We start from the raw sequence: 242429 nt of genomic DNA on the forward strand, positions 1-242429 counted from the left end.
GCAAATCTATATTCTTTCATATTCCAAGAACTTTGCTCCTTTATGTTGAATCCTATGAATTCTGACTCCTCAGTATTTTCTTTATTTCTGGCTACTACCCATAATTTTTTCTTTCACCTGGAAGCTCTGGATTTTGACCATAGTAGCTCTAGGAATTGTCAATATGAGTTTACTTTCAGGAGGTGACTGGCTGATTCTATCTACTTTGCCCTATAGTTAGAAAATTTTTAAGATTTTTTGAAATTTGATGCCGTTTATTTTTTTAGGGGTGGAATAGAAGGTTATGGCATTCAGGTAGTCAATGATTCTTAAAATTTTTTCTCTTCAATCTGTTTTCCAGTTCACCTTTTTTTTTTTTGGCTGTGAAATTATCTTTTTTTCAATCATTTCACTTGATTTTCTTACATTTATATTGTCTCATAGAATCCTTAGCTTCTATTTGGTCCATTTTCCAGGAGTTTGTGGCTTTGGGTAGGTTCTGTATGTCTTGTGCCATGCTATTAATTCCCCTTCCATTTCTTTCATAGCCTTCATTCCTTTCCTGATTTTTTTCCTTTAATGTTCTTAAACTTAAAAAAATACAAAGAACTCTTGTTTCATCTCTTCCGGGAATTCTAGGTGAATGTGCCCAAGCTGTTTTTGGGGCTTTGCTTGCCAATGTATTAGAATTATTCACTTCTGTTTGTATACTAAGCATCTTTCTCATCATGATAGTTTTATGGTTGTATTTTCCTTTTGTTGTTCTTTCTTCCAGCGTACTAACTTCAGACTTTTTTTATTAAGGCCAGGTTGTGAGCACTTCTACAGGGAAAGTCTGAGATGGACCTGCTGCTACTTCCTCAGAGAATATTATTCCAGGATTTCAGGAAAAGCTCAGGCTACAGACCTACAAGCTTTCAGGGCTACCAGTGTGGCCTGATCTAGGGCAAAGTTTGATTTTTGCTCATCTGTACTTGATCTATTATCTAGAACTGGGTAGGGAGTAAATAAGAGCTGCCAGTTGGGACCTGTTCTTGTACCCTTTAGGCCCCTCTCTGCTGGATCTAGGACCTGTTCTTGCTTTGGTGCCCATTCCTGTGTTGTAATGCTGTGCTCTCCTGGCCAGACTCCATTCCCAGTGTCCAAATACCTGTTTCCCTACACAGACCTTGGTTGGAAAAAATTATAATTTTTTAAATTTCCAAATCAGGGATGTATGCAAAACAGTACATTTTGTAGATGAGCCTGAAAGCTCTAGAATGGAGTGTAGCTTGCTGTACTTTTTGCTACTGTCATCTTGACTTTTCTACACTTTGATGATTTCACCAGTTTTTGTGGACTGAATTATTCTTTCTAGATGTTTCTCATCTGTTGGTCCCAGCTTAACCTCCCTCACCTGACCTCCAGCCTCATCTCCAGCTATCTATTGGACATCTTCTAGATATTTTAAAGTCAACATATCCAAAACTGAAATCATTATCTTTCCCCCTCTTCTTAACTTCCAATTATCATGAAAGATGCCTCTATCCTCTCAAATCACCCAAGACAGGAACTTAGGTATCATCCTCAATTTCTTACCTGCTCTCACCCTCCATAATCCAGTCAGTTGCTAAGACCTGCCATTTCTCTCTTCTTGGCATTTCTCAGATATGCCCACTTCTATGACATTACTAATATTGTGGTGCAGACCCTCATAACCTCACACCTAGGCTACTGAAATAATTTGTTGGTAGTCTTTCCTCAAGACTCTCCCTACTCCAGCCCATCCTCCACTCAGCAGTAAAACTGATCTTCCTTAAGAGTGGTCGGACCGTGACAGTATTCACTCAACAAAACCCAATGGCTCCCTCTATCTCCAGAATAAAAATAAAATCCTCTGTTTGGCATTCAAAGCCCTTCAGACTTTCTTACACTTTACTCCCCTCCATATACTCAGCAATCTAGTGATACTGGCCTCCCTGCATACACCTCCCCATCACCTAACTGAGCATTTTCAGCCTATACCTGAAATTCTCTCCTGCTTCATTTCCCCCTCCTGGGCTTCCTTTACTTCTCTGCTAATATCCCTACTTCTGCATGAAATCTTTCCCAGTCCTCCTTAAATCTCAGTGCCTTTCCTTTGAGATTATCTGCAATTTATCTTGCTTGTCTTTAATCATCTGTTTATCTTCTCCCCCATGACAGTATGAGATCCTTAAGAGAAAGAACTGTTTTTTGCCTTTCTTTGTATCCTCCATACTTAGCATAGTGCCTAAGACATAGAAGGTACTTACTAAATGTTTCTCGACCTGACTTGTAATGTCTGAGTATTATTATAAGCCTTAAAAGGTAGGTTTGGACTTGGCAATTTTTTTCCTTTTTAAAAAATATACATATATTTTATTTCATTAAGCATTTTCCAATTACATGTAAAAAAATTAACATTCATGTCTTAAAATTCTGAATTCCACATTCTCTGTCCCACCCACCACTCCTCCAAAGCAAGCAATATGTTAATTATACATGAAGTCATGCAAAACATATTTCCATATTAGCCATGTTGCAAAAGAAAACAAATAAAATGAAGTTTTAAAAAGTATGCTTCAATTTGCACACAGAGCTCATCATTTTTCTCTCTGGAAGTAGACAGCATTTTTCAACATGGATTCTAAGGAAATGTCTTGGATCACTGTCTTGATCAGAGTAGGCAAGTCCTTCACAGTTGATCAGCCTTACAATATTGTAGTTACAGTGTACAGTCTTTCACTTTTTTCTGCTCACTTCACATCAGTTCATATAAGTCTTAGGTTTTTCTGATACCATCCTGCTCGTTATTCAGTTACAGTCATATACCACAACTTTTTCAGCCATTCCCCAAGGTCACAAGGTTTCTGAAGTTCATTGAGTATGAAAATGATACAGTCAGACTTATGCTTCAGGAATATTATTTTGGCAGCTATATGGAACACAGATTTGAGAAAGAGAGGCAATGAACAAGGTTAATGACCCTGTAAATTAATCTAGCTCACTCATTACCTCTCTTTCTCTGTAGACTTGGCAACACAATGGATATGTAGTAGTGTGAGAAAGGCATCATAAGCCTGAAATATTGTGTATTTAGGTGATGAAAAGTATACTAGTATCCTTTAAAGCCTAAATTTGCTTCTTTGCAACTTCTACCTGTTATTTCTATTTCTGATTTCTAAAACCGAAAAAATTAAGTCTGGTACACCCTTCAGATACTTGAAAACACCTATTCCATCTCCTCATACCCTTCTCAATGGCCCCCTAAATTCTATTTTCTAGGCTTAATATCTGCAATGTCCATGATGTTAAGGCCCTTTTCACCATCCTTGTTGCCCTCTTCTCAAAGATAGGGTTTTTATCTTATCAGAATCCTTCCTAAAATAGGGCTACTAGAAATGAATAGTACTCTACATGTGAGACCAAGGCAACATATGGAAGGACTACCACCTTCCCAGTGCTGGACGTTATGTTAGACTAAAGTCACGTTAACTTTTTTGATTTGCAATAGCACCTGTGATTCTCTGTTTGCAAGGTGGAAGACTACATTTGTTAATAATAATAAAAATCTATTTCCCACAATATTCTCCTCATAAGACCTATTAACCAGTATTGTTGAAGACACCAGTAAGATTACAATGATTGTTCATTTATTTGATGGTCCTGGAAGATATGTTGTAAACATAAAGTCTGGCCCATTCACAGAGACTAATTCAGTGTAGTGAAGAAATAGCGTAAGTCTCTTACAAAGAGTTATATCCCACCAAGAACCATTTTTCAATTAAGACACCCCAACAAATGTCAGATTTCTTAGGATAATGATAATGGTAACAGCTGGCATTACTTTTTCCTTTTGGAGGGGAAGGGAGCTAAAGGGAAGGCAGTTGGGGTTAAGTGACCTGCCTACAGTCACACGGCTAGTAAATGTCTGAGGACAAATTTGAACTCAGGTCCTCCTGACTTCAGGGCTGGTGCTATAGCCACTGAGCCACTCAGTTGCCCCAGCTGACATTTCTGTAGTCCCTAGTATGTGCCAGGCACTATAATATACTGTGCTAAAGCACTTTGTAAATGTTACCTTATTTGATCTTCACAACAACCCTGGGAGCTAGGTGCTATTATTATCCCCATTTTACAGTTGAGGAAACTGAGTCAAATAAGGTAAATGACTTGCCTGGAGTCACAAAGCTGGTAGGTGTCTGAGGCTGAATTGAAATCATGACTTCCTGACTCCAATTTTACCAAACTAATTCGTGTCTGTGTGTATGTGTGTGTGTGTGTGTGTGTGTGTGTGTGTGCGTGTACATGTGTGTATGTTGGGGGGGGAGCAGAAGGGGGGTTCCAGAGAAGAACACAAATCATAGCCCAGGTGAACAACCATTAGGTTGCCTATGTGATCTCAATCTGATTCTCTCAGGAGTTTGTTCCATTTCTTCTTGCTCACTCACTGTATTCCTGAAGTTTTTGAGCCGCCTCATTGTGTAGGTATCCTGTCTTAACAGACACTTAGAAGGCCAGATACAGAAGGCATTTGGTATATGATATCAGCCATAAACTGATCCCATCTCCTTTCATCCCCTTAAACAATTTCAACGAAGCCATCAGAAAGCCCAAAGTTAAGATCACTTCTAAAATAGCATCTGAAGTTAGCCATTATGTAGTTTATTACAAGCTTAAAAAAAAAAATGACCAATTACAAGTTTGACAGAAAACCTTTTTATACAAAAAATACACTTTTAATCACTTTTTGATTAACAACCAGATAATAACCAAATCTATTTACTTACTGCTTTTTTTGGGGGGGGGGGACCTTATGTACCATAAAAATTTTATTATTTTAATATGATCTACATGTATTTTAAACATACCTTATAAAAGTATTCTATACAAGTATTGAATTGTTCAAGAAAAAATAAAATAAATAATAAGTGATTTGAAAAAGCCCCACATTTTAACTGAGAAAAATATGGTTCTGAATTGTTTATATACACACATATGCTGCCATATGTAATAGAAACAGCCGTCTGTTAGAAATCCCACCAAAATGCAGCAAATACAAAGCATAATAATGCAGTAGGGTATGCAATGGTATAATACTAGAGCAGCAGTTCCAATTTAACCTAAAAAGGATGAATATATAAGTTGGTAACATAACTAAGAATGCAGTATTGCTAAAGAAGATCATCCAGCAAAGTTAAGGAGGAACCTAAAACAGGCTGCACAGAAAACTTCAAAAAAAAAAAAATAAATAGAAAATCGTACTTATTTTTTACAGGAAGACAAAAATGAATTTCTTGATGTTTATTAAATGTTTGATAACATGAACCCTCTTATTTTCTGATACTTAAGCTTATCTCTATATTTTTACATTAAAAAAACTCATCTGTAATTCAACATGATTGGCAATCTCTACAGGAGAAAATCCTAATACTGAAACTAAAATAGTACCAAAGTGAGGGAAACCTATATAACCACTATTATTGCTGCCTTGTTTTAAAGAATGTTCAATTTCAAGGATAGGAAGTCATCTAAAGGAAATCTAACAGCCATTTACTAAAGATGGTTCACAAAGCAGACACTAATTTTAGTCATAAGTAGGTAGATTAAAGTAAAAATTGCTAAAGATTCTTTATGTAAGAAAACTAAAAGGAAAAGTCCCCATTTAAATTGTGGCACAATCCTCATTTTAGGAAAAAAATATAATTTGAGGGACTGGAAAGATTGCACAAAGGTCTGAGGTGATCGGAAAAGCTCTTATGTGAGAACGCCTAAGTTCCCAACATCATCATAAAAAATATATGCAAGACTTAATTATAAATACATTTATATATGTAATACAATTTCTGGCTAAAGATCAACACCTTTCAGTATTTTTAAAAGTTATGACAGCATCCACAGCATTTGTGGGAATATTTGAGTGCATAGAATATGTATTTTTTCAGTAGGCATACAGATTACTTTAGTTTATTACCTTCTGTACCTTTAAAAAAAGAATAATATTGCCTACATTCTTGAAAACTGTACAACAGAAATACTCGGAAAATTATTTCACAGGAAAAAATATTTTACGTACTACCGATTTCATGCATTTGTTCAACAACCTGTCCTAAAATTTCATCAACTACATCAATATCATAATTTACTTGCTGTAGATCTAGATCAGGCATAATCGAAGCCAGCAGCTGACCCACATTAATGCGAAGGGATCGAAGTTTAAGGCTGCAAACACAGATATAAATCATATAAGTATATAAATCTTATCAACATGGATTTTAAGAATAAAGTGAAATATTAAAACGTACATTGTATATTTAATTAAGCCACTACAAGAAATAAATTGTAAAACAAAAGGAAAAGCTTCGTGTAAGTTCGGAAGATCAAACATAATGATTGTTTATATGCATTTAGGAATTGTAAGAAACAAGGGTTCTTAAGTTTGATTTTGCAAGCACTAATAAAGAGAACACAATATTTTAAGTCTGGAGAAACTCTTAACTTATGCAGATTAAAGGAGTGGTTATCTGCATGAATATTTTGGCAAGAGTCAGTCTTTCATTTACTAAGTTACAGAGCAGCTCCCAAGGATAAGATTCTAGATATCTGCACTCTTGACCATCTTACCAAATTTCAGTTTTTCTTCCACCTGCTTTTTTTTTCCTCCCTTTTTTCATTACTATGCCCCTAGGATCAATTCTTTTCTATTATGCTTTCCAGAAATGGCAAACAAGCCAAATTCTTACCAAGAACATACTCATTACATTCCATACCTTTTGGCTAGGATGGTAAAAATTTTTAGGTACATAAAATAGTATTACACTTTTCCCCTGGAACCCTTGTGGATTCTCAAACTCAGGAATGCTCAACTTTTTTTTGCCCATGGACAGTCTCGTGAATCTATGTATCTCTTATAAGAAAAAAGTTTTTAAAACTATGAAATAATAAATCAATTATACTGTTAAGTGTTACCAAAATATTTCTAAAAAATAAGATCAGAGAACTCTTTCTTCAACTAATATTTCTTAAGTGCCAATGTATACCACCATTCTAGGAACCTAATCAGTGTTTAAATACATCCTTTACCAAGTGTACATACGTATATGCATGTGTGTGTATACATATAAACACACACACACATACGTGTCAACTCCATTCCTCTAGGCCTTGCTATAATACATTTATTAACCTCATGATTTGTGCAAAAGGATAACAGTTTGAGGTGTTACCTTCCCAAAATAAAGTCTGTTCATTTTAAGTGGAGCCTTATCCATGTGCCTTAAACCATAGGGCAGATTAATGTGGGAAAATTAGATATTATGGCAGGCTGGGGGGGGCAGGATCTAAGGAATAAGGTTCCTTTTAGGTCCTAAAATTATTACATAGATTGGCAACTGCTCTGGCAGAACCATGGTTGGGATCAAATCCCACAAAGAGTGACAGAGCCCACATGCAGTCCTTCTGAACCAGAGTAATGTTCATGTTTGTCTAATGAAAAGATAGCCTTCCAAATAACTTGCTTGCTCAAAGGGAATTAAAATCTCTCTCTGGTAAGCAGTTAAACATTTTTTACACGAATATCTGTTTATTTCCTGGAAGGCCAGAGGACTAGGAAGGGAATGATAAGAAGGAAACAAAGGAATAAGAACATAGGAGCAGAAAGTGGCCTAGGAAAAATTAGAGGGATCCCAAAACCCGCTTATCTCAAATATAAAGCTTTGCCCATACTGAAGAATTTTAGAAGAAATACTTTTCTCAATCTACAGTGGAAAAGTTTTACGTATATTCCATGTTCTTAGAAGAAAGAGTTATAATTAAAAAAACAGCCAACAGGAAATAATTTTAAAAAAATAAAACAAACATCAGGAATGCTCCTCTCGTCACCTTACAGCCTTCAAGGTACAATATATCCCATCTCCAGAAAGCTTTCCTTTACTGTTATGGATGATCAATATCCTCATCAAATTCTTAACTAAGTTATAAATTTTCTTTTATCACGCTCTAAATTTTCTTCTAAATTCTTCATTTTGCCTGCTAAAGGAGATTCAGAGTAACTTGGAAAAAGAGAGTTTAAACATTCTTATTCTGTAGCTTCTGCAATCTATAGTGCAGAATGCTGGGCACATGAAAATTCAAAAGCTCCTGAATGACAAAGAAAAAAATCACCAGAGTATAGATTTAGAGCTGGAAGGAATCTAAAATATTATCTAGCCCAGAGGTGGGGAACCTGTGGCCTCTACATCCGCAAGTGTGACCCTTTGAATCCAAAGGTCACAAAACAAATCCCCTTAACAAAAGGATTTGTTCTATAAAACTTGGACTCAGTCAAAAAGCTGTACCCAAGGACCTAGCAGGCCACATGTGGCCTCCGGGCCGCAGGTTCTCCACCCCAGATTTAGTCCAACCTCTTTAACGATAAGGAAACGAAAGCCCAAGGAAGTAGTGAAGTGATTGTCTAAGGTCACACTGACAGTAAGTGGGAGAACAAGAATTTGAATGCAAGTCTTAAGGATTCCAAATCCAATGACCTTTTTAGTTTAAGCTTAATGGGTTTTTGCTATTACAGCTGCAAAAATAAGACTTACACACAAATGTGTTATTTAGTAAAGAGGTGCTCATTATTACCTTTCCCCATCAGAATAATTCACAGAAGGTTCAATGTTACTAGTTGTTGAATCATCTGATCTTGTCACTTGCGAAATTCTGGCTTTTAATTGTTCAATTTCCGTTTTGAGTTCTTCACATTGAAAGCCCATTTGTGATTTTTCCATTTCTAATAATTCCACCTAACAGAAATATAAAAATAAATGAACAGTCTATTTCCATAACCAAAAATGCTACAAAGCACAGATATAACCAATTTTATAAAACTATTGCAATCACAAAAAAGTTAGAAAGTGGTTAAGAGAAAAGGAATAACCTTCTATAATGGGAAGTTCCATAAATATTTAATAAATTAAATTTGCTGAGTATCAAATCTAAGCAAACAATCAATTAAAGTGAAAACTCATTAAAAATAAACACAATTTTCCTTAAGTCACATGGAAGGTTAAGAAGAGGAGGAGGGGAAGAACTAGAAAGGAAAGATAAATGGATATTATTAGTTTTTGTGCATCGTTGGCATAATAATATAAGAATAATTTTCTATAGAACACTTTAAAGGTTTGCAAAATGTTTACAAAAATTATTTTATCCTTACAATAACTCTAGGAAGTAGGTGCTATTATTATCCCCAGATAAGGAAAGTGAGGCAGACAGAGAAATGAAGTGATTCCTCAGGTCACACAGTTAACATGTACCCAAGGAGAGATTTTAATTTGGTCTTCCTAAGTCTAGCACTTTATCCACTGCATTGAGATTGAGAGAGAGAGAGAGATATATATATAGAGAGAGAGAGAGAGAGAGAGAGAGAGTGTGTGTATGTGTGTGTGTGTGTGTGTGTGTGTGTGTGTGTGTGTGTGTGTGTGTGTGTGTGTGTGTGTGTGTTATTTTGAGAGCCACTTGATAAATATAATGACAAAGTAGTTTTGGTCTTTGTATTATTTTAAATTAAATGTAGAACTACAGTTAGTGAGTAAGCATTGTAAGACAAGCACTTCAGAAATATACTAATGAATTACATTACATTAATTATTTTACATTACATTAATAATACAAGATTAGGAAAATCCCTAGTACTTTAAATTGCTCATTATGCTCTAAATCCCAAATAACTGCATTTGGATTTCTGCTGAGCTTATCCTATTGTTTTGTCTTCTTTATGTTGACTGTATCTTACCTCACTTTTATACTGGTCCCTTTCAACAGCGCATTTGTCCAGCTGTCTGAAAACATCATCAAGCTGCACAGCCATTTCATCCACTTCAGTTTTGTTCTCACGACTGGAACATTTACTACATTCAGCTTTTAAATTTTGCAAAGTGTTACAGTGTTCTGTCAGCTTTTCTATCTCCTTCAAAGTCTGCTCAAATTGAAATGCCATCTGATCTGGACTTTCAGAATTTCCATTAACATTTTCAAGTAAAAATGTAACATCAGTTTCAGTTGTTTGATTACAAGTTTCCTTTTTCATATATTTATCATTCATTTCAACTATCTTCATTTCTAATTCTTTCACTTTTCCCATTAACATTTCACATTGTCTTTTATAATTTTCTTTTTCTTCACTGACAAGCAGCAATTCATTTTTAAGTTCACTTAATTGGTATCCATTGTCATCTGCAACTGTATCAGATATATTCGGGGCGTACTGCTTTGCTTTGGCTTCTAAAGTGACTTGCTGCATACTGTCTTGGCCATCCATGTCATCTTCAAGAGTTTCTTCCTTTTTAACTGCTAGCTTTGGAACTTCAGTCTGTGTTCCAGCAGACTTCTGTTCACTATCACATCCAGAATTGGATACTGAACTGATTAGTGAACTATTTACCTCACAAGGTTCTCTGTCAGCAACATTCTCAAACTGAATATCACTTTGCTCTGTATGAATCTGTTCAGTTTTTACTATTGTAACATCAGCATCTACAGAAGGTTTGGGGGTACTGTTCTCTTCTAAGATAATCACATCATCATCATCATATTTTGTTATCTTTGCATTTGGAGGAGTCAAACCACCAGATCTCCGTTTTAAGCTGGAAAAAGATAAATTGTTTGGTTGTGTATGTGTGTTTTAAGATAGAATATGGAAAGTTTGTGTCAATTAAGTAATTTTATTTAATGAATATTCTATCACTCTAACTGGACAATCTAAAAGTTTCTGCAAAAACTGCTTTAGGGATAATGCATTAATGTCATATTAAACAGCACTGAAAAGTGGAATGTTTTTTTAAAAATTAAGGCAGCATTTTTAAAGGGGCCAATTTCCTCAAATTCTATAAGCATTGGAGCTAGAAGTAACCCTTAAACATCAACTAGATCAATCCTTTCTTTTACCAGGTGAAAAAATTGAACCAAGACAGATTAAATAATTTCCCCCCAGTTTTCTACCGCGGAACGAGATGAGTTTCAATTGGTAGCCTTTAATTCAAATACTGTAAAATGAGCTGAAGAAGGAAATGGCTAACTATTCCAGCATCTTTGCCAAGAAAATTCCCCCAAAAGGAAGTCACATAGAATCAGATATAACTGAAAAGACAAAACAACGGCAAAAATGTGTATCTTTACACACACATATCCACACATCGTTTTGCCATTTCCTTCTACATCTACTCTACTTGTAATCTCACTGTATCAGGAAAAAGTGGCCCTCTTCTTACCTCCCTCCCTTCACCTCCCCCCTTCAGCATGTTGGGTAGATTCCTTATGGCAAATTTATAGAAATTCATGAATTCATAAAGGTAGGATGGACAAATGGATATTTTGTGATATGTGTCATTAGAGAGTTAATCCACAATGATGAGATCACAGATCTACTGAGTAAACTTCTATTTCAAAGTTCATGCAAAAACCAACAGTCCCTTGTTGCTTGTGGCATCAAGATCAAGATCCTTAACAGCTGTCTCAAACTGCATTAAGAGGACCCTTCCCCCTCAGTAGGTGCTACCCCTCACACACTACCTCTACTTATTTTCATATCTTTGGCTCACACTGTCATCAGCAGTGATACCATTAACTATCCATGGAGGCCTGGATGAAGTCCCACATATTCCATTAAATCCTTCTGTAGAACTCTGACTGACATTATCCTATCTCTTCTCAATGACCATCAATTCTACACCACAAAATTGTACTGTTATTCTTTACTTATTTCTTGTTCTTAAATCTGTGGTTCCTAATCAAGTTGCTACATGAGGCTGTCTTAAAGTACTTTTACTCCCTATAGTATACAGCACATAAAAAGATACTGAATGTGTACATAAATGCTAACAAATCAGTCAGCAATATATACACATAAAATTGATATTAATCTAAGTACCGTGGTCTAATTTTACTAAAGAGGAAAGAAAACTTTTAGAAATTAGACAAATACTATGTAATTTGTATTCATTATAAGATTTCACACAAATACAACTGGAAGTATATTATTGCCCAAAGTAGCAATGAAAGATTATTCTCATAATTAAGGAAAAAAATACAACTTACTAAAAACTAACCTGTTGTTGTCAAGATCCGATTGAGATGACAGAAGTGATCTTGGAACACTTTCCTTCACTGGAGTGGTGAAGTCTTTATTTGAAGAAACAGGGTGGCTTTTCATGAAAAATAATTCATTACAAGGCTGCAGAAAGATTAGAATTTTCTTAGGTAGTATACTGGGTTACTATGTTACCACAATATAAAATTTTTTTTAAAAAGGAATAAAATGGTTTTACATTTTTTGAAAAGTCGCAAAACTACAGATTAAAACCAAAGTTGAAAATATTTCTCTATATAAATCATCATTCCAAACTATATTTGGTTACCTGAGTTAGATTAAACTCCAGTCGTTTCATCTTGATTTTTTCTTTATCTCTTAATATTGGAAGGAAAATGAACAAAAATTAAAAATCTAAATGAAATGATCCAAGCAATAGTATGCCCTAACAATACATATTGCGATCTCATCTTGTAGCACACAAGACCAATTAGGCATATACAAAAAAAGCATAATCAAAGCTTATCTAACTTCAGTTTCTTCCTAGAAAAAGTCCCAATATTTAACAATACAACATAAGATAAATTATAGTAAAGACTCTAACTTGGATTTCACATATTTGAAATCTGAATTTCATCAAGGCTGGCTAAGTTCCAGGGACTATACCTAACTAAGGCTGATGAGAAGGTATTGTCAAGTGCCTTTAAAAATCTAAATCAAAAAGGCTTTAAACCAAAAAAGGATAGAGGAAGGAAAATATTACATTGCTTATTTGCCAAGCTAGAAAGAATGCAATAAAGGAAGAAGAAATGATAGCGTTCTGGGTTAAGACATTCATTTCAAAGGTGACAAAATCCAAGAAAGGAGACAGTAATCAAATCTCTGGCTTCAAATGAAGATACACAAATGCCCAAAGTATGGGCAACTGCTAAAAGGGAGCTAGAAGTCCTAATGAGAGGGAAAAGTTGACCTCATGGATAAATAAACAAGATTTTGGTGGAATGAAAATCATGATGAGAATATGGCTCTGGAATAAGTTATGTCTTATTCAAACATAGTTTATAAAAAGTAGGAAGAATAAAAATAATTCATGTTGTATGTTAAAAAGCTAATTCCTTTATTAATTCAAGAAAATCCAATAAAAAAAGAAAGAAAGCCATTTGGGTGAAGATCAATGGTAAGAGAAAAAGAAGTGATTGTCAGGTAAAAAAATTATTAGCTTGGTACAGAGGTATGATATTGCAGTGCTAGAATATATAAACATCTGCAGATATTCTTTCTGCCAAAAGCAGAGCAGCTAATAACAACATGCTTTTAAAAGTGAAAGAACTAACAAAGAAAATTCTATATTGAATATGATTGTCACCAACAGGGAAGAACTGAGTGCTGGGGTAGAAATGATGAAAACGTTAGGAGAAGTGACCACTCCCTTGTACAGTTTGATAGCCTGGCCTAGTCTGATATACAGATTTCATGAAAGAAGATTTCAGAAGGTTCCATATTAAAATTCTATAGAAGACAACCCTGCAGGGCTGGGAAATTCAAGTAATGAAATTCTAAAGACAAAAATGGAAAGAATTCCAATGCAAATGAAAAAAAGTTATCTAAGAGTCTAATATAGCTGCACAAGGAAATCACAAACCAATTCATATTTTAAAAATATATGTGAAGAAGATAAAGAAAGGCAGGTCACAGAGGATGAATATAAAGGCCTTTAAAAATAGTACCAGGGATGCTAAAGCTTAGAATGAATGAGCTAAAGGTTGTCAAAGGAAGCTAAGAAAAAAAAGAAAAGTTTGTTTATTAATCTATACTAAGGGGGAAAAGGAGGATGAAAAAGTGGATGTTATCATAACTGCCAAAAGTGGAAAGGCAGAATGATCATGTTAATGTCCTTCTTGCCCTTGACAAATTCATGTCACCTGAAACCCACAAGATACACTAGAATTAAGGAAGTGATAGATCTATATCTACTCTCCCAGGAATGGATTCTCTACTTCCATCTATATCCATTCTCCCAGGTCTGTAATCTCAGCATTATCACTACTCACTGCTTATCGACACATGTTTGATCAGTTGCCCTTCTAGCTTCACAATATCTCCTGCACGTAACCCCTTCTTTCCACTCACAAAAGCATCATGTCTCACATAGATTATCTCAACATCCTCCTAACTGGTCTCCCTGCCTCAAGTCACTCACTATTCCAAACAGTCCATCCTATGCAATGCTGCCCAAGTAATATTCCTTAAGTATAGGTCTAACTATATGGCTCTTCTATTTATTCAACTTCAGTGGCTTTCTATTGCCTCTAGCATAAAATATAAACTTCTCTCCAGCTCTTAAAGCCTTTCATAATACTAGACTATCTTTATAGCCTCAATAGCTTCTCTCTCTCTCTCTGTGATCCAGTCTTCTCTTTATCCCTCCTATACAACACAACTCCCATTTCTATCACCTTCCTCTGGACATCCCACATACCTAAATATGAACTCCCTCTTTACCTCTATCTGATTTTGTCCTTCTCTTTCCTCAAGATGCTGCTGAAGCACTTTCTGCAAAAAGCCTTTTCTAATCTCACCAAACTGCTAGTGTTTCTAAATCACCATGCATTTAAATAACTTTATATCTATTAGGACTTATTCTTTTTTTATCTTCATTCGTACTTGTTTTCGCCAATGTAAGATCCTTGTGAGAAAAGCTGGTTTCATCCACTGATCTGGAGTGAAAGGAGTAGAACAAAGGAAAACAATTTCCATGGTAACAACAACATTCTAAAGACAGCTTTGAAAGACAACATTCTAACAACTCTGATCAATGCAGTGACCCGCCATTATTCCAGAAGGCCAATATTCATGAAGCATGCTACCCACCTCTTAAGAGAAAGGCAACAGACTCAAAATGCAGAATGAAGCGTATACATTTGGATACTGCCAACGTGAGAATTTGTTATAAGGTTTTTGGTTTTTTTTCTTTCTTTCTTTTGCTTCAGTGGAGATAAAGGGAAGGTGAGAGAGTGAGAAAATATATGCTTTTTAAATGAAAAAACTTTAAGAAAAAAAATTTACAGAGAACACTGAAAAGGATAGCTAGCACACTGAATCCTAGCAAGGACGCAGAGAAATCTTGAGAAGCTTGAGTACCGGGCTAATTCTGTGATAAAATTCAACTGAGGCTAATGTAAAGTCATACAAGCTCAGTTGAAATAATCATCTTCTTAAGTCCATGATGCATGATTGGACAGCAGTTGAAAATATCTAATTGTTTGAACTGACAACAAATCTGACAAGTCAGCAGTGTTACATGGGTCAGCAGTATTACATGGTAGCCCAAAAAGCTAACATGATCTTGGGCTACACTGACATGCATAGTTTACAATAGAGGGGTGAAACTTCCACTGTACTCTGCCCTAGTCAGATGACTTACATGACACTGTGCTCAACTCTAGAACAGTTTAAGAATGCCATTAATAAACTAAAGAGCATTCACAGCAAGGCACGAAGGGTAGTGAAGTGCCCAGAGTCCATCATATAAAGATTAATTGAAAGAACTGGGTTATGTTTATCAAAGAAAAGAACAGACTCAAGAGGGCCACGAGGGCTGCCTTCAAATATCTGAAGGACTATGGGGAAGAGAGCATCATTAGACTTGTTATGAGGCCCTAGAAGCAATGAGTAAAATTTACAAAGGTCAAGTTTAGACATAATGCCAAGAAACATACATCCTAAAAATCAGAGCTATCCCAAAGTGGAATAGATTATTTTAGGAGGCTGAAAATTCTCCCTTATTGGAGATCTTCAAACACAGGCTAGATGACTATTTGTAGCATATATTGGATTGATGAGGATTGATGAGACTAGATGGCTACCTGAGGTCCCTTCCAACTCTAAAAATGTATAATTTTGTCAATTAACCCATCTAAGAAGGAAAATTAGTAGTGTAAAAAAAAGATTCAAAGCACAAATTTAAATTACCCTGATAGCAGTGTGTGCGCACGCACACACGCACACACACACACACACACACTTTTAAGTAAAAGAAGTCAAAACCATGTCATATTATATAGAAGCTTCTAAGAGTTATAGTAGTCAGGAAATCCTTTACCAACTGCAAAAAATAACAAGTGCAGGAAGCTGCTGCCACAATTCTCTGCCTTAAAGCTCAGCTGATACTGCCAATCATGGAAAAGACCAGAAAAAATACATTCTTCATCAATTAATTATTGTTTGACTTTGAATAGCATTTTCAGTAGACATGGGACAACTTAAGATTAATCTAAATGCCAAATTTTCAAGTCCAATGTTTTTCATGGAGCAGGTCATAAACAAATGCTGTGACCAGAACAGGCATTTAAATTTCTTTGTTGTCAAGGCACTGGTATACTGCTTACTTTTTTTTGTAGGTTTTTTCATACGTGGGATGCACCAAATCATCATCTTCAGGTTCTTCTGGTACAAGGCAACTCCTATTTAGAAAAACAAATGGTAAAAATCAATAGTACCTTTTCACACATGTTCACCTCCATTACAAACAAAGCCTACAAACTAACTCTACCTGAATTGAGGGTCTGGGTTCAAGGAGCAATACCATTTTTCAGGAAGGTGATCTATTCCATCTGGTAGTTTTCGCCATTTTAGGCAGGAATCACATTGAACCCATGTCTGGTCAGGCCGTTTCCTGTAAAATTAACACAAAATCTTGGTATGAGAATTCAGCTACCTGATAACAAGTTACCTTTTTACATTTTAATTTTCTTCATAAAATGGTGCTATTCTCCTTGAAATTTTCCCAAATTCTAACTCAACAATTTTAGGGCAAGTCAGTCAGGTGAAAGGTCTACCAAAGTGAAGAGGTTCAAAATACAGTTCAGCCAAAAGACTCCATCTGGTGTCATATTAACACCATAACTAAGTATGGAAAGGCTCATTACCACTAAAATGACTACTAGGTGATGAATTATTTAGCCATGGCAAGCAAATAAAAATAGAAAATCGTCCTTAAGCTGAATGTCCTCCTCTTTATTGCCAAAGTGGCAGTAGGAAACATGAAAGTACTTTTTGGTACTCTAAATTATGGGCTTTTGTCTAACAACCAATAAACTGATGTATTTCTGGAAGAAATGAACCATATCAGTACTACTACTAATAATAATAATATGGATGAGTTACAGGTTAATGGAAAATTAGCTCACTAATTTTTCTTGAAGAGGGGAATAAGAAAACTGGCAGTTAATTTCATACTGTTCCTCAAAGGCAATAAAATCGTTTCATGAGACAAAGTCACCAGTGACCTCTAAACTGCCCAATCCAGTTACCTTTTTCTCAAATCTCATTCTTCTCAACTTCTTGGCAATCTTTGGTACTTTTGATACTTTCCTCCTTCACAGTTTTCAAGACATCTACCACTCTCTCCTAGTTGTCCTCCTACCTTCAGACGATCTCCATTGCTGGGTCCTCATCTACATCAAGTCCTCTAACCACAGGCAGCTCACAGAGTTCTGTCCTGTGCTCTCTTCTCTTCTGCCTCTGTAAAGCAGACATTTCGAACAGGATGTCCCGGAGACATCTTAAACTCAACATGTTCGAAAGTGAACTTGTTTTCTCCAAATCTTTCTCCCCTATACTTCCCTCCTAATTTCCCTATTTGTACAGAGGGCAAATTCATCCTCCCCATCCCTCCGCCTCACAATCTAGGTGTCATCTTAAACTCTCCATGATCTCTAACCCCCCTTCCCCTTATTGAATCTGTTGCCAAGGCATGTTGATTTCACTTTTGTACCAGTTCTCCTCTATCCTGCCACCATTCCTTTGCAGGTATTCGTCATCTCAAACCTGGACAATTGCAATAACCTGCTTGAGGGTCAGCCTGCCTCCAGTCTTCTCTTCACTAGACAGAAGCCATCCTACTCTATTCAACTACTTAAATAACTTTCCTGAAGTAGAGGTTTGACAACCCTTCCTTCCTCCCTTTCAATAAACTCCACCAGTTTCCTATTGCCTCCAGTAACAAATACAAAAGGCTCTGTTTGGCATTCAGTGCTCTTCACAACCAAGCACCCTCCTACCCTTCCAGACTTCTTAAACTTTAGTCCTCATCACTTATTTTTTGATCCAGTAACACTGGCATCCTTACTGGGTTTTTCATGTTTATGCTTTTACTTTGAGTTTTTATTTCAGTGTACTCACAGTAGTTGAATACAAAAGCAAAGCCAGCATGTTTCTCAAATTCTATCAGATCTGAGGGAATTTTGATAAACAGAGCCACAATACAACCTAAGCTAGTTTTAAGTAATGCTAACTTATTTAAATAGTATGTTTTTTTCACAAATGGAATTAAGAAAGAAGAAACACATTATGTAAATATATGTATGTATACATACATATACACATAGGCAGATTTACTTTTATTTTTTAATTTATTTTTCAATTTTTGTTTAATTTTCAGTTGCAAATTCTCTCCATCCCTCTCACCCCTCCACCACTCATTGAAAAAGGTAAGCAATTTAATAGCAGTTATAGATGTAAAATGATACAAAACATATTTCCATATTAGCCATTAGAATAAAAGCAAGAACAATAAAGTTTAAAAAATTATACTTCATTTTGCATCCTGAGTTCATCAGTTCTCTCTCTCTGGAAATAGACTGTCTTGGATCATTGTATTGATAAAATAACTAAATCTTTCATGGTTAACGATCATTATGATATCGCTGTTACTATATATTACGTTCTCCTGGTTCTATTCACTTCACTTTGAATCAGTTCATGTTTCCCCACGTTTTTTTCTGAAACCATTCCTCCATCACTGTTTCTTATAGCACAACAGTACTCCATCACAATCAAATACCACAAATTGTTTAGCCATGACCCCACTTGACAGTCACTCCCTCAATTTCTAGTTCTTTGCTAATGCAAAGAGAGGATGGCTCTGGAGGATGAAGTGAGGCTGGTAACCTTGCACAGCCCTCCCTCGCTCAAATCAAAGTCAACTGCAAGTCATATCATCATCTCCCTGATCCTGATATCACGGTCCTCTTCAAAAACAAAGGACAAACACAACTGCAAAGAGAGCTGCTACAAATATTTTTGTACATATTGGTCCTTTTTCTGTATCTTTGATATCTTTGGGATCTCAGACCTAGTAGTGGTATTGCTGGGTCAAAGGGTATGTACAGTTTGATAACCCTTTCGTCATAGTTCCAAATTGTTCTCCAGAATGGTTGAAACCAGCTCACAACTCCACCTGCAGTGCATTGGTGCACCTATTTATCCACATGCGTGCCAATGTTTGTCCTTTTCCTTTTCATTCACGTTAGCCAATCTGATAGATATAAGGTGGCACCTCAGAGTTGTTTTAATTTTCATTTTTCTAATTGTGAGTTTGAACTTTCTTTCACATAACACATAGCTTTGAGTTCTTAAGAAAAATGCCTATTCATATCCTTTAACCATTTATCATTAAGGGAACAGCTCTTTAAAAATAAATTTGACTTAGTTATTTGAGAAATGAGGCCATTAGCAGAGAATTTTGCTGAAAAAATTCTGATATTATATCATTGTCTATGGTACCTATCAGCAAAATGTAGTTTCCCTTATCTTTTTTAATTAGATCTATTTTTTTTTGTACTGACTAGCTAGCCCAGCTAGTGATAGCTAGCTAAACTCAGCCTTTTTTACATTACCTGAAGCAGAATAAATAGGCCCCTATTTTAATTCTCTGATTATCTTTCTATTTCAAATCTGTTTCTTGGAAACAACATATTATTGGATTCTGGTTAGTTTCTAATCCATTCTGCTATTTGCCTTTGTTTGATGAGTGAGTTCATCCCATTCATAGCTAAAATTATTGTGTATTTCCCTCCACCCTCTTTTATTCAGATCTTTCAGTCTGTCTTTCAACCGAGTACCTCTGGAGAAGTCTTGTTTTGCTTCTGGTCACTGCCTCTCTTAATCTTCTCTCCTTTCTAAAAATACTTTATAGGTCAGAGTTGAGGAAAAATGGTTTGTAAAAAAAAAAAAACTGGCAATAATAAACCTTAGTTTTAAAAAATGCAGTAATAAAGCTTAAAATAAAAACATTGTTTTGCCTCAAAAGGCAAGACAGGACTTTACATTTTTTTATTGATGTCTTGTGTAGAGATATCTGTTGTGAATTTTTTCTTCTTAATCATCAGTTTCTCTTCATCTTCTAGGTACACTGGTCTTTTTTATAATTTTATATGAACAAAATTGTCAGTTTCATCTTCTGTTATCTCCATGAATCTCACTATCTCTCCATTCTTTGCTAGTTTTAAAATATGACCTTTTACATAAAGGTGTGGCTTATCCATTTAAAGCTGATACTGTAGCACGCTGTAAGATGCTAGTCTAAAACTTTCAGCCCAACTTCTTTTTGCTAGTAGTGCTTGTTGAATAGGGAGTTCTTTCTTTAGAAATTACCTGCCTAATTTTTCTAGCATTCGCTTTCTTATTTACCTTTTACTCCTGTGTTTCTCCCTCCTGATTATTTTTACCTCCTTAGAGATCTTTGCCCCTAAAATTATTCTGTCCACAGCTTCATTCATTCCTCTTTGCCACCTCTGTCATAGACTATGCCCTACTAGGTCTTGGGGTTTTCTTATTCTTCTGATTAGCCTCTCACCAATCACTATTTCAACAGAGGGCACAGGTTATGAGTCAGTTATGTTGAGATGATCTCAAATGGCAGAACATCCAAACACTTAAAAGAAAAGTTAAATGAATTAAAAGAGGAAAAAGACAGCAAAACTATTCTTAGTAGGGGACCTCAACTTTTCCCTCTCAAAATGAGACTTTATGTCATTATAAGAAAAAACTTGCACTGGAAAAGGCAAGTATGGACTAGAATCTCCAGTTTGGAAGGAGTAGTTTACACTACATTACGTAACGATCTGTGACACAGTACATACTAAATCTCTGATTTCCCTGGTAGAAAATAAATAAAATGATGAAAAAATTCCTTCTACCAAAACAGGTTGGCACCTTCTCTTCAATTTACTGTCTTAGAGCAAAGGTGGGAAACCTGTAGCCTTGAGGCCACATGTGGCCTAGGTCCACAAGTGCAGTCCTTTAATTGAATTCAAACTTCACAGAACAAATGCTCTTAAAAGGATTTGTTCTGTAAAACTTGGAATCATTCAAAAGGCTGCAGTTGAGGACCTAGGAGGCAGCCACATGGGGCCTAGAAGCCACAGGTTCCCCATCTCGGTTTCAGAGAGTTGCTCAGTGTACTAAAAAGGTTCACAGAGTCAGTACGTGTCAGAAGCAGGAGGTAAACATAGGTCATCTTCCTGGTGGCAAGGCTGGCTCTCCAAACACTTCATCATATTGCTTCCCTCCCATGAAACAATGTGGTAGTGATAAGAGATAATGCATATTTTAATAAAAAAAGATGAAACCACACAAAAAACCTATGACAAGAAAAAGTTTTGATTATTTTCAGGCAATAGTAAGATATAGGCATATTGGAATACTGTTATTCCAAAGTTTCAAAGTCTTCCCTAAAGGCAGTGGTATAGTAGAAAAAGCAATGGATTGGGAGCCAAGAGAGACAAGAATTCAGATCCAATCTGCCAGTTACTAACAATGTAACTGTAGATAAGTGACAACAGCTTAATCCTGTTACTAGCTCCATCACAGGGTATTTGTTACAACTAAATGAGAAAATTAATATATTCTGCAAACCATATCAATTTCAGTTAATAACTTCTATAGATCAAATTTCACCAAAATCTGAATAACAACTGAGAAGTTGTGATTCTCTGCAACATCTGCAACAGGAAATTACTTGAAGGTAGAAACTAATCAGAAACCAATATCAGAGAAGGAAATGGCCACCACTTCAGTATCTTTGCTAAGAAAACTCCAAATATGGTCATGAACAGTCAGACAGGATTAAAAGGACTAAACAACAAAAGAAACCGATTTATAATAATAAAAAAAAAGTTGTTAAGCACTAATATAAAGACTGGTTCAAATTCATTTTTGTAGAGTATTATAAGGTGTTTATCAATGTCTCCTCTTCTAGACCACTCCTTATCATGGTGGAGGGGCTTGCACAGCTCAATGAAACTGTGTGCAGGGTTACCGAAGATGGACAGGTTATAATGGAAAGTTCTGACAAAAGGTTAACCACTGGAGAAGGAAATGGCAAGTCATTTTAGTATCTCTGCCAAGAAAACCCCATGGATAGTATTAAAATGATAAAAGATATAACACCAGTAGACAAGCCCTTCAGGTTGGAAGATGTCTAACACATTACTGGGGCAGAACAGAGGATATCTGCAAGAAGCTGCAAAAGAGAATGAAATAGTTGGTCCAAAACCAAAAGGAAGCTCAGCTGCAGATGTGTCTGATAATAAAAGGCAAGTCCAATGAATTGGTACAATATTGGTAAAAACCAGTATTGTATAGGAATATGAAATGTAAGCTATATGAAACAAGGTAAGTTGGATGTGGTCAAACAGGAGATGAAAAGATTTACACATTGACGTCTTGGGTGCCAGTAGATTTAAATGGGAAGGAATGGTTGAACTTAATTCAAGTGATCATTATATGTAATCCTGTGGGAAAGAATGCCTTTGAAGAAATAAGAGAAAAACAGTACTAGGGTACAGTTTTTACAAAAATGACAGAATCTTTATGTTTGAATCCAAGGCAAACTGTTCAACATCATGAGAACATAACTCTGTACTCTAATCACTAATGCCAAATAGGACACAGTTGATCAGTTCTGTTCAGACCTACATCTTCTAGAAATTACATCAAAAAAGATGTCATATTCATCATAGGGGATCACAATGCTAAAAGAGGAAATCAAAAGGTAACTGGAATAACATAGAAATTTGGCCCTGGAGTACAAATGAAGCAGGGAAGAGACTAATACACTGTGTCAAGATAACTCACTGGTCACATCAAAAACTTTTTCAACAACCCAAAAGACAACTGTACACAAGGACATCACCAGATGACCAATATCAAAATCCGACTGATTTGTGGTCAAAGAAGGAGAAGCTCTATCCAGTCAGTTAAAACAAGATCTGAAGTTGATTGTGGCTCAGATGATGAACTTTTTATTGCAAAGTTCAGACTTAAATTAAAGAAAGTAGGAAAAACCATCAGCCCACATAGGTATGTCCTAAATAGCAATCCTTATAATATGAAGTGGAAGCGAGAAAGACAATATGAACTGACGGTGATGGAGAGATTTAAGGGATTAGATCTGGTAGACAGAATGCCTACAGAACTGTGGGCAGAGGTTCACAATACTGTAGAGGAGGCAACAACAAAAAACATTCTAAGGAAAAAGGAGAGCAAGAAAGCAAAATGGATGTCTGATGAGGCTTTACAAATAACTGAGGAAAGAAGGAAAATAAAAGGGAAAGCAAACAAGGAAAGAATCTCAGCTGAACCCAGCTGAACAGAGAATTCCAGAGAAGAGTAAGAAGAGATGATGGTTACAGGTTACTGATTTAGAGCTAGACATCCTCGAGAATGAAGTCAAGTGGGCCTTAGGAAGCATTGCTAACAAGGAGGTTGATGGAGAGTTTAAAATCCTCAAAGATAATGCTGTAAAGGTGTTGCACTCAATATGCCAGAAAATTTGGGAAACTCAACAGTGGCCAGTGGATTAGGAAAGATCAGTTTATGTCCAAATCCCAAGGGAAGGGTAATGCCAAAGAATGTTCAAATTATCAAACAACTACACTCATTTCACACACCAACAAGGTTATGCTTAAAATTCTGCAAATGAGGTTTCAGCAATATGTGAATTAAGAATTACCAGAACAGCAGGCGGGTATTCTAAGAGGCAGAGGAACTAAAGACCAAACTGCCAACATTCAACTGGAGTGTGGAGAAAAGCAAGGAATTCTAGAAAAACTTGTATTTCTGCTTCATTGATTACACTAAAATCTTTGATTGTGTGGATCACAACAAAATGTGGCAAGTCCTCAAAGATTTGGGATTTTACTTGTCTCCTGAGGTACCTGTATGCAGGTCAAGAAGCAACAATTAAACTAATCAGTTGTGGTTTAAGATTGGGAAAGGAGTATGAAAAGTTATATTTTCACTTATTAATTTAACATATATACAGAATACATCGTGTGAAATGCCATGCCAATAAAAAGCTGGAATAAAGGTTGGCATCAACAATCTCAGATATGTAGATGATACCATTCTAATGGCAGAAAATGAAGAATTAAGAAGCCTCTTGATGAGGGTGAAAGAGAAGAGTGTACAAACTGGCTTGAAATTTAACATTAAAAAAACTAAATTCTTGGCAACTGGTTCCATCCCTTCCTGGCAAACAGAGGGAGAAGAAATGGAAGCAATTCCAGCAACTGCAGCCATTAAAAGACATTTGCTCCTTTGGAAGGAAAGCTATGGTAAATCTGGACAGCTGAAAAAGAGAGACATTACCTTGCCCACAAAAGTAGATATAGACAAAGCTATGGTTTATCCAGAAGTAATGTGTGATGTGTGATGACTATAAGAATTGGACTACAAGGAAAGCTGAACACTTGTAGAATCAACACTTTGAAACTGTGGTTTTGGAGAAGACTATTTAAGAGTCCCTTGTCCAGGAGAGAGATCAAATTAGTCAAAACTTAAAAAAACTAATTCAGATTACTCACTGAAAGGAAAATAGTGAAGGTAAAGCTTGAGAAGATAGGTAGATAATGAGTTAGCTATGAGATAGTTAGAAGATAATGAGAAGATGCAACTCATTAGAAAAGACCTGATGCTAGAAAAAACTGAAAACCAAAGAAGGGGAAAGAGGAAGAGGAGATGGAGTTGTCATGGAAGCAATGAACACGAGCTTGGACAGACTTGGGGAGATAGAGAAGGATATGCTGGCGTCACAGAGTCTAACATGACTGAATGAATAAAAAGCAATATCAAGTTGTTTATTTCTAAATAATAGGTATCATGAACAATTCCAATTCATACATCATTGTATAGTATATTTTGGTGTTTTCACCTGCATATACTTACTGAATATCTTCAACAGGCAAATTCAGAGGATATTCTGCATTTTTCTTCACTTTCATTTCATTCCAATAATCATTAAGCTTTTCTCCCAGTGCTGCAATGGTAAGCCTAACAAAATAAAACATTAACATAAAACTCAGATTACACTAAGAAAAAGCATTAGTTCAAGAATGTATCATTAGCAGATACCACAAAATTTTGAAAATCCCACATATTAATATTGTTGCTACAATCTATCAGAACTTTTTTTTAAAAAGAAAACATTTCTGAATTGTTGTTCCTTTGAACTACTGATTGACCTAGTTATTTGGGAAGGACCGTGAAGAAGTTATAAAAATACTTATCAGTTGCCTAGAAGTACAAATCAATCAGGTATTGAAAGAAGTAGATACCAACAAACAGGTCCAATATTATTTCAGCAATGGAAGTAAAGTTCCCTTCACTCTAGTCTTTCCTCTATAGCTTTTAAAATTTCAAATTATAGTAGAAAAAGAACATTTGGTTTAGAGATATTACTTGCTAGCATCTGACTGAACATCAGCAAGAAAACACTGAAAACTTAGAAAAAATTCTGAGTAACATCTCATTTCTGCCTCCCCCCACCCCTGAAAAAATAATTGCACTTATTCTCTTCAACTTTATAACAAACTGAGCTTTTCCCATGATCTAGAATATCTGAGAATTATATTCTCTTAATAGCCAGTTTTCAGAGGAAGAAATTAAAGATATCGGTAGTCATATGAAAAAATGCTCTAAATCACTATTGATTAGAGAGATGCAGATCAAAACAACTCGGAGGTACCACATCACACCTATCAGATTGACTAACATGACAGAACAGGAAGATGATAAAAGCTGGTGAAGATGTGGGAGAGTTGGAACACTGTTGGTGGAGCTGTGAGCTGATCCAACCGTTCTGGAGAGCAATTTGGAACTGTGCCCAAAGGGCTACAAAAATGTGCATACCATTTGACCCAGCAATATCACTTCTAGGACTGTATCCCAAAGAGATCATAAAAATGGGAAAGGGTCCCACGTACAAAAATATTTATAGCAGCACTCTTTGTAGTGGCCAAAAACTGGAAGTCAAGGGGATGCCCATCAACTGGGGAATGGCTGAATAAGTTATGGTATATGAATGTAATGGAATACTGTTGTGCTATAAGAAATGATGAACAGGAAGACTTCAGAGAGGCCTGGAAAGACCTATATGAACTGATGCTGAGTGAAAGGAGCAGAACCAGGAGAACTTTGTACACAGCAACGACCACAGTGTGTGAGGACTTTTTCTGGTAGACTTAGAACTTCATTGCAGTGCAAGGACTTAAAAAATTCCCAATGGTCTTTTAAGGCAAAAAGCCTTCCACATCCAGAGAATAAACTATGGAATTCAAACACAGAATGTAGCAGATCATTTTCTTTTGTATGACGTTTTGGTTTGTTTTATGATTTCTCCCACTCATTTTAATTCTTCTATGCAAGATGACTATGGTGAAAATGTATTTAATAGGAATGTATGTGTAGAACCTATATAAAATGTATGCCATCTCAGGGAGGCATGAGGGAGGTAGGGAAAAAAAATCTTCAGTTATATGATAGTGATTGTAGAACACCGAAAATAAATAAAATTAAATTTAAAAAAGAGAGAATTATATTCTCAATCATATTATATTCCCTATTATATTATATTCCCTCAGGGGAATACTGCAAGAAATCAGAAATGGGTATAGGCCCACTAATGCAGTAAAGAGATGTACAATTTGGTATTCTAAATTTCAGATAATGAGTAAGAGATAAGGGGCAGTCTTATAATTTTACTGGTAGAAGAAATTCCCTTTACCAGAGGTAGGCACCATTTCCATAACTTAACAGTCTTAAAAAGCTATCTAAAGCCCTGAGAGTCAAAATAACTTGGCCAGGGTCGCACCACCATTATATGTCAGAGGCAAGCCTTGAAACAAGAGGATTTTCCTGACTCCTAGCCCTGTTTTCTATCCAGCACACTACAATGTCTCTCAAATATCAGATAAAACTTCTAATGAACATAACAAAAGCTACTTGAAAACAATTACATATTGATAGCTGAGAAGTTAATATTAGACAATGTATCTTACATTTTATATTTGTACTTAAATCTGCCTGTTTTAATAAAAATTTCTAGATTAAAATTCAGATGACATTTTGAGATTAAGACAAATTTCCAAGTTAGGCTATTCAAAGGTATGTTCAAATAAATGTATTATTATGTATTACTAAAAGCATGTTTGTATTTTTAAAAGTTAATCATATTTTAATTCTAATGGAATAAATTCAAAGACCTGCCTATGAAATTAAAGCACCTTGAATTTCAACTGATGTTCAAAGAAACATACAATATAGTTAAAAAAGCAAAGTCCACATATTAAAATTCAGTGTTTTTAACTGAGGCAAGCATATAAAATATTAGGAAAGTCCCTTAAGTTAAGAATGTCTAATTTACCAATAGTCCACCTGCAGTAATGTCAAATTCTAAAAATTCAAAGAGACTTAAAATCCTATCTAAATAAGAATAAGATTTGGATTTGTAGAACACTAAGTAATATCCAAGAAAGCAACCAGCAAAATAAATCCATGGTGCAAGTAAGGAGGAAAATTTGGCACTGTAAGTATTTGAAGCTTTGTTAGATGGAAGGGCTAGGTGAAGATGCTTATAGTCAAGAAATAGGAGGAAAAATAGAAAGGACCTTAGTCCTATACCTCCCTAGAGACCAGAAGAGAAACTATAATTTGTAAATTTAATGAAGTGTAGAAGTAGAGTAAAAGAGTGAGAAGATATAGTACCCAAAGTGCAAGAGGTCTCTAGACTGCAAACAGTGAACATGGAATGAACTTCTTATTATTCCACTTGTGGTAGGATTAGGTGTTTTAATCTTAAATCAAGTTCATTTAGCAAATACAATTAATTTCTGAAAGACTTCTTTTGTATATAGTTTGTACACCTTAAACTACCTCACACTGATAACAAAAGTAAAGTGGATAGAGCTCTTAACTTGAGAGTCAGGGAAGACCTGAGTTTAAATCTACTAGAAATTTAACCTGGGCAAAACACAACCTCCACTGGATTCTGTTTCTTCATCTTTTAAATGGAGATCCTTTCCTTGTTCAAAATTCCTACAATGGTCACCTCAAATGTTCCTGGGGTAGAGCCCTGTGAGAGTTGATATAGGGGAACTATGCCAATTTGGACATCTCTCCAAGCTAAAAATAGCTTGGAAATAGAATGTTAAGTAAGACTGTTTCTAGGAGACTTATGCTGAAAGAGTACTATATTAACATTTTTTTATTTCACATAACTAAGTTATACACATATGCTGGACTGTGATAATCTAGATTGGACAAAAGTACTATTTCCAGAGAAATCAGAGTGAGAGAAAGATCAAGACTAATTAGTTGTTTGATTCTGCATCACCACCACCACCACAATAATGGTTTTGTAAAGCAAAAACAGAACCAAAATCAGGTAGCTGACATAAAAGGGTGCTAAATCTTATTTCATCACACAGGAGGATCCTCTGAGGGACTCTAGGACTCCTCTCTTTTTCAGCCTATTTCTACAATGTTCCACAGAAACTATCCATCAAAAGAAAAATGGAAGAATTTTTATGCTATTGAGATGAAGAGGAAGACAGCTATATGTTTACCCAGAGTAGGTAATTAATATTTGTTGAATTGAACATTAAACTTGTGAGAAATAATTATCTGGCTCCCTACTCTATTCCAATCAGTATTAATCAGTTTGATAGTCTACATAAATCATATAGGGATTGATAGGTTCTTACAGTGGGTCTCAAACTTAAATGTAACGTTCACTACTTCTTGCCCAACTTATGAGACTCTCTTGCACAACCACGAGAATGCTGATAAAGATATCTCCACCCTGCTTTACTCAAATTCCATGTCCAAACCCAGCATAGGTGGGATGCCTTGAAAAGTCCCCCAATTTATTTCTCTACCTCCATACCATTCTCTCTTGTCCAGCATGAGCAGGTAACCATCTCATGACCAATTAATAAGTGGAGATGCCTCATGCTTCACCCAACCTATGATCCCCTCTTCCCCCCCAAGAGCAAGATTATCTTTGGCCCTCAAGAGCAAGGTCTTACCAACCAATGAGATTCTGTGTTTTGCCATGCCTCTTTTGCATATTTGCATATCAAACCCTATAAAAACAAGGTTCCAGAAGAAGGAGGCATCTCAAATCATGGGAAGTTCACGGGGTTCACTTCACTGGAGGGAACTATGGACTGTTTTAATAAAGTGCCATTGGCTCAGAGTTTCTTTTCTTGTAGGCTGGACAATTTTAATCCCTACAAACTTACTATTTTACCCCTTTAGAAATGGTCAGTCTACGTGGACAGAAAAATTCATGAGAAAAAAGACATACAGGTCCCAAATGAGGAAAGTAAATGGTAACACTATAACTGATAAGCACGCTGCTATTTCCTGCATATATTTAATTCCCCTCCAGATTATTTCCTCCATCATATTCTGACAGGTTGAGTTTCTAAAGGGATATCTCCCCTGCCCCATTCAAGGTACTCTGTGGCTCCCAGAGCCCTAAAATTACAGTTCAAGAGCCCCCAATAGTATATTTAACTTGTCTCTCATCAAAGAACAAAATTAGCTCAGAACAGCAGCATATACTGATAAATCATGGTAATAAGAGCAGTAACAACAAAATATCTCCCCAGAAGATTATTGGGAGAAGTGGGAGGAATTATTAGGACTTACCGTAGACTTCATGGAGAATATCCCATGACCTAGTAAGAATTCCAATTTCAGATAGAAAAAAACTGTGCTAAAAATATAGCTATAAAGAAACTTTTTCAAAGATATAGCTTAGATGCTCATAAAGGGAACGTAGTGAGTTGTGATATACCTGTATTCATTTGTGTAGTCAAAATCTTGTTTATTGTGAGTTGGTTTTAGGAAGTTACACTCTATAATTCCAACTACACCAACACCCATGTTGTTTGCCTAAAAAAGAAAATAAGGCAAAATATAAAATAAAGCTTTGGGGAGGAAATGATTTTACCTACAAAATGCCAAGGGATAAGAGGGAGGAAGAGGAACTTTTTAAAACCAGTGTGGCAGAGTAAAAACAACACTGGCCTCAAAGTCAGAAGACCTATATTCAAGTCCATGCTCTGCTTTCAATTAAATCTCTTATTTGGGCAAGTCATTAACCTTTCTGGTTCTCAGTTTTCACTTGTAAAATAAAGGAGGTTAAATTAAGGGTACAATTTTAAAATTCCAAGTTAAAACTTAATGTTATATTTCACTTACTAAAATCACTAGCAGCAAACAATGTCCCAACATGGCCCACTAAAATGATAAGGTATAGCAGAAAATGGTACTGTGGCAGACAGCATACTAGGACTTCAAATCACAGGACCTAAGTTCAAAGCCTAACTCTATGAGTTACTCTACCTTGGCCAGGTCAATAAGCCACTAAGGGCCTTCGTTTCTTCACATTTAAAATGAGGAGATTAGACTAGATGAAGGATTCTCAACATTGTTTGTGCCACAGATCTGTTTGCCAATTTGTTAAAGCCAATACAGTCCCTCTCAGAATGTTTTTAAATGCATAAAATGTGTAGGATTACAATAGAAACCAATTATATTGATAGTTATCAAAATATTTTCTAAAAGCAAGTTTATAGATACCAAGTTAAGAACCCCTGGACAATATGATCTCTAAAGTCCCTTTCTAGTCCTGAATCTATGACCTTGTAAGCCTAAAACCCTTTTTCTGGGTCCATATAGTATAAAATCATATATATATTGTATATATATAAAGCCCACATATTTCTAGGAACAAACAACCTTTCAAACTGTTTTCTATTATGTTTTACATGACTGCACGTATATAAATGTACATCAAATTGCTTGTCATCTTAGGGAGAAAATGTGAATTCAAAATTCATTTTTAAAATGAATGTTAAAAATTGTCTTTACAAGTAATTGGAAAAAAATACTATATGAGGGGGAAAAAGTTTTCTAAAGTGGAATGGATTCTTTGACCTCCAGTACTGAACTATGGAAGCACACTAAGATCCTCCATCCCCATTCCCGATTGAGACTACACATTACAAAATGATATTAGGACAATAATTTAATTCAAAGTCCTCAGTTATACCTAGGTAAGAAACTTTATCAGTCTTTTCTTAATTCTTGATTCCAAAACAATTCTCTGCATTAAAGTTCAGGGATGAACTCTGATCTCTCTAATAACAGAATTAGGGCAGTGATTTGTTAAAGGGAAAAAGGCCTTTCACTGATGGAATATACTCTTCCCCTGACCTCCAACTGCCTCAGCCTTGACAAGATTAAGGCAATGAGAAGGAAAAAGTCTTTGACTTCTTCAGTTAATGGAAGTATGACCAGCGGGAGAGGTGAATCCTTATAGAAAGTAACCAAAGAGGGAGACCTCCAGGCATCTTAACCTGAATAATGAGAGGAGTACATGAACAGATTTCATAGATCCATAATTTTCTTTATTATTTTGAAAATATTTCAACACAACTGTCTTCTTTTATAATTCTATGCATTTTATTTTAAGCATTTAAAAACATTATTCTAGAAGAATGTCCATAAGCTTTACCAGATTACCAAGGAGATCCAGGAAACACAAAAAGTTAATAAGCCCTACTCTGGAGTGTGCCAAAAGGTAAGTGACTACTGGACTGTTGGATGAAGCAAATTTTCCAACTATGACTTCAACTCTGAACCCTTTGCTGTTTCCTGACTATTGAATTTTTGTCTACTGTCTAGGAATGCTGTAAATGATTATTCCAACATAACTTGAGGGAAAGGAGGTTTTCAGGTGCATAGAATAACTTTGATTAGCTGGACCTCTTTTCAGGCTAAGTTGAAAGTTTTAAATTAATCTAAAATAATTTAAAATTGTTTGTCAGGTTTGTACCTAAAATGAAGAGTATGGCATCCTCCCCTCCACCCCCACCCCCAAGAATATACTTCACTCAGGAGCCTTGGAAATTCAGCGAAGAGAAGTAGGCATGATTCTTGTTCTTCACTTTCCCTTCTAGATCTCCCTCTCCAGTTCACTCCATTCAGATATATCACTCTATCTATCTAGACCTAGTCCCTTGTTATCTCCAGGCTCCTAGGTTATTCATTCTCATACTCTCATATACCAGGTTTTCTATCTTAGTTTCTACAATCTGCACCTTTATTCTACTCTAGTCATTCATAAGGGTGCTCATCTTCTATCATCCATAGTCGTGGTAGTAGTCGTATAGCTGTTGTTGAGTTGTTTCAGTCATGGCTGACTTTTTGTGACCCCATTTTGGCATTTTCTTAGCTAATAGACAAAAATTCAATAGTCAGGAAACAGCAAAGGGTTCAGAGTTGAAGTCATAGTTGGAGTGGTTTGCAGTTTCCAAGTGAGGAAACCGAAGCAAGACAAATAGGTTAAGTGATGTGCCGTTGGTCACTGAGCTTTTAAGTGTCTAAGGTTGGATTTGAACTCCAGAAGATGAGTTTTCTTCATTTCAAGCAGAGCACTCTACCCACATACCACTTAACTGCCCATCCTAAGACATTACTTTCATTGTCTGTAACTCTGATATTCCCTTAAGGGAACCATAACCCGCTGTCTTTCCAGCTATCCCTACAATTCATTTATGCTCTACCCTTACTATAACATCCATTTACTCTGCCTTCTTCCAGATTTCCAAGGATATAACCCATCTCTGGCCTTACTATTGTCCCATCAAAATCTTGACCAATTAGTTAAACAGCTTTATACTGTATCTGACCCTTGAATTCCCTGCCCCATTGTACTATTCCTACTCATTTGTTTCCAAACCCAAACCTTGGTAATTCCCACAATCCACCTTCTCCACAGCTGCTTGAGTCACATATTCATACTGTTACCTAATCTCAACTTGATCTTCACTGCTACAAACTGATCCTCTTAACTCTTCTCTAATCAAGTTTCACACTCCATCAAGGCAACTGTCCCAAAACTTTTTTATACTTAAGCAATTTAGTATTCCACCTCTGATGGCCTCACCCCAAACATCATTGAAAAAACAGATCTTAAGTATAAAAGAGGTCTCAAACTCCTCCCCATGCCAATTCTACATCTCAACATCATCCTCATTATGTTCTCTTTTGCTACTTCAAAAAGGTGAGGTAGCCTTTCTTGTCACTGCTAACCCCTTTTCTTTTGCCTTTGCTCCTTTTCCTGCAATTCCCCTGAGAGTTTAGCCCTTCAATCATCTTTTCTCTCCATACTACTCAGCCTCTCCTTATTCAACAGCTCCTTGCCTGTCACCTAAAAATATACCTAATCTTCATCTCCTCATCCTTATAAACCATTCATTTGATCTAATCAGTAGGGTCTCTCCTCAACCTGTCCCCAGTCTTTTACAGGATGTCTCAAAAGTCTTAGTTTAAATTGTAATAGCTTAAATTGTACTACTTTTTCTTTTACTCTGAAGGCATCTGACCGAAATTTATTAACTTGCAGGAAAAAAACAATATCATTTCCATTCCTTTATATTAATATTATTTTGACTGAATCTATGAGAGCTTAAACTGTGAGAATATACCAGGACAAGAATTGTTTTACTTCTACCTTTCTATCTTTAGCACTTGGCACATAGTGCTTTAAAAAATGATTATTCATTAAATGCAGTAATAATTTTCACATATGACCCACCTTTAACTGACAACCAACTCTTTCATAAGCTTTGATTAGTCGATTTTTGTGATACATCATTATCCCATAATGATCTTTGTTTCTGCAGTTAAATCCAAAGGTAATTCTTACCGTTTTAGCCTTTAAAAGTTAAGGAAAATTCTGACTAGTAACAAATGCCTTAAAAATTCCTATACATAGATTCTCCAAACTTGTTCCCTTGCAAAACAAACCAATAAAATGAAAAGCAAAAACCTTTCCATATGAATAGTTTCTTTATTATGTCATGACTGAATTGACCATATAACTATACTGCAAAATGGTCAATTTCAAATTAACTATGAATGGGTCATCAATAGGAATCTAAGGTCTAGTCTCCATACCCGATCCCTATCCTCCCCCCATTACTCAGGATTACTTTTGGATAAGGTTGCTAAAATAGGGTAAAAATTGGGTAATATTAAGATAAGGTCTATTTCCAAAGCTATTCTTACATACAAAGACAGCTTGCTCGAATCAGAATTAAAACCCAATGACATCACTGCCTTTCCACGAATGTGAGAATTATAATTTTTCAAGCTGTCATTTTCCATAAAATTGTCTCAGAACCATGGCCTAGTTGATTCTTTTTGGAAAAAAAAAATCATCATTTGGTTACTTGAAATGTTGTGCAAGATATAATCTTAAGCTTATCTCTATACAATATAATATAAAGAATAATCAAAGGATACAGCTAAAAATTTGGGTCTGTAAACATCGCGTTCGATATAAGCAAGACTTTTGGAGACCAACTGTGTCTTCACTTTCTGTCCTCGTAAAATGATCTGCATTCTTGGTTTTAAATATAGTATACTGCAATAAGCCTGAAAAATAACAGTGATTTTCATTTTTAGACAAATAATAAACTCATATTTACATATCATTATTGATGGATTTAAAAACAAACACATCCTTTAGGATTAGATCATCTTTAATAAAGAAACTTATCAAATATATTAAATTTATAACTCTCATTTGATCTGTTTTTAGTGAGAAATAATCTTAATGCTCTAACTTAAAAATGAATGAGATTACTGTAATAATAAGCTTTTAAAGAAAAAAATTTCAACTTCAAAAGGACAAAATTTGGAAGCAACAGTTTTTTAAAAAGCATTTTTCTTTAAATCATTTTATGGTGTTCACCATTCATTTTATGTCTTTAAAACTTAAAATATACTGAAGAGTTTATTTTCAAATTCCTGATTAGTATTGTGAAATGTTAAATGTTTCAAGTCTAAGCAAGTTTTACTGACAGACTAGACATGAATGTGTTCAAATTACTGATATTGATTGACCTGTCAAATAATATATACAAAATGAAGCATATTCAAATCAACAGTAATTCTTAGCACAGAAAATTATATGAAAATCCCGTAGATGATGATTCACAAATTGACAGTTAAAATTGTGACTGGTCAACTGAACTTGTGTTTCCATAGAAAGTATCTAATATTTATTATATCAGTGATAATCATTTAATATCATTTTTGGACCTTAATAAGGGCCAGAGCATGAACTAATCAAAAGAAAAGCCTGGACCTAATAGCTTCTTGGTTCTCTGAACAGAGAATACCTCTTCAAATGTCAACAAGGCCAGATGGGGCTGATTCTTCCTCTGTTTAAGAATGAGACCCTTAACCTGAGACACTATCTTCACTATCTTGAATTTTCTTATCTTAATATTTTATGGACATGTACTATGTTATGGCATATTAACAGTACATAATGCCATAATACGACACGTAAAATGTAACGTATCTACCGAACTGGCAGTAATCGTAGGCAAAATGACGCTCTTACCAGTCAGGAGAGTAGGGCTTCAGAGAAGAGGAGTCAGAGATTACATATCCAGGAATTTTTATGTTATTTAACTTTTTTAGCATTAAATAGCATGCTTCAAAGATAAATTTATTTTTATATGCTTTGGGGGGGAGAGGAGGAGACAGTAATTACCTAAACAAAGAGCTATTGTGCAGACAAAAGAACTGAAAAAAGATTCAAAACGAAATGATTCAATTGTTGATAAAAATTAAAGAGCTCGGTAGATACCACACTTCAGATCTGAATGTACAGTATTTACAGCTACTGAAATAAACAAAATTCTTATTAACTATATCAAAAGTATATTCTAATAATGAAATGTAGAAAACCACAAATTGCCTCAACCTATTTTATGGGCATAATTCAAAAGATGAAGATGTATTAATTAATAAGGATTTAAAGTAGAATCAATACAAGCATCATTCCTCAAGATCTATACCAATATAGTATATTAATTGCAAAAAAAACTAAATTAATCTTGGAAATTAAGGTAGAAGGAAACAAATACAAAAACAAAATCTCCTATAAATTGGATTTCTCAAAAATACTATTTTTGATGCCAGTTACTAGAAAACTTTTATGAAACAAAGAATTCTTTAGTGGTTCTTAAATAGTAAGAGGAAAGAAGAAACATTCAATGCAAAGCTAAATATTTAATATTTTTTATTTTCAGATTCCTGATGTTAATAACGAAGCTAGCCCAGAGGAGTTCAGAAATGGTATTTTAGGAGGGGTTTTTGTTTAATTATCCTACCTATTTTTAATATTACAACCATGGTACACTAAAAAACACCACCTACCTTTGGGATCCTCTGAATCGGCTTTCTTAGTGGGATATCATGGAATTACCCTGGACAATTTCTAAGTAAAGTTTTAAAAATTAATAAGTAAATTTTAAACTGTCAAGTATTTATGGAGGTTGAGTTTGTAAAGTATTTTACCCCACATAATGAAATTAAAACCTAGCTTATGTTATCTCACAATAACACAGTTCCAAATATATTAGTCACATTCTTCATATGACCACAGTATACCTCAAGAGTTGGCTCAAAAAACTCCTTTCAACTAAAGAAACACACCAGTGCTCATCAAGTATAATTAAGAAATTCAATTCATGTCTAATAATCCCTCTTATTTTTAAAAAGCAGTTTCTGAATCCCTAAAAATGACTAGAACATCACTATATATGAAGTTCATCACTCTTTCATAATTTACACTGACAGTTAAACTTTTACTGGTTCTCTCCATCCCCCCCCCCCCCCAGCTCCACCATTTCCAAAATAAATGAGTTAAATACATACCCTCAGGGAATAGTCACTTTCAGGGACAATTTGGTCCATTCTTTCTTGTTTTTTGTACCCTTTTTTCCCTGTTTCATCTAAATCTTCAGGAATTCTAATGTCATATTTATCTTTATCAAATTCAAATTCTGTTACTCCATTGTTGTCTCTGCATTTTTTTTTAAAAGAGAGAGACTGTTAAACAAGTTCCATTTTTCATGGTGAACCAAATGCAAACATAGATAGCTTAAAAAGTAATCAAAGTAGTCAGAAATAACAAAATTTTTAGACTTTTAAAATTTATCATTTTCTGGAAACACTTTTTTCAATATGTATCATATATATATATCTACATAGGGTTTGGTTTGCTAATGTTAACTGAATTCTCAAAGTTTCAAAACTGTATCTGACTAAAACCTTCATATTTCAAAACAGTGAATACATATTTTAACATCTTAATTTGTCATCAATCACTTATCTCCAAAACTGTGTCTATGCAATGGTGGTGCCAAAACAGATCACCCCAACACCCACTCTAAACTTCAAGTTTATTTATTTTCTGTATTCCTTTTTGAAATATGGGGACTAGTGCTTGGGAAGGAAAGCGGTTAGCAGCACGGAATGTGACTAGGAAACAATTTGCACAAAAAAACATAATTTTTAGTAACTAGTCATTAATATCCTTCACCAATTTTAGTAAAAAACAAAATTATAATGCAGTCATATAATTCTGAGCACCTTACAGTGTGTATACATTTTTATATTTCAACTTTATACAATTAAGGATAAATTCAATAAAAATACTATATTTTGTTCAGTGTTCCAATTAACAGCTGATTTATGTATTACCTCCTAAGATTCCAAATGATGATTCTCGTTCCTTTTTTACCCATAATAGCATCAAGTTCAGCCAATAATTTCTGTTCCGTAGAAAATAAAGAATGTTCCAGAATTGCTTTAAGACTGGCTTTTGACTCAGCTAAATTAAACAGCTGTCGTATGTCCCGAGTTAAAGATTTAATATCATCAATGTGTTTTAACAAAATGAGATCAATCTATTGCTTAGAAAACAAACACTATTTCCACATTAAAAAAAAAAGTAGTTCAAACAGAAACTGAATAGATACACAGGTATTCTACAATTAGCCTAGAATTTTCTATAATAAGCCTGTTTCCTTTCAGTAATTTCTACAATTGCTAAGAATTTATGTATGGCTTACCAAAAAGACACAGTTACGTTGTGGCATTTTTTCCAAACCAATACTACATAGACCCTTTCCTTTCCTTTTAGATGAATAGACTTTACAAGTGCTATTCTTTTATTTCTTTGAAACATGAGTATCTAATTATTATAGTATTACTGGATGGTAAACTGCCAAAGAGAACACGATGGCTTCTCCAAATACTGGTCTTTTGAATTTTTTAATGGCACCATACTGAACTATGCAGATGATTTCAGCTAGAGTTTATATTTTTTAAAAATCAGATTAGTCTGTAAATGTGTATCATACATATATATAAAAATTTAAAGTGTTAGTGGGTGAAATCATAAATTAATTAGAGGAGTATAGAAAAATTGGTAAAAGGATATGACCAGGCAGTTTTCAGAAGAAATCAAAGCTATATACAATCATGAAAAATGCTCTAAAACATCATTGCTTACAGAAATGCAAACTGAAACAACTCTGGTACCACTTATACCTACCAGATTGGCTAACATGACAGAAAAGGAAAAAGGACAAATGATAGAGGGGATAAGAGAAAACTAAGACACGAATGTGCTGGTGGTTGAGTTGTGAACTAGTCCAACCATTTTGAAGAACAATTTTGGACCGTGAAACTATGCCTACCTTTTACCCTGCAATACCACTATTTAAAATGGTCCAAATCCCAAAGAAATCCAAAAAAAGGGAAAAGGACTTTTATTTACAAAAATATACAGATACCAGCTATTTGTGAAGTCAAAGGACTAGAAATTGAGGGGATGGTCATCAATTAGGGAATGGCTGAACAAGCTGTGATATATAATTGTGATGGAATACTACTGTTATGACAAATGAAGAACAGGATGATTTCAGAAAAACCTTGAAAGACATCTATGAACTGATACCAAGTGAAGTGAGCAGAACCAGGAGAACACTGTACACAGTAATAGCACAACTGTGAAGACCATCACTGTAAAAGACTTAGTTATTACTCTGATCAGGACAATATCCAAGAAAGTTCCAAAGGACATGTGATGAAAAATGTTATCCATCTCCAGAGAGAGAAGTGACGAACTCTGAATGCAAACTGAAGAACAGGTTTTTTTACTTTATTTTTCTTATTTGCTTTTGTGTGTCTGTGTGTTTTCTTGCACAATACGGCTAATATGGAAATGTTTTAAATGACTCCACATGTATAATCAATTTCATACTGTTTGCCTTCTCAAGGGATGGGGGTGGAGAGGGAAGGAGAAAATGTGGAATGTAAGAATTTTTAAAATGAAAGTTAAAAACATTTTTTTAATGCAATTGGCAAATATTTACTGAAATAAATAAAATACATTTAAATGTGTTACCAACAATTATATGAAAGGTAATTCATGTGGTATTTAGGATCTCTGTTTAGTAACTTTTTTTGGAACTTAAATTTTTATAGTAAAAGGATACAGTCCAAATAAAATCTTGTCAAAAAGACTACATTAATTCATCAAAGAAAGCAATTTATGCATGGGCACATTGGATTTATACTAGGGATGCATCAACACTAAGAAAAACAATCAACAATAATTAATCATTAAGAACAAATACTCAAAAGGATATGGTCCTTGTTGAATGTTACTATTGGGACAACAACATGTTCTGCTTTTGTAGATTCCAGGTAGGTCTGTGACAATAAGCCCACGCTCATACTTTCACCATTTTTGGTAAAAATAATTGCATCTTTACCTAGGCGCATTGAGCCCGACTTGAATCCATTTCCATATAATCCAATTGGGACACGACCATTCATTGAAACTTTATCACTAAAGCCAAAACTGGAATCAAAGATTAAAAATATAAGTCACTGTACATAATATTCAACAAAATTCAGTACATTTCATACAAATAAAAATTAATAGCATGGGAAAAAAGGTTCAAAACCGAACTGAAGAAAGTAACTCCTTGAATATCGGAATTAGGGGGCCAAGGAGTGACTAAACAGTCATAATAATCTCAAAAGAATAAAAATTTTATCAGAGGAAATAAAAGCAAAACCAGACCTAATTAGAGAGATAAACAGAGAAACATTTTGGTAAAAGGTAGCACAGACAATGAATTGATGTCAATATTAAAACATACACACTATACATATATATATATATATATATATATATATATATATATATATATATATATATATATATATATATATATATATATATATATATATACACACACATATATATGCTCCAAATAGCATAGCATCTAAATTTTGTAAAAGTTAAATGAATTAAAGGAAAAAATAGTAAAATTACAATAATGGGGAACTACGTTTACTCCCCTCACATGTAGATAAATCTAACAGAAAAATAAGCAAGAAAGAAGTTAAGGATCTGAAGAGTTTTAGAAAAGTTAGTATGCTACAGAATGGAAATAGAAAGCAGTATGCCTATTTGACAGCTATGCATGGTATCTTCAGAAAATTGGGTACTAGGATATAAAGACCTCCCAGATAAATGCAGGAAAGCAGAAAGATTAGAGTAATCTTTTACCAACTATAATTCAGTGAGACTATATTCAAAAGGATCTTTGATGTGAAGGTTAAAAATTATTTGAAAACTACGTTAATCTAAAAGAATAGGTGAGTTGAAGAACAAATCAGAAAAATAATAATTTCATTTAAGATAATGACAACAGTGAGACAACAAACCAAAATTTGTAGGATGCAGTCAAAGCAGTACTTAGGAGAAAATCTATATCTCTAAATACTTTAATCAATTAAAGACAAAAATAAAAGATCAATGAATTGAGCATGTAACCAAAAATAAAAACTAGAAAACCAACAAATTTCAAATACTCAATTAAATGCCAAAATAGAAATACTGAAAGTCAAAGGAGAGATCACCAAAATTAAGGGTTGTTTTTTTTTTAACTGAACTAATAAATGAAACCAGGAGATGGCTTAAAAAATAATAATGACTGACAAAAGTCTTAAGTCTAATTTAGCTTTTAAAAAAGACCAACTATTGGTATCAAAAATGGAAAAGGAGAGTTAATTAATAAAGGAGAAACAAAAGCAATCATTAGTTATTTCTTCCAACTATATGCCAAGGAAGCTGACAATCTAAATAAAATAAATAAATAAATATTTTTTAATTATCCAGATTAACAGAGAGGGAAATAGAATACTTAATGCTTAATACTCCATCACAGAAAAAAGAAGTTGAACAATCAGTAAATGAATTCATACTAAGAAAAAACCCTAGGACCAGAAGGATTTACAAGAAAATTCTATATAACATTTAAAAAACAATTAATTCCAATACTTTGTAAATGGTTTGAAAAAATGTGTAAAGAAGAGATCCTACCAACTAGAGGCTCAAAAAAGAGAAAACTATAGTTCAATTTCCCTGATGAATACTTGTGCAAAAAGAAATTACATAAAATATTAGAGCAGGGAGACTGGCAATATATCATAAAGATCATACACTGTGCCAGGCTGCAGGACTGGTTCAATGTTAGGAAAATTATAAATGCAATGATCATATTAATAAAAAACATGGTTATTTCAATAAATGCAGAAAAAGCTTTTAACAAAATATAATATCCCTTCTCTTAAAAACACTAGAAAATGTAGGAATAAATGGTACTTTCCTTAAAATGATACCTAGTATATATTTAAAATCAAGAGCTAGCATTACCTATATTAGGGATATGCTAGAAACCTCCTGAATAAAATCAAGTAACAAAGAAACAAAAGAAATTATTAAAAGCTATTTCACCCAATTATATGCCAATAAAACTGACAGCCTAAATGAAATGGATAAATCTTTACAAAAATGTAAAATACCAAGATCAACAAAAAGAAATAGAGTAGTTTAATAGTCCAATCTCAGAAAAAGAAATTAAACAAGTCATAAATGAATACTCAAAGTGAGGGAAAGGGGAACCCAGGCCAAATAGGGTTTAAAAGTGAAAACCCAAAATCAAGGATTAATGTCTATTAATTCCAATATTACTTAAGCAGTCTGAAAAAACAGGAAAAAAATATCCACCTAAAATCAAGAGCCTTTATTCCTTCTTTGCTTCATGCTTAACTTACTGGAGAGGCCTCTTATTTATACCTATTACATGTAATAAAGGCTCATTACAATGTAATATGCCAATAACAGCATCTGGATGAGCTCACCATCTATAAGAAATACCTCTTCAACTTGAATTCTGTACTATTCTTCATCATGGTTGGTAAGTATCTTCGGTGAGCATAATACCTTTTGGTTTTGTGCCTCACTTGATGTTTTATAATCAGGGTGACCCCATGCAACAGTGAGGCATCAGAGTAGGACTTTGCAGAGAACTGTAGTTAATCAATTTATGAAACTTTTTATCCTAAAGTGTTACATACAATAAATACAGATTCAGAAAAGAACTGGTTCTATATCAGGAATGTGGGGCTAGCAACAACCTCTCCTTTCATCCTGCAGTTAGGAAATTGCTGATTGATTGAGCACACACCTGCTTCCTAGGAGAATAAGTAATGGTATACAGATAACATATTTCCTTTAATTGTGCAAGTACAGCTAGTAGTAGAGAGAGAAAAAAAATTTCATTTAACTAAAAGTGATCTACGGGACAGCTGAACTTTTTTTTAAACTTCACCCCGAGAGGAAAACTGGTCATTATAGGAAAGCTGAACTTTTAAACGTATAAATTTCTGAATTTAAAAGAAATATGACTGGGCAGTTTTTCAAAATGCTGTTGGTGATACAGAAACAATTACAAAAGACAATTAGAATCAATTTGATTTTCTCTCTAACCAACAGGAATATGGAATGATAGAATTTGTTGGAAGCAGCGGATATATTAAAGTATACACAAAAAAGGGGGGGAGACTGGAATTAAGACATTAAAAGAAGCTATTATGGAGCTCGGAAAGAGAGAGCATTTCATCGATTTCATCAAATTTCAAGGGGTTGACAATCAATGGGTGTATTGAGAAAATATATGTACTGATACCACATTGCTTCTTCCAAAAAATTTGGGAGGAAAAAAGTTTCAAGCAGAAATAGAAATATGAGGAGGAATCATTAATGAGGACATAGAGAGAGCAATCAGAAGGGTAGGAGAACTGTAGAGGTGAGGTAAACCACAGGAGTCATGGGAGATGAAAGGGGAACGAGTCATCCCATATAATTTACCATCACCAAATTTGAGAAAAGGGCAGTTTTTAATGGGTAAGTAATGAGATGATAAAACAGACTTCTCTTATACAGGTACATGTAAAGTAGATTGTAGTTGTAAGGGAGCTTCAGAGATTGATCCTTGACCCTATGACACATTTTTTCTATGACTTCAATGAAAGGTATGGATGACAAGTTTATAAAATTTACAATGAAACAAAGTTGGCAGGGATAGCTAACATGGTAGAAGATAAACTGTTCTTCCAGGACTAAAACTGGACCAAATCTAATCAGATGAAATTTAACAGATATAATTGTGAAACCCTGTACATAAGTTCCAAAAGTCAACTTCCTAAGTATAAGATGGGAGTGCGGTTTATCTGAAAAGATTCTAGGGATTTTTAAAACTCAGTAATACATAGGTTCCCAGGAGTAAATCTTCTGATCTTCCCCTTCACTTTAACCTCTGATCAGAAACTACAGGTTACACTTCAGTCTTAGCTGGTCACACTGCTTACTGAAAAGTTTGTGGTGGTAAACTAATGTGAATTTCTGTGACTGTCAGTTAATTTCATCAGACCACATTCAACATGGTCCCTTGCAACTGTGATTTGGTCAAAACTAAAGAGAGCATTTTAGGAGAAATCCAAAACTTAGGTAGGACAATTATTGCCTCACAGACCTTGATACAATACTAAGTTTGAGATGCCAACGGAAGACACAGGAGGAAATGTCCTACGTAGAGATGGAGAAAATAATTTAGAATTTTAAAAGATGTCAGGGATTGAAATTTGAAAATCACTAAAATAGACATGGTAGGTGAAATCATACAAATAAATGACAATATCAATGGAGCAGAGAAAATAAGATGTGGCCAAGGAAGCATACTTGGAAACAATCCACAATGAAAGGAAGACCATCCAATGAAAGAAGTTTTTTAAAATGTTTTCTTTTTTACTGAAAACAAACACAAAACATTTAAAGATAACGAACACAGAAGTACAAAAAACTGCATATTCTGTCACTAGTTTTTTGTAAGCATTATATAAATTTTAACAAATTAGTAACGAAACTTGTCTCCCTATACACTTTTTCCTCTTGTGCATTTCAAAATCTTTTATTAGTACTCTTTTTTTTTTCTGTCACTACTCACTAACTTACCTTACTTCTACCCCTGAGTAGAAACTTTCCTTGTAACAAATATGCACAATCAAGCAAAACAAATCTGTACATCAGCCCCAGCTCATAGCATACCTGATTCTGTACCTCTAGCCCATCACCTCTCTGTCAAGAGGCAGGAAGTAGGCTTCACCATTGCTCTTTTGAAGTCATGACTGACTTGCTTTGGTCAGAGTTCTGAGGTCTTACAAAGCTGTTTCCTCATACGTTATTACTGTTGTCATCATGTAAACAGTTTTCCTGGTTCTGCTCATTTCACAATGCATCAGTTCATAGGTCTTTCAATAGTTCCGAATTCAGCCTATTAATCATTACTTAAGTCAAGATAATATTATGTTACATTCATTCCCTAACTGATTTTTGTTTCCAGTTCTTTGCTATGAAGAGAAAGTCCTGCTAGACATTTCCATCTTTGATGTCCTTTGAGGATACAGAAAAATATTCTGAAAGAGTCTTTAGATGAATGCACTGTAAGAAACAATAAAGAATTCAACCAAACAAAGATTTATATGAATTTATGTGAGCAAGGAAAAAAGGAACCAGGAGAATAATATACACTATGATTATCTAAAGTAAATGAAAAATAAACTGAAAGGAAGTGCAACTCTGACTAAAAGTGATAATCAATCATGTTCTCAGAGAATAAATGATGAAACGCAGTTCCCTCCATTGAGTACAGAGATAAGGGACAAAGAATGTGCAATGTTTCATGTGAACAGAGCACAGAGGAAAGAGCGGTAGGCCTAGGGTCAAGACCTGAGTTCAAATCCAGCTTCAGACATTTAGCAGCTGTGTAACCCTGGGCAAGTCTTTTAACTTGTTTGCCTCAGTTTCCTCAAGTGTAAAATGCAGATAATAACAGCACCTACCTCCCAGGATTTTTCTGAGGATGAAACAAAATAATTGTAAAGTGCTTAATATAGTGCCTGGCTGAAAGATCATTATCATCCTCATCATCACCATCATCATCAATCATCATCATTTCCCCAGATTAAATATCTCCACTTCCTTTAATCAGTGAATGCCAGTAGATGTCTAAATTGTTGAAAGCCCTAAATTCATGCTTTCAGGTAAGTCATCCAAATCCAAAATGCCTCCTGTAATTCCTCATTCTATTCTGATATTTTTGCAACATAACCCTAAAACTTTACACTTTTACTGATTCTCACCCAAGTGTTTTTCTCCACCATGATTCTTCTCCCCTCAACTTTCTAGGTTTCTCCAAATGAGTATATTCCAAAGTTAACCATACTATCTTCTCACTGGTGAGATTTATATTGTAAAGAAATGTAACTTCCCACAAAATACCCCTTTTCATTTATAAACAGAGATAAATAATGAACTGGATAGATCTGGCAAATATTTAAAACTTCATGCACTTATGTATAGTATACACTTGGCTCACAAGTTCTCAGACAGCAAATGATCAAAGTAAAAAAATAACAGTTTTCATAATTTCATAATTCATGCACTATCATTCATATCATATCATTCACTATTCGTGAAATGTTCTACATTCCATCAGTTTACTAAAAGATGACTCAAAAACATAATCTTTACTATGGTAAAACTATACTATCAGAAGGCAAAAAAAAAAAAAAAAATCAAACAATAATCTTTAAGTGTCTGATCACTCCAAACACTGCAATCAGATCTGATCAAATAAAGTAGCCTCTCATAATATATTCTAAAATGTCTAAGAATACAGAAGTCAAACAGAAGTTACAGAAGCCAGGTCTGGTCATCCTACAAATTCTTTGCTTCCTCAGGGGATCTTTTCTTCAGATCTACCTGCTTTCTGTTTGCCAATCTCCCATCAAAATCTGCTCTCAGTTAGCAATAGCTTAGTTGAGAACATGGTAAACTAAACTGTTATTCAGTGTGTTCCACTAATACTCAAGGCCTATCTAAAACCTTAATCCAAGGAATGACACAAAAATATCGTGAAGTAAAGGTATTCTGAAGAGGGAAAATTCCTCCCCCTCTTCAAAAGTAATCAACAAAACTGAAACAGGTTAGAAAGCAAACTGTCCCATTTATGGATTTTGCATCCTATAGTGAAACAAAAAATACAATCAAAGCCAAGAAACTATAAACACATGAACTAACAGTTTCAAAGAATTATATACATTTTCACCCACCTTAGCATTTTATGTAACTTTTCTGAAGTCATGCCATTTCCATTGTCAGTAAATGTCAAGCATACGATTTCATTTATAACAGTCTTATCAATCCATATCTGCTTAGCATTCACATCAGGATCATAAGCATTATCTAAGAATCATCAAAAAAAGAGTCTTATTGGCTATCAAGTAATTTATATATTTTTTTAAATTTGAATGTAACAATTAAGATACTTCAAACAGACACTGGTTTAAAAGAGAATTTTAATTTAAAAAAGAGAGAATACTAATTAAAAGGTTTAAAATGCTTCAATTTCCAGAAATGTATGACAGGCAATATTTAGCTAATACAATTTCTACAATAATTGCATTAAATATTGAATATATAAAAATTCCCTTATATTTAAAATGTATTAAAGGTTAATTTTGGTAGTGGTCAATGGTTGCTTGAATCCGAACCTTAATAAGAAACTAGGGTAAATAACCAAAGTAGTGGTACAAGAATTTCAACCCTTCAAGTGTTAGATTGATTACCTGACAGTTTATACTGTTATCAAAAGGATATGGACAGAGGCAAGGCAGTAAAGAAAGTTGGTAACATTTATTTTTCAAATTTAGTGGTGATTTTTCAACAAATTACAAAAATAAAGACACCAAGCAACTCACAGTACATAGTACTCAAATTGAGAGCAATCTATCAGTTAGTCACCATTTCTAAGGGCTTGACAGTATGAAAAATAAAACAAAATCCAGATAACTGGTACAAAAATTTAACTTGTGAGAGAAAAATACAAAAGTCATGAAAAAAAACCCCAAGATTATTAGACTTCATTAAATAACTAGCTCCACCAGGAGACTGGCTTCACCTTCACTGAGCAGTTTGTTTTAGCTCTGGGCTTCTTAACTTTTATGTCATGAACATATGACACTATTGTCACCATGACAGTCTAGTGAAGTCTATGGACCTGTTCTCAGAATAATATCTTAAAATACTTAAAACTACAAAAGGAAATAACAATAATGAAATGTGTTTATCAACTTTTTTAAAAGTTTACAGATCCCAGGTTAAAAACCCCTGCCTTACTACTTAGCAAAAATGTACTAATTAATGATCTACAGTTCCTAAGCATAAGGATCACTAAGAGAAAAGGCAAGGAGTCCCAGCTCAGACAAAAGTTGTTGCCAAAAAGCCGTTTCACAAATGACACAGACTTAAGAATTATCCAAGATAACAACGAAATAGAAGATGATGGAACTTCCATGAATATAAAGTGCAAGTTATAGCGCAAGAAGAATTTTTCACTGATTTGAAAAGTGTACTATGTTTATGCTTCTTAATATCATAATAGCTACTTGTACACAAACTGTAAATCAATGTTTCTCCTAAAAGAGAAAGCAAAAAAACTGGAAAGGAACCTTCTTCTCTCCAACTTATAAGTGAGAAAAAAAATGGTACTATCTGAAAAACAAAAAAGGATATGAAGAGATGGAGAAAATCCTAATCAGTATTGAGGTAGTTGGAGGCAGGAAGAATAAGATGTTAAAAAGGGAAGAAGGTCCTTATAACATCTGTTGCTAAGTAATAGATATAACGGTTCTTCCTGTAAAACAGGCCAGCACAACATTCAGCCCACAGGTACCTCAAAAGGATTTCAGACGGCCCACAAAAAATGAAGGCGGTAAAGCAGACCTGCACAACATACCACCTACAGGCTGCTTTTGGCCCCACAGGCCATATGTTATGCAGGCCTACTGTAAAACAGAAGCCTCCTAAAAGGACTGTCTCATGTTTATATATATATATCCAGCCCTTCATACAGTGTCAGGGTATGACTGTTAATTGGTTGATCCCTGAAAAGAGGGTTCTTAATTTGAGAACAAGGATAGGAGCCATGGACAGTTTTCAAGGGGTCCATGACTTTGGGAAGGGGGGAAAAAAATCTTTATTTTCTCTAAGCCCTAAATGAAATTTAGCATTTCCTTCAATTACAAATATAGGCAACAAACCGCTATAGTATTAAGTTTCCTCAGACTGTCATGATACAAAAAAGGTTAAGAACCCCTGCCACAGAGAGTGGAACTGGACTATCTTAAGAAGCAGAAACTCCAATTAATGTTTGTGACAATCCACACGTGCTATGTGAAATATAATCCGATTTAGAAATCGATAAGTATTGGTTATTGGTACCTTAGCACTAAACTTTAGCACGGAATCATTTTGTCAACCTGAGAGAACAAGATCCCTCAATAAGCTAAAGTTTAAGTCTAAAGCAGAGGTATCTAACACCTAGACAGTCCTCCTTGGCCCCAAACTAGATTAAAAGATAACTGGGAAATAACTCAACAAAGTAAATATACAGTCAGTAGGGATTCTCAAGAATAGTTTAATGTTCCCCATTTTTATTTGACCTAGACACCACTAGTCTAAAGGAACTGTATCATGATACAGAACTATGGTCCTGAATAAACGGGATGCTCCAACTGTTGAGCTACTATGAATGATCTTTTTGAAGGATGCTGGAGAAAAGCAGAGATATCATAGGACTAGAAAAGGGCAAATGTTCTCCTTTGCAAAAAGGTAAAGAATATAGAATAAATATATTACTGAAAAATTGTAAGTCAATGTGCTAAATCTCCTGGCAAAATTCTAAACACAGTATTAAAGAAGTTGTTTCTGAGTATTTTAGAAAAGGAAGCATAAAAGGCCAAAAAAGCTTCATCAGAAACAAGTCATGATAAAATATGCACAATTACTTTTCTGACAAGTAATCTTGAGTCAGAGGATATGGGTTCAAATCCTAACTCTACTATTTACTACTTTTGTGACTCTCAACAAGCCACCTAACCTCACTGGGTTTGTTTCCTCACCACTAAAATGAGGAAGTGGGACCAGATGATCTCTGAAATGCCTTCCAAATCTATCATCCCATAATCCTAAACTGGAAGATCAGGAATGCTGCTTAAGCTAACCTTAGAGCCAAGGTAGAGATATGGATTAGATCAGGAAAATGGATTTGGAACTGTCAGACTCACCAGACCCAAAAAGTCCTCAATAATGAGTTAAGACAACTCTGAGGTTTTAATTCACATACAGATTAGCAAAGATGACAAAAGTGAAAATGACAGTTTTTGGAGGGGCTAAAAGAAACTAGGTACACAAAGGAACTGCAGGTAGAATTGTGAATTGGTATAGCTATTCTGGAAAGCAATATGGAGCTATGTCATCAAAGTCACTAAACCATGCGATACTGTTTTGTTGACTTTTTAAATTTAATTAGCGGCAATAAGGAGGCATTAGAGTTTGGCAATAATTATAACAGCTAACATTCATATAGTGCTTACTATGTGCCAGTGTTTTCCAATAATTATTTCATTTAAGTCTCACAACCACCCTAGGACATAGGTACTATAATTCCTATTCTACAGATGAGAAACTAAGGCAAACAGAGGTTAAATGCCATGCTCCTAGTAATACAATTATAGGTACCTGAAGCTGAATTTGAACCCAAATATCCCTGACTCCAGGCCCACAGAGCTATACTCACCATTTTTGGCATTATTCCCAAAACGAATTTATGTGTGATACGATTAGTAAAAGCATAACATGGTCAGAAGATGCATTAGGAATACCACTCTGACAAGTATGAAGAGGAAGGCAGAGACTTGAAGCAGGAAAACCAGTTAAGAAGCTACTATAATAGATCAGATGATAAGGATATGAACTAGTGTGATAGCCATGTAAGCAGGGAGAGCAGAGATGAGATTCAAGAGACATGATGAACACAGCAACAGCAACTAATTTGGTAGGGAGGGAGAGAAAGAGTGAGGAGTTATGGATGATGAAAACCTAGAAGGATGACGGTATCCTCAACGGAAATAAGAAAATGTGGCAGGAGTGAACTTGGGAATTTTATTTTATTTTAGACAAATTCAATTTCAAACGTCCAGTGGACATCCAAGTTGAAATGTCCAACAAGTAGCTGGAGATATAAAATTGGAGCTCAGGGGACAAACAAGGTCTAGATATCTACAGATTTGTGAGTAATAGGCATATAGATGACAATAATACCCATGGGAAATAATTAAGTCACTAGATGAGAGAACAGAGAGAAAAGAATCCAAAATAGAGCACGAGAAATTGAACACAGAAGAGCAATCACATGGGAGGAAATTCAAGAGAAACTAGTGTCACAAAGACCTAGAAAAAAGTATTTAGGATAGGGTGGTCAACCAGTTTTGAATGCTGCAGTGAAAGTCAAGAAGGAAGTAGATGAAAAAAAGTCAACAGATTTGGTAACTGAGATAAGAAGATCATAGATTTAGGGCCAACAGCACTTCACAGGCCATCTAATTCAACCCACTCATTTTTACAAATGTTACTGACAACTTCAAAAAGAATACTTTCAGGTGAATGAGGAAGTCAGAAACCAGAATGCAAAGCTTTTAGAGGTTAAAGTAAAGGAAGTGGATGCAACAAGGGTATTTGGTTTTTCCTAGAAGTTTGGTTGGGAAAGGGAAGAAAGATTTTAACAGCTATAGGAGACGATCAAGTGAAGGTTTTTTAGCCATGAGCATGTTTGTAAGCAAAAGACAGTGACGACTGAGGGAACAATCTGGAGAAGATAGCAGAAGATGGGATCAAGTGCACAGGTAGAGAGATTGGCCTTAGCAAGTAGAAGGGTTATCTCTTAGTCAAAAACTAATGAAAAAAAGAATAGGAGAATATAAAAGGTTTTAGAGACACAGAGAATGGGAAGGTCATGGTGAATGGCCTCCATTTAATCTGCAAAACATAAGGTGAGGTCCTCAGCTGAGAGTATGGGGGGAAAGGTAATGGAGAGACTTAAGGAAAAAAAGAGGTTCTGAACAGATTCTTTGGAGAACAGGATAATCAACTAGGGAAAAGTAAAATGAGGACTGTCTTGCTGCAGTGAGGGTACTAAAAATCTAACTCTAACCCAAAATCCTTTGGTCCTTTACTAGCATTCTTACTATCATTCAAAAATTTGGAGGTCATATACTTCCTTGAAAAGAACTGTGCAGTATATATGTGCTTACACTGTTATGGCAATTTCATCCTCAATGGATGAGTATGCTCACCAGTAAGGGTTCATAAATATAACTGCAGTTATCTTCAGTACATCTAGTTGTATCAAAGAACACAGAAGAAAAATGCCTTTCCTTTCTACTTCTGAAATAGTATCCTTTTTCTGAAAAAGGGGATGGCAAGCCACTGGGGAATTCTATACAATTTAAGAAAGTTATGCTATCCCATTTATGATCAGTAGTTCTCAAATATTTACAAAATTTTAGACACGTGTATTCATCTATTTTATCGACCTGAGACTGACTTGGGGGAAAATCCCAGTAGAAATCATAGCTTTACAAGGTAAACTTGTTCACAATCTTGTCTTCAGCCCTTTCCATATTCATGAAAAAGAAAAGTAAAGTCTTGTGGCTTCCTAATCATTATTATGACTCATCCTAACTACTGAACTGAGCAAGAATTTATTGTCTTTCCTATAATAAAGCCAACATACTTCTCTTATCACTAGAAGGATAACTATTTAGATATGAGAAGCATTTCCTATAAAGACTTTTGTCAAAAGTGAATCGATCTTCAAACTATACATATGTATGTAAATGGGGTTTTCATGGAATCTGTCTTGAGTAAAGAATTTGGCTGCACCGTAAGGAGCTCACAGTGTACATCAATAATGAAAATCATCCTGGAACCTTTTCCCCAGATCACAACAACCTTGCACTGAGAAGAAGCATGTACCATCATTTCAAGCTGGGTTTTCAGTCTCCTCATTTACAAACCATTCCATGAGCTCTCATGTAAAAATTCATTTATTTAAATCCATACTATATAAACATGCATAAATTTCTTTTGTTAAACACGTAAAAAAAAATCTGTTACTGAAATTGCAAGTTACATACCTATCAGTTCAGCAACTGCACTGAAAGGCCACGTATGACTGGTAGAATTTGTATGCAAAAACTTTGGACACAGCTGAAACAAAAGAAAAACATATGTTATATGCAATCTATATTTTCTTAAGTCTCAAACAAGAACAATCTTTGGGGTTCTACAATTTAAGTCAATTTGTTTCCAAAAACAAACTAACAAACCAAAAACCCAGTGTTCCCAAAACATATTTTAAACTATTTTAAAGGAACAAAAGCCAGTACTGTCTCTGGATTGGAGTCCCTCTCTACTTAATAATTTTTTTTACAACACTGTATTAGGAAGTATTAAAGGAATACTACAGTAACTTTTCCTACTAAATATGTACAAATCAATTTCTCACAAAAGGAGCTCCACAACTCTTTCCAAAATCTTATATACTAAAACAAACATGAAGCATTTCAAACTAGTGAATGATGATTGAATTAAGTTAAGGCTTGTAAGTCTTTTTATAGACTTCCCCTCCTGACCCAGGCTATGGGATTTACCTGTCACTTTGAAATATTCTCCTATAAAGTTATTACAGTGATTTAAGATTTTAACATTTTTCCTGACACAAAAACAATTCAAAGTTTAAAAGTGTCTTAGGATGTATAAATTCCCTCATAGTCTGTACTAACAATATATCCCCTCTTTTCACCTCTCAGACCTCAGAGACTTGGGGCATGGCACCTTAGAAGTAATCTAGTCTAATCTATTCATTTTCAAGTTAAACAAAAGAGGTATACTGAGATGAAATGAACTGTATGAGGTCAAACAAGGAATCTGAATCTGAATCCTTTGATACAAAATCCAGCGTTTTTTCCAGTACTGCCTCTTATTCTTTCCTAAAAGTTATCTAAAAATTACTTTTAAATAGATCCTTTTCATAATGTAACACCAATGGGATACCCACAGCAGCTGCTATGAATATGGAGATGTATTTCCAGGGTTGAATGGCAAAACATAACAAACTCTCTTCCTCAAAGATGAAACCAAGATATTTACTCAGATACCAGAAAGCCAATTCCACCACGGTAACAATACACATCACCAATCCAGGGAACACAACATCCCCAAGCCTTCCCTCCTTTAGACCTTCCCACAAACAAGCTCCCCTAGGCAAAATTCCTCCCACTCTCTCTCACACTAGCTGCTCCACCTCAGTTCCGCCTAGCTCTCTCTCAGCTCTACATCACTCTCACTTCCTGCCCCACTCATTCAGAAAACTCCTCCAGCCATGGGCTGCAGATGACTCAGGCTCCATCACAGCAGTCTGCAGGACCTGAGCTCAAAGCAGGTCACATAGGCCTATTAATAGGCAGCAAAGATCTTCCAATTCCATTAACATTACACACAATTCACAACTTCAGTAAAAGTCTGGAAAGTTTTTCCAGTTTGGTGATGCTGTTATTTAATTGTGCATCTTCCTGCTCTGAAGAGTTCTAATAAAGTTTAAGTTTCTTGAGGGCAAGAACTGTTTCCCATTTTTTGTATGTCCAAATTCTGATACTATGCTGTAGATGCTTGTTGAAATGAACTAGATTGAGTTCACATTTCATCTACCATTTCAAAACAGTTATGAATCAACTTTTGCCCCAATTCAGTAATTTAGTTTCCCCAAACCTTCTTGCTAATGTTAGGTAGATGTGAAAGTAATTTAAAATATTAAATCTGATTAGAATTTAAGTTAAGATGCTTTTTGTGAAAAGAAAATAAATGGTCTACCTAAAAGTAATTTTTAGATAAATCTTAGGAAAGAAAATATTAAGAGGCAGCACTGGTGAAATAGAGAAACAGCACCCTTTGAACAAACATATATAGTCAAGAAAAAACAATTCCGAAATTGGCCATTTCCAAAAATATGTTTCATTCTGTATCTTGAGTATACCTCCTCTCTGTCAGGAGTAGGGTTCATCATCATAATCACAGATCATCGTCAGTCCTCAGTAATCATGGTTGGTCACTGATCAGATTTCTTAAGTCTTTCAAAGTTGTTTATCTTTACAAATTTATTGTATAAATTGTTCTCCTGATTTGCTCATTTCACTCTGTAAACTACTTTTTACATTTCCATACTAGTTTTTACATACAAGTATTGCCAGATTTCTCAAAAACTGGACTTTCACTATGTAAGGCACAATAGTATTATATTATTATTATTATATTCACATAATTTATGTATATTCTCTGACACATGTATTTCATCACTGCTGTATTTAAAGTATGTGCCTATCCTCCCCAATTCCAGATACTCTGTATATTTGGGAGGTATTCCAGGCTTCTGGGAGATTGATTGTCTCTGTTTTTATGTGCTTGGTGAGTGCCATTTCTATAGGTAATTAAGCCTGGTTCTTAATCAGTAGAAAGTTGGGGGGAGTAGACCCCCCCCCAAGGGGCAGGGAGAGTTCTAACCATGGTGGTATTCTTACCTAGAACTCCAAAAGGAAAAAGTCTGACCACTCTGGGGGCTGACCAACACAAGTGGGAGATAAGGAAGTATCCCCAAAGTAAGTAATCCAGGGGTGCTACATAAAAAAGATTGATGGTTTCTGGTTTCATATACACTTCTCTTTTTCTGTTCTTTGTATATAGAAAGCTCATGTTTGTCAAACTCCTAATTTTTTAAAAGGTTTATAAGTAGGCATTTACAGAAGAGTAAAAAGAGCGCTGTATCTAAAGTCAGAAGACCTGGGCTTAAACTTGGGCTCTACTGCTTATCCTGTGTGACCTAGGCAAATCATTTAACTTCTTTGGACATCAGTTTCTCCATTTGTAAAATGAAAGGTCTGAACTATATGACCCTTAAGCTGCCACCTTCCAGTTCTAAATCTATGAGACTAAAAATGTTAAGCCTGGCATGAATTAGCAGTATTTTAAGATAGTCAAGAGCCCCAGAACCAAAGACCTCATTCAAATTTTGGTCTGGCATCATGTAGTCACTAGTATCTATACAATGTACCTCATGAGGCTGTTGTGAGGACTGAACAAAGTGATGTATGTGTGAAAATACTACCTCAAGTACTTAATAAACTTCAGCTACTATTTATTCTATCACCCAAGGCTTTACAGGAGACCATACTTGGCAAAATCTAGACAGAACATAGTCTAGTCAGCTTTTGATTACAGACAGTTCTCTCTTTAATTAAATTCACACTACAGTCTGTAAAGAATTGAGAAAGAAGTCTGCATTCCAAAAAAAAAAAATCCACCTATGTTAACTTGACTATACAATACTGTGCTCGCTCTCTCTCTCTCTCTCTCTCTCTCTCTCTCTCTCTCAATCCATGCTCTGAGGCCTCCCACTCTTACCCCACCAAAAATACAAAAAATTAAAAATAACAAAAAAACCTCCAAGTAAAGAACACCTAAGAGACCACCCCACCAGCTGGGGGCTTGGCTTGAGATGTGCAGCACCCCAAGGAGAGCTTTGCCCCACTCTGCCCACCTGCCCATGTGTCCAGGCTCTGCTTTGGTTAGTCTGTGCTCTGGTACTGCATGTCTGTCCCTATGTCGCCCCTCTTCCTGTCTGTATCCATGCCAGGCTCCCACATGTCTGCCATCCTCCCCCAGCATGTTCTTCCTCTCAATTCCAACCAGGTCCTAAATTGCTGGCGTAGGCATGGTCCTCCTCCTGTTCTGGTTTCTGTCCCTGGCCCCCATATATCCTTGAACCGTCTGCTGGCCCCCTCCCTTCACAGGGACACTGCCCCCCCTTTCTAACTCCTTCCCCATGTCTATGGCAAATTCATATTATGTAAAAATCTAGGATAACTGTCTATGTCTGCAATTTTGTAAAGCCCTTCATTTCTCCTGTTGTTGCTTCTATTTTCTCAATTTCACCTCTCTGTCAAAGGTTAAGGAGTTAGGTCAAATAAAATTAGGCCAGTTTGGGGTGAAAGACGAGTGAAAAGGGGTGTTGAGTTGTTAACCATTTTAAGATTAAATTTGGATCTGATTTGCTGACTTTATTTACTAATGCTATATTCCTTGAGTAGCTGTTAATAAAAACACCATAATCCCAATATTTCTGCACTGATAGATCTCTTGACCTCAGGAATTCTGAGCAACTTGACTATTGAGGGATACTGCGTTGCTTTAGGAGGGGTAAAATTGGCCTACATCAAAAAATAGAACAGATCTAAACTTCAATGCCTATCAGGAGGGGGAGCAGGCCCATGAGGAGCCCCCCCTACTTCAATTGTAGGCAAGATAGGAAGACCCAATCTTAGTCATCTTCCTGAGTTCAAATCTGGCCTCAGACACTTACTGGGACCTTCAATCTCCACATCTGTAAAATGAGCTGGAGAAGGAAATGGCAAACCACTTCAATATCTCTGCCAAGAACCGCTGCCCTGCCCCCTCCCCCATGAGGCCACAAGTGAACAATGACTGAATCACAAATATTTGATACATGGCAATTTATTTTTAATTTAGCAGGTAATCAAAACAATTTTTAAAAATAACTGGCTATTTACCAAATGTGTAAATTTCAAAAGGTTCGAGGTGCTAGTTGTTTCTCTGGAGACCTTTTATTATTGTTATTATTTTGTTTTCAGTGTTCTATAATCACTTCCATATAACTTAGCTTTTTCCCTTCCCTCCCCCTCCTTCCTCCCATCTCCTCCCTCCCTCCCTGAGAGGGAATACAGTTTTATATAGGTTCTACATATACATTCCCATTAAATACATTTTCACCTTATTAAAATGAATCGGAGAAATCATAAAACAAACAAAACCATAAAACAAAACAAAAAAAAAAATGATCTATTCATTCTGCGATCAAATTCCACAGTTCTTTCCCTGGATGTGGATAGCATTTTGCCTTAAGAGACCACTGGGAATTTTTTAAGTCCTTGCACTGCAATGAAGTTCTAAGTCTACCAGAAAAAGTCCTCACACACTGTGGTTGTTGCTGTGTACCAAGTTCTCCTGGTTCTGTGCCTTTCACTCAGCATCAGCTCATATAAGTCTTTCCAAACCTCTCTGAAGTCTTCCTGTTCATCATTTCTTATAGCACAATAGTATTCCATTATATTTATATACCACAATTTACTAAGCCATTCTCCAATTGACGGGCTTCCCCTTGATTTCCAGTTTTTGGTCACCAGAATAAGAGCTGCGATAAATATTTTTGTACATGTGGGACCCTTTCCCATTTTTATGATCTCTTGGAGATACAGTTCTAGAAGTGTTTGGAGAGCTTTAAGATACAAATCTGTTTAGTAATCAAACATGGATTTGTTGACTGGAAAACTGTTAAAGAAAAGGCAACAGGCTAAATGCATACATTTTATGATTTAATTAAACAATTCCCTATAAACAAACGGTAACATGATATTCTGGAGCCAGAGATTATCTGACTGTCTGGTACAGAAATATTCTGGTTTAAGTATATTTTGACATGAAAAAGGAACTCTATTGGTTGAACAAATCATAAATTTAGTTAAGACAACTAACAAAGTAGTGTCAATTGAATTTTATGATCTCAAGCTGTGTGAATTCCCTCTCTGTAGCATATGTCTCTGTGCCATAAGATAAGGAGAAAATCCCATCACTCTGACGGCAAGCTTCCTGTCCTAACCAGGTCCTTGACGTTGCTTACACAAGAAAGGGTATCTTAACAGAGTTGACAAAGTTGAAATTACAACCTAGGACATCTGTGTTTTTCCTTATCACTAAGATGCTAGGAGAAAGGTCTGGTAAGGAAGTTATTAAGTCAGCCCCATTTGCTTCCTGATACCAAAAGGCTTTCTCTGAATTTACGTAAGATAACAAAGGAGACTATTAGGTCCAGGCTCTTCTTAATTGAAACTTTGGCTCTTATTAAAGTCCAAAAGTTATATTAAATATTATCAGATATCCACATTTTTTTGACTGAAGCTAAAATACAAGTTACAAAAATGAGGGAATTAAAATATTAGGAGACTTGATAGCCAGAGCATGGGAGTAATTTTCATAAGCTCTTGTTCTAAATGAAATTATTACTTCACAGTGCACTATTATCACCATACTGAAGAACAACTTGTGATTTATCTAGTCTATTTTATGCGTACAAATGATATATGGAAATATAGGAAATTATTATATGGATAAGTCTATACAAAAATTTAAAGAAATGGTATATCACAACTCAATAGCTATAGCATGTGGTCAGTAAGTCTATACAAGAAAATATAAAAATGGTACAAAACTGGAATATCCCACTTCTTGATGAAATATGCTCTCCACTTCCTGATAGAGAACCAAAAGACTAAGAACATGGGACTAAAGAGTCCAGATTGAAGCATATTCTTTTTCTTTCTTTTCCTTGTCTTTTTTTTTTGGGGGGGGGGGGAGGGTAGGGAAGAAGAGGAGATATGACTAATGGAGAAATGCATTTTGCATGACTATACACATTTGTAACAGGTTTTGTTCTTCTTGCCTTCCCATTGGGTAGGAGAGGAGTGGATGAAAAAATCCTGTTTTAAAAAAATTTAATGTAATTTAAAATTAGCAAGAAATCATCAAACTAGTTCCTATTTCTTTTACCTATACAACATGAAACGGTAAGGACGTGATGACATTGTACCTAGGCCATATGAAATGAAGTAAATTAAACTATCAAAATGCTATCTCCCCCCCCAAACAAGCCATCAATGAGTTGGTATCAGTACCAAAAATACCCAAAACCATGTAAATATCCAAATCATCACAGATCCAAAATAATGTTATTTAAAAAAAAAAAAAAACAAACCTCAAAAGTACAAGCACTGGTCTCATCCTAATTCAGACCCTTATGGGCCAAGTCACTAAGCCATAGAACCTCCTCAAGTCTAAGTTTCGCTACCTGTAAGAAGGGGATACTATTCTCACAAATTTATTGTTTTTCTTCATTTGTTTCAGTTGTATTCGATTCTTCACGACCCCATTTCAGGTCTTCTTGGCAATAATACTGGAGTGATTTTGCCATTTCCTTCTCCAGCTCACTCTACAGCTGAGGTAAACTGCGTTAAATGACTTGTCCAGGGTCAGACAATTAGCAAGCGTCCGAGGCCAAATTTGAACTCGGTAAGATTACCCACTGTGCCACCTAGCTGCCCTCTCTGAAAAAAACAGTTTATAAAGTGTAAATGTGAATTACAATTACAAATTGTATCCATATTATCTGAAATAGCTTTGGTCTATTTCTGCTTTTTGGTCTACTGTAGATAATGGATTGCACTGCAGTTTTCCCTTTGTGCTTCCAACAATCTTACTTTCTTCTGCAATAAGTTACTGTGAATGTCTTCCAGATTTAGTTATTATCTGCTACCCTCCTCTATTCAAGTTTTAAAAACACAATTCAAAAAGGTGTATTCTTCATAATGCATACTTCAAAAAGTTTATTCATCTTAGACCAGCAGAGGGTCTACAGTGCCAACTTCCCCTGAGGGCTTTAGTGTTTAGTGTCAGGATAGAAACTGAGGAAACAGAAGTTAGAATTTCCAGCAAATCAATTTAATAGCAAGGCTAGCAACTGCCTATCAATCGAGTCTAAGACCTCCTCAGTAAATGCAAGGTCACCATTTGGTAGTTAACAAGATTTCTTATGGTCAATAATGAGGAACCAATCAACTTACATAATTTTGAGCAATATGGATATTCATTCTCTCTTTCGAATTAGTCAAAGTATTACAAATCCTGTGGTTATTTCAAGAATATCCTGGGGTACATTCTATGGTTCCTACAAAAATGTACCAAAAGATATAGGGAATATCTTGGAATCAAGTACTTAGCACCTCACTTTCCCAGAATCATATTACCATGTTCATTTCCCCATAATCATATAATTTACAGCAAAGAAAAGCCTAGCTCACAAAATACAAGACAATCATAAACTGGAGAGAGCCAAACAAAAAGGGAGTTACTTTTGAGTTTCTCAGAAAATAGGATTTGAGATGCATGTAAGAAGATTTCTCCTTCAATCTCAATCTGAATCCTCTAGTGGCTCCGTAAGGAAAGAGGCTGAATGAGAAAACAGTGACTGATGCCACACTCAAACTGAAGTTCATAGTAGGAGAAAGCTTGGAGGTACTTCTGGACATAAAGCATTTGACAGAAGAAGCCACTGCCAGTGAGTTAAGCTCTATGCTCTTCAAAAGTACGTGGAATATAGAGGTTTTGGTGCTAAGCTGGGTTGAAAGCATTAATGTCAATACACATTTCCTTTTTTTCTGAGGCAGCTTCATTATTCCCTTACTTGTGGTCTGATATGAAGTTGTGTTCAATGATGTAGATTTTTTTGATGGTTGAAAAAACGTGACCTCTAAGTGTAACATAAAGATAAAAGCAAATGGTCACAATAAACCATAAGTGCAAAAGGAAAAATCTGCCACACATACCATAAAGAATACTTTGTTTCTATGTGCCAATCTTCCTTCCCTAATGAGAATATTTTGCAGAACAACAAATTGTAAGATTCAAATTTAAAAGTTCAAATTCCATATCTACAAATAGGAGTGCAGTGGGAAAGTCTAGGATTTAAATAAGATCTAGAAGGATGGCTAATATTATAGAGATAAAAGGTGTTCTAGGCAGTTAAAATGACATCTCACCCAGATCTCCCTACTTGAAATCATTCCCTTTTCCAATCAAGAAAAACTTGAGGTTTACAGGTTAGATTTCTTTCTTAAGGATCAAGCCTTAAACCCAACAAGAGGTCCCAAGCCAAACCCCACTCTGAATGGACTAGGAGTGAATGTAAATAAGTAATTGTTTAGGTTTTGGCTAGAAACCCTGAGGGTCTTCCTCTCCCAGTTAGATTTTTCTCTCCAGGACTAGGCTAAAAAGGCCCCATTTTTTTTACCTAGCCTTATTAAATCACTCAAAGAGTGTTTCCTCAGTCAAACAGAGAACTGCTAAAGACCTTAGCTTTAAAAGACCAAGGTTTTCCACCTCATCAGGGGTCATCTTCAGTCATCCTGATGTGTATATCTGGTAACTCGACTCAAGTGGTTCCAGAGAAGAAAATGAGGCTGATGACTTTGCAGAGCCCTTCCTCACATAAATCCAATTCATTTGCATGTCATAGCATCATCTCCATCACTTCACAGTCTTCTTCCGGAATGAAAGACAACAACAACCCTTTTCAATCTATCCTCCAGACTTGCGAAAAACACCTTAATACCAAACACACATTAGTACCCTGCTCAAAAACTGTCACTGGCTCTACCTACTTTATAGAATTATTCTGGGGACCTAATAAAAGAATATATGTAAAGCATTAAATAAAATGTAAAAGGTGGTAATGAGTGATGGGGGGGGGTGGGGAAGAGCAACAAGAAAACCTTAAAAATACAATCCAGAAAAATGCAATAGCTCAGAAAAGAACAAAGGCAATTTTGTTACTTTCAAGTTAAATTTTATAATTTAAGAAAAAAACTCTACATAACAGAATTTCACAATTTCGCTTACCAGTATCTTTTCTATTCTTTGCTTATTAAATGATTCATAAGAAGAAAATGTTAAAACATTTAAAAACATAATGTAAATTAGTACAGAAATGTGAGGCAGTATTAACAGTGTGTTCTGCTTGTAGGAAGGAAGGACCTGGATTCAAACACCACTTACGGCAATGATCGCATGGTTCTGGGCAGGTCACTTGGCCCCTCTAAGTCTATCTGCAAAATGAGAATACTATTTTACATCACCTACTTCACAGGGTTGCAGTACAAATGTGAGATAAGGCACTTTACAAACTCTGAAGAGCTATGAAAAGGACTCAGGGGAAAGTTTATTCAAAGGGAGAGAATATGCCCTCGGGTTATAAACTTAAAGCAGGAAGGAAGCAGAGTAGTCAGAGTTTAACCCGCTTATTTTGCAAAAGACAAAACTGAAGAATAGAGAAGTTAAATGTCTAGCCCAAGGTTACAAAATAAAGGAGGTGTAGTAAATAGAGCAACCCCGAAGCCATCCGTAGAGTTTCCCTCAGAGAACAGCCTATACATACAGGATTCTTCCCAAGGAGGGTCTCCTGAATTAAATCTGTGGCAGGTCCTATCATAATTGTGGTTGATAAATTCCACTATCAATAAGACTTTAAAAATACTTTAAGTTAGTGATCTGCCATCTGCTTTCAAGAGAGAAGGCAACCCTTTCAACCAACAGACACATGGAAATGTATTGGTTTGATCCAGAGACCTGGTAAAATGGACCCTGTAGATCTGAGTTAGTACCTTTAACAAATCATTCTGAATATGAGCAGAAGTTCAGAGGACAACACAGAATTACTTCTTTTTATCCACAACTACTTCAAACAATAGCAAAACACCTAACACCACAAGCCTTTGAGTAGATCTATTTTATGCCATAATAAATGATGCTTAGTCAATAAATAAAAGCATAACCCTTCAAAAACAAAGTTTGATAACTACAGTTTTACTATTTCCTGGGAAATATCCTGAAGTTTCTATTAATTACAAACTCATTTTAAAATCAAGTAAAAAATCCTGCGCTTCTACCAGAGAACAACGTTTAGGACAGATTTCAAAATTTGGATAAGAAAAACAATTTTTAGTAGGTCCTGTAAGTAGGAAGGAAAAAGGTAATTTTTGTTTTATGTGCACTTACTTCTCACTGCAGTCAAGGTGACCTGAGTTCAAATCCAGCATCAGAGTGACTCTGAACAAATCAATTTAACCTGTCTCCCTCAGTTTCCTCAACTGTAAAACAGGGATGGTAATAATTGCATGCACCTCCTACGGCTGTTAGTATCAAATAAGATAACTTATAAAATGCCTGGCACACACAATAGTAGCTTCATGCTTATTCTCTTCTGCCCCCATAATAGCTGAAATTTATGAACGTTTGAAGTTTACAAAGTGCTTTGAATACATTATTCCATTCCATCCTCACAGCAACCCTATGTGAACAGGCATTTATTAAGCACCTACAATGTCAGTGTCAGGCTTAGTGCCCAGGGGTTACAAAGAAAGGCTAAAAATAAATCAGTCCCTGATCTCTAAGGTGGCAACTAGGAACACACAAGATATATATATATATACACATACGTATACATATATACATATACATATATGACTGTGTGTGTGTGTATATATATATATATATATATATATATATGGATAGACTGATGATAATCTCAGAGAGAAGGAACCAGAGGGACTAGGAAAAGCTTCCTGCAGAAGGCAAAATTTTAGCTGATATTTGAAGGAACCCAGTAGGTGGAGAAGAGAAGGAAAAGGTTCAAGCATGTTCGATGGGCACTGGAATTGCTGAGCCAGGAGATAGAAGGTCTGCGTTCGTGAAACAGAAGGGGCCATAATCACAAGAAGGAGGGGAAGAGAAGGGGAAGGGAGGAAGTAAGGTGTAGAACACTGAAAAGGTAGGATGAGGCCAGGTTATGAAGGGCTTGAAAAGCAAAACCGAAAGTTTTTTATCTGATGGGGGGAGGTCGTAGGAAAACCACAGAATTCGCAGAATTGGGGGTTGGTGACTGCCTTATTTTATTTGGGTGCGACAGTGGAAATCACTCACTGGGAAAAGGCAGCTTGCATAGGCTAAGATACTCTTGGGAATCATTTCTGGAGAGACGATTCGAGATTTCGGTGTCCCCGGCTTTCTGCACCAAAACACAGCTCCATTTACAGCCGGAGCCGGAGACACCACGTAACCGATCCCCTCTTCTCCCTATCTGACCAGGGCGCGTATTTTGCCCAGATGGCAGGCCACAAGGAAGGGAACTTAAAAAAGAAACTGAAAATGCGAATGAGAACGAGGAAACGAAAGACAAGTGTCAAACCTAGCCAGGGCCCACCCTGCGCTTCCCTCTCCCTCACCTCACAAGCCTCTTACTAAGGGCGATTCACGAGGGCTGGCTGACTGAAGGGGGGGTCTCAGAACAGAGAAAAGAACCAGGGGGACCTGTCTCCCTGTCTCCCTTCCTCCCTCCCGCCCCGCCAAAGTCCGGGCCCAGCAGAGACGCCCAAGGAAAAGAATCGAAACTCTCCGGCGGCGCCCCGCCCCCTCCGGGCCCCGAGGCCGGGGAGCCCGGTCCGCACGCTGGGCAGCTCTCTCTGCCTCCGCGCCGGGATACGTCCCACCCGGGAGACCGACGCGGACGTTCCCCGGTCCGGTGCCCGCGACCCCCCGTCCCACCGCAGCCCCACTCAGGCCCCCCCCGGCCCAGGCTCCGCAGGGGCCCGCGGCCAAGGCGGAGGGGCGGCTTACCCCCGGCCCCCGCCTCCCCCTCGCCTCCCCCCTCGCCTCCCACGCACTGCCGCCACAGCTCACCGCACTCAGCAGAATCCCGCTCTGTGTCTGTGCCGTCATCTTGGGGCAGCCACAAAGCCCAGGGCAGCGTCCAGGGCAACCTGACTCGGAGTCAGTACCTACACTTCCCCACCTACTTCCGGGGGGAAGCGATTGGCCGAGACGTGACTCCGCCCACCCACTTCCCATGACCCCCTCCCGCCTCCCGCCTAGCTTCAGGAATGCTATCCCCGGACAGGTTAAAGGAAAGGAAAGGGCAAGAAGGTGGGCGGGGCGGCGCATGCGCAGTGCGTAAACAGAGCGCGTTTCCGGCTCTACCTTTTAACCCTTTCGTGCCTTTTAGGGAAGGTGGGCCTGAGCTTAAAAGACCCAGGGCTTTTCATGCTGAGAGAAGCTCACGCTCTCTCTGCTATCTGAACCATGATTTTATAGCCTGATAACACTAACTGACCAGAAAGGGCTTTTTTCTTTAAGCCTGAAAATAATTTTTGTTTTAAAAATCCTTTAAGTGAGTAGTAATCTAAGTATTTTGTCATATTGCCAAATAATCACAAATGTTAAAATTGAATTAACTGCGCTTAATTTTAGTTGGTTTTGGTGCAACTAATCGATAGTTAGAGGTGATGGACGAGGACATTCCCATATACCGCAGGTAACATAGGTTGTGTATGGTGGCAAGACACTGGAAGGAAAGGGGGCATTTGCTGATTGGGCAAGAGCTGAGTAAAATAAAATGTCATAATAAAAAAAAAAGGCAAAGGGTAAGGGAGCCTGGGAGAACCAGATCTCAAACTATGCTATGACCGAGCAATCATCCCAGTGATCTGGTACTGGTTAAAAAATAGATCAATGGAACTGATTAGATACATAACATTCAGAAGAGAATTACTGTAATAAAACTGCTGGGAAAGCTTGAAAGCTGTCTGGCAGAAATGAGGTGTAAACCAGCCGCTCACACCATATACTAAGATACACTCCAGATAGTTAGGGGACTTAGATGTAGGAAGATGAAGACATGGTACATTTTGCAGATCAGTTCATGATCAAACAAGAAATAGAGTCACAGAAGATAAAATGGACAGTTCTGCTTTCATAAAACTGAAATGCGTTTTCACCAGTAAAACCGATACAGTTAAAACAGAGAAGATATAATTAGATGTAGAAAAAAGACCTTCCTAATAAAGGTTCCATATACACAAGATACTTATTCAGATATAAAAGAATAAAAGGCATTCCCCAACAAGAAAAGCAAAATAATATGATCCAAGTACTATAGGTTGACTTCTTCCCAGAGTCTTTATGGCTCTAAAGAGAGGTTGAAATGTCTTGTGCCTTCTCTGTTGGCGTTGGAAGCCAGAAACACTCAAAGGGCCTAAAGAGGGTCAAGATATCAGGAGACACCCTGTTTTCCAAAGCTAAGGCCCAGCAACCAAGCTATGCCCTGAGCTTGGTATACCAACAATCCTTGCTCACCCTCTGAATGATCTCACCCTCTGGGAAAATCACATCATTTTTGTATTGCTTTGACCAGCACCTGGTGTTCTCTGAGCTCAGACAAGCATTGGACAAGCTCAGATAAGTACCCATGCTCCTTTAAAGAAGCTTTACTGTAAGTAATGAGATCTCCCCACACTGTGTCAGGTCACCCAGCTAGGGGTGGCCACAGCAGGTACCAAATCTGCCTCCTTGCTTGCCAGTCCTTTCCCTCACTTTGAAATTAAACTTCTGTTTGATTCCTGATTCTCCTGTCTCTAACCTGCCATCCACAGAATGCCAGTTTGGTCCAGTTGCCAAGAGCTCTCTCTCCCCAACTCTGCTCTGCCCCTCATATAAGGATCATGCATTAATCTCCACCAAGGTGAGAGAATCCCCTAAAAATGGACTTGGGTTACAATAAAGATAGGACAGTAGTTCTAGAAGGGTCAATGGAAATGTAACATTTAAAAAGTTCGAGCAACATAATTTCTAGGTAATTTGATCATTTTGTAAATAAGGCTAGCATGTTAATAAAAGAAGTCAATGGTATTTTTGAATGCCAAAGACCCCTCATGGCAGTGGGCTCACAGTATATTTGCCCTTGGAAGAGCAGGTAGTCTTGAGGATGGAAATCAACTCTGATTAATGAGAATGAATATTACAATGATAGGTGGGCTATATTATAATGAGGGTTTTAAGGTATGTGACACTGAGCATCTAAATCTTAGTCAAAGAGACATCAATTTCTATATCACCTGTCTGATAAAAAAGAAAATCAACATTTTCCCAGACCTGTCTGAGTAAACACAATGAGTAATAATCCACTCATTAGCCTAAACTTAGAATTTCTTTTACCATCTTTGATTAGATCTTTAGCCTGGGGAAGTCTTTGAGAAAGATTCCCCACAGTGATTGATTTCCAGGTGAGTAAGTAGAAAAGGGGAAGAATCTTGGTGCTGATTCAATAATTAGTTATTAATACAAGACAAAAACAATCATTTCTCTCAGAAGGGGAAATGAAAGCAGTGTTGAGATTGGGGAATGTTAGGTCAGAGACAGATGGTAATAAAAAAGCCAAGAGTGATAGTAGGGTAAAGGGGGTTTTGTCTTGTGTAATGATAAGTCTGAATAACAGGGATTAGAGATGGAGGAGGCATGCTCATGCCCATCTGAAGAGCTAAGTTAAAAAAGGGGAAATGAAAAATGCTGGAGGGAATGTAGGAAAATAGGTGTACTAATGCGCTATGGGTGGAGCTATGAACTAATCCAACCATTCTGGAGAACAATTTGGAATTATGTCCAAAGAGTTATAAAATTGTGCATACCCTTTAACCCAGCAATTACTAGGTTTATATCCCAAGTAGTTCAGAGAAAAAGGAAAAGGACCCATATGTACAAAAATATTTCTAGCGCCTCTTCTTGTGGTGGTAAAGAATTGAAAATTGAGGGTTGCCCATCCATTGGGGAATGGCTGAACAAATTATAATATGTAAGTGTGATGGAATACTGTTGTTCTGTAAGAAATTGTAAAGGGGATGATTTCAGAAAAACTTGGGGAGACTTATATGATCTGATGCAAAGTGAATTAAGCAGAACCAGAAGAACAACATACACAGTAACAGCAGTATTGTAAAGAGAATCAATTATGAAAGACTTAGTCATTCTAATCAGTAAAATGATCCACCACAGCTCCAGAGGACTCATGATAAAAAAAAAATGCTATCTACCTCCAGACTGAGGACTGATGGACCCAGAATGAAGATCAAAGCATATTTTTTCCTTTATTTTTCTTGCTTTGGGGAAGAGGAGAGAGGGAGGAGATAAAGAAACATGACTAAGATGAAAATATGTGTTGCATGATTTCATATGTATAGTGGGTTGGGGCAGCTAGGTGGTGCAGTGGATAGAGCACCAGGGCAGGAGTCAGGAGGATCTGAGTTCAAATCTCACCTCAGACACTTGACACTCACTAGCTCTGTGACCTTGGGCAAGTCACTTAGCCCCAACTGCCTTATCCTGGGTCATCTCCAGTCATCCTGATGACTATCTGGTCACTGGATTCAGATGGCTCTGGAGGATAAATGAGGCTGATGACCCACACAGCCCTCCCTCACTCAAAACAAAGTCAAGTGCAAGTCATGTCATTATTTCTCTGGTCTTCTTCAGCAATGAAGGATGAACACACACACACACACACACACACACACACACAGTGGGTATCATTTCTTGTCATCTCAATGGATGAGGGAGGGAGAGACTTTGGAACTGAAAATAAAAATGAAACTTAAAAAAATAAAAGAATTGGAGAAGGTAGGGATTTGTCAGCTATAGGTTAGGGAAAATGCCATTTGACTGGGACTTCAACCCTCAGAGATCCTATGATTATGGAAACCATGTTAGTCCATTTTCTGTCAAACACTAAGTATGAAAGGATAGAGCTACTAGGAAGGTGGAATTGGCCATCTGGATCAAGCAAAACCCGATCGTTGGGCATAACTGAAGCCACACTTGGTTCCAGTTTCTATGCTTTTTCCCTGGATGGTGGGATATGATGCATAACTGCACATTAACTTCTGTTAGATATGGTGGATGAGATTCTGTTCCTAGAGAGGGGTGGTAAAGAATCTGAGGTCTGAGTGCTAGATAGCTACATTCTACTTCTTCCATATTTTCTTGCCAGCATGTGTTCATCTTCTACAATAATTAAGTTAATTCAGTGCTGGGAGGGACCTTAGAGATGATACCCTTCAGCTCTTTCATTTTAAGCATGAGAAAATTCATGCATATAGTATATAGCTTTATGTATCTGTGAAGTAAAAGCCCTTGGTTATTTGTAAATGCTGCACTGTGTTAGCTGCATTTCATTTGTTCATTTAACCAAATTTGGCACATCCTGCTTGTAGAGTCTTGTGCCAGACACCATACTAATAGAGAAATGAATGACATCTCCTTACTCTCCAGAAGTTCACTGACAACCTAGGAAAAGGATGAGCTTCAAGGCAGCAATCCGTCAGACGCCCTGCAAAACAAAAGACCAAGACTGTTACTAAGCTAGTCAATTCTTTAATACTTTTTTCAAAGCAAATTAAAAAGAATGAAAGAAATGATGACAGGAACACCACCATGATGTACCTATGTCTATGAGGTCTGTCCATGACCTGAATATGGAAAATGCAAAGCCTAGTGGTATGTAGTTAAATCTGGGATAGAAGAAGCAAATAGACTAAGCAAGAGATGTGCTTCAATCTGACTGTACTGATGAAGATAGTTGATGATAATAACTTGAAATAATAATTCCTCTTTGCAGCCCTTCTCCCCCAAAAGCTACAAGCTTGGGGAAAAGAAAACCAGAAGAGTCTATTCGCCTGGGTTGGAGACCCAGCCAAATAATGGAAATAAAATTCATCATCAGAAGGTATGATCTGAAAACCTGAGAGTTGTTTTCAAACAGTGAGAGACTGAGTTTTTGTCAGCCCTGTCGATCCACTAAATCTTTATTATTTAGCAAGTGTTAGGCTTACTGCCAACACCATGATAGTTCAAGTTTGGGAAGAAATTAGTTAATCTCAAGTCATTGAACAGCTAATAAAAGGAAGCATACTTTGCCCTACAAAACCAGATTATGAAACAAGAATACAGGGCCATTTAACTTCTATAGACACAACATATCCAATCAGCAGTGGTGTAGTGGTTAGAGTGGTCTTAAGACATCCACCAGATGGGAAGGACACCAAACTCTATGTGGATGGGACTTTTTATAACTTTAGGTGACTATAACTTTAGGTCAATCAGGTCCTGAGGATAGCTCTGTATCCTTTTAGAGAAAACAAATCTCTATTGTAATGAAATAGGGGGATCTTGGTGCTGTTCACAACAAGAATAACTTTGGGAAGATAGCAATGCACAGAAATGTTATGCTCATGGGTTCTGTTCTTGAAGACAAAGTCACATCCTTTGGATCTTATCTTGGAACAAATAAGATAATGTTTGTAAAGCTCTTAACACAGTGCTTGGCACACAGTAGGTGCTACATAAATGCTTATCTCTTCCTTTCATTTTCCTTTCCTTCCCTTCTCTCTTCTTGCTGGAAAAATGTGAAGACATAAATCTTAGCTTCTCTTTCCTTCCTCCTCAAATAATCACATATATCTGTTTGTATGTTTTATCTCCCATTAGAATGTGGATCAAATGAGATAAATTATGAAAAGTGCTTTGCAAACCTTAAGGTGCTATAGATATGCTAGTATGATGATGATGATGATGATGATGATGATGATGATGATGATGATGATGATGATGATGATATGACGGTGATTATAATAATGATGATGATTTTTTCTTTTGTTCTTATATCTGCTGTGTATACCACCATGACTTGACTTGCATATAATAGGCATATAGTCAATGCTTGTTGGTTTAGAATGACTTGCCAAGAGCTGGTGCATTTTTTTTCTCAGATGACTTGGTGACATAGAGTAAAATAGATAGTACTTGGGGTGGTGGGGTGGGGAGAGGAGCAGATTACATGAAAGTACGTTTCCAGAATCCCTAAAAAGACCAGGGGTTTAGATATTCCCAACTGGATGTCTAAAAGACATCTTAGATTCATCTTATCTAAAATTGAACTCATTATCTTCTTACCCCTATATCTTCCCTTCTTCAAAAAATTTCCTTGTTCTACCCAAGATACCACCATCCTTCCAGAGTCTTGTAATCATAATCTTGGCATTAACCTGGACTCCACAATCTCCCTCAGTCCACATATCCAATCAGTTGCAGTCTTGCCTCTGGCCACTTCTCTCCCTCATATACCTGTCATCCTAGTTCAGGCCTTCATCACCTCTCATTGACCATTGCAACAGTCTTTAAAATGATCTCCTTCATTTAAGATGCTCCCCTACTTAAGTTCATTCTGCACACTGTTGCCAAAGTAATTTTTCTTAAGCACAGATCTGACCTTGTCTCCCTTACTCAACCAACTTCTGTGGCTTCCTGTTGCCTGTAGGCAACAATTATAAATGGAGCTTTTAAAGCTTCTACCCTCTTCCGACTCCCTCTCCCTCATTCTGCTTTGCAAACCAACCTTCCCTCTGTTCTTTTTTTTATTTTTGAGGAAAAAAACCAGCCTTTCTAATGTGTCTTAGTGGGTTTTCATGTACATGCTGCTTGATTAATATGTCAAGGGGAAGATGCACAATCACAGTTCATTATGACAGCTTATATTTTAAACAGATTCCCCCACCATGTCATCAAACAAGTTACTTTTCCAAGAGGAAGGTAAAGGCGGGAGAATAAAGGCTACAGACATAATGGAAGAAGTCAAAAGAGTTCCCATTGGGAAGAAAAAATGTACCTAAGTGCATGAACATCAATTGTCATTCATTAGTTGGCAGTGAGTTCCTTAAACAAAAAAAAGTATCCAAACATCACAAAGGATGCCTTTCAGACCTTCTTAATAAAAATTTGAGAAATAACAGCCCACAGAAAAAGACTGAGTGCCAACAAGATTTTTGTCTTTCCAACAGCAGTACCCAAAAGAAAATTCTCTCCTCCCCACTTCCTGCCTCCAGGAACCAGAGGGCTAATTCTAGACTGAGGAATTGAGGAAGGAGGGATAGTCTCATTCTATGGGTAGATGTAATCTGTTCTTTGATCAATGTCAGTTTCTTCTGGACATTTCCCCTTTTTACCATTATTATCTATATCATAACAGTTGTTAGAATCATTCAAAATTATGACCATTGGGCTTCTTGACTTCCTGAAAAGGAAACTGATTTGAAAAAAGTGTCGCAAACTGATTTGAAAAAAAAGTGCCACAATGGGTAATTCCATTAGAGATAATGTTATAGTAGACAAGCCAAAATACTCCTTAGAGCCAGGCATCAACATTGATTGCTTGGATCTGTGTGAGTCAGAGACCACTAACTCAAATGAAAATCAGAGACTTTTCAAGGTAGAAGCAAAACAGCAAGATTTTATTATGATCTCTCGAGAAAGGGCATGTCCTCTCTGATAGTAATCAGGAGAGGAGTTTGTGGAAGGCAAGAACAAAGATTATATAGTCCTAAATCCTAACATGGAAATTCCCCACCCTCCCTGCTGGTCATTACTCCCATTGGCTGGGAGGCAGGCTGACAATCTAAACATGGCAATTTACTTTACAAATAAGGATCAAGAAAGTAGTAAAACAACCAATACAAAGCTAACACAACACTCAGAACCTTATTTGGCATCCAGTATGCTGAGGTGGCACTCCAAGGCGGGGTTAAGTTTCAAGTTTCTTGAAGGTCACATAATTTCTGGGAGATGGAAACTTAGGCCTAACTACCTACTAGAAGCCTACTGTCAAGTACCGAGAAATCTTCACTGACTCTTTTTCACTCAGGTCTAAATAAGTAGCCTGCTGAACGACTTGTTTTAAAAGCTTTGGAGCATCAAAGATTGATTTGTACAAACACAAATAGATGCAGAAAATTGTAAAGGTTATAGAAAAACTACAGCAGCTGGTTTTGTTTATATAAAGAATAAAGTAGTGATATAGCATCAAAAAGAAAAACTAAGCTTTAAAAGTAATTTTAATGAAAGGCGCACTCTATAGAAAAGTATACAGGATAGTTCACTTTTTGAATGTCAGGAGGTGGAAGGGTGGGAAATACATACTTTTAGCAAATGAAGTTAGTTTCTGTCAGGCAAAGTGGATAGTGACAACTGGCTTCTTTATATCCTAGTCTAAGTCAGCCTCTTCTTTTACTGACTTTTTAAAAAGTATAACTAATAGGTATATGAATGTAATGGGATACTATTGTGCCATAAGAAATGATGAACAGGAAGACTTCAGAGAGGCCTGGAAAGACTTATATGATCTGATGCTGAGTGAAAGGAGCAGAACCAGGAGAGCTTTGTACATAGCAACAACCACAGTGTGCAAGGATTTTTTCTGGTAGGCAGAATTTCATTGCAATAAAAGGACTTAAAAAATTCCCAATGGTCTTTTAAGGCAAAATGCCTTCCATATCCAGAGAAAGAACTATGGAATTCAATCACAGAATGTAGCAGATCATCTTCTTTTGTATTACGTTTTGGTTTGTTTTATGATTTTCCCATTCATTTTAATTCTTCTATGCAACATGACTATGGTGAAAATGTATTAAATAGGAATGTATGCGTAGAACCTATATAAAATTGTATGCCCTCTTGGGGAAGGAGGGGGGAGGAAAGGGGGAATGAGAGAAAGGAGGGAAAAAAAATCTAAGTTATATGGAAGTGATTGTAGAACACTGAAAATAAATATAATAATAATAATAAAAATATGATTAATGCTCTGACATGTAGAATCGATACATCAAGTCCACAATGTAAGTGTAGAGACTACTAGGATCACGCAATTGGTCCCCCAATTGTTATTATTATCAAGGATAGTAATAAGAGTATCTGAAGGTTTCTTTATTTTGCATCTGTCATCTGGATGAAGTTCCCCAATGATATATGTCTTGGATAATTCGAGGGCATCTGTGGAATGCCCAATATCCTCAAAGTTTTCAGTTACCACCACCTCCAGCTTTCTCCCTTAGAACTTCTTCTCCACCAGGATGCCCCTCCAGGAATTTAGTCAAATTGTAGACTTTGTAGGGCAAGATGAGCCAGGTGCTCTTGCTGTGGTTGTGGTTCTTAATCTTCTCCAGCAAGCAGTACTTCACCTTCTTGTCCCACTGCTCTGCCATTGCCACCCATGGAAAGATCCTGCAGAATTTCATGGGAGCAGGAATTTGGCCAGCAGCTCATACAGTTCTGACCGTGTACATTCTCCTACCAACTCCCCCTCTGTTCTTCACTCATGACATTCACCTTCTGTTACTGCCTTTGCACTGGCTGTCCCACATCCCTGGAATAGACTCTCTCCTTTCCTTCACCTCATAAGGTTCTTCTCTTTCTTTAAGACAAATCTCAAGCATTATCTTTAGCGCTAAGCCTTACCTGATTACCTCAACTGCTCATATAATGTGTGTGTACGTACGTATGTATGTATGTATGCATTGCAATTTAAGTAGTGACCCCCATTGTCTCCAGTCTGACTTGTTTTCTGGGTATTTGTTAATCAATGCTGGGAAATCTCTGTTGAGGGTAAGCCTGCAGCTTTTATATTTACTGTTGTCTAGTACGTAGCAGGTCATCCCCTACCTGCTAGCCTGTTCCCTTTATCTATCATCTTATATCCTTGTTGTTGTTCAGTCATTCAGTTGTGCCTGACCCTTCATGATCCCATGGACTATAGCACTCTGGGCCACTCTACTTCCATTATCTGTCAAAGTCTGTCCAAGTTCATGTTCATCCTTTTCATGACACTATCTATCCATCTTATTCTCTGCTGTCCCCTTTTTCTTTCAATTTTTTCCCAACATCAGGTTTTTCTCATTGTGGCCAAAATATTTAAGCTTCAGCTTCAAATTTGTCCTTCCAATGAGCAGCCTGAATTAATTTCAGTAATTGACTGATTGGATCTCCTTGCTGTCCAAGGGACTCTCACAAGTCTTTTCAGCAGAACAATTCAAAAGAGGTGATTCTGCAGAGCACAGCTTTCCTTATAGTCCAACTCTCACAGTCACACATTGGTGCTGGAAAAACCCAAGCTTTGGCTATATGTACCTTTTTGGGTAAGGTGATATCTCTGCTTTTTAGTATGCTATCTAGATTTACCCTAGCTTTCCTTCCAAGGAGCAAATACCTTCTAATTTCATGGCTTCAGGCATCATGTGCGGTGATCTTTGAGCCCAAGAATATAAAATCTGACACCGCTTCCATTTTTTTCTCCCTCTATTTTCCAGGAAGTGATGGGATCAGTTGTCAAGATTTTATTGTTTTGGGGGTTTTTTTGGTCAAGCTTCAAGCTAGCTTTTACACTCTCCTCTTTCACCCTTATCAAGAGTTTCTTAGTTCTTTTTCACTTTCTTCTATCAGAGTGGTATCATATGCATATCTGAGATTGTTGATATTTCTCCTGGCAATCTTATTTCCAGCTTTTGATTTGTCCAGACTGGCATTTCTTATCATGTACTCTGTATATAAGTTAAATAAATAAGGCAACAAAAGATAGCTTTGTTGTACTCTTTTTCTAATATTAAACCAATTGGTTGTTCCATGTTCAGTTCTAAGTGCTGTTTCTTGGCCTTCATACAGGTTCGTCATGACAAAAGTAAGATGATCTGGTACTCCTATCTGTAACAGCCCCCCAGCATACACAGGAGGGCCTGCTGCACAGGTTCTTAGATCTGCTTTTCTAAAAGAAAAACAACTCTTGAGGGGTCAACAATCACTTGAATCAAACACATACGCCAACAGAGAAAATACAAGCAGGACCAACAGACAGAGCTTCCAGCTGTTTGACCATAGGCAATATATATATCATTACCAAAGAGAGAAGCACCAGCATCTGGGTTTTCAAAGTGGGAGGGAAGGTGGCTTCTTAAACCAGCTGCCCAGTATCTCATCTGGCACAGGAACCCTCTTCCAAAAACTAAGCCCCAAAGTAAAATCTCACCTCAGAGTATATATATATACTCTCTTCAGAGTCAGAGGGCATGACTCCTAGTGACCCAGTGCCTCATTAGCAATCAGCAAGAGGTGTGGGCCTTCATAGAAAACAAGCCTCCCCTAATCAAGCCTCCTTCAATAGCCCCACCTGAGGCCTACCAATGGACTGAGAAGATTTTTCACTCTCATTGCACCATCTCTTTGAAGACTTGTCACATTTTGTTGTGGATCCACACCATCAATGGCTTTAATGCAGTCAATGAAACAGAAGTAGATGTTTTTCTAGAACTCCTTGTTTTCTCCATAGTCCAACTGAATGTTGGCAATGTACTTATAGCATGTGCATCACTGTTATTAAAAAATGATATTTTACCCTTGAGATAACTTCCTCGATGTAATTTTTACTTGCCATACCTTTTAACATGTATGTGAGTATGTGTATGCGTACTGTGACATTTAAAAAGTTTGAGAGACAGTTTCTAGGTAATTTAATCATTTTATTAATAAGGGCTGCATGTTTATTAATAATAGGATGGTCATTTGGCCAGCTCTCTTAGATCAAAGACCCCTCCTGGCAATGGTCTCACAGTTTATAGGCCCTTTGAAGAATAGGTGTTCCAGAGGGGTGGCAATCAACTCTGATTGGTTAACAATTAATGACAGAATGAATATTACAATGAGAGAGTAGGCTATATTACAGTGAGAGTCATGGGGTACATGACTTGATTCATCCAAATCTTGGTCCAAGAGACTTATCAATTCTATATCACCTGTCAGATAAAAGGGAGAATCAACACTTCCCATACTTGTCTGAGCAAACCCAGTGAACAGGAATGCACTCATTAGTCCAAACTTAGAATTTCTTTTACTTTCTGGTTTAGATCTTGGCCTATGTAAATCTCTGCCTCGTATTTCCTACACTGGTTGAGAAAGTAGAAAAGGGGAAAAACCTTGGTCCAAATAAGATAATTAGTTATTCAATACAAGAGAAACATAATTATTTCTCACATTTCCCCACCGATTCTATTGAGAGATGAAATCTACTCAATGAATCACTAATTGACATTATAAACCCTTCATCAAGGGTTCTTAAGGTTACATGGGTAACAATATGAGGGAAAGAAGGGGAGAAATTAAGGCATTGATAAAACCAAAAGGGACAGACAGTTTCCTCTGTTAAGTAGACCTTACAGATAAGAGAGAAAAATGTAAATAGAAAAAGCAAATTTAAAAAATTGCCCATTTAAGACTCAGAAGTCTTATCTCATACAACTGTCTAGTTCATGAGACACCATCTGATGTAACTCTCTGATCTGTGGTCTCAGAGCAGTTTCCAGTTGACAGACTTCTGTGGTTTTCTTGCTTAAAAAAAAAACCCAAAACTCTCTTACAAAATTGGCCTTAACACAAACTTAAATTTACCTTGCTAATAACCAGATCAGATAATGAAAGTTAGTTCAAACTATTACTGGAAAATTGGAAAATTATTATTGGAAAATTAAATTCAGAGTCTTTTAGTCCAGGGAATTTACATTTTTAGGTTGGCCAATTGTCATGTTGATATATATAGGAAACTCAGATACAAACAGAAAATTAGAACCCAATTTTTATACTTGGTGCTGTTTATTCTCCCATTAGGAGGATGAGATTCTGCTAAGATATTAATAACATTTTACAAGAGGATGGACTCTAATACAAAAATGAATTAATTTAAAAGTTGTCTTATTAACTTCAATTATAGCTACAGATGTTAGGATAGAATGTATAAATACATAATTTAAGAACAGCATTTATTATATGAGTTGTTTATAATAAAACATCTTTCACTTCTAGCCATGTTTAAATTAATAACCCTTCATAAAAGTAGATCTCTCTTTAAGTCATTTACAAGATAGTTATCTTGAAAGAAGAATGACTTGTGGTCTTTGTGTGCTGCTATTCTTTTCATTACCACAAAACTGAGACAGTTATGATATTAACTTTACCAAATAATCGAATTATAGCCTGGTTTCACAAGTCTTTGCATCACTTGTCTAATTATCCCTTTTCCATTAAGAGAAATTAAAGGTCCTAAACATATACAGGGATATATAACTAGTAATAACTATCAAGGCTAAATACTTAATTACTTAGTAAAGGACTAAAAATTCTAGGTGAAATAACTCAAATTTCTCAAATAACTCAAATGTATCTACATCTCATTATAGTAACTCAGATATAGTGCCACATTAACCTAAAAGATCTATTTAGTTGCATTTATACTGAGTACCTAACATGATTATAGATATTTGCTATAAAGGAAGAATCAAGGCCATAGGGAATAATGCTTCCCTAATTTTATGTCAGTTCCAGGCAAAATTTACATAGATTTCCAATTGCATTGTCAGGCTTAAAGTTAGCCAGGTGGGATATTTTCCATTCAAGAGGATATGTCATACTGGGGAAATTGAATCAAGAGATTCCTCCCTCCATGTCAAGTGTTATTCTCCCAACCTTTCCCATGAAACTCTACCTGTTGTTCACAGACATAGGGTTGCTGGCATCATCAATTCAGTGACTCAGTGGCATTTCTTAATGATCATAGCTAGAGGCAGATTCAAAATAATATCAGTTACAATCCCACAAGGTCTTGGATAGCAAGTTCCAGTAATCAGAGTTTCAGGTGAAGTCAGCTCTCAAGGATAGTATTTCCTAGATAACAGGAACTGACTATAATCTCACATTGATAAGAGATTCATCACAGAAAAAAAATTACAACTCATCTTAATATAACTAGTACTCATGGTAAGTAGATGCTTTTTCATCCCTGGGCTAAACACTAAACAAATGATTTAGTTTTAAGATGCTTAACAACAGAACAACAACAGAACAAACAGAACAAACAAAAGAAGACTTAGGATGGGATATTTAAATCTAATAATCTCAAACTGTACACAGAGAACAGCTTATGAAGTTATAGTACATGTTCAGTTATTAACCATGTTCAAATGGATATAAACATAGACTACTGATCTCAAAATCCCTTTTAAAAATGGAAACATCTTTAAGGTGACAAATATCTTGCATGTATTTTAGGGCATGCTCTACATACAGGTTCTAACTCCAGATTAAATAATAAATATAAGTAAAATCAGATTTCCCCTTAAGGTAACACAATATAGCTCATAAATTACTACTCTTCACTAACATAACTGACTGTACTGAAATCCTATTCCTTAAAACAAGAACAAAAGAGGTTCTTGACTTTAACCTTACAATATTCACTAGCCTTAGATCTCAGAATTCACTCTCACTGAGCTGCTGAATGCTGATTTTTTTTTAATTTGAAACCTGAGTTTATTTCTCCTGGGAAGATTTAATGTATTTATCCACAATCATCAAAATTCAAGTGTGTTGGCAGTTTCAGGAAACAGATCATACAGGTCTGCTTGGCAGTGAGGTTGTGACTGGTAGACTGGTCCCCACCCTTAACCATATTCTTCCAATACATGCACAGGGTCTATTCCCCTTGTAACATTTTTTAATTGAGTAAAAGTTACATTTTGAAGTACCAGAACTTGGGCTTGACCCAATAAGGAGAGTTTACAAACTGGTTTGATGAGGCCATCTCCAGCAGCCTTTGTCCACCCCCACTGGGGACCAGCAGCAATTTAGAACCCTTGTGTTTTTCTCACCAGGGAAGGAATACATAGTTCTCAAGAGTCAGGAAGAATTGATTAGAGCCAGAGCTAGATGATGAAGTTGTGCTGGCCTGGCACTAGGGAGAAATGGAGAAAACAGTAGAAACTAATCAGCATGGGGTAAGCAGTTTTAACCAATTAAATACTGAATAGGGTAGGGAGGGCTGGGTTCATAAGAAAACCAGTACCTTGAAATCAGGACTCATGATTCTTAAGTCAAAGGTGAAGGTTGCCCCCAAATCCCAAAATTTGCAGGAGCTGGTGTGTGATCTTAGAAGAAACACTGTTCTCCAGCCATAAAAAGAAGAAAATCCAAAATAAAGGACTACTTCTTCCTAAACACCATTGTCTCGTATCTCAGACCTTTTTTATTGGAGTCTCATTTGGAAGTGCCTTCTTTTCCTGCTGTTCCAGGTGCCCTTTGGCGTACCCTTGAAGGAAGAGGGCAAAAAATACAATAGTCATGCCCAGATCCCCAACTACGGTGACTGTGTGGTCATAAATGAGACAAGAGAGAAAAACAGCAAATGCCTGGAGAATGGTCATGATAATAGTGAAAGTGGCACCAAACTGCACAGTGGTATGGAAAATGAAGATCTGACCATAGGCTGAGCAGATGGATAGTGGCAGGAGTGGGCAGCAAACTCTCCAGAACCTCATTGCCTCCACCAGAGCCTTTTGCTGTATCAGTGAGCCCATGGTGCGGAGGGAAGAAAAGAGGTTGGCTCTAAACATCATCTGTTTAGGCATATCGTTAGCATCCTATATTAAGGTATATTGTCAGTTTGAGGTAAAGCTGTCAAAAAGGATGTAGCCAGCAAGCAGGATGAAGCCTGAGAGTGTGGTAGCTGAGGTAAAATAGGGCTTGGGCCCATTAGACAGCAGGAACATGCTTACCCCAACAGAAATGAGGCCAGCAGTCAGGTATCCCCAGTGTTCATAGCTGCGGTGGAATACCAGTTTACCCATTAGCCTTACAGGGATCACTTTGGAGACTTTTGCCAGCACCTGTGTGGGGAAGCTGACGAACTTAAGGGTCCCATACCAGCACCAGCTGCTAAGGATGCAGGAGAGGCTGGCAAAGGTGTATTGGTACATGGGTGCCCCGTGCCGGGGCTATTTGCAGAGTACACAACACAGGACAGGCAGCGTCAGTGCTAGAGTGCTAGAGCACTGTTCATCAGCACCACGAGCTGTGAGCCAGTGCAGCGCTCTCCAGGCATTGTAACTGTAGCCCCATCGTTTTGTGTCCTTACTCGCTCTTGTAGTACACCCCAAGTCAGATATAATGCCTGAAGCCCCCCAGGATAGAAAAGCATCTTGAGGAGCTTTCGAGTTCTGGTGGTTTCTGTCAGCTCTAGTCGGGGAATGGCTAGGGGTTCATCTGAAGGCTTGAACTCGTTGCCAAAAACGCAATCCCATATAAGCAAAGACTCCGTCTTGTCTCTAAATAATTCCTTCCCTTGAAGTTCTGGACCAAGAAATAACCCGGCACCATAAGGCTAGTATAGCCAGCAGCATTCTCTGGGAATCGGACGAACCAGAACTCTGTCCAGTGCTCCGGGGCAGCCTCCAGAGCCTCTGCTCCCATTTCCAGGGTGGATAAAGTGACCAGCACCAACATTGCCTACCACCTGCATTCCATGGTCGGGGCCGCAGCTGGGGGGAAAGGAGGAGGGGAATTCGGGGTACGGGGGGGGGAAGGGGGGAAGGAAGAGGGGGAGGATTCTGAGGTCCCTGCGGAGCCGCAGCCACTGCCGCTTCCCCCCTGCTGTTTTTCTTCAAGCTTTCATTTCAAGTCAGTCCAAGGACACCGCAGACCATAGAATGAAACCGAAAAAGAATATTCAGGGTCCCCAAAAAGCCTTCTCTTCAAGTAATATAGTCTCACTAATTACAGTAGATCTAGACACAATTGTTATCAATAACATCAAATTACTGCAGTAAATTAGCTTCAGTCGTTCTATAAGTCACACAAGTTTTTACCTAAACGTGTACACAAAAGATTTTTACTTAAGCATTTCTTCCTAAATGTATTTTCATTTTTTCAAAACAACTTAAGATGCATCCTAATGTTAAAAAGATAATCGCTAGACTTTCATGAGGTAAATTAGTTGGGCACCTCTAAATCTACAGATCTCTCTCTCAAATTCAACCTGCAAACAAAAATAAATCTTTAAAACTGGAATTTCTCAAAACTAATTGGTGTAAAAAGTATCATACATAAATCCCAAAAGTATTATAACAACAAAATAAATTCCTAGCGACCACAAATTCCTAAGTACCACTCATCTCTAGTCAAAAAGTGTTTGCAATGAGGAGGACATTCACGTTTTCTAAGCCAAAAACACATCCAATTAAATTAGTCTTATGGTGATAAAATTTACCAGGCCTTTAAAAATTTATTCGGTGTCTTTTTCTTCCTTAGAGTGTTGTGACAGCAAGGACCCTGGCATACACAGGAGGGCTTGCTGTACAGATTCTTAGATCTGCTTTTCTAAAAGGAAAGCAACTTTTGAGGGATCAATAATCTACTTTAATCAAGCACATATATCATTTAATTAGTTCAGGAGAAAAAGTCAGTACCCTGAACTTCAGAGAAAATACAAAGAAATAAAAACCAACAGACAGGGCTTCTGATTGTCTGACCATAAGCAATACATACATCACAGATTAACAGACAGATCCAACTACATATATATTTACCAGAGAGAGAAGCACCAACACCTGGGTTTTCAAAGCTGAGTTTGAAGGCCTCCTTAGCAGCTTCCCAGAGTCTCATCTGGCATACAAACCTTCTTCCAAAAACTAAGCCCCAAAACAAAACTCACCTCAGAGTATTTACACACTTTTCAGAGCCAGAGAGCAGGATCCTCTAACCCAGTGCCTCAATAAAATTAACAAAAGGTACTGAAGCCCATTAATGTGTGTGTGTGTGTGGGGAAGATATTTAACTCTTTCCCCCACCCACCATTAACTTTAAATTGCCATTACAAGTATAAATTCAACCTGGTATAAAATATATCACTAGAAATCAAGAAAATAATTACATTCCAGAATTCCACATAGTGAAAATGTGATAGTTCACTTAAAATCTTAGAAAAACAACACTGAACAATTGCTGTAAACCTCCAAATTAAACATATATATGTGTGTGTGTGTGTGTATGTGTGTGTGTGTATGTATGAGTGTGTATGTATATGTGTATATATTTATATGTATACTTATATTATATATACATATATGTGCATGTATAGATGTGTGAATTATGATTTTCTTATGGTATATGTAATGAATATAATAATAATATAGATTTCTCAGGGTTGTCTTTTTTCCAGGAAATTCTGGCTTGGGAGTCAGTGGCAGACTGCAACTTAAAGTCATCAATCAACCTCTTGACACAATTCTCACAATCACTACATTTCTATGCCTGATAACATTAAGTGAAAGGAATCAAAGATTAGAACCTGAGGACTGTTTCCACTTGTGGGCTTGTTGTGGGAAACCACTCAGGCCTTGGAAATGATTGTGTTGTAATCCCCCTCCCCCTCCCCTTTTCCTCTTGTGATTTATGTGTATGAACTGTATCTTCATTCCAATAAATTAAGCTCTCCTCAGGAGTTCAAAACTTTGCAAATTGCATTCCATTCTCTGAAACTGATTAATTAAATCGCTACTTGATTTCTAACAACCTGACCTGCTGTTTCCATTCTCAGGTTAGAGACTGGTCCAGTAAAATTCTGTTAACTATCTACCAATTTATATACGTATTTTGTATTCACCTCTAAAGACAAAATAAATATTTAAGAATGGAATTTTTTAAGACTAAGTTGAGTCAAGAGATAGAATAACTTTCACAAGTGAACAATAACTCCAAATAACTTAGATAATAAACACATAATTTTCCTAAGTGTTGGCAAATAATTTTAGGTGAACTCCCTCTTGAATATAGGCAAAACTGGAAGTTTAAATTCTTAGACTGCAGTACTTCAGAACATTACAGCACATGGTCAAGCAGGGCTGATTAAAATGACCTAACAGTTTTCTAACCCATTTTTTCCTTCCTCTTTTAACAGTACAATTCTTATTCTAACAATATCCAGATTATAAGAGAAGTTGCTTTTCTAACAGCATGTGATACAGTTTGTCAAATTTCATAACACAAGAAAATTTCACTTTTGAAAACATGACAATACAATAAACAATATTTTTGTTAAGAATTTAGGGTATGAGGCTCTGATTGCTTCATGGTCAGCCATAAACCGTAGTGTTTAAAAAGTTTGAGAGACAGAATTTCTGGATAATTTAATCATTTTATTAATAAAATAAGAATGTTTATTAATAGAAAGATGGCCACTTGGCTGTTTCTCTTAAACTAAAGACTCTTTATGGTAGCGGACTCATAGTTTATATGCCCTTTGAAGAGTAGGTGTTCCTGAGGGGTGGCAATCAATTCTGATTGGTTAACAATTAATAAGATGGTGAATATAACAGTGAGAGAGTAGGCTACATTACAGTGAGGATTTTGGAGTACATGACTTGGTTCATCCAAATCTTGGTTAAAGAGACTTATCAATTTTATATCACCTGTCAGACAAAAGGGAGAATCAGCACTTCCCATATTTGTCTGAGCAAATCCAATGAACAGGAATGCCATTCATTAGTCCAAACTTAGAATTTCTTTTACCATCTGATTTAGATCTTGGTCTGTGTAAATCTCTGCCTCACATTTCCTACACTGGTTGATTTCTGGTTAAGGAAGCAGAAAAGGGGAAAAACCTTGGTCTCAGCACAATAATTAGTTATTAAATAAAAGAGAGAAATACTCATTTCTCACATTCCCCCACTTGATTCTATTGAGATGAAATCTTAATGAGTCACTGACATTGCCAACCCTTCATTTCTCACAACATACACATATATACCTACATATACACACATTTTGTATATATTTGTATTTAATCATCTATAGTTATTCTATACATTTTTACATATACTTTTTGTCTCCTCCATTAGAACATGAGCTTCTTAGTAAGGAAAGTTTCATTTTTTCTACTTGTATCCCCAGCATTTGGCACAGTGTCTTACACATAGTAGACACATAAAAAATGGTTGATGATTACTGATTGGTTCTTCTGGATCCAGTGATAGAGTCTGGGAAGGAGAAAGTGCTGGGGCACAAGCTTTAGAAGTGGACTCCGACCTATCTGTGTGTATAGCCATAATGAAGGACTGGGACATAATTGTAGAATACAGGCGGAGTAGGTGCAACCTCCACATAAGGTGGTCAGTTTTGGGGAAAGACTTCAAATTCACAAGCTAATTGAGGAAAAAGGCTCAAATAACTGCCTCGCTGGTCAAGTGGTGAGAACACCACTCCCATTCTCTAGTCCCTGGTCAAGTTCTAGTGGCCACATTCCTCTACTATGTCATCATTTCACTTTTCTCCTTTACCAAAGGAAAACCAAATGAATACTAAACAGCACAGTTCCTTTCTCACATCAAAAAGATCAAAATAATTTACATGAACACACCTTTAAACCTCACAGAAGATACTCATTTTGAAAAGCAATGATTTCTCTAATGAAAATAAGCTTTATTATATTAAATAATAAAAGAAGCAAATAGTTATAGTCATGTACTGATTTTTTTTTAAAAATCATTTTGTATGTAAGACAGATAACACTAGTATATGGAGGGTTGCTAGCACAGGTTCACTTCATCTGGTCAGACAGAAAGAGCAGGAAGAGAGCTTTGAAGGAGTGAATAATCTCACTTGTTCTAGTCTAGTCCTCTCAAAAAGGTGTTGATAATGAAAGTACCAACTCCTGCAGCATTCCCTAATCACCTTTCTTGAAGGGGCCTATGAGAAGGGGTGGGGCAACTACTCCTACATCTCAGTGAGACAGGCACAGCTTGTGCATTGCCCTAAATCACCTTAAGCCTCAATGAGGATTAGTTGAGGCAAACACAGATTCCCTCCCCCCACCCCAGCCTTGATGAGAGCCAATCAAGACAGGCACAGCATTCCAGCTTTGTGCATCCAAATCTAAAGCTTCCCCACTCACTGACCAGTGGGCATCTGCTTTATAGGGCAACAATCAAAGAAGGCATATTGTTAGCAATAGCCTCACAAGTTTACATCATCTCATCCATATATCTCACTTCAAAATTGCAGTGGATATTTAAAATTGAAACACAAATGTTTCTGTTATTTATCATTACGTAAAGCTGTACAAGAATGGTGGAGATGTTTTGAACCAGGACCCTGGGAAACAGAGACTGTTATGGCCATGGATCCTGGGAAACTAAACTCTAAGAAAGAATAACAAAAATCCACCTTGCACGCACTAAAACCCACCTTACTTACACTGTGGCAGACTCAAAAGCAGAAATCTAAATTCTTCATATGACAGGTAATTATTTGGATTTTTTAAAAGTTTTTAATAGGTGGCTAGTCCTCTGTATTTAAACTGAAATACATGCATTTTAAATATGTGCAATGTAAAATATGTGTTTTAAATTGTGTGAAATTGAAAGTTGATTTTTAATTCTATTGGTTAAGACTTAATCAAACCTCTATAGATTTAATGTTCTCCTTCCCCAGGTGAGTTTCAATTCCTTACTCAGGTAACCTCATGTATCTTGGATCACAATTCTAATGAATTGTACCTTCATCCTCAAAACTTCAAATATACCCACATTCCAGGAAAAGTTGCCTGAAGGTCAGTCTCAATAATATAAACTGTTGTAGCAAATCCCATCACCTGAAGACTACTCCCATTACTTTAGGGGCAGCTAGGTGGTGCAGTGGATAGAGCACCAGTACAGTAGTCAGGAGGACCTGAGTTTAAATCTTGCCTCAGACACTTGGCACTCACTACCTGTGTGACCTTGGGCAAGTCACTTAACCCCAATTGCCTCATCCTGGGTCATCTCCAGTCATCCTGATGAATATCTGGTCATTGGATTCAGATGGCTCTGGAGGAAAAGTGAGGCTGGAGACCTGCACAGCCCTCCCTCACTCAAAAACAAAGTCAAGTGCAAGTCATGTCATTATTTCTCTGATGGCATGGTCTTCTTAGGCAACAAAGGATGAACATGCTCTCATTACTTGAGAAGTGATCTCATCTCCCAATGACATAATGGGGAAGAACTGAGATGTCACTTATTCCATCTTCCCGCTGAAATGTCTAGCCAATCAGACATATTATCCCTGACTGGGGCCTTTGACTACTGAAGAGTTATTGACTTGGCAAATGCTGGCCTTGCTAATAAAGGGAATATATTTGGAACTTCATTGTCTCACTTTACCTTAATTTTTATCATGACAATTGATTTCAAAACACAATTATGCTTCTACTTATATAACATAACATAACAAACTTATATAACATATATAACATAACATAACATTATAAAAATAAGAGTACCAGGTGGCTAACTGGGCCAAACCATACTACTAGGCAAAACATTTATCTAGTGGTTAGCATTTACTCATGAAAAACAAAATCCATAGAGTTTTTGTAGCTTCTGAAAAGGGTGCAAAGAACAATTTGGACGATGTAAAGTTTACTCAAAGGGGAAAAAGAAAATCAAAGGTTTAGTAGGTTATCAGGGCAGCAATGTAAATAGACCTTTCTACATGAAGTTTTCAGTCTCAATACTGTAAAAAGTAATTTAAGTCATTCTTAATTTCTTAAAATGGAAAACAAGATGAAGTGGAAGGTTAGGATCTTGCATTCTATTCTGTCTCTGCCAGACATTGCTGGGTTTTTGTTCCCTGCATACATAATTCTTTCCTTAGTTCTTTGATGATAGCTATAGTTCTAAATACTTGCTTTGAGGTACCTGGCTGCTATTCCCTGTACCTTAGAGGTAGCCTGATCAATGATCAGTTGCTGCTACTGGGCAAATACCACCACACCAGTAGAAGTGGAGCAGAGGCTCCCAGCAGGGTTAGGGAAGTACTAGGCATGTGGATATTCAAGTTGGTCCTATAAGATATGCTTGAGGACACAAGCAGCTCCAGGGACTAGATTGTCCCTTGATACAAGTGTTACTGCCTAAGAAATTACAGGAATTTAAAAGTTTAAAAAGAAATTGAAAAAAGAAGTCCTTTCATTAAAAGAATAAAGTGTCCCAGTAACTAAACATTATCTACAGACAAGTTTGCATGGGAGATATAAATAGAAATTGGCTCTAAATGGAGGCTAAGGGCACTAAATACTGAGGGTACTTAATTATTCAGGTACGTGTCTATAAACATACTTAATTTCAAAGCAATTAATGTTCCCTATGTCTGATTAAGTGATAGAAAACTTTAGGAAAAAAATTAACTGTACTCTCCAGCCCCTCTACTATATATCTTTTGACCTAGTGTAATGGGGGTCTGGACCTCTCTCACCTCCTGACATAGGGTCTTCCTACTGTCTCTCCATATGTAGAGGTTTCTGGGAAGATCACGATGATGTGTAAAGGAAATTACTTAGAGAGACTGGAACACTCATGGACATTTTATCACTAGTTTTAACTGGCTAATCTGGTGGTGGTGGTGGTGGTTATCTTTTGTTTTTGAAGAAAATCAAATTGGCATCGCAATGTTAGAGTCAGATTTAAATGTGTCCCATTTTGGCTAATCTGACCAATACAAGCTCAGAATGCTCTACCACAGATTGGGCACTTAGAGTCCGTGTGAACATTTGGGGTGGATTCTTTAAATCTGCGCATCTCATGTCTCTTTTGTCAATTTTGCTTTGCTCATAGAGCACAGCCCTTTCTTTGATGAAGACATGCCATGATAAGAGGTCCTGTGCCATTGTCTCCCACGTCACATAATCAATTCCAAAGTCCTTCGGAGACCTTGAAAGCATCTTTATATTGCTTTTTCTGACCACCATGTGAACACTTGCCTTGTATGAGTTCTCCATAAAATAGTCTCTTAGGCAAGTGTATGTTTGACATTTGAACAATGTGGCCAGCCCATCTACTGCATTCTCTGCAGCAGAGTTTGAATGCTTGGCAGTTTAGTTTAGTACCAAACCTCCGTGTTTGGTACCTTATCCTACCAGGTGATCATCAGAATCTTCTGAGACAATTCAAATGAGAATACTTCAGTTTCCTGACATGGTTCTAGTATACTGTCCAAGTTTCACAGGCATACAACAAGGTCAGCACAATGTTTTAAATTCCTCTGTATACCTTCAATCTGGAAGTCAATCTAATACCTTTTCTTTGCCAAACTTTCCTTCAGAGCCCCGGAAGCACTGAGCTAACTCTGGTAATATATCTGTCAACCCTGTTATCAATGTGTACATTCCTGGAAAGTATATGCCAAGGTAAGTAAACTTATGACAGAATTTGAAAACTCCATTTGCTGTACGTAAGAATGGTGTGGTGCCGCTGGTGGAGTGCCTGTGTTTTGTTAGGCCAAAGGTAGCACAAGCAGTAGAGAATCAATATATCCTTGTAAATCCCAACTAAAGTCTCACTTTCTACAGGAAGCCTTTCCTGATCTCTCAATTCTAGTGCCTTCCTTTCATTATTTTGTTCATTATTTTCTATTCATATACATATATATGTGTGTGTGTATGTGTAAATAGCTTGTTCACACATATTTGTTTGCTTATTATCTCTCCCATTAAATTGTGAGTTCCTTAAAAGCAGGGACTTTTGTTTGTCTTTGTAACCCCAGGGCTTATGGAAGTGTCTGGCACATAGTAGGCACTTAATAAATGCATATTGACAGTAGGTACTTTATAAATGCTTGTTCTCTCTCTGCCCTCTGACCCCCAAGCTGGGTATAACCATAGTTAACATGGCCCCTTTGTTAGTTAGTGAGGGTGAGTCTTTTTTTATTTTAGCGTTTCTTTTGTGTGTAGAAAATAAATGCCTGTACTGTACCTGATTCATTTGTACACTAAGGACCTTTCTATTCCCCCTTTTGGGAAAACCCTAACCAGGAACCAAAGAATTGAGAAAAAGGAGCTTTTCCCCTTCCCCATCCCTTAACCAGGCTGCCCTAGGATTGAAGCCAATATAGTCTGGATGTCAGGATAGAGAGCAGAGGGTCACTTTAGGAAGAGGGAGTCGTTAAGTGCCCCAATCTTTCGACCCCAACAGAGGTCCTCAGTGTTAAGTTTATTTTGCATGGTATCTGTGGTTAAACTGGATAGGGAATGGATAGTGAGGAAACTCCCTCTATCAGTAATAGTATAGTTTATGATACTTTATTTTTTCCTTTTTATTACAGATATTCAGCTTTCTCTGTATTTCTTTAATGACCAAAGACATGCAAACATCTTCAAATTTATGTAAATAGACTTACAGAAATAATCTTACATGTATTTATTTTAATCCAGTTCTCAACATTTCTTTCCTTATGATTCCAACAAGTTAAATAATGTAGTATCAGAAGTACTACCTTCACTAATTTTACGTCAAAGCCTCATTATGGCATGGATATGAGCCCCTGGAGGAACTTACACCAAGCTGCAAAGACTTCCTGTTTGAGTCTGATCAGATTGTACATCTGTTTTCCAAGGACTAGGCGTTTTAAGTTTCATCAGGCTGATAGCAGGGGATGAAATTTTTAGCTGTAGCACCTGAAAACCATTTTGTAGACTACGGTAGGGTTGCAAAAGGTAAGAGGGATGGAAGACGCACACTGAGGAAATCACAGGTCTTTGAAGTACTGCAACATCTGTGATAACCTTCAAGCACAATAAAAAAATACAGTGATGATTCCGTGTGCTTCTGTTACAGATTCAAGTAACAAAAGTGATTTTAACAGCATTTCAAATATCTTTGATTGTTACTTCATATAAGTCATGTATACTCACTTTCAATGAATACAATGATATACTTGCATGAAAAATTCAAAAACTACATTAACATGTTTTTAGGGAAACGGTACGCTTGGCAGAAACAAAAATATACCCACCAACAAAAAAAAAGTTTTCCTTCATCTCTGTATTCTTTCTTCATATTATAAATAGGTGTCAAGAGCTCTAATTATTTTGGACTTGGAGGTAACACTTTTTAAAAATTGCACAAACTGAGTAAAAAAAAAATCAGCCCTTTGATCTCATTAACTTTAAAGTCATTTAAAGGAGATTTTTCATGCCAACCTGAAATGAATTTTAAGTTAACTTTCAAAATAGAAAAAAAAATTATCTGACAGTGTCATACTACACTTCTATGTTAGATCATATTCTGGTTACAAAATGTCACAAAATCAATGTAACAAAGAGTCTTTAACTTTCCAGCTTTTCCAGAAAATCACACTCAACACTTTCCTCCAGTTGTTTCAAGATCTTTGCACCATCTCCAATAGGAAACTCTGCTAAGGGAGACCCTGAACCCTCCTGAGACAAATTACTTTGAGTTTTAAAAGCACAGCTCAGAGTCTGGAAGAACGACATCAACTGTGCAACGCTGGATATAGAATGTTGGCGTAAAAGAGGGAATTCGTACTTGATAGAAGTCGTCTCATTAGTACCGTTTATCTCCTGTAAATAAACCCACAAAAGTAAGTTATTTGACTTTGTCAGGACCTTCACACTGAGATTTTAGACTGCATAAAAAATAATAATATAAATATATTATATTATATATAATTATATATTATATTATGTATTATTATATAATTATATATTATGTTATATATAATTATATATTATATTATGTATTATCATATAATTATATATTATGTTATATATAATTATATATTATATTATGTATTATTATATAATTATATATTATATTATGTATTATTATATAATAATATAAATATAAATAATAAAAAATAACCACACAACAATAACTATGCTTCTAATTTAAGTTCTAGGTTATGAAAAGGGTTTTCCCTCTAGTCTGTTACCACCTCTAGCAATAGACTCTAGAGAATCTCTCTTTTTTCCCCATCCTTCAGACATTATAGTGGCTTCTTAAAGAGACCACATGCTCTAGTGGAAAGAATCATAAAATCTTAGGACCTCAGAGGGACTTCAGGTTTATGTAGTCTGAAAACTCAGCCAAAAAATTTTCTGCAACGTCACTCGTAAATATAGTTATCTATCTTCAGCCTTAAGATGTCTTGTGATGGGGAACTCCAGTCATTCTATGTTTCTTTAAGTCATTGATAAAAAAAAAAAAGTTTGAGTATGACAGGAGCAAGGACAAAGTCCTACAGCTCCCTAGAGTACCTTCTTCCACATTAACATCAATCTATAACAACCTGACCAACTAAAAATCCATCTAATTTCATTAAACAGATTGGGTCTTTCTATTTTACTCAGGTTGAAAAGTTAAGGGTTTGCTCATGGGTCTGATCTCACGGGCACAGGAGTTTTTATGTGATATGTCTTTAACCTAGAAACCAGTTCACCCAACCTAAGGCAATAATATTAATGCTGAACTTAGTAAAGAACACCTAGTCAGCTTAGCCCCAATGCACCTCAGAACTCCCAAATAAACCAATGCCATATCTTCACTTAATATACACTTTGTGTGCTATTATTTAGTAAGCCTCATTTTGTCAATTGTCCTATGGTCCATGAGTGGTCCAGATTTGGGATTACAACTACTCTAAATGGGATCACTGGATTGGCATAAATCAGGTTTGGTCTACAGAGTTTTACTATATCTATATTGTAATTTAGAAAAAGGTAACAATATATTTAATTTAGAAAAAGTTAACAATTTTGTGTTTACTCCATATTTTAAGTTGAGAAGTTCCAAGATTCTAACAACATGTGGTTTGCATTCTTGATGATACTCCTCTAAATCCGAGAAAATGGCAGACGTCGTTGTATCTACTTCTGGAACAAATGCCCATTTGTACCTAGAAAAAGAAATAAACATTTGGATCAGACGCTATAGTTCAGAGGCCATTTCTATGGGAAAATCATGATGTATCTTTTCATTGGGGAGGGTAGAGAGGCGAAGAAGGAAGTTCAATTTTATCCTGTGGTTTGTGAATTTAATAGGATAGTGATCTCTCATATGTTGCAAATTATCTGAAACTTGGGTTTTATGCTGTAGGAAACTTGTGTTACTGGAAGTTTTTATTTATTAATTTTTTATTCATCCATTGACTTTTATTACAAATGTACTTGATCACCTGGCTTCAAAAAGTTTAAATCAATACCCTATTTTCTGTATGCTAGTACAAAGCAGACTGTTTTACAAATTAAATACCTAAAAATTTGACAAAAATATTAAAATTTGATGAAAAACTATTATAAAAATCCTTAATCTCTCTTTTACTGGAAGTTTTATTTGCCATTAGTAACAAAGTTATAGATGCTCATATATTGAAACTACAAGCCATTTAAGTGACAGAAGTTATAGATTTCTCTAAAAAATATTACATGTAGCTATCCCCTGATAAGTGCATATAACTTACATTTGAAATAAAGGCATCTTGTCTGGTGGAAAAGATAGTGCTGTGTCCAGGAATTTGCAAGCTGATAAATACAAGAGGAGTTCATTTGGGGATATCTCACTGCCATCACCTCCTGAAGCTTTCATTCTGTTTACTTTGCTGTTGCTTCTGCACAATTTATAATCAAGGAAATGCACATTAGAAGTTAAGAAAGATCCTCTGAGTTGGATAGTTTTTTGAAATTTTCCATTTCCCTAGGAAGTTTTTTTTTCTATTCACAGTTTTCATAAAATCTCCGAGTTGGAAAGGAATAGGTAGGTCATCTAGTTTAACCACTGCCTGAAACATCAATTCCCTTGACATTCCTCAAAAGTGCAGTCATCCAGATCCCACTGAAACCCCTGGACTCTTAGAGAATTCACTAACTGTTAATATAGCACATTTCATTTCTGAATAGTTTTCATTTTTAGGAAGTTCTATATATAGTATAAAAATGAAACTGAAACCTCTCTCTGCAACTTCCACCAACTGCTTCAGTGGAGCAAAGCAGACACATTTAAATTTTTCTTCAATACATCTACTCTTTAAATCTTTAAATATCAGAAAACATTTATGAACTATCCCCATTGCCTACCTTCTAGGGCAGACTACTGTGAGACAATTACTTCCTTTGTTTTGAACAACAGCTTTTTAATGTGGTCTAAGACTGAGTTAATATTTTTGGCTATCAAGACAACAAGCATTCATTAAGCACTTATTATGTGCCAGGTACTGTGCTAAGCAATGGGAAAACCAAAGAAGGTTAAAGCAGTCCCTGCTTGCAAGGAGCTCACGGTCTAATGGGGAAAACAACATGCAAATAATTATGTACAAACAAGATATATACAGGACCAGTGAGATAATCAACAGAGGGAAAACACTAGATGAAGAAAGATGAGGACAGAATTCTTATAGAAGGTGGTATTTTAGGTGAGACTTGAAGGAAGCCATCAAATCTAGGAGAAAGAGATGAGAAGAGAGTGGTGGTGGTGGTAATTGTATTTTAGGAAGATCACTTTGGCAGTTGGAAGGAGAATGGACTGGAATAGTTAGAGACTTGAATCAGGGAGACCAACCAGAAGGCTACTGCAATGGTTCAGGCATGAGGTGGTGCGGGCTTACTCTAAATCTGGGGCTTAGATAGGATAAAAGGGCAAGGAGCTCAAGAAAAGAGGACTGTGCAAAGCTGAACTGGTTCACCAAAGAGTCACGATAGGGAAAGGAGTAAAGTGTACCTAGCAACCAGTGTGACGGCCTGGGAGGTACTGGAAGTGAGAATGAAGAACAGGGTTTGGGGTTTCCAGGCAGAGGGAGAGGTAAAACCACAAAATACTGTCATCAGATAAAGAAATTCCAGAGTTCTCTGGTAAGATAAAGGGCATGATCATCTCTGTGTGTAGCCAGAACTGGGTGAAAGAACAGGTCAGGGAGAGTGAGTAAGAAGAGGAACTGAGAGATCAGAGTATTTGAGGGAATGATACTATGGAGATTAAAGTATGAGGGCTAGAGTTGGGGAGGAGAAATAGACAGTCAGGCACTGAACTTATTGAGGAAAGGAGAGTGTTCTGAAGGACAGTAAACAACAGTCACTAGAATCTTGACTGGATGATAAATAAATATGGACTGAAGATCAGAGGAGATGTTACTGAGAGACAGGGGTAGAGAGAGAACTTGCAAGTGGCAATGGGGAACACTGAGAATTCCGATAACTCCACTATGACCAGTAAGTTAGGGGTATAAATGAAAGGTCTGTAAGTTCTGGAAAGGACAGAGAGAGAAACTTGTGTCATCAGGAGAGAGCCAGGTCTAAGATGAAAGCTAGTTTGTTACATATCGAGGAAGCATTCCATTTGACCTGTTCTGAAGCACTGGAATGGGAAGAGGATGACAGTGGAAGTATATTTATCATTAAGAAATAAATTCAGGTGAACTATCATTGTTCATGGGGATTTTGCCTTCCTGGTGGAGTCATGCCAGGGCCTGAGGCAATTATGTGGAGCTGAAAAGGGGAGAAAGGAGGAGGAAGAATTCGCCTCAGGTTGGGAGCAAGGGAGCTACTATGGAGCTGTAGCCAGACAGACAGGATGTCTGAATCACCACAGGATGATTGCTTAATGAGGCTAGGAAGTTTTCCTGGGTAGTCACAGACAAGGCAGTTGTGTGGATTTACAGGAGGCTGGCTTAACTCTGGATCTCAATGACTGAACAATAATAGGTCCCAGGCTAAGTCCTACTTGGTCACTGTTTGGGCCCCAACTGGCTTAGAATGAATGTAAATAGCAATTGTTTCTGTTTTGGCCAGAAACCCTTAGGGTCTTTCCCTCCCAGTTTTTTTTTTTTTTTTTTAAAGAGGCCATTCTGCCTCATTTCTTATTAAGCCTTGATCAGTGAACTGGCATTGCCACAGTCAAACTGAGATTTGTTAAAGACCTTAGCTTGAAAAGCCAAGATTCCCCACTGCATCCTGAGCCATCTCCAGTTGTCCTGATCTGTATCTGTCCACTGGACCCGGATGGCTCTTGAGGAGGACATGAGGCCGATGATTTTGCACAGCCCTCCCTCACTTAACATGTCATGGCATCACCTCGCTGCTGTCAAGAATGAAGGACAAACAACCTGAGGGCAGAGAGAGCACCTGGGAGATAATACATTATCTAATACTGAGCTTACTTAAATACTTAAACAAGTAAATAGGTGGCACAGTGGATAGAGTGCCTTCATTCAGGAAGACATGTCATATTCCTGAGTTCAAATCTGGCCTCAGACTTATGTGACCTTGGGCAAGTCACTTAGCCCTGTTTGCCTCAGTTTCCTCATTTGTGAAAAGAGCTGGAGAAGGAAATGGCAAACCACTCCACTATGTTTACCAAGAAAACCTCAAAAGGGATCACAGAGAGTCAGATACGATTGAAAAACAACTGAACCATAACCAGCATGAATCAGCACCAGCCCTCATGTCATTTTTTCCAGTGCCCAAGCCTGTTAGAGCTAGATAAGAACCCTATAAAAATACATCAGATTTTACTGATTTGGGGGAGAGGGTACCCATTCCCTCCAGGGTCCCAAACACTATCCAGGTTCTCAGTAGACTATTCTCCCTGATAGCCCCGATGGGGTGCTTGGACCCCAGCCCTAGGACCATATCTCTCCCCAGTCCAAAGACCCTATCTCTAGCAATAACTCATAAGTGGATCCCAGTGAGACAAACTATCTCTCCCTGTTACAAGAACAAGCTGACTTCTGTAGAATTTCTCTTGTATGAATAGGACTATCTTGTGCCTGCAGAACTATCATGTACTGATTCCCCCAGTTATCATATACAATCCAGAAGTCAAGCTACAGACATCAACTCCCAAGGCTATCTTGTTACAGATATAGATGTACAGATGTACAGACCCCTTAGAAGTGCCCCCCCCAATGCCAGTGGTGAATGACACCTGTGCCCAAGGCATAGAAACTTTATGTCCACCACTTAATTAGCATACTTGACACACAATTCACTGTATCTTTCCTATATCAGCTTTAGCAACACTCCTTTTTAGGGTGCTAATTCCCTAAAAAAGTTTTATCCACTAGATAGCATTACAACGAAACTTTTGCACTTGACTGAAAGACTGCTTGAATCTGTGAATGCTTTCTAGACAACTCCACCCTGAACCTCTGTATTTTGGGGTCCCTGCACCCTAAGACCTCAATAGCCCCTCCAGTTTGTGACTATGTCCCCTCTCAACAAATCTGGTTTGCTTTACTCTCTTGTGTGCTCCATGCTTCTTTGTACTGGAGTTTTGGTATTCTAAATCTTCCTGACTATGCATTAAGACAACAGATAAACACATCTTTATTGTCTGACGTTGTTTATTGTCACACAAGTGTCTGAGGCCAGATTTCAACTCAGGAATATGACACGTCTTCCTGAATGAAGGCACTCTATCCATTGTGCCACCTATTCACTTGTTTAAGTGCTTAAGTATTTATTGCTAAACACATCTTTACTGTTTGCCGATTATAACTAAACTTATATTCCATTAAAATCCCTAGGTCTTTCCCACATTTTCTACTGCCTAATCATGTCTACTGTACATGTGCAAATGATATTTTTAACCTAAGAGTGACACATTACATTAATCCCTAGCAAATTTTCTCTAAGAATGACTTGGAAGAAATTCTGCCACTTGCATTTGGCCATGTTCCCCAATAAAAATTTTCTACCATTAAAAAAGTTTTAACTTATATCCAGCTTAGAAATAAATTAGTGTTCCATGGAACATGAATGCATTTTAAGAAACGCATTAATAAAATTTCATAGTGTTAGATTTGGTCCATCGTTTTAGCCTAAGAACCTTCGAAATATTAATTCTGTAACATATTACCAACCCCTGCTCTAGCTTCATAACTTCTACAAATCTGATAAGTAAATCATCTATATCTTAATTTCAGTCACTCACTGAAAAAAACCTATTAAACAGAAAAAGTAAAAAGTAGAACACTGCAGCACTCCACCAGACTGTCATCCGTTTATCAATCATAACTCCTTGGGTCTAAATTATGAAGTTCGACCAATCCACTTGAGTGGCCTATCATCCAGGGAAAAGCTCTTTATGTCATTCACTAGTACTCACAACAAATTCTCCAAGAGATCTTACTGAAGTCCGGGAATATAAATGCATGGTATTTCTTGGATCTATCAGTACAATAACCTTGTTAGTAACTGGTCCTTGAAAAACATATTAGACTGTTATAGTTAATGTTAGACCATACTGTTCTTTAAAATTATATTCATTAATATGATTGAAACATTATTCTCTCACCTAAATTGCAGCCAAACCGGTCTACTTGGGGTTATTCCTACAAAACATTGCCTCTTCTATTTCCCTGACTTAGGTCGGACCATCCCCTATTTCAGGGATGCTCCTCCTCCTTTATCTTTGTCCCATATATTTTGTAGCTTTTTTTCCAAGTACACCTCAGATGCCACCTTCCCAGAGGAGGCCATTTATGAACTTCCCAGCTCATGGTGCTCTTCCAGTGCCTCCTATAATTATTTTGCACATCTTTTGCATGTGTTTAATCTAAGGATATAGGGTTTTTTTTCCCTCCCAGCAAAACGTAAGCTCCTTGAAGGCAGAGAATATTTTATTTTTATCTTGGTTCCCAGTGTTTAGCATAGTGCCTGACACTAGCAGACATTTAATAGATGCTTTTAAAATGGAACTGAATATTATAGTACCATTTTTTCAAATGGCAGACTCTATGCCAGTGGCAGGTGGCTTGTGCCTTCCTGGTATAATGAGAAAATCTTTACTATATCTACAGGGTTGCATGCATGTAGACATACTAAAATAACTTGTTTCCATGGCACTTCCTATCCATTATTCAGAGGTCTCGGAAGAAGAAATATTCTTCAGATGTGTACAGATACAAAGACATTTGTAAGTACTTACTTTGATGATTCATTCCTCCGTATTAGATCATCTTCAAATTGTATAAATGTTTGAATCTTAAAAAGAAAATATATCTTTTAATGACTTTTTAAAAGCATTTAAAAACACCATATAGTTGTCACAGTCTTAAAATACATTATACATATAGGGCACCTAGTATTTGGTGATTAAACATAATAAATACAGTGTTCATTTGTTTAAATATCTTACTTTTTGGCTACTCAATTAATGATCAACATATGTTCTTTCTCTAATTTAACAACCATGAAAAGAAAGTCTTATGAATTTGTGATAAAAAATGCTTTGTTAAAATGAAACAAAGTCAGTTTTTGAAAAATGTCACACTATAGTCATTTTCGAGAGAAAGAAAACAAGAGAGGAAGAGAAGGTCAGAGATTAAAAATGTGGTGCCAGCTAAGCTGTTACTACTTCTGTTTCATTCCTCTCTCAGGGGCAGCTAGGTGGTACAGTGGATAGAGCACCAGTGCAGTAGTCAGGAGGACCCAAGTTCAAATCTCACCTCAGACACTTAACACTCACTAGTTGTATGACCTTGCGCAAGTCACTTAACCCCAATTGCCTCATCCTGGGTCATCTCCAGTCATCCTGATGCATATCTGGTCACTCGATTCAGATGGCTCTGGAGGAGAAGTGAGGCTGGTGACCTGCACAGCCCTCCCTCACTCAAAGTCAAGTGCAAGTCATATCATCATTTTTCTGATGGCGTGGTCTTTTTCGGCAACGAAGGATGAACACACACACACACATGCACACACATTCCTCTCAGATAATAGCTCCTGAAACTCTTGGACTGCTTTTTTTCCCTTAAAATTTCTTGCCCATGTTGGTAAAAATCCTTCACATTTCTGTTCAGGGGCCTTCCCATTACAATCTGCCTGAGGTTAGTTCTCTCTTTGACCAGAGCTTATATTTTTAAGACAAATGTTTTTGCTCACCAGTTCAGTGACCATTATTGGCCACAATGAAGTCAGATGTTGAGGAGATATTCTTAGCAGCAAAACTCTGAAAAAGAGGAACATCTGAGCAGCAACTAAGGGTGTCTGTCCAACTCTGAGATTCTCTGTCAGTCGTTCTGGGGAAAGATTATTAACATATCAGAAAAATATAAATAAAAATAAATGTTTTTGTTGCCAGAGTCCAAGGGCTTGCTGTTAATCTGGCTAATAATATGTTGAAGCTAACAAATTAAGGGTGTATTAAATCTTGAGGTTAAAAATGACTGCTGAACCTTGGAAAGTTAAGAATAAGGTGGTGAATTTTAGATGATCTTGCGTCATGGTGTAGGGGAAAGGGAGTTTTCCTAAATGAGGAACTGAGTCACACAGTAATCTAAATGAAGGAACCCAAGGAGGAGAGGTGGTGTTTTGGAGGACACAAGGATAAGGAACATGGAACTCTGAAAGAAGAAGCATGATAATGTGAAATCACAAGAAAACCCAGTGACCAAAAAGGAGGAATAAGCCAGACCATTGTCTGACCTGAGCCTGTGCAGGGGTGATGAACAACTAAGGTAGGACCTCTACAAAGATTGTACCAAATGCTTTCAGAGAGGGTAAAGTTAGAAGTCATGCCTGCGTCACAAGATGGGAAAAGAAGAGGAAATATATGTTATGACTGTACACTTTGGTGAGGAAGATGGGAAAGGGATAAGACTCTGGCTATATGATCCAGTAAGTCTGTTCCATCACAGCTTACAAAAGAAGCATGTGTGCATAATAAAGTTTCAGCTAGAATCCAGATTCCACTCTACAGAGGAGTCAGAGTAACTGTGTAACATCAAGTCTCCAAATAGAAAACAGAGGCTAAAAATAGAATTGTTTTCTTCTTTATTAAATTTACATGTTGGAAAAATAAAAATTCTAGTTTTTCTGTATTTAAGCATAATAAAAAGTAGTCCTAACAACCTAAAATACTTAACATTATCTTAAAGTAGTTTCATACAAAGTTAGATTTTATACTGGCACTTTGGATAGAAAGGAAAATCCTTCGCTCTCCCCTTCCCAGTCTACTACTCATTTCCCACTCTTCTAAGGTGGTATGATCTGAGGAAAGGTGTGGCCCCTGCTTTTCTGGCCTGTGGGTGATCGATCACAACCATTCTTTCTCCTCCTGGAGAGGTCCCTGCTTCCCTATGGTCACATGCTCTAATGTGCTAGTGTTCCTTCTTGCCCTGGCATTGTGATGAAGAATTGTGTATGGGCAGTGTGACTGAGTACTGCACCCAGGGCCAGAAAAGGGTCCCCTGTACTCTTCTGACCACATATCTGACCCTTTTACTGTTTGTGGGCTCAGAGGTCCAGATGCTGTTGCTGCCAATTCAGGGGCATGCTGCCTTGCTAGGGCACAGCCTCTGCTGGACTGCCCTCTACTCTCATCACAGTGAGAGAGACCTTTCCTGCTGACCTTCTAAGTTGTCTTGCGCTGGAAAATTGTTTCACCTCCTTTTTATGTTGGTTTTGCCACATCAGAATTAGTTTTGAGGCATTATTTTAAAGTTTGGCAGGGAATTGAGGAGAGGTTGGCCAAGTCACTGCCTTCATTCCATCATCTGGTTTTCCCTTTGTTCCATCTGTTTTCTCACTTCCCTCCACCATCTATTTTTAAATATTTGACTCCCCCATTTATGCATTTCTTTCTCTAGCCACTCTCACAAACTTGACAAAATCAACTAATAATCTTTTTAATTAGGAGAGAGATCTCATGCCTTCTCGGTTCAGGGTCCTAGCATATATCTCTGTTGGATCAGAGCCTGTTTCTACTAAAATAACACGTCACTATTAAAACCAGAGCCCAAGCTTCCTATCTCTCTTGACCTACAAGGAAGCCATTATTTGTTATTTTAGAAATTCTTTATTTATACAAGTATGTGATATGAATAAATTTCTATAAGTGGAAGCTGCAGATTTAAGCAAACTTATCTTTAGCTTAGCTAACCAAGTTCCTTATGGTATCTACTGTTCTCCTCGCACTGATGGTAATTCCTTTCTCTCAGACACATAGATACCTTGTACTCTTGGATCTTATTTCTCTTTTTTCTTCTTCCTTTGTCATAGTTTTATAAGTATGCAAACTTCTGTTTGAATTGTGAACTCCTTGCACTTGCTTAGGGTTCCACATGGATATTCATTTCTCTTGTAATAAACCTAGTTTTCATGTAAGTTTCAGAAAGTTGCTTTGTTGGCATTTTAAAAAGAAAGAGGTAGTTAAGATAATACACCTTCATACTCCTTTGTTGTCACCACTTTGCTCTCAAAATTCAACACGATGGGTGTTGAAAACCCACCTAAAACAAAACCTTTCCAATCTTTCTGTTCCTTCATGTTTAAATAGTTTTTGCTTCTGGGATAAGGGAGAAGAAAGTCATCTGAGAAGTGGCTAGGAGAAGTAAGTCCCCTGGAACACTGCAATATATCTAGATTACTGAAGTATAGGCTACTTAATTGGGAGGAAAGAAAGGTCTAAGCCACTGTTCCCAGTCAAGGGAGGAGCTCAACTAATTTTCGGCCACTAGGGGAAGCAATACATAGGGGTTTTGAAAAGCCCTGGTGGCTCTAATATTTAGCTTAGCTTAGCTAAGGATGAATAAAAAACTCAAATTCCTTTAGTCTCTTGTAGTTCTTCCAAAAGGTCTGATCTCTGTAGCCCTGTTTATTGTTTGTGTATAGATATGGTTTTGCTTCTTAAGAGATTTTCTTACTGCAAGTGATAATCTTCCTCCGTCTTCGGAATGTAAATGGAATCGGTATATAGATTATATACATGCATACACACATTTATACATAGTCATATTAATAAGCAATGCTTTTTTTGTGTGTGGTAATTTACTTTTCCTCTCCATGGGATCTGGATTAATATTTCCAAGGAAAAAAACCCATAAGCATCTCTATATATTTTACTGTTCTTTACTAGAGAAAAGAATCCAAGGCCATTTTTCTGGAGTCTGCCAGATAACTTATGAGGCGAGTCTCCCTGAGAAAATGAGCATTAGGAGGATTAAAATTTAAGAAGGACCTTGAAGGACCAAGCTGAGTCAAATGACCCAGCACTTTTTTAATTTATAAGGCAAGGAAAACAGAGATGATGGCATGAAATTTTTATTTCAAAGTAAAATCATGTTTTTCCATCAGTTGATTGATGTGCCTTATCTTTCTACTGTCAACACCCCTATCACTTGGCGTAGATCCTTTGAAGTGCCTTTGCCCTCTAAAACTAGCCAAAGTGTTTATCTCATTTCCTAGTAAGTAAATAAATAATTCATAAATAATATGACTCTTCATAAATGGGGCCCAAGTGGCCCCAAATAATCTAATAGATAAGACCCTCCACATCCCCTGTATTAGCTGACCTTGAATAAATCAGAGAATATTCCACTTTTATTCTCTTATATGTTCCACAATGTAATTTATCCAAAGATCCTAAATCATAGTTCTCTAAGCAGAGATAGCTTATTGTGATACCAATTACCATCCTGGAGCCTCTAAAAAAATAGGAAGTAGCATATCTATCATGCATCAGGAAAAGAGAACCTTTCCTATGCAAAAATAAAAAGCTGGGAAGCTATGGCTGGAGATGCCACATGTAATGTGGAAAAGGAAGATCTTCCTTGTCCATTAATAGACCTAGCACATGGAGCCTGTGGTCACATGGAGCTCAGACTGGAGGGACCTTGTGCAAGGAGGGGAAGAAGGGAAGGAGGGAGGGAGGGGGAGAGAAGGGGAGAGAGAGAGAGAGAGCGTGAGAGTATGAGCGGAGAATGAGAGCATGCAGAGCAGAGAGAGAGAATCAAGTTGTGAGTAGGAGGAGGGAGGAACTTGTCTAGGGGAAGTTGTCTTCATGGGGAGGCCTGACAGAAAGAAGGTTTAAGATGTCGGCGTTAGTGATAAGTACCCTGTTAATTCTTACCTCCTAGTATTCTAATGATGTCCCAAATAAATATTTTGGTTTTGCCTTTGAGAAAGAGAGTTTACTATATTTTGCAAATTTATCCTGGAAATAAGCATTCATATTCATAGTGGGTGCTATGGGTATTACATTGGCATTACATCATATTACTCCAATCTGGAACTAACATACTACCACATTAATATGGAAGAGGATTTGGATTAGGTTAGTATCCCACTCCTCCACGTCCAGTCCTCCTAGCTCTGTCGGTCATATATAATATCCTTTGCTAAATTTCCTTTGGAAATGTAAGTCTTATGTGCAAGCCTTGTTTCCCCCTTTCCCTAGTATGGAACTAGGGTGCCACAGAATCATTCATATGGAGAAACATTTACGGCCAAATGAAGGAGATGAAATGGGTAGGAGAAACTCATAAAATTTCCTCTTCCTTGAACTAAAGAAACTACTACCTTAATTGCTATGTTGAGTATCTAATTAAAGTCAACTGTTCTGGTTATCTCTGCTGTTTCTATCTATCATCAGGAGATAGTCTCCAGACACTAATGTGCTAGATGACGCTATGTTCTGTACCAGTAATACTGGTCTAAACTTAGACCAGTCTGGTAGCTATCACTCTCAGATTTGAATCTCTTTCTATCTAGGCCCATAGGACTTAACATCATAGACAGGCTCTTTCCTGTTAGCTAATCTTGAATAAAATCAAGGAACACACCAGTCTCATATTCTCATTCCTTTCAAGAAATTACTGTGCCCCAAAATCTCCAAGTGTAACAGATAATATCTTGATCTTTATCAATCACTAATGTAGAGCCACTGCAAAGGAGAAAGAATCTCTGATGCATGTCAGAGATGGTACTTTTCCTATACAAAAAAACAAAAGCTGGTAAACCATTGTTGATACGGCCACACTACCCCAATCTGGGGGAACAAATTTGGATGTAGATTTGAAAGCCCATAGGACCCCTCTTATAATTCTCCCTGGAGGTGAAGAATATCCGTTAATACATTTCCTTCAGATTCAAGTCTTGGGTTTGAATTTTCTTTTTTCCCTCCCTTCTCCTATTGGAGATGCATTTGTACCAAATGAATGAATTTTAATGGGTAGGGGAAACATTAAGCCTTCTCATTTTCAAATCTTCCTAACCTTGGGAGCCCTTATTTCATGTAATGAGCATCCCCAAATTAAAGTCCCTCTCTACAGAAAAATCAGCAATCTTACCTTGTATCAGTGGAAGGTACAGATGATACTGATCAACATCTCCACTGAAGACAGCAAATGCTTGACGCTTTAGGAGCATGGCTTTCTGCTCAAAACTTGAAAACAATTTTAAAGAACTGCTTTGCATATCTAAAATGAACATGACAAATAATCAGTATGTACTGAAGAAATTTCATGGAGAGGTAAGTTACATCATTGATAGTAGTAGAATTACTAATACCATCAGTGCAAAATCATAATCCAATTAAACAAAGGCACATACCTATCATATCTTTATGTATTAAAAGTGGGTGGGTAGTTGGGGAGGATATAAGGGCAGTATTGAATTCTCCAAAAGTTTTGTCATTCTGAGAAAATAATTATCTAAAGTTTCTTTTCAAGTTGAATATTAGGAACTTTCAAAACACTGCTAAGTTGGGACATTTCAAGTCTGAGAATGAAGAAAATGTCAAATAGTCTAGTCAATAAGTTGCGCTTTTTAAGTTTAGGCTTGGTTATAAAAATTTAAGTAAAAATTCTAAAATTGGAGGTAAGATCCTATATCTAAAGTATTTTTTAAAATTAAATAATAAAATAATCTTTGAATAACATAATACTTACTCATTAAATCTTTAAACATTGTTTTTTCATGTGTTAGAAGATGGTCAATAATGGATCTCCAACTAAAGATGGTAAAATAATAAGATTAAATGTAAAACTGTGAATCTAATTATAAAAGTATCAGGAAAATATTAATTTAAAGCTTTTCCAAGTAAGGTTAATAAAGATACAAACAAAGAAAAATACTTTTTAAAAAAAGCAAAGCAAAAGTCACTCATTCTTTAAGGTTATCAAAAGGTTAGAAAAGTCATTAGTGAAATTAAACTTTAAAAAAAGAACGTATGATTAGTGAATTTTTAGATTTCTATTAACTTGTCTTTTTCTAGAACTTCCACCAAATAAATCAGCCTCTTTATGATGCTTTTTGCTTACCTATTATAAAGCATAGAATTGGCGGTGGAGTTCCATTTACCAGTGGTCTCTAAGGTTGCTTCCAGCTATAACAGTAGGAATATTGTATAGAGGACTATTTTAAAAGAGTCAATGAGAACCCAGAGGGAGGTCACAGGAGAGTTTAAAAGGATCTCAGAGACTAAAATATTCCACAATATCATAGTTCTTCCTATCCATGGCATTGAAAGCTAGAAGGAAACTTGAAGAATTCCCTTTTACCAGATAATTTCAGTCTAGGTTGAATTTATTTGATGGCATAATCTTCCTCTGATTCAACAATGTGTGTTTCAACTGTAAACTTCAGGCTTTGTAACTTTCTCTCTTTAAGGCTACATGCTATCCTGATACTGACAAACTTTAAGTTTTGTTTTTTTTAATTTATTAATGGAGAAGTATCAGTTCTCTAGATGTGGGATGCCTGGAAGGATCAGGAGCAGGGATCAGAAAGAAGTGAATACGGTTGGGGAAAGAGATGAGATCATTAACACAAATTAAAACCTACCTATTATAAAAATAACAACAAAGTATTGTGTGGATGAGAGACAAAATATGCTCTAAATATCCTATTTACTAGTTTGGGAAACATGGAAGAACTTCTGTTTCCACAGCTTTAAGTGATCAAAGTCGTGACCTAGAACGGTTAGATTAAAGGTCAGAAATTTGTGTGCATGTTTGACAAGCTGTTTGAGGGAGAGCCCATCAGAGAGGAGAACATGAAGTCATGTGGTCAGTGGAGGATGTGGTGGGGAGTCCAAAATTTGGAACAGTATAGATGGCTTACATTTGTCTGAACAAACTGTAGTCTTCCTATATCCTTACTTGCAGGAGGAATGAACGTAGAAGGCACTCCCTCCTCCTGAAGAGGGGTAGAGTCAGCTTTGGTCAAAGTGTTCAGTTCCTCTGAACTCTGCTGTAATAAAGTTTCCTTGATACCTTTTTGTGTGCCAAGCGTATTTTTAACACTAGTGAGCCAAACAGCATGGTGACCAAAATTAAAACATTCTCTAGGAATAAAATGTTCTCCCCAATGAAATGAAATAACACTTTCAGATAACTAGAATGACTCTCATGCTATGAAAAATCAAATTAATTCTGTTAATTACAAGTAGCATGTTACAGTTTTGGATATATTTGCTATGAGTAGATAACACAGATATTGATGAGATTATCATAACACAGATGAGATTATTTTGATTTTAAATCCGTTATGGTATACTATACTTAGAAAAACCTTTCTTACTGAACACAAGAAGTATCCATCTGAAAAAAACCAGGGTCCAAATATAATTCCAGGACTTCTTTTTTCCAGGCTCGTTTTGTGTAGGCATAACTACTCAGGGAGCTGAGTAGCTGGGCCCCCGCTCGGAAGCTAGGGATGTTGTAGGCACTACATGGGGGAGGAGGATGGAAACAGGGAGTGGGGGGGGAGAGAAGAAGGGGAAAGATTGAGTTCAAAGACTGTCTGGAGAACATCAATTGACATATTTATCCACCCCTCCCCACACCTATATTTTCATCCAAATTTGGAAGGGATGGTGGGGGAATGGGAGGAAGAAGAAGAGAAAGAATTATATTACCTGTGATTTCGTAAATAAGGAAAAACGTAATACAGCAAACGTGAAATTAGTGGAACAGCTTTCTCCTTCTCATCACTACGATAAATCACATCCAAGAGACATGCTACAATCTTAAGAAAAAAAAACAACAAAAGGAACACAGCTCCTACCACACATCCCAGAAATTTTTTTGTCTAAGACATGCTAACCATAAAATTTCCAAGTATGATTTTCTGTTAGTATTTTCAGTGTGATACAGTGAAAAGAGCAAAAGTCCTAGAGAAATCATTGCACTTGTATGGACCTCTAGTGCCTCATCTGTAAAATGAATGGGCTAGATTTGCTGTTGTTTATCTTCATTCTTGAAAAGGACCATGACAACAGGAAGCTGATGCCATGACTTACAAGTGAATTGGATTTAAGTGAGGGTGGGCTGTGCAAAGTCACCAGCCTCACTTTCTCCTCCAGAGCCTTCTGGGTCCAATGGCAAGATAGAGATGAGGAGAACTGGAGATGGCCTGGATGAAGTGGGAGACCTTGGCCTTTTTAATCTTTAACAGGTCTCAGTTCGACTGAAGCAGTGCCCATTCAGTGATTAAAGCTAGGTAAGAAATGAACTAAGGAATGGCCCATTTTACCTAACTAAAAAAAATCAGTCTGGGAAGGGAAGACCCACAAGTTTTTTGGCCAAAACGGAAACAATTACTATTTACATCCCCTCTGAGCCAACAGGGTCCAAACAATGATCTCTTGGGCATTGGCCTGGGACCTATTGCTGGCCAATCAAAGAGATCCAGAGTGATTTGGGTTTAATTCTAACATTCTGTGATAATCTACTTTACAGCCATATCCTTTTGAGATTGCAAAAAAATTACTGGTTTTACTTAACTGATTCAGTAACTTAAGACAGTGTTCCATGGAACCTTGACATTTTGTTTGATCAGAATAAAGATATCGTGAGAAAATTTCATTGATAATAAAGACTGGCAAAGGGTGGGTCACTCAAGAACCAAAACAACCATGGCATTGGCCGTGAACTACTATCCTCTTGCTGCAGTGGGGACCAAACCTAGTGTAATGTATTTTTTTAGGATCATAGATTTAGAGCTGGCAGATCTACCTTTGAATCATATAAATCTATGAGCTGAAAGAGACATAGAAGCATTCTGGTTCAATCTTTTCATTTTACAGACAAGGAAACTGAGGGAGGTTAAGTAACTTTTCCAATGTCACATCATAATGATTGTTTGAGGTTAGATTTGAACTCAAGTTCTCTGATTCCAGAAAGCCAGTGCTCATTCCATTCTACCATGCTGCTTCTATTGCCACAAGTTTGAGAGAGCTATATCCTTCATACACTGAAGCCCTATTCTGGTGTCCCTCACATAATTTCTTTCTTAAAGGCCATGCCTTAACCCCTTGATCTAGATCTTGCCACTGAACCTGGATGGCTCTGAAGGAGAAAATAAGGCTGATGACTTTACAGAGTCCTCCCTCACTCAAATCTAATTCACTTGCAAGTCATGGCATCACCTTCCTGAGTCCTTTTCAAAAATAAAGACAAGTAACAACCACCACCACCTCAAATTACAGATCCACTTATCCTCAAATATTTTTCTTCCCAAGATCCCCTGTCTCCTTTAGTCTGTTCCAAAATTTTCTATCTTTATATTGGGAGTATTCCATAACCCAGGCAATCATTTTCAAGGTTCTACCAATTGTTCCAAAGCACTGTATGGACAAATTAGCTTGATAACCTCTGACTTAACACAACCAGCACCACCCTCCTTTAAAACAAAGATCCATACTGAAAAATCCAATGTCTTTACCTCTGCAAGGAGTGAGAGAGCATGCACACTGTACACCGAGGGGGCAGATGCAGATATCATTGAGGAGGGTGCCGCTGCTGCATCTATATGCAAAAAAATCATTTGTACTTTCATTTAGAATGTATATCATAACTCTGCATCTAAAAATATTTCATAAGATTAAGGTAAAATATTTTCACATTCCTAAAACAATTTTATGTATATATTAAGAACTTATTGTTCATCTCTCTGATAATACATACATATACAAATAACTAAGAATATGAATGATTTCTGACAGATGGAATAAGGCAATTAAGATTTAAACCTTACTTTTTTCATGTTTACTTAAAAGAACATGCACTATCAGAATAGGTTGAACCAGATTGGAGAGACATGCCATTTTGAAGTCTTATTGTATATCTACAGGCTTTCTGTGGTTTCTTTCAATTGGCACTTTGTTTTCTACATGGAGCAAACAAAATGAGTGTTTTTCTTATATTATGTCTCATTGTGGTGTTCAAATTTTTGGCTTGTGTTCTGCTAGGAGAATCTATAAGCTGTATCTTGTCTGCAGGATCACTATGTTTTGCTTGTATAGATATGTTTTCCTTAAATGCTATTGCTTTTTGATTCTCTTTTTCTAAGCTATCCTTAACTTCTGTATATTTGCATTCCCAATTTCTTCTGTGAGACTTACCACTGTAGAATCAAATTTTTCTATTCTGGTGATTCTTTACACTGTACAGGTCATAAATATTGGTTTCAAATTTTATTTCTCCTTTAAGCCATTCAGCAACATCTTCTTGTAGTTTCATTCTCTCTTAGGAATCCATAGGTTCTAGATTTCATCAAGCGTTGACTCTTTTGCTTTTGTCTTGCAATATTTATTATTTAGATGCTTTGACTCTTCTAGTGGATCTGCAGGCCATATTCTCTTCTGCTATCTTAACATGTCTTAATCCTGTTGGTTTATATTTTATGAAGGTCTTTAACTGAGTTTTCTTCCTCTTGAGATCTTTGATGATTTCAGCCTTTTTTCCCCTTATATTTCTCTATTGCTCATTTTCTGACTCTTTTCCCTTTGATTGCAGTTTCCCTCAAAGTCATCTTAACCTCCTCTCAAGCTAAGCAATTCACATTTCACCAACCTCAGCTTCTGCCCTACACAACTTCCAGGGGAACAGAATTGGTCCTAAATGGATGCTGGGATCTTTCCTTCAGCCTCTCTGTCTGTTTCAACTCTCCCTCCCATCCCCCCCATATACACTCACTCACTTACTCACTCAAGTCCTATCCCTGTTCCCTCTTTTCCACAGTTCTCGAGATGAGTACTACGGTAGCATAGTCTGCTGCCCTACTGCTGCCCCAGTGAGCCACACTGGGAGGAGGGAGTGGTAGAGTTGTGTTCTGTTATAAGTCCATGAGTCAGCTTGTATAGTCTTGCCTATGTGGTGGGGGAAAGGAAAAGGGTGCCGAGAGAGCAAGTTGGGCATTATAGATTAGCCTTCTCTGCTGTTAGTTAATTCAGCTGTTACCTCTTTGGGATTCTTGGTGTCCTGTACCATGGAGTCAGCTGAAATTGCTTATCTCTTATCTATGGTTCCTGTTGTGGAGCAGTTTGAGAGGTTGTGAAGATCACAGAAAATGTCTTGCTCTCCATTTTGTTAATCACATGATCTCCATCTTATTTTAAGTCCAATATTTGCTATGTTAAAAACATCACAGTAAGACTGTGTATAGGTACTGCCCTATGCATCACTATAGAGAGTACACAAACCAATGAAACCATGGCTCAAATTAAGTTTTAAAATGGTATATTTACTTAGCAAGTCATAGGACTACAGGATTATAGATTTTGTGCTGAAAGAAACCTTCAAGATTATCAAATATGATCCCCTCATTTTATAGATGAAGAATCTGAGGCCCAAAGTTAAATGCTATGTTCAAGGTCACATAGGTGGTAAACAGGTCTTTCGATTTCAGATCAGTGTTCTTTCCATTGCACTATAAGCTTGATTATAAAAGCAATGTAGAGACAGTCAAGATGAAGGAGGAGAAAGTAGTTGTGCAGCTCTAACAACTATTTCAAGTAAGATCTCAGATGAATACCAACCCAAGAAGTGATTAGCAATCAAAAGAGAAACCACACTAGGTCAACTTTCCAACACAAGATCACAACCCACAGGCAAGTGACCAGGTCTGGGAGGGCTGGGATCTCAGAATCAGTTTTCCAGGAGTTGGAAGGGGCATTATCATGTTACTCTAAGCCAAGAATGAAGATCTTGGAGTCAGACTTCAGGAATAGAAAAGGGTCATAATGATGTCTCCTTAATCCAGGAAAGGGGAACTAGAAACCAAACCCTGGAAGTGAATGAGTGCTGGGTTTTAAGGAGCTAAAGAGAGGAGATTTCAGAGACAGACCTTAGGTGCAAAAGACTGAGGCACAGACTTCTTCTTTACCAAAATACACAGAGCATACACGTGAAAGAAAGTTGCAATTTAGGAAGTAAGGGTGGAAGAATAAGTACACAAAAAAAGATGAAGAGCTACTATGTTAGGGATACCAAAGACACAAACCCAGAAGGGAATAACTCCAAAACACTACCTGCAAGCAAAGCCTCAAAGAAAAACACAGCTTATCCACAATCCATTGGAATTCCTAGAAGAAATGATTCTAGATCTGAACAAAAAAATGATATTAACAAAAGAAATGACAGGACTGCAGAAAAGAGTTGGAAAAGAAAGAGGAGACTTAGAAAGAAAATTGCCAGTTTAGCACAAAAGAAACAAAACCTTTATCTATTTAACAGATTCCTTGAAAAATAGATATGGCCTAAATAGAAGGACTCTATAAGACAACAAGAAATACTAAAAGTCAAAAGATTGAAAAGTTAGAAAAATAGATATAATGTACTTCCTATGAAAAATAATTCAACTAGAAAACAGAATCAGGAGAGAAAATTTAAGACCTTGGACTATCTGAAAGTCATGACCAAAAAAAAGAGCCTAGAAATCATATATCAAGAATTTATGAAAGAAAACTGTCCAAAGGGCAAAGTGAAAAAAAACCCCACAAAGAATCTACTTCTCAAAAGAAATTTCAAAATAAAAACTTCTAGGAAAATCATAGCCCAAATCCAAAACCCAAATTCAAGTCACATTAAAGAAAAAATACTGCAAGCACTCAGAGTTTAAGTACTGAGGAACCACGGTCAGGAGAACAAAGATTTAGCATGTAATACTAAAAACAAGTGTAGCACGTGGAACATAACACTCCTATAAACAAGAATAATTTACCCAGAAAAACTGAGTATAATCTTTCAGAGGAAAAAATAGACCTTTAATGAAACAAAGGGCTTCCAAACATTCCAGATGAAAAAAATCAAAGTTAAATAAAACTTCAAACACTAGAATCAACAAAAACATAAAAAGGTCAATAGAAGTGACCAATAAGGATGCAATTTATATGGATGAACATTAAATGGGGCTAGGGGAAAGTAATGATACAAGTAATGATACAAGTTTCCATTACTTCTCTAATGTCATGAAGAGTCATAGAAGAAGTAAAATAAGATAGAAGCATAGTGGTTTGTTATCTTTTGATGATATTAAAAGATGTATAGGGAGGGAAAAAAGGATACACTCAGGGAAAAGGAGAGGAAGGAGGTATAATCTGTTATGTCATGTAATCAGGATGCACAAATACATGTCTTATATGAAGGAGAAAGGGGTTGGGGAGTGGGGATCACCTGAACCTCACAATCATCAGAACTGGTCAAATGAGGGTAGAGAACACACATACATACATCATTTGTGAAAAATTTGGAGGGATGTAGTATATTGAGAAAAAATTTTTATAGTTCATCTCAGGAATAAAGGCCCCATTTCTAGAATATATAGAGAATTGAGTCAAATGTACAACAATACAAGTTATTCCCCAATTGATAAATGGTCAAAGGATATGAACAGGCAGTTTTCAGAGGAAGAAATTAAAGATACCTACAATCATATGAAAAAATTCTCTAAATCAAAACTTTTGATTAGAGAGATGCAAATCAAAACAACTCTGAGGTACTACATCACACCTATTAGATTGGCAAACGTGACAGAACAGGAAAATGATAAATGTTGGAGAGGATGTGGGAGAGTTGGAACACTAATTCATTGTTGGTGGAGTTGTGAGCTCATCCAACCATTCTGGAGAGTGGTTTGGAACTATGCCCAAAGGGCTACAAAAATGTGCATACCCTTTGACCCAGGAATATCGCTTCTAGGACTGTATCTCCAAGAGATCAAAAGAAATGGGAAAGGGTCCCACATGTACAAAAATATTTATAGCAGCACTCTTTGTAGTGGCCAAAAACTGGAAATCAAGGGGATGCTCATCAACTGGGGAATGGCTAAATACATTATGGTATATGAATGTAATGGAATTCTATTGCGCCATAGGAAATGATGAACAAGAAGACTTCAGAGAGGCCTGGAAAGATTTATATGATCTGATGCTGAGCGAAAGGAGCAGAACCAGGAGAAATTTGTTCACAGCAACGACCACAGTGTGGGAGAGTTTTTTTCTGGTAGACTTGGATCTTCATAGCAATGCAAGGACATTAAAAAAAAAAATTCCCAGTGGTCTTCTAAGCAAAATACCTTCCACATTCAGAGAAAGAACTGTGGAATTCAATCGCAGAATGTAGCAGATCATGTGTGTGTGTGTGTGTGTGTGTGTGTGTGTGTGTGTGTGTGTGTGTGTGTGTGTGTGTGTGTGTGTGTATTATGTTTTGGTTTGTTATACAATTTCTCCCATTTATTTTAGTTCTTCTACACAGTATGACTATAATGAAAATGTATTCAATAGGAACGTATGTGTAGATCCTATATAGAATTGTATGTTGTCCTGGGGAGGGAGAGGGGTGGTGGAGAGTAGGTAAGGGGAAAAATCTAAGTTTTATGGTAGTGATTGTAGATTGTATTAAAAATAAATAAAATGAATATATTAAAATACATTTTATATATATAATTTTATATATAAATATATTTTTATATTATATTTATAATTTATAATATATTATGTATATTTACATATAAATATATATAATTATATATAATTTTATAATATAAAACATTAAAAAAAGAAAAAGTACAAGTCACAACAAATGAATAAGAAATAAAAGATATTTGTAGAAACTATTTTACCCAATTTTAGGCTAATAAAATGAATAGTTTAAATTAAATAGATTAATATTTACAAAAATATTAAATTCCTAGATTAACAGAATAAGAAATAGAGGATTTAAACAAGCCAATGTCAGAAAAAGAAACTAAGGAAACCATAAGTGAAATCATAAAGAAAAAACCACAGGACCAGATGGAGTTAGAAGTGAATTAGAGTAAACAAACAACCATTCATCTGATTATTGCACGAATTATTTATGAACATAGCAAAAGAACAACTCTTATCAAATTCCTTTTATAATACCTAATCTGGGGAGAGCCAAAACAGCAAAATGATCACCCATATGAAAATTTTAATTAAAAATATTAGCAAAGAGGCTACAAGTAATATAACATAAAAATCATGTACAGTTCCCAGGCTGGATTTATAATAGGAATTTAGGGTTGGTTAATATTAGGAATATTATAAACACAATGGACCATATTGATAAAAAGAACAAAAATCATATATAACAAAAACCATATATTGTATAATTAATGCAATACATGGAGAAAAAGATGGAGTTTTTGACAAAATACAATTCCTATTTCTGTTAAACAAAATATTAGAAACCAGGACTATATAGCCCTTTCTTTAACATGGTAGATAGTACCTGCCTAACACTAAGAGCTAGCATCATATATAATGGAAATAAAGCTAGATTCCAATAAGTTCAGATCAAAAAGGCAAGGGTGTCCATTATCCCCACTAGTCTTCAATATAGTGCTAGAATTGCTGGCTGGAGAAATAAGACAAGAAAAAAAATTGAGGAAATAAGCATAAGCAAAGGAGAAATAAAATTGGTACTTTTTTTCAGAGGATATGACGATGTTCTTAGAGAACTCTAGAGGATCAATTAAAAATTAAGTGAAACAATAGGTTCAGACAAGGTCAAGGATAAGGTCAGTCAATAAGCACATACTATTTGCTTACTATGTACTGTACTCAGTGTTGAAGATATAAAACAAGGCAAAAAGACAATCCTTGTTCTCAAGGAACTCAATCTAATTGGAGAGATGACAGGCAAACAAATATGAATAAACAAGCTGTATACAGGATAAGTAGAAAATAATTAATAGAAGGAAGTCCATTAAGAGGAATTGAGAACAGCTTCCTGTAGAAGGTGGGATTATAGCTGAGATTTAAAGGAAGTCAGGGAAGCCAGAAGGCAAAGATGAAGAGGGAGAATGTTCCAGGCATGGTAAAGAGCCAGAGAAAATGCCTAGAGCTGAAAGACGGATGTCTTATTCATGGAGCAGCAAGAAGACCAGTGTTGTTGGGTTGAAGAGTATGTGGCGATAAATAAGGTGTAAGATTAGAAAGGTAGCCTGGGAGTGGGGGATGTTCAGATGGGGATGTTATGAAGGGCTTCGAATGCCAAACAATGATCTCATTTCATACTGTCTCCTCCAGGATATTGCCCCCTTTTATAGGCACCCTCTCTCACTTCAATGTCTCCCTGTCTGTTGGTTGCTTCTTGACTGCCTACAAATATGCCCATATCTCATTCATCCTCAAAAAAACTCTCACTTGATCTATCCATCCCCACTATGCTGTATCTCTCCTGTTTTTTGTAGCTATATTCCTTGAGAGGGCTATTATAACAAAAGCAGTCTCAATTTAGTTCTCAGGGATGCCCTAGTAGACACAGTCTAGTGTCTCCTCTGCTTCATCCTTGCACAAGAGACTGCAGTTCCTTCCAAGAGGAGAAGCATGATGAGGTTGGGGATCAGTGGTGGTCCCTCTGCTCTCCCCAGAGAGAGGGGAGTACTGGGCTATAATTATGTTTGCTCTATTAAATATTGTTAGTTTACAGGATGCAATTTTCAGGTTCAAGCTAAACTCCTGATGGCTACTTCTTAATGAGAACCAACCTTTATATCCAAGGCTCGACTATCTCCCCATCCAATGCCAGTTCTACAAGGAACACACATAGCAAACAGGAAAGAAACCCATTTATCCAAGTTGACAGCATAACAGAAAGCAGAGAATATAGGATAATATATACCAGACAATACAGGTTGAAGGAGCTTTCCCATTGGAAATGAGATATTTTAGCTCAACCAAGAGAAAGAGTCCCAGATTTCACCCAAAGGGGAAATTTCTCTGAAACCTCTATTGTAGCAAGCTCCTCTCACTGACTTTCTCCCATAGTATCCCCTCAGTAACCTGAAGTTAGGTTGGCATTGTCCAACTTTTCTCTCCAAGACGAAAGCCAGAAGAGCCTGAAGAGAGGCAAGTGATGGAATTTCTCTTCTCTCCCCTCTTGCCAACTTGGCCCACCTCTCATGTAGGGGCAGGATACTGATTTCTACCAATGAGGATAGAGTCCTATACAACTGAATCTTTGAGTCAGGGTTAAATAAACAACAAGATAGTGAAAGACGAGTGTATTTAAAACTAATGATGTACAATTGATACAATCTTCTTCCACTTTACTGATCTCTTTCCCTTATCCAGTCCCCTATCACAGGTTCTTACCTTCCCTTTCTTCCTTTTTGTTCCTTCTTCAAACACCCACACTCCAAACATAGAATTCTTCTGACTTATTAACTAATCCTTCAATGAATCAGACCTCTCTCTTAATCACTACCCTCCCTCTGCTCCTGCTTTTTCCCAGTGAATTTAAATTTATTTCTGCAACTAATTCTTTGTGCCTATGTGTAGGTGTGTTCAAACTTCCTTTATTCAGATACAAGTGAGGTTCTTGTATAGCCTGCCTTCAACCCTTGCTGCCATGTTTGTATAGTTGTTTTGCTCTCTGATTATGTGAGATAAGCTTCATCTCATTCTTTCCCTTTTCTTTCCTGGTATATTCCTATTTTCCTTCCCTTTTCTTTCTTCTCTTAAGATCCACAGAATATGACAAAATCACTCCCAAGCCCAATGTCTTATTTAGTCTCTCTATAAAGGAAAGGGAATAAATATTTATATATCTCTTACCATGTGCCAGGTAGTGTGCTAAGAATTTTACCAATATTATCTCATCTGATCCTCACAACATCCCTGTTTACAGTTGAGAAAATTGAGGAAAAGAGGTCAAGTGCCTTGCTCAGGGTCACATAGCTAGTAAATGTCTGAGGCTGGATTTGAACTCAAGGTTCCTGACTCCAGTGCCACCTAGATGTGTACAACTCTTCTGTTACCTGAGAAGACATTCTGAAGGGATACTTGTTTCTTCTAACACTATTACAACAGAAATATTTCATTACCTATCATAGTCCCTTCCAAATGTTCAAATATAAGTGTACTTAACCTTTTGAGTTTTCTCTTCACTCCTATGTTTGCTTTTCAAAGTATCTATATGCTTTGGTCTTTTCATCAGAAATACTTGGAAGGCTGTATGTCATTAAAAGTTCATTACTCCCCTACTCTAACCAAACCCCTTCCCCCAAATTATACTTAGTTTACCAGTTAAATTCTTCTTCTTTTTAAGCTTTTATCTTTGCCCATTTGGAATAATGTATTCCTATAATTCCTCTCCTTTCCTTGGTACTTGTACTTATTCTTTCTGGCTACTTGAAGTATTTTTTTTTTTGGATACATAGATTTTGTCTATGCAATTCCTGGGACTTTTAAGGTTGATATTTCTTTCAAAAGAAATCGACAGTGGATTTTTTCTTTTTCACTTTTCTCCCTAGTTCTATTAGGTCTGGACAGTTTTCATTGATCATTTCCTGAAACATTGTATCTGCACTTTTTCATGGTCATAGTTTTCAGGTAGTCTGATGATTTGTTTTCCACGTCAGATGTTTCTGATGTGAAATACCTTACATTTTCTTATTTTTTTTTCAGACTTCAATTTTGTTCCAGTATTTCTTGCTGTCTCATGGAATTATTAACTTCTAATTTCCAAGAAATCAGTTACTTGATTAAGGTTTTGTAAGTTCTATATTAAACTGTTCCTTTTTTTGGCCATCTTTGCTCAAGAGCTATCATTCATTTATTTCATTTTCAATTCTTGCTTCATTTCCTTAAGGAATTCTAGTATAGCTTGTGGAAAATCTATGATTTTACTTAAGGCTTTGTCTGTAGAAAATGAAGAGTTATTTTATTCATCTGTGCAGGAAGGTGACATGTGGATGGATCTTCTATTATACCTACCCTGCAAATCTTCTTCAGTATCACATTCCTCTAAAGAGATCTGAGGTTGGACCTTCACTTCCAAGTTTCTGCTTAGCCAGCTAGTTTGTTCCAGAGAAGAACCAGCTATATTTCCCACAGCTTCCAGGACTTTTTGGGTGATGTCCTGCAAAGTAACCAGTGGGAATGTAAATGAAAAATATGTTACAGACCAAAAAACTCCCCACAACTTCAGTGTCCAAACTAGCCAGTCATATCAGAGAGTATTCTGTACAACTGAGTTTCAAGTACTCTGGCAACTGAACTGTATATTATTACTTGAAGACATTGGTTTTAAAACTTCATGGGTACTCTGGCTTTTTAGTGGTAATGTACTTTCCACATATAGTACAGGGATCAAAACTAAATAATTATGCAGATGAAAAGAAGGTACTATCAAATTATTTATCAAAATTTAGTAATGTTTTTGAGCCAAAACATAGCTTAGAATATCATCGCATAAAAAACTGTGGAACAGTAAAGATGGCATACACTATTTCAAGTATCAACCTGATAATATGATGATAAGATATTATTGATCTGAATTTATGACCAAGAAGTAATCAAGAATATTCAGCATGTTAATAAAACAAAATGAAGCTATCATTTATATCGCTCAATTTAATATTTTAGTGGAATGTATGGTAGAACTTTTACAGCTTAAAGACTGAAAAAGCTCTCTCTGGAGAAACATTTCTTTCCTTTCTTTATGTTAGTTTTCAGAGCTAAGTGAAAAACTGGAAACATAAATGAAAGTGTTATCTGCAAATTATTTGCAGAATATAATTTCACTTCTCTCTGATTTGATTAGAAGAATCTGGTAGTACAGTAGATAGGGCCTGGAGTCAGGAAGATTTAAGTTCAAATTCAGTCTTAGACACCTACTAGCTGTGTGACCCTGGGCAAGTCACTTAACCTCTGCCTGCCTCAGCAACTACCTCACAGGGTTGTTGTGATGATCACATTAGGTAACATTTGTAAGAAGCACTTAGTACAGTACCTGGCACACAGTAGATGCTACATAGATGCTTATTCTTTTTCTCCTTCACTGCAATCTAAAATTAATACACTAGAAGATGGAATTATCATGCTATCTAAAATATTTCATAATTGATAACTAAATCCACATGAAACATTATATCCCACCCATAAAGGCAAATAACTTTTTTTTAACAATATGCTGTGGATTATGTGCGCAGAATAGCAATAAATGCTTTCCAGTGAATTTATTTTTTGTTATAATTAAAAGTAATGCAGGAAGTTAAAATTAAGAGGACATGTTTTCAAAATTAGTTTCTGTCCATGAGAACACTGTATTTTATGAGACATCCTGGCAATCCGCTAGCAACAAAAAATAGCTCCTAGGCTAGTAGTTGGCTAAGTTTTTCATATACATACCTGCAGGTCTTTCTGATCCTTTTTGCTTTCCAGGTTAGGCGTTCTTGTCACAAAGTCATTGAGCATACTATTGAAAAACAATTCATTCTAAGTCAATAACATAAATATTTTTGCTGGTATGAAATATCCCCCAGGGAGAAATAACATGGCAATTTAAATATCCTGATTTGATACCTGAGGAGCAGAAAATATCCAGGTGGTGCTAGGTTCAATTGTACAGATTCTTTTAATACTCCTAACAAGGAAGCAAAGTTTTCTTGTAGAACTGAGACAGGGAGTCTGTTAAAAAAAAATCAAGATGTAACAGAATTCACAGAATATGAGAGTTAGAAGGGACTTCGGTGACCATTTAGTCTAATCAATACACCAAAAGAATCCCCATTATTATATAACTGACAAATGGTCTTCCAGCCTCAGCTCAAAGAATTATAGGGAAAAGGAAGTCTAAATTGGACTTTTTGCGTCTTCTACCCACTGCTCTTGGTAATGCCCTCTACAGCCAAATAGTACAACTCTAATCCTTCTTCATGTAACTGTCCTTTAAATACTTAAAGACAGGTACTTAGTTCCCCCTCAGTTTTTTCTTCTCCAGGATAACCACTTCCAATTCCTTCAACCAATACTCACATGATATGAACTCAAGAATCATCGTGAATTACTCTCCTCTGGACCCTCCTCAGTTTATCAAAGTCCTTAAATCCCAGTGCTCAGAACTTCAAGAACAGTGGTATTATCATCTCCCTATTCCTGAAAGCCATGTTTCCCTTAACGCTGCCAAAGATAGCATTAGCTTTTTGGCTGCTACATCGTACTGCAGAGTCATTTTATGCACGTAATCCACTAAAATACTCAGATCTTTTTCAAAGGACCCATTGTCTAACCATGCCTTCTTCATCTTGTGTAGTTATTTTTTTTCTTTCCATATGTAAGAATTTATATTTATCCCTACAGAACTTCATCTTGGATTCTGAAACTCATACAATGTGTCAGCAATCTCTCCCATCTTTGTGTCACCTGCAAATCTGAGGAGCATGCAATTCATACCTTTATCAAAGACACTGATAAAAATAGTAAATAGCACAGGACCATGCATAGAGCTCCAGGACATTCCACTGGAGATCTCTTGCCAAGTTGACACTGACAATCATGATAACTCTTTGAGTTGAGCCTTACAGCCTTTTCTGATCCATCTGACAGTATTAAAGTTCAGTCCATAATGTTCCATCATCTATACAATATGAGATACTTGAAACATGACATCTTTATCACAATCTTTGTTAGAATCTAGGTAAACTATATTCAGTAAACAAGCATGTTCCTCATCTATAGGCTTAACATTGGACAGAACATGGTTAATAACTATACAACAAAATGAAAAGGAAAGGTGAAAAGGGTATTTGATTCATTTGCTTGTCCTTCACCCTCAAATACAACATGTGCGGCAACTGTAAGACAGTATAGGGCAAAAACGCAAGAACCCAGCTTAGCCTCTAACTAGTGTGTTACCTAGCACAAATCAGTTCCTTCTTTTGTAAAATGAAGAGTTTGGATTTGATGATTGACAAGGTCTCTCCTGAATCTAAAATTCTAGGTCTATCATTGAGACTTCTGTTCCAAGTTATTATGAAAAGCTATGCAGTTCCAATTCAAAATATAGTGATAAAAGACTACAGAAGACTGGAAATGTTATCAAAGACATAAAAAGCCAAACAATCCTTGTTTCTGCGGATGAAGTCATGACAGGTAAAAAAAAGGAAGCTATCATCTGTTTCAGAATCTGTTCTGAAAAGGTAAAATACCTTTGTGGTACTTAACGTCAAATGCCTAAAGAAGATGGCTATTAAAAAAAAACGCCTTTGTAAGATTAGAGGAATACTATCCTTAAAAGAACTACCATAAGGAATGCTGGCGGAGATGCAGAAGAGAAATCTGACTGTTTTGAAAGCACAAAAAACTGGCAATTACTGTGCACTAGCTGAGCCCAAATTATCTTTTGTGATCAGAATTAGAGGTATCAATAATGTTAGCCCAAAGGTCTGTGACGTATTAAGTCTTCTCTATCTTCACCAAATCTTCAACAGCACTTTTGTTAAGTTCAACAAGGTTCAATTAATGTACTAAGCATTGTGGCACCATACATTGCATGGGGTTACCCAACCTTGAAATCTGTGAATGACTGTAATTTACAAATGTGGGTATGACAAGATCAAAAAATAGAGAACTGTCTTCATGGATGACACCCTTATTGCAAAATCTCTAGGTAGATATGGAATTATCTACATGGAAGAATTGATCCATGAGAGGTATGCTGTTGGCAAACATTTCAAAGCCTCCATCAACTTCCTGTGGTCCTTTAAATTATCTTCTTCATGGGATGGAATGAAGAAAAAGACCACACATCTCATGGAAGGTACAGATACTAGTAACTGGAAGACTAGATGAAAAGGCTTATTAGGAAAATGAGCTAAAAGTCTCTACCATTATTATTTTTCTAGTGGTCTATTAATAAAAATTTTATTTTCTAATGGTCTATTAATAAAAAACATAACAAAAAGCCAAACAGGATTTTGTATTTTATTCCAGAGGTAATAACTGGAAGTCACTGGAGTTTATTGAATGGAGATGGAAACGATTAGACACACACTTTAGGAAAATCAGGAGAATGGAAGGACTGGAGTGAGGAGAGACTTGAGGTAGGAAGACCAACTATAAGGAATCAGGAAAATTTCCCAAGATCTGTAAGTCAGACACTGAAGGTACTTAGTCCAGAGAAATTTGCTGTAGTATGTTTCATTTAATTCAGCAAATATTTAAATACCTACTATGTAAAAGGCACTGGGTTAGGTCTTAGAGATACAACTCAATTTTTAAGAAACTTATAATCTAAAGAGAGGGCAAATCACTCAAACAAATAGCTATGATACAAGTTGAACTTGAAGTGAGAAGACAACAGAGTTAGATTACTGCTTGCAGCATTTAATAGCTATCGGACCATGGGGGTAAGTCATTTGACTTGTCTGAATTTCTGCTTTATAGTTTACAGTCTCACCTGTATAAATGATGATGAGATCATCTTACAAGATTATTAAAAGAATAAAATTGTATGAAAAGTACAATGGACTCCATAAATGAAATCTCTTATCAGCACAATTGTTAGGAGATTAGGCTGGAAAGACAGGCTGGCTTCAGACTAGGGAGAGACTGGAATGACAGAATCAGAAGCTCTTTATTCTTTACAGTTTAAACTTTCTTTATACTATATACTTTATTTTTTATTTCTTCTCCCAGCTTTGCCTTTGCCTTTTTGGATGTTATGCCCCACTTACTGTTTTACCTGTGTCCTTTGCTCAGCACCTGGCACCTTCTCACCCTGGAACCTCCCTTCCCCATGCTGGCCTCTCTCGTCCACTGGTGAATTTCTTCTAGGACTCTGTTTTGGAGACTGACCCAGACTGGCCATGCTGTATTCTCCACCTAGATATGCTTTGGACTCTCTAGTCTCTACCTCCAAGCCTTAGCTGCCTTTCCACCTAGGAACTCCCTTTAGCTCCTAGGGCCTTTTCACCCTCTGGACTTTGTCATCATGCCTCTGGTGCATGCCTCCTGCCTCCCATTTTGAGCTCCATTTTGCATCATCTTCCCCTGTTAGAATGTAAGCTCCTTGAGGGCAGGAAATGCTTTCTTTTGTATTTGTATCCCCATTGCTTAGCACAATGCCTGACCCACAGTAAGTCATTAGTAAAGACTTGCTGCCTGCCTCTGTTCTATAAGAAGTACTATAAAAAGAGGAATGCCAAAGAGAAAAATAAATAATGAGCACATTGTAAGAATATTAAAAATAAATATTATATAAAGGACAATGAAGAGGTGCAAGGACAGGGGGTATCTGTGAGAGGAGCCAGTGAGAAAGATGCACCAGATAATCAATAAACTCTGAAGAACAGAATTAAAAGATGTCAACAGAGAACTGTTTGAGGGGAAGAGAAAATGGACTGTTCATGCAGGGAGGGTGAGTTACGGCAGGTAGACGGCCAGACTGCTCCACTGATACTCTGAGAAAGTCAAGAGAAATCAAAGAAGAATCCGAACACATTAGATGGCCTCCCTAAGGTGAACCTATGAGAGAATATGGATAAAAGTCACACAGGATGGGAAGGCATGGATGGATTACAATTTGTGTCACTGAAAGTATCTTCCAAATTGATGAGATATGAGGTAATTAATTCTTCATTACACTGCTATCACCACTTTGCCCAGGCAAGGTCTTTTTGAAAATAGATTATCTTTTTAAGTTTTTTTTTTAATAGATTGAAGAAAATCTATAGATCCTGGATTAAGCATTATCTCTGAGCTGAATATGCCTCTTTCCCCCTGGTCTTTGTATAATTAAGAAACCGAAGTTGAAGCTCACATAAGATAATAGCTGATATTTTAGACAGTGCTTTTACTTATATGATCTTGGGAAGGCTTATGTAAGTAAAATTTCATAGTAAAAATTACTCTTTTTCCTCTGTTCTTATAAGGGGCATTTCTAATAAGCATAGACATATTTTGTGATTATCCATTTAAGGTTTTTTATTTAACTTTCTTGGTCCTCAGTTTTCTCTTTCATAAAATAATGGAGCTGGAATAAATAAACAAACAAACAAATGAATGAATAAATACGCTATAAAGTGCCCTTCAGCCACTGGATCCTACGTTCCTTTAAAAAGAACATTACGTTAGGCCAGGCCTTATAATGAATATTGCCTGACTGTTAGCATGTACCATATAAATAGCAGCCCAAGTCTCTAGGAAGGGAAAGTGACGTCATCTGCCTTATCTGTGTTTGGAGAAGTAATGGAGCTCTCATGTGGATAATTTCCAAGGCAAGACTCTAAATTAGGAAATAAAATCATATTTACTTCTAGATGTTAGTGTAATAGAATCTGTGACTCGGGAACACTCGATTAAGAAAATTACAAAAATCAAAAACTCAATTACCTTTGAAGGTAAGTGTAGCTGAAATGCAACACAGGGATATCCACTAGAGACGATTTCTGAAAATAAGCACAAAAATGACTGTTAGAAAACAGAGAAACAATTTTCAAATACAAGGAATGTGACACCCACATAGCTTATTAAATAAAAAAAATCATACTCCACTTACCATTTCATGACTGTTCAGTAACTGTACATTAAGCCTCTATACCAGGAGTATCATAGGACATTGGTTTTTTGATATAGCTTCCCTGACCCCGACATTCCTTCCTTTACCCACACAACCTGATTGACCTCAGCTTCCTGGATGCTGCTTCTTAGTCTGGGAGCATAAAAGGTCCCAACCTTTTATAATCAGGTCCTTTCAGACTTGTTGGATGCTCCAGAACACATAATTCATTGAGTTGAAGACTGACTAGCAAGACATATATTCAGATAGAGATGAAAGGGAGCCTCATTCAGAGAAGCTAAGTGAGCTTATATCCTTGTTGCATATTCTTACTATGTTAGGTTGAAGTAAACCTCTTTTGTTAAATGTTGTAAGTGCCTGGTTTTATCCCAACGTCATACTAATAGGGCTCTGGCTTAGAGCCAACAATGTGCAAGGCATTAGGGCAGGCAGACAAAGACAAACACAATGTTCCTTCTTACAATCTAAAAAGGAGATCTCTTCAAGAAAAGTAGAAATATCACGTAAATACTTCATGCAAAAATGGGCACAGTAAAAGACAAAAATGGGAGAGACTTAACAGAAGCTGAAAAGGTTAAGAAGAGGCAGCAAGAATAGACAAAAGAACCATACAAGAAAGATGCTTAACATTACCTACAACCACGATGATGTGGTTATTGATCTAGAGCCAGATGTCCTGAAGAATGAAGTCAAATGGGCCTTAGGAAGTATTGCTAACAAGAAGGCAAATGGAGGTGAAGGAATTTCAGCTGATCTATTTAAAATCCTAAAACATGATGCTGTTAAAGTGCTGCACTGAATAGATCAGCAAATTTGGAAAACTCCACAGTGGCCACTGGATTGGAAAAGTTCAGTTTATGTCTGAATCCTAAAGAAGGGCAAGGTCAAGGAATGTTTAAATTACTGAACAATTATACATTTCACACACCAAAAAGGTTATACTGCAAACTAGGTTTCAGTAATATGTGAACAGAGAATTACCAGAAGAGCAGGCTGGTTTTTGAAGAGGCAGACGAACTAGAGACCAAATTGCCAACAGTCACTGGATTATGGAGCAAGCAAGGGAATTCCAGAAAACATCTACTTCTGCTTCATTGATTACACTAAAGCCTTTGACTGTGCAGATCAGAACAAAATGTGGCAAGTCCTCAAAGAGACGGAAGTGCTAGATCATCTTACTTGTCTCCTGAGGAACTTGTGTGCAGGCCAAGAAGCAACAGTTAGAGCCCAACATAGAACAACTGATTGGTTTAAGATTGAAAAAAGAGTACAACAAAGCTGTGTATTGTCACCCTATTTATTTAACTCATATGCAGAGTACATCATGTGAAATGCCAGGCTGGATGAATCAAAAGCTGGAATTAAGATTGCTGGGAGAAATATTGATAATCTCAGATATTCAGATGATACCGCTTTGACGGAAGAAAGTGAAGAAGAATTAAGAAACTTCTTGATGAAGGTGAAAGAGGAGAGTGGAAAAGCTGACTTGAAGCTTAACATCCAAAAAACTAAGATCCGGGCAACTAGTCCTATCACTTCCTGGCAAACAGAGGGAGAAGAAACGGAAGCAATGTCAGATTTTATATTCCTGAGTTCAAAGATCACTGAACATAGTGACTGCAGCCATAGAAGGAAAGCCATGGCAAATCTGGACAGCATACTAAAAAACAGAGATATCACTATGCCAGCAAATGTCCATATGGTCAGAACTTGGATTTTTCCAGTTGCAATGTATGGTTATGAAAGTTGGATTGTAAGGAAAGTTGAGTGCTACAGAATCAAAGCTTTCAAACTGTTGTGCTGGAGAAGACTTTTAAGAGTCCCCAGGACAGTGAAGAGATTAAATCAGTCAAAACTCAAAGAAATTAATTCAGATGATTTACTGGAAGTTCAAATATTGAAAATGAAGCTTAAATACTTTGGTCACATAACGAGAAGATGAGACTCACTGAAAAAGAGCCTGATGGTGGGAAAGACTGAAGGCAAAAGAAAAAGGGAACAGCAGACGATGAGATGGATAGATAATGTCACAGAAAAGATGAACATGAATTTGGACAGACTTTGAGAGATAGTGGAGGTAGAGTGACCTGGAATGTTATGGTCCATGGGGGTCATAAAGAATTGGTCAGGAGGGGGCGGAGCCAAGATGGCAGAGTAGAAAGACGCACATACACATAGCTCCGAACCCACAACCCATAGAACATCTGTATAAAGTAACTCACGGCGAATTCTGGAGCAGTGAGGCCACAGAACAGTGGAGCGAAGGAGACTTCTGTTCCAGAGGGACCTGCAAACCTCTCGCAAAAGGTCCGTCATGCTGCGGGCGCGGAGCCCAGCCCAGCCCTGCCGCGGCCGCGGCACTGAGATGAACAAATCCGAGCAGGCTTCAGGGATGGGATCTCCAGTGGCCACGCAGGTCCCTCCACCCACAGGTGACGGGGGTCAGTGAGAGGGTCTCTTTGGCAGGTCGAGAGGGGAGTGGGGTGCCCCCATAACTCAGGCCCCCTCGGGAGGCAGAAGCTGAGGCAGCAGCAGACCAGGGCTCCCCAAGCAGGCAGGAGTCTGGATCCATTTTGAAGGTCTCTGCATAAACCCCCTAAGGGAACTGAGCCTGAGAGGCGGCTCTGCCCTGACCTGAGCACCTGAACTTAATCTCACACTGAATAGCAGCCCTGCCCCTGCCCAAAGCCCCGAGGCTGGGGAGCAGCATTTGAACCTCAGACCCCAAGCGCTGGCTGGGAGGATCAGGAGGTGAGGTGGGTGTGAGGAGAATATTCAGAGGTCAAGTCACTGGCTGGGAAAATGCCCAGAAAAGGGAAAAGAAATAAGACTATAGAAGGTTACTTTCTTGGTGAACAGGCATTTCCTCCCTTCCTTTCTGATGAGGAAGAACAGTGCTTACCATCAGGCAAAGACACAGAAGTCAAGGCTTCTGTGTCCCAGCCCACCCAATGGGCTCAGGCCATGGAAGAGCTCAAAAAGAATTTTGAAAATCAAGTTAGAGAGGTGGAGGGAAAGCTGGGAAGAGAAATGAGAGACATGAAGTCAAAGCATGAACAGCAGGTCAGCACCCTGCTAAAGGAGACCCAAAAAATGCTGAAGAAAATAATGCCTTGAAAAATAGGCTAACTCAATTGGCAAAAGAGGTTCAAAAAGCCAATGAGGAGAAGAATGCTTTCAAAAGCAGAATTAGCCAAATGGAAAAGGAGATTCAAAAGCTCACTGAAGAAAATAGTTCTTTCAAAATTAGAATGGAACAGATGGAGGCTAATGACTTTATGAGAAACCAAGAAATCACAAAACAAAACCAAAAGAATGAAAAAATGGAAGATAATGTGAAATATCTCATTGGAAAAACAACTGACCTGGAAAATAGATCCAGGAGAGACAATTTGAAAATTATGGGCCTACCTGAAAGCCATGATCAAAAAAAGAGCCTAGACATCATCTTTCATGAAATTATCAAGGAAAACTGCCCTGAGATTCTAGAACCAGAGGGCAAAATAAATATTCAAGGACTCCACAGAACACCGCCTGAAAGAGATCCAAAAAGAGAAACTCCTAGGAACATTGTGGCCAAATTCCAGAGTTCCCAGGTCAAGGAGAAAGTATTGCAAGCAGCTAGAAAGAAACAATTCAAGTATTGTGGAAATACAATCAGAATAACACAAGATCTAGCAGCTTCTACATTAAGGGACTGAAGGGCATGGAATAGGATATTCCAGAAGTCAAAGGAACTAGGACTAAAACCAAGAATCACCTACCCAGCAAAACTGAGTATAATACTTCAGGGGAAAAATTGGTCTTTCAATGAAATAGAGGATTTTCAAGCATTCTTGATGAAAAGACCAGAGCTGAAAAGAAAATTTGACTTTCAAACACAAGAATGAAGAGAAGCATGAAAAGGTGAACAGCAAAGAGAAGTCATAAGGGACTTACTAAAGTTGAACTGTTTACATTCCTACATGGAAAGACAATATTTGTAACTCTTGAGATTTTCAGTATCTGGGTACTGGGTGGGATTACACACACACACACATGCACACATGCACACACACATAGAGATAGACTGCACAGAGTGAATTGAAGAGGATGGGCTCATATCTTAAAAAAATGAAATCAAGCAGTGAGAGAGAAATATATTGGGAAGAGAAAGGGAGAAACGGAATGGGGCAAATTATCTCTCATAAAAGAGGCAGGCAAAAGACTTATTAGTGGAGGGATAAAGAGGGGAGGTGAGAGAAAAACGTGAAGTCTACTCTCATCACATTCCACTAAAGGAAAGAATAAAATGCACACTCATCTTGGTATGAAAACCTATCTTACAATACAGGAAAGTGGGGGATAAGGGGATAAGCAAGGTGGGGGGGATGATGGAAGGGAGGGCATGGGGAGGAGGGAGCAATTTGAGGTCGACACTCATGGGGAGGGACAGAATCAAAAGAGAGAACAGAAGTAATTGGGGGCAGGATAGGATGGAGGGAAATATAGTTAGTCTTATACAACATAACTATTATGGAAGTCATTTGCAAAACTACACAGATTTGGCCTATATTGAATTGCTTGCCTTCCAAAGGGAAGGGGTGGGGAGGGAGGGAGGTAAAGAAGTTGGAACTCAAAGTGTTAGGATTAACTGTCGAGTAATGTTCTTGCCACTAGGAAATAAGAAATACAGGTAAAGGGGTATAGAAAGTTATCTGGCCCTACAGGTCAAAAGAGAAGATGGAGACAAGGGCAGAGAGGGATGATAGAAGAGAGAGCAGATTGGTCATAGGGGCAATTAGAATGCTTGGTGTTTGGGGGGGGGAAGGGGATAAAAGGGGAGAAAATTTGTAACCCAAAATTTTGTTAAAATGAATGTTAAAAGTTAAATAAATAAATTTAAAAAAAAGAATTGGTCAGGACTGAACAACAATAATATGTTACACAAATAAATGTAAGATTATTTGGAGTGGGAAAGAAGCTTAGTAACTGGGCTGAGTGGGAGGACAGAGAAGTCTTCACAGAGAAGGTAGTATCTGAGCTGAGGACTGAAGGAAGAGAAAGACTCTAGGAGTTTAGGAGGGAGTGCTTTCCAGGCATGAAGGAAAGCTAGAGTGAATACAATGAGATGAAAATTAGAGTGTTGATTTCAGGCAACAGCTAACAGTCCATTTGTTCAGATCTGCAACTAGAATATATGAAATATTGGTGGAAAGGCATGTTAAGACTAGATTGTGAAGAGCCTGGAATATCAGCCTAAAGGTTTTGTATTTTATCTTAGGAGCAATAAGGAAACACTGAAAAACACAGTGAGCTTTTTGTCTAAGTATGATTAGTTTGGCAGGTAGGTCACTAGAGTTTTGCAATATAGTCAATGTTTATCAAACAGAGATGGTATTATTCTCGTGACATTCTGCTGTGCTTGTGACATTCAAATACTCAATCTGGCCAGTGGGGCAATTGTCAGTAGGTAGGGATAGAGCAGGGTACTTGGGAAGAGGAGGTTTGGAACAGTTACTGTGGAGAATGAGGAAGAGAATTAGAAATGAATAAAAAGATTTCTAGGTAGGAATGAAAATCGTTTGAAGTTAGGTGACATGAGTTTGCACTGGGGATCTAGGCAGCATGGTTTCTCATGAATTTTTCTTGTAATATTTGGTGACTTGGAAGACAAAATGAAGAAGACAGTATGGAAGGACAACTTGGGATTGAGGATAAGTAGAGTGTAAACCCTGGAAGGATAAGGGAGCGTTGGATCTAAGGGGAGAAGACAGTACTTTACTGAATTATTCAACTATACATTCCAATTATAGTCAAGACTGTGAAGCTAAGACTAGAACAGGTGTGATAAATTAGGAGAACACTAGATTATTGGGGGACCAGAAATTGTGATTAGGATGAAGAGCAAATGTAGAAATAAGAAAGGATAAGATTGATCAGTGAGAGGTGAATCAGTTTGTGTTATAGGGAATTCAAAGTGTCTAATGTAATGTGAAAATGGTGGTTACAGGCACTCAGGCTGATGGCCAGTGTATTCAGAGATTATCAATGCTAATATTAATTAAGGACAAGGGTAGGACTTAGGGTGGACAAAAAGATTCTACGAGGCAGATATATTCATTGAATCTGGAGGTCAGTAAACAGCAGCAAGAATCCAGAAAACAAAACAAATGAAGGGAGTAAAATTTAAAGGAAGCCAGGTGGCTCAGTAATAGTAGTAGGAGAAGAGAAGGTGGCAGTGTGGAACAAGGAACATGCAGACTCCTGCTGTCTGAATTGTCCTGAGGACTGGAAGAAAGAGCTGCCAGTTCTATGGTTTGGCAAAGCAAATGTGCTTTCGGGAGTAAACCAGGTTTCAGTGAACAATGAAATACTCTTCAGAGTTTAGAAAAAAAGATTGCTTCAAAACTGAAATAGATTCATGTTTCTGTGAAAATTAGTTTTTAATATGAAAGAGCTCATACACACTCACTTAGTGTTCTATATTGTACTCTCACAATATCTTCATAATTTACGCAAATTTTAGCTTCATGAGAAGCCTTTAGGAAAAAGCATCAAGCAACAGATTTAAGACTTGTCTGTTAGAATGGAATGAAAATGCTGAATGCTTATTACATTACTTTGATTGGAAATTACAAAATCCATTAAAAAATACATTACTTATGAGGGAAAAAATAACAGGGAGGAATATAGAAAAGCTAAAATGATCAGTAATGAAATATGGCAACACTGTAACATTTAGGAATTTCAGTACCTCGACTGAATAATGCAAACAGCTGCATTAAATACCTTTCACATGTGGTTCCAAAAAGACGTGAAATTCAGAGAAAAGACATTTCTAGATTGGACACTTAAAAAAATGCAGGATAATTACGTGTCCAAGTTTCACTGTAAACAAAATGGAGCTCTATGCCAGGGAAAATTTCAAAACAAGTTTCCAGGGATGACAGACTCCCAAATATATTAGTATCATATGCATTACCTCTTCTCCTTTGATTTGTGGTGGCTTCTTGACAACTTCTTTCACTAGGTACAATACTGTGTCAGTTTTCAGTGAATTAAGTGAAGAAATCAAATCCACAAGAGTTAGCTGAGAGGCAGTTGCCACAGGGACAATCTGTAACAAAACCCAAGGGGTATCAAAACATAATCAAAAAAAAAAAAGAAAAAAGTGAAAGGGAAGGAAAGAAAATATTATTGATATAAAATTAAAGAAATAATATGTTAATAAAATCCAGTTATAGCTTCCTACATGAGAAAGGTAGTTTTCTTTATGGCCTCAGTAATTGATCCTCCGCATCTCAGACTAGGACACAATGACCACTTGTCCTTTATGAAGGACTGAATGAATCTCATCATATATAACTCGAAAACTGTCTACTCATGACCAGTTTTTCTGTATTCTGGTTGGTTTGCCTAAAGTAATGTATATTTATGGCTAGTTTCTTCTAATAGGGAATCTCAGTTCCTTCACCAGTTGTTTTAAGCTTAGTTCCCTTTGAGTAGATGCTCTTAACCTTTTTTATGTTATGGACCTCCCTGGCAATCTGGTGAAACCTATAAATCCCATCTCAGAATAATATGTTGAAATAAATATGAAAATGGACAATACTAAAAAAATCAATTATACTGAAATACAGTTATCAAAATATTTAAAAAATAAAACAAGTTCATAGACCCCCTCCTTTAGAGGTATGTTGTTTCTTGGAGGTTAAAACCACTATTACGCAATTTCTCTGCATCATTACACCACTCTCCAAAGGGACAATAGTAGATTGTCTTTTCTTTCTAGGACAAAAGCCCTAACTGAGCTCCAGTTGGACTGCCACCCATAGTTCTTTTTAGGCTGAACAGCACCTTGAATTATCAGCTGATCTGAAGGCTGAAATGATTGGTTGAAATTGCTTATTGATTGATCTATACCTTCCAGGTTCTGTCAATGTATCTTCCCAACCTTCGTTCCCCAACCTCCAGTCCTTCTCCACAGAGAATGGTCTTTCAGAATTTTATTACTAAAAAATTGGAATAGAGACTAGACCTGAGATATCATTGATGTAACCAACTCCCAAATGAGAGAACTCCTATACCAGTGAAGGATCACCCTTTATCTGGGGCAGCTAGATGGTGCAGTGGATAGAGCACCAGTGCAGGAGTCAGGAGGACCTGAGTTCAAATCTCACTTCAGACACTTGATGCTCACTAGCTAAATGTGACCTTGTGCAAGTGACTTAACCTCAATTGCCTCATCCTGAATCATCTCCAGTCATCTTGATGAATATCTGGTCACTGGATTCAGCTGGCTCTGGAGGAGAAGTGAGGCTGGTGACCTGCACAGCCCTCCCTCACTCAAAAAAAACAAAGTCAAGTGCAAGTCATGTCATTATTTCTCTGATGGCAAGGTCTTGTTTGGCAACGAAGGGCGAACACACACACACTTTTATCTGCAACTTAATAGTCTTAGATCAACACAATGGCCAACCACAATTCTAGAGGACTCAAAGTGAAACTCAAGAAAAAGATGCTTGCCAGCTCCAGACAGAGTAGTAATGGATTCAGGGTACAGATTGAGGCTCATTTGTGGGCCAATGGAAGAATTTGTTTTGCTTGATTATGTGTGTTTTCATTTTTCTTGTTTTTTCAAGAGGTGGGAGGGGTGGTGTGAGGCAGGGAATATATACTTAAAAATAAAACTGAATTAAAGAAATTCAAAATTAAAAAAAAATAGTTTTAGATAGTCACCTCTTAGAGCACTGAGAATTTAAGTGATTTTCTTCTTTTTTTTTTTGAGGCGGGAAGGCAAAGGAAATTGGGGTTAAGTGACTTGCCTAAGGTCACACAGCTAGTAAATGCCAAGGGTCTGAGGCTGGGTTTGAACTCAGGTCCTCCTGACTCCAGGGCAGGTGCTCTATTCACTGTGCCACCTAGCTGCCCCTTGATTTCCTCAGGATAAGAAAAACAATAGGCATTAGAAACACTCCTTCACTTCTCTCTCACATGAGGTGGCCTTTTCCTCATCAAGGCTAACTCTTGGCCCCCAGTCTCTACCTGCACCAGCAATCCCACTCCTTTCCATCTTTTCCAACAGACTGCCCCCTCTGTTATCCCCATTCTATCACTTCCAATTTCTCCCTGTTTACTCACTCCTTCCTCACTCCACGCCCAAGTGTCCTTCATCCTGAAAAATTCTCCCTTGATCCTTTCATCCCCTCTATCATACTATATCTCTTCTGCCTGCCCCTTGTGGCACCTCTCCAATTTTCTTACACCTTATTTCCTGACATGTACTCTCTGATCTAGTGACACTAGTCTCCTTGTCATTCCATAAAAAGAAACAAAAAACAACAAAAAAACCCCAACCCACTCCATCTCTGGGTTTGGGGCATTTTCTCTGGTTGTCCCTTATGCCTGGATTGGTCTCCTTCTTCATCTCTGCCTTCTGCCTCCCTGGCTTCCTTTAAATCTCAGCTAAAATCCTAACTTAGTGGGAAGCCTTTCCTAACACTTTTTAATTCTAGTGGCTTCCCTCTTCTAATTATTTCCTCTGTATCTTGTATATAACTTGTTTGTACATATTTGTTTGCTCGTTGTCTCATCTGTTAGATTGTGAGCTCCTTGAGGTCAAGGGCTGTCCTTTGTCTCTTTTTGTATCCTCAGTGCTCGGCCCAGTACCTAGCATATAGTAGGTGCTTAATAAATGTTGAAGGATTGTCTTGAACCTAGGTCTTACTGGCTCTGAAGTCACATCTCCATGAACCATGCCAGGCTGCCTCTCTAAGATTTTTTTATGGAAACGTTTTCACATAGCGTGATAATGCAACTAGTTATCATGTTTAGTAGGAAAAAGACCAGTCCCCCAAGTTCCATTGTACAGTACTTCTTTCAGACAGGTCTTCCACGAATTATTGTACTTTACCTTACTATGATGCTTGACTTTCTTTCTGCTCCATACTGCTGCAACTGCTGCTGTTAATTGGACCCCAAGCTGAATTCCCAGAGGGTTCAAGAAATCTAAAATTTTTTGTCTTATGGTCTAGAAAATAAAAATGTTATTACATGGTAAATCATGATAAATATTATCTTGTGAAAATCTTTAAAAATTCCCTACCATTGTAGGGTCTCAACTCTAAGAGACTGTTGAGAAACCCAGCTCAGTCTTTTTTTCTACTTCTCAAATCAGAGCCTTGAAGATAACACTGGAAATTGAAAATGGACTATCTGTCCAATGGTTCTAGGAACTTCTGTTTGCTTACCTGGGAGTCCAGCAGAAGGGCAACTACGAAAGAGAACAAATCATTTCCTTTTTTCTTTCCTCTTTCATCCCAACAGATCTACTTTCAATTTGTAAGACACAGGCAGGAAAATTCAGAACAAATGATGATGACTGAACTCATTAGAGAGAGCTCTATGGGAACCCAAATACCTTGATTCCAGTTTTTCTGAAGATTTTCTATAGGACTGTACATTACACAACTGAATTATGACGTTCTTTGTGATATCTCTACTTTAGTCACTTTCGTCTCAAATTTAACATTATACAGCATTATAGCAACTGCAGACGCTTCTCTGATTTCCTGTAATATGGAATGATGATAATGTGGTCTATGCACCAGAAAGGTCAAAAGCCCCCTGGACTATAGTATGTTGACATAGCCATGATAGAGTATAATAAAAGAAATGTTAATATGTGTTTAAACAGACTCATTCAAAAGTAACTCAACATCTTATACTGAATCTTATACATTCAGAATGAATGCTACAGCTACCTAAAGTTAATGGAGACTGCTTTTGACAAAATATTTTCTCTTTTGGATTTCTTGCTTAAGGGAATTGGAATTAGTCTTTGGAAACCCAAGACCTAATAAAAGGAAAGGACTTTCAGTGAAGTGTTAAAATAACCACAGGAATACACTGAACCAGGTGATTCCTGAATGAAGTGAATAAGTCCCCTGGGTAAGTTAGAAAGAGAATGATGAGACAGAACAAAAATTATGAGACACACTCCCGTGATTGGGGGGAGAGGGTGGCAGGCACATTTAAAAATCAGTTCAGGCAGAAGTCAGAGTTGACAGGATCAGATGTGTATAAGATCGATAGAGGTACAGAAGGGAAGGGAGAGGAAGAAATAACCTGGCAATGTTTGTCCAGAGCACTAATGATTCAAAGCAAAAAAAAAAGTTAGAGAGAATTAGATTGATACAAATTCCCAAATTCCCTGTTGAGCAGGATAGTCTAACCCCTCCTAGTATCTCTGTCCTATGGCTCTTTCTCACTTCTCTGGGGATGATTGCTCCTCAACCTCCTCCTCCCAAGTCCATTTGTAATAAAGTATATGCAGCCAGTTAGGTGACTCAATAGAGTGCCTGGAGTCAGGCAGACTCATCTTCCTAAGTTCAAATCTAGCCTTAGACACTTACCCTGGGCAAGTCACTTAACCATGTTTGCCTCAATTTCTTCATCCATAAAGTGGACTGGAGAAGGAAATGGCAAACCACTCCCAATATCATTGCCAAGAAAACCCCAAATGGGGTCATGAAGAGTTGGACATGACTAAACAACATCAGACTGGCAAAGATCTGTGTTTAACAGTGTTTATAAAGACAAAGTAAATGTTTAAAAGAAAGCTATACAGATATTTCTGTAGCCAGAAGGAAAGGTTTCAGACTTTCCACACAGAAGCTCCAGAAGAAAAAAAGGGATACAGGATTCCATGTTGTACTCTGTAGGCTAGGGTTGGGTTTTAGCAATTCTCCCAATGCTCCTTATACCTAATGGTCCCAACAGTATCAGTTTCATAGACCTGGCCCCTTTTTTGGCGGTGACTTTTTCTCTCCACTCTTCCACTTTCCCAACTCCACATGCCTTCTGAAAGCATTCATGAGGACAGAAGCTAGTTCCTGTGTAGCCATGACTTCAGCCTGGATTGAGTTTTAAAGATAGGAAAGTGAAGACAAGCAGTGTGACCTATCACTGGCTATTGTATCAAATTGTTCCTCCTACTGGTCTAATGGAAGACTCACTACACAAATTTGGGGGGGAAGGAGAACAAGTCTTGGTCACTGGCTCAACTCTAATTCAGGGCTTTTAATTCATAAATTTTTTCTTAAAGAAGGAGAAAAGCAATAAAGCAAGAGAGGGAAGAAAGAAGACCACCATTTGGAAGTGTTTCTTACTTTGGTAGCTTTAAAGTAAACCAAAGATGATCCTTTTGAAGATCCAAAGAAATCAGCTTGTCTTTTTTGCATCTCTTCTTTTCTAATTACACTCCACAGAAGCGACATGGTGTTAACAATTCGAGGCAGTTCTTCCAAAATGGCATTCTTGGCATTTCTCAAGTTGATAGGATCACTTATAGAAGTTGACTAAAGAAGTAAAAATCATGTTCATGTCTATATTGCAAGTACCACCATTACACCCTCTCCCAGAGCCCCTTCCCATTAGATATAGGTTCCTTCGCAACAGGGAATGTTTTATTTTTTCCTTTTATCCACAGCCCCTTGTGTATTGAAGACACTTAATAAGTACTTTGTCTGCTTTGGATCCAGCTCCCAAGGAAGCTCATGATCATCTATGCTAAGGTTAATCAGTGAGAAGAATTTATGTTGTTGAACACCTTACCCCATCCTCCCTCTGTCTTTTTGCTTGCTGTGGCACAGTTAAAAATTAAGCTTCCAAGTTCCCTCTCCCTCTTCTTATCATTCCAATGGTCAACAACATCGCCTCATCCCTTTGCTGCCTGTTAGTGCTGATGGGGTGCTTGGGTACCTGTGCTTGGATCCCAATTCCAAGATCACATTTCTCCCTAGGCTCAAAACACTATCCCTGGCAGTTTCTTCCCAGCTCAAGGACACTATGCCTAGCAATTCTCATAAGCAGGTCCCAGGAAAAACACTTATCTCTCTCCCTGGTAAAATAATAAATTGCACCTGTAGGAATTATTAGTTTGAACTGGTTCATACAGATGTTCAGTACTCACTGGACTATCTGTATCATTATATGCATCCTGGATTCCTCATTATGTGTATCATAGACTTCAGACATATGGATACTCCCTATATCTATCTTGTCAAACAAGACACGGATTGGTGGCAGACTGGGCAATCCTCAGGTGGCCTTGACTACTCCAGCATTGTGCCAAGAAAACCCTAAATGGCTTCACTAAGAGTCGGACACAACTGAATGATGACTGAACTGAAACTCAACTTGGTTTCAACTACTTGGTTCATGCCCCTAAATAGGGGCACCTCAAGGTGCTGTTTAAGGGCAGAGACTGTCTTTTTCTTTTCTGTATTCCCAGCACTTAACACAGTGCCCGGCACATAGTAGTCATTTAATAAATGTCTGTTGACCAGTGACTATGAATTTATAGTCTGAGGAAGTTGCCTAGATAAATAAAGGTGTCAAACATGCTGCTAGCCAAAACTACTGAGTGCAACCAGATCAGATAAAAATGTAGCTGGAAATATTTAACAACATAAAAATACAATAAAATACAGACAACATTACATTTTGAAACTAAGTCAATCTGTGGCCTGCAGAGATCTTTATGTAAGGATTGGTGGCCCCCATTTCTATTTGACTTTGACATCAGTGGCCTAGAGCACTGAGTGGGTAAGTGACTTGCTCAAGGTATTCCTGGCTTCAAAGTCTCTTTTCTTTCCACTCTACCACACTGCCTCTCACCGATGAATATACATTTTAAATTTAGTCACAAACATTTTTTTATTCATAATTTCATATTATTTGTGAAATTGAATATTAGACAAGGTTATGAGACAATTAATTAGACAAGTTATTAAACAATACTAGACAAGGGAACAGAAACACAGAATCTTAGGGCTAAAAAACTCTTTAGATATCAGCTAATCTAACCCCTTAGCTGATGAAGGAATCACACATCTTTAGGACACAGAGGCAAAATGCTATAATGGAGAGAGTGGTGGACCTAGCACTAAATCCTGCTTTTAGGGTTTACCAGGTGTAGGACAATGGGGGAAAGTCACATGACACTGTTGGGCCTCAGTTCCCTTTTTTGGTAAAATAAGAAAAATGGAGCAGCTAGGTGGCCTAGCGGATACAACACTGGCCCTGCAGTTGGGGGACCTGAGTTCAAATTGAACTCAAATACTAGGTGTGCAACCCTGGGCAAGTCACTTAACCCTGCCTCAAAAAACTCCAAAAAACCCAAACCAAACCAATAATAATAATATACAAACTACCTCACCTGACAGGACTACTGTGAGGCCCAAATAAATTAATACGTATAATGTTATTACTAGTTACTATACTAATAGTCATATACATATAGTAATAGTCAAATACCTTCTGCTTAGTCACCTCCAAGGATAAGAAAATGAACTGCCTCATGAGATATAATCAATCAATAATCAATCATTTATGAAGTGCCTGCTACATATCAGGCACTGCAGTATCAAAGCAAAAATGTAAATCACAGGTCTAAATCGAAAAATGTAAATGTCACCACTTTTTTGAAACACAGATATAACCCAAAGCAGAAAAGACAAAGTATCACAAACTGTATCTTGAACTCAGAGAAAATACTTACCATTTTCGTTTGGTTGGGTTGTTGTTCCAGGAGGCAAAAATGACTAATAATGGTTAGACCTTCCAACAGGGTGAGTGGATAATCTGGAGAAATGTTCTCCCTCTTACAGGATATGCTTTAGAGAAAAGGGGACAGTTTTAAGAATTATGAAACTTCTCAACATCACTGAAGATTCATTTATATGTTATGTTTTGAATTGATTTTTTTAAAGTATGTTGAAAATAGGTAGACAAAATTACATCATGAAGAATATTAAATGGTAATTGACATTTACCTCAAGGTCTTGATATTCTTCGAAGATGGTGGGACACTATTAATTCCTCACTTTGCTATGTCACCTCTCTCTCTGCCCTGCCCATCCCCTTCTTCCCCACCTCCACTTCCCTTCCTCTGACTCCAAAAGAGGTTGGGAGAACGAAACATTTTTGAGCCACCCCCCCCCCCCCCCCCAATCACCTGAGAAAATCTTGGAATGGTTAATCAGGGGAAAAACATTTTTGGCCTGCTCTGAGTTTAACCTACCATGATGCTTTGTGTCTAGAATAACAGACATGCTTTGCTCTCTGAGTGAACCCAAAATGCCCCTTCCTGTGTCAGCAATTACAAGGCTGGATGAAATTGACCAGAAGCCTTCTTCTGTTTATGTCCACCAAGGACAAGGCGCCTTGAACTGGACACTATCTTGAATAATGTGACTTTTCTTCTTTTTTTCTTAATTTATATTGCCACATTAACGAAAAAAGGAACACAGAATCCTGGATCTATAATTTCAACTGACACCTTGACATTTTCTTATCTTACTGTATTTATAACCTATCCCATTAAGAAATTCTTTTCTCACATTACGGTTAAACACATATGGAGACTAAAATCTTGGGTTGACATGTTGGAATTGCTCTAAGAGTATAAAAGGTCTCCTTCAGCTCATTTTCCTCTGAGTTCAGAATTATTTTCTGACTCCATCATGCATGATTTTCTGGCTTGATGAGAATAAATAAGCACATTATAGCATATGTATAGCCTGATTCTATTTGTTCCTTGTTCAAATCTTTGGTCAGGTGAACCCCACTCTGTTGTTCTTGAACAAACCTTCGGTTAAGGGGGACCCCATTCTGTTTGTTCTAGGGCAAACCTTTGGTTAAGGGGGAAACTGATTCTGTTTGTTTCTTTGGACTAAACCTTTGGTAAATGGTTTACAGGAATAGGGGGTGGTAGTTAATGGTGACATGTTTGCTTGGTCTACTTGAAAGGTCATGGGGCTCAGGCCACTCAACTGTATATAAACATTTTTGGTAGGCAGCATTGGCAGAATGGAGAGATTTTGTCAAGAAACGTCATCAGAAAAGTCTGGTCTGCCCTAAACATTTACTAACTGTGAGATTACAAGCAAGTCAATTTGCCCCTCAGAAACTAAGTTTCCTCATTTATAAAATCAGGATAAACGTAAAAATACAAACCCCAAAGGACTGTAGTGATGTAAGTACTTTACAAACCTCAAAGGGTTATACAAATAGGAATTATTATTTAAAAATGTGTTTTACGTCATTTAAAATATTTTCTTTTTCACAATGATTCTATTAGGGACATTTTAATTTTTATTCTTTATCCTACAGATAAATAATTCATGGTAACTGATTTGCCATCAGTCGCAGCATTTAGTAAATAACTAAGAAGATTAGAATTCAGACCCTGGATGTTCTCCTTTGACAATGATAAATAACGCATTATGTATACTAAAATAACATTCCAAATACAATCTATTTCAAATTGGCCATTCTATACTATAGTCTATAAAGGGAAAAAAATCACTTATGCTGACATATCTTACCTTATAGAAGACTTCACAAATTCATTCTCATACTGCCTGACCAGCTCATCTAGATTCTTGCAAATCTGTACAAGGAAAGGAGCAACAGTCCACCCTAATGATTTCCCAAAGTACGGTAAAGAAGACGTGACCAAACTAACCCAGGCTGAGTGCATCCCATAGCCACACTCTGGCTGTAAACCTCTCACCACAGCAGAGATGAACAGTCCCTGTGAAGTAATTGGGTGAGGCTGTACATACTGCATGGCGCTGATGGACTCCTGAAATTTGAGGGTCTTTTGCCATTCCTTGGATAGATCTGACTGGTTTTCCAGTTCTTCTTGGACCTTTCCCAGATGGTGTTCCAAGATAATTAGGACCTGCAGGAGTTTGAGCAGTTCAATCTGCAGGGGATTCCAGATCTTATCCTGACCAAAACTAATCAGGCCTTCTTCAAAGAGTATCTTTTCTCGCGAGGGCTTGGCTTTATCTGAGGCAAGAAGTTCATACTGCTTCTGATTACTAAACATGGAAACAGATAAAGAGAGGAGGACAAACTCTTGAACTTTGCACCTCTCTAGTAAATTCTGTATGAAGTCCACATTCTTCCCCTTAAATGATTTGGCGATACTGGTCAACTGACTCATTATTCGAATCAAGACCTCCACACTCTTGATCTGTACAGCTTGGTTGCCAAGTATGTCTTGGTGGGAGACTTGTACATAGCAAGGAAAATATGAACGTAGGAAGCTCAGGCAGAGGTAAATAAGTAGTTCAATCAAAAGGGAATGAGGGCATGTGGTAGGTGACTGAGTCTGAAGCTTTCCATAGAAACTCTGCCCAACCAAGGCTTCTTGGTGGCGTGCTAAGAGGTTATAGATGAGTCTCAAATGAGAAGTGCTGCTAGAATCCATGTTGGTCCTGCAAACTGCCTCAATGAATTCTTTGGGGTTGGATTTGAGTATTGTCTCTAGCACAGAAAAGGCATAGAGGACGCGTTTGGAGTCATAGGGTTGTAGGTACAACAGAATGTGTTTAAATAAAGCCTCAGTCATTGCCTGCTTTTCCTTTTGCTGCTTCAATAACTTGGACATTGTAAGAGTCTGATCCACATCAACTTCCTCATCACTAGAAAGAGACTCTGAAGCTTGGGTCTTGTCTGAGTCTAATCGCACTAGGTTCCGTTTGGCAGCAGCTTTAGAGACCTGAGAATGGAAAACAGGTAGTGAGGCAGAATGCTTAGGATGAACTCTGTCATGTACAGGCGTGCAGCCATTTTCTTCGCTGCTCAACTCATGAGGATCAAGGGAGGGTGTTGAGAATGAGGAAGTATTTTCACTATCAGTGTGTCCTAAGCTCGTATCTGCTGACTCTGTGTGTTCACTGTGGTCCTGAAGCTCATCTTCTGACCTGTCAGGGATATCTGTACAACAAGGAATGTCATCCTCATCATCTGGGTCATTTCTCAGCTGAAACTTCTCTGGGTCTTTCTCCACTTCAGCCCAAATGGCTTCCCGGTCAACGGTAGTAAACTGATTGAAGGGTAGGTTTTCATGAGAGCCGCCTTCATGACGTTCAGGCATCCCATACATTTCTTTGAAACAAGCTTTTTTCTTGTTAAACCAATGATGTAAATCCTCTGGAAGTCAAGAAAGAAGCAAGTTTTTAGAAGAACAAAAATGCAGATAAATTGGTTCTCTAAAGAACTCATAGGGCTAAAAGACAAAGATCGTTTAACAGTCTAAAAATTGTAGAGTTGTTAAATTATGAATCATGGGTAGGAGAAATTACTGTGAATATATATTTTTTAAAGTGCTCTACATATGTTATCTTTTTTAATCCTCACAACAACCCTGGGAAGTCAGTGTTATTATTATTATTATCATTTTTACAGATGTGGAAACTGAAGCACAGAGATGTTAAATGACTGGACCAGGATCACATAGTGAGAGTGTGAACGTATTTGCTCTCATGAACATGCAATGAGATGACTGATCAATCTGTTCAGACAGACCCCATCCTACTGTACACAGAGAATGCCTTCAGGAATTACCAGGACCTAATTCTTCTGTTGATTCTAGCCTCAGTGTTACTATGATAATAATGTTCTGGATGGCCATCGCAATGATCTTGTTACTAATGAGACTTCTTAATCTGAGAGGATCCATCATAGCTGGAAAATCAATCAGTCCACATAATGGACAAGATCCACCAGTTCCTCTTGTAGATTAGATTTTTTACGATAGAAAATGAAAACAGCTAACACCTTGCAAGACCAAATAAAAGAAAAAGGTCACAGTAGTCTTAACCCAATTAGTACTAATTTTCCATTTGCATTTATAGCATAGGATAGTATTGTTTTCATGAACTATTAGAAATTTTACTGCAATCTAATTTTTGCTTCCCTGACCTTATTTAGAGTATGTAATTTTACTCAGATCTTCCTAATTCCAAATCCTATACTCTAACTACTGTGTCACCTAGCTGCCCCTCCTCATGCGTATATTTTTTACTAGAACTGTGACTTCATTGCTTTAGGGAACACCTGATAAAGAGCAGATCAGTATCTACATAGAAACTTGTAGTCTTAAAGAGTTGCTTAAGGTATTAACTTGCTCAGGGTCACTGAGCAGGATCTCCACTATGTCATACACCCTCTCTTTAAAGGGTTTGCTAATTTCTCAAACATAACAGTTATAGATAGAACTTTAAAGATGGAAGAACTTCTTTCACAAATGAAGAGACAGATATGTTAATTATTTATAGAAGCTATTTTAACATAGAGCCTTTATTTTTCATAGAAATAATACACTTATACAATACATTAAGATTTAAAAGAAGACTTCACAAAAATCCTGTGAGGTATAAATATAAAGTCTAATTAACTGGACCATATGCTAATTTATTATCTCTCAGTTACACATACCTGGCAAAACTTAGTGATCTGGCTAGCTCAAATTACAACCCCACACAACACCATTCACTTCATGATGGTTTCCTCATGTATTAAGTATGGTAACTAAGAGGGAAATTGTTTCATGAGCATTAGTCCTGACAAACTCAAACTTTAAGGGAGCACAGGCTAGTGGATAGGGGGTTGGATTCAGGTTCAGATGCCCTGGGTCCAAATTCTAATTCTGTCTTTTGCCATCTACATATATACCTCTGGACATTAGTTATATAACATCACAGAATCAATGATTTAGATGTGAAAGAGATCTTAGGGGGAAAAAATCCATCCAATCCAAATTCCTCACTTTACAAATAAGGAAACCAAGTCTCAGAGAAATTAAGTGACTTGCCAGATTCTCAAATCAGTAAGCATCAGAAGTGACATTTGAGCCGTCCAAGTCTGGTCAGATCCTTCTACTGTGCCATGTTGCTTTTCAACCAGAAAATGAGGGAGTGGGCTAGGTGACTGCCAAGATCTCTGTTAGTTAAGAATCTGCAATCATTTGGTTATGCCACACTGGCTAGTTTGCTCTAATAGTGTAAGCTTCTGCTGTGTGGATAGAAGTTCCATTACTGTTGGCCTTTCCCCCTGTATCACTTAAACTATTTGCACCAAAGAAGGAGAAAGCTATTATTTTATTTTATAGAAGTATGACACCATCTGCTGAAGTATTTTTTTGTCTATCAGCAGAGAAAGCAGATTTTTTTTAGGAACAGTAGGACAACCAAGAAACAAAAGCATGTCTTAATATTGATAAGTGCTTCTGATTGATTGATAAGTCTCTTCTAATTAAAAAAAAACTCATCACCACTGCCACTATGATATTCCCCTAAGTTATTATGGCATGGTTCCTTTTCATAGGTTAGTACTTCCCCTTGTTTGCCCAATCTAGTGTAGTTACCTGCTGAGTTTTTCTGCTTGATGCAGTGAATGGATATTCTCTGTGTCTTTGGGTGAAGCAGAAACAAGAGAACAGGTTCCAGGATGCGGGACACATCATTGAGGGAAAGGGCGCGAACCAGCCAGCCTTGTGCTGCTGCTCCAATGGCCTCATCAGAACAAGTCAGGCTATCCAGTACTACAAACAAGGACCTGCAAACAAATTCTAGGAATTCATGTGTTGTGACAAAAAACAGAAATACTATTGACTTGTACCTGTTAGAATACTCCAAAATGAAATACCTTGTGCTTTCAAATTTAAGACATTTTAACCCTCTAAGTATTTTTCCTAATGATGATGCTGCCCCTAAATCATAAAAATTAATTACTTTTTCTTCAACACTGAAATCTTCCCCTTTGTAACAATGGAAAAACTTAAGTGAAACCAATAAACTCCACGCCTGTGTCTGAAATCATTATGGCACTTTCTGTAACTCTAGGTCCTCGCCTCTCTGAGAAAGGAATATTGCATCATCTGACTATTTTTGAAAGGTTCTATATAGAGAAATATCAAAGGTCCAATGAAATTTTTAAGCTACCAACTTACCTATCAAAGGAACGATTATGGGATGACACTCTATTGCTTTGGATTTCTCTTGTTAGGTGCCAGATTATGGAGAATCTAAATATTGCTTCCAACCTTGTTCCCTTGAATGCAAGAAAAAAGGAAATGAACAGTTTGGTTCAGCAGAAGCATGCAGTATTTTTCATGACGTGAGTCCTCAATAAGAAACAAACAAGGGCAGGAGAACTGCCTTTCTACCAGAAGAAAATAAAATACTCTTTAGCTTTTTTCTTTTCTTACTCATTAAAAAGACTGGTTGCATGTGAAATGTGTTTTTAGCACAAAAGAGATTCACTATAATTGAAATTAACGTCCAGACCTATATCTGGGTAGTCACAGATCCCCCTACCCCCTCACCCCAAGGCAATCTGTGAATTCTTTCAATTGCAATTGCATTTTCTATGTTCAGAAAATCTAGGCAGTTCCAAGGGCAGTGTGAAGATGGTGGAATAGAGGAAACAGCTGAGTTCTCCCAACTATGACCTCCAAATAACTATAAGATAAAGCCTCCAATTGAAGTTTAAAGTGACAGAGCCAACAAAAAGTCATAGTGAGACATTCTTCTAGCCCAAGGCAACTTAGGAGATTGGAATGAGAAGTCTGTGACACTGGGGTGGGATCTGGCCTGGAGTGCACATGGAAAGGGACAACAGCAATGGTGCCTTCAGGAGCTCTCAGCCAAAGGCAGTAAGGGGATCTGGCAACTGGTCAGTAAGAGATTGCAAAGGATCCCTGTGCTAGCACTTGGTGTAGGACCAGGAACTGTTTGGCAACTCCACTGCCTATACCCACTTCTGGGTCATAGTTGGAGGGCAGACAGGAGTACTTGCAGTCACAAAAGAGCAGGAGCCCTGAGGACCAGTATTATTTGTGGCTTCGAGGGATCAGGAGCCCTTCTTGGGTAAGGACAAGAGACCAGACCAGGAGAGCAGTAACCACAGGTCTTATTGGATCACATCATCTTGGAAGCACTCAAAATTCCCAAACATCCAGAACTAGATCTGAAAACAGCAGTATGAAAAAGCCTGAAGCTTGGAATGATTTTCCTTCCACCTTCACCCCAGCAACAGAGTCAAACTTCTCATACTATATATTAAAATAAGGTCAAAATCAGTACATGATTTAGACATTAAGGGTGATCTCATAAGTAAATAAGAGGAACACAGAAAATTTTACTTATCACATCTGTGGATAAGCGAAGAATTTATGACCAAACAAAAGAGAGAGAGGATCATGGAAAGTCAAATGGATAATTTTGATTATGTGAAATAAAAAAAGTTTTTGCTCAAGGAAAACTAATACAGCCAAAATTAGAAGCAAATTAGGAAACTAGAAAAAAAATTTGCAGCAAGTTTCTCTTCTAAAGGCTTCATTCTGCACATATATAGGGAACTGAGCCAAACTTATAAAAAAAAAAAATAAGAGCCATTTCCCAATTGATAAACTGTCAAAGGCTAAGAATAGGTATTTTTTAGGAAAAGAAATCAATACAATTAATATTTATATGAAGAAATGCTCTAAATCACTACTGATTAGAGAAATGCAAATTAAAGCAACTCTGATAAATCCTACCAGATTGACTAACATGACAGAAAATAAAAATAATAAATGCTGGGGGATATAGAAAAACAGGTATACTTATTGCACTGTTGGTAGAGTTGTGAAATGTTCTAACCATTCTGAAGAACATTTTGGAACTATGCCAAGGGGCTAGCGAACTGTATATACTTTTTTACCCAATAATACCACTACTAAGTTTGCATCCCAAAGATGTCAAAGAAAAAGGAAAAGGAACTTTAAGTATAAAAATATTTATGGCAATTCTTTTTGTGGTGGCAAAGAGTTGGAAACTGAGAGGATGCCCATCAACTGGGGAATGGCTAAACATGTTGTGGTATATGATTGAGATGAAATGCTACTGTGCTTTAAGAAATAATGGGCAGGACGATTTCAGAAAAACCTAGAAAATATATGAGTTGTGAAGTAAAGTGAAGTGAGAAGAACCAGGAAAACATTTTATACAGTAACTGCTGGGGATGGAAGCTCAATTCCAGGTGGACAGTCTCGGGCGGGTAAAGGTGGGAACTTCTAAATCTTAGAGTTCTCACAAGACCCCCCAGGAAACGACTGGGAATCGAGGTGAACCGAGCTATCTCGTGTATTTCCACCTCTTCCCGTGAGAAACGTGATGGGAGAGAGCTCTCCCCGCCCTCGAGATTGTCCCGGATCTGGGCACACTATTGTTATCTAACAGCACGGTATTCAGATGCAAACTATGCTGCTGGAGAGTTTAAGTAGGATCAGGAAAGCCTGAAAGTTCTCTTGGGCGGAGGGGCGCGGAGCGGACAGGACACAAGGCTCCGCTTTTCCTCTCTCGTCTCTCCCCTCCCCCTCTCTCCCCACTTATACTTCTGCTTCCAATCTCTTACTGTAAGATCTTTGCCTCCTTGGGAGATTTCTCTCTCCCTCCTAAGGAAGAGTTCCCCCTGCACATGTAACCTAGACCCTGAATAAAGCCTAACCCTTGTTCGACTCTGGAAAGTCTCTTCTCTCCTACGTTTATCCGGTTTGGCCAGCCGAAGACCTGTGATAGGTAAGGTAAGACTCGGGTAGCCCTCAGGCCTCTAGGCCTGGCAAGTAACAGCAACATTATAACAATGAACAACTGTGAAAGACTTGGGTACTCAGATCAATACAATGATCCAAGAGAATATCAAAGAACCCATGATAAAAAATACTATCCACTTCCAGAAGACAACTGAGGAACTCTGAGTTCAGAAGGAAACATACTTTAAAATGTTTTCTTTGTTTCTTCCTTTTATTTTATGCAACATGAATAATATGGAAATATTTTGCATGACTTCATAATATCTAATTAATAATTATTGCTTTCCTTTTCAGGGGGTGGAGGGATGGGAAGCAGGGAGAGAATTTGCAACTTACAAATTAAGAAAAAAAAGAATGTTAAACATTTTTTTAAAAAAAGATCTGAGTTGTTCTTTTTTGTCCTGTCACATTCTTCTGGGAGATCCATGATCCTTAGTTTGTTTTTACACTTTGAGATTTATATGTTTTGCTTATTTAGTAATCATATTTTCTTTTAATATTCTTTTTTTGTTTCTCCTCTTCTAGGTTTTCTTTCACTTCTGTGCGTTGGCATTCTCATTTTATTTTTCTCTCTCATTTCTTTGGTGAAGTTTGCAGTAGAGTCAAGTTTTTTTTAAATTTTGCTCATTGTTTTTGCTGCATGGGATATAAATTCTGCTCTTATAATTTTCATTTCTCTTTTAAACCACTTAGGAACAGTATGTTGTGATTCCACATTCTCAAATTTCACAGGGTTCTCTGTCTCATTAAATATTAAGATATTTGGGAATTTCGTTCCCTGGAAGCTATTAATATGGTCAATTTAACCAACATTTATTAAATAAGCAGCAGGGACAAATAATATGTTAGGCAACGCATAAGTTTCTTTCTAAAATTCTTTAAGGAAGTATGGTGAAGGACATACAGGACCTCTTGAGAGGTATGATCTAGCCTTCTACAACAATTCCGACTGCCTATCAGAACATTGTGGAAACTGAGGAATACCTAAGCAGACAAAAAGAAATAAGGTTTTATCTAAAATCATCAGAGAATCTAGAAAACCAAAGGAAAACCAGTAATGAAGTGAAGGGAGAAGTTAGCAAGTAAGAGACTTACTTTGTCATGTTCCAATAATGAATGGCAGATGATATCTTCACAGATGTTAGCTGATGGGGCCAGGCAATGTAGCTTGTAAAACAGTTCCACACAAGCAATGTGATGTTCCTGTGTGTCTTTGTTCAGCTGATTCCAGAGTACCTGTGCCACTCTCTGGGACAAAAGAATGATTATTGAAATTTTAGTTATCTCTTTTTAAAAAGTGATTTAAATAGAAAAATGTTAGCCTTCACCCAAAGTTTTCATGAACAAGAATCACTCACATAATATTGAAAAACACTATAATGAGCAGGTGCTGACATCACAACTTTTAAGCATAAAGTTGAAGATTTATGGGTGTGTATAATCACAGTAACTCATATTTAAACCTCCATGACTCCCCATGTAAGACAGCTAGTTTTCCAAGGTCATACACTGCATCCCCGTAAAATTTAGGCCCTTGGTTGAAATTAAATGTGTGTGTGTGTGTGTGTGTGTGTGTGTGTGTGCGTGTGTATTCGCATAAATCAGCACAGATATATCACTATTATCGGCAAAATATGTTCCCATATGCATGCCCTGCTGATGCTGTGGGCGGACAGTATTATTTTCACATGAGGACATTTTTAATGCTTTTAAAGTCAAAGATGGCCCTGTTTAAGATTCATGTAATATAAACATGAATGAAGTAAAACCCAAGCTGTAAAGAATAAGATAAAATGATACAGAATTTCAGCTAAAAGTAAAGCAAAATGAAAGAATAATTTTTAAATGAATGTTTAGATACTTTCCCCTAAAATGGTTTTTGCTTGTGATATATTTTTTAAAAGTAACTCCATGCCATTTTAATTTTTTAAATAAGGCACTAAATTGCTTAAAAACAGAAAAAAATTATAACAACTATTCATGTTGTCTCTGGATGCTGACTGGTAAAATTAGACCAACAAGACAGGAAAATGCATGCAATACACATCTCTCCTAATTCCTGTATTTTTTTCTCCTGTTGCTCTTATAGTGACTCTGGTTAACCAGTTCCAAGTCATTCTTTCTATTCCATGTGAGCTCTTCAAATGAAAGGCAGGCTGATTGCAGCTACTTGCCATTTGGGGCTTTTGTCATGCCTACTGAGTGACTAAAGTCAGAGGTGAATTGATGCTAGATAGCTCCAGGTGGGCCATGGCATCCATCTGGACACGTTATCAGGCCAAAGACATTAGGAGTACTAGACCAACCAATGACCAGAGGTAAGTATGGGGTGGGCAGTACTGTTCTGGACTGGCAGCTGCCAAAAAACCTCAGCTGCTAGGGTGATCAGGCTGGGAGACTCATTCAAACATCAGCATCTCTCTCTATTTTCTCTAATTGTTTGTAGAGCAAATCCCAATGAATCCCAAACATATAACTCCTTCCTTTATTATGCAATTAATTAATTATGCAATTAATCAACAAGTATTTATTAATTTATTTAATGTGAATATTTTTAGGTGATACCATATATCTGTTAATTATTATGTACGAGGTACTGTGCTAAGCATTGGGGATATGAAGATAAAGGAGACAACATATGTAAACAAGAACATAAAAGATAAATACAGAGGATAGGGAAGGTAATCTTAACAAAACGTACTAGCAGTTTAGCACAGTGCTTAACAAGCACTACTTAGGATACAAGCTTCTGGACTTGACCAGGGTGGGGCAGAGGCTTGCTTGCTGTCTCTCATACACAATACTCCATCTCTGTTACTGTGTTTTTTCACTGACTGTCCCCATACCTGGAATACTCTCATTCCCAACCTCCAACTCTTAAAATAGCCAGTGGAAATGTCACCTTTCTCCTGAAGACCTTTCCTTTCCCTCTTACCTCTCCCCTCAAAATAGACATTATTCATACACTTGCTTCTTAAACTCACTTAGGAGATTCTATGAAGGCTACACAAGATCATCCACAAATTAATATCTCCATTTCCTCTTCTCAGCCTTATTCTTCCATGTATTGGCTTCTGACCTCATCGTTCAACGGCATCTGCTCTCTCACTATTTACCAGTGATCTCTTAACTGCCATATCTAATGGTATCTTCTTAATTTTCATCCTTCTTAACCTCTCTGCATCCTTTGACTGGCTGGACCACTTTCTTTGGTATGCTCTCTCCTCTCTGGGGCGAGGTGAGAGGGAAAGGAAAGGTCTTCAGGAGAAAGGTGACATTTCCACTGGCTATTTTAAGAGTTGGAGGTTGGGAGCGAGAGTATTCCAGGTATGGGGACAATCAGTGAAAAAACACAGTAACAGAGATGGAGTATTGTGTATGAGAGACAGCAAGCAAGCCAGTATGGCTGTATCGTAGAGTGAGAGGAGGGGGAGTAGAGCCTAAGAGGATAGCAAAGATTGTGAAGAACTTGAAGTGCCAAATAAAGGACTTCATATTTATCCTAGAGGTAGCAGAGAACCAGTGGAATTGGTTGAGGGGCAGGAAGGGTAGGTGGCTGTGTGTGCAATGTGGTCCAGCCTATGCTGAGGCAGTGTTGTCAAATAGAAGGCTATTGCAATTGTCCAAGTGAGACATGGGGAATTTTATGAAAGACATTGTAAAGATAGAAATGACAAGATCTGGCAACTGGCTGGATCTGCAGAGTGAACAAGACAGAGGAGTCAAGGATAACCCTGAGCTTATGAACCTGGGTGACTAGATGGATGGTGGTCCTTTACAGTAACATGGAAGTTCAAAAAAGGAGGCATTGGGGGGAGGGGTTTAAATATAATGAGTATTGTTTTGGACATATGGAGTTTGAGATATCCAGTTCCTAAAGTCTAATAGAAAATTGGTGGTATGGGACTGGAGCTCAGGAGAGATACTAGGGCTGGATAAATAGATCTAGGAATCACTTGCATAGAGGTGGCAACTGAAGCCATGGGTGCTGATGAGATCAACAAGCAAAAGAAGATAGATAGAACAGAGAAGATGGCCAAGGACAGAACTTTGGGAGATACCCACATTTAATGGGTATGACATGGTTGGAGATACAGCAAAAGAGTCTAGGTAGGAGTAGTCAAACAGGTTGGAGGTCCAAGAGAGAGAAGAGCCACAAAAACCCAGAGAGGAGAGAGCATACCAAAGAAGGTGGTCCAGCCAGTCAAAGGATGCAGAGAGGTTAAGAAGGATGAAAATTAAGAAGACACCATTAGATATGGCAGTTAAGAGATCACTGGTAAATAGTGAGGGAGCAGTTGCAGTTGAATGATGAGGTCAGAAGCCAATACATGGAAGAATAAGGCTGAGAAGAGGAAATGGAGATATTAATTTGTGGATGATCTTGTGTAGCCTTCATAGAATCTCCTAAGTGAGTTTAAGAAGCAAGTGTATGAATAATGTCTATTTTGAGACTATCATATATAGTGAGATGGATAGCTCATAGCTCTCATCCCTCACTATGCACATCTTGGACAGATACTGCAAATGGATACTAAGCTGGCCCCTGAATGGAACAGAAGAGTTAGGCAGGGCTAGATTGTCATTGGGAAACTATACAGTTCTTTCAATCATCCTAAGACTCTCCTTAAAATCAATCAACATGCATTTTGAAGTGCCTACTATGTGTTAGGCACTGCACTGAAACAAAGGACCATCTTTTTAACATCAGTATTCTTCCAGCGATGATGCATGGCTGCAAGTCATGAAACCTATAGTCTCCAAAGAATTTAAATTTAAATTACTCAAGGAACAAAACCAAGGTACAAGCAGACTATCATACGAATAAAACTTGTATTGAAGCTGTGTAAAGCCCATCATTAGAAAAGTGTTTGAAAAGAAAAAGAAATAGGAAATGAATAAGAAAGTGAGCTGGCTGAATAGATATGAGAAATTGCACTGTATTTTCAGTGACGCCCAAATGTATCTATTTAATGTGAATACTTTTAGGTGATACCATATATCTGTGAATGAAGAACTCTACAATTTCTGAAGAAATAATATCACAGGTGTTAAAAATTGAGGATTACTCAAAGGGCAAAGAGAAAACACATAATGGAGATAAATACAGTAGAATATAACCAAGAAAACTTGTATTCTGTCTTGCCACTCCTGGCTCCTGTAGTGATGTCCCCAGGATTCAGATCAACTTGAACACTTGATGAGTAAACATGTGGTGAAATTTTCTTCATCACTCAGTGCGACATGATGAGTCAACACTCACTCTACTCCCCAAACTCAAATTCTGTTCATCTTTGCAGGCATCTATATTGTGTTTCTCACATTAAAATTTTTCAATGAACAAAAAATTTTTTTCTCCCTCCATCCCATTAAAAAAAGAAAATAAAATCTCTTATAATAAAGATTTATCCATCTATCTCTGAACACAACCCCTAAGAATGCAAAGAAAACTCTCATTCTCTTCCATTATCACCTTATTCTATGTTTTTTAAGTCATTTCTTTCAAGTTCTCTAAACCATAGTCTTAGGGTGAAGTTTATTTCCAAGATGCAGCTTTCAATAAATAAGGGCATCTTGTCTACTGATGACATTTAGTCCAAGTTTCATTTTTTTTCCTGGGGTGGCTTTAGGATCAGGACTCCTATAAATAAAGGGAATATTTGGGAAAGCAGCACATTTATGATGTTTGTTTCAGCATCATTTTTCCATTGAAAACTTCCTTTTTACTCAGAGTCTCAACGTCTCAATTCTATCTTAAGAGATTCTTATCCGATTCTAAAATTTATATTCAAGAAGAAGAGGAAAAGAAATTATCCAGGAAATTTGTGGTCAGAAAAAGCTAGGTAGGAAAATAGATGGAGAGATCAGATGGCATGATAGGACTCATGAAATCACAGACTTTATGAGTCTTTTCAAGACCATATAATCCATATCTTCACCACTCCATCTCCATTTGGCTTCAGGAAGAATTATCTGTCTTTAACTTGTTAAAAAGTAAACCTTACTATGTTAAAAAAAAAAAAAAAGAAAATTTTTAAAGAAAGGGATCTTATAATCTTGATGATTCATTCCTGTGCTTTAAAAATTCACTTGTTAAATTATTTTTTAGGTCAAACTCAAATTCTTTAGTAGTATAGCTTGAAATTTATTTCTCTTATTAGTTCCTCAGGAAAAAAAGAACAAAGAAATAGAAAATTGTCCTTTGTATAATAAACTTTAAGTATAACTAATAATCCTCAGCTTACCTTTTAAGCTAAGTAATTTCAGTTTCTTTAACCTTTTTTCAAAGTCACACATTATTTTATTATTATTTTAAAAGAAATTTCATGGATTCCTTTTGTTTTTCTATTACAGTAATTTCTGGATATAACTCCTCGAAAAACAAATAAGCCCTCTCTTGCAAAAAATAAATAAATAAAAGCAAACGATACTGACAAACACAGTGACTTGGATAGTTTTGTCTGTCATTTGATACCGATAGCTTCATCTTTCTAGTGAAATCTCAATCTTTTAAAAAATCTTCAGTTGCAAAATTCTAATTGCAGTTTGAACTCACTTCATGAATACTACTGTTTTCACAACAACAAACTTCCTTAATGAACAGGAAAAATGCTTTCCCCACATTCCAAGGTACACCCAAATTGATACGAACCTGATAGAAGTCTGTTTTCTTTGCAATGACTTTTAATACTCCTGGAACAATGGGAGGAATCGTTACCATCTGTAACTTTCCAATGAACGGGTTCTGTTCAGAGATTTTACTCCGTTTCATCCTGTCTTCACACATAAATGCCAGTGACTGAGAATGGCTTATCATCTCCAGCAGTGTGAAGATGGACACATTCTGCATATGGCAGTCATTTACACAGCAGCAGACAGTCATGAGAGATTTAAGCCACAAGGGGAAGCTAGAATCACATTCTCCACAAAAGGAAGAAAACAAAAAAAAAAATATTAAATTTTTTAGATTTCATAGCAGCTTAAAAGTAACCATCAGGCAAACATTCAAAGCCTAGAGATAGTTTAGATGCTACCCTGAAGTTTATTTGGTCAGTAGATTTGATACCTCTAGAGGGATAACAATCTGCTTTATACACTGTGGGTTCAAGGTGGATGTGTTACCCATAAATGCCTTCCTCTGCAGCATGGCATAGTGGACAGAAAGTTGGCCTTAGAGAATCAAGACATTTTAAGTTTGATTCCGATATTTAATGACTATGTAATTGTGGCCAAGTCACTTAACCCCTTGGTGCCTCAGGTGCCTCTAAGATTCTGTTAGAGAAAGACCATAGAACTGCCCTGATAGAGGGAATTTCCATACCAGGGATCCACATAGCAATGAAATCACATATATACATAAATATATGTGTGCATGTGTGTCTCTCAGTGTGTGTTTGTGTGTGTGTGTGTATAAAACCACACACATATGTCTATATACACACACATACATGCACATATACGTATATATATATATATATATATATATATATATATATATATATATATATGTAAACCCTCACCTCTAAAACAAAAACAAAGTCCTGTCAGAGCATAGATCTGCCAAGATCTACAAAACTCAGAAACTCTGTGACCCTCTAGGATTATCACAAACAACATAGTATATCTGAAAGAGCGCTGAACTTGTAGTCCAAAGACATGATTTTCAGTCTTGGTCCCAACATACTCATACTTACCTACATTCTGATTCTAATTAGTCATTTGAGGGTTAGCAACCTCTCTGAGCTTTAATTTTCTTATGTGTGTAATGGGGAAAACAATATTTGTGCTATTTGCTTTAGAGAACTGTTGTGAGGAAAGTATTGTATATCCTAAAGACTAAATAAATATGGACTATCGTTATTTGATCATGCAATTACATTTAATTGTCTTTTTCCTATTTAACAGAGCTACTAAAAAAAAATAGAAAACCAAATACTAAATGCAATTCTTTACAGTTAGATTCACATTTGTATTTTTTGGCTATGGAGGGTCAGAAGTATCACTGGAATTGGCTCAAATACATGCCACAGTGGGCAAATCATAATCTGCCTGGACTTTAGTTCTTTATCTGTAAGATGAAAAGGTTAGACTAGATGCCCTCTAAGGTTTCTTCCAGTTCTAATCACTACAAAATGGTTTAAAACCCTTTTTTCCTGCAAAAATAACAAGAAAAAAAAAAGAGTGACGAGAACAAAGGATCCACGTTAGAGGATGGAGTGTTGAACTTGGAAGTTAAAAAGGTCATGATCCAAATCCAGTTTAAGACATTCATTATCACCACCCACACACTCCTTGTCCTCTGGAAGGTCTCTTCCATAGGCAACAGATTTTCCTTCATCTTAATCTTTTTTTCTCTCTTTCTTTCCAACTTCTAACTACCAAAGAAAACTGAGTCTTACCCCCACCCCCACCAGTCCACAGATGACATAGTTTCCCTGGCCTCTCTTCTCCAGTACTAGCTAAATCAGAGGTGGGGAACCTGCGACTTTGAGGCCACATGTGGCCCTCTAGGTGTTCAAGTGCAGCCCTTTAACGGAATCCAAATTTGTTCCATGAAGTTTGGATTTAGTCAAAGGGCCACACTAGAAGACCTAGAAGGCCACATGTAGCCTTGAGACCTCAGATTCTCCACCCCTGAGCTAAACCATTCCCCTCAGCTCACTGGTTGGAGTGGGAGGGGAGGGGATAGTTGGAATGCTCTTTGTTCCTCATTGCCACTGCCAAATTCTTCCCCTATCTCCATCACTCAGGATCTTTCCTCCTTTGAGGTTCATACTATTCATCTCTATCACTTAATAAAAATTCTGATAGTGGTTTATAGACCTTCAGGTAACTTCTTCTACTTCCTCAACAAATTCAGGACCTGGTCACAATTTTCTTCCCTCCTTAACTCCCAAGTCTTCTCTCGGGCCACTCTGTCTTCTTTTTCCCATGCTGAACTCTTGGTGAACCAATTCAGTTCTGCACTGTACTCTTCACCCCCTCACCCCCTTATCACTTCACTTATCACGCCAACCCTCAGCTTTGAATCATGATTACAAGTGCCACCCTCACTCCTACACATGAACAAAGGTTGAGAAAAATCAGGCAACCATTCTGACTGGGTCTACTCCAAATATATGTTACACAATCCCAACTGGTTCCCCAGAGTTACTAGGCAATCCTAGTATACTTCCCTCATCAACTTCTTATCCCCCTCTCTACAGTCATTCTTCCAAACCTTTTCATCCCTCTCCCTACCTTCTCCACTAAGAAACACCTTATCTCACTCTTTTCCCTCAAATACCTTACAATTTGGCTTCTGAACTCATCATTCCACCCAAACCACTCTCTCCAGTTATGAATGATCTCCTAATTGCCTAAATCAATTGACTTTTCTCAATCCTCATTGTCCTTGACCTCTCTGCTGCCTCTGGCACTGTTGATCACTCTCTTTTCCTTGATACTTTTTTCTCTCAGGACACCATTCCCTCTTGGTTCTCCTCTGGCTGCTCAGATACTTTGTTGGAGACTCATCTAGATCCCATTCTTTACTTTTAAATATTGTAGGGTTCTTTACTGGGTCTTCCTCCTCTATATTACTGTGCTTGATCTCATCAGATTCCAATAACTTAATTAAAGTTTCTATCTTAATGATTCTCAAATCTACTCATCGTATCCTAACCTCTCTTCTGACCTCTAATCTTGTATCTCCAGTTGCCTTTGAGACATCTTGAATTGTAAGTCCAATAGATATCTTAGAGTCAAAAATGTCCAAAACTAAATTCATTGCCTTTGCCCCTAAAGTTTCTCCCTTCTCCTACCTTCCCCATTAATGTCAAGGGCAACACCATTGTCCTGATCTCTCAGGCTCAAAATCTAGGTGTCAAACTCAGTTTTTCAATATCTCTCACTCTCAATTCCATATCAAATTGGTTTCCAAGGCCTCTCAATTTCACCTCTGCAACATTGCTGGAGTATACCTACCCCCTTCTCTCCTCTGACATTGCCACCATTCTTTTGTAGTTACTCATCACATCACACCTGGACTATTACACTAGCTTGCTCATGAGTCTGCCTTCCTCAGATCTCTTTCTACTCCTCTGTTTTTCATTCAGTCAACAAAATGATTTTCCTAAAGCTCAGGTCCTATCACGTCATCTTCATGACTCCCTATTGCCTCCAGAACCAAATACAAAATACTCTGCTTGACATTTGAAGTCCTTTACAATCTAGAACCTTCCTAACTTTCCAGTCTTATATTTTGCTCCCTGATATGTACTCTTTAACCCAGAGACACTGGCCTCTTTGTTTTTCCAAGAACAAGATACTTCACCTCTAGCCTCCAGACATTTTCTCTAGGTGTCTGGAATGCTCTCTCTCCTCATCTCTACTTTCTGGTTTCACTTTCCTTCAGGCTCCAACTAAAATCTCATCTTCTACAGGAAGCCTTTCCCAACTCCTCTTAATTCCAGTTCCTTTCATCTTTTAATGATTTCCTATTTATCTTGTACATAGTTTGTCTGAACATATCTGTTTACTACCTCCCCCATTAGATGGTGAGCTCCTTGAGGGCATGCACTATCTTTTGTCTCTTTTTCTGTCCTTACTGTTCAGAACAGTGCCTGGCACAAAGCACAAGCTTAATGAATATGTATATATATACATATATATGTATACATATATATGTATATATATATACATATATATGTATACATATATATGTATATATATATATATACATATATATAGACGGACTGACCTTGAGCAAATCACTTAATCTCACTCAATCTCAATTTATTCAACTCTAAAGTAAAAACTAATAACAGAACCTGCCTCACAGAATCGCTGTGAGAATCATGAGATAATATATGTAAAATATCTTGTAAACCTTAAAATTTTAAAAAACATTAAATATTACTCAATAGTGAATTTATTTCTATAAATTATTTCACAAATTATATCTTTCTTCCCCCCCCAAATTTATTATTTGTTTTCAGTTTTCAACAATCACTTCCACAAGTTTTAAATTTTCTTCCCCTCCCTCCCACAACTTTTATCTTTCTTACCAGGTGCCTGGAAAAGAGATGTATAGAGTTGCTCTGTTTCTTCCTGAGAAAGGTAGACAGGGAAGGTGGAACAGTCCAGCAGAAAATGACAAGCAGCTGCAAAGGCTTCCCGGCAATCCTTGCTCAAATCTCCCAAGTCAATAATCACCTTGTGAATGTACCATTCCTCTTCCTCTTTTTCCTTTTTCTTGCCAAGACTATTGGTTGAAGAAAAGGAAGACCTTGAAGTTTTTAGCTTAATCGGAGACCCTCGGGCTGCAAACAGCTCTGAGAGCATCTGCTTAAACTGGGGCACCGTGATTGCCTTGGTTTCCCGTGAGTTTCTCTTATTGCCTGAGTTTTCAACAATTGTATCCCTTGCTTCATCTTTGTCTCTTGGGTGCACGGTTACTGTTGATTGATTTTCCTCTCCATGCTCTGGTAGCTGCACCCCAAAAATGTGCTTGTTGGTAAAGGTAGTAACCAGTTCCTGTATGGAGTGCAAGGTTTTCTGCATGCTACCATTTCTTTTCCAGACATCATCCTTTTCTGGAGAAATCCTAGGGATGCCTAAGTGCAGAGAAAGCTCTGGGGATGAAGCACTTAAGCCAATACCACTGTCTTCAGATTTAAGAGGAGGAAATGAAGCATCGTCATCATCAGGCACCACAGACTTTGTTTCTAAAGTTGTTTCACCATTTTTATCTATTATAGGATTCTGCCATGAAATAAAAAAAATTCATATTTGTTGAGAAGATTCAAAATGAAGGGATTCATATTTAGTTAATTTTTATACAATATTTAAAAAGTATACATAAATCAAAAACATCTGTTGCCTTTCAGAATTGTAATTCTAGTCCAGGATTAGAATCTTTTTTTTTATTCATTCATTGAATCAACAAATATCTATTAAGTACATGCTGCTTTCAGAGCCCCTGGGAAGCATAAAGTTAAGATAAGGTAGAATCTCTTCCATCCACAAGTTTACATTTTAGGAGGAAAATATACAGAAAACTATTTTATATAACATTGCACAAGTGTATGAAAAATCCATGGTCTTCTGTTAGAATAAAATATCAATAATATGAAGGGGGAGATTAAAGTATGATAGCAATCTGCTTACTCGGTAAGGTCTTTTTTAGAGTCAACTATTCTTCCTTACACATACTAGTGTTTAGTTGATCCTCCTCAAGTTTGAAGCACTCAGCATACCCTGCTCTCTAGGAAACAATTAAATAACTGATTTTTTTCTGTTTTTATACATGTAGTTTTAAATTTTCAACAAGGCTGATTGTTTTTTTATCAAATTTTCATAACTATTTGACAAAAAGTGTGGGGAAAATTAGGAAACAGTTTGGTAAAAACTGGTTTAGCTCCATTAACTTACTTTATGTATCCCATGATAGAGTTCCTAGTGGATACTCAGATACATTAAGAAATAGATGGGGGTACTGTTCATATCTTTAGTTAATAAGAGAAACATTAATTAAACAAGGAACAGAAACCATAAAAGATAAAACAGATATTTTCAGTTACATGAAATTGAACAGTTTTCACATAGACAAAATCAATTCAGCTGGAAAAAGAAGAGTAACTGTTGATTGGGAAAAAATAATCTTTATAACAACTATCTCTGAAAAGGGTGTTATATCCAAGATATGATAGGATCACTAAGTTAGAGCTGTAAGGAACGTTAGAGGCAACCTAATGTAACTCATCCATTTTACAGAAGAGGAAACTGAGGTTTAGAGAGATTAAGTTACTTACTTATGGTCACAGAGCTAATAAAATGCCGGAGACCAGGTTTGAATCCAGGTCTTCCTGACTCCAAGTTCAGCATATTATCCACAATGACTTATTAACCAATGGATGATGATGATGATGGCAGTAGTAATAATAATAATAGCTGTTTACTATGTGCCAGATGCTGCATTAAACACATTTGAAATATCTCATTTGGATTTCTGGGTCAGGTGAGCAACAAGATGGCAGACTAGATATTTCCTATGATCCTCGTGACCTCTTAAACCTCTTGAAAACAAATTATGTGCCAAAGATAAAGCAATTTTACCTATTTCCATGATCTAAGTCACTCTGAATACAAAAGAAAGTCAATAAAACAAAAAACAGAAGTCCGGGAACTGATGCTTACTGATCCTGAGCTCATGTAGCATCCTTTCCCCACCTCCTGTATCATCAGTGGTGAGGCTGCGCTAGCAGACTCTAGGACACAATACAGGCTTACACCAAAACCCATTCCTGCACCCCATTTTCCCCTCCCTCTTTCTAGTGCTATAACTGTAGCCTATAAAATAAATCCTTGGAAACCAAAAGTATTTCTACTTAACAACAAAACATATGGAGCAATAATAAAAGGAAAATTCCAAACTATTAAATTACTACAAAATGCATAAAATATCTGGGGATCAACCTCCCAAAGCACACAAAAGACTTGTATAGATTCAATTATAAAGTGCTCCTTAAAGAAATAAAGAGCACACTAACTTGCTGGAGGAATATTCAGTGTTCATGGCTAGGTTATGCCAATGTAATAAAAATAACAATAATATGAACATAATTTAAACTTTTAAGGTGATATCAATCAAATTACTAAAGGAATACTTTACAGACCTTGATAAAATAATAACAAAACTTGTTTAAAAAAAAGATTTAGAATATCAAGGGAAATAATGAAAAGAAAGTGAGGACAAATGGGAAATAGCATTTATGGACAGGTGAACAATTTGTGAATAAACAAGAGAGGGAGAGCATTGTGAGGTGTAAAATGGATAATTTTGATTACATTAAGTTGAAAAGTTTTTGAATAAGTAAAATCAATGTAGCCAAAATCAGAAGGAAAGCAAAAAACTGGGAAAAAATTTTATGAACAGTTTCTCAGATAAAGGTCTCATCTCTCAAATATATAGATAACTTTGTCAAATCTATAAGCCTATGAGTCATTCCCCAATTGAAAATGCTTAAAAGACATGAACAGGCAGTTCTCAGACAAAAGAATCAAATCTATAGTCATATGAAAAAATGGTCTAAATCACTACTGATTAGAGAAATGCAAATTAAAACAATCTCGAGATATCATTTTATATCTATCAGATTGGCTAAAACGATTGATGTGGAAAGTGACAAATGTTGGAAGGGATGTGGAAAACTGGAACATTAATTCACTGTTGGGGGAACTGTGAACTAATCCATCCATTTTGGAGAGCAATCTGGAATTATGCTTAAAGAGTTATTAAACTCCCTTTGACATAATATCACTATTAGGTCTGCTTCCCAAGATGATTAGGGAAAAAGGAAAAGAACCTATATGTTCCAAAATATTTATAGCAGCTTTCTCTTGTGGTGGCAAAGAAGTAGAAACTGGAGGGATATCTGTCAATTGGAGAGTGGCTGAAGAAGTTGTGGTATATGTTCGTGATGCAATACTACCGTGCTATAAGAAATAAAGACCTTAATGACCTTAGAAAAACATGGAAAGACTTGTGCAAAATAAAGAAAAGTGAAATAAGCAGAACCAGGACAACACTGCATACAGTAATAGCAACATTGTTTCAAGAATAACCTTAAGTGAATAAGTCATTTCGACTAATATAAATAACTAAATTAACTAAAAGAGGGGACAGGGTAAAAAAGAGAAGGATAAAAGTATAAGATAGAGGGAAAGTTAAAACAAATTTAACTATGAATATAATGAACTCATCCATAAAATGGAACAAAGATAATAGAATGGATTAGAAACCACAATGCGACAATATGTTGTTTACAAGAAACACACTTGAAACAGAAACATATACATATATTTAAAATAAGGAACTAGAAGTTGAATCTAATGTGTTTCAGTTGAAGGAAAAAAAGGGCAGAGACAGTAATCATAATCTCAAAGAGAAAGCAAAATAGATTCATTTAAAAAAGATAAATAGGAAAACTACATTTTGCTAAAAAGGATTGTAGACAAATTAATAGCAGTACTGAACATTTATGCACCAAATGGCATAGTATCTAAATTCTTAGAAGAAAAGTCAAATGAGTTACTGGAAGAAACAGACAGTATCTATGGATAGGGGAAAAATTCATAACCAAACAAGAGATAGGTTCACAGGAAGTAAAACTAATAATTTTGATTATATAATATTTTAAAATTTTTGTACAAAGAAAACAAATGCAGCTAAAATTAGAAGAAAAGCAAGAAATTGGAGGGGGGGTATCTTCATAGCAAGTTTTTCTGATAAAAGTTTCATTTCTAAGATAAATAGGAAACAAAACCAATGTAGCCAAGATTTGAAGGAAGGCAGAAAAATGGAGGTGTGTGTGTGTGTGTGTGTGTGTGTGTGTGTGTGTGTGTGTGTGTGTGTGTGTGTGTGTGTGTGTGTGTGTGTAATTTTGCAGCAAATTTCTCTGATCAGGGCCTCACTTCTCAAAAATATAGAGAACTGAATCCAATTCATAAGATATGAAATGATAAGTGGCTAAAGAATATGAACTGGCAGTTTTCAGGAGAAATCCAAACTATAGTGAAAAATGCTCTGAATTACTATTGATTAGTGAAATGAAAATTAAAACAACTCTGAGTTACCACTTCATATCTATTAGATTGGCTAATATAACAGAGAAGAAAAGTGACAAATGCGGAAGAGGATGTGGGAAAATCTGTACACTAATGCACTGTTGGTGGAGTTGTAAACTGATCTAACCATTCTGAAGAGCAATCTGGAACTATGCCCAAAGGACTATAAAACTATGCATCCCTTTTGATCCAGCAACACCACTACTAGGTCTGTACTCTAAAGAGATTTTTTAAAAAGAGAGAGAGAAAACAAAAGGACCTACATGTACATATTTATTGCAGCTCTTTTAGTGATGGCAAAGAATTGGAAATTGGAAGGATGTCTCGAAATTCATGGAATTCGGACTCAATCCACAAAACAGTAAGTGTCTCAGTTGCCCATAAAAGTTAATCAAGTCTTGAAAGAAGAGTACTTAATTTTATTTGTACCATGGGCTTGTTTTGCAGTCTGATGACCCCTAACGACCCCTTCTCAAAAGAAAGTTTTTTTTAATGATTGGAGAAAATACTAAATTTCGGTTAGAAGTTAGTGAACATAAAGATTTAACTTTTCCCCATCCAAGTTCACAGATTCTTAAAGGAGGTTAAGGTTAAGAATCCTTGCTTCTCTTTATAAAAATATTTAGCCTTCAAGTGATTTGTTTCCATCCCTGAATACTCCTTCATCTCCTCCAATTCGCATCCCCTAACAAAACAGAACATGCTGTAATCATCAGATATACCCTCCATATCACAGTCCTAGAGAAAGTAGGGGCTAAGGCCAAGATATTAGTTTTCCTTTGCCACAGCCATCTGTCCTCTCAGCAAGCTATGAGCCCACAGTCAGTCTCATCAAATCACGTTGCCTCTATCAAATGTGTTAGGCCAGGTACACACTTCCCTTAAATGCAAATTCAGGATCTACAGATAATGAATCAATGGTGGGGGGAAAATCCCCCAAATAATCTAATAGCTCTGTTTGTAAATGCATACAGAAGCAAAGATATACAGGTATAACTCTCCACAGTCCCTAAAATGGGGACATATCCAGGTCAGAAACAGCAACAACCCACTCTAGAATAAACGGTTTGTTAACTCAGAAGAGTTACCTTCCCTTCTTGATACCACTTTATATAAGATAATCTAAAAAGTGGGTTTTCACAAATTTAGCCTCACTCTGTCCTGGGTCTCCATGACTATATACATACCACTTAAATTACATATATATACATACATACACACACATATATGTACGTATATATGTATATATATATATCATTTAAATTATTAATGATATAAAATTGGCACTAATTCCTATTTATATGGGCTAATTCCTCTTTGTAAGGTCTGCTTTCTCTATCTTTGGGGTGAGGTGGGGCATGACAATTTTCCTTTCCCCAAGCCCTGGGTCCATCCTACCAGTCTCAGGGGGTGAGGAACTGTTGGCTCACGTTGGCCCTTAGGGGATAAAATTTAGGTAGAAATGAATAGTACATTGAAATTCTGGAAAGGTTCTCCAGATGGACAATAAATTAGGTCCAGAATTTGATAGGAAGAAAGAGTCAGACTAAATAGCATTTGGAAAACTGCCCACTGGTTTGAATCATTCTAAGCTGCTACTTGACATAAGAATTCATTTTATTAAAATTAATATTCTTCTAATGATGCTGTGAATAAAAAAATACCCGCCATTTCCTCTGATCAAAATTATACAAGATTCTAAAAGAAACAAAGAAGCAGATCTTGAGAGTAACTAAATTGCAACATATTGCCAACGATGACTAGTATGCAAGAATGGACATAAAAAGTTTCATCTAGAAAATATATGAACTGAAAAGAAGGTTGACCGATCATGTAGCTAGAGTTAAAAATAACAAATGGAAAGTCCAAATGCTACATTGCTAACCACATAATAATAAACAAATGATGAGGATGATAATGAAAAGGCAAATAAGCTGTACTGAAACTGTAATATCACGATAGACAAAACTATTACCTAGAATGACCGGGACATATTAATCTAAGATTTGAGATCTATGTTTTTAAAATATGTTGCCATTCTAAAAATTCAGCCTCCAAACTACATGACAAGAAAAATTGTAAAAATAGAGACCAACTGGAAAACATTCAATATAGGAAATGAATAAGGTACATGTTTTTGTCATCCTATCTTCTACAGTTAAAAATGGTTTTAATGGATCCACAGAAAATAACCTTACATCTCAGCACATTTATCAGATTATAAAGGGCAGTTATTTTATCCATCTGTGAATACTCTGCATGATATTAGGTATAAAGGAATAATGATTTTTCCTTATACTGTTTCTAATGAAGTTCACCAAAAAAATTAAAAAATGAGATAATATAGAAGATAATAAAAATAATGGTGATATTGACAATAGGCATATGCTACTGTATTTAGCAAATGTACCTCAAAGTGGGAGCTTACAAAATGGCTAAGACCCAGGAGTGGAATCAAAAGACCCTATAAGGGCAACACCAGCATGGACTCAATTAACAATATGTTGGCAAAGAAATATTGAACAAATGGCTGACTCATGGTTTTGTTTGCAGAAACAAAGTGGTTTATGATAACTATTCATGATGAGGTCTCTGACACCAGAAATTAGAGAACTCCTATCAATGTATCACAGACTTAGAACTGGAAGAGAACTTAATGACCATCTAGTCCAATAATTTCATTTTACAGATGAAGAAACTGATGCCCAGAGAAGTTAAGTAAATTGCCTAAGGTCACACAGATAACAAGGGACAAATGAGGGATTTGAACCTGATCTTGACTCCAAAAGTCACGATCAGACTGGTCAGAATAATATACCAGACATAAAATATAAAAGACATGATCAGGTGGCCAGAATAATATACCAGAATTATATCTTTCATAAGCTACTAAATAACAAATATTCATACTAGAAATATAACTCCCCCAAATGATAATTCAACAAAAAAACTGTACTAGAATTGGAGCATTATCACAGATAGAATTGGAAAACAGCATGGTATGGGGGAGAGGGCATGAGGTTTGGAGGCAAAAGGCCTGGGCTCAAATCCCAATTTTGCTATGTAGAACGCTGGCCAAATCACAGCCTCTCTTGGCCCAAATCAAGGCAAATGAGGAAAACTTTTCTTCCTGGAACGTATATATTTGTCTCTTGTATCTTTTAATAATTTAGTGCAGTGGATAGAGCACTGAATCTGTAGTCAAGAAGACCGGAGTTCAAAGAGTCCCTGCTTGTGATAATTATTCACGATGATGGGACTCCAATATGTATTCACTAAGATGAAATGTCCCTAATGCCCATATAGAGACATTTGGCAAAACAGATAGTCTGTACTTTTCCACAGTTAACTCTGTGTTAGGCAGATATGGTTTGTAGTTTTTTGCTTACATGAGCTCTTGGCCTGTTGCAGGGGCTTTGAGCCATTCTCCTCCTGCTGCCTTAGTTAACATTAAATCCTCCCATCAATTCAAGATCCTGATAAAGAAACTCCCTCTACCTAAGCTTCACCCAAGCCTAGTAACAACAAAGGTCCCTGAAAACTTTTCCACTACATCTGGGTCTGATTAGAAATGCCCCCTCCTACATCTGGAACCTGTTCTCAACCAAACCCATTCTTGGGGTGTATAATCTTGCCACATGAAACCCAACTTTGGGCATGTTTCCTTCATGAGAAGTCTCCCTCTCACTCCTACAGGGTGTTTCTTGCATCCCTGGGGAATAAATCTCTTTGTTTATACTGTCATACAATGTTTGATTGCTTGCTGTGCTGCATAATAATAAAGTTCATGATTGCATAATTTTCCTGAGTACCAGTTTTCTAGAAACTCTTGAACCCAGGTATTTGTTTTCACCTGAGTCATATAGTCTCACGTATCATACTGTAGTTCCACAAAAGAAGCATTCACCTGCAGGTTGTTGTGAAGATCAGACATTTGCTATTGCTATTTTTCAGTCATTTCAGTCATCTCTTACTCTCCATGACCCCATTTGGGGTTTTCTTGGCAAGGATGCTGGAATAGTTTGCCATTTCCTTCTCCAGCTCATTTTACAGAGGAGGAACTGAGGCAAACAGGGATAAATGACTTGCCCAGGGTCACACAGCTAGTCAGTGTCTGAGGTCAGATTTGAATGCAGGAAAATGAGTCTTCCTCATTTCAAGCCCAGTATTCTATCCACTGAGCCACCTAGCAGCCCATAAGATCAAAAGAAGTATTCATAAAGTGCTTAGCACAATGCATGATGCAGAGGAACTTAACAAATGCATGTTTGCTTCTTTCCTTTGACTCTTTCCCTTCTCAATAGATTGTAAACCTCAGTCATCCTCCAACTCTTGCTAATCTTCAGCCATTCCCTGTCTCCTTGTTCCTTCCCTTACTGGCTTTGAACACATACTTTCACTAATTCTACCATTCTGTCAATCTCTCTTGTTTCTCCTGGTTGCATATAACACTTAATCCTGCTTTTCCTCCTACATGTCTAACCCATCCTCAGTCTTCTTTGCTAGATTATCATCAGTATCACACCCCTGAACCAAAGGTTCTGTCCTAGACCCCCTAATCTCTCTAGCTATACTCTCAGTGCCCTTATCTGCTTGCATGGATTTCATTTTCATCTCATTTATGATGAACTACAGATCTACAGATCTACACATCAGTCTTAGGCTCTTCCTCAAGCCTCATTCATATACTACTAATTACTTATTGGACATTTCAAACTGGATGTTCCAGAGATGCCCCAAATTTAGCATATCCAAAACTGAACTCATTCTATTTGTCCCCAAACAAGGTGTTCTCTTTCAATCTTCTCTACTTTGTAACTTTGGCATGATTCTTGAATTCTTATTCTGTTTCATCCCACATCAGTGGCCAAATCTTGTCACTTCAACCTCTACAACATTTTCTACATCTGACCCCTTCTTGCTACTCGCCTATTTACCATCTTCCCTCATTACAATCATTACAAGATAATTCCAATTCCATTCCCTTAATCTTTCCTCCTTCTACTCCATACTGTCATCAAAGTGATCTCCCTTAGGGGCATATCTGAATGTCACTGTCTCATTCAATAAACTCCAGTGCTTTCTGATTATCTCCAAGATCTAATACAATTTCTTCTATTTAGCTTTTAAAGCTTCTTATAGGCTGATAGGTGGCACAGTTAATAGAGGCTGGACTTATGAGTCAGAAAGGCAAGAGTTCACATCCCACCTCAGATGCTTATTAGCTGTGTGATCCTGGACAAGTCATCCAAAACTCTGTTTTTCTCCATCTCCACAGCTAGAAAAATGGTGATAATAATAGTACCCCCTTCCTCGGGTTATTGTGAGGATCCCATATTTAAAGGGCTTTGTAAACCTCAAAGTGCTAGCTGTTATTAGTAAACCCTTTCACAATTGTCCCAACCAATCTTTCCAGGCTCATTTGATACTATCCCACTCTCTTCCTCAGATATGATCCCCCATCTCCCATCTTTGTGCCTAGGAATTGGCTGCCTCCCATGCCTGGAATGTCTCTTCTCCTTCTCCCTGCCTCACAGAATCCCACTCCAATAGCTGGTGCCCTCCCCTCTCAGAGTTATCCTCTACTGAACCTCTATCCTCTATTGAACTAATATTCTGTTTAGATTTATTTCATACATTCTTCTGCACATCTTTAATGTTTCCCCCATCAGACTGCAAGTTCCTTGTGAGTAGGGGTTAATTCATTCATTATATTTGTATTTCCAATACTTAGCACAATGCTTGTCACATAATAGGTACTTTATAAATATTTGATTGAGGGTATTAGCAATTAACATTTTTAGTCCATATAGAATTATTTTATTATTTGTTTCCTTTTAATTGTAGATCTTGGTTGGAAAATTCTGTAAACTCATTTAATTTTAAAAACATACCTTTCCCCCTAAACCCTCTTACTCCTACCTTCCCTATTACTGTGGCCTGTCAACACCACCCTCCCAGTCACTTAGGCTCACAACCTAGGTGTCATTTTGGACTCCACTATCTCTCACTTCCCACATCCAAGCTATTGCCAAGATCTGTTGATTTCTCTTTTGCAACATCTCTCCAATATGCCCCCCTCTCTCCTGACACTGCCACCACCTTAGTACACACCAGCATCATCTCACATCTTGATGACTGAAATAGCTTGCTAGTGGAACTACCTGCCTTCAGACTCTTTCCTACTCTAATTCACCCTTTCTTCAGCCATATATTTTCCAATAATGTAGGTCCCATCTTGTAATCCATCCCTGTTCAGTAAACTTTGGGGGCTCCCTATTGTACCCAGGAGCAAACACAAAATGCTCTGTTTGCCATTCAAAGCCTTTGTAACCTAGCCCCCTCCTCTTCTTACCCTTTACTCCTCAATACATACTCTTCAGTTCAGTGACAGACCTCCAGGCTGTTCCTGGAAGGTGATACGCTTTCAATTTTAGGCATTATCTCTGGCTATCCCCCATGTCTGGAATACTCTTCCTTTCTACTCCAACTATCGACTTCCCTGGCTTCTTTAAGTCCCAACTAAGATTTTACCTCCTACCTCCTTCCTCAACTCCTCTTAATTCCATGTCCTTCCCTCTAGTAATCATTTCCTATTTATCTTCTATATAGCTTGCCTTATATACATTTTTACATGTCTCCCCCATGATACTGAATTGTCTTTTACCTGTTTCTTATATCCCCAGTGTGAAGTACAATGCCTGGCACATAGTAGGTGGTTAGTAAATGTTTATTGATGAATTCAGGTGATCTATGAATTATTTCAATTAGAATTTCATTTTCAATGTTTGGAAGATCTAGACAGTTCTCTTCTATTATTTCCTTCATTATTAAGGGTCTTTTTTTCTTCTGTTGTGTTCTTCTGGGAGACCTTTCGGATTGTCTCTAGGTATCCTGTCTTCAGAGAATCTATTCCTACTTTTCCCTCTCCTACTATTTTCCTTACTGCTCACTTCTGACTTTCCCCCCCTCTGACTGTGGTTTGCTTGGGGGCTGATTTCAAAGGGTCAGCTTCCTCCCACACTGAGCAATTCAGTTTACCAGCCTAGATCTCTGGTCTACTTGACTTTTGGGTGGTCAGAATTGGTTCCAGCTGGATGCTGTGCTCTTTCCCTCAGGCTTGGTGGAGTATTGCACAGCTGCCCACATGCAAGATGTCCTGTCCTGATAATCTGTCCCACTCCCTCTGTTTTCTGACCTGGCACTGGCAGTTCAGAGTCCATTTTCCTCCCCCTCTAGTCCCCGTCACACTGGCAGTTCAGATCTTTGCTTCACTGGCACTTCCAGATTGCAGTCCCTGGCAGGCTTTTGCTCCTGAAGAGCTAGGGCCAGGCTGGCTGTCAGGACCTGAGCAAAATTCTTCAGCCTGTAGCAGGGGTCTTCATGGCACTGGAAAGAGGGAGGCAGGAACAGGGTCCAGGAATGGGCTTTGATATAAGCCTGTGTTAGTTCCTTTAATATGCTAGTACAGCTTTGCTGCAGGGTAAGCTCAGTGTCAGTGAACATCAGTTCCTGTGTTAAGGATTTTTTTAAATCTTCTTTTGGTATCTGGTTGTTTTAGACCATGAAAACAGTTGAAAGTGCTTTCTTTTTGATGTACAATTTCTGTTTTGGAGACATCTGAGAGGTAATAGAAATGGAAGAAAATGTCTAGTCCACCATCTTGTTATTCACCTGATGTGGAAGCTTATTCTTTCCCTGTTTATAGTCCCTCTGGATTCCAATCAATCTAAAATTTCTTGCTTTATCTTCCAAGAATACTTTGTCCCAACTTTTAATTTTTTTAAAAAAATTGTTACATTCTGGCCTTATTCTTCCACTTTATTTTCCTTATCAATTCATCTTCAATTAACTATATTTAAACTACTCTGCTTATTAATGCTGTTTTAATTCTCCCTTGTTACTTTGTATTTTAAATTATTTTGCTTCTTGTAAAATGGTTTTTTACTTTGATGCATTTATTAATCAATTTGTATCATCATTTCATATTTCATACACAAGAAGCTACATAAGGGCTACAGACTAAGTCTCAAAGCCAGGAAGATCTGGGTTCCAGTGTTCATGCTGACACATATGGGTTGTATATGGGATTCTGGGCAAATCACTTAACTTCTCAATGATCTGGACACTTCTATAAAGGTAATAATTTGCAGAGAAGGCAGCAATCTGCACAGGTAGAAGAAGTGTCCTCACTTGGGAATTCCCTATACCAGTTAAATCACAGGGCCAGTTCCTATCTGAGATGACTCTCAGATCTACTCGTCCAGCTGTAATCTCTTCACTAACTACCAATCTTTTATCTCCAAATGCCTATTTGACGCCTCAAACTGTAGGTATCAAAGACACCTTAGACTCAACATGTCCAGAGTGGAATTCTTTCTTTCTCCCAAACCTTTTCTTATTTCTGACTTCACTATTATTGTCAAGGACATCACTATTCTCACAGTTATGTAGACTCATAACTTATATATCATCCTCATCTCTTTACTTTCTCTCACTCTCTATTTCCAATCAAAGTGATGAGTTTCCAATGCAAGTGTTATAATTTCCACCTTTGTAACATCTCTCATTTATACCTCCTTTCATTCTCTGACAAGACAATCATCCTGGTGCAAGACCTTTGGATTAGTGCAGTAGCCCTACTGGTTGGTCTCCCTGCCTCAAGAGTCTTCCATTCTGATTCATCTGCCAATGAGCTGTCAAACTCATCTTAATATATTCATCTATATCACTGTCCATCTCCCCAACCATCACCATCATCCAGTAAACTCCAGGAGCTCCTTCCTGTCTCCAGGATCAAAAATAAAATCTTCTCTTTGGTTTTGGTTTTGGAGCCCTTCAAAACCTTGCCCTTTCATACCTTTCCAGTCTCTAATATCTCTCCCTCCCCTCCATATATGCTACAATCCTGAGACACTGGCCGCCTTGCTATTCCTCAAACACCAAACACTCCATTTCCCATTTTGGAGCATTTCCACTGGTTGTCCTCCATGTCTGGAGGTCACAAAGTCTTCTCAAGTCCACCTTAGTCTTCTCTCTAAAACTATCCTCATATATCCTATACATATTTTGTACATACACAGTTGTGTACGTGTTGACCCTTCCATTAGATTGTGGGGGTACTCTAATTAGAGTTGAGGGAAAACTTATTATTCTTCCATCAGGCTAACAATAGCCATGGGGGCAGGTGGGGCCAGGAAGAGGGAGCTGTGACACAAATAGTCATTACTATAAAGTGACTTAGGGTACAGTTAAAACAGAGCCCATTTCAGAACATTCAGGAAAGAGCGCTAACCCCTTGGGTTTTAAAAACTAAAGCTGAATTTTAAGTTTTCTTAAAAATTGTTCACTTAGAAGGTTCATATGTATTAACTATAACTGGTAGTTTGGAGTTACAGCTATTACAGTAACAGCTCTTTTCTGCATAAGATTTACAATAGAGTCTCTCACATGATTCTACTTGACAGGAATAATATAAAATAAAAAGCTTTTGCCCATTAAACTCTCTACAGGCTTACCGAAGGTCGGGGGGAGGTATAAAACTACCCACATGGTAAATAGGTTTAATTTAATATAGAAGTTGGCTTTAACAATAGAAAGCCTGGTTCTTATTACTTTGTATAAAAAATATGACCCTTTAGGAAGTCTAACAAAGCATGAAAAATACACATTTGGTTAGTTGATGAGGTACAAGATTAATCTTACTATGGGAATCATGATTCACGTTTAAAGTACTTGGCTTGGTGTCTAACATCGATACTGCTCCCAAATAGAATATCTTACTCTTTGTACATGATTCAGCTTTCAAAGGAAAAGACGATTTAAATTCAAATGACCAATTCTATCATGGTAAGTCTCTCAAGATTACAGGAAGTTAACCCAAACTGATGTACATTATAGGCGATCAATAAATAAATTAATTAAAAATGGGTAATCTCATTTGAAGGATTCTTTTTCCACATGCTTACAGGTGGCACACATTTCTTTTATCTCCCTTTTCTTCCATTTATTGATATTCCTGTTTTTTACTTGAGTCTCTTAATGATTGACTAGTCCAAGAGTATCAACCATTTACCAGCTGCTCACTGTATGTTTAAATTTTATTTCATCCAATAAAATTGGTGAGGTGGCATGAGATAGTGAAAACAGCCTTATACTAGAAGTCCTGGGTGCTAGCACTGGCTCTGCTGCTAAAAAGCTGTTTGTTTGCTTTGGGCAAATACTTTCATCTGTTTGGCCCTTAGCTGTTAAATCTGTATACCAAGAATATCGCTTTACCTAAGGGGCAGGACTGAACCAAAGGATCTCTTAAAGGCCCTTCCAAATCATGCAATCTATAAATCTATGAGAAAAAAAATTAGACTGAATAATTTTTCAAAGCCTACATGTAATACTTGGTCTCCCTCTTGATAAGCGTACTTGAACGATTATAATACATGATTATAATATGAACCCATTACAATTACAAAAACGTTTAATAAGCATGTATTATGGGTAAGACAGTGTGGCGGATGCTGAAGATATGAAGGCAAAATGAAAAACAGCCCCACCCTCAGGTATCACAGTTTTAGAACTAGAAAGTATCTTAAAGGTTACCTAAGTCCAACTCCGTCATTTAATAGAAAAAGAAAGCGAGGCTCGGCTTATTTTAGGATACACAGCTAGGAAATGCCAGAACAGATATTCTAACTCAGGGCATCTCACTCCCAATTCAGAGAGGTTCATCACTTAGATTCATCACTGAGTAATAATTTGACCTCAGCTCTAGCAACTCATGAATTTTGTTTGATAGATTTTTGAAGGATCTAAGAATATATTACACAAAATTATGAGAAGGGATTTCATTGCATAATAGCACATGTTCTGAGGTAGCATGACATAGTAAAGAACTTGCCTCAAAATCAGCAAGTCCTGACTCTAACATATACTGGCCATGTATAACACTAGGCATGTCACTAAGGTTCTCAAATGCCCCAGGAAACTCTAAGACCATAAATTGCTAAGCAGTTGTCACTCGACATTGATTGAGGGAGTTTCCTCGTAGGGACAGTAAAATCATCATCAGACTCTGTTTTCCCCTAAGCCCCTTCAAAATACACATACATGGACATCATAGACATTCATACACAAAGAGAGGCAACGTGAAGTTAAAGGGTTGAAAATTTCTGGAATTCAATTAGTGCATATAGGATTCAGATAATTCAAATTTTAAAGACACCTTTCCCTCAAAAAGCCAGTTTTTGGAAGGAATTATCTGGATAATTGGTCCAACTCCCAAACTCACTTTGCTCACACTCATTCACACACACTTTATTTATATAAATATATATTTTATATATATCTTTATTTCTAGTTTTCTTTCTTTTGCATGATTTTTTTAAACAAACCTCCAAATGAGACACAAATTATTATTGTCTGAATTATCAATAGAAAGATAATCCAATCATATGCTCCAGAATAAAACTTATAAAAATTCGTCATCCCTCTTTCTCAGAGGATAACAAATATAGTTCTGTACTTATTCTATTAAAAGCATGACAAAGCTTGGGTACAATTGTCTTTCTTTTTTTTTTTTTTGGTTTTGAGGTGGTCATACAAATTATCTTGGTGTCTAAAACAAAATCCAACGTCAAAGTGTGGTACATTTTGCTAAGAAAAACCTGCGTTTTGACCAACTTAACTGAAGGTGAAAGGTCATGTGTAAGGAAGGATGCCAAGGTGCCCTGAACTTTTCTTGAATGAAAAAGTTCATCTAAAAAACAATCATGTATCATTCTCCAAAAGCTGAAGTGAAATTTGTTAAAGATTTAAACATTTTTTGCAAGCTTTTTTGTACTAATTAACTGAAATTAAGGAATGACATGCTATTCTGAATCCACACCCCCTACCACACCATTTGAATGGAAAAATATAAATCTAAAAATAAATTTCCAAGTGATTATTTATTTTTTTCTCTCCTAGTCTAGGAGTATAGAAGCATCACAACGTTCTCAGTTGTCAGTACAAATGAAAAGAGAGATCCTGTCTATCTCCTTTTAATACTCTTTCTCCCTGGATATCATGATTTGACCCATAGTTGTAGGTATGTGCCTATGTATATGTATATATAAATATACAACTCATACATACAAATATATTCTATTTTTATATGTATACATCTAATGTATTTTAAATAGTACTAATGTACATTTATATATGTGTGTACAATATATGCACACATACACATAAATACATAATGGAGTTGTTGTTCACCCTTCCTTCTCAGAGAGGACCATGACAGCAGGGAGATGATGCCATTACATGCAAGTGAATAGGATTTAAGTGAGGGAGGGCTGTGCAAAGTCACAAGTCTCACTTTCTCCTCTGGAGCCATCTGGGTCTAGTGGCCAGATAAAGATCAAGACAACTTGAGATGGATGACCCAGGATGCAGTGGGGGATGACTCTGGTCTTTTCAAGCTAAGGCCTTTAACAGGTTTCAGTCTGACTGAGGCAACACTCATTCAGTGATTAAGGTTTAAAAACTGAGGCAAATAATGGCCTCTTTACCTGGTCAAAAATTAATAAATAAGTAAAATATTCAATCTGAGAGGGAAAGACCCTCAGGATTTCTGGCTGAAATAGAAACAATTGCAATTTACATTCATTCTGAGCCAATCAGGGCTCAAACAGTGATCAAGTAAGGCACGAGGGATCAGGTTGTGTGAGCCTACTGGAGAGAAGATTCTTGTGCAGACATGAATTGGATAGCCTCTGATAACCCCCTCCAACTTTTAGATTCTGTGAAGTCACAACTTAGCTTCAGTTTTCTTATGAAGTGGAGACAATAATGATTACATTTTTTTCCATTAAGTGTTCTTAAACTAGAATTTAGGAACTTAGAAAATATTTTGGTAACTGTGTTTCAATATAATCGGCTTCCTTTGTAATCTTACAGTTTATTTTATGCAGTTAAAAAATTATTCTGAGAAAGGATCTGTAGGTTTCACCAGATTGCCAAGATGTCCACAATACAAAGCACATCCATTGAAGGACATACATATTTTTTAAAAAAAATTAATACTATTATAAAAGAAATTTTTAGAATTCCTAGATATGAAGTCAATAAACCTGCCATAATTGGCAAGCCCAAATTTAACAAAACCAAAATAAAATGTGTCTTAGAAAACTATTTAATAACCCCAATGAAAATATAACAAAAAAGTTGTTTTGAAAAGGAAAAAATTTGAGGGTCATACCAAGGAATAAGGATCCTCAATTTTCCTTACTCATTCCTTTTACTACTCAGTCTAGACATTATAAAAGTTAAAGGGAAAAACTAAAGGAACAACACATTTTAAATAAGAAGGTATTGTAGTCTACATATACATACACAGCAATAGTGAATGTCTTAAACATTTCTAGTGATGCCAAAATTCATGTCATTAGCATAGCATAATCTTTCAGGAAAGATGTAGGCACCAGGGAAATAGTTCTTTGTTTCTAGCAGAAATTTTAGTTATTTGTGATACATGTAAAGCAGAAAACACTTATAATATGCAACAATTCATTGAGTTTTTCAAGTACATACCATATTTTCACTGGGTGTCTCAATATCCAAGTAGGATGGAGGCATTTGCACCTTGTTAAGCACTTTGAAGCAAGTTTTTAAGGTATGGGCAAGTTCGGGTAAGGTTAAAAATTCCAGTTCCTCATAAAGGTACTGCACCATGTAACTGAGCATCTGTGGGAGATACTGGGTTTGTACCTCAGAATAAAGTTCCTATTTTTAAAAGAGGAGAGGGATATACTTCAAAATGTCATCTCAGATAAACTAATTTTTACTAATCTGAATAAACTTCACATTAATTCCAAATTTAGTAAGAAGAATAAAAGATAAATTTATTTCTTTTCTTTCTTGAATAATTCAACTGATATTTTACTTGGTCACTTATTTAATCATTCTTTTCCTTTTTCTTTCCCCACAAAGAGAGGAACATGTGACAACTTTCATTTATGAAAAATTACACAATTATAATGTGTGAATTAGAAAATGTGTCTATTTTGTTTTCTTTACTCACAAAGCAGGACTTTGCAAACACTACATTACTGGGATGATGTTCAATTTTGTTTAATTTCAGGAAAACACATTTAAAATTGACTCAAAAGTTATAAGATAGATTTACACAACAAGTTATCTATATCTACTTTTCACATACAAGGAAAAAAGATGAGTCCATGAATTTCTATATTGCACACGATTTTTTTTTCAAATAAGCTGGCCTGTTGCTCTAAAGAGAATTGAAAAGATAACAGCAAGCCCTGAATAATCTATTTAAAAGTTTGTCTCTCTTACCAATGGAATTACATCAAGGAGGAACACAAGCAACATGCAAAGTTCTGAAACTGTGGGAGAAGTGCTGTTTTTTGTAAAGGGATGGCTTACTTCCATGGATCTGCTTCTGCCACAAAAAAAGGGAAAATCATTTTTTTTCAGGTATGATCATTAGTATCTCAAGACTTTAAAACACTTAATCTTCATATTAACTTCAAGTGTAGCAATAACTTCTGTGATTCTAACAACATAGATCTTAAGGAATGGCCAACCATTCATTAGAAACTAAAACTAAGGAGTTTAAGAGGAACAAGACTAGCACTGGCAATAAGGCAAGCCAAGCAGAATGTCAACTTGACAAATTCAGATCCTAGAAATACTCTTTCAAATCTTAGATCCAATTTTCATTTTAACTCTATAAATTATTTGTTACTTAGAATCCTACAGTTTCAATAAAAAAAATTTGATTAAGACAGGCATAATCTGTCTTTCACAGAGTTATACCCTTCCTACAATGAAATTCAATGCTTTTCTTAAAACAATGTGAAAGTCCCACAGAATAGATTCATAAAGGTTGGAGGTAGAAGGGACCATTAGAAATAATTTAATCCAATCCCCCTCAGTTTTGTAGAGGAGAAAACAGACCCAGAGTAAAGTCACATAATGAGTTACTATGTTAGAACTATGACTGAAACTTGGGTCTTTTGATTCCCAAACCCAGAGTTCTTTTCAAGTTCAATGAAGCACTAGGTACATCTGACTTGTCCCAGAACCAGATACAAATTTAGTAATTTCCCTGCTATCAAATATCCTGGAATATAAAGTACCACCTATGAATTCATCTTGGAAAGATGACATTGCAATTTTGACACAGAAATAAAATAGTGTCCTAACCTGAAACTGAGACTACTAAAATCTTCATTCTGATGAGTTTGGATACAGAATTATTATGATGAGAAAAACAGGAGACCCTCTGCCCAAGGCAAATAGATTGGTCAATGAGATAATGAGATTCAAGTGGACTGGTCAATGAGATGAGATTCAAATAGGCTGGTCAATGAAATACCCAACACTAACTGGGGGACCTCCACCCAAGGCTGTACAAGGGAATAATGATCTAAATGCCTAGATATGCACAAAATTCTGAGCTTCTGCCCCTTGCCTAAGTACCCCTGTTTACCTTACTTTCCTGTCCCTGATTATCTTATCTTACCTTACCTTATCTGATTATCTCATCTCCCTGCCCACAGTAGGTTTTTCTCTATAAGAATCCCTAGCTTCTCCTGGCTAGCTGTGACTTCCCTTAAGGAGGATCCTCTTCCTGTGTCATCCAGAATAAATGCCTTTACTTTACTTGGAGACAGCCTGAGTGAATTCTTTCAAGACAATACCACGACACACACACACCTTGCACCCCAACATTTTGGTGACCTTGCACCTCTTCACTTAGATATATTTCTATTTTAGATCAATATATTCTTTTTAAATAAAAAGAATAAATATATTCTTTTTAAATAATATTTAAACAAGTTAAATATCCTTCTTTGTATCTTTAATACTTTATTTTGAATTCAACTTTGTTCTCTTTTCTATCTCCATTAATCCTTGTATTTTAGTCAATTCAGTTGTTTGATAGCCTTTTAAAATGATTACTTATTTTTCTTTGTTGATTTAAAAATTTGTGGGATTTTTTTTTTTTTGCTTTCTTATATTTTTTTTAGTTATTTCTGTGGGATTTTTTCATTTGTTGCTTTTTGGGGGGGAAGGCAGATCGGGGTGAGCAACCTTGCTTTCTTTGATCCTATCACTCTTCTAACTTGATTCAGTTTCATGATTTAAAATTTAAAAGGTCATATTCTATTCTACAGACTTATCTTCTCTAATAAAATCAAGTCCCAAAGAGCATTGTCAACATAGAAATTGAGCAGAGTGATATATCTAGAAAATGCACAGCAAATTTTTGTAAATTACACTCTTAGGATATAAAGCAACTTTAGCATCACGAAGTAAAGAAAGACTATCCCCCAAACAGGATGGATTTTTAGTTTAATTAGTTTCTTTGAATCTAAAGATCAGAAGCTGCTGTTTTTATACAAATTACTTGATATTTAAATACATTACTTTCTTCGACTTCATTCTTTGTGTGACAAACACTAACATTTTATTTCCTCTTTCAGTAGTTAGGTTATGAAAATTTAACATAGGTCACAGTCAGAGCCTGAAGCATTTATAATCTGATCCTTCTAACCACCCAAGAAAGTTCTTATATGGTTCATTTCTCTTAAATATCCTTTTATACTAAACTTTATAATTACCTAAAGCAGTCTTCAAAACACCGGGTCATATAATCCCAGATGAAATCTGTACTTAAGGAAGTAATTAGAAAATTCACAGTTTTAACAATTTCAGAGGCATATTTGTTTTCTTTTATTGCACTGTGAAGAAAAAAAAAAGGAATATAACTGTGAAAAAAGTCAATTTATTATCTTTTAAAAATGTCATTTGTTATGCTGGGTTCCTCTCTGGGAGGGCTCATGGAGGGAGAGGGATTACTAAGGAAAATGTGTTGATATTAAAAAAACAAAAGACAGCAATATTTATTTTTTAAAGAAAGAAATGGTTTAAATTAAGAGAACATTCTAGACCTGAAATTGTGTTATTCTACAAATCCCTTTATTATTTTTATAATTTTTGATTCTTTAAAAACCCAAGACGGTGATTTCTGAGGAAGGCAAATTTATCAAAGTCCTCATGGAGAAAATTTTCAAAAGGGGAATTTTTTCAACACTTAGGTTACATGTGAATTAACCATCTTCCACAACCTCTAAGAATTAGATTGAAGTCATCCTAAGTATTACTTCAGTGACTGAAGAGCACTCATTGACAAAATAAAAGCTCTCAGTACATTCATAATCAGTTAGAAGGTCTCCTAGAGTTGAAGAAAATTAATATAATTTAACTCAAATGCCAACTCTCATTGAAGGAAAAGGATGTTAACGTTCAAGAAGAAAGAGTTTGTTTTCCCTTAAAAAAACTGGTTAGAAATTTTTGAACACTATACATAACTAAATAAATTTATTACTCATTTCTTGAAAACAACTTATTTTCTATCTTTAAGTCTATCATCACACACAACCCTGCCTAAACAGTGACTGTTGTTCTCTTTCAAAATTTCATTTTTGAACGACGCACTTCTCACAGTGCCTTGTGCAAGGTAGAGACTTAATAAATATTTATTTAACTGAAAAAAAATTACCCACTTCCTTTTAGGATTATCAACACCTAGCTCTATATATCAGGACCCTGGATAAGTCTCTTAACTTCTTTGTTCCTAGGTCTCCTAAGCACCTAGGTAAAATGGGAATGATAATAGTACATACTTCCCACTGGGGTTGTTGTGAAGATAAAATGAGATAATATTCGTAAGGCACTTTGCAAACCTTAAACTACAAATACTAGCTATTATTCAACTAAGCAAAATGTCTAGTTTTTACAAAGCCATAGGGACTCTGATCATGCTTGGGGAATCAAAGATTAAAATTAAAATATAGCTGTCCTCATACCAGCTTGTAGTTTGCTGAGGAGAAACAACATACACATAAAGAGCTAAATTACTGGACCTTGAAGGAAAGTTGGAGACTCTAAGAGAGAAATCTGAGAAGAGTTCCAAACAAAGAGCTGGCAGATGCTCAGAGAACAGCTCGCTGGGTAGTGTGGCTGAAATATAGAGTGTATAAAGGTGAGTAATATGAAATGACTGGAAAATTAGATAGGAGACATTTTTTGGAGGGCTTTAAATTAACAAGCACTTATTAAGCTTTAAGGGCCAAGCTAGGGAGTTTTATTGTCTAGAGACGATAGTTTTCCACTACAAATTTTTGGGTAGGGATGTGACAGTCAGACCTATGTTAGGAGTATTAATTAGGCAGCTAGGTGCTTGTATTTACTTTAGAATCTCTTTTTCTTCCCCAACTTTCTTCACTCCTCTCTCTCTCTCTTTCATATATATATATATGTATATATATATATATGAGATTTACATATAAGTGATATAAATATATATGTGTGTATCTATATATGTGTGTGTATAAATATGTATATGTGTTTGTGTGTGTGTATGTGTATGTGTGTATCCTCACTCCCTGGAGTGATATATGACCACTTTTAGTTGTTATATTTGGTCATAAACAATATTAGTCCTACAATATAATTGAAACAACTTTGCCAGATCCTCTGTGTCCTCTCTAATTCCCTATAAGATTTTCCTACAGTAAGTATTCAATAATGTAGACTTTTAGAATAGCCTAACATAGTTTATCTGAGCAAATGCGATTTTTTTAGAAGGGAAGTAGAGAGAAAAGTTTTGTTACTTTCTCATTCAGTCATGTCTGACTCTTTGTGACTCTGTGGACCATAGCATGCCAATATTGTCCATGGGGTTTTCTTGGCAAAGATTCTAGAGGGGTTTGCCATTTCCTTTTCCAGTGGATTGAGGCAAACAGAGGTTAAGTGACTTACCCTAAGTCACACAGCTAGTAAGTGTCTGAGGACAGATGTGAACTCAGGTCTTCATGACACCAAACCACCTAGCTACCCTAAAGAGAAAATTTGTTGTCTGGTCATTTTTTCAGTCATGTCTGATTCTTCATGAACCCATTTAGGGTATTTTTTGGCAAATATACTGGAATGGTTTGCCATTTCCTTCCCCAGCTCATTTTACAGATGAGGAAACTGAGCCAAACAGGGTTAAGTGACTTATTCAGGGTCACACAGCTAATAAGAGTCTGAGAACATATTTGAACTCAGGTCTTCCTGATGCTAGACCCAGCACTCTATCCACTGCACTACCTAGCTACCCTGAAAATCCTGCAATATAAAGGGGAAAAGGTTTTCACCAAAGGAGAAAGTAGTCAAAAGCGTATTGTGCTTTGAAACCAGAAGACTTTTGTTCATACCCTAGTGTAACCTTAGGCAAGTCATTGTACCTCTTTATCCTATGAAGGAGTTGGACTAGAAAGCTTCTAAGGCTCTCTTCCAACTTTAAATATAACTATGGAAAGGACAATGAAAGGAAAACTCCTCACTATCATACCTCGTAAGTAAATTTCCACTTTGAGTGTAGCTAAGCTTAAACTCAATTCCAAGAGCATCTCTACAGTAAGAGTATAAGGCTCTGATGACTTCAAGAAATAAATCCCCAACAACCTGCGGTCCTGCAATGGAAAAAAAGGTCAATCCATAAAGCTAACAGAAGTTAGTCTGATTTCATACTCATAAAGTTAGACATTCACAAACACACTGTTATTTGTGTGAAGAGAGTAGTTCTGTGACATGCAAACTCTGTACATATTTCTCTTTAAAATATTTTAAATGGTGGGGGAAAATTGGTTTAGAAAGGAGAGAACATGAATTATTGATATATTCTTAAATTGCTTAATTACCGGCATTACTTCTTATGAATATGTATTTATATGACAACTTCTCATTCTGGATGATCTTGATCAAATGGTAACAGACATAAAACAGACCCTTATGATGACAACCCCAATAACATATAATTAAGACAGCATAAAAGACATACTCATTAGCAGGATTATTTCTCAACTCCCAAACCATCAGACATACAATCTAAACATACAATCTAAAAAAATGGCCAGCAAACAGGATGAAAACGAAAATTCTCAGAGAGGTAAATACATACTTAAAATACATCTACAGAAATAATCAAAACACACAGACTGAAAAAACAAGGTCTCATCCTTTTTGTTTTCTCTACAGAAAGACAGAGATACTTCCTTCCACATGAAGGAAACAATATTTTAATTATATGCTAAGTTGTGGAATACTTCCACTAAGTTTTCCAATGTTTTCATATTTCTCCAAGACTTATACCATATGGTACCTCAGCACCACATAGAGGGAACAGTTCATGATTATCTTTAATTCAGGTTGTCCCAGGTTGAAATGGTCTAGAGAGCAGTGGTCTAGAAATCACACACTACCCAAGGTTTACTAATGAGTAAAACACATGATTGTGTGTTCTCAGGAACATTCATTCATTTTCTCCTTTGCTAGACTAAATCATGATTACTCATCAGTGTTATAGGCAACATGAAGCGAAAGGAAAATCTGCTTTGGCCATCAGAGATCAACAATGTGAATAGGGGGAGAAAAGCTTCACCGTGTACAGTTTTAGAGTACAGTTACTATTAAGGAGCAGTGGAATGGGGTTTTGAAGACCAGATGCTTTATTTACATCTTCCTTTTGCTTAACACTGAATCTATATATCTTGGTATCTTCAAATAAAGTTTACTTATGCAAATATCTAATTTCATTTAGGCTTATTTAAGGTTTATTGATGAGTTCTGAAAAATTGGCAAATAAGAGAAAAATCTTTCTTAAGAAGCAAACAAAACCCCCAATTCTCATGGGAATTTTCACCTTCATAAAATGATACTTAGGTCCCAGTTTTAAGAGTCTTATACTATACTTGAATTAGAGAATTAATTCTTCAAGCTGAGAATTCAGGTTTTCTTCCGTTTTCCAGATTCAGTGATTATAAGCAGTTTACTAATGACTGTTGAAAAACATTGTGAATACTTGACAAGAAAGTATCAATAAGTGAGAGATCCTGGCAGAGAAGAAAGGAGGTTTAAATGTTACCAAAGATTTAATGACACTTAAGTAAATATATATATTACGTCAGTGGATATGCTAGCAAGATATGTAAATATGCTAAGGGCTTTCCTACCATATCTTTTCTCTCTCTAAGGAACATATTAAGAAATAATATTATTTCTGTCTGAAGTCTTTTTCGGAGCCATCTGAATGAAATAAACCATGTCAGTGCTCAATCAAATTCCAGGGGGAGACAGTTTCCTAATCTGAGATGAGATCCATAACATCTTTATCAAAGACCTAACTAATTTCTAAAGGGAAGCAAAGTCAAAGTTCAGGGAGGAACTCTGATCTCTAAGGAGACAGATTTAGGGTGGTGACTGGTGAAAATATTGAGGGGATTGGGACAGTAAGCGGTTAATTGTGGGAATTGAATGAACCATATTGACTCTATCTTGTGACTTGATTCTGGAGCTAGCTCAGTTCCCTTTCTATCCAATTATGGGTCTAGTCCAACTTCTGTCTTGGGGAAAAAACTTTATTCAGTTGTGGAAATTATGAGACAACTTTTGCTGTATTGTTTGAACCTAGCCCTGCATGGCTGGGAAGCTGAATTACTTCTACCTGCTGCTTAGAAACCATTAACTAAGGACCTGTATATGCTGACCAGAAACCTAGTCAGATCCAAAGACTGATGCAAGGGGTTTTTGCACAAGTGCACATCTCAAGCAACTCATGTCTTATCTGAAAACTGGCCCCATACTGATCAAACAGTCATTGTTTCCAGTTGCTTTGACTGGAAACCTTTCTCATGCAATATGATTGACTTGAAAATAAAGTTATTCAGTCAATTAGTTATTGTTTTCTATGTCCCGCTGACTGAATACACTTGGGCAGGGGGGAAATAGAACATCTCTTTTTTTTTGAGTTCAGGGAAGTGCAGCTTGGAAAGTTCATTGGTCTTATTTAATGATTTGGCTTTAATGTATAAAAGTCTATCTCTCTCTGTATCTGGAGTCCAATGCCAAAGCTGAGAAAGGTGACTGATTTGTTGGGCAATTGGCATGCATTGTTTAAGTAATCAATATTCTTAGAAGCTCAAACTTTTGTTTCCTCAAGCATTTCATGTTTCACCAGCCGCACTGGACAAAGACAGAAACTCCTATAAATCAAATTAAGAGCAGTATCTCTCTTTCTCTACCTTTTGCCAATTGAATTGGTTTCGAAAGATGATTCTCCATAGTGCACTGTGGAAGTTATGATTGTTTTAAGTTACTCAAAATTTCAAATTTAAACTTTGTGCTTTTGTTTAATCTTGACAGCCAAATTTTGCTTTTCTCTCCTGATTACAAAATTTTAAGTAGAAATAGTTGTTAGAGAGATTTTCAAAAGCATGTTATTTTCAATTTTTCTGTCTCTTCCTAAGCTAAGATCTAGATACTTAATAAATTAATTTCTGACAGGTTTGTGCCAACCAAGTAGAATACTGAATTTTTCTTCTAAAAAAATTAAGAAGTCCAAAAGAAATGGACTTGGGAAATAAGGTTCACATATTGTCTGCTTAAAAATCAAATTTCTGGACATCAGCAACTGAACATAGATTCTTAAGCTGTGGTAACAAGACATCATGCAACGCAACTGGTTTGGAAATAAAATCGACATTTTATTTCTATGATTTCAGTAAGTGAAATACATATGATAATATATCATAAATTCATAAGATGAAAAATCAAAAGATAACACTCATCACTCTGATGACAGCTAAAGTTCATAACAATGATCCTGAAGCACCTCTGAATCAAAGAAAAATGAAACTATTTTCAACACAATTTTAACATTAAAATACTTTTTACCATATTACCTATTTCAGGCTTGTCAAGGAGACTAACCAAGATACGGAAAGGCTTCAGGTAAGCCTGGTGACTTTCTTCAAATTCAGAGCTAGTGAACTTCTGATGCAAAATTTCCATCAATGCCTAATTTTAAAAAATGGCATGTTAGAATACTTCATACCAATATTGTGAAAGTTTAAAAGAATTTCTTTTCTTTTTTTTTTTTTTTGAGGCAGCTATGTGGCACATAGAGTCAGGAAGACCTGAGTTCATATTTGGTCTCAGACACTTAATAGTTGTGTGACCCTAGGCAAATCACTTACCTCTGTTTGCTTTAGTTTCCTCAACTGTAAAATGGAGATGACAACGGCACCTACCTTGCAGATTATTGTGAGGATCAAATGAGGTATTTGTAAAAAGCAGCCAGCATACAGTATCTGATACAACGTGGGCACTATATAAATGCTTATTCCTTTCCCCTCCCCTTCCATTATTTTTAGGTCATTTTGAGTGTTGTAAATTACTACCAGATGGAATACAAGATATTTCAGACATAGTCCTGTGGACATAGCAAACAAGTTGGGGTCTATAAGTACAGACATCAAGGTTTGCCTACAAGGCTGGCAGGCAACAAATATTTATTACCTACTATATGCCAGGTACTGTGCCAGGTGTTTCAAATGCAAGTACAAAGTATGAAATAATCCCTACTTGCAACAAGCTTACATTCTACTGGGAGAGACAATAAGTACATATAAAATACAAGAACATAAATATAACATTAATAAGTGTATATGTATAACACAAAGTAATTAAATATATAATAGAAATTTAGGAGAGAGGGCGCTAGCAGATGAGGGCTCAGGAAGAGCTGGACATATGGACAGAACACACATTTTGCTGAGACTCAGTAAAGTAAGCCTGCTGATAGCTCAGAACAAATAGCTCTGAATCTGGGCAGAAGTGATCCCCCTACCTCAATTAAGAGGTCTTTTGAGTATTTTTCAAAGAAATAGGCAGATTGGTCTTCATAAGATGCTGAGATGTTCAATTGAGGCACAAGAGTATTTCCTTTGATATCTGAGCCTACAAATGAAATAAAAAACATTGATTCAGAAAGATATTTAACAAAAAACATATAAAGTAAGAAAGATTATATCATATAATGTGGGGCAAGATTCCCATCTTTTATTATCTTGTAATGCAACTTATCCTAGAAACCCAGAAAATGAGAATGAAGCAGTAGGGTTGGAGTCTCATGTTACTCTTTCACTGACTGCAAACTGATAACAGTAACAAACCATGGTTAAGTAGAAGAAAAGCCTTTTAATCTGCCTCAACTATCTATGCCTGTTTTTTGCACAGACATGGACACACTTGATTCTGTTAATAAGAACTTCTATATAAAGCAGGTATGTTCCCTAGTCCCCATTCAATTAGCAGTTAGGCATAATAAAAATACTGTTCTTTGAGTGTTCGTACACTTAGGAGTTGTGTGACCCTGAGCAAGTCACTTAACCTGTTTGCCTTAATCTAGTGGAGAAGGAAATGGCAAAAGAAAACCCCAAGGACTGTATTAATGTGTTATGGACCATGGGGTCATGAAGAGTCAGCACACAACAGAACAACAATAACCTCTTCTTTGTGTGTGTGTATGTGTGTGCATGTGCGCGTGCGTGTGTGTGTGTGTAATGGAACAATATTTCCAAAGAATATCACCTAGAATAGATACCAAGATCTAAGACAGATTGGCTGCCTTTCAGCTTAGAGTGGGAACAAAACGTGATGTCCTATTTGCTGTTTTCTGAATTATTGTTTGGAAAATAATACGAAAATTTGCAAAATGTCAGAAACTGCTATTGCTACCCTGCAATAGGTGAAATGCCAACCAACGAATATTCACCCACATCCTATACTTGTGGAGTCCAGAAAGCAATCATTACTAGATATCTATGGGGCGACAATGTACTGTAGTGGATACAGAAGACTTACATTCAAGCTCTGCCTCTGACGATATTAACTGTGTAACTGTGAGCAAAGTATTTAATTTCTTGGAGTCCCAGAAAACTTTCTAAAGATCATAAATTATAAATGAGTTGATGATTTGCCATGGTGAACAGAGTTTCCACACTGGAAGCTCTCTATATACCTATCAATTCACATTGGACACTCACCCCAAAACTCCACCCACACACTATGACCTATCCTATCCGAATGTTACACATTATTGTGGACTAAGGCTACATCCAGGAGGCTCTGAACATATGGCTACTCAGACCAGGAAATCAAAAGATCCTTCTTATTAGTGAACCCCCAAAGCAAAATACCAGCTCAGAATATATATACATTTCTCAGAGCCAGAAGGCATCACAACCCTTGTGACTCACTGCCTAGTAAGCTTAGTTCCAAAAGGTATGAAAGTCTTCCTACAAGCAAGCCTCCCCTAAGCAAGATTCTCTCTAAGCAAGTTCCTCCCCAAGTGGGTTCTATTTAGGATATATCACAGGTGGGTACATAGGCTTATTAATGGATGGGGAAGATCTTCCTGTTTCATTAACATAACACCATCTATAATAGATGCCTCCACTTTTTTTCCTTCTCACTTTCTTCTTATCTCCTTACAATCTGGCTTCCAATTTCCTCTCTCCAAATGTTATTAATGCTCTCTCCAAAGTTATTAATGATCTGTTAGGGCCAAATCCTGTGGCCTCTTCTCAATCCTCACTCTCTTAAATTCCCTCTCTCCTCCTCATTCCCTTCTCTCTACGGTTTTGGAACACCATTCTCTCCTGGTTTTCCTTAACGTATCTGATTATTCCTTCTCTGTCTCCTTTGCTAGATGCTCCTCTAGTTCATGCCTTCTAACCATAGGTGTCCCTTAGGGTTCTGTCTTGGGTCCTCTTCTCTTCTCCCTCTATACTGCTTCACTTGGTGATCTCATCAGCATCCATGGATTTAATTAAATTCTGAACTAGAAACAGCACACTTCAATTTTTAAATAAAAAAATTATTGTATATTATTCAGTCAGTACCTAGCAACCATGCATAAAATCTTCTGTTAAGAGACATATCTCTTCTCAACAAAGTCTGGGTAGCAGCTGAAAGTATTCGAACAATATCCGATCTGAGCAGTGGAATGGCACTTTTATTGGAGTCCTAACAGAAAAAAAAGAAAACTTTTCTGTAGATAATTGAAAAAAACAAACTCACTATCTCTCTGAATACAATTATCAGCAAAATATCGAAAACTTTATTTCTAAAATTTTACATTTAAAGCCATTTCTCAGAAGCAATATTTTAAATCAGTGCTTCAGTATTGGAAGGGACCTTAGTGGTCCTGAAGCTCAAGTCCCTTCCAGACAGAGAAATCTATTCTACTCTGTTTTTAAGGCATCATTCAATGTCTTAATGGGAAGAAAGGACAAAGAAAAAAAAGCATTTATTTAGCACTTACTATGTGCTAAGCATTTCACAAATATCTCTTTTGATCTTCACAATAACCTTACTAATATGTAAAGAACTGTTAGGTAACAGAAGTATAAAGACAAAAATGAAACAACTCCTGACTGGGGAACTAAAATAGACACAGATCAATAAATACAAGGTAATTATAAGGAGAAAATACTAAAAACTGAATGAATTCGGGAAGGCTTCACAGAGGAATCTGACCTGATTGATAAACAGAAGCTAAGACTTCTGAGACGGAGGCGCTATGTAAATTCTAGCTGCCACTGCTACTACTACTATGACTATGACACACTCTTCACCCTTACCATGAGCTCACCATATTAGCTTTGTACTTAGTGTGGATACCCAGTCAGTTGACCCCACTGAAGTTTAGAACTTCTCCACTCAAAAGATCCACAGATCACCCTCCCTGGTAGCAGAGATCACAGGCAAATAGTAACATGGCCAGCAAGAAAGGCGGTTTCAAGATGATAATAGGTCAGAAGTCATATTATATTGGAAGGTCTGAGAAATAACTGGATGATGAGTAAGCACTGTCAGAATATATACAGAACTCTTTTTTAGAATTTAGTGACAAAAAGGTAGATGATACCTTGAGGGGATAAGAGTCAGGTAAAGATTTTTTTTTTAAGAATGAGAGATGTGAATGTGATTTTAAAGAATGGCAAAATGGTAGCCCTAGGTAGTAAGAGGATAAAGAGGGCAGAGGGAGTAGATGGTTGGGCAACCTACTGGAAGAGATGAGATGAAGGGAAGCAAATGAGGAAGTTAGCTTTGGTAAGGAGAAGGCTCTCTTCCTCAGAGACAAGCAAAGGAAGAGGATAGGTGATGAGTTGTAGAAGGGTTTTGAGGTATGGAATAGAAGCGATGATGGCCCTCATGATAGATGTCCTCATTTCTCTCTGCAAAGTAGGAGGTTAAAGAAGTAACAGTGGTCTTGAATGGTGAGAAGGTTCAGAACATCACTGCAAAAGCTGTAATAGATTGGGGGGAAAAAACCCAAAACGACTGCTGTGCACAAGTCATAACCTAGGGGAGGACAGGTAACATAGACTTGCAGCAGAACACACTCAACAACTCAGGAAGAGGAGAGAAAAAACCAGACAATAGATGTTAAACAGGGTTGAGGACTGACAGGTTGTGGACAAAAGGTTGACAAATTCCAGGATTGGTTAAGTTCTTAACTAAAGGGACAAGACTGAAGAGATAAAGTAAGGCAGAGGTCACATGCTGGGAGAATATGAAAGAGTATGGAGACAGGGTAGATCACCGGAAAAAGATAATTTGCTTTCCCAATCTAGCTTATAAATAAATATAATAAATATATATATAAACATATATTTTATATATATGTAAAGTTTTTATATTTTCTATGGTCTTCAATCTTGTACAAATTCATTAATTCATTTGGATCCTTTACTAGACATTACTGGGCAGTTCCAAATACCATAAAACACAATTTCACATTCAATATTTGCTTTGGAATCTTCATCTCTTGTAAAATGGAAGTTTCTGCTGGTCTGCTTCAGAGCATAAGTAGTTAACTATTTAGTAGTCCAACTCTCTTTAGTTAAGCAGAGTTACAAGCACTGTTTGAAATTGATCATTCTTTACATTTCCGGGGTGGGGGTGGGGTGGGGAATGCTCTAGAGCAAACCAAATAACTTACCAGGCACGTGTAAAATGGGAAAAAGAAAAGGACTATTTCCAAATTGTTTCTCTGTACCAGAACGTTAGAATCCAATAAGGATGCACACAAAGATTTTACCTGTCGATGATAAAATGCCATATTAAATTTATACCTTTAAGACATTTTAATTATATTTTTGAGCTGTTTTGTTTTATCTGGGACTGAATTGCTCATTTGACATTTGTCTTTTCACTCTTTTTGGATACCTTACCCTTTGTACTCTGTCAAGAAAAAAAGGCACCTGCCACATGACTCAGTCCATCCCTTGTTACCTAAGAGCATTTTGAAATGGGGGGGGGGGATGTCTGATTTTGATCCCATCCTTGCTTCTGACAAACAGAAGAGAACACAGCCTCCCTGCTCCTCCCAAGAACAATATGGAATATTACTGGTAGAGGAACATGACCTATGTTTCTCTCCAGTATGGAGAACTCCTGGTAAAACTCCCTCTATCAAGTAGGTGAACAGCTGCCCTGACAATTTCCTGGGAGCAGTGAAAAATTAAGTGATTCGCCCACTGTCATACAGTAGGGAAAAAATACTTGTGCTGCCTACTTCACAGGGTCATGAGGAAAATGCAAAGCAGTATAAAAATACACAAACGTATATTTGGTTTCGACCAGTGCTTTCACTGATACGGGAAATTCTTAAGTGTTGAAACTCCCTGCTACCAAAGGAAATAGGTGATTAGCCAATGATTTGTTATCTTACAGGCTTTTCTGAGACACTGAGTGGTTAAGTAACTTGTCCAGGGTCACAAAGATAATATACATCAGTAATAGAACTTCAGCCCAGATCTTCCTGAGCCCAAGGCTTTATCCACCATGTCACACTGACTCTCTAGAATATTATATAAAATGAATTATCAATAAGAATTTAACAATAATTTCTCAAACAGTTCAAAAATTTCTCAAAAGTTCAAAAAACTTTAAAGCCACAAGACTGATTTTTAAAACAAGTAGTAGGAATTATTGCAACAGTGTTGCCTGTTTGTGAGAAATTCTGAAAAAATTAAAGTTTCTCTGGAACTGCTTTCAGAACCAGTTCATAAGTCACAGAAGAGAAATGGTTTCAAGACTTAATAGTTATGATGCACTCCCAATAATACCAAAATGGGTAATACCCAGCTTTATCACATACTTTATTCACTAAATGTGGCTCTTTTGGCTACTTCTGAAAAGATCTGCCACCATGGAGGGCTGTTTGTACATAAAATTCTGAGAGACAAAGTTCTGAGTATAAAGGACTAATTTGTTAATTACACTGGACAATAATCATTAATATTAGTAACCAAATGACAGTATTAAAATTAATTTTCCTCAGAATAGATATAGATATATCTACTTACAGTTATTGACATACACACACATGTGCACATATATATCACATGCACACACATGTATGTGTTTACACATACACATGTATACTGGGACATTTTGAAACAAAGAGTTCAAAAATATGTTTTGAATCTCATCAACGTTATCATTTTACATTTAGAATCCTCTCAAGGTAATTATTTAGAATCAGACAACATTCCTTTTGGCGTTTAGTTTCTGTTTGTCAAAGAAAAAAGTAGTCATATTACCATATGTTCTCAGCTTACACCCAACAACTAAGACCATTACTCATTCCACAGTGACTTATGGAACATTTCCACTTCCCCTAATGCCAACTTATTTCTCCACTGTTCATTTTCAAGAGCTTGGAAAATAATAGAGAAGAAAGAGAAGCAGAGATTAAGACCACTCTAACCCCTAAATTTCTTCTGAGAAGTATAATGAACTTACTGTGAGTTGGTAATCGGTCCCCAGCATATATGTCTGTTCTTGGCCAGGCAACTCTCTTTGTATGTGGCTGACTATAAAAAGGGATGCCGGGAGCCTTATGGAAGGACTCACCACAACTGCTCCCCATAGCGCAGTATAGTATACATCTTTGCCGACGACATGGGACAGCCTCAGAAGTAAAGCATCTGTTCTGTTACAAAATTGTAAAATTAATATTAAAGATTTCACTCTTCATATTTTTATTGTGACATGCCTTCTGGGATAATCCCCCATCATGCACATATACTCTAGGTTTTGGTCCCCAGAAAATGGCTGCCATGTCAACTTCTAGCATAATCCTGAGGGCTTGCCTTTCCTCTGAAATTTCCTTCTTTGACTTTATATATCTTATATATACATATATACATGTTGTCACCCTCATTAAAATGCAAGCTCTTAGACGACAGAGACCACTTTTTTTGCCTTTTGTGGTATCTCCAGTGCTTAGCACAGTATCTTGCACACAGCAAACCTGAACAAATGCTTAATGACTGAATGAGTTATTGCACTTTTAATGCTATAAGCCAACAAGTCCCCCTCACTGTGCTTCTCCTTAAAAATCAGCCAGTAGCCACAATGAACTCCCAGCAAAGGGATTTAACAAAAAGGCACGGTAAAAACATCAGCACAAAACATTCCCTTCTACTCTCATCAATTTGGGGCACATTTTCCCTCAAATCAACAGTATCTGTAGGAAGATTAGGTTTAAACTTAGAGTATAATGATAACGAGGAGGAACAGATATAGAATACATATGTGGCAAAGGTAACTCCTAACTTCTGGAACTGTAGGGCCAAGAACTTTTTTCTCTCCTCAGAGAATCTTTATGTAATTCTCCTTTACTGTAGCATGTCTGGTGTCAGATCGCTTAGCTAGGTTCCAGGATCTGATCTTCTTCAAACTTCAATTCTCAAATGCCAATAATTATAGAAACCCAGTTGCCACATCAAAAAAAAACTGAAAAAATAAGAAATAGAGCAGCAGTATATAAAAGTATAAAAGGATATCAGTTTGTCAAAAATAAAATGAGTCGATAGTTTTTAGTGTTAAATATTTATAAAGACATCTTTCTTTGGAACACTTAATAAAAGAATGCTGACTAAATGTGAAAAGTGGTTTCTGACTTAAGAAACACTGGGAAGCTATGTGTGCTGTCCTTATAATTCTAATGAATCTAGTTATCTGCATTCTTCTCCCATTGGAATACCAAATTTTCTTTTTTTTTAATCCTCCTTTATTTTTCCCTTGCAAAAAATAATGACCCAGCAAAATTTTCTCTTGAAATAATTAAAAACGAGAAAGAGAAAGTCATTGGCATAGTTTTATTTGTTTGTTTTTGAGTGAGAAAGGTAAGGCAATTGAGGTTAAGTGACTTGCCCAAGGTCACACAGCCAGTAAATGCCAAGTGTCAGGCTGGATTTGAACTCAGGTCCTCCTGACTCCAGGTCCAGTGCTCTATTCACTGTGCCTCCTAGCTGTCCCACTGTCATATTTTAACAAAAGGAACCATGTTTCTGATTGTGTGGTTAATGACACTGATTAGTCTTCCATTTAGTCTGGTTAAAAAAATAGGATTAATTCTTGCTGTGCTTTGAAAAAATTAAGCTAACTCAGCTGGAAGAATACTTTTCTGGTTCATAGTGATCCACAGATAGTAGGCACTTAATGAATATGAGCTGAATTTGCAGCAATTGAACATACCAGCTTAAATCCTAGGACAGCAGAACATTATTGTTCTTCAAGGATACAAATTCTGCCTAACTAAAGCCATTTAGAAAAATAAAACTACTCATTGCTTTGAATGGTTTTTTTGAGTTTTATTTTCTCCTTCTATCTTACGTTTTTGGGGGGTGAAATTGAATTGGCTTGAGCAGATATTATATGGAAACAGAAGAAATAACAAGCATTCCTAATGGTGACAACAGCCAGGTCAGTTAGGGCAGGTATTTTCCAGTTCTGTTTCTTTATTTTATTTTAATTTTGTTTCTTATCATACTTTCTGCATGTGTGTTTTATCCTGTCTGCTAGATTATAAGCTCCCTGAAAGAAGTGGTAGTGTCTTATGTCAGTTCAGTACCTAGCATACAGTTAATACCTAAAAGGGACTGAATTTACCAATGATTATTTGAAGGAAATTTCTAGGCTTAAATTACTTCATCTGTTTGCAAGTCCATGTCCTGCACTGCCTCCCTAGCTCTCAGGATGGTTCCCCTAGAAGGCAGCTATCCCAGGTTCAAGGCACTCTATGTGTCTGCACTACTAACACTATAACTCACTAGCTCTAACTGGTGAACTTACTTTTAATAATCAGTCAGCAGACAAACTAGATCAAAGCAAAGGCATTTATTGAGAAGAGTAAGGCATTTATAAGAATGGTACCCACAAATCTAGGGCACACTCTCCTACAATTACAATAAGCATCTTCAAAAAGACGGGCACACAATTAAAATACATTAGTAGGGAGGCACACACATCAAAGTCAATGCATATTTCTGGCACCATAAAGGCACCAATATCCTTCCATTTCTTGTACTATCCTCATGCTACATCTCTTCCAGGTAATTGCTCAGCTGGTTTCTCTGTGCCTGGTCCTTTCTGGAGCTCAACCTCTGACGACCAAGGTTTGCTTTATTCTCAAATCTCACACAAAAACACAGTCTTTGGAGATGTCTCTTCACTCAGCCACTTGGACCCCATTCTCTGTTGCATCTGATGTCTCCTACTGGGCAAGGAATTCTAAAAGATGTGGCCGATGAGGTGGAGAATGGAAAGAAATCTCTCTTTCCAATTCCAAAAAGCGACATTATTCCTTTTCAAGTACTGAGTTTTACCATCGTTGGCTCTTGTCTGTTGCCAGTGGTCATGAACCTCAAAGCCATCTCCTATCTCCTCTTACTCCTTAGAGAGCATGTCTCAATTTTGAAAGGGACTCTAAGAGTATGGCCAAAAATAACTAGCTCCCCTCTTATTCCACAAATTTTGTTTGGGGTAAAAGAGTATAGGTTTAACATCTTATCATCTTGTTAATGCCCCTAATCTCATCAACAGAAGCTTAAATAAAATGTGGATAACAGCATTTACCCTACGTTGGGTAGTAACTGTTTATTGCAGATGAGGTATGGTATTTGAAAATCGTTTTAAAAAGAAAAAACACAAAAACACAAAGCATATCATCACCTTCCACCCCCATGTGGCTCCATTATGCTCCCGAGAAAGTCTTAGTTGTGAGTTCTGAGTGACAATGGGCAAAGAGTGAGAAGGTCTGGATTTAGGATATCGTTATCTCATCTTCCCTTCATCTTAGTTTACTGACAGAGTTGAGATAAGGAAACTGCTTTATAAACTGTAAAATGGTATTTTCAATCTATGGTTTTCCCTTTTGATTACTTATAGGAATTGGAACTGTACCTATAAATAGGGAACGGATGAGTATAGAAACTTCCTCTACCATACCAGGTCAGCACCTTCTTTGCCACTTATAGTCTTTGCTGCCTATTTGCCAAGGATCACAGAGCCAAGGTGTCAAGATCTGAATCCAGTTTTCTTGGCTTTGAGGTCTTGGTCTGTAATCACTAAGCAACGATGGAGAAAATAAAAAACAAAACATGCTGACTAGTTCCACTACAAATTTCATGTTACATAATCTCAACTGTGCCCTCACTGTGCAGGCAATCCTTTTCCTCTCCCAAACTGACTCATCATCCCACTCAGCGCGGTAGCTTGTTCAAATTTTTGCATCCATTAGACTCCTCTGGAGTTAGGAGAACCTGAGTTCAAATCCAGCCTGAGACACTTGACACTTACTAGCTGTGTGTGCTTGGGCAAGTCACTTAACCTCAAATGTCTTGCCTTCCCCACCCAAAAAAAAAAATCTTGAGGGATGACTCTTTTGCATTCTCAGAGCTTAGCACAGTACCTGGCACACAGTAGGTATTTAATAAATGTTTACTGATTGATTTATCCATCTTTAATTTTCCTTCTTTTGACCTTCTCCCCTGAGAATTTTGCCTTGCATTTTAACGAAAAAGCTGAGACTATTTGCAGAAAGTTCCCTGTTCCTCATCTCAGAACACTAAATGTCTCTTTCTTCTCTCTATTTTTACATGAAAAGACAGGCAACTCTTCTACATGTACAAGTTATCCCATTCCAACTGTTCTCCAGCAGAATGTCCCTCATATCATCCCTACTCTAATTAATACTTAATTTCTTCCGTTTACTGGCTGCTTCCTTACTGCCAAAGTACATAGGCATTTCTCCCCTATTCTCAAAAAAACACTCACTTGATCCAGCCATACCCAATAACTATCATCATATATCTTTCCTCCCTTCTGGGGCTAAATTACTTGAAGAGATCATTCACAATAGGTGCTGCTCTTTGTACTCTCTTAAGTTACTGAAGTTTGGCTTCTGATTTCATCATTCCAGCAAAACTGCTCTATCCAGAATTACTGAGTTCTTTAATCGTCCAAAATCTAAATGCCCTTTTCTCCGCCTTCATCCTTTTTGACCTTGCTTCAGTGTTCAACATTATTCATTATGTCCTTCTTCTTGATATTCTTTTCTCTCTAGATTTTCATAATAATTTTCTCTCCTTATTCTCTTCCTAGCTATCTGACTATTTCTTCTATGTCTTGTTCTGGATCTTCATTCATGTCATGCCTGAAAATCATGGGAGTCCCACAGGACTCTGTCCTTGGCTCTCTTACCTTCTGCTTCTGTACTATTTCACTTAGTGATCAAATCGACTCTCGTGGATTCAATTATCAGTATGCAAGTGATTTTCAGATCTACTTGTCTAGCCCTCACCTGTCCTTTGATCTCCAGTGTCACATCTCAACTATTAGACATCTTGAATTGCACATCCCAAAGACATCTGAAACTCAACATGTCCAAAACTGAACCCAGCATCTTTCCCATAAAAATCTCCTAATGTTCCTATTACTACCAAGGGTACTACCATACTCCCAGTCCCTCAGGATAGAAACCTAGGGATCAATTCCTCACTCTCTCTCTCACCTCCCATTTTTAATGAGCTTTTCTCCAATGAGTCAAGTTCTGCCATTTTTATTTTTAGAACATCTTGAATATACCGTCTCCCTTGACACGGCAACCACCAGGGTGCAAACCCTCATTACCTCACACTTGGAGTATTGCAATAGCCTGCTGGTTTATCTCCCTGCCTCAAGTATCCCCGCACTTCAACCTATCCCTGACTTAGCTCTCAAACTGGTCTTCCTAAAACATAGGTCTAACCATGTCATGCCCCTCTTCCTAAATCAATCAACTCCAGTGGCTTTCTATTTCTTCCAAGATGAAATATAAAATGTCCTGTTTGGCTTTTGAAGCTTTCTGTAACCTGACCCCTTCCTACCTTTTCAGTTTTCTCACACCTTTCTCTCCCTTCATGTGTTCTGATCCAATGACACTGGCCTCCTTGCTGGAGCTTTAACCTGACATTGCATCTCTTGACTTGGTATATTTTCACTGACTGTCCCCCATGCCTGGAACACTTTCCTCCCCATCTTTGATTCCCAGCTTCCCTAACTTTCTTCAAGTCTCAGTTAGAGATCCACCTTCTTCAAGCAGCCATCCCCAACCTCCTTAATCTTGGTGCCTTCCCTCTGAGACTACCTCTAATGTATCCTGCAAAAATTGTGTTTGTAAATGACTGTTGGCATGTTGTTCCCTCCTACCTCAGACTACACTGTAAGCTCATTGAGAGCAAGGAGTATTTTTTTTTTGCCTTTCTTTATATCCCTAATGCTTGGCACAATGTCTGGCACACAGTAAGTACTTAATAAATGTTAGCTGATTGATTCTAATAATACCCACACTTGTATAATGTTTTATATTCCAAGTTTTACTTGGAATTATGCCCTTTTTACAGATGGAGATAGTGAAGCTAAGCAAAGAGAAAAATAAATAGCTAACAAATAGTACAATTATTATTTCAATCTCATTTTCTAAATCCAAGTCCTACACCATGTTTATAGTTTATACAACAAAGTTAAGAGGAAAAAAGAGACGCTTTTGCTCCTTCTCCCTTCAAAAGACACCTCTACTTCCATGGCAGGAGAATAAAGGATATGGTTGCCATTAAAAATTACTGTTGATTAACAAGGTACAAGTCCTTACCTGTCATAAATCTCTGAACCTTCCTCCAGGCCAGGCAGCAGTCCAATAAGAAATGCCTGAAGACTTGGCAGAAGTAACTTCTTCAGTGGAAGAAAGTATTTTTCGTACAGACCAAGCAGGACAGGCCTCACTGACACTGCTCCGTTTGTCAGAAGGGGAAACAAGCCACAACTGAGAGAAAGAAAAGGAAAAGATCAAGAACACTTCCTAATCTGAAAATTAAACATGTTTTTTTGATAACATGATAGAATTTCAAAAAGCAAACCTACCTGTAAAGGAACAAATCTTTGGCAAGCCATTTTGTCCCTATGATTTTAAATATGATTTCATAGGTCTCTAGGGCTTTCAAATGTACTCCACTAGGCAAAGCTGGATGCAAACACTGAGCTAATCTCTTACTGATAATGAGACGCCTTGGCAATAGGGAATATGTCAGATTACTTTGAAGAGCCTGTAAAATAAGTAAAAAAGATGACAAAGTGAAATGTAAATCTGGCACTCATCTAACACAAGGAAAACACAATACAAGCACATTTCTCTCCCACTTAATAGTATTTTATTTTTTTCCAATTACACGCAAACATAGTTTTCAACATTCACTTTTATAAAATTTTGAATTCCAAATTTTTTTCTCCCTCCCTTTCTACCTTTCACCCTCTCAAAGATGGTAAGCAATCTGATATAGACTATATATGTACAATCATATTAAACATATTTCCAAGTTAGTCTTGTGAAAGAAGAATCAGACCAAAAAGGAAAAACCATAAGAAAGAAAAAAAGAGAGAAAATGGTATGCTTTGATCTGCACTCAAGACTCCATATTTCTTTCTCTGAACGTGGACAACATTTTCCATCACGCACCTTTCGGAATTGTCTTAGGTCATTGTATTGCTAAGAGCTAAGTCTATCAAAGTTGATCATCGCACAATGTTGCTGTTACTGTGTATAATGTTCACCTGGTTCTGTTCACTTCACTCAGCATCAGTATAAGTAAGTCTTTCCAGGTTTTTCTGAAGTCATTTCTTACAGCACAACAGTATTCCATTACATTCATATACCACAACTTGTTTAGTCATTCCCTAAGTGATGGACTTCCCTTCAATTTCCAATTCTGTGCCAAGGCAAAAAAAGCTGTTATAAATATTTTTGTATGTGTGGGTCTGTTCCCCATTTTTCTGATCTCTTTGGGATACAGACCTAACAGGGGTGGTTGTTATGGTTGCTGTGTTTGTCCTTCATTTTTGAAGAGGACCATGACATCAGGATCAGGGAGATGATGACATGACTTGCAGTTGACTTTGATTTGAGTGACGAAGGGCTGTGCAAGGTCACCAGCCTCATTTTCTTCTCCAGAGCCATCTGGGTTCAGTGCTCAGATATTCATCAGGATGACTGGAGATGGCCCAGGATGCAATGGAAGACCCTGGGCCTTTGAGGCTAAGGCCTTTTCAGGTATTCACTTTGAGTGAGGTAACACCCTATCAGTGAATAGGCCTCTTGAAAAAAAAAAATCAAACTGGAAGGGGAAGACCCTCAGGGCTGCTAGTCAAAAGAGAATCAGTTACTAATGACATTTACTCTGAGACAGGCGGGCCCAAAATACAGTCATTAAGTGGAGCCTGGGCAGGCACCTATTGTGGTCTAATCTATGAGCTCCAGAGTGCTGGATCAAAGTATACACACAATTTTATAGCCCTTTGGACATATTTCCAAATTGCTTTCCAGAATAGTTAGCTGAATCAATTCACAACTCGATCCACAGTCATTAATGTCCCAACTTTACCACATTTTCTACATTTATCATTTTCCTGTTTTGTCATGCTAGTCAATCTGATAGGTGTGAAATGGTATCTCAGCATTGTTTTAATCTGTATTTCTCTAATTGATAGTGATTTAGAACATTTTTTCTTGTGACTAAAGATAGTTTTAATTTTTTCCTCTGAAAACTACCTGTTCATATCGTTTGACCATGAATCAACTAGGGAATGATTTTTATTCTTATAAATCTGACTCAGTTTTCTCTATATTTTAGAAATGAGACACTTTATCAGAGATACTGGCTGTAAAATGTTTTTCCAGCTTTCTGATTTCCTTCTAATCTTGGTTGTATTAGCTTTGTTTCATACACCCTTTTTAATTTAATCTAATAAAAATCATCCAAAAAATTTTGCATTTCATAATGTTCTCTATCTCTTGTTTAGTCATGAATTCTTTCTTTCTCCATAAATCTAAAATTGCTCTCCTAATTTACTTATGATATCGTCCTTTATTTCTAAATCATGTATCCATTTTGACTTTATCTTGGTATACCATAATATAAGCAAATTTCTCAGCCTTGAGTGTCCCTATGAAGACTAAAATAATACCAATGTGGTGCAGAACTGAGTAGAGAAAAAAATAATCAGATAACTGTTTAGAGCACCACATATAAGGGAAGTGCAACAAGGGAAATCATTTATTTATTTTTTATTATTTACTAATCATTATTTATTATCTATTTTATTTATTTTTATTTTTGAGAAATGTAAATATTTTAAATTCCAAAAGCAATTTATCTCTGTCCCTATGAGTGTTTTGTAATTGTGTTTTAAAAATATTCATACAGGGGAACCAAGTTGGTAGAGTAAAGCCTAGGACCCAGGTGAACTCTTCCAATATTCCCCTCCAAACATTTAAAAAATAATTCTCAAATTACAGAGCCAACAAAAGATCAGAGGGAGACATTTTTCCAGCTGAAGATAATTCAAGAGGTCTGCAGGAGAGGTCTGTAACACCAGGATGGGTGCAGAACCAGTGTGCAACAGGAGTACCAACAGTGGGCCTGGGAGGCAGCCATGACAGCAGCAGTAGCAGCAGACTGGGGATCTCTGGGCCCAGAGATGGGAAGGAGGTCAGACAACTGATCAGAAGGGCACCTTTGCTGGCACTGAATGAAACTGACGCTAATTGGCAATTCTATTACCCATAAGCAGTTCTGAGTTGCACTTTCAGGACATAGAGGAGTGCTCGTGATCTGTCAGAAGAGAACAGGGGCCCTGGTCCCAGTTCCAGGGCCAAGAGGAGTGTGAGTACTTATATTTGAAACAGAGCAGGGCCCTCTCCTGGATAAAGACCAGGAGAGTAGTGACCACACCAAAACTTGCAGACTCCCAGAACTAGGTCTAAAAACAGCAGCTCAAAAATCCTCAAGTTTGTCACAGTGCCTCCCCCACAACAGGTGAGAAGAGTCCAACTTTAAAGTAAAGTTCAAAGTGAAGAAACAGGCTGAGGAAAATGAGTGAGAAACAACAACAAAAAAAGAACTTGACCATAAAAAGCTACTACAGTGTCAGGGAAGACAAAGACATAAAATTAGAAGACAATAGTGTAAAAACAGCTCAAAAGAAGCCTCAAAAAAAAAATGCTAATTGGACCCAAGGCCAGGAAGAATTCCTGGAAGAGTTAAAGAAAGAGATCAGATTGGTAGAAGGGAAAAGTTGAAAATGGAAATGAGAGTGATGCAAGAAAATTATGAAAAAGAGAATTAATAGTTTGGTAAAATAGGCACATACACAAAAATACTGAAGGAAATAACATCTCAAACAACAGAATTGGCTTAATAATAAAAGAGGTACAAAAATTCACTGAAGAAAAGAACTCCTTAAAAAGATTTGGCCAAATGGAAAAAGAGGTACCAAAGCTCACTGAAAAAAATACATATTTTTTTGCTTTATCAACATAAACTATTAAACTAAACTATTTTTATTCTTTTTTTGGAGGAGTTTTAAAATTTATTTTAATTATTTTATTTTATTTATTTTAAAATATTTATTATTATATTTATTATTCATATTTATTTTCAATTTTCTACAATCATTTCCATGGGTCTTAGATTTTCTCCCCAATATGGCATGCAATCTTATATGGTTTCTATATATATATTCTTATTAAGCACATTTTCACATTAGTCATATTACATAGAGGAATTAAAATGAATGGGGGAAACCATGAGAAGAGAAAAATAATTTCTTAAAAATTAGAATTGGACAAATGAAAGCTATGATCCAATAAGACTTCAAGAGACAATAAAACAAAGTCAAAAGAATAAAAAATAGAAGAAAATGTGAACTATTATAATTGGAAATGCAACTGACCTGGAAAATAGATCAAGAAGAGGGAAGTTAAGAATTTTTAGACTACCTTAAAGTCATGATCAAAAAAAGAGCCTAGATAAAACATTTCAAGAAATTATCAAGGAAAAGTACCCTGATATTTTTGATCCAGAGGGCAAAATGGAAATGGGAAGAAACTGCAGATCACCTCCTGAAAGAAATTTCAAAATGAAAACTCCCAGGAATATTATAGCCAAATGCCAGAGCTCCCAGTTCAAGAAGAAAACATTGCAAGCAGCCAGAAAGAAACAATTCAAATATCATGGAGCCATAGTCGGGATCACACAAAATGAGGAGTTTCTACACTAAAGGATCAAAGGTCCTGGAATATATTTCAGAGGGCAAAAGTGGATCTTACAATCAAGAATCATCTACCCCCCTCCTCCATCAAAACTGAGGATAATTCTTTGGAGAAAAAAATAGATATTTAATGAAAGAGAGGGCTTCCAACATTCCTTGTGAAAAGACCAAAGTTAAATAGAAAATTTGATATTTAAACAGAAGACTTAAGGGAAGCATATCAAAGACAAACATGAAAGAGTAATCATAAGGGACTCATTGGAATTAAACTGTTTACATTACTAAATAGGAAGATGATATTTGTAATTCCTAAGAATTTTATTAGAGCAGTTAGGAGTTTACATAAACTGAGGGCATGGATGTGAGTTGACTATGGTGGAATGATTTCCAAAAAAAATTAAGAGGTATGGAAAAGGGATGTATTGGGAGAAAGAGGAAGGCAGAGGTAGAATGGGAAAAATTTTCTTACATAAGAGAGGTTCACAAGGAAGAGCTTTTACAGTGAAAGGGGAAAGGGAGAGATGGTGGGCAATACTTGAACCTCAGTGTAATCAGAATTGGTTCAAATAGGGAAGAATGGAGATATAGATATGGATATACATGCAGTTGGGTATAAAAGGGGGAAAGGGATAAGAAATATGGGGAAGAGGAATTATAAGGAGAAGGAATGAACTAGAGGAAGTAGTAGTCAGATGCAAGACAGACTTTTGAGGAGGAACAGGATTAAAAGAGAGAGAGAAGGGTAAAGGAAAATGAATTGGAGGGAAATACACAGTGATCATAACTGGGAATGTGAATGGGAAGAGCTAACCCATAAAATGGAAGCAGATAGCGTAATCGATTGGAAACCAGAATCCAATAATATGTTGTGACAAGATATGTGGTGTAGACTTGGGACAGAAGAACACACACAGAGTTGAATGAAGGGATAGGGCAGAATCTCTTTTGTTTCACCTGAAGTGAAAAGGGAAGGGGTGGCAATCATGATCTCAGACAGCAAAAGCAAAAGTAAGCCTAAAGTTAAAAAAGATAGTCAGGGAAACTATATTTTGCTAAAACATATCATAGACAATGAAGTAATATAAAAAAAATCCATAGCAAGTTTCTCTGATAAATGCCCCATTTTTCAAATATATAGATTATTGAGTCAAATTTATAAAAAATACAAGTCATTCCTCAATTGATAAATAGTCAAAGGATACGAACAGGCTGTTTTCAGAAGAAGAAATCAAAGCTATCTAGAGTCATATAAAAATGCTCTAAATCACTATTGATTAGAGAAAGTCAAATTAAAACAGCTCTGAGGGATTACTTAATAGCTATCAGAAATGACAAATGTCAAAGAGGATGAGGGAAAATTGGTACATTAATGAACTGATATGACCATTCTAAAAAAAAAAAATCAGGAACTATGCTCCAGCAACAACACTACTAGGTCTGTACCCAAAAGAGATTATAAAAAGGAAAAGGGCCCATACGTATGTAAACATTTATAGCAGCTCTTTTTGTGGTGGCAAAGCATTGAGGGAATGCTCATCAGTTAGGGAGTGGTTGAACAAACTGTGGCATATGATTGTGACTAAGTACTATTATGCTATAAAAAATGACAAAGGGGGTGGTTTCAGAAAAAAATCATGGCAAGACCTATATGAACTGATGCAAAGTGAAGTGAGAACCAGGGGATCATTGTGCACTGTAACAGCAATGTTGTAATGATGATCAACTGTGAAAGACTACTCTGATCAATATAGTGATCCAAGAGAATTCCAAAGAAAAAAATGAATGAAAAAATGAAATGAATAAAAAAAGGTATTTACTTTGAGCGAGAGAACTGATGAACTGAGTACAAACTGAAGTATAATTCTATTGATTTTTTTTTGTGTAATGTGGATAATATATAAATATGTTTTCATGATTTCACATATAATTAATATTATCATATTGTTTGACTTCTCAGCAGTTGGGAAAGGTGTGAGAAAGAGAGAGAGAATCTGAAACTCAACATTTAAAGAGGACAGCATGTTCTAAATAAATCCTTTTTTAAAAAGAGTATTCATAGGTATCACATGAAACTCGGTGGTGCAGTAGAAAGAGCATTGGACTTAGAATCAGAAAGATCAGGTCTTGCCTCAAACACCCTCTAAGCCTCATTTTCCTTATTTGTAAAATGGTAATCATGATGCGACCTACCTCACAAGGCTACTGTGAGTTCAAATGAGATAAAATATGCAATGTGTTTTATAAACCTTAAAATATGATACAAATGTAAGCCATAATCATAATAATGGTGATGATGAGTTTTTAAAATTTAATTAATTTATTTGTTTTCAGTTTTAAACAATCATTTCCATAAGTTTTACATTCCTTCCCCCTCCCTCCTTGAGACAGTATGTAATCTTATATGAGTTCTACACATACATTCTTATTAACCACATCTTCACATTCGTCATGTTGCATAGAAGAATTAAAACTAATGGGAGAAACCATGAAAAAACCAAACCAAAGCAAAACATAACACAAATGCTTCATTCTGCATTCTAATTCCATAGTTCTTTCTCTAGATGTGGATAACATTTTCCCGATGACGATTATTATTATACAGTAAAAGCTCAAAGCTTCCATTGGACACCTTCCATGTGTATTCCCATGCCTCTGCACAGCTCACGTCCCCCGTGTCTGGAATGTCCTCCTTCCTCCTCATTTTTGCTTCACAAACTCTCACTTCCAAGATGCCGCTTAAGCACCACCTTCTACACAGTTTTTCCCAATTTCTTCCAATTGTTAGTGCCTTCTCTTCCTAGCTACTTTGCATTTATTTGTATTTTTTCTTTATATTTATGCTATATATATATGCTATATGCTGTACATATGCTACATTTATATATGTACTTTTTGTCTTCCTTATAAGAATGTAAACTCCTTGAGAGCAGGGATTATTTCATTATTTATACTTGCATGCTCAGTGTCTAGCATGGTTCCTGGCACAAGGCAAATACTTAATAAATTACTTAGTGATTAATTTCAGGTCTGTCTTCTGTAAACTGAGGGGTTTAGAGCAGTAAGTTCCCTTGGTGCTCTAAAGTTATGATCCTATCTACAGTCTTGGGTCCTGCTTGCGTAAATGCTAAGATTAGTTTATAGTCTGTATTAATGGCAAGAGAAGCCATCCCAGAAGCAGAATGGATGACAGGGAAATTATAGGATCATGAATTTAGAGTTGGAGGAGACCTTAAAAGTCAGTAGGTCTAATCCCTCATTTTATGGGTCAGACAACTGAGTCAACTGAGAGAGGCTAACCTGATCTTGAGGACTTTAACTCTAGCACTCTATCGACTACTCAGTTCTAGATAAAAATTTTATTGTATGTCATTCACTAAACAGGTAACTCACAACTTTGTGACTTGAAATGTTCCACCGATTCCATAGGGAGTCAAAAAGTTTTGTGGATATTAAATGTTAAAAATAATCTAAAAACTTCTAACAAGAAGTATAATGTTTCTACATTTTTAATTATTATATATGGAGATATTAATTTACCTATTCTGTGCTTTGTCGTCCAGCTTGCTAAGATCTTAAGATTTAGAACTAGAGGTGTCTTTGAGGATCATCTGGTCCAACTTTCATTTTACAGATGATTTCCAGGGAGATCAAATGCCACATGGGCAGCAATAATAATAGTGATAGCTGACATTTACATAGCCCTTCAAAGTTTTCAAATAATTATCTCATTTGATCCTCATAACAACACCCTGAAAGTAAATAATGCTGATATTATCTGCATTTTAAAGATGAAAAAGCTGAAGCCCAGAGAAGTTCAATAAATGATTTACCATTGATCGTTTAGTTCATATCAGACAAGGGATGTTAACCCAGCTCTTTTTGACTCCAAATGTAGAACTCTCTCCACTACTTTATCTTGCGCTGGAATTCAAACCCAGTGCTCTCTTCCACTCTATCAATCAGCCTTTAAACTAGTCTCATTCTGTCTTGCATGAAGTTTGACCTCACCCTTTTTTTATCGTTTCTCTTTTTCTTGATCTATAAACCGAAAATTTTGGACCAGATCATTTCTAAGGTCCCTGACAGTCCTAAATCTATGATTTTATCCTCTACTATTGTTGGAGCCACGCCACATAACAGTTTATCTTTATGATGGCTTTTATGATACTTTCCATATGTCTCTGTTTCCAGAAAAGCAAATGACAAAAAAAAAAAAAAATCCACAAGTACTTCTGCTTAGGGATACAGGATGTTCCAAAAGTCTTAGTACAATTTTAAGAAATTAAAAGTCAAAATTGTACTAAAACTCTTGGGATATCCGATAAGTAAGTAAAAGTGCCTGTTATAGCTATGGTTCTTTTTCAATACACCTTCTCTTAAACTGTTAAATCCAGTGGCATTGGATTTAATCATATAAGGGATTTCCTTAAAAAAAATTTCAGCTAACTTGCTCAGGACTCTGATGATCTTTATTTTCTTTCTTTCCTTTTTTTCTTTCTTTCTTTTTAGGGAAACTGAACTGAGGACAGTTCTGATACATGATTTCCTTATTGTTGGGAACTCCTAATCTGGAAATTTCCTCCACCAGTGCTGATGATACAAGTCACTAACTCATCTATAACTGATAGTTTTAGAGTTGCATTAAGTACTTTCTTTTTTTTTTGGAGGCAGTCAGGGTTAACTGACTTGCCTAGAGTCACAAAGCTAGTAAAGTGTATAAGGCTGGATTTGAACTTAGGTCCTCCTTACTCCTGGGTCAGTGCTCTATACACTATGCCAGTTAGCTGTTCCAATGCATTAAGTATTATAAATATGCGTCAGAATCAGGATTTGAGCTTTGGTCTTCATGACTCCTCTCCCGCATCTTAGTCTCTTGAAAAGATTTTATTTTGGACTTGTATCTGAACACTGTAAATTTCCACAGTCCTGAGGCATCTGCAAGGACTCCCAAGGCTTCTCCCACCACTAACCACTCCTAATCCCCCCACAAAAAAAGCTAGGTCAGTTTTTTGTGCTATTGAAAAAGCTAAAAAAAGGGAAGTCCTGTCAGAAGGAAATACATGGGAAGAGAAAAAAAATGAAGGAGATAAAAGTTACCATACTGTCTTCATCATAATGAAGAATCACTTAATGAGACTGAATTTTGTTGAAAGAGCTCTTATCAGGAGAGAGAGGATCTTATTTGGGAGAAAAGGAAACTATTCCTTGGCTCAGTTTTGAAGTCATGACAGCTTGATGGCAGAGGTCTTTTGCCTTCATTCCACATGGGATAAATACAGTGGTTTTCATATCCCTGTCATGTTCTTGGTAAAGGAATTAGCAGACATTTAATTAATCTGTGTTGATTGACTTTTAGAAACGTTGTTATGTGATCAGTGATTCTCAAAGTATGGTCCTTTCCTTCTCAATGGATGGGGGAGAGGCTGACAGAAAGGAAAGAATTTGGAACACAAAATTTAAAAAAAAGAAAGTTAAGAATTTTAAAATTAAAAATAATAAAACATTGCCCCCCCACAAAAGAACCCATGATGCTATCTGTAGTTTTCTGACATAAATCAAGAATGTATTTGTTATCTCACTAGTCTAAAAAAAAAACAAAAACAACAAGAACAAAATCTTCCTGTTAGTTTGTGTGAGGCTTTTTTTTTTTTTTAAGATGAGGTAGAGGTATGTGGTTCCTAGGGTGTTCTGACTCATTTAAATGGTTCTCAGACTGGAAATTTAAGACTCACTGTTCCAGAGGACAATAGTAGAAGTCAGGGGGGCCCAGTTAATCTTTATACCGGTGATTCCCAATCCTGTTTCAGTTGTGATCTCTTAGTTAAATATTTTGCATTTAAACACTAAAAAATAATAGGAAGAATGCTAAATTTTCTTTAGGAAATTAGAAACTACTAAATTACAAATATAAGAAGTAATGCTGCTGGGCATTTCCCACAGGGAGATATTGATTAAAAATAAAAAGGCTCCTTATATAGCAGAATATTTATAGCAGCACTTTTTGTGGTAGCAAAGAACAGGAAACTAAGTAGTTGTCCATCGATTAGGGAATGACTAAACAAACTGTGGTATATGGATGTAATGGACCATTACTGAGCTGTAAGAAACAGCAAATATAATGACTACAGAGAATCATGGGAAAACTTGCATGAATTGACACAAAAGTAAGCAAAGCCAAGAAAAGAATATGTATAATAACAACAATGTAAATGGAATGAATCAAAACAAAAAAATAAATGCTACAAAATTACAAAGACTACATTTGACCCCTAGTCATAATAATATTAGTAGCTAACATTCATATCTCACTTTAAGGTTTGCAAAGTGCTTTACAAATATTATCTCATTTATTGCCTCATTTCCTATCTCAAGAAAGGAAATATGAAAAGACACTCCCCCCAACACACACACACTACTATATAGAGATGAAGGATCCACAGAAGAATGCAGGTATTTTTTTTTCAATCAATTTTGCTGATTTTTGTTCTCTTTCTTTTTTTATTTTTGTCTTTAAAAGAATCTTTATTATATGGAATAGCTCTCTGGGAAAGGGGAAGGAAATTATATATGGGGAAATATAAGTGATATAAACACAAAATATATACATAAAATCACTTTTTTTAAATTAAGAAAACAACATAAGTAATTCTTACGGACCATACAAGTTCTTCAAATCCAATCTGACTTTTAGATTTATATATCCCACTCTAGTCTCTCACCTGAGCTTCTTTCACACATCACCAACTACCTTTTTATTGATATTTACTCATTTCATAATATAAAAAATCTAGGAATTTTAAGATGTAGAGGTGAGAAGACTATGCATTTTGGGGATGAGAGGCAGCCTATGCAAAAAAACAGGAAATGGAACGGATGTCTGAAAAAACATCTCAAACTCAAATGTCCAAAATAGAACTCACTATCACTTCCCTCAAAATCCAGCTCTTTTCCTAACTTGCCTAACTCTTTTGAAGAAACCCTTCTAGTCACCCAGGTTGACAACCTCAGAGTCATCCCTGATTCCTTTTTCTCCCTTAGTTCCATATTTAATTAATTGCCAAATCTATGTTCACAGCAATTCTCACATCTGTACCCTTCTCTCTACTCACATCAAACCTACCCTAATTCAGGATCTCCTTGCTTTGTAGTCTCTCCCCTTTCTAGTCCACCACAGCTGCTAAATTGATATTCCTAAAACACAGATCTATGTCGCTAACAAAACAAAGTGAAAACCAGTTTAAAATGGAGTTGGTTTGGTATAGGAACCAAGAGAATCAATTAGATTCTATCTCAGAAACACTCACTTCACCTTGTACTGCCACATATATTCTATTTCTTATTGTTTTCTGCAGATCATCCACGGAAAAGTAGATGGTATAAACTATCATTTCATAAATGCAGGTGAATCTGATCAATCAGCATTTCTCAGTTCTGGGAAAAGAAAGACCCTGAATCCTACTCATCCCCCTCTTAACTCAACCAAAACTCACTCTTTCCCCCTCTCAACTTGGAAAGCCTCTAATCTTTCCTCCAATTAGAAATCAGATTAATTAATTTTATATCCTGGTTTGTATTGGGCATGTTTTCTTTTAATAAATTGGTCTTATTTAATTAACTTTTTTAATACATAAAAATTTGTCTCTTTATTCAGCATCTTTGGACTGACTAGAGAGTCCACTGACCTGTTTATTATGGCTATTTTGCTAATAAATCATATAGCTTGGATTGTTTCCTCCGTTTTTATTCATTATGCACTACAACTCCTTTGTACAAAAAGCTTCAGTGGTTTCCGATTCCTCTAGGATCAAATGTAAACTCAGTTTGGCTTTTAAAACCCTTACTTTCTGCCTAGGTGCACAACATACAGAAACAATGAGCATAGTAATGTAGTATTTGATCATCTCAAAGGCTTCAGGTATTTGGTATGTAACTGGGAAATTTGGGGACATTTTGATCTTTATTACCACTCATGAGCAACACTTAGAGGTGAACATGTAGTTAGTTGCACAACATAAAATTGTTGGTGCTAAACAAAGAATAGGGGCAGAAAACCTAGAGGACACAGCTAGTAAAGGTATTGGCAAGGTGACATTCTACTAGAAAAAATGACTCAATTTATCACACCCTGTGAGGACCACTGGAAGTAAACTAAAGTTGGTGCCTTCCTGCTGACCTGGGGAGGGCAGGGGCTCTATGAGAAATGCTGCAAAATCAGTTTCTAGGATTTCCAGCCAACATGCAGGCCTGAAGAGACATAGGCAGGCCAGCTCCCATGTACTTCTGCCAATACCTTAAAAATAATGGTCAAGAAATCCAATGAAAAACACAGCACATGACTTCTTCCAATCAGGACTAAACAATAAGACAGTCATAAAATCATAGAGGATAAATAAAGGGTGCCCACAGGAAAAGCTAGACTTACCCTAGGCAAACAAGCCAGAAACCTTCCACTGCAAGCACCAACAATCATAGCCCACAAGATTATTTATCCCAAAATAGCAAGAACAAAGGCCTCCTCTGAGAAAGCTGTCATGTAAGCCGGAAACCCAGAATGTAGATGTTCAAGCCAACGGGAACACTTGCCTGTCATATCAGAGTAATGGTGACAATGAGTTCTCCTAAACCAAGGGGCTCCAAAACTCCTAAAACTCCATCCAGAGATTCTTATAGAAGGCCCTGAAGATCCATTCCTTTAAACCTCAAAGATCTAGGAAGTCCTAACCCCCAAGAGATGAAGGTCAACACAAGAACACAGGGGACCCAGGGCAAGACTGAGTAGAGCTGACCGCTCCACCCAGAGGCACAGCAGGGAGCTGATCTTACTACCCCTATGCCAAAGCCCCAGTTCAGGAGATGAATAAATCAAAGAAAACACCAACCAATATAAAAATTATTGTAGCTCAAAAAAGGAATGTAACAACCGCAAGCAGGAACTCTAAGGAAAAGACAGATTTTCTACAAGGTCAACATGAATACCTAGAAAAAAATGATCAAAAGATAAAAATTGAAATGAAATTTTAAAAAGAAAACCTCTAGAGGAAAGAATTAAGAGAAAAAAATAATATAGAACACAGTTATATACCTTACCCAACTAAGTAATGGACTCCCTGAACACTAGAATAGACCATTCAGGAATCACCTTCATGAAACAGCAAGAAATGTAGAATCCAAAAATTAAAAAAAAAAAAAAAAAAAGAAGAAAAAGTAATTATCCATTCACAAAAAAAAAAAAAAAAAACAACAAAAACCAAAAACCCCCAACCCAAACCCCCAAACCCCAAAGAAACCAACAACCTGGGAAACAGGTCAGAGATATATTTTAAGACTTGGAGGTGGATTCAAGATGATGGAAGTCAAAGAAGCAATGAGTCTAGCTTCCTACTATCCCTTCTTTACAATGATTTAGAAAATATGTCAGACAGAATTTTTATCAGGAAAGCCAAGTAAAATCTCAGGGAGTCATTTTTCCAGGCCAGGGCAGCTTACAAAGATTGACAGAGTGGTCTAGAGTTGCTGGAAATTGAGTCTGGCCAGGGAAACCCACAGGGACAGAAAAAGGGCACCAGTGTAGGAAGCACAGGGATAAAAAGGCATTTGAGGGGTTCCTAGGATGAGCACTAGATAAAGGAACACATGCTATGTGGCAGCTCTGTTGTTCATTCTCCAGTTCCAGGTCATAGATCCAGGATGAAGAGAATCAGTAGCCAATGTACTACATAGTACTAGCTATGTTCTGAGCAAGGAACAAGTACTTTAAAAAAACAGTAGTTATCTGGCTCTGATCCCAGGAGGAAAATGGTGACTCACTACTAGCCTTTAGCTCAGAAGGTAAACCTGAAATGGAATGATAAGAGTACAATTCTAAGACTAAAGAGGAACCATCAGTTCAGTTGCTTCCACAGAACTTCCAAGTGGGCTAAGTCCAGCAGAAGTCTCCAGAAACTCTAACCAAACATAATTCAAGAGACCCAAACCTGGGTCAGAAACTTGGAGAGCTCAGATCAAGAAGGCAATGAACATACTCTCTTTGGATGACGCACTCTGGAAATGCTGAAAGCTTGCAGGATACCAGAGTGAACTTTTTTGTTAAAACAGAAGGATGAAAGAGGACAAAAGCTCAGGCCAGACACCCTCCCCTAAGTGTGCAGAGCTTAGCTCTAACTTAAAGGCCAAAGCCAAGAAGTAGGCTGAAAGAATGAGTAAACAAACAAAAAATGCCACCATAAAGAGCTACCATAGTAACAAGGAAGCTTAAGATGCAAACATAGAAGAGAATGACTTGAAAATATCTCCATGCAAATCCTGAAAGAAAAATGCATTTTGAACCAAAGTCCAAAAATAACTTCTAGAAGAATTAAAGCAACAGTTTAAAAAAGAGCTAAAAAAGGATTTTAAAAATGAAATGAGTGCAGTAAAAGAAAAAGAAAATGGAAAAGAAGAACATGCCAGGGAAGAAACATATGACCAAGGGATGCTAGCCTCCTTTGGGTTCCCTCTGTTTCTTGGCTCCAGGAATTATCCTGCAATACTCTTTACCTACCGGCTTCCCAAGCTTTCTTTGAGTCCCAACTAAAATCTCATCTATATGAAGACTTTCCCAACCTATCTTAATTCTAGTGTCTTCCCTCTCAATTATTTCCTATTTATTGAGCATCTAATTTGTTTGTATAAATTATCTGCTTGCCTCCTCTGTTAGATTGTTTTTTGAGGGCAGGTATTGTTTTTTGCTTCTTTTTTCTACCCCCAAACATTAAGCACAGTGTAGGCACATTGTAGGCCTTAAAAAAAATGTTTATTAACTGACTATCCAAACAGACTGCTAAAAAAGAGGACAAGGGGAAAAACCGAAGAAAAAGCATAATAGAAGAGAATGTTGGGAAGTTCATAAGGAAGCACAGAAAAGCAAGTCAGTTTTAAAGTAATGTGCAGGATATAGTGCTCCTTTTTGGTTTTTTAACAAAACAAGCAATATGAAATGGAGTCAGATTTACATGGAATCCTCTTTCTGGATTCTGCTGTCTTTTATTTTGGAAATGGCTATCTTTTATTTTGCATATGAATTCAGAATTTAATATATTTAACCCACCAAAAATACGAAGTCAACTGAGTGGGAAGTTTTTTCTACTGAAGGCTTTAACACCCTTCCTTCTATCACAGACCTGGGGCACATGAAGACCAACAAAGAAGCCTCTGGCTGCACAAGCTCTCTAGCAAAAGGTTAACGTAAATGTCATGCAAGAAGCAGCTAAGACACGGCTCAGAAAGGCCCCACAGTCTATCCCAAAGCATAGTCCTTAAGGTGGCCCCAAACCAACCTCTGTTAGTCAGTCATTCGACAAAGTACTTATTAAGCACTTACTATGAGTAACATATGTGCAAATATACATATACATATATGCTAGCAATATTTATACTAGATATTCTACATAGATATAACAAGGTGGATATAGAAAAATATATATGTAACATATATGTGTAGGTATATCTGTATCAATGGTGATAGAGATATGGATTGGATATAGACATAAAGATATAAGACATACATATAGATAGGCTTGCATGTGTATGTTACATATGTCATATGAATATATGTGTGTGTATAGATAGGTTATTGTCCTTTGTTCTCAAAGAGGACCAAAATGACATCACTGTGATAAAGTTTCAATGTGTCCGGTGTGTGTGTATGTGTGTGTGTGTGTGTGTGTGTGTGTGTGTGTGTGTGTGTGTGTGTGTGTACATATATATAGAGAGAGAGAGAGACAGAGAGACAGAGAGATTGAAAGACAGAGAGCTGAAAAGGAATTTCGAGGTCATCAAATTCAAATTCCTCAAAAAGTAGCTAAGACACAGGCTCAGAGAGGCCCCGCAGGCCTATCCCATAGTCCTTAGAGTGGCCCTAAACCAACCTCTGTTAATCAGTCAACAAAACATTTATTAAGCACTTACGATGTGCACAGGGGCACAGCCCTTTCCCAAACCCCAAGTGAAAATAAGCACTATCAAGCGAGACAGACAGGGAAGCAGTATTACAAACATAATGAATATCCAACATGTACTAGAGGGTAGATTTGCATCCAGGTCTTCCTGATTCTGAAACAGGCTCTACCCACTACACCATGCTACCCTGAAACAATATTAATATCAAATATACCCTCTACACATGAATCAAATGGTGTAACTGAAATGCAAAAATCATTGTATCTTAATGTATACTTCAGAGAATATACCAAAGGAGGAAATTGTGAGATTAAATAAATGTGAGAGAAAGTAAATTTGATAGACCAATGATAATTAGAATCTTAAAGGGTATATTTATTATTCAACATCATTTAGAATCTTTAAAAAATCATATTGCAAAGAACTCATATCTGTGGAACGAAACAGATCTTTTACAGACCATGATACGATAAAACTGTAATCAAAAGGGAAATATAAAAAAAAAAGTAGAGACTAAAATGAAAAGTAATGAGATCTTAAATAATGAATGGGTCAAAAACCAAATCATATGAGCAGTATGATAAAATAAGTAACAGTGACAGAAAATGCCAAAATACATGCAAATAAAATAGCACTTTGAAAAAATGTATATTTCTGAACACATGTTTTTAGAGTTACTGAACATGCTTTTAAAAAAACACCTAGAAGACCAACAAATTAATCGACCCAAAACAAGTACAAAATAAATTTTGAAAAAATCAAAATGATAGATCCACAAAGTAGGGTAACAAAAATACTGAACTTCTAAACAAAAGAGCTATGTTTTTCAAGACTAAAAGTCAATAAAATGTTGGCTAATTTGGTCTATTTTTTAAATACTTTGGTTAAATTATTTAGTTTGAAAAGAAGAAAGAAAAATTCTCAATGAATAGAGAGGAAATTATATTACCCCAATCATGTGCCAAAAAAACTGAAAGTAATGAAATAGACAAAATACAAAAGCATCCAAATCTCAAATGTCTACAAAACGTGGAAAGTAAAATTACATGGCATTAAAATAAGTACATTTTAATAAAGTAATATTTTAGAATGCTTCTCATAAGGGTCTCTATTTGCTATTTCTTGCCTTTCTAGTTTTTCCTTGTAGTGAGGAATCCTGAAAGAATTAGACACAAGAGAGCACAAACACCCAAAGAGGTGATCTCATGACCCATATGGCCATACTGTTCAACTGTCTCCCACAAAGGTCTTTTGGTACAGTCTGTACCAGGCCCATACTAAAAGCTTCTCCAGAACCTACTTTATTTGCAAAATCTCTGGAGATATTGTGTCACTTCAAGTGACTAGGAGGTAGTCTACTAAAACAATTAGACAAAACAATACATGTTATTCCAAGTTTAAAAAAGCATGTATTTTCTGCTCAGCATTACAGTTTATGCTAGAGTGTGAATCTATATGTGATAAAAAGAAATTCAATTAAGATCACTTTAAAAAGATTTGCATTAATCTCTTTTACTTAATCTAATTAAACAGCCCCGCCTCAAATACCTTATTGAGTCTACCAAGGGAAGAGATCAGATCTGCCCATTCACTTGATGATTCAAAATTTCTTAAAGCTTTTTCAATCGCTGAAGAATAATTTCTGTATCTGTAATCACCCAACAGCTCTTGCTCTTCTGGATCCATTTTACATTCTCACAGTAGGAGAAGAACCTGAAGCCAATAGAAAAAACAAAAGCAAAAGTGTACATTATATATCTAATGGAACAAATAAATATAAAACATCACCCTCTATAAAACATATCACCATATAAAATGATATTCACAAACACCATTTTGCAGAAAAATTTGCTTCTACTTAAAATTATTTTATTAACAATGGTTTATTTTGGGTAACTTGGTAATGTCACCAATGGGGCATGATGGCAAGTTAGCAATATGAAATGAACATTTTGCTCTCATCCCTTCAAAGCAAAAACAAAGCCAGATTAAAAAATAGGTCTCCCTGCTGTTGACCTTACATTTAGCAATTTCAGTTTTACAGTGGGAAATAATTCTCTAAGATTTAGCTGATAAGCTGCAAAGGAGTTTCAATTTATGCAGGTGGATGAAATCACAGATTCTTGACATGATACAACTGGAGACTGAGAGCAATATTTAAAGCTCAATCCATTTTCTGAGAAAAAAGGAACTTTGGACATTTTCAGCATTTTGAAAGCAAAAAGGCATAAAAGCTATTTTTTAAAAAAGGACCTAAAGGTGAATGGAAGCTTAATGACATAATATTCATGAAGCCAACAGTTACTTGAATGTGCCAATAATGCCTCTAATCTACAATTTTCTCACTTTTAATATTTCTAGGATATAGGTACCTTCTCATGCTGGGGCAGCTAGGTGGTGCAGTGGATAGAGCACCAGTGCAGGAGTCAGGAGGACCTGAGTTCAAATATCATCTCAGACACTTGACACGCACTAGCTGTGTGACCTTGGGCAGGTCACATAACCCCAATTGCCTCATCCTAGGTCATCTCCAATCATCCTGATGAATATCTGGTCACTGGACCCAGATGGCACTAGAGGAGAAGTGAGGCTGGCGACCTGCACAGCTCTCCCTCACTCAAAACAAAGTCAAGTGCAAGTCATGTCATCATTTCTCTGATGGCGTGGTTTTCTTTGGCAACGAAGGACGAACACATGCCTTCCCATGCTATTCTTTGTTTTTTCTGTGTCATTAAAATTACTTCCCATACACCCTTTATTTGTTGAGTTTCTATAATCTTTTTTAGAGCCTACAGAATGACCAGAGTAGTACAGAAAGCCATAGCTCTAGTGGGCCTGACCTTAATAATGCCATGAATAAATGAAATATTATCGTTCCTCTCCCCAGATGGTCACTAGGCAATTTTTGGTAACATATTTATAATAATGTTGCACTGTTGTTATTCTTTTACAATATCCCTCTTTGTATAGCCTGTATATTTATTCTAGCTTAGGTTTTAATCCTTGATTTAAAAGAAAAACCTTTTCAAATACCAAATTATTCTAAAAAAAGTTCTATTAAAGACTATTTTTCTAGTCCTTAAAAAAGTACTATTTTTTTTTGTTCCTTTGATCCCTTTTTTCAATCCTACAGAATTTTCTCAAGGACCTAAGGATATCTAACTAACTGTTCCAGCTACTTGAAACACACACACTTCACTTAAGTTAATCATTTCCTACAGATAAAATACCAGGTGAGGCAATGTACTGCTTTTCCTTCCTGGCTATAGCCCAGAGTAACCAAAAACTGCAGTGATGGGTAAGTAATATACCCAACAAAACTGATTGAAGTGGCTTGTAGATCCTAAGCAACTGCTTATGACCGGGGCCAGGCAGATGCAACAGGTCATCCACTAGTTTGTAGCAAAATGTTTACTGACATTAAAAGGATCTAATCAGAGCCACAAACATCTGGAGACATCAAAAGTAGTAAAATGGCTTTGTGAAGCCATGATAGGCTATAGTGTTCTGAGCCGTGACTGAACTGAATTAGAGAAACTGAGAACGGCAAAAAGTCAGCAGAAAAAAATTAGTATGGTGAGGAGTAACGTATGCTTGTGGAAAGCATAGACCGTAGCCATTGAGAAAGCAGTGGTTTTGAAGCAACTGAAATGACTACAGAGCTGTATTTTTTTTAATGTACTATTTAGCAAGACAAGCTCAAACCAGGAAAGTTTGCGTTGGGTTTGGGAGGGGCGGAGATGAGTACAGAATGTCAATGGAAATTTCAGAAACACGTCAGTCAGTTATGTTTGACTTCTGCATTGATGATTGACAGATGATAAATACTAAAAGGAATAATGAAGATTTAAGGAATGTAAACAGTTACTTTATAAACTGGCTTTGGTTTGTTTGGTAGAAGTTTGGTGGAAGAGACCAAGTCTTCTATCAAGCATGTAGGTATTTTTTAAGTCAGTTACACTCATCTCATAACCGGAAAAAAAATTCCCCAAAGTTCCTACTATTAACAGTTCTTTTTAAAGTAAATCCCTTTCTAGCTATATTATTTTAAAATTAGTTGGTTAATTGGTTGATTGTTCTAGTAATAATAACATACTATAGTTTCCCTTCATCAAAGGAGTCCTATAGCTTTCTTTCTGTGGTAAACTACATATTGCCACATATCTATGAACTAACAGAAAATTATTTTGAAGTATTCACATAGAAATTTAGAAATACTGAAATTAATTTGACTAAAATTTATGAGGCACATCACATCACACCTATCAGATTGGCTAATATGACAAAACAGGAAGATGATAAATGTTGGAGAAGTGGGAGAGTTGGAATACTAATTCATTGTTGGTGGAGCTGTGAGCTGATCCAACCATTCTGGAGAGTAATTTGGAACTATGCCCAAAGGGCTACAAAAATGTGCATATTTTTTGACCCACCAATATCGCTTCTAGGACTGTATCCCAAAGAGATCATAAAAACGGGAAAGGGTCCCACATGTACAAAAATATTTATAGCAGTTCTCTTTGTGGTGACCAAGAACTGGAAATCAAGGGGATGCCCATCAATTGGGGAATGGTTGAACAAGTTGTGGTATATGAATGTAATGGAATACTATTGTGCTATAAAAAATGAACAGGAAGACTTCAGAGAGGCCTGGAAGGACTTATATGAACTGATGCTGAGTGAAAGGAGCAGAACCAGGAGAACTTTATACACAGCAACAATCACAGTGTGTGAGGAATTTTTCTGGTAGATTTGGTCCTTCACAGCAACGCAAGGACCTAAAAAATTGCCAAGGGACTCGAGGCAACACCTTCCACATCCAGAGAAAGAGCTATGGAATTGGATTGCAGAATGAAGCAGACCATTTTCTCCTATGTTATATATTGTTTTGTTTTATAGTTTCTCTCATTCATTTTAATTCTTCTATGCAACATGACTTAGGTGAAAGTGTATTTAATAAGAATGTATGTGTAGAACCTATATAAGACTGCACACCATCTTGGGGAGGGAATGGAAAGGGAAGAAGGAGGAAGAGGGAGGGGAAAAATCTAAAGTATATGAAAGTGATTGTAGAAAACTGAAAACAAAATAATTTTTAAAAAAATAAAATTTATGAAGCACCTACCAGTAATTAGCAAAGAAAACTTCTGCAAATACATTTACTAGAAAAAAAAAATTCTCAGTCCTGATTCTGACATTAAAACTCAAATCATTGAAGGACTAATATTGTCTTCAGGAGAAATAGTAAATATTTAATAAATGTCTGTTGATCGACTGACTGGAAAAATATGTAAGGGTGTGGGTATTCTGAGCTTGGATCCATCAAAGTGCTAACAAAACTAACTGAAAGTAAAGTTTTTTTAAAAAATTGTAGCCACAACTAAATGGCTTGGGGTGGAAGAAAAAAAAAATCATTACCTGAGGTTTATTTTTCATAACAGTGTAACACTAACCAGCTTGGGTGACACAATGGATAGGTCCTCACACCCTGTCTGCCTCAGTTTCTTCGTCTGTAAAATGAGGTGGAGAAGGAAATGTCAAAACACTCCAGTGTCTTTGCCAAGAAAACCTCAAAAAGGGTCACGAAGGATCAGTCAAGACTAAAAATGACTTAAACCACAACAAATTTAATACCTCCACAATCCCTTTGCTCAGAAGATCGTATTATGTTGGATGGAGACATAAATCCTGCAAAAATTCAAGTCAAGGAGCATGCTTTAGGGACAGAAGCTTGGAGAGCTCGCTGTTCTGGGGTACACCTCTTAAAACACCTAGGTCTTCCCTGGGCAAAGGATTTCTTTTTCAAAAGAATACTCTCACGAATGAACACACACACACACACACACACGGCCACTCAACTTAATCTACTCTTACAGTTGCCAGGTGGGCACGCAACACTTATTAAGAGCCTACTAAGTGACAGGCAATAGGCACTCATCTTTAACATTCCTGGAGATCAACAGTGCCACCTGGAATAAAGGGAGGGTGGACGATTTGCCTTATGAGGCCCAGAGATTGGCAACAGATGATCGTCCTGCCAGTTAAAAAGAGGAAATATTGTCAAAGCACTCCCTTTCTTTCTCCATTTAAATAAAATGGAAAGCCGGAAGGGATCCTTCCCTATCTGCTTCCTCCAGCGAGTAGAGATAAACTGGTTTGGCACCCCCTGAGGCACCCTCTATTATGCCAGGAACCGAGGGAGCATGCACCGCACCTGGAGCCCCCACAGCGGGCGAAGGGCGGGTGCCCGCGCAGGTGCCCCACCCTCAACCCAGAGCTTACGTAGGATAGTTTCTCACTAGGCTGCACTGCAGCAAACAACAGGAAGGCTGCCTACCTAAGTCACGGTCCCGGCAAGAGGACGAGGGCTTGGAGAGGGTTGGCAACCTTCACAACACGCAACTTCTCCGGTGGTGGCTACAAAAATGAATGCCAACAGCCATCCAGGGGAAGGGAAACCGCCCAGTCTCACATCCAATTTCTTCTCTCTCCGGGGCTCCACCACTGGGCTCGCCCAGATTCCCCAGCGATCCAATGGGGAGAGTCCTCGGACGCAGGGGCGGGCACGGCCCAAGGGTAGCAGCCACAGTGGAAGAGGGCAGGACTCACCAGCTGCTGCCTGCCAGTCTCTTCTTCCTGCCAGGTGAGGCTGCAGCGGTAGGCGGTGTTCGCTGCGTGTACACAGCAAGCTCCCCTCGGAGCTGAGGAAGCGGCAGGGCCGACAGAAGGACCTTCAGCTGTTCCTTTAGAGAGCAGCAATCCTTCGCTGTCTTTGGGGCGGGGAGGACAAGCCGGAGCTCCGCACAAAGGAAGTCACCGGAAGAGCCAGTTTCATGCCCCAAAGGCTGCCTGCTTGGCATCTGCTCCTCCTTCTGGAGGATCTTCGAACTCCCGTAGCAGGAGAGTTGCAGCTATAAGGGGAGGGTAGAAATACAGAGATAAGGCGCTTGTGTTGCATTGTTATCATTAAGAAGATAAAGTGAGGTTTCGATAGCCAAGGTTTTAGGCGAAGTTCAGTGTGAATTCCCAAAATTATTAGATGCAAGGCAGGCACCTTTGTCTTTGACATGGGTCTTGCCATAGTTTGCCTCAACGTTTCCAAAAGATGAATCCTAGAACGAGCAAAATATAGTAGCGCTATCTGTTTGGGTTGGGTACCCAGAAAATTAACTACTACTCTGAGGATCCAGGAGTAACCCTGTGGGTCTGCAGTCTTAACATTGTCTGTAGCATGATTCTCATTACCCAACAGACACAATTAGCTTAAAGCAAAGGAATTTACTAATATGGCAAAACAAACAAAAAACCCCAACTGTACATTGTATGTATTTGTGGGAGACTGCAGTCTAGGAAGAGTGGGTTCAGAGTTACAGTACATTGGTAGTGGAGGCACACGTAAGATACTTATGTGCCAAATATAACTCACAGCTCCTCGTATTGAAGTGTGAGAAATGAGTCCATCTAACAAGCCCCCAACTGTGAGAAACATGCTCACCTTAAACAAAGAACATTACTTGTGAAATCAGGAAAGCTTTTATTAATCTTTATGTCCATTTCCCCTGAATGGATGGGTAGCCTCCCCAGTAAGGTTATAGGATGGCTACAACACAGTTCAGAAAAGTGGAAGCAGGGGATTATGAATCTGTCTTTTTTTTTTTAATTTACAATCTAAAAGAATGCGCAAGATTGCAATACGTAAAAGAATTATTTCTTTACTACTCTGATGTAATTTTGTTTATAGAATCCTGATTTCTGTTCAAATTAATTTTTATCTCTGAGGCCTGAATCTGTGCTATAAGTATAATGAAACCTAGGTCTTTGCATCGATAATTTCTGCTTTGTGGAAGGCCTATTTCCACAGTAATTACCTATCATATGAACTCAAAAAGACATAGCCACCATAAAAGTTTGATTTGCCTAATTCTATTTCATTGTTATGTGGTGTTGTTGGGTTCGTCCATTGCTGAAGAAGCCCATGCCATCAGAGAAAGGATACAAGGTGGAAGAGGAAGGGAAAATTCATTATGTAAAGTGATAGTTGTACAAAAATTTACATTGGTAAAAATTTATTTAGAAAAATAAGACTCATCCTTCCAGAGCCATATTTGTCATATATCATATCTTGCCAAGTTTTAGTAATATATATGATGTCAAATTTGTTTCCTTTTGTTAACATCTTATTAATCTTGCTATTTCAAACGTTGTGCATTTGTCAAACCATATATTTTATTTTTGGCTTCCTGTATTTTGTCTCCTGTGAATTTCTCAGCCTCTCTATTGTTATTCTTCTATCTACCATATAATTACTCTGTTATATCAAACCTAGTGAATATGTGTAGGCAGTTGCCTCTCTTCTCTTCCCTTTTCAATTTAAAACCTTCTTTGATTAGATCTGCAAAAAATGCAAACAAATTACTATTAGTTTGTTAGGTCCGCTCCTCCCTACCTGTGAGTACAGAAGCCCATCGTGTCTATACTTTAAACAGAAATCCAAATTTAGTTCTTAAACTGTTCACATCCTAAGTCTGTCTTTCTGAAACCTTTTCCTTTAATAAGCAGCAATGACGAAAGCATCACCTGTGTTTCTAAACTCTTCGTTTTTGGGTTTTTTTGACAGACCAACCATTTTATTTGTCTCTGATGCGTTCAGGAATGTTGATGTGCAAATAGCTTTTTACATGGGCTTTGGAGGGGGTCTGGGGGCAACACCAGCAGGTCAGAATCAGGGTCGGGATGTCCGATCCTTTCGTGCCTCCCGGGAACAATTCCTCACTACCTTGCTGTGGCTCGGGCAGCTCACATAGTAATGTAGTGTCGCGTACAGTTTGGGCAGCACATAGGAGTCGAAGATGCTGGCCTTGGAGATGTCCCTGATGGTCGCAGCTTCCACGATAGTGCGATGGTGCAGATGATGAGTTTCTTGATGGCCTTGTCCTTGGGCACCCAGCGGGAGCAGTTGGTGCAGTGCATGGGCAGCACGTGGCCGCTGCCCTTCTTGGAGTGTCCGTTGTCCCTCCTCTTCTTGGTCATCTTGAAAGCCAAGAACCGAAAAAGGCAAGATCTTCCTTCAATTTCTTGCCAACCCCTTCATAATATCAACATGATTTTCAGGATTCCTTAATGCACTATCATTTGCTTCCATGTGACTCATCAGAAGTAGGTGCATATAAGCAGATTTTACAAGTTTCTGTCACGAACAAGGAAGCCTGTAAACTCTCTTATTGGTTTTAACAGATTAACAAATAGCTGCCTCATTATTCCTCAGCAAAAGATCACCAACCATCATTCCTCTATTTTTCCTATGACTCTTATTGTATGATCTCTTACCTGATGGCACTTATACATCCACAATAGATTCATGTGAGACCAATCAGTTGCGTCTTCTTTAGAGTCCAGCTCTTTCCTCTCTAGTAAAAGACTCATATTTGTTAATTATATAGCCCTTGTAGATTTATTACCATGGAGACCTGATGGAAGACCAAGTAGAAGACCAAGCATTACCCAGAGCTCCCTGTTTCTATGGCATTTGATTTTAAAGATGCCCAGAGAAATGTCAGTCACAGAGAAATGCAGAGAAGTGTGTGTGTGTGTGTGTGTGTGTGTGTGTGTGTGTTTGTGTGTTTGTGTGTGCATGCGTTTGAGGAACAGAATGAGAAGGGAGAATGAGCACTGCTCAGAAGATCCAATTTGGCTGCCACGCATATTTGCCAGCATTCCTTCCTGCTTGGGGAATATGTGGGTATGTGGGCTGAAAGGAGCAAAGAGGACAGCAAAGAAAAAAACCAGACTAGACCTGAGATGCTCAAGTGACATGAGGAAAAATAGGGCAGAGCAGAGGTGGTGAGCAGATATGGGTGCAGTTGGGAACAGGAAGAACTAGAAAAACATGAGGATTGGTGAGAGGTACCAACCCAGGTCCAAATACCTGCCTTCTTTGCTCAATCGCTGGAGCAGGGAAACTGCTTTCTAGTTCCCTGTTTAACCACTCACTTCCTGTCTCCCTTCTTACCTCTTGGGAAGAGGAGTATTTTGGGGGTGAGGAAAAAAAATTGTCTTCCTTGGCAGTATTCTTTTAATTGCTATGTGATTTTGGAGCTGTTATTAAAAACCTGGGTATTCATTTAACAGGAGTTTGTTCAAGAATCCATGTATGGAGGGGAATTAAGAAAGAGGAAGCTAAAACCCAAAGAAGAAATTTTTTTCTCCCAATGCATGTTGTGTGTGAGGATGGATGAGCCATGGAACATTTTTCCATTAAAGAGTATTTTCTAATAATAATAATTATTAATTATAGAAAGCATATAATTTCTCCAGAGTTTATAGGTATATGTGTGTGTGGTGTTTATATATATACATATATATGTATGTTTGTGTGTATGCCACTCATATATATGTATGTATATTTTAATACATATGTGTATTTGTGTGTGTGCGTGTGTGTGTGTGTGTGTGTGTGTGTGTGTGTGTGTATCTTCAGGTCAGTGGAGACAGAGAAAGATTCTGGGAAGACCCTGATCTATAGGGAGCCAGGAACCTCTATTATGTCCCTCTTGACAGTTTACTATACTAGAGACTTCAGGAAATTTCCCTTCAGCTGAGATCTGAAATTCTCTCATATATTCTCATGTGTAAGCTGTCTTTGATGTATGTTTGCTGTTTGATTAAATGGGTTAATTGATTATTTGCTATGTGTGTTAATTACAGAATTGACATCTGGTGGGAAGGGATATATAGATATAGATATAGAGATATATAGTTTGGGGGACTCTTACCCCATTAAAGATAGTGATCAGGAACACAACTTGAAATTAAAAATGATTTTCCATAGACTACCAATATTTAAGGGAATAAATAGACATAATTCTAACCCAGAATCCTCTTTCTCTGAGGAAAGCAGTGTGGCCAGCCTCTGGCCCCAATCCTTTGCTTCCTGTCTTGTCAGGAATGAAATTCTTCCTTGAAAATGGGTTGGGGGAGAAGATTCCAGAAATATCTATGTTTACTTCCCTTCAAGTCACATCTAGATAGACTCATAGACTACATGGACATAATAATATAACAAAACAACACATTCCCTTACCTATATATACATAGGTGTATATATATACATGTATGTATGTATGTATGTATTTGTATCTGTACGAACCCCTGCCCCAGAGTCCATTGGTATGTGACTACTTCCTTACTTTTGGAGTAATACTTTAAAAGTCTGTTTGTAAAGGAACATCCCCAGTCACTGAGTACAATGATTGATTCCAGTAGACTATAAAGAAATTTTGTCAAAGGTTTTTCACAATGCCTCCTTTCTTTTGAAGATCATCTATTTTTAAAAATTAATTAATTAAATTTTAGTTTTCAAAATTTACTTCTGTAAGCTTTTTACTTCTGTAAGTTTTTAATTTTCTCCCTTTCCTTCCCTCTTCCTCCCCAAGACAGCATGTAATCTGATAAAGGCTCTGCATATACATTCTGATTAAACATGTTTTCATATTAGTCAGATTATAAAGAATTAGAATGAATGGGAGAAACCACAAGAAAGAAAAAACAACAACAACAAAGAGACTGCAAATAGTATTCTTTGATCCGCATTCAGACTCCATAGTTCTTTCTCTGGATATGGACAGCATATTTTTTTTTCATCATGGAGTTTTTGGAATTGTCTTAGATTCCTGCATTGCTGAGAGGAGCTAAGTCTATCAAAGTCATCACACCATGTGGCCGTTACTGTATACAATGTTCTCTTGTTTCCACTCATTTTACTCAGCATCAGTTCAGATGAATCTTTCCGGGGTTTTCTGAAGTCTGCCTGCTCATCATTTCTTATAGCACAATGCTATTCCATTACATTCACATACCAGAGCTTGTTCAGTCATTCTCTAATTGACAGACATCCCTTCAGTTTCCGATTCTTGGCCACCACAAAAAGAGTTGCTCTCTTTGTACATGTGGCTCCTTTTCCCATTTTTAGGATCTTTTTATAGCCCTTTGGGCATGGTTCCAAATTGCTCTCCAGAATGGTTGGAGCAGTTCACAACTCCACCAACCATAATGTTCCAATTTTCCCACATCTTCTCTAACATTTATCATTTTCCTGTTTTGTCATGTTAGCCAACTCAATGACTCTTAAATGATGCAGTGGAATATATAATGGTAGGCACCCAAGTCTGATTCTTGAAGATACTGGAGCAGATGAATGAGAGAAAGTGTCCTCTAGGAATATGTCTCTGCTTTATATGGATATCATGATTCTTTGCCAAAGGATACCTTCTACAGAAAGAATGGATCTTGTATATTGCAGGGCTTATATTTGACTTCAGGTATCTCCACATTTTCTAGGAATGTCCTTAAAAGCAACCGGCAGAATGAATATAAGATTACTTTGTTTTCCCTACATTAAAAAAAAGTCATTTAAATTGAGTGTAATCACAAGGAAACAACTCTGTATCATGAGGAATATAGCAAAAGTCTTTGTCAAAGTATCCCACATTCTTTGATTCCCATTGGCTGTCTAGAAGTCTTTTAAAAGATTTTTCAAGATTCCTCTTAATGGCCTCAATGGAAGGTGAAGAAGGTGGCTCTACAGCCTGATTCTTGACTGTGCAGATGCAAATGAATGGGAGTCAAATGTCTCAGTTTCCTCTAGGAACACATCTTTCCTTTACTTGTATATCATGAATCCCAGCAAAGGGAGAAAGGGAATTCAGTGTAAGGTGCCTTCTGACTGTAATAACTTTGAATGGACTGCTCTTTTAGCAGTATTGTTTTATATTTAATTCAAAGAATGGAAGAGAGAGCTATTTAGCCTCGATTTCTTCTGAATTTTTTTCCTCATTTCAAATGGTTTCCCTTTAATTCTTCTATAGATATCAGTGTTTCCACAATGACTAATAGAAGTAAGTGCTCCTGAATCAGAATGAGTGTTAAATATAATGTTTCACTGTAGCAAGTGGACATTTATAATGAAGAAACTTATTCCTTGGAGTGAGAACAATAACAAATTTTCCCCTAACAACTACTTCGGCTATATTCCATAAATTTCATATGTTGTCTCATTGATTTTGTTATTTTTAATGAAGCTATTGATTGTTTCTATGATTTGTTCTTTGACTCACTTTTTACAATTAGATTATTTAATTTCCAATTAATTTTTAATCTGTGCTTCCAAGAACCTTTATTGAATGCTAGTTTTTATTGCATTATGGTCCAAAAAGGTTCTATCTAATATTTCTTTTTTTCTGCATTTGACTGAGTGGTTTTTTTTACCCTGATAATTGTCAGTTATTGCAAATGTGCCATTTACAGGTGAGAAAAGGGTATAATCCTTTCTATTCCCATTCAGTTTTCTGCAAAAGTCTATCATATCTAACTTTTCTAAAATTTTATTGATCTCTTTAACTTCTTTCTTATTTATCTTATAGTTAGGTTTATCTATTACTGAGAGCAGTCACTAGTATAGTTTTACTTCTTCCTCTAGTAATTCTTTTAACTTTTCCCTTAAGAATTTGGATGCTATGCCATTTGCGTACTATGGTGTGGACATATAAGTTTAGTACTGATATTTTATCTCTTTAATTAGCTCTATTTTTGCTTTTGCTTTGAGATCATGATTGCTACTCCTGCCTTTCCATACTTCAGTCATCCCCCAACTGCCCCCCCTTTAAAAAAAATTTCTGTGTGTCTTTCTGTTTCAAGTGTTTCTTCAACATATTTTTGGATTCTGGTTTCTAATTCATTTTGCTATCTGCTTCCATTTTATGGGTGAGTTCATCTCTTTCACATTTGCAGCTGTGATTACTATGTATTTCCCTCCATCACATTTTTTTGGTTTATCCTTCCTTCTCTGTCTCTTTTTTTACCCTGTCCCAGCTCACAAATCTGTTCTACTTCTGACCACTGCTTCCCATAAAGCCCCTCCCTCTTATCATACCCCACCTTCTATTCCCCTTCTTCTCCTACTTCCTTGTTGGACAAAATGGATTTTTTCTCTCAAATAAGGTTTATATATATTCTTCCCTGCTCGAACCAGTTCAGACAACAGTGAGGTTTAAATGTTGTCCTGCCCCCCATTTCCCATTCTACTTTAAATCTTCTTTGCTTGCCTCTTTTATGTGAGAATATTTTCCCTGTTCTTTCTGTCTTACTGTTTCTCCTTCTCCTAGTGCATCCTTTTTCTCACTCCCTACAATTTTTTTGGAGATCATCCTAACGTACTCCACTTACACTCATGCCCTGTATATTATGTAGACTCCTTCTGGCTATCTTAATAATGATAAAGTTCTTAAAAGTTATCTGAATCATCTTCCCATATAGGAATATTAAACAGTTTAACCTTATAAAGTCCTTCATGATTTCCTTTTTATATTTCTTTTTTATATTTCTCTTGAATCTTGTATTTGAATGTCAAATTTTCTATTCATTTCTGGTGTTTTTATCAGGAAGTATTGGAAATAATTGTTCTTTAAATGTTTGGTAGAATTCACTTGTGAATCCATCTGGTCCTGGGGATTTTTTTCTTGGGGAGCTCATTTATGACTTCTTCAATTTCTTTTTTGTAAGATAGGACTATTTAAGTATGCTATTTTCTCTTCTGTTAATCTGGGCAATTTAGTATTTTTGTAAATATTTGTTCATTTCAGTTAGGTTGTTAGTTTTATTGACATATAATTGGACAAGATAGCTCCTGATAATTGCTTTAATTTCCTCTTCAATGGTGATGAATTCACCCTTTTCATTTTTGATACTGGTAATGTGGTTTTCCTCTTTCTTTTTTAAAAAAATCAAATTAACCAGTACTTTATCTGTTTTATTTTTCCCCATAAATCAGCTACTAATTTTATTTATTAGTTTAATGGCTGCCTTTCAATTTTATTAATCTCTCCTTTGATTTTCAGGATTTTCAATTTGGTGTTTAATTAGGGATTTTTGATTTGTTCTTTTTCTAGTTTTTTTTTTTAAGTTGCATGTCCAATTCATTAATCTGCTTTCTCTATTTTGTTGATATAAGAGTTTAGAGATATAAAATTTAGAGATACAAAATTTCCCCAAGTACTGCCAAAGCTATATTCCATTATCTTATTCTTCTCATTCTTTTTGTTTCTTTGATCCACTCACTCTTTTGAACTGGATTTTTTTGGTTTCTAATTATTTTTTAATTGATATTTTTGTGGTCCTTTTTGAATGTAATTTTTATGGTGTTATGATCTGAAAAGGATGCATTTAATATTTCTGCCTTTCTGCATTTGGTTGTGAAGTTTTTAATGCCCTTATACACGGTCAATTTTTATGTAGGTATCATGTACCACGGAGAAAAATGTATATTTACTTCTATTCCCATTCAATTTTCTCCAGAGGTCTATCATATGTAACTTTTCTAAAATTCTAGTCACTTCCTTAGTTTCTTTCTTGTTTCTTTTTGTTTAAATTTATTTAGTTCTGAGAGGGAGAAGTTGAAGGCCCCCATTAGTATAGTTTTACTGTCCATTTCCACTTATAACTCATTTAACATTTCCTTTAAAAATTTGAATGCTATAACATTTAGTGCATTTATATTTAGCATTTATATATTACTTCATTGTCTACGGTACTTTTTAGCAAAATGGTTTGCTGTTTCTGCTTTTTTTATTTAACATCAGCTAAAGCATAATGGACTCTACTCCAGAACTTCATTTGTACTCTGTTTGTATTTCTCTGCTTCAAATATGTTTCTTGTAAATAATATATTGTTGGATTCTGTTTTCTAGTCCACTCTGCTATCTTCTTCCACTTTATAGGTGAATTCATCCCATTCACACTCATCCCATTATGATTATGGTATATTTTCTCCATCCTATTTCCTTCCATTTATTCCCCTTTCTATCTCCTTTTCCTTGTCCCTCATCAAAAGTCTGTTTTATTTCTTTCCACTGCCTCCCCCAATCCACACTTCCTTCTACCACCACCTCACTCTCCTCTTGCCCACCTCCCCTCATACTTCATTTTGGGGTAAGATAGACTTCTATACACAATTGCTTATTTATGTTATTTCTTCTTTGAGACAATTCTGATGAGAGAACTCAAATGTTCGAGCATTACCTACACCATTCCCACCCCCGTCTTGCCCTCCACTATAGAAGCTTTTCATTTTTGCACCTCTTTTATGTAAGGTAATTTTCCTCATTCTTCTTCTCTCTTTACCCTTCTCCCAGTGCATCCCCATTTCACACATCTAAATTTTATTTTTTGGAAATCATCCCATCATAGTCAACTCACACCTGCCAGGCCTAGAGGCCTGAGGGCTACCCGAGTCTTACCTTACCTATCGCAGGTCTTCGGTTGGCCAAACCGGATAAACGTATGAGAGAAGAGACTTTCCGGAGTCGAACAAGGGTTAGGCTTTATTCAGGGTCCTGGTTACATGTGCAGGGGGAACTCTTCCTTAGGAGGGAGAGAGAAGTCTCCCAAGGAGGCAAAGATCTTACAGTAAGAGAATGAAAGCAGAAGTGTAAGTGGGGAGAGAGGGGGAGGGGAGAGTGAAGAGAGGAAAAGGGAAGAGGTGCCTTCTGTCCTGTCAGGGCCCCTCAGCGCTAAGAGTGCCTTCAGGCTTTCCTGACCCTAATTAAGCTCTCCAGCCGTGTAGTTTGCACCTGAATACCATGCCTGTTAGATAACAATAGGTGTGCCCAGATCCGGGACAGTCTCGAGGGCGGGGATGCTCCTCCCATCACGTTTCTCACGGGAAGAGGCAGAAATACACGAGATAGCTCAGTCTCACTCCTCGATTCCCTGCTGTTTTCTGGGGGGCCTCATGAGAACTCTAAGATTTAGAAGTTCCCACCTTTACCCGCCCGAGACTGTCTACATGGAATTGAGCTTCCATCCCCAACACACACCTATCTTTTCTATTTATATGTCTTCTGTTTTAATAATGAATTACAAGTATTATATTCCTATGTAGGAAGGAAAAGAGTTTAACTATGGTGAATCCCTTATGATTTCTCTTTCATGTTTAACTTTTTATGTTTCTCTTGAGTCTTGTATTTGAAAATCAAAATTTTTATTCAGTTCTGTTCGTTTCATCAGAAACGCTTAAAAGTCCTTTATTTCATGGAATATCCATTTTTTTTCTCCTGTAAGATAATACTTAGCTTTGCTGGAAAGATGATTCTTGCTTGTAATACTAGCTCCTTTTCCCTGCAGAATATTACATTCCCAGCCCTCCAGTCCTTTAATGTAGAAGTGGCTAAATCTCGTGTCATCTGGATTGTGGCTCCATGATATTTGAATTGTTTTTTCTGTATGCTTGCAGTATTGTCTCCTTTCTCTGGAAGCTTTGGAATTTGGCTGTAATATTCCTGGGAGTTTTCATTTTGGGATCTCTTTTAGAAGGTGATCAGTTGAATCTTTCCATTTCTTTTTTATTCCATGGTTCTAGGATTTTAAGATAATTTTCTTTGAAAGTTTCTTGAAATGTTATATTTAGGCTCGTTTCTTGATCATGGCTTTTAGGCAGTCCAATAACTCTAAAATTTTCTCTCCTTTATCTGTTCTCCAGATCAGTTGTTTTTCCAATGATATATTTCACATTTTCTTCATTTTTAATCTTTTGACTGATTATTTCTTGATTTCTCATGGAGACATTAGCTTCCACTTGCCCAATTCTAACTTTTAAGCAATTATTTTCTCCAGTGAGCTTTTGCACTTCCTTTTCCATTTGGTTAATTCTACTTTCTAAGGAGTTCTTTTCCTCAATGAATTTTTGTATTTCTTGGTCATTTTTGGTCATTTCTGCCACAGCATGTTGGGCTCTCAGTCAACCACCATCCAGCTGAGACAGACCTTTCCTGCTGGCTTCCTAAGTTGTCCTGGGCTGGAAAATGTTTCACCCCATACTTTTGTTGGTTCTGCTAATGAGGGCTGGAAAAATGGATGGGATAGATGAAATCTGAAATCATCCAAAGACCAGAGTGCAGGGGCAGTTCACCTGTAATGAATTCTCATACTCAAGCATTCTTGAGGTCAAAGCAAAGATTTATTATGCTTTTCAGCAAGCAAGAGTTCTTAGGGAACCTGCAACCTTAGAGGGGACAGGTAAAGTTAATATAGGATATTCTACAGTAAAACATGTGCCAAATATGCTAACTAGGTGACTCAGGGCAGAATTAGGAAGTGGTTAAGGAGTAGTTAGTTCTTAAAAGAACATGTACTTTTAGTATCTACTGCGCAGGTATTTTACCCAGAGTTCATTAGGAAATAGCCCGGGGCGGGGCTACATGGAGGTGTGGCTTTAGGCCTGAAATGTCATTAAGTCAACTAACCATCAGGACTAAGGAATAACAGGCTCCTCTCATCAAGAGAGCATATCATTGTTAGACAAGATAAATACAAGGGAGTATACGTATGTCTAAGTCTAAGATACACATGATTACTTAGTGAGTAGTAAATGTCATTATGACCCCCCAGTACATAGCCAGTTCAGCCAGTACACATCTGGTTGACAAATACATTCTACAGATGCAGCTGGCTATCGTATCAGGAAAAGAGATAATGGTTGTTGTCCTTGGCCTGGGGAGAAACTGCTTGTGATAATATTTTGAGGCTAGAGAGAAATGTGATTTTTAGAGAGTTAGAACTGAGGTCCAAGCACAGGCATACAAGCACCCCATCACTGCCACTTTAGAATTTGATATGAAGAGTTATTTTAAAGTTGTTTAGAGGGGAATTTGGGAAAGCTCAAGTGAGTCCCTGCCTTTGCTTTGTCATCTTGGCTCCTCTCCTTTTTATTCTTTTTACTCATTTTTTCAGTGTACTTAGTGATCCAGGTACACTGACATACTGTCCATTCCTCAAGCAAGATGTACCATTTCCTGTTTTTCATGTGTTTGCACTGGCCTCTTGCCTAAGACTTTAACCTGATTCACTTCCACCTATCAATCAGCATCCCGGGCTTCCTTCAGTTATCAAATGTCATCTTCTGCAGGAGGACTTTTCTTCTGCTTACGCCACCTACTTTGCATGTATACTACATGCACTTGTTTATTTACACATTGTTTTCTACATTTGAATGCAAACTCCTTGATGGCATTTTGCATTTCTTAATGTCTCCAGTGCTTAGCACAGTGCCTAGGGTATGGCCTGGAGTCAAGGAGACCTGAGTTTAAAACTGGCTTCAGACATTTACTAGCTGTGTGATCCCAGACAAGACACTCAATCTCTGCTTCTATTTGCTTACCTTGGTACCTGCCTCCCAGGGGTTGTTGTGAAGAGTAAACAAAATAATAATTGTCAAGTGCTTAACATAGTTCGTGGTACGTAGTAAGTACTATATATGTTAGCTATTATTATTATTGACTGAATGGATGAACTCTGCTTATATTACCAAATTTTAAACAAAAGAGTCAAAGTGACCCTGGAATAACATTCCAAGAGTTCAAGATACTTTGAACTACATGTGCTTGAGTTGTAATGTGTTTACAATTTTACCCAGGAATCCCAAAGAGGGAGCACCATTTATCAAATACTTTAAATAGAGAGCAAGCCAGAAACCATTTCTCCTTTTTAAATGATCAACATTCTTTCCTACCCCCACTGCTCTCACTGGATAAGGGAGGACCAGGAGACTACCAGGGACTGCGACTGCTATTGCATCATAGCAAAGTACCAAATCCTTTCATCACCATGGCCAGAAGTGTGCCAGGTGAAGTCTCAACATTACATTGGGTATATTCTAACCAGAGAAGGTGAGGTGGAGGAGGGGTGCTAAATATTTTATTATACATGTATAGTTTTATCAGAGCAGGGCATTTTTTCAAGGATTGGTAGTCTGGAATCACTATCCAGTGACATCAAAACTTTTAAAATCAGTAGGCTTGTTTCCCATGGAAAAATAAAAATAAAAGGAGATTTTCTGTTTTTACTTTGAGATGCCTCTGAGCAGTCAGTTTGAGTAAGGGGGGGGGGGGGGGTCATGCAATCCCACACATTTATAATCGAGTGAATACTGGCAGTTTGGTCTCTGCCTCTTCCAAAGCTAGCCTGCACTTCTCATAGTTGTTGGTTCACATATTGCTAAAGCCTACCATGCAGAATCTTAGGCATAACCTAGATAGTATGTGCAATGAGTGCGGTTGTTTGGTAATCTGAATGTTGTTTGGCATTGTCCTTCTTTGGAAGGAAGGCATAAGCTGATCTTTCCTAGTCACTGCTGAGTTTTCCAAACATATGAGTGCCAGGCCTAGAGGCCTGAGGGCTACCCGAGTCTTACCTTACCTATCGCAGGTCTTTGGCTGGCCAAACCGGATAAACGTATGAGAGAAGAGACTTTCCGGAGTCGAACAAGGGTTAGGCTTTATTCAGGGTCCTGGTTACATGTGCAGGGGGAACTCTTCCTTAGGAGAGAGAGAGAAATCTCCCAAGGAGGCAAAGATCTTACAGTAAGAGAATGAAAGCAGAAGTGGAAGTGGGGAGAGAGGGGGGAGGGAAGAGCGAAGAGAGGAAAAGGGGCCTTCTGTCCTGTAAGGGCCCCTCAGCTCTAAGAGCACCTTCGGGCTTTCTTGACCCTACTTAAGCTCTCCTGCCGCATCGTTTGCACCTCAATACCGTGCCTGTTAGATAACAATAGGTGTGCCCAGATCCGGGCCAGTCTCGAGGGTGGGGATGCTCTCTCCCATCACGTTCTCACGGGAAGAAGCGGAAATACACGAGATCTCACTCCTCAATTCCCTGCTGTTTCCTGGGGGGCCTCATGAGAACTCTAAGGTTTAGAAGCTCTCACTTTTACCCGCCCGAGACTGTCCACATGGAACTGAGCTTACACCCCCAACATATGAGTACAGCACTTTAACAGCATCATCCTTTAAGATTCTTTTAGTATCTCTTAGGATCTTAAAAAGCTCATCTGGAATTCTGTCACCTCCATTGACTCTGTTTGACATACTTCTTAAGGCACACTTGACTTCATTCTCAAGGTTGTCTGGCTGTAGATCAGTAACTACACCATAGTGCTTATGAGAGGTGTTTCTTTTTTTGTATAATTTTTCCATGTATTATTGCCACCTCCTAATCTCTACTACTTCTGTTAATTCTTATCATTTTTTGTCTGTTATGCCCATTTTTGCATGAAATATCCCTTGATCTTTTTTTCTTGATGAGATCTCTTATCTTTCCCATTCTATTATTTTTTTTTGTTTGTTTCTTAGCATGGCATTCTTATCTCTCCTTACTATGCTCTTTGAATTCTGCATTCAGTTGGGCTCCTGCCTTAAGGGCTCTTCCGGACACTCCTAGCTTTAGAGTGATTATCAATAGTAACTGTGGCTGTTTCCCTCCCAGCCTGATGTCTTTCTTTTTCTTGGCCTCATTAAAGGGACCATGCCCTGGCTACTTCTTAAACAGTCCTATTCAATGAATGGGTGTTGCCTCACCCTAAGAGAATATCTGCAAAGATCTTGGCCTAAAGTCTCCCAGTGCATCTTGGGTCATCTCCAGTCATCCTGATGACTGTCTGGTCACTAAATTCAAATGGCTCTGGAGGAGAAGTGAGGCTGGTGACCTGCACAGCCCTCCCTCACTCAAAACAAAGTCAAGTGCAAGTCATGTCATCTTTTCTCTGATGGCATGGTCTTCTTTGGAAACGAAGGACGAACACAATTCAGTTGGGTATATCTTTCCCTTTCCTTTTTTACCTCATGATTGCAATAGTTGTTGTTGTTTCAGTAGTGTCCAACTCTCCATGACCCCATCTGGGGTGTTCTTGGCAAAGACAGTGCAGAAGTTTGTAATTTCCTTCTCCAGCTCATTTTACAGATGAGGAAGTTGAGGCAAACAGGTTTAAGGGACTTGCCCAGGGTCACGCAGATAGTGTTTGAGGACGGATTTGAAGTCAAAGTTCTGATTCCAGGTTTAATGCTTTATCCACTGTATCACCTTACCATCACACAACTGACTGAAAGATGTAACAATTCTAGCTTCCACTTTGATTATGATTTGTTGAATATTAAAAAGAGTGTGGTAGAAGAGATGAAGGGTCATCCTCCAAGCCAGGGAGACCAGGAAGCATGCTCATCCTTTGGCCCATGTCTATTCTGCCCTTCATTCTGGAGCCTGCAGCTCTGCCAAGATGTTTGTTAGTCTAAACCACCTGAATTTGACTTACAAATAACCACACAGCTGAGGGGTGTATGGTTTGGGGTTATGTGGTTCATCATTCAGATTACTGATAATGTCAAGACTGTGAGACTGGTTCTAACTTTCACCTCAGAACCCACATTTAGATAAAATTGTAGTGTTGAGTAGAGGGAGGCAGTTCTGCCTTTTTCAAAACACTGCAGTTCCCCTTAAAATAATTAAAAGACCTGGACCACATATTTATATGAAAACACTCAAATTAAAGACCACTTACCAAAAAAGAAGAAAAAAAGTAGTGTGAAAAGTGCCTGTGTGAGCAGGCTCCTTTCTCTCCTCTGTCATTCTCCTGCCTTTCCGGACACACCATTTTGTTGTCACTATGCTCGCTCCTACCAGTTTTGGTTCAATATTCCTAGCCCACTAAAATTCTACCTCTGGCTCAGAGCCTGTGAGTGTCTCATTTCCTCCCAGGGAAACAAGAAAATGGTATCTGTATGGAACAACAAATGCCAGAATTCACATAGGTTTTATAACCTCTTATTCTTTTCTAGGAAGGAGAGAAAAAAACTGTCTTGTTCAGACACAAAGAAGTAAGTCCACCAGACCCATGGGCATTCTCCTTGTGCATTCCTCTTTGGTAAAGAGTGATACTTGGGGTATTTCCTGGGTAAGAATGGTACTTGGGGTATTTCCTGGGTAAGAATGGTCCTTGGGGTTGCAACTTTAAAGCTCCAGTTTTGAAACTGTAAGCCCAAATGTATTCCATTGGTCATTATTCATTCCTGATATTTTTTTTTTTGCCAAGAAACTTTTAAAATACAATTTATCCGCTACCCACAAAATCAATTATTGTAAGCAGTAAAATAAGTAGTTAAAGGCATATCATTGGAACTGTTTTATTAAGAATGAGAACATAGTTTCATAATAGATCAAGCAGAATTGATCTAAACCCCAAGAGTTTTGTTTCGTATGGTTACTCTTCTTTTTAGATGTATATATTCCAACATTTCCTGTTTTTCTTTTAAAATTAAAGTTCCTAGATGGCTTTCCTTTTCTTCTCATGGTGGTAGAAGGAGAACTCTAAGTATTAGCACATCTCCCACAAACCACACTAGAAAATCAGGTGTTGCCAAGGAAACAGTCCATCAGGGATACATACACTAAACACTATATGCCTGTTGAATTTTTCCAACACTGGCAGCAGTTCAACTTGCTTTTGCAGCCACGAAATTTAAAGAGAACTCAGAAGATGGCAATATCTTCCAGAAAGTCCCTCCCAGGGATCTGAAGCTGCTTGCTCTAGGCTGGTCTGAAACTGATATTCTGGGTTCTGAACTTGTCTTACCATTCTCCACCCCCACCCCCACTCCCACAAATTCCCACAAGGTATAGCTGAATTAATTTAATTTCATCTAAGGCTTTCACTACATCCAAGTGAAGAACTTCTCTTTATCTAGTTTAAATAATGTTTTGATTGATTTATCAGGTGTTGTTACACGATATAGCTATAACCACATGTATTTTTTTATTCAGATTTTTTTCTTATCTTATAATTATTGATCATATTTGTACAAAAGCTCTATAGTTTTGTTATCGTAATTGTTTGTTTTGCCTTTTAATTTTTTCTCTATCTCATTTGGCTAAAAATCCTGATGCAAAGCACTTCCATCCTCTTTTAATTTTTTAAAGTGAGCTGAGCTTATATTTAAGTCCAACATACATTTTCAGTTTATTATGGGACATGATTTAAGATGTCAAATCTCAAATTAATTTCTAGGAAAACTGCTTTCCAGGTTAGCTAACAATTCTTGTCAAAAAGCAAATCTTTCCCCTTCAGTAATTTATATTCTTGGGATTATTCAACACTAACCTACTGTTTTCGGTTGCTTCTGTTTCTCATCATAGTGTCTTCCACATATTTACTTTAAAACAAAAGACTAGCACCAAATCATTTTACACTTTATATGTGTAATATAACTTTATATTTTACATATATTAAAAATCTATATATAGCTCTATGTTTTGAGGTCTGTTATCCCCTACATTCATACTTTTCCCCATTATTTCCCTTGAGATTGTTATTCCCTTTGAATTTTGTCACTGTTCACTTTTATTTGAGTTCTAATCTCCTTGGTAATTTGATTGGTATAGCACTAAATCTATAAATTTAAGTAAAATCTTATTATATTGACACAAGCCAATGAAAATCACGGCATCTCCATCTCTTTGTTTTCCTATTATAAAGTCCACTTTAAAGAGTATATGTACATAAACTTTGTGTATATATTGGTAGGTTAACTCTAAGACATTTTGTGCTTTTGTGGTTAGGAAATTTCTCTCATAATTTCTTCCTTTTTTAAAAAAGTTATTATTGTATGGATAGTTTTGTGGAATTATTCTATAACCTCACTGAAGTTATTAATCATCCCAATTAGTTTCTTTGCTGCTTCTCTGGGTTTTCTAACTATGCTATCATGTTATCTACAAATTGGGATGATTTTGGCTCTTCTTTGCCGATATTCATAATTTGGTTTTATTTTTATCTTTTTATAGGTAGCATTTCTGGAACTAGGTCAAACAATAAGCACAAGACATCCTTGCTTTACACCATTTATACTTGGAAAGCTTATAATATTTCTTCACTACTGATAATTCTAGGCCTTGGTTTTTAGTTAATTTATTTCGATGAAAGAGAGGTGCTCTCATGCTTATGCTCCTTATGATTTTAACATAAATTAATACTGTATTTGGTTAAAGGCTATTTTCTGAATCTATTGAAATAATCACATTTATTTCTGTTGGAAAAAGTCATTGTAACATATCTACTTTTCATTTTTCTTCTTCAATAATTCAGAAACGTATTTGGCCCATTTTTGAATTTCCTCTCCACTCACCAGCAAGTAGTTATTACTTTATTAGTATTACTAAGTAGCTATTACCGTATTGTCCATTCTTGTTCTGATTTACCCATTGAAAGTTATTTACGGTAAGCAAGCATGAGTTGGGGCATGAGAAAATTCTCTCAAGAGTAACTCTAGACTTCCTAGGACCATAGACAAGTAATTTCCCTTCCCTTGATTTCAGTCTCATTTTCTTTTGGAAGGTTTTTGCTCTCTTATTTTCTGATCATGTCTCTTATATTTGAGGGCAAAGTTTTAAAATGACTACAAACTTTGGTCTAAGTTATCATTTTCATTGAGTACCGAGCTATTTTTTCAACATTGCTGAAATTGAGATCTGAGCACTGCTTCTTTTTTCCTCTTATTCTTGCAGCTGAACCTAGTAAAGGGAAAACTAGTGAGGGAAGCCAGTTTTATAATAAGTAAGATTTCTCTCTTTGAATGTATTTTAATATCATATGGTAATACATTTCACACTAGTACGACACTCCTCCAAGAATGTGCCTGTTTACATTAACAGGCATGCACTGGAACTAGTCAAAATGACTTGGGTAAGCAGACTGTTAAGATTTTTGGTGTGAGTCTTTATATTTTAGAAACTGGCAAATGCTATAAAATCAGGCCTTGATTTATTGTTCTCTTTATTATCTAGACTCAACTGAAAGAAAATGTTAATAGTGCAGATAAATCTTAAAAATGTGTTACTAAACATTAAGAGGAAGCTGGTGGTACAGTGGACAGAGTGTGGGGTTGGCAGTTGAGAAGACCCAAGTTCAAATCCGGCCTCAGATGCTTATTAGCTGTGTCAACCTGGGTAAGTCACTTAACTGCTGTCTGCCTCAGTTTCCTCATCTGTAAAATGGGGATAATAAGAACACCCACCTTGCAGGGTTTTTGTGAGAATCTATAACTATATAAAGCTTTTAGCACCATGCCTAGCACACAGTAGGTGCTATATAAATGCTTATCCCTTCCCACCCTTCCCCATTTATTAGCACACCACTGATTTTGCATCGCTATTTTATTTTAAACTGAATGCCAATTTTAAAGGGGCATGCAACAAAAGAATTCCTGACTTAGGCTTCTTGCTATCTGTGACAGGAGAAAGACTGGATCAGACTTCATGCCACCATTATGATAAGAGGTTATTGTGCCAGTTTCGATTTTGATCTTCCAGACATTGTTCTAGGAAGAACTTGCAAAATCCAGGTTGTTGAAAATCAAGCCATTTTTGACAAACTGGCAAGAGTTTTTATCTTTCCCTTTCTAGGGACTTGTTTTCAGACATGTATACCCTTCTGCTTTCTGTAAAATTCCATTTTCCTATGTTGCTTATTTCTTCACATTCTATATAAGGTTACTAAAGCCGATGGTCTGGGCTCATGGTTAAGTTTTCAGTGCAGCCTG

At 37.0% G+C, this 242429-nt stretch overlaps 2 protein-coding genes, 1 long non-coding RNA gene and 5 pseudogenes across 7 annotated transcripts; 3 read left to right on the forward strand and 5 right to left on the reverse strand.

The window, feature by feature from the left end:
* Positions 1-4623: 4623 nt before the first annotated feature.
* On the reverse strand, positions 4624-64984 carry MORC3 (MORC family CW-type zinc finger 3). 3 transcript variants are annotated; one of them, XM_072614913.1, is made up of 18 exons: positions 64788-64912; positions 52511-52583; positions 46586-46718; positions 44520-44912; positions 39706-39920; positions 37751-37898; positions 36923-37070; positions 34493-34624; positions 33783-33902; positions 29973-30070; positions 25058-25162; positions 16599-16721; positions 16435-16509; positions 12375-12423; positions 12066-12190; positions 9755-10604; positions 8602-8762; positions 4624-6201 (listed from the first exon to the last, which is right to left on the reverse strand). In XM_072614913.1, exons 5-18 carry the CDS (start codon positions 39893-39895, stop codon positions 6048-6050), a joined length of 2478 nt encoding a protein of 825 aa, XP_072471014.1. In that variant the 5' UTR covers positions 39896-39920; positions 44520-44912; positions 46586-46718; positions 52511-52583; positions 64788-64912; the 3' UTR covers positions 4624-6047. The 3 variants fall into 3 exon arrangements, with proteins under 3 accessions (XP_072471014.1, XP_072471013.1, XP_072471015.1); XM_072614912.1 differs by lacking the exon at positions 44520-44912 and having other exon boundaries at positions 64788-64984; XM_072614914.1 differs by lacking the exons at positions 44520-44912; positions 46586-46718.
* A 39-nt stretch (positions 64985-65023) lies between these two features.
* On the forward strand, positions 65024-76149 carry LOC140507044 (uncharacterized). Its single transcript, XR_011968186.1, has 4 exons — positions 65024-65274; positions 66536-66624; positions 69550-69657; positions 75417-76149. It is a non-coding gene; the product is annotated as an uncharacterized lncRNA (long non-coding RNA).
* LOC140503091 (cytochrome b5-like) lies at positions 73556-74048 on the reverse strand (annotated as a pseudogene).
* Positions 76150-78852: 2703 nt separating the features above from the next.
* On the reverse strand, positions 78853-81152 carry LOC140507046 (adenosine 3'-phospho 5'-phosphosulfate transporter 1-like; annotated as a pseudogene).
* An 8511-nt stretch (positions 81153-89663) lies between these two features.
* On the reverse strand, positions 89664-222849 carry DOP1B (DOP1 leucine zipper like protein B). 3 transcript variants are annotated; one of them, XM_072614919.1, is made up of 38 exons: positions 222359-222849; positions 221440-221531; positions 217570-217734; positions 199903-200084; positions 199634-199804; positions 193459-193648; positions 191651-191749; positions 189546-189669; positions 187490-187599; positions 186543-186657; positions 183155-183275; positions 180378-180497; positions 178084-178189; positions 177319-177510; positions 159189-159885; positions 154793-155061; positions 149236-149388; positions 145516-145616; positions 144931-145121; positions 141098-142715; positions 139270-139384; positions 136877-137065; positions 134620-134736; positions 131689-131823; positions 124538-124593; positions 119729-119833; positions 119555-119621; positions 118139-118283; positions 108838-108920; positions 107030-107139; positions 106693-106839; positions 105060-105121; positions 104460-104588; positions 99274-99410; positions 98318-98373; positions 92859-93005; positions 92165-92294; positions 89664-90960 (listed from the first exon to the last, which is right to left on the reverse strand). In XM_072614919.1, exons 3-38 carry the CDS (start codon positions 217705-217707, stop codon positions 90706-90708), a joined length of 6882 nt encoding a protein of 2293 aa, XP_072471020.1. In that variant the 5' UTR covers positions 217708-217734; positions 221440-221531; positions 222359-222849; the 3' UTR covers positions 89664-90705. The 3 variants fall into 3 exon arrangements, with proteins under 3 accessions (XP_072471020.1, XP_072471021.1, XP_072471019.1); XM_072614920.1 differs by lacking the exon at positions 221440-221531 and having other exon boundaries at positions 178084-178186; XM_072614918.1 differs by lacking the exon at positions 221440-221531.
* LOC140504029 (large ribosomal subunit protein uL30-like) lies at positions 120187-122009 on the forward strand (annotated as a pseudogene).
* On the forward strand, positions 142850-143308 carry LOC140504043 (small integral membrane protein 14 pseudogene; annotated as a pseudogene).
* Positions 222850-224674: 1825 nt separating the features above from the next.
* Positions 224675-225172, reverse strand: LOC140507047 (small ribosomal subunit protein eS26-like; annotated as a pseudogene).
* Between the last annotated feature and the right edge of the window lie 17257 nt (positions 225173-242429).

This window comes from Notamacropus eugenii, chromosome 5 (genome assembly GCF_028372415.1).
Source record: "Notamacropus eugenii isolate mMacEug1 chromosome 5, mMacEug1.pri_v2, whole genome shotgun sequence".
Lineage (NCBI taxonomy): Eukaryota > Metazoa > Chordata > Mammalia > Diprotodontia > Macropodidae > Notamacropus > Notamacropus eugenii.

Bases quoted from the DNA above. Each gene is read 5' to 3' on its own strand.
- MORC3 (XM_072614912.1), bottom strand. From the start codon at position 64,955: ATGGGAAGTGGGTGGGCGGAGTCACGTCTCGGCCAATCGCTTCCCCCC. The intron at 37,899-39,705 runs ATATCCTTTTGA...CTCGGGACATAC, and splicing joins AGTAACATTCAACAAGGACC to GACAGCTGTTTAATTTAGCT. The intron at 10,605-12,065 runs GTTAGTTTTTAG...ATCTTTTTCCAG, and splicing joins TCGGATCTTGACAACAACAG to CTTAAAACGGAGATCTGGTG.
- DOP1B (XM_072614918.1), bottom strand. From the start codon at position 217,707: ATGGATCCAGAAGAGCAAGAGCTGTTGGGTGATTACAGATACAGAAAT. The intron at 183,276-186,542 runs GTAATATGGTAA...TTTCCATTGCAG, and splicing joins CCTTGACAAGCCTGAAATAG to GACCGCAGGTTGTTGGGGAT. The intron at 134,737-136,876 runs GTAAGAAACACT...TTTATTTTCTAG, and splicing joins TTTACTTTAAAGCTACCAAA to ACCATAAGACAAAAAATTTT.